At 35.8% G+C, this 232,192-nt stretch overlaps 59 non-coding genes across 59 annotated transcripts; 29 read left to right on the forward strand and 30 right to left on the reverse strand.

Annotated features, from left to right (window-relative positions):
* Window positions 1–3,300: 3,300 nt before the first annotated feature.
* Window positions 3,301–3,382, reverse strand: Trnas-gcu (transfer RNA serine (anticodon GCU)). Its single transcript has one exon. It is a non-coding gene; the product is annotated as a tRNA-Ser (tRNA).
* Window positions 3,383–4,103: 721 nt separating this feature from the next.
* Window positions 4,104–4,175, forward strand: Trnam-cau (transfer RNA methionine (anticodon CAU)). The gene has a single exon. It is a non-coding gene; the product is annotated as a tRNA-Met (tRNA).
* A 4,591-nt stretch (window positions 4,176–8,766) lies between these two features.
* Window positions 8,767–8,848, reverse strand: Trnas-gcu (transfer RNA serine (anticodon GCU)). Its single transcript has one exon. It is a non-coding gene; the product is annotated as a tRNA-Ser (tRNA).
* Window positions 8,849–9,570: 722 nt separating this feature from the next.
* On the forward strand, window positions 9,571–9,642 carry Trnam-cau (transfer RNA methionine (anticodon CAU)). The gene has a single exon. It is a non-coding gene; the product is annotated as a tRNA-Met (tRNA).
* Window positions 9,643–16,456: 6,814 nt separating this feature from the next.
* Window positions 16,457–16,538, reverse strand: Trnas-gcu (transfer RNA serine (anticodon GCU)). The gene has a single exon. It is a non-coding gene; the product is annotated as a tRNA-Ser (tRNA).
* A 722-nt stretch (window positions 16,539–17,260) lies between these two features.
* Trnam-cau (transfer RNA methionine (anticodon CAU)) lies at window positions 17,261–17,332 on the forward strand. Its single transcript has one exon. It is a non-coding gene; the product is annotated as a tRNA-Met (tRNA).
* Window positions 17,333–24,157: 6,825 nt separating this feature from the next.
* Trnas-gcu (transfer RNA serine (anticodon GCU)) lies at window positions 24,158–24,239 on the reverse strand. The gene has a single exon. It is a non-coding gene; the product is annotated as a tRNA-Ser (tRNA).
* Window positions 24,240–24,961: 722 nt separating this feature from the next.
* Window positions 24,962–25,033, forward strand: Trnam-cau (transfer RNA methionine (anticodon CAU)). The gene has a single exon. It is a non-coding gene; the product is annotated as a tRNA-Met (tRNA).
* A 6,822-nt stretch (window positions 25,034–31,855) lies between these two features.
* On the reverse strand, window positions 31,856–31,937 carry Trnas-gcu (transfer RNA serine (anticodon GCU)). Its single transcript has one exon. It is a non-coding gene; the product is annotated as a tRNA-Ser (tRNA).
* A 721-nt stretch (window positions 31,938–32,658) lies between these two features.
* Window positions 32,659–32,730, forward strand: Trnam-cau (transfer RNA methionine (anticodon CAU)). The gene has a single exon. It is a non-coding gene; the product is annotated as a tRNA-Met (tRNA).
* Window positions 32,731–39,543: 6,813 nt separating this feature from the next.
* Trnas-gcu (transfer RNA serine (anticodon GCU)) lies at window positions 39,544–39,625 on the reverse strand. Its single transcript has one exon. It is a non-coding gene; the product is annotated as a tRNA-Ser (tRNA).
* A 722-nt stretch (window positions 39,626–40,347) lies between these two features.
* Trnam-cau (transfer RNA methionine (anticodon CAU)) lies at window positions 40,348–40,419 on the forward strand. The gene has a single exon. It is a non-coding gene; the product is annotated as a tRNA-Met (tRNA).
* Window positions 40,420–47,227: 6,808 nt separating this feature from the next.
* Trnas-gcu (transfer RNA serine (anticodon GCU)) lies at window positions 47,228–47,309 on the reverse strand. Its single transcript has one exon. It is a non-coding gene; the product is annotated as a tRNA-Ser (tRNA).
* Window positions 47,310–48,031: 722 nt separating this feature from the next.
* Trnam-cau (transfer RNA methionine (anticodon CAU)) lies at window positions 48,032–48,103 on the forward strand. The gene has a single exon. It is a non-coding gene; the product is annotated as a tRNA-Met (tRNA).
* A 6,803-nt stretch (window positions 48,104–54,906) lies between these two features.
* On the reverse strand, window positions 54,907–54,988 carry Trnas-gcu (transfer RNA serine (anticodon GCU)). Its single transcript has one exon. It is a non-coding gene; the product is annotated as a tRNA-Ser (tRNA).
* Window positions 54,989–55,710: 722 nt separating this feature from the next.
* Trnam-cau (transfer RNA methionine (anticodon CAU)) lies at window positions 55,711–55,782 on the forward strand. Its single transcript has one exon. It is a non-coding gene; the product is annotated as a tRNA-Met (tRNA).
* A 6,651-nt stretch (window positions 55,783–62,433) lies between these two features.
* Trnas-gcu (transfer RNA serine (anticodon GCU)) lies at window positions 62,434–62,515 on the reverse strand. Its single transcript has one exon. It is a non-coding gene; the product is annotated as a tRNA-Ser (tRNA).
* A 718-nt stretch (window positions 62,516–63,233) lies between these two features.
* Trnam-cau (transfer RNA methionine (anticodon CAU)) lies at window positions 63,234–63,305 on the forward strand. Its single transcript has one exon. It is a non-coding gene; the product is annotated as a tRNA-Met (tRNA).
* A 6,641-nt stretch (window positions 63,306–69,946) lies between these two features.
* Window positions 69,947–70,028, reverse strand: Trnas-gcu (transfer RNA serine (anticodon GCU)). The gene has a single exon. It is a non-coding gene; the product is annotated as a tRNA-Ser (tRNA).
* A 722-nt stretch (window positions 70,029–70,750) lies between these two features.
* Trnam-cau (transfer RNA methionine (anticodon CAU)) lies at window positions 70,751–70,822 on the forward strand. The gene has a single exon. It is a non-coding gene; the product is annotated as a tRNA-Met (tRNA).
* Window positions 70,823–77,472: 6,650 nt separating this feature from the next.
* Trnas-gcu (transfer RNA serine (anticodon GCU)) lies at window positions 77,473–77,554 on the reverse strand. Its single transcript has one exon. It is a non-coding gene; the product is annotated as a tRNA-Ser (tRNA).
* Window positions 77,555–78,272: 718 nt separating this feature from the next.
* On the forward strand, window positions 78,273–78,344 carry Trnam-cau (transfer RNA methionine (anticodon CAU)). The gene has a single exon. It is a non-coding gene; the product is annotated as a tRNA-Met (tRNA).
* A 6,647-nt stretch (window positions 78,345–84,991) lies between these two features.
* Window positions 84,992–85,073, reverse strand: Trnas-gcu (transfer RNA serine (anticodon GCU)). Its single transcript has one exon. It is a non-coding gene; the product is annotated as a tRNA-Ser (tRNA).
* Window positions 85,074–85,791: 718 nt separating this feature from the next.
* Window positions 85,792–85,863, forward strand: Trnam-cau (transfer RNA methionine (anticodon CAU)). Its single transcript has one exon. It is a non-coding gene; the product is annotated as a tRNA-Met (tRNA).
* A 6,647-nt stretch (window positions 85,864–92,510) lies between these two features.
* Window positions 92,511–92,592, reverse strand: Trnas-gcu (transfer RNA serine (anticodon GCU)). Its single transcript has one exon. It is a non-coding gene; the product is annotated as a tRNA-Ser (tRNA).
* Window positions 92,593–93,310: 718 nt separating this feature from the next.
* Window positions 93,311–93,382, forward strand: Trnam-cau (transfer RNA methionine (anticodon CAU)). Its single transcript has one exon. It is a non-coding gene; the product is annotated as a tRNA-Met (tRNA).
* A 6,641-nt stretch (window positions 93,383–100,023) lies between these two features.
* Trnas-gcu (transfer RNA serine (anticodon GCU)) lies at window positions 100,024–100,105 on the reverse strand. The gene has a single exon. It is a non-coding gene; the product is annotated as a tRNA-Ser (tRNA).
* Window positions 100,106–100,823: 718 nt separating this feature from the next.
* Trnam-cau (transfer RNA methionine (anticodon CAU)) lies at window positions 100,824–100,895 on the forward strand. The gene has a single exon. It is a non-coding gene; the product is annotated as a tRNA-Met (tRNA).
* Window positions 100,896–107,548: 6,653 nt separating this feature from the next.
* On the reverse strand, window positions 107,549–107,630 carry Trnas-gcu (transfer RNA serine (anticodon GCU)). The gene has a single exon. It is a non-coding gene; the product is annotated as a tRNA-Ser (tRNA).
* A 718-nt stretch (window positions 107,631–108,348) lies between these two features.
* Window positions 108,349–108,420, forward strand: Trnam-cau (transfer RNA methionine (anticodon CAU)). The gene has a single exon. It is a non-coding gene; the product is annotated as a tRNA-Met (tRNA).
* Window positions 108,421–115,058: 6,638 nt separating this feature from the next.
* Window positions 115,059–115,140, reverse strand: Trnas-gcu (transfer RNA serine (anticodon GCU)). The gene has a single exon. It is a non-coding gene; the product is annotated as a tRNA-Ser (tRNA).
* Window positions 115,141–115,858: 718 nt separating this feature from the next.
* Trnam-cau (transfer RNA methionine (anticodon CAU)) lies at window positions 115,859–115,930 on the forward strand. Its single transcript has one exon. It is a non-coding gene; the product is annotated as a tRNA-Met (tRNA).
* A 6,647-nt stretch (window positions 115,931–122,577) lies between these two features.
* Trnas-gcu (transfer RNA serine (anticodon GCU)) lies at window positions 122,578–122,659 on the reverse strand. The gene has a single exon. It is a non-coding gene; the product is annotated as a tRNA-Ser (tRNA).
* An 8,198-nt stretch (window positions 122,660–130,857) lies between these two features.
* On the reverse strand, window positions 130,858–130,939 carry Trnas-gcu (transfer RNA serine (anticodon GCU)). The gene has a single exon. It is a non-coding gene; the product is annotated as a tRNA-Ser (tRNA).
* Window positions 130,940–131,657: 718 nt separating this feature from the next.
* On the forward strand, window positions 131,658–131,729 carry Trnam-cau (transfer RNA methionine (anticodon CAU)). The gene has a single exon. It is a non-coding gene; the product is annotated as a tRNA-Met (tRNA).
* A 6,670-nt stretch (window positions 131,730–138,399) lies between these two features.
* Window positions 138,400–138,481, reverse strand: Trnas-gcu (transfer RNA serine (anticodon GCU)). Its single transcript has one exon. It is a non-coding gene; the product is annotated as a tRNA-Ser (tRNA).
* Window positions 138,482–139,199: 718 nt separating this feature from the next.
* On the forward strand, window positions 139,200–139,271 carry Trnam-cau (transfer RNA methionine (anticodon CAU)). The gene has a single exon. It is a non-coding gene; the product is annotated as a tRNA-Met (tRNA).
* Window positions 139,272–145,932: 6,661 nt separating this feature from the next.
* Trnas-gcu (transfer RNA serine (anticodon GCU)) lies at window positions 145,933–146,014 on the reverse strand. The gene has a single exon. It is a non-coding gene; the product is annotated as a tRNA-Ser (tRNA).
* A 718-nt stretch (window positions 146,015–146,732) lies between these two features.
* Trnam-cau (transfer RNA methionine (anticodon CAU)) lies at window positions 146,733–146,804 on the forward strand. The gene has a single exon. It is a non-coding gene; the product is annotated as a tRNA-Met (tRNA).
* A 6,661-nt stretch (window positions 146,805–153,465) lies between these two features.
* Trnas-gcu (transfer RNA serine (anticodon GCU)) lies at window positions 153,466–153,547 on the reverse strand. The gene has a single exon. It is a non-coding gene; the product is annotated as a tRNA-Ser (tRNA).
* A 718-nt stretch (window positions 153,548–154,265) lies between these two features.
* Trnam-cau (transfer RNA methionine (anticodon CAU)) lies at window positions 154,266–154,337 on the forward strand. Its single transcript has one exon. It is a non-coding gene; the product is annotated as a tRNA-Met (tRNA).
* A 6,655-nt stretch (window positions 154,338–160,992) lies between these two features.
* Window positions 160,993–161,074, reverse strand: Trnas-gcu (transfer RNA serine (anticodon GCU)). Its single transcript has one exon. It is a non-coding gene; the product is annotated as a tRNA-Ser (tRNA).
* A 722-nt stretch (window positions 161,075–161,796) lies between these two features.
* Window positions 161,797–161,868, forward strand: Trnam-cau (transfer RNA methionine (anticodon CAU)). The gene has a single exon. It is a non-coding gene; the product is annotated as a tRNA-Met (tRNA).
* Window positions 161,869–168,520: 6,652 nt separating this feature from the next.
* Trnas-gcu (transfer RNA serine (anticodon GCU)) lies at window positions 168,521–168,602 on the reverse strand. The gene has a single exon. It is a non-coding gene; the product is annotated as a tRNA-Ser (tRNA).
* Window positions 168,603–169,320: 718 nt separating this feature from the next.
* Trnam-cau (transfer RNA methionine (anticodon CAU)) lies at window positions 169,321–169,392 on the forward strand. The gene has a single exon. It is a non-coding gene; the product is annotated as a tRNA-Met (tRNA).
* Window positions 169,393–176,038: 6,646 nt separating this feature from the next.
* On the reverse strand, window positions 176,039–176,120 carry Trnas-gcu (transfer RNA serine (anticodon GCU)). The gene has a single exon. It is a non-coding gene; the product is annotated as a tRNA-Ser (tRNA).
* A 718-nt stretch (window positions 176,121–176,838) lies between these two features.
* On the forward strand, window positions 176,839–176,910 carry Trnam-cau (transfer RNA methionine (anticodon CAU)). The gene has a single exon. It is a non-coding gene; the product is annotated as a tRNA-Met (tRNA).
* A 6,646-nt stretch (window positions 176,911–183,556) lies between these two features.
* On the reverse strand, window positions 183,557–183,638 carry Trnas-gcu (transfer RNA serine (anticodon GCU)). The gene has a single exon. It is a non-coding gene; the product is annotated as a tRNA-Ser (tRNA).
* Window positions 183,639–184,356: 718 nt separating this feature from the next.
* Window positions 184,357–184,428, forward strand: Trnam-cau (transfer RNA methionine (anticodon CAU)). The gene has a single exon. It is a non-coding gene; the product is annotated as a tRNA-Met (tRNA).
* Window positions 184,429–191,083: 6,655 nt separating this feature from the next.
* On the reverse strand, window positions 191,084–191,165 carry Trnas-gcu (transfer RNA serine (anticodon GCU)). Its single transcript has one exon. It is a non-coding gene; the product is annotated as a tRNA-Ser (tRNA).
* A 720-nt stretch (window positions 191,166–191,885) lies between these two features.
* Window positions 191,886–191,957, forward strand: Trnam-cau (transfer RNA methionine (anticodon CAU)). Its single transcript has one exon. It is a non-coding gene; the product is annotated as a tRNA-Met (tRNA).
* A 12,629-nt stretch (window positions 191,958–204,586) lies between these two features.
* Trnas-gcu (transfer RNA serine (anticodon GCU)) lies at window positions 204,587–204,668 on the reverse strand. The gene has a single exon. It is a non-coding gene; the product is annotated as a tRNA-Ser (tRNA).
* Window positions 204,669–205,386: 718 nt separating this feature from the next.
* Window positions 205,387–205,458, forward strand: Trnam-cau (transfer RNA methionine (anticodon CAU)). Its single transcript has one exon. It is a non-coding gene; the product is annotated as a tRNA-Met (tRNA).
* A 6,646-nt stretch (window positions 205,459–212,104) lies between these two features.
* On the reverse strand, window positions 212,105–212,186 carry Trnas-gcu (transfer RNA serine (anticodon GCU)). Its single transcript has one exon. It is a non-coding gene; the product is annotated as a tRNA-Ser (tRNA).
* A 718-nt stretch (window positions 212,187–212,904) lies between these two features.
* Trnam-cau (transfer RNA methionine (anticodon CAU)) lies at window positions 212,905–212,976 on the forward strand. The gene has a single exon. It is a non-coding gene; the product is annotated as a tRNA-Met (tRNA).
* Window positions 212,977–219,615: 6,639 nt separating this feature from the next.
* Trnas-gcu (transfer RNA serine (anticodon GCU)) lies at window positions 219,616–219,697 on the reverse strand. The gene has a single exon. It is a non-coding gene; the product is annotated as a tRNA-Ser (tRNA).
* A 718-nt stretch (window positions 219,698–220,415) lies between these two features.
* Trnam-cau (transfer RNA methionine (anticodon CAU)) lies at window positions 220,416–220,487 on the forward strand. Its single transcript has one exon. It is a non-coding gene; the product is annotated as a tRNA-Met (tRNA).
* Window positions 220,488–227,164: 6,677 nt separating this feature from the next.
* Window positions 227,165–227,246, reverse strand: Trnas-gcu (transfer RNA serine (anticodon GCU)). The gene has a single exon. It is a non-coding gene; the product is annotated as a tRNA-Ser (tRNA).
* Window positions 227,247–227,964: 718 nt separating this feature from the next.
* Window positions 227,965–228,036, forward strand: Trnam-cau (transfer RNA methionine (anticodon CAU)). The gene has a single exon. It is a non-coding gene; the product is annotated as a tRNA-Met (tRNA).
* Window positions 228,037–232,192: the final 4,156 nt, after the last annotated feature.

Raw genomic sequence — 232,192 nt, forward strand, 5'->3', positions numbered from 1 at the left:
ATTGTATGACTTCTGTTCATGTATAGCACAAATGTTTTACTCGCTTTTAAGTAGCTTGATTGTCCGTAAACCAGCCGCTGTTTCCTTTTGGAGTAGGGTATTTTGTTTTGGAAACATTTACTCACTAGAAAAAATACATTTGCCACTCTAGTATCACCCTTAACGTTCAACTGGTATTATATATAGCATTACCGATAGAGAACAGCCTTATCAGAGAGAAGTTTTAATCGGAAAGAATGGTGTTAGATGCACACTGCATTTAACACTGTCTTTAATATCGGCTGAATAAAAATTTGACCAAATCCAAAATTTATGTGAATGAGACAAACTTTTGACTCTGTCAAAAACGTTGCTTTTATCAATTGTTAAGGTATATCCCTCGATTTTGGCCCTCTAGGTCATAGCAATGACATCTCCTACAGTGAATGCTGTATCAGCAATATCCCTTCAAATTATAGAGCATGTCTGAATTAGAGGCATAATTTTGGGTAATACCCATTTCAAACCATGAGCCATAACCCTCGTCAAAATAGTATCATCTACATTAAATAGTCTCATAGGTCGCCAATATTTCCAGCTTCTTTAGTCGCTCTTGGTGTTGTAAAAAATGATATTGTATCAAATCTCACTGTCCATGACGTAATTGATTCCTTGTTAACGATCTGAAGAAGAAAAAATCTCTAACAGGTTATCATATTCATAATTTAAAACGTTGTAAAATACAACTAATTTATCGATTTAACCAGACCAAAATATCTAATTTTAGACATTATATTTATAGCTGCATGTATTTTATCAACCCTTGTATGACCCTACTCAAATACGTATCATCAGCAGGTACGGATGAATTTACCAAGATTAAAACTGATTCTTTACAACTCTCATCAACTGTGTTCGATAATTACAAAATACAATAAAACTTATAAATGCATTTTAATATTTGATTTTCATTTGAAACAAGTGAGCCAAAGTCATCAATGGATTCATTAATAACATTTCGCTTTTGTTGATATTTTTCAGGATTTGGAAAGTATTTGCTATTTGCGTCACTTTCAATCACCAAACTGGATTAAAATCTCGGTATAACACCTCAAAACAATTTTATTTCTTAGTCACTTCATTGTTGTTCGAGTTCTTCCTATGTATTGATATCAAATGAATCTTTAGCGGTAAATTTTACAGAAAATAGAATCATTTTGTCTTGACATCTATACAATTCTTGGAAACTTTCTTTCTTTCTCTTCGTACTGTATAGGAGCGAGAATTCTTACTTTTATATTTTGCATTATCCACTAAGTGAGTTGTTCACTAAAATATTTTACTCTTTCCCTCAATAATAATAGATTTCACTCTACATACCTATTCATCATTACAAACATTATCTAATTTAAGTAAGTGCCTAATTTCTTCGTTGCATGTAGTTATTTTAGGATCGATCTCATAATGATGTACATGCATAACAAAATATTTTGCATACCAATATATAATTTGGAGGAATTTAAGATATAATCCATCCTGCACTGCCATAGTTCGCATAGTACCATTCTCTCTTGATCTCCAAAGATCGTAAATATTGCTATCAACTGTAATTATGAAGCTCTCGAATAGCAATATCATCGATACGTATGTGTTTGTTATGCTGATCAATTGCAGCTATTGTAACCACCTACCAAGGTAGTGCTATAACTCGTATTGGTCTCCACAATTGTTGCACACGGTATTAGTGGATCAGATACTGTTTTATATGCAACGTGCACTCCATAAAGTCGGCATTTGGATATAACTTCTAGAAACCTAAGATCGTTGTGTTCACCGAAAAGTCGTCTGACTACAAACGAAACAAGTGAAAATGGTTCTTGGATTTTGAGAGTGCTCCAGAAACAGCAGTTATGTAGACATTTTGGTGTTAACGTGTCTAAGTATAGCAGATTATACACAAAACTTAAAGAGGTTAAAGATAAACTTGCAAGTACGTTATTGGTTTTATTAATATTGGAGTACACAGGTATGGAATTAGTCAGCTCACAAATTATATTTTCCATGAAACTACCGCGATTCCATGAACGTTGTATTATTGTGAAACTTAATTTAACCCTAGCCCTTAGAATATAAGTGAACTGGAGAGAGTCCATTGCTTGTGCGCTATACATCTGGAAGGTATTACGTTCACATGTTCATACTTTATGTACCTGTGTACCTTTTAGAAGAAGAAATAAGTAGAAATTAGAAAGAATATGAAGAGGAATATCTATACCCCGGTCAACATAGACACCAATCTGATAAAATCAGATCTCCGCTGTCCTACGTGAAGATGTGACGACGACCACTGAAGAATGACATTCAGGTGACCATTAAATTAGCCAATGGAAATGCAACTTTCAAAAAATCTGAAAGTGAATCAAATCGTTCGATACACATTCATCCTTTTCACCCACGGTGCTCTTTCTCAAAACGCAAAGATATTAGACCTCATCTGACTGGTTGATAAAATTAGCAATTATGGTAATAGCATAGGTACCAGAATATGCCTTCTAAGCGATGGCTGTCAGATCTTCATTTGGTAACAGCGGAGATCTGATTTTAATCAGTTTGGTACACAGGTACTTAAAGTATGAACAGGTGAAAGGACAGCTACATAAACGAACATTTTTCCCGTCATTTCTTCTACACTTCTGATAACATCAGTTTCTTTGACCTTCTTAACATTAACCGCAATTGTAGATTGTTGTCCAAGACTATCCGAGTATACAAACGTACAGTCTCCTGTTACTTAAAATTTGACCATCGTTTTAATGGGTATTACACACACTTCTAGTAAACAGACACATACGCGTGTGCTTTGGTGCCGTTTTGGAATTTTGGAAACAACTCACCCCTTACCCTCCCAAACCTTAACTTGATCCCTTTTGCCTTGCTCGCAACCCTAAATGTTTCTGCTAATCGGCCGATTCGCGGCATTGATATTTGGCTACACTTCCCGCATGCATGTTAGCACTACTGGGACTTTATTTCAATGCCAAGAAATGTTGTTGTTTTTTTTTTCTCCTGTGGGAGATAAAATGTTCCACACGCACAAAAAGTACAACTCGATTATAAAGATGCAGCCGGAACAGGTCAATACACAAACCTGTCACAAACATGCACAAAACGTCAGTCCATTCAAGACACAAACCACCAAAAAAATCATGGAGACATCATTAGGCGTGTTTTCTTTCTGACGTGACGATATCACATTACAATATTGATGAATACGGTTTGTAGTCATAACTAAAAGTTCTACACATCAGATAAAATGTATATCGACGAAGATGGGATTCGAACCCACGCGGGGAGACCCCAATGGATTAGCAGTCCATCGCCTTAACCACTCGGCCACCTCGTCCGGTGTATTTTGATGAGTACACTATTTATGTAGGGAGTGATCTATAGCTACCTGGCCTAAACCACACACAACTTTTGTCTGATATTCACGATTCAATATATGTCTTTTTCAGACAGAAAAAAATTCTAACCATCGAACCATCCTAGCTCTAACTGATGTGCACATAAAGAACCTAGTGCATGATATTCTTTAAAAGAAGAAATATATATCTTCAGGTAAATTAAAACAATTCTCCTGGCTGGGAGAAAACTCAACATTACCCACCTACCCACCCAATAAACAGAAACAAATACATGGTCGGTCCCTTAGTGAGCAAGCATGTTCATATCAATGGATTGTTAGGCAAGGGAAAAAACTCGTACGAACATTCGTTGTATTCATCACTTCGGTAAGTATTACATCAGATAAGTGAATATCAGTTCCATTTTTTTTAAAGTTATAAAAATCAATGTTTTCTAACAGCAGAGCCGAGTGGCCGAGTGGTCTAAAGCGCTCTCCGTCACGGATCACTGCCATCTCACCTCTGTCTGCGTGGGTTCGAGTCTCGGGCTCGGCCAATGTGGACATGTGAGAAAGCTTGCCGGTAGCTTCTCGTGGGTCGGTGGTTCTTTCCGGGGTTTTCCCGGGTTCTTCCTCCACCATTAATACTGGCCGCCATGTATAGCCTATCTTGTGCTGAAAAATGGCGTTAAACCCTATAACAACAACAATAACAACTAACAGCAGAGTGGCGCAGTGGAAGCGTGCTGGGCCCATAACCCAGAGGTCCGTGGATCGAAACCACGCTCTGCTAATCACTTTTATTTGGTTTTTGGTTTTTGTTTTTAATTTTAAATTCATAACATCAAATTATCATTTATCTTCAGGCACAAAAATATAAATAAAAGGCACATTCAGTAAATATGTATCTGATTTCATATATAAAATGTGGGTCAATGTAATTTACTTTTCACGCTTCAATGACGGCTTTTTTTGGTGCTAATTTGGACCTTCTACACCGTTCTAGCAATAATAAAATGTCAAATGTACATGCAGCTAAAGTGAAATATAACAAAAGGTCAAGGTAACATTACTTTCACCCTTAAGCCATGTATTTTGTTGAGATCCTATATAGAAGTTGATACATGCATGTAAAATATTAAGTTCTTTTCTTTGGCACTGTATCAATTATTGTAGAGAATTTAAAGGTACAGAAAACAATTTGTCAAGGACATGATACAAGCAAAAGAAAAACAATGTGGCATGTAATGATATAGCATTGGAACGTTCGACAGTGATCAGGTGGACAAGCCTCCCCGTGTTTCCCACCCCACCGCCGGCATCACCCTTCCCCACCCCCAGACAAAAATGAGTGTTTGTCTCCCTGGCCCTCACTAGCTGCTAAATCCCACAGTCAGCTTGCGGTCTTCTTTGCGCTCCCTGTGAAAAATACATACTGAACCACCCCTGCGATCCCACCCAAAAGTGCCGAAAAGTTTTGACCTCTGACATGACATTGCCATATTAAAAATGGAATTTATTTTGTTTCAATTTTTCGTTAATCCGTACAATATGTGCTCTTAAAAGGCAAATTTACACATTTCCAGTGATTACATGTTTCCAAACTTGATATCCTGCTCCGGAAGGAAACGGAGGCTGGTTCTCGAAAATTAAACTTTAGATGAGCCTGTAAAATAATTGTGGTGTATATGAATAGAGGTCATACAATTTGCTATCAATTTTGGGATACATAGTATTTCTTCAATTGGTCACGGTGGGGTTTGATTCTTTTGTGTCATTCTAAAGGTATACTTTCTATTATACAATTGTAAGTTTTCTGTATTTTTCGCTTTGATCTCAGGATTTGATTCACAAACAACGTCCTAAACACAAACAATTCCTGCCTTTATAAGTTATGTGAACATGAATATTTTCCAACCACATGAATTATCAGAATTTAAAATGAGAGGTTGTTCAAATACAGCCAGAAACATCGATATTCATGTTGACATTATATCTAATGTGTTCCCATGCACAAAAACATTTGTCTGTGAAACATATGGAGGACATTTAAGTGCTGCTTATTTAAGGACATGAAAAATAAGTCCCTTTCAACTTCATATTTAGAACAGTAGATAAACAGTTATCAAGGGTATAAGAATAATAATAATAATAATAATAATAATAATAATAATAATAATAAATTAAGAAGAATGGCACATTTGGTTGTGAAAGTCCCATCTGATATATGCTCCTTAGTAAAACGCAATCCTCCTTTCGGATTCGCCATTTATTCAATTGTTGCAGGAGGGGGTCAATCGTTTTTCTTTTGTCGAACCAAGGGAGGCAACTAATGGAACTAGAACGTTCATTATAAACAATTGATTAGGTAGTCAACTAATGCAGCTAAGAGGTTAGTGTTGTTGTTTCCATAAAATGTTTTACCGGGGTGTACTAGACTTTATGACTGCCTTAAATCCCAAACACGCCCATATATCATTGTCATAAATAAGATGTATCAATTATTTTCTACTACTCGATATCGGATTATTTTAAACAAGGAAATGTGTCTTTCTCAATGAAACAATATGTGACTTTGCATAATCCGATCGAGAGCTATCTGCAATGTGTTGTTCGATTCAAGCTACCCTGTCTATAATTACGGCAAATTGGACATTCAGTTATTTGTGAGACGCATTGACATCGAAAGACAAACTGACTGAAGAGAGTTTTTGGAGTATGAATCTCTGGTCACAAGAAATCTACGTCAGCGCGGAATGAATAGATGTGATCATGTGACTAGCTTTAGAAATACGCCCTACCTATGCTTAAGACATAACAACTTTCACGATCCAATCAGTCAACGAAAAAACAAAATGTCTTTCTATGTAGTTGTGCCGAAAGTTTCAAATTTGTATGAGGTTACGTTGCCAAATAAAGAGTATAATCTAAAGTGGAATTGGCAGTGATAACTATGACTGTACTTCCTCATATTCTGACACTATTATTGTATAAATACGTCGCCTACCTGCACACGTTTCCGACGAAGAGATAGGTATCAAGATAAGAGAATACGGAGTGGAATTCCTATCTCCCATTCAGGATAGATACTACCCTAGAAATCGTGTGACAGACGTGACGCATTTTTGTTTTGGATATTTAATTTTGATTGTTTGTTATTTTTTAAATATTTATTATTTGTTATTTCATGTTTTATTTCGTATTCTAGAGAAATTATTTGTTACATTTTACAATACTTGCTGGTTTTACATCTTTTCTATTACTTAGGTTAAGAACATAGATTTGTAATATTATGTAAAATACAGTTTTCCAAAAGAGATAAAATCTTAGCCCTACAGTCGGAAGCATCAAACTGTAAGTGACCATTAGTTCGTTAAGTTATTGCATGATAATCAAGTAAAGGTGCGCTCTTTTTGTCTTGACCCGGGTCGCATGATGACAGATTGCACAGATTTCGTGTGCCACAAGTGTTGGAAACAGCGTCATGTTCCTAGGAAGTACAAAAGGCCAAGCTCTGACAATTGTGGAAATTTTCTTTATTTGTGTTCATGTGGGAAATATGACTTAAGAAATACAACTGCCTAAAGATGTTACATGCTAAATGATTAAATTGAAGAAATTAATTACCGAATTGCTGACGTTGCCACAAAGGAAGATAGATTGGGGATTCAAGTTGTAGAAGATGATGAACACGAGGTTGATGAAGTAATACAGGGTGCAGATGGTGAAGAAAGAGGTGATGAAACTGATCAAGAAAAAGCTTTTCACAGAGTCAACCATTCATACTGGTATCTCTTTTACGACAATTCGGGTTTGGTGACAGTTTTATTTAATGGATACAAATATTTTATATTGAAATTAGAAACAGTGTTAAATGCATTTAATGAAAGCCTTTTCAATTAAACATTCAGTCCTCCAAAGTTGCCCTATACTAACTATACTATATTTATTTGAAGCGGAACATTTAGGGCTCGCTATAATTATAAATTATTATGTCAATGTTGCTCTATTTCTATTGTCTAGCAGTACAAGTAAAGTCTTTCAACATGCCGATGGTACAACCATGACATTAGCAAAGAAAGAATCTATTAATCAATCATTTATTGTACTTGGTTTATATTGTAAAGGATCTGGTTCAAAAGGGAATAAAGAAAACAAACGGAACTTAATTTAACCCTAGCCCTCAGAATATAAGTGAACTGGAGAGAGTCCATTGCTTGTGCGCTATACATCTGGAAGGTATTACGTTCACATGTTCATACTTTATGTACCTGTGTACCTTTTAGAAGAAGAAATAAGTAGAAATTAGAAAGAATATGAAGAGGAATATCTATACCCCGGTCAACATAGACACCAATCTGATAAAATCAGATCTCCGCTGTCCTACGTGAAGATGTGACGACGACCACTGAAGAATGACATTCAGGTGACCATTAAATTAGCCAATGGAAATGCAACTTTCAAAAAATCTGAAAGTGAATCAAATCGTTCGATACACATTCATCCTTTTCACCCACGGTGCTCTTTCTCAAAACGCAAAGATATTAGACCTCATCTGACTGGTTGATAAAATTAGCAATTATGGTAATAGCATAGGTACCAGAATATGCCTTCTAAGCGATCGCTGTCAGATCTTCATTTGGTAACAGCGGAGATCTGATTTTAATCAGTTTGGTACACAGGTACTTAAAGTATGAACAGGTGAAAGGACAGCTACATAAACGAACATTTTCCCCGTCATTTCTTCTACACTTCTGATAACATCAGTTTCTTTGACCTTCTTAACATTAACCGCAATTGTATATTGTTGTCCAAGACTATCCGAGTATACAAACGTACAGTCTCCTGTTACTTAAAATTTGACCATCGTTTTAATGGGTATTACACACACTTCTAGTAAACAGACACATACGCGTGTGCTTTGGTGCCGTTTTGGAATTTTGGAAACAACTCACCCCTTACCCTCCCAAACCTTAACTTGATCCCTTTTGCCTTGCTCGCAACCCTAAATGTTTCTGCTAATCGGCCGATTCGCGGCATTGATATTTGGCTACACTTCCCGCATGCATGTTAGCACTACTGGGACTTTATTTCAATGCCAAGAAATGTTGTTGTTTTTTTTTTTCTCCTGTGGGAGATAAAATGTTCCACACGCACAAAAAGTACAACTCGATTATAAAGATGCAGCCGGAACAGGTCAATACACAAACCTGTCACAAACATGCACAAAACGTCAGTCCATTCAAGACACAAACCACCAAAAAAAATCATGGAGACATCATTAGGCGTGTTTTCTTTCTGACGTGACGATATCACATTACAATATTGATGAATACGGTTTGTAGTCATAACTAAAAGTTCTACACATCAGATAAAATGTATATCGACGAAGATGGGATTCGAACCCACGCGGGGAGACCCCAATGGATTAGCAGTCCATCGCCTTAACCACTCGGCCACCTCGTCCGGTGTATTTTGATGAGTACACTATTTATGTAGGGAGTGATCTATAGCTACCTGGCCTAAACCACACACAACTTTTGTCTGATATTCACGATTCAATATATGTCTTTTTCAGACAGAAAAAAATTCTAACCGTCGAACCATCCTAGCTCTAACTGATGTGCACATAAAGAACCTAGTGCATGATATTCTTTCAAAGAAGAAATATATATCTTCAGGTAAATTAAAACAATTCTCCTGGCTGGGAGAAAACTCAACATTACCCACCTACCCACCCAATAAACAGAAACAAATACATGGTCGGTCCCTTAGTGAGCAAGCATGTTCATATCAATGGATTGTTAGGCAAGGGAAAAAACTCGTACGAACATTCGTTGTATTCATCACTTCGGTAAGTATTACATCAGATAAGTGAATATCAGTTCCATTTTTTTTTAAAGTTATAAAAATCAATGTTTTCTAACAGCAGAGCAGAGTGGCCGAGTGGTCTAAAGCGCTCTCCGTCACGGATCACTGCCATCTCACCTCTGTCTGCGTGGGTTCGAGTCTCGGGCTCGGCCAATGTGGACATGTGAGAAAGCTTGCCGGTAGCTTCTCGTGGGTCGGTGGTTCTTTCCGGGGTTTTCCCGGGTTCTTCCTCCACCATTAATACTGGCCGCCATGTATAGCCTATCTTGTGCTGAAAAATGGCGTTAAACCCTATAACAACAACAATAACAACTAACAGCAGAGTGGCGCAGTGGAAGCGTGCTGGGCCCATAACCCAGAGGTCCGTGGATCGAAACCACGCTCTGCTAATCACTTTTATTTGGTTTTTGTTTTTTGTTTTTAATTTTAAATTCATAACATCAAATTATCATTTATCTTCAGGCACAAAAATATAAATAAAAGGCACATTCAGTAAATATGTATCTGATTTCATATATAAAATGTGGGTCAATGTAATTTACTTTTCACGCTTCAATGACGGCTTTTTTGGTGCGAATTTGGACCTTCTACACCGTTCTAGCAATAATAAAATGTCAAATGTACATGCAGCTAAAGTGAAATATAACAAAAGGTCAAGGTAACATTACTTTCACCCTTAAGCCATGTATTTTGTTGAGATCCTATATAGAAGTTGATACATGCATGTAAAATATTAAGTTCTTTTCTTTGGCACTGTATCAATTATTGTAGAGAATTTAAAGGTACAGAAAACAATTTGTCAAGGACATGATACAAGCAAAAGAAAAACAATGTGGCATGTAATGATATAGCATTGGAACGTTCGACAGTGATCAGGTGGACAAGCCTCCCCGTGTTTCCCACCCCACCGCCGGCATCACCCTTCCCCACCCCCAGACAAAAATGAGTGTTTGTCTCCCTGGCCCTCACTAGCTGCTAAATCCCACAGTCAGCTTGCGGTCTTCTTTGCGCTCCCTGTGAAAAATACATACTGAACCACCCCTGCGATCCCACCCAAAAGTGCCGAAAAGTTTTGACCTCTGACATGACATTGCCATATTAAAAATGGAATTTATTTTGTTTCAATTTTTCGTTAATCCGTACAATATGTGCTCTTAAAAGGCAAATTTACACATTTCCAGTGATTACATGTTTCCAAACTTGATATCCTGCTCCGGAAGGAAACGGAGGCTGGTTCTCGAAAATTAAACTTTAGATGAGCCTGTAAAATAATTGTGGTGTATATGAATAGAGGTCATACAATTTGCTATCAATTTTGGGATACATAGTATTTCTTCAATTGGTCACGGTGGGGTTTGATTCTTTTGTGTCATTCTAAAGGTATACTTTCTATTATACAATTGTAAGTTTTCTGTATTTTTCGCTTTGATCTCAGGATTTGATTCACAAACAACGTCCTAAACACAAACAATTCCTGCCTTTATAAGTTATGTGAACATGAATATTTTCCAACCACATGAATTATCAGAATTTAAAATGAGAGGTTGTTCAAATACAGCCAGAAACATCGATATTCATGTTGACATTATATCAAATGTGTTCCCATGCACAAAAACATTTGTCTGTGAAACATATGGAGGACATTTAAGTGCTGCTTATTTAAGGACATGAAAAATAAGTCCCTTTCAACTTCATATTTAGAACAGTAGATAAACAGTTATCAAGGGTATAATAATAATAATAATAATAATAATAATAATAAATTAAGAAGAATGGCACATTTGGTTGTGAAAGTCCCATCTGATATATGCTCCTTAGTAAAACGCAATCCTCCTTTCGGATTCGCCATTTATTCAATTGTTGCAGGAGGGGGTCAATCGTTTTTCTTTTGTCGAACCAAGGGAGGCAACTAATGGAACTAGAACGTTCATTATAAACAATTGATTAGGTAGTCAACTAATGCAGCTAAGAGGTTAGTGTTGTTGTTTCCATAAAATGTTTTACCGGGGTGTACTAGACTTTATGACTGCCTTAAATCCCAAACACGCCCATATATCATTGTCATAAATAAGATGTATCAATTATTTTCTACTACTCGATATCGGATTATTTTAAACAAGGAAATGTGTCTTTCTCAATGAAACAATATGTGACTTTGCATAATCCGATCGAGAGCTATCTGCAATGTGTTGTTCGATTCAAGCTACCCTGTCTATAATTACGGCAAATTGGACATTCAGTTATTTGTGAGACGCATTGACATCGAAAGACAAACTGACTGAAGAGAGTTTTTGGAGTATGAATCTCTGGTCACAAGAAATCTACGTCAGCGCGGAATGAATAGATGTGATCATGTGACTAGCTTTAGAAATACGCCCTACCTATGCTTAGGACATAACAACTTTCACGATCCAATCAGTCAACGAAAAAACAAAATGTCTTTCTATGTAGTTGTGCCGAAAGTTTCAAATTTGTATGAGGTTACGTTGCCAAATAAAGAGTATAATCTAAAGTGGAATTGGCAGTGATAACTATGACTGTACTTCCTCATATTCTGACACTATTATTGTATAAATACGTCGCCTACCTGCACACGTTTCCGACGAAGAGATAGGTATCAAGATAAGAGAATACGGAGTGGAATTCCTATCTCCCATTCAGGATAGATACTACCCTAGAAATCGTGTGACAGACGTGACGCATTTTTGTTTTGGATATTTAATTTTGATTGTTTGTTATTTTTTAAATATTTATTATTTGTTATTTCATGTTTTATTTCGTATTCTAGAGAAATTATTTGTTACATTTTACAATACTTGCTGGTTTTACATCTTTTCTATTACTTAGGTTAAGAACATAGATTTGTAATATTATGTAAAATACAGTTTTCCAAAAGAGATAAAATCTTAGCCCTACAGTCGGAAGCATCAAACTGTAAGTGACCATTAGTTCGTTAAGTTATTGCATGATAATCAAGTAAAGGTGCGCTCTTTTTGTCTTGACCCGGGTCGCATGATGACAGATTGCACAGATTTCGTGTGCCACAAGTGTTGGAAACAGCGTCATGTTCCTAGGAAGTACAAAAGGCCAAGCTCTGACAATTGTGGAAATTTTCTTTATTTGTGTTCATGTGGGAAATATGACTTAAGAAATACAACTGCCTAAAGATGTTACATGCTAAATGATTAAATTGAAGAAATTAATTACCGAATTGCTGACGTTGCCACAAAGGAAGATAGATTGGGGATTCAAGTTGTAGAAGATGATGAACACGAGGTTGATGAAGTAATACAGGGTGCAGATGGTGAAGAAAGAGGTGATGAAACTGATCAAGAAAAAGCTTTTCACAGAGTCAACCATTCATACTGGTATCTCTTTTACGACAATTCGGGTTTGGTGACAGTTTTATTTAATGGATACAAATATTTTATATTGAAATTAGAAACAGTGTTAAATGCATTTAATGAAAGCCTTTTCAATTAAACATTCAGTCCTCCAAAGTTGCCCTATACTAACTATACTATATTTATTTGAAGCGGAACATTTAGGGCTCGCTATAATTATAAATTATTATGTCAATGTTGCTCTATTTCTATTGTCTAGCAGTACAAGTAAAGTCTTTCAACATGCCGATGGTACAACCATGACATTAGCAAAGAAAGAATCTATTAATCAATCATTTATTGTACTTGGTTTATATTGTAAAGGATCTGGTTCAAAAGGGAATAAAGAAAACAAACGGAACTTTTATTTAATTCATCAAGCAGTCTCTGTTGAATTCTGCAGACAGCTCCAATTTCAACATTGTGATCACGTTATCTTAATTTTGGGAACTAGTGCTGGAGCTCAGTTAGAATAACACTTTGTCTAAAATTAAAACTTATTACACAGAGGTGATACTAAATTGTATGACTTCTGTTCATGTATAGCACAAATGTTTTACTCGCTTTTAAGTAGCTTGATTGTCCGTAAACCAGCCGCTGTTTCCTTTTGGAGTAGGGTATTTTGTTTTGGAAACATTTACTCACTAGAAAAAATACATTTGCCACTCTAGTATCACCCTTAACGTTCAACTGGTATTATATATAGCATTACCGATAGAGAACAGCCTTATCAGAGAGAAGTTTTAATCGGAAAGAATGGTGTTAGATGCACACTGCATTTAACACTGTCTTTAATATCGGCTGAATAAAAATTTGACCAAATCCAAAATTTATGTGAATGAGACAAACTTTTGACTCTGTCAAAAACGTTGCTTTTATCAATTTTTAAGGTATATCCCTCGATTTTGTCCCTCTAGGTCATAGCAATGACATCTCCTACAGTGAATGCTGTATCAGCAATATCCCTTCAAATTATAGAGCATGTCTGAATTAGAGGCATAATTTTGGGTAATACCCATTTCAAACCATGAGCCATAACCCTCGTCAAAATAGTATCATCTACATTAAATAGTCTCATAGGTCGCCAATATTTCCAGCTTCTTTAGTCGCTCTTGGTGTTGTAAAAAATGATATTGTATCAAATCTCACTGTCCATGACGTAATTGATTCCTTGTTAACGATCTGAAGAAGAAAAAATCTCTAACAGGTTATCATATTCATAATTTAAAACGTTGTAAAATACAACTACTTTATCGATTTAACCAGACCAAAATATCTAATTTTAGACATTATATTTATAGCTGCATGTATTTTATCAACCCTTGTATGACCCTACTCAAATACGTATCATCAGCAGGTACGGATGAATTTACCAAGATTAAAACTGATTCTTTACAACTCTCATCAACTGTGTTCGATAATTACAAAATACAATAAAACTTATAAATGCATTTTAATATTTGATTTTCATTTGAAACAAGTGAGCCAAAGTCATCAATGGATTCATTAATAACATTTCGCTTTTGTTGATATTTTTCAGGATTTGGAAAGTATTTGCTATTTGCGTCACTTTCAATCACCAAACTGGATTAAAATCTCGGTATAACACCTCAAAACAATTTTATTTCTTAGTCACTTCATTGTTGTTCGAGTTCTTCCTATGTATTGATATCAAATGAATCTTTAGCGGTAAATTTTACAGAAAATAGAATCATTTTGTCTTGACATCTATACAATTCTTGGAAACTTTCTTTCTTTCTCTTCGTACTGTATAGGAGCGAGAATTCTTACTTTTATATTTTGCATTATCCACTAAGTGAGTTGTTCACTAAAATATTTTACTCTTTCCCTCAATAATAATAGATTTCACTCTACATACCTATTCATCATTACAAACATTATCTAATTTAAGTAAGTGCCTAATTTCTTCGTTGCATGTAGTTATTTTAGGATCGATCTCATAATGATGTACATGCATAACAAAATATTTTGCATACCAATATATAATTTGGAGGAATTTAAGATATAATCCATCCTGCACTGCCATAGTTCGCATAGTACCATTCTCTCTTGATCTCCAAAGATCGTAAATATTGCTATCAACTGTAATTATGAAGCTCTCGAATAGCAATATCATCGATACGTATGTGTTTGTTATGCTGATCAATTGCAGCTATTGTAACCACCTACCAAGGTAGTGCTATAACTCGTATTGGTCTCCACAATTGTTGCACACGGTATTAGTGGATCAGATACTGTTTTATATGCAACGTGCACTCCATAAAGTCGGCATTTGGATATAACTTCTAGAAACCTAAGATCGTTGTGTTCACCGAAAAGTCGTCTGACTACAAACGAAACAAGTGAAAATGGTTCTTGGATTTTGAGAGTGCTCCAGAAACAGCAGTTATGTAGACATTTTGGTGTTAACGTGTCTAAGTATAGCAGATTATATACAAAACTTAAAGAGGTTAAAGATAAACTTGCAAGTACGTTATTGGTTTTATTAATATTGGAGTACACAGGTATGGAATTAGTCGGCTCACAAATTATATTTTCCATGAAACTACCGCGATTCCATGAACGTTGTATTATTGTGAAACTTAATTTAACCCTAGCCCTTAGAATATAAGTGAACTGGAGAGAGTCCATTGCTTGTGCGCTATACATCTGGAAGGTATTACGTTCACATGTTCATACTTTATGTACCTGTGTACCTTTTAGAAGAAGAAATAAGTAGAAATTAGAAAGAATATGAAGAGGAATATCTATACCCCGGTCAACATAGACACCAATCTGATAAAATCAGATCTCCGCTGTCCTACGTGAAGATGTGACGACGACCACTGAAGAATGACATTCAGGTGACCATTAAATTAGCCAATGGAAATGCAACTTTCAAAAAATCTGAAAGTGAATCAAATCGTTCGATACACATTCATCCTTTTCACCCACGGTGCTCTTTCTCAAAACGCAAAGATATTAGACCTCATCTGACTGGTTGATAAAATTAGCAATTATGGTAATAGCATAGGTACCAGAATATGCCTTCTAAGCGATCGCTGTCAGATCTTCATTTGGTAACAGCGGAGATCTGATTTTAATCAGTTTGGTACACAGGTACTTAAAGTATGAACAGGTGAAAGGACAGCTACATAAACGAACATTTTCCCCGTCATTTCTTCTACACTTCTGATAACATCAGTTTCTTTGACCTTCTTAACATTAACCGCAATTGTAGATTGTTGTCCAAGACTATCCGAGTATACAAACGTACAGTCTCCTGTTACTTAAAATTTGACCATCGTTTTAATGGGTATTACACACACTTCTAGTAAACAGACACATACGCGTGTGCTTTGGTGCCGTTTTGGAATTTTGGAAACAACTCACCCCTTACCCTCCCAAACCTTAACTTGATCCCTTTTGCCTTGCTCGCAACCCTAAATGTTTCTGCTAATCGGCCGATTCGCGGCATTGATATTTGGCTACACTTCCCGCATGCATGTTAGCACTACTGGGACTTTATTTCAATGCCAAGAAATGTTGTTGTTTTTTTTTTCTCCTGTGGGAGATAAAATGTTCCACACGCACAAAAAGTACAACTCGATTATAAAGATGCAGCCGGAACAGGTCAATACACAAACCTGTCACAAACATGCACAAAACGTCAGTCCATTCAAGACACAAACCACCAAAAAAATCATGGAGACATCATTAGGCGTGTTTTCTTTCTGACGTGACGATATCACATTACAATATTGATGAATACGGTTTGTAGTCATAACTAAAAGTTCTACACATCAGATAAAATGTATATCGACGAAGATGGGATTCGAACCCACGCGGGGAGACCCCAATGGATTAGCAGTCCATCGCCTTAACCACTCGGCCACCTCGTCCGGTGTATTTTGATGAGTACACTATTTATGTAGGGAGTGATCTATAGCTACCTGGCCTAAACCACACACAACTTTTGTCTGATATTCACGATTCAATATATGTCTTTTTCAGACAGAAAAAAATTCTAACCATCGAACCATCCTAGCTCTAACTGATGTGCACATAAAGAACCTAGTGCATGATATTCTTTAAAAGAAGAAATATATATCTTCAGGTAAATTAAAACAATTCTCCTGGCTGGGAGAAAACTCAACATTACCCACCTACCCACCCAATAAACAGAAACAAATACATGGTCGGTCCCTTAGTGAGCAAGCATGTTCATATCAATGGATTGTTAGGCAAGGGAAAAAACTCGTACGAACATTCGTTGTATTCATCACTTCGGTAAGTATTACATCAGATAAGTGAATATCAGTTCCATTTTTTTTTAAAGTTATAAAAATCAATGTTTTCTAACAGCAGAGCCGAGTGGCCGAGTGGTCTAAAGCGCTCTCCGTCACGGATCACTGCCATCTCACCTCTGTCTGCGTGGGTTCGAGTCTCGGGCTCGGCCAATGTGGACATGTGAGAAAGCTTGCCGGTAGCTTCTCGTGGGTCGGTGGTTCTTTCCGGGGTTTTCCCGGGTTCTTCCTCCACCATTAATACTGGCCGCCATGTATAGCCTATCTTGTGCTGAAAAATGGCGTTAAACCCTATAACAACAACAATAACAACTAACAGCAGAGTGGCGCAGTGGAAGCGTGCTGGGCCCATAACCCAGAGGTCCGTGGATCGAAACCACGCTCTGCTAATCACTTTTATTTGGTTTTTGTTTTTTGTTTTTAATTTTAAATTCATAACATCAAATTATCATTTATCTTCAGGCACAAAAATATAAATAAAAGGCACATTCAGTAAATATGTATCTGATTTCATATATAAAATGTGGGTCAATGTAATTTACTTTTCACGCTTCAATGACGGCTTTTTTGGTGCGAATTTGGACCTTCTACACCGTTCTAGCAATAATAAAATGTCAAATGTACATGCAGCTAAAGTGAAATATAACAAAAGGTCAAGGTAACATTACTTTCACCCTTAAGCCATGTATTTTGTTGAGATCCTATATAGAAGTTGATACATGCATGTAAAATATTAAGTTCTTTTCTTTGGCACTGTATCAATTATTGTAGAGAATTTAAAGGTACAGAAAACAATTTGTCAAGGACATGATACAAGCAAAAGAAAAACAATGTGGCATGTAATGATATAGCATTGGAACGTTCGACAGTGATCAGGTGGACAAGCCTCCCCGTGTTTCCCACCCCACCGCCGGCATCACCCTTCCCCACCCCCAGACAAAAATGAGTGTTTGTCTCCCTGGCCCTCACTAGCTGCTAAATCCCACAGTCAGCTTGCGGTCTTCTTTGCGCTCCCTGTGAAAAATACATACTGAACCACCCCTGCGATCCCACCCAAAAGTGCCGAAAAGTTTTGACCTCTGACATGACATTGCCATATTAAAAATGGAATTTATTTTGTTTCAATTTTTCGTTAATCCGTACAATATGTGCTCTTAAAAGGCAAATTTACACATTTCCAGTGATTACATGTTTCCAAACTTGATATCCTGCTCCGGAAGGAAACGGAGGCTGGTTCTCGAAAATTAAACTTTAGATGAGCCTGTAAAATAATTGTGGTGTATATGAATAGAGGTCATACAATTTGCTATCAATTTTGGGATACATAGTATTTCTTCAATTGGTCACGGTGGGGTTTGATTCTTTTGTGTCATTCTAAAGGTATACTTTCTATTATACAATTGTAAGTTTTCTGTATTTTTCGCTTTGATCTCAGGATTTGATTCACAAACAACGTCCTAAACACAAACAATTCCTGCCTTTATAAGTTATGTGAACATGAATATTTTCCAACCACATGAATTATCAGAATTTAAAATGAGAGGTTGTTCAAATACAGCCAGAAACATCGATATTCATGTTGACATTATATCTAATGTGTTCCCATGCACAAAAACATTTGTCTGTGAAATATATGGAGGACATTTAAGTGCTGCTTATTTAAGGACATGAAAAATAAGTCCCTTTCAACTTCATATTTAGAACAGTAGATAAACAGTTATCAAGGGTATAAGAATAATAATAATAATAATAATAATAATAATAATAATAATAAATTAAGAAGAATGGCACATTTGGTTGTGAAAGTCCCATCTGATATATGCTCCTTAGTAAAACGCAATCCTCCTTTCGGATTCGCCATTTATTCAATTGTTGCAGGAGGGGGTCAATCGTTTTTCTTTTGTCGAACCAAGGGAGGCAACTAATGGAACTAGAACGTTCATTATAAACAATTGATTAGGTAGTCAACTAATGCAGCTAAGAGGTTAGTGTTGTTGTTTCCATAAAATGTTTTACCGGGGTGTACTAGACTTTATGACTGCCTTAAATCCCAAACACGCCCATATATCATTGTCATAAATAAGATGTATCAATTATTTTCTACTACTCGATATCGGATTATTTTAAACAAGGAAATGTGTCTTTCTCAATGAAACAATATGTGACTTTGCATAATCCGATCGAGAGCTATCTGCAATGTGTTGTTCGATTCAAGCTACCCTGTCTATAATTACGGCAAATTGGACATTCAGTTATTTGTGAGACGCATTGACATCGAAAGACAAACTGACTGAAGAGAGTTTTTGGAGTATGAATCTCTGGTCACAAGAAATCTACGTCAGCGCGGAATGAATAGATGTGATCATGTGACTAGCTTTAGAAATACGCCCTACCTATGCTTAGGACATAACAACTTTCACGATCCAATCAGTCAACGAAAAAACAAAATGTCTTTCTATGTAGTTGTGCCGAAAGTTTCAAATTTGTATGAGGTTACGTTGCCAAATAAAGAGTATAATCTAAAGTGGAATTGGCAGTGATAACTATGACTGTACTTCCTCATATTCTGACACTATTATTGTATAAATACGTCGCCTACCTGCACACGTTTCCGACGAAGAGATAGGTATCAAGATAAGAGAATACGGAGTGGAATTCCTATCTCCCATTCAGGATAGATACTACCCTAGAAATCGTGTGACAGACGTGACGCATTTTTGTTTTGGATATTTAATTTTGATTGTTTGTTATTTTTTAAATATTTATTATTTGTTATTTCATGTTTTATTTCGTATTCTAGAGAAATTATTTGTTACATTTTACAATACTTGCTGGTTTTACATCTTTTCTATTACTTAGGTTAAGAACATAGATTTGTAATATTATGTAAAATACAGTTTTCCAAAAGAGATAAAATCTTAGCCCTACAGTCGGAAGCATCAAACTGTAAGTGACCATTAGTTCGTTAAGTTATTGCATGATAATCAAGTAAAGGTGCGCTCTTTTTGTCTTGACCCGGGTCGCATGATGACAGATTGCACAGATTTCGTGTGCCACAAGTGTTGGAAACAGCGTCATGTTCCTAGGAAGTACAAAAGGCCAAGCTCTGACAATTGTGGAAATTTTCTTTATTTGTGTTCATGTGGGAAATATGACTTAAGAAATACAACTGCCTAAAGATGTTACATGCTAAATGATTAAATTGAAGAAATTAATTACCGAATTGCTGACGTTGCCACAAAGGAAGATAGATTGGGGATTCAAGTTGTAGAAGATGATGAACACGAGGTTGATGAAGTAATACAGGGTGCAGATGGTGAAGAAAGAGGTGATGAAACTGATCAAGAAAAAGCTTTTCACAGAGTCAACCATTCATACTGGTATCTCTTTTACGACAATTCGGGTTTGGTGACAGTTTTATTTAATGGATACAAATATTTTATATTGAAATTAGAAACAGTGTTAAATGCATTTAATGAAAGCCTTTTCAATTAAACATTCAGTCCTCCAAAGTTGCCCTATACTAACTATACTATATTTATTTGAAGCGGAACATTTAGGGCTCGCTATAATTATAAATTATTATGTCAATGTTGCTCTATTTCTATTGTCTAGCAGTACAAGTAAAGTCTTTCAACATGCCGATGGTACAACCATGACATTAGCAAAGAAATAATCTATTAATCAATCATTTATTGTACTTGGTTTATATTGTAAAGGATCTGGTTCAAAAGGGAATAAAGAAAACAAACGGAACTTTTATTTAATTCATCAAGCAGTCTCTGTTGAATTCTGCAGACAGCTCCAATTTCAACATTGTGATCACGTTATCTTAATTTTGGGAACTAGTGCTGGAGCTCAGTTAGAATAACACTTTGTCTAAAATTAAAACTTATTACACAGAGGTGATACTAAATTGTATGACTTCTGTTCATGTATAGCACAAATGTTTTACTCGCTTTTAAGTAGCTTGATTGTCCGTAAACCAGCCGCTGTTTCCTTTTGGAGTAGGGTATTTTGTTTTGGAAACATTTACTCACTAGAAAAAATACATTTGCCACTCTAGTATCACCCTTAACGTTCAACTGGTATTATATATAGCATTACCGATAGAGAACAGCCTTATCAGAGAGAAGTTTTAATCGGAAAGAATGGTGTTAGATGCACACTGCATTTAACACTGTCTTTAATATCGGCTGAATAAAAATTTGACCAAATCCAAAATTTATGTGAATGAGACAAACTTTTGACTCTGTCAAAAACGTTGCTTTTATCAATTTTTAAGGTATATCCCTCGATTTTGTCCCTCTAGGTCATAGCAATGACATCTCCTACAGTGAATGCTGTATCAGCAATATCCCTTCAAATTATAGAGCATGTCTGAATTAGAGGCATAATTTTGGGTAATACCCATTTCAAACCATGAGCCATAACCCTCGTCAAAATAGTATCATCTACATTAAATAGTCTCATAGGTCGCCAATATTTCCAGCTTCTTTAGTCGCTCTTGGTGTTGTAAAAAATGATATTGTATCAAATCTCACTGTCCATGACGTAATTGATTCCTTGTTAACGATCTGAAGAAGAAAAAATCTCTAACAGGTTATCATATTCATAATTTAAAACGTTGTAAAATACAACTACTTTATCGATTTAACCAGACCAAAATATCTAATTTTAGACATTATATTTATAGCTGCATGTATTTTATCAACCCTTGTATGACCCTACTCAAATACGTATCATCAGCAGGTACGGATGAATTTACCAAGATTAAAACTGATTCTTTACAACTCTCATCAACTGTGTTCGATAATTACAAAATACAATAAAACTTATAAATGCATTTTAATATTTGATTTTCATTTGAAACAAGTGAGCCAAAGTCATCAATGGATTCATTAATAACATTTCGCTTTTGTTGATATTTTTCAGGATTTGGAAAGTATTTGCTATTTGCGTCACTTTCAATCACCAAACTGGATTAAAATCTCGGTATAACACCTCAAAACAATTTTATTTCTTAGTCACTTCATTGTTGTTCGAGTTCTTCCTATGTATTGATATCAAATGAATCTTTAGCGGTAAATTTTACAGAAAATAGAATCATTTTGTCTTGACATCTATACAATTCTTGGAAACTTTCTTTCTTTCTCTTCGTACTGTATAGGAGCGAGAATTCTTACTTTTATATTTTGCATTATCCACTAAGTGAGTTGTTCACTAAAATATTTTACTCTTTCCCTCAATAATAATAGATTTCACTCTACATACCTATTCATCATTACAAACATTATCTAATTTAAGTAAGTGCCTAATTTCTTCGTTGCATGTAGTTATTTTAGGATCGATCTCATAATGATGTACATGCATAACAAAATATTTTGCATACCAATATATAATTTGGAGGAATTTAAGATATAATCCATCCTGCACTGCCATAGGTCGCATAGTACCATTCTCTCTTGATCTCCAAAGATCGTAAATATTGCTATCAACTGTAATTATGAAGCTCTCGAATAGCAATATCATCGATACGTATGTGTTTGTTATGCTGATCAATTGCAGCTATTGTAACCACTTACCAAGGTAGTGCTATAACTCGTATTGGTCTCCACAATTGTTGCACACGGTATTAGTGGATCAGATACTGTTTTATATGCAACGTGCACTCCATAAAGTCGGCATTTGGATATAACTTCTAGAAACCTAAGATCGTTGTGTTCACCGAAAAGTCGTCTGACTACAAACGAAACAAGTGAAAATGGTTCTTGGATTTTGAGAGTGCTCCAGAAACAGCAGTTATGTAGACATTTTGGTGTTAACGTGTCTAAGTATAGCAGATTATATACAAAACTTAAAGAGGTTAAAGATAAACTTGCAAGTACGTTATTGGTTTTATTAATATTGGAGTACACAGGTATGGAATTAGTCGGCTCACAAATTATATTTTCCATGAAACTACCGCGATTCCATGAACGTTGTATTATTGTGAAACTTAATTTAACCCTAGCCCTCAGAATATAAGTGAACTGGAGAGAGTCCATTGCTTGTGCGCTATACATCTGGAAGGTATTACGTTCACATGTTCATACTTTATGTACCTGTGTACCTTTTAGAAGAAGAAATAAGTAGAAATTAGAAAGAATATGAAGAGGAATATCTATACCCCGGTCAACATAGACACCAATCTGATAAAATCAGATCTCCGCTGTCCTACGTGAAGATGTGACGACGACCACTGAAGAATGACATTCAGGTGACCATTAAATTAGCCAATGGAAATGCAACTTTCAAAAAATCTGAAAGTGAATCAAATCGTTCGATACACATTCATCCTTTTCACCCACGGTGCTCTTTCTCAAAACGCAAAGATATTAGACCTCATCTGACTGGTTGATAAAATTAGCAATTATGGTAATAGCATAGGTACCAGAATATGCCTTCTAAGCGATGGCTGTCAGATCTTCATTTGGTAACAGCGGAGATCTGATTTTAATCAGTTTGGTACACAGGTACTTAAAGTATGAACAGGTGAAAGGACAGCTACATAAACGAACATTTTCCCCGTCATTTCTTCTACACTTCTGATAACATCAGTTTCTTTGACCTTCTTAACATTAACCGCAATTGTAGATTGTTGTCCAAGACTATCCGAGTATACAAACGTACAGTCTCCTGTTACTTAAAATTTGACCATCGTTTTAATGGGTATTACACACACTTCTAGTAAACAGACACATACGCGTGTGCTTTGGTGCCGTTTTGGAATTTTGGAAACAACTCACCCCTTACCCTCCCAAACCTTAACTTGATCCCTTTTGCCTTGCTCGCAACCCTAAATGTTTCTGCTAATCGGCCGATTCGCGGCATTGATATTTGGCTACACTTCCCGCATGCATGTTAGCACTACTGGGACTTTATTTCAATGCCAAGAAATGTTGTTGTTTTTTTTTCTCCTGTGGGAGATAAAATGTTCCACACGCACAAAAAGTACAACTCGATTATAAAGATGCAGCCGGAACAGGTCAATACACAAACCTGTCACAAACATGCACAAAACGTCAGTCCATTCAAGACACAAACCACCAAAAAAATCATGGAGACATCATTAGGCGTGTTTTCTTTCTGACGTGACGATATCACATTACAATATTGATGAATACGGTTTGTAGTCATAACTAAAAGTTCTACACATCAGATAAAATGTATATCGACGAAGATGGGATTCGAACCCACGCGGGGAGACCCCAATGGATTAGCAGTCCATCGCCTTAACCACTCGGCCACCTCGTCCGGTGTATTTTGATGAGTACACTATTTATGTAGGGAGTGATCTATAGCTACCTGGCCTAAACCACACACAACTTTTGTCTGATATTCACGATTCAATATATGTCTTTTTCAGACAGAAAAAAATTCTAACCATCGAACCATCCTAGCTCTAACTGATGTGCACATAAAGAACCTAGTGCATGATATTCTTTAAAAGAAGAAATATATATCTTCAGGTAAATTAAAACAATTCTCCTGGCTGGGAGAAAACTCAACATTACCCACCTACCCACCCAATAAACAGAAACAAATACATGGTCGGTCCCTTAGTGAGCAAGCATGTTCATATCAATGGATTGTTAGGCAAGGGAAAAAACTCGTACGAACATTCGTTGTATTCATCACTTCGGTAAGTATTACATCAGATAAGTGAATATCAGTTCCATTTTTTTTTTAAGTTATAAAAATCAATGTTTTCTAACAGCAGAGCCGAGTGGCCGAGTGGTCTAAAGCGCTCTCCGTCACGGATCACTGCCATCTCACCTCTGTCTGCGTGGGTTCGAGTCTCGGGCTCGGCCAATGTGGACATGTGAGAAAGCTTGCCGGTAGCTTCTCGTGGGTCGGTGGTTCTTTCCGGGGTTTTCCCGGGTTCTTCCTCCACCATCAATACTGGCCGCCATGTATAGCCTATCTTGTGCTGAAAAATGGCGTTAAACCCTATAACAACAACAATAACAACTAACAGCAGAGTGGCGCAGTGGAAGCGTGCTGGGCCCATAACCCAGAGGTCCGTGGATCGAAACCACGCTCTGCTAATCACTTTTATTTGGTTTTTGTTTTTTGTTTTTAATTTTAAATTCATAACATCAAATTATCATTTATCTTCAGGCACAAAAATATAAATAAAAGGCACATTCAGTAAATATGTATCTGATTTCATATATAAAATGTGGGTCAATGTAATTTACTTTTCACGCTTCAATGACGGCTTTTTTGGTGCGAATTTGGACCTTCTACACCGTTCTAGCAATAATAAAATGTCAAATGTACATGCAGCTAAAGTGAAATATAACAAAAGGTCAAGGTAACATTACTTTCACCCTTAAGCCATGTATTTTGTTGAGATCCTATATAGAAGTTGATACATGCATGTAAAATATTAAGTTCTTTTCTTTGGCACTGTATCAATTATTGTAGAGAATTTAAAGGTACAGAAAACAATTTGTCAAGGACATGATACAAGCAAAAGAAAAACAATGTGGCATGTAATGATATAGCATTGGAACGTTCGACAGTGATCAGGTGGACAAGCCTCCCCGTGTTTCCCACCCCACCGCCGGCATCACCCTTCCCCACCCCCAGACAAAAATGAGTGTTTGTCTCCCTGGCCCTCACTAGCTGCTAAATCCCACAGTCAGCTTGCGGTCTTCTTTGCGCTCCCTGTGAAAAATACATACTGAACCACCCCTGCGATCCCACCCAAAAGTGCCGAAAAGTTTTGACCTCTGACATGACATTGCCATATTAAAAATGGAATTTATTTTGTTTCAATTTTTCGTTAATCCGTACAATATGTGCTCTTAAAAGGCAAATTTACACATTTCCAGTGATTACATGTTTCCAAACTTGATATCCTGCTCCGGAAGGAAACGGAGGCTGGTTCTCGAAAATTAAACTTTAGATGAGCCTGTAAAATAATTGTGGTGTATATGAATAGAGGTCATACAATTTGCTATCAATTTTGGGATACATAGTATTTCTTCAATTGGTCACGGTGGGGTTTGATTCTTTTGTGTCATTCTAAAGGTATACTTTCTATTATACAATTGTAAGTTTTCTGTATTTTTCGCTTTGATCTCAGGATTTGATTCACAAACAACGTCCTAAACACAAACAATTCCTGCCTTTATAAGTTATGTGAACATGAATATTTTCCAACCACATGAATTATCAGAATTTAAAATGAGAGGTTGTTCAAATACAGCCAGAAACATCGATATTCATGTTGACATTATATCTAATGTGTTCCCATGCACAAAAACATTTGTCTGTGAAACATATGGAGGACATTTAAGTGCTGCTTATTTAAGGACATGAAAAATAAGTCCCTTTCAACTTCATATTTAGAACAGTAGATAAACAGTTATCAAGGGTATAAGAATAATAATAATAATAATAATAATAATAATAATAATAAATTAAGAAGAATGGCACATTTGGTTGTGAAAGTCCCATCTGATATATGCTCCTTAGTAAAACGCAATCCTCCTTTCGGATTCGCCATTTATTCAATTGTTGCAGGAGGGGGTCAATCGTTTTTCTTTTGTCGAACCAAGGGAGGCAACTAATGGAACTAGAACGTTCATTATAAACAATTGATTAGGTAGTCAACTAATGCAGCTAAGAGGTTAGTGTTGTTGTTTCCATAAAATGTTTTACCGGGGTGTACTAGACTTTATGACTGCCTTAAATCCCAAACACGCCCATATATCATTGTCATAAATAAGATGTATCAATTATTTTCTACTACTCGATATCGGATTATTTTAAACAAGGAAATGTGTCTTTCTCAATGAAACAATATGTGACTTTGCATAATCCGATCGAGAGCTATCTGCAATGTGTTGTTCGATTCAAGCTACCCTGTCTATAATTACGGCAAATTGGACATTCAGTTATTTGTGAGACGCATTGACATCGAAAGACAAACTGACTGAAGAGAGTTTTTGGAGTATGAATCTCTGGTCACAAGAAATCTACGTCAGCGCGGAATGAATAGATGTGATCATGTGACTAGCTTTAGAAATACGCCCTACCTATGCTTAGGACATAACAACTTTCACGATCCAATCAGTCAACGAAAAAACAAAATGTCTTTCTATGTAGTTGTGCCGAAAGTTTCAAATTTGTATGAGGTTACGTTGCCAAATAAAGAGTATAATCTAAAGTGGAATTGGCAGTGATAACTATGACTGTACTTCCTCATATTCTGACACTATTATTGTATAAATACGTCGCCTACCTGCACACGTTTCCGACGAAGAGATAGGTATCAAGATAAGAGAATACGGAGTGGAATTCCTATCTCCCATTCAGGATAGATACTACCCTAGAAATCGTGTGACAGACGTGACGCATTTTTGTTTTGGATATTTAATTTTGATTGTTTGTTATTTTTTAAATATTTATTATTTGTTATTTCATGTTTTATTTCGTATTCTAGAGAAATTATTTGTTACATTTTACAATACTTGCTGGTTTTACATCTTTTCTATTACTTAGGTTAAGAACATAGATTTGTAATATTATGTAAAATACAGTTTTCCAAAAGAGATAAAATCTTAGCCCTACAGTCGGAAGCATCAAACTGTAAGTGACCATTAGTTCGTTAAGTTATTGCATGATAATCAAGTAAAGGTGCGCTCTTTTTGTCTTGACCCGGGTCGCATGATGACAGATTGCACAGATTTCGTGTGCCACAAGTGTTGGAAACAGCGTCATGTTCCTAGGAAGTACAAAAGGCCAAGCTCTGACAATTGTGGAAATTTTCTTTATTTGTGTTCATGTGGGAAATATGACTTAAGAAATACAACTGCCTAAAGATGTTACATGCTAAATGATTAAATTGAAGAAATTAATTACCGAATTGCTGACGTTGCCACAAAGGAAGATAGATTGGGGATTCAAGTTGTAGAAGATGATGAACACGAGGTTGATGAAGTAATACAGGGTGCAGATGGTGAAGAAAGAGGTGATGAAACTGATCAAGAAAAAGCTTTTCACAGAGTCAACCATTCATACTGGTATCTCTTTTACGACAATTCGGGTTTGGTGACAGTTTTATTTAATGGATACAAATATTTTATATTGAAATTAGAAACAGTGTTAAATGCATTTAATGAAAGCCTTTTCAATTAAACATTCAGTCCTCCAAAGTTGCCCTATACTAACTATACTATATTTATTTGAAGCGGAACATTTAGGGCTCGCTATAATTATAAATTATTATGTCAATGTTGCTCTATTTCTATTGTCTAGCAGTACAAGTAAAGTCTTTCAACATGCCGATGGTACAACCATGACATTAGCAAAGAAAGAATCTATTAATCAATCATTTATTGTACTTGGTTTATATTGTAAAGGATCTGGTTCAAAAGGGAATAAAGAAAACAAACGGAACTTTTATTTAATTCATCAAGCAGTCTCTGTTGAATTCTGCAGACAGCTCCAATTTCAACATTGTGATCACGTTATCTTAATTTTGGGAACTAGTGCTGGAGCTCAGTTAGAATAACACTTTGTCTAAAATTAAAACTTATTACACAGAGGTGATACTAAATTGTATGACTTCTGTTCATGTATAGCACAAATGTTTTACTCGCTTTTAAGTAGCTTGATTGTCCGTAAACCAGCCGCTGTTTCCTTTTGGAGTAGGGTATTTTGTTTTGGAAACATTTACTCACTAGAAAAAATACATTTGCCACTCTAGTATCACCCTTAACGTTCAACTGGTATTATATATAGCATTACCGATAGAGAACAGCCTTATCAGAGAGAAGTTTTAATCGGAAAGAATGGTGTTAGATGCACACTGCATTTAACACTGTCTTTAATATCGGCTGAATAAAAATTTGACCAAATCCAAAATTTATGTGAATGAGACAAACTTTTGACTCTGTCAAAAACGTTGCTTTTATCAATTTTTAAGGTATATCCCTCGATTTTGTCCCTCTAGGTCATAGCAATGACATCTCCTACAGTGAATGCTGTATCAGCAATATCCCTTCAAATTATAGAGCATGTCTGAATTAGAGGCATAATTTTGGGTAATACCCATTTCAAACCATGAGCCATAACCCTCGTCAAAATAGTATCATCTACATTAAATAGTCTCATAGGTCGCCAATATTTCCAGCTTCTTTAGTCGCTCTTGGTGTTGTAAAAAATGATATTGTATCAAATCTCACTGTCCATGACGTAATTGATTCCTTGTTAACGATCTGAAGAAGAAAAAATCTCTAACAGGTTATCATATTCATAATTTAAAACGTTGTAAAATACAACTACTTTATCGATTTAACCAGACCAAAATATCTAATTTTAGACATTATATTTATAGCTGCATGTATTTTATCAACCCTTGTATGACCCTACTCAAATACGTATCATCAGCAGGTACGGATGAATTTACCAAGATTAAAACTGATTCTTTACAACTCTCATCAACTGTGTTCGATAATTACAAAATACAATAAAACTTATAAATGCATTTTAATATTTGATTTTCATTTGAAACAAGTGAGCCAAAGTCATCAATGGATTCATTAATAACATTTCGCTTTTGTTGATATTTTTCAGGATTTGGAAAGTATTTGCTATTTGCGTCACTTTCAATCACCAAACTGGATTAAAATCTCGGTATAACACCTCAAAACAATTTTATTTCTTAGTCACTTCATTGTTGTTCGAGTTCTTCCTATGTATTGATATCAAATGAATCTTTAGCGGTAAATTTTACAGAAAATAGAATCATTTTGTCTTGACATCTATACAATTCTTGGAAACTTTCTTTCTTTCTCTTCGTACTGTATAGGAGCGAGAATTCTTACTTTTATATTTTGCATTATCCACTAAGTGAGTTGTTCACTAAAATATTTTACTCTTTCCCTCAATAATAATAGATTTCACTCTACATACCTATTCATCATTACAAACATTATCTAATTTAAGTAAGTGCCTAATTTCTTCGTTGCATGTAGTTATTTTAGGATCGATCTCATAATGATGTACATGCATAACAAAATATTTTGCATACCAATATATAATTTGGAGGAATTTAAGATATAATCCATCCTGCACTGCCATAGGTCGCATAGTACCATTCTCTCTTGATCTCCAAAGATCGTAAATATTGCTATCAACTGTAATTATGAAGCTCTCGAATAGCAATATCATCGATACGTATGTGTTTGTTATGCTGATCAATTGCAGCTATTGTAACCACTTACCAAGGTAGTGCTATAACTCGTATTGGTCTCCACAATTGTTGCACACGGTATTAGTGGATCAGATACTGTTTTATATGCAACGTGCACTCCATAAAGTCGGCATTTGGATATAACTTCTAGAAACCTAAGATCGTTGTGTTCACCGAAAAGTCGTCTGACTACAAACGAAACAAGTGAAAATGGTTCTTGGATTTTGAGAGTGCTCCAGAAACAGCAGTTATGTAGACATTTTGGTGTTAACGTGTCTAAGTATAGCAGATTATATACAAAACTTAAAGAGGTTAAAGATAAACTTGCAAGTACGTTATTGGTTTTATTAATATTGGAGTACACAGGTATGGAATTAGTCGGCTCACAAATTATATTTTCCATGAAACTACCGCGATTCCATGAACGTTGTATTATTGTGAAACTTAATTTAACCCTAGCCCTCAGAATATAAGTGAACTGGAGAGAGTCCATTGCTTGTGCGCTATACATCTGGAAGGTATTACGTTCACATGTTCATACTTTATGTACCTGTGTACCTTTTAGAAGAAGAAATAAGTAGAAATTAGAAAGAATATGAAGAGGAATATCTATACCCCGGTCAACATAGACACCAATCTGATAAAATCAGATCTCCGCTGTCCTACGTGAAGATGTGACGACGACCACTGAAGAATGACATTCAGGTGACCATTAAATTAGCCAATGGAAATGCAACTTTCAAAAAATCTGAAAGTGAATCAAATCGTTCGATACACATTCATCCTTTTCACCCACGGTGCTCTTTCTCAAAACGCAAAGATATTAGACCTCATCTGACTGGTTGATAAAATTAGCAATTATGGTAATAGCATAGGTACCAGAATATGCCTTCTAAGCGATGGCTGTCAGATCTTCATTTGGTAACAGCGGAGATCTGATTTTAATCAGTTTGGTACACAGGTACTTAAAGTATGAACAGGTGAAAGGACAGCTACATAAACGAACATTTTCCCCGTCATTTCTTCTACACTTCTGATAACATCAGTTTCTTTGACCTTCTTAACATTAACCGCAATTGTAGATTGTTGTCCAAGACTATCCGAGTATACAAACGTACAGTCTCCTGTTACTTAAAATTTGACCATCGTTTTAATGGGTATTACACACACTTCTAGTAAACAGACACATACGCGTGTGCTTTGGTGCCGTTTTGGAATTTTGGAAACAACTCACCCCTTACCCTCCCAAACCTTAACTTGATCCCTTTTGCCTTGCTCGCAACCCTAAATGTTTCTGCTAATCGGCCGATTCGCGGCATTGATATTTGGCTACACTTCCCGCATGCATGTTAGCACTACTGGGACTTTATTTCAATGCCAAGAAATGTTGTTGTTTTTTTTTCTCCTGTGGGAGATAAAATGTTCCACACGCACAAAAAGTACAACTCGATTATAAAGATGCAGCCGGAACAGGTCAATACACAAACCTGTCACAAACATGCACAAAACGTCAGTCCATTCAAGACACAAACCACCAAAAAAATCATGGAGACATCATTAGGCGTGTTTTCTTTCTGACGTGACGATATCACATTACAATATTGATGAATACGGTTTGTAGTCATAACTAAAAGTTCTACACATCAGATAAAATGTATATCGACGAAGATGGGATTCGAACCCACGCGGGGAGACCCCAATGGATTAGCAGTCCATCGCCTTAACCACTCGGCCACCTCGTCCGGTGTATTTTGATGAGTACACTATTTATGTAGGGAGTGATCTATAGCTACCTGGCCTAAACCACACACAACTTTTGTCTGATATTCACGATTCAATATATGTCTTTTTCAGACAGAAAAAAATTCTAACCATCGAACCATCCTAGCTCTAACTGATGTGCACATAAAGAACCTAGTGCATGATATTCTTTAAAAGAAGAAATATATATCTTCAGGTAAATTAAAACAATTCTCCTGGCTGGGAGAAAACTCAACATTACCCACCTACCCACCCAATAAACAGAAACAAATACATGGTCGGTCCCTTAGTGAGCAAGCATGTTCATATCAATGGATTGTTAGGCAAGGGAAAAAACTCGTACGAACATTCGTTGTATTCATCACTTCGGTAAGTATTACATCAGATAAGTGAATATCAGTTCCATTTTTTTTTAAGTTATAAAAATCAATGTTTTCTAACAGCAGAGCCGAGTGGCCGAGTGGTCTAAAGCGCTCTCCGTCACGGATCACTGCCATCTCACCTCTGTCTGCGTGGGTTCGAGTCTCGGGCTCGGCCAATGTGGACATGTGAGAAAGCTTGCCGGTAGCTTCTCGTGGGTCGGTGGTTCTTTCCGGGGTTTTCCCGGGTTCTTCCTCCACCATCAATACTGGCCGCCATGTATAGCCTATCTTGTGCTGAAAAATGGCGTTAAACCCTATAACAACAACAATAACAACTAACAGCAGAGTGGCGCAGTGGAAGCGTGCTGGGCCCATAACCCAGAGGTCCGTGGATCGAAACCACGCTCTGCTAATCACTTTTATTTGGTTTTTGTTTTTTGTTTTTAATTTTAAATTCATAACATCAAATTATCATTTATCTTCAGGCACAAAAATATAAATAAAAGGCACATTCAGTAAATATGTATCTGATTTCATATATAAAATGTGGGTCAATGTAATTTACTTTTCACGCTTCAATGACGGCTTTTTTGGTGCGAATTTGGACCTTCTACACCGTTCTAGCAATAATAAAATGTCAAATGTACATGCAGCTAAAGTGAAATATAACAAAAGGTCAAGGTAACATTACTTTCACCCTTAAGCCATGTATTTTGTTGAGATCCTATATAGAAGTTGATACATGCATGTAAAATATTAAGTTCTTTTCTTTGGCACTGTATCAATTATTGTAGAGAATTTAAAGGTACAGAAAACAATTTGTCAAGGACATGATACAAGCAAAAGAAAAACAATGTGGCATGTAATGATATAGCATTGGAACGTTCGACAGTGATCAGGTGGACAAGCCTCCCCGTGTTTCCCACCCCACCGCCGGCATCACCCTTCCCCACCCCCAGACAAAAATGAGTGTTTGTCTCCCTGGCCCTCACTAGCTGCTAAATCCCACAGTCAGCTTGCGGTCTTCTTTGCGCTCCCTGTGAAAAATACATACTGAACCACCCCTGCGATCCCACCCAAAAGTGCCGAAAAGTTTTGACCTCTGACATGACATTGCCATATTAAAAATGGAATTTATTTTGTTTCAATTTTTCGTTAATCCGTACAATATGTGCTCTTAAAAGGCAAATTTACACATTTCCAGTGATTACATGTTTCCAAACTTGATATCCTGCTCCGGAAGGAAACGGAGGCTGGTTCTCGAAAATTAAACTTTAGATGAGCCTGTAAAATAATTGTGGTGTATATGAATAGAGGTCATACAATTTGCTATCAATTTTGGGATACATAGTATTTCTTCAATTGGTCACGGTGGGGTTTGATTCTTTTGTGTCATTCTAAAGGTATACTTTCTATTATACAATTGTAAGTTTTCTGTATTTTTCGCTTTGATCTCAGGATTTGATTCACAAACAACGTCCTAAACACAAACAATTCCTGCCTTTATAAGTTATGTGAACATGAATATTTTCCAACCACATGAATTATCAGAATTTAAAATGAGAGGTTGTTCAAATACAGCCAGAAACATCGATATTCATGTTGACATTATATCAAATGTGTTCCCATGCACAAAAACATTTGTCTGTGAAACATATGGAGGACATTTAAGTGCTGCTTATTTAAGGACATGAAAAATAAGTCCCTTTCAACTTCATATTTAGAACAGTAGATAAACAGTTATCAAGGGTATAAGAATAATAATAATAATAATAATAATAATAATAATAATAAATTAAGAAGAATGGCACATTTGGTTGTGAAAGTCCCATCTGATATATGCTCCTTAGTAAAACGCAATCCTCCTTTCGGATTCGCCATTTATTCAATTGTTGCAGGAGGGGGTCAATCGTTTTTCTTTTGTCGAACCAAGGGAGGCAACTAATGGAACTAGAACGTTCATTATAAACAATTGATTAGGTAGTCAACTAATGCAGCTAAGAGGTTAGTGTTGTTGTTTCCATAAAATGTTTTACCGGGGTGTACTAGACTTTATGACTGCCTTAAATCCCAAACACGCCCATATATCATTGTCATAAATAAGATGTATCAATTATTTTCTACTACTCGATATCGGATTATTTTAAACAAGGAAATGTGTCTTTCTCAATGAAACAATATGTGACTTTGCATAATCCGATCGAGAGCTATCTGCAATGTGTTGTTCGATTCAAGCTACCCTGTCTATAATTACGGCAAATTGGACATTCAGTTATTTGTGAGACGCATTGACATCGAAAGACAAACTGACTGAAGAGAGTTTTGGAGTATGAATCTCTGGTCACAAGAAATCTACGTCAGCGCGGAATGAATAGATGTGATCATGTGACTAGCTTTAGAAATACGCCCTACCTATGCTTAGGACATAACAACTTTCACGATCCAATCAGTCAACGAAAAAACAAAATGTCTTTCTATGTAGTTGTGCCGAAAGTTTCAAATTTGTATGAGGTTACGTTGCCAAATAAAGAGTATAATCTAAAGTGGAATTGGCAGTGATAACTATGACTGTACTTCCTCATATTCTGACACTATTATTGTATAAATACGTCGCCTACCTGCACACGTTTCCGACGAAGAGATAGGTATCAAGATAAGAGAATACGGAGTGGAATTCCTATCTCCCATTCAGGATAGATACTACCCTAGAAATCGTGTGACAGACGTGACGCATTTTTGTTTTGGATATTTAATTTTGATTGTTTGTTATTTTTTAAATATTTATTATTTGTTATTTCATGTTTTATTTCGTATTCTAGAGAAATTATTTGTTACATTTTACAATACTTGCTGGTTTTACATCTTTTCTATTACTTAGGTTAAGAACATAGATTTGTAATATTATGTAAAATACAGTTTTCCAAAAGAGATAAAATCTTAGCCCTACAGTCGGAAGCATCAAACTGTAAGTGACCATTAGTTCGTTAAGTTATTGCATGATAATCAAGTAAAGGTGCGCTCTTTTTGTCTTGACCCGGGTCGCATGATGACAGATTGCACAGATTTCGTGTGCCACAAGTGTTGGAAACAGCGTCATGTTCCTAGGAAGTACAAAAGGCCAAGCTCTGACAATTGTGGAAATTTTCTTTATTTGTGTTCATGTGGGAAATATGACTTAAGAAATACAACTGCCTAAAGATGTTACATGCTAAATGATTAAATTGAAGAAATTAATTACCGAATTGCTGACGTTGCCACAAAGGAAGATAGATTGGGGATTCAAGTTGTAGAAGATGATGAACACGAGGTTGATGAAGTAATACAGGGTGCAGATGGTGAAGAAAGAGGTGATGAAACTGATCAAGAAAAAGCTTTTCACAGAGTCAACCATTCATACTGGTATCTCTTTTACGACAATTCGGGTTTGGTGACAGTTTTATTTAATGGATACAAATATTTTATATTGAAATTAGAAACAGTGTTAAATGCATTTAATGAAAGCCTTTTCAATTAAACATTCAGTCCTCCAAAGTTGCCCTATACTAACTATACTATATTTATTTGAAGCGGAACATTTAGGGCTCGCTATAATTATAAATTATTATGTCAATGTTGCTCTATTTCTATTGTCTAGCAGTACAAGTAAAGTCTTTCAACATGCCGATGGTACAACCATGACATTAGCAAAGAAAGAATCTATTAATCAATCATTTATTGTACTTGGTTTATATTGTAAAGGATCTGGTTCAAAAGGGAATAAAGAAAACAAACGGAACTTTTATTTAATTCATCAGGCAGTCTCTGTTGAATTCTGCAGACAGCTCCAATTTCAACATTGTGATCACGTTATCTTAATTTTGGGAACTAGTGCTGGAGCTCAGTTAGAATAACACTTTGTCTAAAATTAAAACTTATTATACAGAGGTGATACTAAATTGTATGACTTCTGTTCATGTATAGCACAAATGTTTTACTCGCTTTTAAGTAGCTTGATTGTCCGTAAACCAGCCGCTGTTTCCTTTTGGAGTAGGGTATTTTGTTTTGGAAACATTTACTCACTAGAAAAAATACATTTGCCACTCTAGTATCACCCTTAACGTTCAACTGGTATTATATATAGCATTACCGATAGAGAACAGCCTTATCAGAGAGAAGTTTTAATCGGAAAGAATGGTGTTAGATGCACACTGCATTTAACACTGTCTTTAATATCGGCTGAATAAAAATTTGACCAAATCCAAAATTTATGTGAATGAGACAAACTTTTGACTCTGTCAAAAACGTTGCTTTTATCAATTTTTAAGGTATATCCCTCGATGTTGTCCCTCTAGGTCATAGCAATGACATCTCCTACAGTGAATGCTGTATCAGCAATATCCCTTCAAATTATAGAGCATGTCTGAATTAGAGGCATAATTTTGGGTAATACCCATTTCAAACCATGAGCCATAACCCTCGTCAAAATAGTATCATCTACATTAAATAGTCTCATAGGTCGCCAATATTTCCAGCTTCTTTAGTCGCTCTTGGTGTTGTAAAAAATGATATTGTATCAAATCTCACTGTCCATGACGTAATTGATTCCTTGTTAACGATCTGAAGAAGAAAAAATCTCTAACAGGTTATCATATTCATAATTTAAAACGTTGTAAAATACAACTACTTTATCGATTTAACCAGACCAAAATATCTAATTTTAGACATTATATTTATAGCTGCATGTATTTTATCAACCCTTGTATGACCCTACTCAAATACGTATCATCAGCAGGTACGGATGAATTTACCAAGATTAAAACTGATTCTTTACAACTCTCATCAACTGTGTTCGATAATTACAAAATACAATAAAACTTATAAATGCATTTTAATATTTGATTTTCATTTGAAACAAGTGAGCCAAAGTCATCAATGGATTCATTAATAACATTTCGCTTTTGTTGATATTTTTCAGGATTTGGAAAGTATTTGCTATTTGCGTCACTTTCAATCACCAAACTGGATCAAAATCTCGGTATAACACCTCAAAACAATTTTATTTCTTAGTCACTTCATTGTTGTTCGAGTTCTTCCTATGTATTGATATCAAATGAATCTTTAGCGGTAAATTTTACAGAAAATAGAATCATTTTGTCTTGACATCTATACAATTCTTGGAAACTTTCTTTCTTTCTCTTCGTACTGTATAGGAGCGAGAATTCTTACTTTTATATTTTGCATTATCCACTAAGTGAGTTGTTCACTAAAATATTTTACTCTTTCCCTCAATAATAATAGATTTCACTCTACATACCTATTCATCATTACAAACATTATCTAATTTAAGTAAGTGCCTAATTTCTTCGTTGCATGTAGTTATTTTAGGATCGATCTCATAATGATGTACATGCATGACAAAATATTTTGCAATTTGGAGGAATTTAAGATATAGTCCATCCTGCACTTCCATAGTTCGCCTAGTACCATTCTCTCTTGATCTCCAATGATCGTAAATATTGCTATCAAACAGTAATTATGAAGCTCTCGAATAGCAATATCATCGATATGTATGTGTTTCTTATGCCGATCAATTGCAGCTATTGTAACCACCTACCAAGGTAGTGCTATAACTCGTATTGGTCTCCACAATTGTTACACACGGTATTAGTGGATCAGATACTGTTTTATGTGCAACGTGCACTCCATAAAGTCGGCATTTGGATATAACTTCTAGAAACCTAAGATCGTTGTGTTCACCGAAAAGTCGTCTGACTACAAACGAAACAAGTGAAAATGGTTCTTGGATTTTGAGAGTGCTCCAGAAACAGCAGTTATGTAGACATTTTGGTGTTAACGTGTCTAAGTATAGCAGATTATATACAAAACTTAAAGAGGTTAAAGATAAACTTGCAAGTACGTTATTGGTTTTATTAATATTGGAGTACACAGGTATGGAATTAGTCGGCTCACAGATTATATTTTACATGAAACTACTGCGATTCCATGAACGTTGTATTATTGTGAAACTTAATTTAACCCTAGCCCTCAGAATATAAGTGAACTGGAGAGAGTCCATTGCTTGTGCGCTATACATCTGGAAGGTATTACGTTCACATGTTCATACTTGATGTACCTGTGTACCTTTTAGAAGAAGAAATAAGTAGAAATTAGAAAGAATATGAAGAGGAATATATATACCCCGGTCAACATAGACACCAATCTGATAAAATCAGATCTCCGCTGTCCTACGTGAAGATCTGACGATGACCACTGAAGAATGACATTCAGGTGACCATTAAATTAGCCAATGGAAATACAACTTTCAAAAAATCTGAAAGTGAATCAAATCGTTCGATACACATTCATGCTTTTCACCCACGGTGCTCTTTCTCAAAACGCAAAGATATTAGACCTCATCTGACTGGTTGATAAAATTAGCAATTATGGTAATAGCATAGGTACCAGAATATGCCTTCTAAGCGATGGCTGTCAGATCTTCATTTGGTAACAGCGGAGATCTGATTTTAATCAGTTTGGTACACAGGTACTTAAAGTATGAACAGGTGAAAGGACAGCTACATAAACGAACATTTTCCCCGTCATTTCTTCTACACTTCTGATAACATCAGTTTATTTGATCTTCATAACATTAACCGCAATTGTAGATTGTTGTCCAAGACTATCCGAGTATACAAACGTACAGTCTCCTGTTACTTAAAATTTGACCATCGTTTTAATGGGTATTACACACACTTCTAGTAAACAGACACATACGCGTGTGCTTTGGTGCCGTTTTGGAATTTTGGAAACACCTCACCCCTTACCCTCCCAAACCTTAGCTTGATCCCTTTTGCCTTGCTCGCAACCTTAAATGTTTCTGCTAATCGGCCGATTCGCGGCATTGATATTTGGCTACACTTCCCGCATGCATGTTAGCACTACTGGGACTTTATTTCAATGCCAAGAAATGTTGTTGTTTTTTTTTTTCTCCTGTGGGAGATAAAATGTTCCACACGCACAAAAAGTACAACTCGATTATAAATATGCAGCCAGAACAGGTCAATACACAAACCTGTCACAAACATGCACAAAACGTCAGTCCATTCAAGACACAAACCACCAAAAAAAATCATGGAGACATCATTAGGCGTGTTTTCTTTCTGACGTGACGATATCACATTACAATATTGATGAATACGGTTTGTAGTCATAACTAAAAGTTCTACACATCAGATAAAATGTATATCGACGAAGATGGGATTCGAACCCACGCGGGGAGACCCCAATGGATTAGCAGTCCATCGCCTTAACCACTCGGCCACCTCGTCCGGTGTATTTTGATGAGTACACTATTTATGTAGGGAGTGATCTATAGCTACCTGGCCTAAACCACACACAACTTTTGTCTGATATTCACGATTCAATATATGTCTTTTTCAGACAGAAAAAAATTCTAACCGTCGAACCATCCTAGCTCTAACTGATGTGCACATAAAGAACCTAGTGCATGATATTCTTTCAAAGAAGAAATATATATCTTCAGGTAAATTAAAACAATTCTCCTGGCTGGGAGAAAACTCAACATTACCCACCTACCCACCCAATAAACAGAAACAAATACATGGTCGGTCCCTTAGTGAGCAAGCATGTTCATATCAATGGATTGTTAGGCAAGGGAAAAAACTCGTACGAACATTCGTTGTATTCATCACTTCGGTAAGTATTACATCAGATAAGTGAATATCAGTTCCATTTTTTTTTAAAGTTATAAAAATCAATGTTTTCTAACAGCAGAGCCGAGTGGCCGAGTGGTCTAAAGCGCTCTCCGTCACGGATCACTGCCATCTCACCTCTGTCTGCGTGGGTTCGAGTCTCGGGCTCGGCCAATGTGGACATGTGAGAAAGCTTGCCGGTAGCTTCTCGTGGGTCGGTGGTTCTTTCCGGGGTTTTCCCGGGTTCTTCCTCCACCATTAATACTGGCCGCCATGTATAGCCTATCTTGTGCTGAAAAATGGCGTTAAACCCTATAACAACAACAATAACAACTAACAGCAGAGTGGCGCAGTGGAAGCGTGCTGGGCCCATAACCCAGAGGTCCGTGGATCGAAACCACGCTCTGCTAATCACTTTTATTTGGTTTTTGTTTTTTGTTTTTAATTTTAAATTCATAACATCAAATTATCATTTATCTTCAGGCACAAAAATATAAATAAAAGGCACATTCAGTAAATATGTATCTGATTTCATATATAAAATGTGGGTCAATGTAATTTACTTTTCACGCTTCAATGACGGCTTTTTTGGTGCGAATTTGGACCTTCTACACCGTTCTAGCAATAATAAAATGTCAAATGTACATGCAGCTAAAGTGAAATATAACAAAAGGTCAAGGTAACATTACTTTCACCCTTAAGCCATGTATTTTGTTGAGATCCTATATAGAAGTTGATACATGCATGTAAAATATTAAGTTCTTTTCTTTGGCACTGTATCAATTATTGTAGAGAATTTAAAGGTACAGAAAACAATTTGTCAAGGACATGATACAAGCAAAAGAAAAACAATGTGGCATGTAATGATATAGCATTGGAACGTTCGACAGTGATCAGGTGGACAAGCCTCCCCGTGTTTCCCACCCCACCGCCGGCATCACCCTTCCCCACCCCAAGACAAAAATGAGTGTTTGTCTCCCTGGCCCTCACTAGCTGCTAAATCCCACAGTCAGCTTGCGGTCTTCTTTGCGCTCCCTGTGAAAAATACATACTGAACCACCCCTGCGATCCCACCCAAAAGTGCCGAAAAGTTTTGACCTCTGACATGACATTGCCATATTAAAAATGGAATTTATTTTGTTTCAATTTTTCGTTAATCCGTACAATATGTGCTCTTAAAAGGCAAATTTACACATTTCCAGTGATTACATGTTTCCAAACTTGATATCCTGCTCCGGAAGGAAACGGAGGCTGGTTCTCGAAAATTAAACTTTAGATGAGCCTGTAAAATAATTGTGGTGTATATGAATAGAGGTCATACAATTTGCTATCAATTTTGGGATACATAGTATTTCTTCAATTGGTCACGGTGGGGTTTGATTCTTTTGTGTCATTCTAAAGGTATACTTTCTATTATACAATTGTAAGTTTTCTGTATTTTTCGCTTTGATCTCAGGATTTGATTCACAAACAACGTCCTAAACACAAACAATTCCTGCCTTTATAAGTTATGTGAACATGAATATTTTCCAACCACATGAATTATCAGAATTTAAAATGAGAGGTTGTTCAAATACAGCCAGAAACATCGATATTCATGTTGACATTATATCAAATGTGTTCCCATGCACAAAAACATTTGTCTGTGAAACATATGGAGGACATTTAAGTGCTGCTTATTTAAGGACATGAAAAATAAGTCCCTTTCAACTTCATATTTAGAACAGTAGATAAACAGTTATCAAGGGTATAATAATAATAATAATAATAATAATAATAATAATAATAAATTAAGAAGAATGGCACATTTGGTTGTGAAAGTCCCATCTGATATATGCTCCTTAGTAAAACGCAATCCTCCTTTCGGATTCGCCATTTATTCAATTGTTGCAGGAGGGGGTCAATCGTTTTTCTTTTGTCGAACCAAGGGAGGCAACTAATGGAACTAGAACGTTCATTATAAACAATTGATTAGGTAGTCAACTAATGCAGCTAAGAGGTTAGTGTTGTTGTTTCCATAAAATGTTTTACCGGGGTGTACTAGACTTTATGACTGCCTTAAATCCCAAACACGCCCATATATCATTGTCATAAATAAGATGTATCAATTATTTTCTACTACTCGATATCGGATTATTTTAAACAAGGAAATGTGTCTTTCTCAATGAAACAATATGTGACTTTGCATAATCCGATCGAGAGCTATCTGCAATGTGTTGTTCGATTCAAGCTACCCTGTCTATAATTACGGCAAATTGGACATTCAGTTATTTGTGAGACGCATTGACATCGAAAGACAAACTGACTGAAGAGAGTTTTGGAGTATGAATCTCTGGTCACAAGAAATCTACGTCAGCGCGGAATGAATAGATGTGATCATGTGACTAGCTTTAGAAATACGCCCTACCTATGCTTAGGACATAACAACTTTCACGATCCAATCAGTCAACGAAAAAACAAAATGTCTTTCTATGTAGTTGTGCCGAAAGTTTCAAATTTGTATGAGGTTACGTTGCCAAATAAAGAGTATAATCTAAAGTGGAATTGGCAGTGATAACTATGACTGTACTTCCTCATATTCTGACACTATTATTGTATAAATACGTCGCCTACCTGCACACGTTTCCGACGAAGAGATAGGTATCAAGATAAGAGAATACGGAGTGGAATTCCTATCTCCCATTCAGGATAGATACTACCCTAGAAATCGTGTGACAGACGTGACGCATTTTTGTTTTGGATATTTAATTTTGATTGTTTGTTATTTTTTAAATATTTATTATTTGTTATTTCATGTTTTATTTCGTATTCTAGAGAAATTATTTGTTACATTTTACAATACTTGCTGGTTTTACATCTTTTCTATTACTTAGGTTAAGAACATAGATTTGTAATATTATGTAAAATACAGTTTTCCAAAAGAGATAAAATCTTAGCCCTACAGTCGGAAGCATCAAACTGTAAGTGACCATTAGTTCGTTAAGTTATTGCATGATAATCAAGTAAAGGTGCGCTCTTTTTGTCTTGACCCGGGTCGCATGATGACAGATTGCACAGATTTCGTGTGCCACAAGTGTTGGAAACAGCGTCATGTTCCTAGGAAGTACAAAAGGCCAAGCTCTGACAATTGTGGAAATTTTCTTTATTTGTGTTCATGTGGGAAATATGACTTAAGAAATACAACTGCCTAAAGATGTTACATGCTAAATGATTAAATTGAAGAAATTAATTACCGAATTGCTGACGTTGCCACAAAGGAAGATAGATTGGGGATTCAAGTTGTAGAAGATGATGAACACGAGGTTGATGAAGTAATACAGGGTGCAGATGGTGAAGAAAGAGGTGATGAAACTGATCAAGAAAAAGCTTTTCACAGAGTCAACCATTCATACTGGTATCTCTTTTACGACAATTCGGGTTTGGTGACAGTTTTATTTAATGGATACAAATATTTTATATTGAAATTAGAAACAGTGTTAAATGCATTTAATGAAAGCCTTTTCAATTAAACATTCAGTCCTCCAAAGTTGCCCTATACTAACTATACTATATTTATTTGAAGCGGAACATTTAGGGCTCGCTATAATTATAAATTATTATGTCAATGTTGCTCTATTTCTATTGTCTAGCAGTACAAGTAAAGTCTTTCAACATGCCGATGGTACAACCATGACATTAGCAAAGAAAGAATCTATTAATCAATCATTTATTGTACTTGGTTTATATTGTAAAGGATCTGGTTCAAAAGGGAATAAAGAAAACAAACGGAACTTTTATTTAATTCATCAGGCAGTCTCTGTTGAATTCTGCAGACAGCTCCAATTTCAACATTGTGATCACGTTATCTTAATTTTGGGAACTAGTGCTGGAGCTCAGTTAGAATAACACTTTGTCTAAAATTAAAACTTATTACACAGAGGTGATACTAAATTGTATGACTTCTGTTCATGTATAGCACAAATGTTTTACTCGCTTTTAAGTAGCTTGATTGTCCGTAAACCAGCCGCTGTTTCCTTTTGGAGTAGGGTATTTTGTTTTGGAAACATTTACTCACTAGAAAAAATACATTTGCCACTCTAGTATCACCCTTAACGTTCAACTGGTATTATATATAGCATTACCGATAGAGAACAGCCTTATCAGAGAGAAGTTTTAATCGGAAAGAATGGTGTTAGATGCACACTGCATTTAACACTGTCTTTAATATCGGCTGAATAAAAATTTGACCAAATCCAAAATTTATGTGAATGAGACAAACTTTTGACTCTGTCAAAAACGTTGCTTTTATCAATTTTTAAGGTATATCCCTCGATGTTGTCCCTCTAGGTCATAGCAATGACATCTCCTACAGTGAATGCTGTATCAGCAATATCCCTTCAAATTATAGAGCATGTCTGAATTAGAGGCATAATTTTGGGTAATACCCATTTCAAACCATGAGCCATAACCCTCGTCAAAATAGTATCATCTACATTAAATAGTCTCATAGGTCGCCAATATTTCCAGCTTCTTTAGTCGCTCTTGGTGTTGTAAAAAATGATATTGTATCAAATCTCACTGTCCATGACGTAATTGATTCCTTGTTAACGATCTGAAGAAGAAAAAATCTCTAACAGGTTATCATATTCATAATTTAAAACGTTGTAAAATACAACTACTTTATCGATTTAACCAGACCAAAATATCTAATTTTAGACATTATATTTATAGCTGCATGTATTTTATCAACCCTTGTATGACCCTACTCAAATACGTATCATCAGCAGGTACGGATGAATTTACCAAGATTAAAACTGATTCTTTACAACTCTCATCAACTGTGTTCGATAATTACAAAATACAATAAAACTTATAAATGCATTTTAATATTTGATTTTCATTTGAAACAAGTGAGCCAAAGTCATCAATGGATTCATTAATAACATTTCGCTTTTGTTGATATTTTTCAGGATTTGGAAAGTATTTGCTATTTGCGTCACTTTCAATCACCAAACTGGATCAAAATCTCGGTATAACACCTCAAAACAATTTTATTTCTTAGTCACTTCATTGTTGTTCGAGTTCTTCCTATGTATTGATATCAAATGAATCTTTAGCGGTAAATTTTACAGAAAATAGAATCATTTTGTCTTGACATCTATACAATTCTTGGAAACTTTCTTTCTTTCTCTTCGTACTGTATAGGAGCGAGAATTCTTACTTTTATATTTTGCATTATCCACTAAGTGAGTTGTGCACTAAAATATTTTACTCTTTCCCTCAATAATAATAGATTTCACTCTACATACCTATTCATCATTACAAACGTTATCTAATTTAAGTAAGTGCCTAATTTCTTCGTTGCATGTAGTTATTTTAGGATCGATCTCATAATGATGTACATGCATGACAAAATATTTTGCAATTTGGAGGAATTTAAGATATAGTCCATCCTGCACTTCCATAGTTCGCCTAGTACCATTCTCTCTTGATCTCCAATGATCGTAAATATTGCTATCAAACAGTAATTATGAAGCTCTCGAATAGCAATATCATCGATATGTATGTGTTTCTTATGCCGATCAATTGCAGCTATTGTAACCACCTACCAAGGTAGTGCTATAACTCGTATTGGTCTCCACAATTGTTACACACGGTATTAGTGGATCAGATACTGTTTTATGTGCAACGTGCACTCCATAAAGTCGGCATTTGGATATAACTTCTAGAAACCTAAGATCGTTGTGTTCACCGAAAAGTCGTCTGACTACAAACGAAACAAGTGAAAATGGTTCTTGGATTTTGAGAGTGCTCCAGAAACAGCAGTTATGTAGACATTTTGGTGTTAACGTGTCTAAGTATAGCAGATTATATACAGAACTTAAAGAGGTTAAAGATAAACTTGCAAGTACGTTATTGGTTTTATTAATATTGGAGTACACAGGTATGGAATTAGTCGGCTCACAGATTATATTTTACATGAAACTACTGCGATTCCATGAACGTTGTATTATTGTGAAACTTAATTTAACCCTAGCCCTCAGAATATAAGTGAACTGGAGAGAGTCCATTGCTTGTGCGCTATACATCTGGAAGGTATTACGTTCACATGTTCATACTTGATGTACCTGTGTACCTTTTAGAAGAAGAAATAAGTAGAAATTAGAAAGAATATGAAGAGGAATATATATACCCCGGTCAACATAGACACCAATCTGATAAAATCAGATCTCCGCTGTCCTACGTGAAGATCTGACGATGACCACTGAAGAATGACATTCAGGTGACCATTAAATTAGCCAATGGAAATACAACTTTCAAAAAATCTGAAAGTGAATCAAATCGTTCGATACACATTCATGCTTTTCACCCACGGTGCTCTTTCTCAAAACGCAAAGATATTAGACCTCATCTGACTGGTTGATAAAATTAGCAATTATGGTAATAGCATAGGTACCAGAATATGCCTTCTAAGCGATGGCTGTCAGATCTTCATTTGGTAACAGCGGAGATCTGATTTTAATCAGTTTGGTACACAGGTACTTAAAGTATGAACAGGTGAAAGGACAGCTACATAAACGAACATTTTCCCCGTCATTTCTTCTACACTTCTGATAACATCAGTTTATTTGATCTTCATAACATTAACCGCAATTTTAGATTGTTGTCCAAGACTATCCGAGTATACAAACGTACAGTCTCCTGTTACTTAAAATTTGACCATCGTTTTAATGGGTATTACACACACTTCTAGTAAACAGACACATACGCGTGTGCTTTGGTGCCGTTTTGGAATTTTGGAAACAACTCACCCCTTACCCTCCCAAACCTTAGCTTGATCCCTTTTGCCTTGCTCGCAACCTTAAATGTTTCTGCTAATCGGCCGATTCGCGGCATTGATATTTGGCTACACTTCCCGCATGCATGTTAGCACTACTGGGACTTTATTTCAATGCCAAGAAATGTTGTTGTTTTTTTTTTCTCCTGTGGGAGATAAAATGTTCCACACGCACAAAAGTACAACTCGATTATAAATATGCAGCCGGAACAGGTCAATACACAAACCTGTCACAAACATGCACAAAACGTCAGTCCATTCAAGACACAAACCACCAAAAAAAATCATGGAGACATCATTAGGCGTGTTTTCTTTCTGACGTGACGATATCACATTACAATATTGATGAATACGGTTTGTAGTCATAACTAAAAGTTCTACACATCAGATAAAATGTATATCGACGAAGATGGGATTCGAACCCACGCGGGGAGACCCCAATGGATTAGCAGTCCATCGCCTTAACCACTCGGCCACCTCGTCCGGTGTATTTTGATGAGTACACTATTTATGTAGGGAGTGATCTATAGCTACCTGGCCTAAACCACACACAACTTTTGTCTGATATTCACGATTCAATATATGTCTTTTTCAGACAGAAAAAAATTCTAACCGTCGAACCATCCTAGCTCTAACTGATGTGCACATAAAGAACCTAGTGCATGATATTCTTTCAAAGAAGAAATATATATCTTCAGGTAAATTAAAACAATTCTCCTGACTGGGAGAAAACTCAACATTACCCACCTACCCACCCAATAAACAGAAACAAATACATGGTCGGTCCCTTAGTGAGCAAGCATGTTCATATCAATGGATTGTTAGGCAAGGGAAAAAACTCGTACGAACATTCGTTGTATTCATCACTTCGGTAAGTATTACATCAGATAAGTGAATATCAGTTCCATTTTTTTTTAAAGTTATAAAAATCAATGTTTTCTAACAGCAGAGCAGAGTGGCCGAGTGGTCTAAGGCGCTCTCCGTCACGGATCACTGCCATCTCACCTCTGTCTGCGTGGGTTCGAGTCTCGGGCTCGGCCAATGTGGACATGTGAGAAAGCTTGCCGGTAGCTTCTCGTGGGTCGGTGGTTCTTTCCGGGGTTTTCCCGGGTTCTTCCTCCACCATTAATACTGGCCGCCATGTATAGCCTATCTTGTGCTGAAAAATGGCGTTAAACCCTATAACAACAACAATAACAACTAACAGCAGAGTGGCGCAGTGGAAGCGTGCTGGGCCCATAACCCAGAGGTCCGTGGATCGAAACCACGCTCTGCTAATCACTTTTATTTGGTTTTTGTTTTTTGTTTTTAATTTTAAATTCATAACATCAAATTATCATTTATCTTCAGGCACAAAAATATAAATAAAAGACACATTCAGTAAATATGTATCTGATTTCATATATAAAATGTGGGTCAATGTAATTTACTTTTCACGCTTCAATGACGGCTTTTTTGGTGCGAATTTGGACCTTCTACACCGTTCTAGCAATAATAAAATGTCAAATGTACATACAGCTAAAGTGAAATAGAACAAAAGGTCAAGGTAACATTACCTTCACCCTTAAGCCATGTATTTTGTTGAGATCCTATATAGAAGTTGATACATGCATGTAAAATATTAAGTTCTTTTCTTTGGCACTGTATCAATTATTGTAGAGAATTTAAAGGTACAGAAAACAATTTGTCAAGGACATGATACAAGCAAAAGAAAAACAATGTGGCATGTAATGATATAGCATTGGAACGTTCGACAGTGATCAGGTGGACAAGCCTCCCCGTGTTTCCCACCCCACCGCCGGCATCACCCTTCCCCACCCCCAGACAAAAATGAGTGTTTGTCTCCCTGGCCCTCACTAGCTGCTAAATCCCACAGTCAGCTTGCGGTCTTCTTTGCGCTCCCTGTGAAAAATACATACTGAACCACCCCTGCGATCCCACCCAAAAGTGCCGAAAAGTTTTGACCTCTGACATGACATTGCCATATTAAAAATGGAATTTATTTTGTTTCAATTTTTCGTTAATCCATACAATATGTGCTCTTAAAAGGCAAATTTACACATTTCCAGTGATTACATGTTTCCAAACTTGATATCCTTCTCCGGAAGGAAACGGAGGCTGGTTCTCGAAAATTAAACTTTAGATGAGCCTGTAAAATAATTGTGGTGTATATGAATAGAGGTCATACAATTTGCTATCAATTTTGGGATACATAGTATTTCTTCAATTGGTCACGGTGGGGTTTGATTCTTTTGTGTCATTCTAAAGGTATACTTTCTATTATACAATTGTAAGTTTTCTGTATTTTTCGCTTTGATCTCAGGATTTGATTCACAAACAACGTCCTAAACACAAACAATTCCTGCCTTTATAAGTTATGTGAACATGAATATTTTCCAACCACATGAATTATCAGAATTTAAAATGAGAGGTTGTTCAAATACAGCCAGAAACATCGATATTCATGTTGACATTATATCAAATTTGTTCCCATGCACAAAAACATTTGTCTGTGAAACATATGGAGGACGTTTAAGTGCTGCTTATTTAAGGACATGAAAAATAAGTCCCTTTCAACTTCATATTTAGAACAGTAGATAAACAGTTATCAAGGGTATAATAATAATAATAATAATAATAATAATAAATTAAGAAGAATGGCACATTTGGCTGTGAAAGTCCCATCTGATATATGCTCCTTAGTAAAACGCAATCCTCCTTTCGGATTCGCCATTTATTCAATTGTTGCAGGAGGGGGTCAATCGTTTTTCTTTTGTCGAATCAAGGGAGGCAACTAATGGAACTAGAACGTTCATTATAAACAATTGATTAGGTAGTCAACTAATGCAGCTAAGAGGTTAGTGTTGTTGTTTCCATAAAATGTTTTACCGGGGTGTACTAGACTTTATGACTGCCTTAAATCCCAAACACGCCCATATATCATTGTCATAAATAAGATGTATCAATTATTTTCTACTACTCGATATCGGATTATTTTAAACAAGGAAATGTATCTTTCTCAATGAAACAATATGTGACTTTGCATAATCCGATCGAGAGCTATCTGCAATGTGTTGTTCGATTCAAGCTACCCTGTCTATAATTACGGCAAATTGGATATTCAGTTGTTTGTGAGACGCATTGACATCGAAAGACAAACTGACTGAAGAGAGTTTTGGAGTATGAATCTCTGGTCACAAGAAATCTACGTCAGCGCGGAATGAATAGATGTGATCATGTGACTAGCTTTAGAAATACGCCCTACCTATGCTTGGGACATAACAACTGTCACGATCCAATCAATCAACGAAAAAACAAAATGTCTTTCTATGTAGTTGTGCCGAAAGTTTCAAATTTGTATGAGGTTACGTTGCGAAATAAAGAGTATAATCTAAAGTGGAATTGGCAGTGATAACTATGACTGTACTTCCTCATATTCTGACACTATTATTGTGTCAATACCTCTCTTACTTGCACACGTTTCCGACGAAGAGATCGGTATCAAGATAAGAGAATACGGAGTGGAATTCCTATCTCCCATTCAGGATAGATACTACCCTAGAAATCTTGTGACAGACGTGACGCATTTTTGTTTTGGATATTTAATTTTGATTGTTTGTTATTTTTTTAATATTTATTATTTGTTATTACATGTTTTATTTCGTATTCTAGAGAAAGTATTTGTTACATTTTACAATACTTGCTGGATTTACATCTTTTCTACTACTTAGGTTAAGAACATAGATTTGTAATATTATGTAAAATACAGTTTTCCAAAAGAGATAAAATCTTAGCCCTACAGTCGGAAGCATCAAACTGTAAGTGACCATTAGTTCGTTAAGTTATTGCATGATAATCAAGTAAAGGTGCGCTCTTTTTGTCTTGACCCGGGTCGCATGATGACAGATTGCACACATTTCGTGTGCCACAACTGTTGGAAACAGCGTCATGTTCCTAGGAAGTACAAAAGGCAAAGCTCTGACAATTGTGGAAATTTTCTTTATTTGTGTTCATGTGGGAAATATGACTTAAGAAATGCAACTGCCTAAAGATGTTACATGCTAAATGATTAAATTGAAGAAATTAATTACCGAATTGCTGACGTTGCCACAAAGGAAGATAGATTGGGGATTCAAGTTCTAGAAGATGATGAACACGAGGTTGATGAAGTAATACAGGGTGCAGATGGTGAAGAAAGAGGTGATGAAACTGATCACGAAAAAGCTTTTCACAGAGTCAACCATTCATACTGGTATCTCTTTTACGACAATTCGGGTTTGGTGACAGCTTTATTTAATGGATACAAATAGTTTATATTGAAATTAGAAACAGTGTTAAATGCATTTAATGAAAGCCTTTTCAATTAAACATTCAGTCCTCCAAAGTTGCCCTATACTAACTATGCTATATTTATTTGAAGCGGAACATTTAGGGCTCGCTATAATTATAAATTATTATGTCAATGTTGCTCTATTTCTATTGTCTAGCAGTACAAGTAAAGTCTTTCAACATGCCGATGGTACAACCATGACATTAGCAAAGAAAGAATCTATTAATCAATCATTTATTGTACTTGGTTTATATTGTAAAGGATATGGTTCAAAAGGGAATAAAGAAAACAAACGGAACTTTTATTTAATTCATCAGGCAGTCTCGGTTGAATTCTGCAGACAGCTCCAATTTCAACATTGTGATCACGTTATCTTAATTTTGGGAACTAGTGCTGGAGCTCAGTTAGAATAACACTTTGTCTAAATTTGAAACTTATTACCCAGAGGTGATACTAAATTGTATGACTTCTGTTCATGTATAGCACAAATGTTTTACTCGCTTTCAAGTAGCTTGATTTTCCGTAAACCAGCCGCTGTTTCCTTTTGGAGTAGTGTATTTTGTTTTGGAGACATTTACTCACTAGAAAAAATACATTTGCCACTCTAGTATCACCCTTAACGTTCAACTGGTATTATATATAGCATTACCGATAGAGAACAGCCTTATCAGAAAGAAGTTTTAATCGGAAAGAATGGTGTTAGATGCACACTGCATTTAACACTGTCTTTAATAGCGGCTGAATAAAAATTTGACCAAATCCAAAATTTATGTGAATGAGACAAACTTTTGACTCTGTCAAAAACTTTGCTTTTATCAATTGTTAAGGTATATCCATCGATGTTGTCCCTCTAGGTCATAGCAATGACATCTCCTACAGTGAATGTTGTATCAGCAATATCCCTTCAAACTACAGAGCATGTCTGAATTAGAGGCATAATTTTGGGTAATACCCATTTCAAACCATGAGCCATAACCCTCGCCAAAATTGTATCATCTACATTAAATAGTCTTATATTTCGCCAATATTTCCAGCTTCTTTAGTCGCTCTTGGTGTTGTAAAAAATGATATTGTATCAAATCTCACTGCCCATGACGTAATTGATTCCTTGTTAACGATCTGAAGAAGAAAAAAATCTCTAACAGATTATCATATTCATAATTTAAAACGTTGTAAAATACAACTACCTTATCGATTTAACCAGACCAAAATATCTAATTTTAGACATTATATTTATAGCTGCATGTATTTTATCAACCCTTGTATGACCCTACTCAAATACGTATCATCAGCAGGTATGGATGAATTTACCAAGATTAAAACTGATTCTTTACAACTCTCATCAACTGTGTTCGATAATTACAAAATACAATAAAACTTATAAACGTATTTTAATATTTGATTTTCATTTGAAACAAGTGAGCCAAAGCCATCAATGGATTCCTTAATAACATCTCGTTTTTGTTGATATTTTTCAGGATTTGGAAAGTATTTGCTATTTGCGTCACTTTCAGTCACCAAACTGGATTAAAATCTCGGTATAACACCTCAAAACAATCTTATTTCTTAGTCACTTCATTGTTGTTCGAGTTCTTCATATGTATTGATATCAAATGAATCTTTAGCGGTAAATTTTACAGAAAATAAAATCATTTTGTCTTGACATCTATACAATTCTTGGAAACTTTCTTTCTTTCTCTTCGTACTGTATAGGAGCGAGAATTCTTACTTTTATATTTTGCATTATCCACTAAGTGAGTTGTTCACTAAAATATTTTACTCTTTCCCTCAATAATAATAGATTTCACTCTACATACCTATTCATCATTACAAACGTTATCTAATTTAAGTAAGTGCCTAATTTCTTCGTTGCATGTAGTTATTTTAGGATCGATCTCATAATGATGTACATGCATGACAAAATATTTTGCAATTTGGAGGAATTTAAGATATAGTCCATCCTGCACTTCCATAGTTCGCCTAGTACCATTCTCTCTTGATCTCCAGTGATCGTAAATATTGCTATCAAACAGTAATTATGAAGCTCTCGAATAGCAATATCATCGATATGTATGTGTTTCTTATGCCGATCAATTGCAGCTATTGTAACCACCTACCAAGGTAGTGCTATAACTCGTATTGGTCTCCACAATTGTTGCACACGGTATTAGTGGATCAGATACTGTTTTATATGCAACGTGCACTCCATAAAGTCGGCATTTGGATATAACTTCTAGAAACCTAAGATCGTTGTGTTCACCGAAAAGTCGTCTGACTACAAACGAAACAAGTGAAAATGGTTCTTGGATTTTGAGAGTGCTCCAGAAACAGCAGTTATGTAGACATTTTGGTGTTAACGTGTCTAAGTATAGCAGATTATATACAGAACTTAAAGAGGTTAAAGATAAACTTGCAAGTACGTTATTGGTTTTATTAATATTGGAGTACACAGGTATGGAATTAGTCGGCTCACAAATTATATTTTACATGAAACTACTGCGATTCCATGAACGTTGTATTATTGTGAAACTTAATTTAACCCTAGCCCTCAGAATATAAGTGAACTGGAGAGAGTCCATTGCTTGTGCGCTATACATCTGGAAGGTATTACGTTCACATGTTCATACTTGATGTACCTGTGTACCTTTCAGAAGAAGAAATAAGTAGAAATTAGAAAGAATATGAAGAGGAATATATATACCCCGGTCAACATAGACACCAATCTGATAAAATCAGATCTCCGCTGTCCTACGTGAAGATCTGACGATGACCACTGAAGAATGACATTCAGGTGACCATTAAATTAGCCAATGGAAATACAACTTTCAAAAAATCTGAAAGTGAATCAAATCGTTCGATACACATTCATGCTTTTCACCCACGGTGCTCTTTCTCAAAACGCAAAGATATTAGACCTCATCTGACTGGTTGATAAAATTAGCAATTATGGTAATAGCATAGGTACCAGAATATGCCTTCTAAGCGATGGCTGTCAGATCTTCATTTGGTAACAGCGGAGATCTGATTTTAATCAGTTTGGTACACAGGTACTTAAAGTATGAACAGGTGAAAGGACAGCTACATAAACGAACATTTTCCCCGTCATTTCTTCTACACTTCTGATAACATCAGTTTATTTGATCTTCTTAACATTAACCGCAATTTTAGATTGTTGTCCAAGACTATCCGAGTATACAAACGTACAGTCTCCTGTTACTTAAAATTTGACCATCGTTTTAATGGGTATTACACACACTTCTAGTAAACAGACACATACGCGTGTGCTTTGGTGCCGTTTTGGAATTTTGGAAACACATCACCCCTTACCCTCCCAAACCTTAGCTTGATCCCTTTTGCCTTGCTCGCAACCTTAAATGTTTCTGCTAATCGGCCGATTCGCGGCATTGATATTTGGCTACACTTCCCGCATGCATGTTAGCACTACTGGGACTTTATTTCAATGCCAAGAAATGTTGTTGTTTTTTTTTTTCTCCTGTGGGAGATAAAATGTTCCACACGCACAAAAAGTACAACTCGATTATAAATATGCAGCCGGAACAGGTCAATACACAAACCTGTCACAAACATGCACAAAACGTCAGTACATTCAAGACACAAACCACCAAAAAGAAATCATGGAGACATCATTAGGCGTGTTTTCTTTCTGACGTGACGATATCACATTACAATATTGATGAATACGGTTTGTAGTCATAACTAAAAGTTCTACACATCAGATAAAATGTATATCGACGAAGATGGGATTCGAACCCACGCGGGGAGACCCCAATGGATTAGCAGTCCATCGCCTTAACCACTCGGCCACCTCGTCCGGTGTATTTTGATGAGTACACTATTTATGTAGGGAGTGATCTATAGCTACCTGGCCTAAACCACACACAACTTTTGTCTGATATTCACGATTCAATATATGTCTTTTTCAGACAGAAAAAAATTCTAACCGTCGAACCATCCTAGCTCTAACTGATGTGCACATAAAGAACCTAGTGCATGATATTCTTTAAAAGAAGAAATATATATCTTCAGGTAAATTAAAACAATTCTCCTGGCTGGGAGAAAACTCAACATTACCCACCTACCCACCCAATAAACAGAAACAAATACATGGTCGGTCCCTTAGTGAGCAAGCATGTTCATATCAATGGATTGTTAGGCAAGGGAAAAAACTCGTACGAACATTCGTTGTATTCATCACTTCGGTAAGTATTACATCAGATAAGTGAATATCAGTTCCATTTTTTTTTAAAGTTATAAAAATCAATGTTTTCTAACAGCAGAGCCGAGTGGCCGAGTGGTCTAAAGCGCTCTCCGTCACGGATCACTGCCATCTCACCTCTGTCTGCGTGGGTTCGAGTCTCGGGCTCGGCCAATGTGGACATGTGAGAAAGCTTGCCGGTAGCTTCTCGTGGGTCGGTGGTTCTTTCCGGGGTTTTCCCGGGTTCTTCCTCCACCATTAATACTGGCCGCCATGTATAGCCTATCTTGTGCTGAAAAATGGCGTTAAACCCTATAACAACAACAATAACAACTAACAGCAGAGTGGCGCAGTGGAAGCGTGCTGGGCCCATAACCCAGAGGTCCGTGGATCGAAACCACGCTCTGCTAATCACTTTTATTTGGTTTTTGTTTTTTGTTTTTAATTTTAAATTCATAACATCAAATTATCATTTATCTTCAGGCACAAAAATATAAATAAAAGGCACATTCAGTAAATATGTATCTGATTTCATATATAAAATGTGGGTCAATGTAATTTACTTTTCACGCTTCAATGACGGCTTTTTTGGTGCGAATTTGGACCTTCTACACCGTTCTAGCAATAATAAAATGTCAAATGTACATGCAGCTAAAGTGAAATATAACAAAAGGTCAAACGAAAAACAATGTGGCATGTAATGATATAGCATTGGAACGTTCGACAGTGATCAGGTGGACAAGCCTCCCCGTGTTTCCCACCCCACCGCCGGCATCACCCTTCCCCACCCCAAGACAAAAATGAGTGTTTGTCTCCCTGGCCCTCACTAGCTGCTAAATCCCACAGTCAGCTTGCGGTCTTCTTTGCGCTCCCTGTGAAAAATACATACTGAACCACCTCTGCGATCCCACCCAAAAGTGCCGAAAAGTTTTGACCTCTGACATGACATTGCCATATTAAAAATGGAATTTATTTTGTTTCAATTTTTCGTTAATCCATACAATATGTGCTCTTAAAAGGCAAATTTACACATTTCCAGTGATTACATGTTTCCAAACTTGATATCCTGCTCCGGAAGGAAACGGAGGCTGGTTCTCGAAAATTAAACTTTAGATGAGCCTGTAAAATAATTGTGGTGTATATGAATAGAGGTCATACAATTTGCTATCAATTTTGGGATACATAGTATTTCTTCAATTGGTCACGGTGGGGTTTGATTCTTTTGTGTCATTCTAAAGGTATACTTTCTATTATACAATTGTAAGTTTTCTGTATTTTTCGCTTTGATCTCAGGATTTGATTCACAAACAACGTCCTAAACACAAACAATTCCTGAATTTATAAGTTATGTGAACATGAATATTTTCCAACCACATGAATTATCAGAATTTAAAATGAGAGGTTGTTCAAATACAGCCAGAAACATCGATATTCATGTTGACATTATATCAAATTTGTTCCCATGCACAAAAACATTTGTCTGTGAAACATATGGAGGACGTTTAAGTGCTGCTTATTTAAGGACATGAAAAATAAGTCCCTTTCAACTTCATATTTAGAACAGTAGATAAACAGTTATCAAGGGTATAATAATAATAATAATAATAATAATAATAATAATAATAATAATAATAAATTAAGAAGAATGGCACATTTGGTTGTGAAAGTCCCATCTGATATATGCTCCTTAGTAAAACGCAATCCTCCTTTCGGATTCGCCATTTATTCAATTGTTGCAGGAGGGGGTTAATCGTTTTTCTTTTGTCGAATCAAGGGAGGCAACTAATGGAACTAGAACGTTCATTATAAACAATTGATTAGGTAGTCAACTAATGCAGCTAAGAGGTTAGTGTTGTTGTTTCCATAAAATGTTTTACCGGGGTGTACTAGACTTTATGACTGCCTTAAATCCCAAACACGCCCATATATCATTGTCATAAATAAGATGTATCAATTATTTTCTACTACTCGATATCGGATTATTTTAAACAAGGAAATGTGTCTTTCTCAATGAAACAATATGTGACTTTGTATAATCCGATCGAGAGCTATCTGCAATGTGTTGTTCGATTCAAGCTACCCTGTCTATAATTACGGCAAATTGGATATTCAGTTGTTTGTGAGACGCATTGACATCGAAAGACAAACTGACTGAAGAGAGTTTTGGAGTATGAATCTCTGGTCACAAGAAATCTACGTCAGCGCGGAATGAATAGATGTGATCATGTGACTAGCTTTAGAAATACGCCCTACCTATGCTTGGGACATAACAACTGTCACGATCCAATCAATCAACGAAAAAACAAAATGTCTTTCTATGTAGTTGTGCCGAAAGTTTCAAATTTGTATGAGGTTACGTTGCCAAATAAAGAGTATAATCTAAAGTGGAATTGACAGTGATAACTATGACTGTACTTCCTCATATTCTGACACTATTATTGTGTCAATACCTCTCTTACTTGCACACGTTTCCGACGAAGAGATCGGTATCAAGATAAGAGAATACGGAGTGGAATTCCTATCTCCCATTCAGGATAGATACTACCCTAGAAATCTTGTGACAGACGTGACGCATTTTTGTTTTGGATATTTAATTTTGATTGTTTGTTATTTTTTTAATATTTATTATTTGTTATTACATGTTTTATTTCGTATTCTAGAGAAAGTATTTGTTACATTTTACAATACTTGCTGGATTTACATCTTTTCTATTACTTAGATTAAGAACATAGATTTGTAATATTATGTAAAATACAGTTTTCCAAAAGAGATAAAATCTTAGCCCTACAGTCGGAAGCATCAAACTGTAAGTGACCATTAGTTCGTTAAGTTATTGCATGATAATCAAGTAAAGGTGCGCTCTTTTTGTCTTGACCCGGGTCGCATGATGACAGATTGCACACATTTCGTGTGCCACAACTGTTGGAAACAGCGTCATGTTCCTAGGAAGTACAAAAGGCAAAGCTCTGACAATTGTGGAAATTTTCTTTATTTGTGTTCATGTGGGAAATATGACTTAAGAAATGCAACTGCCTAAAGATGTTACATGCTAAATGATTAAATTGAAGAAATTAATTACCGAATTGCTGACGTTGCCACAAAGGAAGATAGATTGGGGATTCAAGTTCTAGAAGATGATGAACACGAGGTTGATGAAGTAATACAGGGTGCAGATGGTGAAGAAAGAGGTGATGAAACTGATCACGAAAAAGCTTTTCACAGAGTCAACCATTCATACTGGTATCTCTTTTACGACAATTCGGGTTTGGTGACAGCTTTATTTAATGGATACAAATAGTTTATATTGAAATTAGAAACAGTGTTAAATGCATTTAATGAAAGCCTTTTCAATTAAACATTCAGTCCTCCAAAGTTGCCCTATACTAACTATGCTATATTTATTTGAAGCGGAACATTTAGGGCTCGCTATAATTATAAATTATTATGTCAATGTTGCTCTATTTCTATTGTCTAGCAGTACAAGTAAAGTCTTTCAACATGCCGATGGTACAACCATGACATTAGCAAAGAAAGAATCTATTAATCAATCATTTATTGTACTTGGTTTATATTGTAAAGGATATGGTTCAAAAGGGAATAAAGAAAACAAACGGAACTTTTATTTAATTCATCAGGCAGTCTCGGTTGAATTCTGCAGACAGCTCCAATTTCAACATTGTGATCACGTTATCTTAATTTTGGGAACTAGTGCTGGAGCTCAGTTAGAATAACACTTTGTCTAAATTTGAAACTTATTACACAGAGGTGATACTAAATTGTATGACTTCTGTTCATGTATAGCACAAATGTTTTACTCGCTTTCAAGTAGCTTGATTTTCCGTAAACCAGCCGCTGTTTCCTTTTGGAGTAGTGTATTTTGTTTTGGAGACATTTACTCACTAGAAAAAATACATTTGCCACTCTAGTATCACCCTTAACGTTCAACTGGCATTATATATAGCATTACCGATAGAGAACAGCCTTATCAGAAAGAAGTTTTAATCGGAAAGAATGGTGTTAGATGCACACTGCATTTAACACTGTCTTTAATAGCGGCTGAATAAAAATTTGACCAAATCCAAAATTTATGTGAATGAGACAAACTTTTGACTCTGTCAAAAACTTTGCTTTTATCAATTGTTAAGGTATATCCATCGATGTTGTCCCTCTAGGTCATAGCAATGACATCTCCTACAGTGAATGTTGTATCAGCAATATCCCTTCAAACTACAGAGCATGTCTGAATTAGAGGCATAATTTTGGGTAATACCCATTTCAAACCATGAGCCATAACCCTCGCCAAAATTGTATCATCTACATTAAATAGTCTTATATTTCGCCAATATTTCCAGCTTCTTTAGTCGCTCTTGGTGTTGTAAAAAATGATATTGTATCAAATCTCACTGCCCATGACGTAATTGATTCCTTGTTAACGATCTGAAGAAGAAAAAAATCTCTAACAGATTATCATATTCATAATTTAAAACGTTGTAAAATACAACTACCTTATCGATTTAACCAGACCAAAATATCTAATTTTAGACATTATATTTATAGCTGCATGTATTTTATCAACCCTTGTATGACCCTACTCAAATACGTATCATCAGCAGGTATGGATGAATTTACCAAGATTAAAACTGATTCTTTACAACTCTCATCAACTGTGTTCGATAATTACAAAATACAATAAAACTTATAAACGTATTTTAATATTTGATTTTCATTTGAAACAAGTGAGCCAAAGCCATCAATGGATTCCTTAATAACATCTCGTTTTTGTTGATATTTTTCAGGATTTGGAAAGTATTTGCTATTTGCGTCACTTTCAGTCACCAAACTGGATTAAAATCTCGGTATAACACCTCAAAACAATCTTATTTCTTAGTCACTTCATTGTTGTTCGAGTTCTTCATATGTATTGATATCAAATGAATCTTTAGCGGTAAATTTTACAGAAAATAAAATCATTTTGTCTTGACATCTATACAATTCTTGGAAACTTTCTTTCTTTCTCTTCGTACTGTATAGGAGCGAGAATTCTTACTTTTATATTTTGCATTATCCACTAAGTGAGTTGTTCACTAAAATATTTTACTCTTTCCCTCAACAATAATAGATTTCACTCTACATACCTATTCATCATTACAAACGTTATCTAATTTAAGTAAGTGCCTAATTTCTTCGTTGCATGTAGTTATTTTAGGATCGATCTCATAATGATGTACATGCATGACAAAATATTTTGCAATTTGGAGGAATTTAAGATATAGTCCATCCTGCACTTCCATAGTTCGCCTAGTACCATTCTCTCTTGATCTCCAGTGATCGTAAATATTGCTATCAAACAGTAATTATGAAGCTCTCGAATAGCAATATCATCGATATGTATGTGTTTCTTATGCCGATCAATTGCAGCTATTGTAACCACCTACCAAGGTAGTGCTATAACTCGTATTGGTCTCCACAATTGTTGCACACGGTATTAGTGGATCAGATACTGTTTTATATGCAACGTGCACTCCATAAAGTCGGCATTTGGATATAACTTCTAGAAACCTAAGATCGTTGTGTTCACCGAAAAGTCGTCTGACTACAAACGAAACAAGTGAAAATGGTTCTTGGATTTTGAGAGTGCTCCAGAAACAGCAGTTATGTAGACATTTTGGTGTTAACGTGTCTAAGTATAGCAGATTATATACAGAACTTAAAGAGGTTAAAGATAAACTTGCAAGTACGTTATTGGTTTTATTAATATTGGAGTACACAGGTATGGAATTAGTCGGCTCACAAATTATATTTTACATGAAACTTCCATGAACGTTGTATTATTGTGAAACTTAATTTAACCCTAGCCCTCAGAATATAAGTGAACTGGAGAGAGTCCATTGCTTGTGCGCTATACATCTGGAAGGTATTACGTTCACATGTTCATACTTGATGTACCTGTGTACCTTTCAGAAGAAGAAATAAGTAGAAATTAGAAAGAATATGAAGAGGAATATATATACCCCGGTCAACATAGACACCAATCTGATAAAATCAGATCTCCGCTGTCCTACGTGAAGATCTGACGATGACCACTGAAGAATGACATTCAGGTGACCATTAAATTAGCCAATGGAAATACAACTTTCAAAAAAATCTGAAAGTGAATCAAATCGTTCGATACACATTCATGCTTTTCACCCACGGTGCTCTTTCTCAAAACGCAAAGATATTAGACCTCATCTGACTGGTTGATAAAATTAGCAATTATGGTAATAGCATAGGTACCAGAATATGCCTTCTAAGCGATGGCTGTCAGATCTTCATTTGGTAACAGCGGAGATCTGATTTTAATCAGTTTGGTACACAGGTACTTAAAGTATGAACAGGTGAAAGGACAGCTACATAAACGAACATTTTCCCCGTCATTTCTTCTACACTTCTGATAACATCAGTTTATTTGATCTTCTTAACATTAACCGCAATTTTAGATTGTTGTCCAAGACTATCCGAGTATACAAACGTACAGTCTCCTGTTACTTAAAATTTGACCATCGTTTTAATGGGTATTACACACACTTCTAGTAAACAGACACATACGCGTGTGCTTTGGTGCCGTTTTGGAATTTTGGAAACACATCACCCCTTACCCTCCCAAACCTTAGCTTGATCCCTTTTGCCTTGCTCGCAACCTTAAATGTTTCTGCTAATCGGCCGATTCGCGGCATTGATATTTGGCTACACTTCCCGCATGCATGTTAGCACTACTGGGACTTTATTTCAATGCCAAGAAATATTGTTGTTGTTTTTTTTCTCCTGTGGGAGATAAAATGTTCCACACGCACAAAAAGTACAACTCGATTATAAATATGCAGCCGGAACAGGTCAATACACAAACCTGTCACAAACATGCACAAAACGTCAGTCTATTCAAGACACAAACCACCAAAAAGAAATCATGGAGACATCATTAGGCGTGTTTTCTTTCTGACGTGACGATATCACATTACAATATTGATGAATACGGTTTGTAGTCATAACTAAAAGTTCTACACATCAGATAAAATGTATATCGACGAAGATGGGATTCGAACCCACGCTGGGAGACCCCAATGGATTAGCAGTCCATCGCCTTAACCACTCGGCCACCTCGTCCGGTGTATTTTGATGAGTACACTATTTAGGGAGTGATCTATAGCTACCTGGCCTAAACCACACACAACTTTTGTCTGATATTCACGATTCAATATATGTCTTTTTCAGACAGAAAAAAATTCTAACCGTCGAACCATCCTAGCTCTAACTGATGTGCACATAAAGAACCTAGTGCATGATATTCTTTAAAAGAAGAAATATATATCTTCAGGTAAATTAAAACAATTCTCCTGGCTGGGAGAAAACTCAACATTACCCACCTACCCACCCAATAAACAGAAACAAATACATGGTCGGTCCCTTAGTGAGCAAGCATGTTCATATCAATGGATTGTTAGGCAAGGGAAAAAACTCGCACGAACATTCGTTGTATTCATCACTTCGGTAAGTATTACATCAGATAAGTGAATATCAGTTCCATTTTTTTTTAAAGTTATAAAAATCAATGTTTTCTAACAGCAGAGCCGAGTGGCCGAGTGGTCTAAAGCGCTCTCCGTCACGGATCACTGCCATCTCACCTCTGTCTGCGTGGGTTCGAGTCTCGGGCTCGGCCAATGTGGACATGTGAGAAAGCTTGCCGGTAGCTTCTCGTGGGTCGGTGGTTCTTTCCGGGGTTTTCCCGGGTTCTTCCTCCACCATTAATACTGGCCGCCATGTATAGCCTATCTTGTGCTGAAAAATGGCGTTAAACCCTATAACAACAACAATAACAACTAACAGCAGAGTGGCGCAGTGGAAGCGTGCTGGGCCCATAACCCAGAGGTCCGTGGATCGAAACCACGCTCTGCTAATCACTTTTATTTGGTTTTTGTTTTTTGTTTTTAATTTTAAATTCATAACATCAAATTATCATTTATCTTCAGGCACAAAAATATAAATAAAAGGCACATTCAGTAAATATGTATCTGATTTCATATATAAAATGTGGGTCAATGTAATTTACTTTTCACGCTTCAATGACGGCTTTTTTGGTGCGAATTTGGACCTTCTACACCGTTCTAGCAATAATAAAATGTCAAATGTACATGCAGCTAAAGTGAAATATAACAAAAGGTCAAACGAAAAACAATGTGGCATGTAATGATATAGCATTGGAACGTTCGACAGTGATCAGGTGGACAAGCCTCCCCGTGTTTCCCACCCCACCGCCGGCATCACCCTTCCCCACCCCAAGACAAAAATGAGTGTTTGTCTCCCTGGCCCTCACTAGCTGCTAAATCCCACAGTCAGCTTGCGGTCTTCTTTGCGCTCCCTGTGAAAAATACATACTGAACCACCCCTGCGATCCCACCCAAAAGTGCCGAAAAGTTTTGACCTCTGACATGACATTGCCATATTAAAAATGGAATTTATTTTGTTTCAATTTTTCGTTAATCCATACAATATCTGCTCTTAAAAGGCAAATTTACACATTTCCAGTGATTACATGTTTCCAAACTTGATATCCTGCTCCGGAAGGAAACGGAGGCTGGTTCTCGAAAATTAAACTTTAGATGAGCCTGTAAAATAATTGTGGTGTATATGAATAGAGGTCATACAATTTGCTATCAATTTTGGGATACATAGTATTTCTTCAATTGGTCACGGTGGGGTTTGATTCTTTTGTGTCATTCTAAAGGTATACTTTCTATTATACAATTGTAAGTTTTCTGTATTTTTCGCTTTGATCTCAGGATTTGATTCACAAACAACGTCCTAAACACAAACAATTCCTGAATTTATAAGTTATGTGAACATGAATATTTTCCAACCACATGAATTATCAGAATTTAAAATGAGAGGTTGTTCAAATACAGCCAGAAACATCGATATTCATGTTGACATTATATCAAATTTGTTCCCATGCACAAAAACATTTGTCTGTGAAACATATGGAGGACGTTTAAGTGCTGCTTATTTAAGGACATGAAAAATAAGTCCCTTTCAACTTCATATTTAGAACAGTAGATAAACAGTTATCAAGGGTATAATAATAATAATAATAATAATAATAATAATAATAATAAATTAAGAAGAATGGCACATTTGGTTGTGAAAGTCCCATCTGATATATGCTCCTTAGTAAAACGCAATCCTCCTTTCGGATTCGCCATTTATTCAATTGTTGCAGGAGGGGGTCAATCGTTTTTCTTTTGTCGAATCAAGGGAGGCAACTAATGGAACTAGAACGTTCATTATAAACAATTGATTAGGTAGTCAACTAATGCAGCTAAGAGGTTAGTGTTGTTGTTTCCATAAAATGTTTTACCGGGGTGTACTAGACTTTATGACTGCCTTAAATCCCAAACACGCCCATATATCATTGTCATAAATAAGATGTATCAATTATTTTCTACTACTCGATATCGGATTATTTTAAACAAGGAAATGTGTCTTTCTCAATGAAACAATATGTGACTTTGCATAATCCGATCGAGAGCTATCTGCAATGTGTTGTTCGATTCAAGCTACCCTGTCTATAATTACGGCAAATTGGATATTCAGTTGTTTGTGAGACGCATTGACATCGAAAGACAAACTGACTGAAGAGAGTTTTGGAGTATGAATCTCTGGTCACAAGAAATCTACGTCAGCGCGGAATGAATAGATGTGATCATGTGACTAGCTTTAGAAATACGCCCTACCTATGCTTGGGACATAACAACTGTCACGATCCAATCAATCAACGAAAAAACAAAATGTCTTTCTATGTAGTTGTGCCGAAAGTTTCAAATTTGTATGAGGTTACGTTGCCAAATAAAGAGTATAATCTAAAGTGGAATTGACAGTGATAACTATGACTGTACTTCCTCATATTCTGACACTATTATTGTGTCAATACCTCTCTTACTTGCACACGTTTCCGACGAAGAGATCGGTATCAAGATAAGAGAATACGGAGTGGAATTCCTATCTCCCATTCAGGATAGATACTACCCTAGAAATCTTGTGACAGACGTGACGCATTTTTGTTTTGGATATTTAATTTTGATTGTTTGTTATTTTTTTAATATTTATTATTTGTTATTACATGTTTTATTTCGTATTCTAGAGAAAGTATTTGTTACATTTTACAATACTTGCTGGATTTACATCTTTTCTATTACTTAGATTAAGAACATAGATTTGTAATATTATGTAAAATACAGTTTTCCAAAAGAGATAAAATCTTAGCCCTACAGTCGGAAGCATCAAACTGTAAGTGACCATTAGTTCGTTAAGTTATTGCATGATAATCAAGTAAAGGTGCGCTCTTTTTGTCTTGACCCGGGTCGCATGATGACAGATTGCACACATTTCGTGTGCCACAACTGTTGGAAACAGCGTCATGTTCCTAGGAAGTACAAAAGGCAAAGCTCTGACAATTGTGGAAATTTTCTTTATTTGTGTTCATGTGGGAAATATGACTTAAGAAATGCAACTGCCTAAAGATGTTACATGCTAAATGATTAAATTGAAGAAATTAATTACCGAATTGCTGACGTTGCCACAAAGGAAGACAGATTGGGGATTCAAGTTCTAGAAGATGATGAACACGAGGTTGATGAAGTAATACAGGGTGCAGATGGTGAAGAAAGAGGTGATGAAACTGATCACGAAAAAGCTTTTCACAGAGTCAACCATTCATACTGGTATCTCTTTTACGACAATTCGGGTTTGGTGACAGCTTTATTTAATGGATACAAATAGTTTATATTGAAATTAGAAACAGTGTTAAATGCATTTAATGAAAGCCTTTTCAATTAAACATTCAGTCCTCCAAAGTTGCCCTATACTAACTATGCTATATTTATTTGAAGCGGAACATTTAGGGCTCGCTATAATTATAAATTATTATGTCAATGTTGCTCTATTTCTATTGTCTAGCAGTACAAGTAAAGTCTTTCAACATGCCGATGGTACAACCATGACATTAGCAAAGAAAGAATCTATTAATCAATCATTTATTGTACTTGGTTTATATTGTAAAGGATATGGTTCAAAAGGGAATAAAGAAAACAAACGGAACTTTTATTTAATTCATCAGGCAGTCTCGGTTGAATTCTGCAGACAGCTCCAATTTCAACATTGTGATCACGTTATCTTAATTTTGGGAACTAGTGCTGGAGCTCAGTTAGAATAACACTTTGTCTAAATTTGAAACTTATTACACAGAGGTGATACTAAATTGTATGACTTCTGTTCATGTATAGCACAAATGTTTTACTCGCTTTCAAGTAGCTTGATTTTCCGTAAACCAGCCGCTGTTTCCTTTTGGAGTAGTGTATTTTGTTTTGGAGACATTTACTCACTAGAAAAAATACATTTGCCACTCTAGTATCACCCTTAACGTTCAACTGGCATTATATATAGCATTACCGATAGAGAACAGCCTTATCAGAAAGAAGTTTTAATCGGAAAGAATGGTGTTAGATGCACACTGCATTTAACACTGTCTTTAATAGCGGCTGAATAAAAATTTGACCAAATCCAAAATTTATGTGAATGAGACAAACTTTTGACTCTGTCAAAAACTTTGCTTTTATCAATTGTTAAGGTATATCCATCGATGTTGTCCCTCTAGGTCATAGCAATGACATCTCCTACAGTGAATGTTGTATCAGCAATATCCCTTCAAACTACAGAGCATGTCTGAATTAGAGGCATAATTTTGGGTAATACCCATTTCAAACCATGAGCCATAACCCTCGCCAAAATTGTATCATCTACATTAAATAGTCTTATATTTCGCCAATATTTCCAGCTTCTTTAGTCGCTCTTGGTGTTGTAAAAAATGATATTGTATCAAATCTCACTGCCCATGACGTAATTGATTCCTTGTTAACGATCTGAAGAAGAAAAAAATCTCTAACAGATTATCATATTCATAATTTAAAACGTTGTAAAATACAACTACCTTATCGATTTAACCAGACCAAAATATCTAATTTTAGACATTATATTTATAGCTGCATGTATTTTATCAACCCTTGTATGACCCTACTCAAATACGTATCATCAGCAGGTATGGATGAATTTACCAAGATTAAAACTGATTCTTTACAACTCTCATCAACTGTGTTCGATAATTACAAAATACAATAAAACTTATAAACGTATTTTAATATTTGATTTTCATTTGAAACAAGTGAGCCAAAGCCATCAATGGATTCCTTAATAACATCTCGTTTTTGTTGATATTTTTCAGGATTTGGAAAGTATTTGCTATTTGCGTCACTTTCAGTCACCAAACTGGATTAAAATCTCGGTATAACACCTCAAAACAATCTTATTTCTTAGTCACTTCATTGTTGTTCGAGTTCTTCATATGTATTGATATCAAATGAATCTTTAGCGGTAAATTTTACAGAAAATAAAATCATTTTGTCTTGACATCTATACAATTCTTGGAAACTTTCTTTCTTTCTCTTCGTACTGTATAGGAGCGAGAATTCTTACTTTTATATTTTGCATTATCCACTAAGTGAGTTGTTCACTAAAATATTTTACTCTTTCCCTCAACAATAATAGATTTCACTCTACATACCTATTCATCATTACAAACGTTATCTAATTTAAGTAAGTGCCTAATTTCTTCGTTGCATGTAGTTATTTTAGGATCGATCTCATAATGATGTACATGCATGACAAAATATTTTGCAATTTGGAGGAATTTAAGATATAGTCCATCCTGCACTTCCATAGTTCGCCTAGTACCATTCTCTCTTGATCTCCAGTGATCGTAAATATTGCTATCAAACAGTAATTATGAAGCTCTCGAATAGCAATATCATCGATATGTATGTGTTTCTTATGCCGATCAATTGCAGCTATTGTAACCACCTACCAAGGTAGTGCTATAACTCGTATTGGTCTCCACAATTGTTGCACACGGTATTAGTGGATCAGATACTGTTTTATATGCAACGTGCACTCCATAAAGTCGGCATTTGGATATAACTTCTAGAAACCTAAGATCGTTGTGTTCACCGAAAAGTCGTCTGACTACAAACGAAACAAGTGAAAATGGTTCTTGGATTTTGAGAGTGCTCCAGAAACAGCAGTTATGTAGACATTTTGGTGTTAACGTGTCTAAGTATAGCAGATTATATACAGAACTTAAAGAGGTTAAAGATAAACTTGCAAGTACGTTATTGGTTTTATTAATATTGGAGTACACAGGTATGGAATTAGTCGGCTCACAAATTATATTTTACATGAAACTTCCATGAACGTTGTATTATTGTGAAACTTAATTTAACCCTAGCCCTCAGAATATAAGTGAACTGGAGAGAGTCCATTGCTTGTGCGCTATACATCTGGAAGGTATTACGTTCACATGTTCATACTTGATGTACATGTGTACCTTTCAGAAGAAGAAATAAGTAGTAATTAGAAAGAATATGAAGAGGAATATATATACCCCGGTCAACATAGACACCAATCTGATAAAATCAGATCTCCGCTGTCCTACGTGAAGATCTGACGATGACCACTGAAGAATGACATTCAGGTGACCATTAAATTAGCCAATGGAAATACAACTTTCAAAAAATCTGAAAGTGAATCAAATCGTTCGATACACATTCATGCTTTTCACCCACGGTGCTCTTTCTCAAAACGCAAAGATATTAGACCTCATCTGACTGGTTGATAAAATTAGCAATTATGGTAATAGCATAGGTACCAGAATATGCCTTCTAAGCGATGGCTGTCAGATCTTCATTTGGTAACAGCGGAGATCTGATTTTAATCAGTTTGGTACACAGGTACTTAAAGTATGAACAGGTGAAAGGACAGCTACATAAACGAACATTTTCCCCGTCATTTCTTCTACACTTCTGATAACATCAGTTTATTTGATCTTCTTAACATTAACCGCAATTTTAGATTGTTGTCCAAGACTATCCGAGTATACAAACGTACAGTCTCCTGTTACTTAAAATTTGACCATCGTTTTAATGGGTATTACACACACTTCTAGTAAACAGACACATACGCGTGTGCTTTGGTGCCGTTTTGGAATTTTGGAAACACATCACCCCTTACCCTCCCAAACCTTAGCTTGATCCCTTTTGCCTTGCTCGCAACCTTAAATGTTTCTGCTAATCGGCCGATTCGCGGCATTGATATTTGGCTACACTTCCCGCATGCATGTTAGCACTACTGGGACTTTATTTCAATGCCAAGAAATATTGTTGTTGTTTTTTTTCTCCTGTGGGAGATAAAATGTTCCACACGCACAAAAAGTACAACTCGATTATAAATATGCAGCCGGAACAGGTCAATACACAAACCTGTCACAAACATGCACAAAACGTCAGTCTATTCAAGACACAAACCACCAAAAAGAAATCATGGAGACATCATTAGGCGTGTTTTCTTTCTGACGTGACGATATCACATTACAATATTGATGAATACGGTTTGTAGTCATAACTAAAAGTTCTACACATCAGATAAAATGTATATCGACGAAGATGGGATTCGAACCCACGCGGGGAGACCCCAATGGATTAGCAGTCCATCGCCTTAACCACTCGGCCACCTCGTCCGGTGTATTTTGATGAGTACACTATTTATGTAGGGAGTGATCTATAGCTACCTGGCCTAAACCACACACAACTTTTGTCTGATATTCACGATTCAATATATGTCTTTTTCAGACAGAAAAAAATTCTAACCGTCGAACCATCCTAGCTCTAACTGATGTGCACATAAAGAACCTAGTGCATGATATTCTTTCAAAGAAGAAATATATATCTTCAGGTAAATTAAAACAATTCTCCTGGCTGGGAGAAAACTCAACATTACCCACCTACCCACCCAATAAACAGAAACAAATACATGGTCGGTCCCTTAGTGAGCAAGCATGTTCATATCAATGGATTGTTAGGCAAGGGAAAAAACTCACACGAACATTCGTTGTATTCATCACTTCGGTAAGTATTACATCAGATAAGTGAATATCAGTTCCATTTTTTTTTAAAGTTATAAAAATCAATGTTTTCTAACAGCAGAGCCGAGTGGCCGAGTGGTCTAAAGCGCTCTCCGTCACGGATCACTGCCATCTCACCTCTGTCTGCGTGGGTTCGAGTCTCGGGCTCGGCCAATGTGGACATGTGAGAAAGCTTGCCGGTAGCTTCTCGTGGGTCGGTGGTTCTTTCCGGGGTTTTCCCGGGTTCTTCCTCCACCATTAATACTGGCCGCCATGTATAGCCTATCTTGTGCTGAAAAATGGCGTTAAACCCTATAACAACAACAATAACAACTAACAGCAGAGTGGCGCAGTGGAAGCGTGCTGGGCCCATAACCCAGAGGTCCGTGGATCGAAACCACGCTCTGCTAATCACTTTTATTTGGTTTTTGTTTTTTGTTTTTAATTTTAAATTCATAACATCAAATTATCATTTATCTTCAGGCACAAAAATATAAATAAAAGGCACATTCAGTAAATATGTATCTGATTTCATATATAAAATGTGGGTCAATGTAATTTACTTTTCACGCTTCAATGACGGCTTTTTTGGTGCGAATTTGGACCTTCTACACCGTTCTAGCAATAATAAAATGTCAAATGTACATGCAGCTAAAGTGAAATATAACAAAAGGTCAAACGAAAAACAATGTGGCATGTAATGATATAGCATTGGAACGTTCGACAGTGATCAGGTGGACAAGCCTCCCCGTGTTTCCCACCCCACCGCCGGCATCACCCTTCCCCACCCCAAGACAAAAATGAGTGTTTGTCTCCCTGGCCCTCACTAGCTGCTAAATCCCACAGTCAGCTTGCGGTCTTCTTTGCGCTCCCTGTGAAAAATACATACTGAACCACCCCTGCGATCCCACCCAAAAGTGCCGAAAAGTTTTGACCTCTGACATGACATTGCCATATTAAAAATGGAATTTATTTTGTTTCAATTTTTCGTTAATCCATACAATATCTGCTCTTAAAAGGCAAATTTACACATTTCCAGTGATTACATGTTTCCAAACTTGATATCCTGCTCCGGAAGGAAACGGAGGCTGGTTCTCGAAAATTAAACTTTAGATGAGCCTGTAAAATAATTGTGGTGTATATGAATAGAGGTCATACAATTTGCTATCAATTTTGGGATACATAGTATTTCTTCAATTGGTCACGGTGGGGTTTGATTCTTTTGTGTCATTCTAAAGGTATACTTTCTATTATACAATTGTAAGTTTTCTGTATTTTTCGCTTTGATCTCAGGATTTGATTCACAAACAACGTCCTAAACACAAACAATTCCTGAATTTATAAGTTATGTGAACATGAATATTTTCCAACCACATGAATTATCAGAATTTAAAATGAGAGGTTGTTCAAATACAGCCAGAAACATCGATATTCATGTTGACATTATATCAAATTTGTTCCCATGCACAAAAACATTTGTCTGTGAAACATATGGAGGACGTTTAAGTGCTGCTTATTTAAGGACATGAAAAATAAGTCCCTTTCAACTTCATATTTAGAACAGTAGATAAACAGTTATCAAGGGTATAATAATAATAATAATAATAATAATAATAATAATAATAATAATAATAAATTAAGAAGAATGGCACATTTGGTTGTGAAAGTCCCATCTGATATATGCTCCTTAGTAAAACGCAATCCTCCTTTCGGATTCGCCATTTATTCAATTGTTGCAGGAGGGGGTCAATCGTTTTTCTTTTGTCGAATCAAGGGAGGCAACTAATGGAACTAGAACGTTCATTATAAACAATTGATTAGGTAGTCAACTAATGCAGCTAAGAGGTTAGTGTTGTTGTTTCCATAAAATGTTTTACCGGGGTGTACTAGACTTTATGACTGCCTTAAATCCCAAACACGCCCATATATCATTGTCATAAATAAGATGTATCAATTATTTTCTACTACTCGATATCGGATTATTTTAAACAAGGAAATGTGTCTTTCTCAATGAAACAATATGTGACTTTGTATAATCCGATCGAGAGCTATCTGCAATGTGTTGTTCGATTCAAGCTACCCTGTCTATAATTACGGCAAATTGGATATTCAGTTGTTTGTGAGACGCATTGACATCGAAAGACAAACTGACTGAAGAGAGTTTTGGAGTATGAATCTCTGGTCACAAGAAATCTACGTCAGCGCGGAATGAATAGATGTGATCATGTGACTAGCTTTAGAAATACGCCCTACCTATGCTTGGGACATAACAACTGTCACGATCCAATCAATCAACGAAAAAACAAAATGTCTTTCTATGTAGTTGTGCCGAAAGTTTCAAATTTGTATGAGGTTACGTTGCCAAATAAAGAGTATAATCTAAAGTGGAATTGACAGTGATAACTATGACTGTACTTCCTCATATTCTGACACTATTATTGTGTCAATACCTCTCTTACTTGCACACGTTTCCGACGAAGAGATCGGTATCAAGATAAGAGAATACGGAGTGGAATTCCTATCTCCCATTCAGGATAGATACTACCCTAGAAATCTTGTGACAGACGTGACGCATTTTTGTTTTGGATATTTAATTTTGATTGTTTGTTATTTTTTTAATATTTATTATTTGTTATTACATGTTTTATTTCGTATTCTAGAGAAAGTATTTGTTACATTTTACAATACTTGCTGGATTTACATCTTTTCTATTACTTAGATTAAGAACATAGATTTGTAATATTATGTAAAATACAGTTTTCCAAAAGAGATAAAATCTTAGCCCTACAGTCGGAAGCATCAAACTGTAAGTGACCATTAGTTCGTTAAGTTATTGCATGATAATCAAGTAAAGGTGCGCTCTTTTTGTCTTGACCCGGGTCGCATGATGACAGATTGCACACATTTCGTGTGCCACAACTGTTGGAAACAGCGTCATGTTCCTAGGAAGTACAAAAGGCAAAGCTCTGACAATTGTGGAAATTTTCTTTATTTGTGTTCATGTGGGAAATATGACTTAAGAAATGCAACTGCCTAAAGATGTTACATGCTAAATGATTAAATTGAAGAAATTAATTACCGAATTGCTGACGTTGCCACAAAGGAAGACAGATTGGGGATTCAAGTTCTAGAAGATGATGAACACGAGGTTGATGAAGTAATACAGGGTGCAGATGGTGAAGAAAGAGGTGATGAAACTGATCACGAAAAAGCTTTTCACAGAGTCAACCATTCATACTGGTATCTCTTTTACGACAATTCGGGTTTGGTGACAGCTTTATTTAATGGATACAAATAGTTTATATTGAAATTAGAAACAGTGTTAAATGCATTTAATGAAAGCCTTTTCAATTAAACATTCAGTCCTCCAAAGTTGCCCTATACTAACTATGCTATATTTATTTGAAGCGGAACATTTAGGGCTCGCTATAATTATAAATTATTATGTCAATGTTGCTCTATTTCTATTGTCTAGCAGTACAAGTAAAGTCTTTCAACATGCCGATGGTACAACCATGACATTAGCAAAGAAAGAATCTATTAATCAATCATTTATTGTACTTGGTTTATATTGTAAAGGATATGGTTCAAAAGGGAATAAAGAAAACAAACGGAACTTTTATTTAATTCATCAGGCAGTCTCTGTTGAATTCTGCAGACAGCTCCAATTTCAACATTGTGATCACGTTATCTTAATTTTGGCAACTAGTGCTGGAGCTCAGTTAGAATAACACTTTGTCTAAATTTGAAACTTATTACACAGAGGTGATACTAAATTGTATGACTTCTGTTCATGTATAGCACAAATGTTTTACTCGCTTTCAAGTAGCTTGATTTTCCGTAAACCAGCCGCTGTTTCCTTTTGGAGTAGTGTATTTTGTTTTGGAGACATTTACTCACTAGAAAAAATACATTTGCCACTCTAGTATCACCCTTAACGTTCAACTGGCATTATATATAGCATTACCGATAGAGAACAGCCTTATCAGAAAGAAGTTTTAATCGGAAAGAATGGTGTTAGATGCACACTGCATTTAACACTGTCTTTAATAGCGGCTGAATAAAAATTTGACCAAATCCAAAATTTATGTGAATGAGACAAACTTTTGACTCTGTCAAAAACTTTGCTTTTATCAATTGTTAAGGTATATCCATCGATGTTGTCCCTCTAGGTCATAGCAATGACATCTCCTACAGTGAATGTTGTATCAGCAATATCCCTTCAAACTACAGAGCATGTCTGAATTAGAGGCATAATTTTGGGTAATACCCATTTCAAACCATGAGCCATAACCCTCGCCAAAATTGTATCATCTACATTAAATAGTCTTATATTTCGCCAATATTTCCAGCTTCTTTAGTCGCTCTTGGTGTTGTAAAAAATGATATTGTATCAAATCTCACTGCCCATGACGTAATTGATTCCTTGTTAACGATCTGAAGAAGAAAAAAATCTCTAACAGATTATCATATTCATAATTTAAAACGTTGTAAAATACAACTACCTTATCGATTTAACCAGACCAAAATATCTAATTTTAGACATTATATTTATAGCTGCATGTATTTTATCAACCCTTGTATGACCCTACTCAAATACGTATCATCAGCAGGTATGGATGAATTTACCAAGATTAAAACTGATTCTTTACAACTCTCATCAACTGTGTTCGATAATTACAAAATACAATAAAACTTATAAACGTATTTTAATATTTGATTTTCATTTGAAACAAGTGAGCCAAAGCCATCAATGGATTCCTTAATAACATCTCGTTTTTGTTGATATTTTTCAGGATTTGGAAAGTATTTGCTATTTGCGTCACTTTCAGTCACCAAACTGGATTAAAATCTCGGTATAACACCTCAAAACAATCTTATTTCTTAGTCACTTCATTGTTGTTCGAGTTCTTCATATGTATTGATATCAAATGAATCTTTAGCGGTAAATTTTACAGAAAATAAAATCATTTTGTCTTGACATCTATACAATTCTTGGAAACTTTCTTTCTTTCTCTTCGTACTGTATAGGAGCGAGAATTCTTACTTTTATATTTTGCATTATCCACTAAGTGAGTTGTTCACTAAAATATTTTACTCTTTCCCTCAACAATAATAGATTTCACTCTACATACCTATTCATCATTACAAACGTTATCTAATTTAAGTAAGTGCCTAATTTCTTCGTTGCATGTAGTTATTTTAGGATCGATCTCATAATGATGTACATGCATGACAAAATATTTTGCAATTTGGAGGAATTTAAGATATAGTCCATCCTGCACTTCCATAGTTCGCCTAGTACCATTCTCTCTTGATCTCCAGTGATCGTAAATATTGCTATCAAACAGTAATTATGAAGCTCTCGAATAGCAATATCATCGATATGTATGTGTTTCTTATGCCGATCAATTGCAGCTATTGTAACCACCTACCAAGGTAGTGCTATAACTCGTATTGGTCTCCACAATTGTTGCACACGGTATTAGTGGATCAGATACTGTTTTATATGCAACGTGCACTCCATAAAGTCGGCATTTGGATATAACTTCTAGAAACCTAAGATCGTTGTGTTCACCGAAAAGTCGTCTGACTACAAACGAAACAAGTGAAAATGGTTCTTGGATTTTGAGAGTGCTCCAGAAACAGCAGTTATGTAGACATTTTGGTGTTAACGTGTCTAAGTATAGCAGATTATATACAGAACTTAAAGAGGTTAAAGATAAACTTGCAAGTACGTTATTGGTTTTATTAATATTGGAGTACACAGGTATGGAATTAGTCGGCTCACAAATTATATTTTACATGAAACTTCCATGAACGTTGTATTATTGTGAAACTTAATTTAACCCTAGCCCTCAGAATATAAGTGAACTGGAGAGAGTCCATTGCTTGTGCGCTATACATCTGGAAGGTATTACGTTCACATGTTCATACTTGATGTACCTGTGTACCTTTCAGAAGAAGAAATAAGTAGTAATTAGAAAGAATATGAAGAGGAATATATATACCCCGGTCAACATAGACACCAATCTGATAAAATCAGATCTCCGCTGTCCTACGTGAAGATCTGACGATGACCACTGAAGAATGACATTCAGGTGACCATTAAATTAGCCAATGGAAATACAACTTTCAAAAAATCTGAAAGTGAATCAAATCGTTCGATACACATTCATGCTTTTCACCCACGGTGCTCTTTCTCAAAACGCAAAGATATTAGACCTCATCTGACTGGTTGATAAAATTAGCAATTATGGTAATAGCATAGGTACCAGAATATGCCTTCTAAGCGATGGCTGTCAGATCTTCATTTGGTAACAGCGGAGATCTGATTTTAATCAGTTTGGTACACAGGTACTTAAAGTATGAACAGGTGAAAGGACAGCTACATAAACGAACATTTTCCCCGTCATTTCTTCTACACTTCTGATAACATCAGTTTATTTGATCTTCTTAACATTAACCGCAATTTTAGATTGTTGTCCAAGACTATCCGAGTATACAAACGTACAGTCTCCTGTTACTTAAAATTTGACCATCGTTTTAATGGGTATTACACACACTTCTAGTAAACAGACACATACGCGTGTGCTTTGGTGCCGTTTTGGAATTTTGGAAACACATCACCCCTTACCCTCCCAAACCTTAGCTTGATCCCTTTTGCCTTGCTCGCAACCTTAAATGTTTCTGCTAATCGGCCGATTCGCGGCATTGATATTTGGCTACACTTCCCGCATGCATGTTAGCACTACTGGGACTTTATTTCAATGCCAAGAAATATTGTTGTTGTTTTTTTTCTCCTGTGGGAGATAAAATGTTCCACACGCACAAAAAGTACAACTCGATTATAAATATGCAGCCGGAACAGGTCAATACACAAACCTGTCACAAACATGCACAAAACGTCAGTCTATTCAAGACACAAACCACCAAAAAGAAATCATGGAGACATCATTAGGCGTGTTTTCTTTCTGACGTGACGATATCACATTACAATATTGATGAATACGGTTTGTAGTCATAACTAAAAGTTCTACACATCAGATAAAATGTATATCGACGAAGATGGGATTCGAACCCACGCTGGGAGACCCCAATGGATTAGCAGTCCATCGCCTTAACCACTCGGCCACCTCGTCCGGTGTATTTTGATGAGTACACTATTTAGGGAGTGATCTATAGCTACCTGGCCTAAACCACACACAACTTTTGTCTGATATTCACGATTCAATATATGTCTTTTTCAGACAGAAAAAAATTCTAACCGTCGAACCATCCTAGCTCTAACTGATGTGCACATAAAGAACCTAGTGCATGATATTCTTTAAAAGAAGAAATATATATCTTCAGGTAAATTAAAACAATTCTCCTGGCTGGGAGAAAACTCAACATTACCCACCTACCCACCCAATAAACAGAAACAAATACATGGTCGGTCCCTTAGTGAGCAAGCATGTTCATATCAATGGATTGTTAGGCAAGGGAAAAAACTCACACGAACATTCGTTGTATTCATCACTTCGGTAAGTATTACATCAGATAAGTGAATATCAGTTCCATTTTTTTTTAAAGTTATAAAAATCAATGTTTTCTAACAGCAGAGCCGAGTGGCCGAGTGGTCTAAAGCGCTCTCCGTCACGGATCACTGCCATCTCACCTCTGTCTGCGTGGGTTCGAGTCTCGGGCTCGGCCAATGTGGACATGTGAGAAAGCTTGCCGGTAGCTTCTCGTGGGTCGGTGGTTCTTTCCGGGGTTTTCCCGGGTTCTTCCTCCACCATTAATACTGGCCGCCATGTATAGCCTATCTTGTGCTGAAAAATGGCGTTAAACCCTATAACAACAACAATAACAACTAACAGCAGAGTGGCGCAGTGGAAGCGTGCTGGGCCCATAACCCAGAGGTCCGTGGATCGAAACCACGCTCTGCTAATCACTTTTATTTGGTTTTTGTTTTTTGTTTTTAATTTTAAATTCATAACATCAAATTATCATTTATCTTCAGGCACAAAAATATAAATAAAAGGCACATTCAGTAAATATGTATCTGATTTCATATATAAAATGTGGGTCAATGTAATTTACTTTTCACGCTTCAATGACGGCTTTTTTGGTGCGAATTTGGACCTTCTACACCGTTCTAGCAATAATAAAATGTCAAATGTACATGCAGCTAAAGTGAAATATAACAAAAGGTCAAACGAAAAACAATGTGGCATGTAATGATATAGCATTGGAACGTTCGACAGTGATCAGGTGGACAAGCCTCCCCGTGTTTCCCACCCCACCGCCGGCATCACCCTTCCCCACCCCAAGACAAAAATGAGTGTTTGTCTCCCTGGCCCTCACTAGCTGCTAAATCCCACAGTCAGCTTGCGGTCTTCTTTGCGCTCCCTGTGAAAAATACATACTGAACCACCCCTGCGATCCCACCCAAAAGTGCCGAAAAGTTTTGACCTCTGACATGACATTGCCATATTAAAAATGGAATTTATTTTGTTTCAATTTTTCGTTAATCCATACAATATCTGCTCTTAAAAGGCAAATTTACACATTTCCAGTGATTACATGTTTCCAAACTTGATATCCTGCTCCGGAAGGAAACGGAGGCTGGTTCTCGAAAATTAAACTTTAGATGAGCCTGTAAAATAATTGTGGTGTATATGAATAGAGGTCATACAATTTGCTATCAATTTTGGGATACATAGTATTTCTTCAATTGGTCACGGTGGGGTTTGATTCTTTTGTGTCATTCTAAAGGTATACTTTCTATTATACAATTGTAAGTTTTCTGTATTTTTCGCTTTGATCTCAGGATTTGATTCACAAACAACGTCCTAAACACAAACAATTCCTGAATTTATAAGTTATGTGAACATGAATATTTTCCAACCACATGAATTATCAGAATTTAAAATGAGAGGTTGTTCAAATACAGCCAGAAACATCGATATTCATGTTGACATTATATCAAATTTGTTCCCATGCACAAAAACATTTGTCTGTGAAACATATGGAGGACGTTTAAGTGCTGCTTATTTAAGGACATGAAAAATAAGTCCCTTTCAACTTCATATTTAGAACAGTAGATAAACAGTTATCAAGGGTATAATAATAATAATAATAATAATAATAATAATAATAATAATAATAAATTAAGAAGAATGGCACATTTGGTTGTGAAAGTCCCATCTGATATATGCTCCTTAGTAAAACGCAATCCTCCTTTCGGATTCGCCATTTATTCAATTGTTGCAGGAGGGGGTCAATCGTTTTTCTTTTGTCGAATCAAGGGAGGCAACTAATGGAACTAGAACGTTCATTATAAACAATTGATTAGGTAGTCAACTAATGCAGCTAAGAGGTTAGTGTTGTTGTTTCCATAAAATGTTTTACCGGGGTGTACTAGACTTTATGACTGCCTTAAATCCCAAACACGCCCATATATCATTGTCATAAATAAGATGTATCAATTATTTTCTACTACTCGATATCGGATTATTTTAAACAAGGAAATGTGTCTTTCTCAATGAAACAATATGTGACTTTGCATAATCCGATCGAGAGCTATCTGCAATGTGTTGTTCGATTCAAGCTACCCTGTCTATAATTACGGCAAATTGGATATTCAGTTGTTTGTGAGACGCATTGACATCGAAAGACAAACTGACTGAAGAGAGTTTTGGAGTATGAATCTCTGGTCACAAGAAATCTACGTCAGCGCGGAATGAATAGATGTGATCATGTGACTAGCTTTAGAAATACGCCCTACCTATGCTTGGGACATAACAACTGTCACGATCCAATCAATCAACGAAAAAACAAAATGTCTTTCTATGTAGTTGTGCCGAAAGTTTCAAATTTGTATGAGGTTACGTTGCCAAATAAAGAGTATAATCTAAAGTGGAATTGACAGTGATAACTATGACTGTACTTCCTCATATTCTGACACTATTATTGTGTCAATACCTCTCTTACTTGCACACGTTTCCGACGAAGAGATCGGTATCAAGATAAGAGAATACGGAGTGGAATTCCTATCTCCCATTCAGGATAGATACTACCCTAGAAATCTTGTGACAGACGTGACGCATTTTTGTTTTGGATATTTAATTTTGATTGTTTGTTATTTTTTTAATATTTATTATTTGTTATTACATGTTTTATTTCGTATTCTAGAGAAAGTATTTGTTACATTTTACAATACTTGCTGGATTTACATCTTTTCTATTACTTAGATTAAGAACATAGATTTGTAATATTATGTAAAATACAGTTTTCCAAAAGAGATAAAATCTTAGCCCTACAGTCGGAAGCATCAAACTGTAAGTGACCATTAGTTCGTTAAGTTATTGCATGATAATCAAGTAAAGGTGCGCTCTTTTTGTCTTGACCCGGGTCGCATGATGACAGATTGCACACATTTCGTGTGCCACAACTGTTGGAAACAGCGTCATGTTCCTAGGAAGTACAAAAGGCAAAGCTCTGACAATTGTGGAAATTTTCTTTATTTGTGTTCATGTGGGAAATATGACTTAAGAAATGCAACTGCCTAAAGATGTTACATGCTAAATGATTAAATTGAAGAAATTAATTACCGAATTGCTGACGTTGCCACAAAGGAAGACAGATTGGGGATTCAAGTTCTAGAAGATGATGAACACGAGGTTGATGAAGTAATACAGGGTGCAGATGGTGAAGAAAGAGGTGATGAAACTGATCACGAAAAAGCTTTTCACAGAGTCAACCATTCATACTGGTATCTCTTTTACGACAATTCGGGTTTGGTGACAGCTTTATTTAATGGATACAAATAGTTTATATTGAAATTAGAAACAGTGTTAAATGCATTTAATGAAAGCCTTTTCAATTAAACATTCAGTCCTCCAAAGTTGCCCTATACTAACTATGCTATATTTATTTGAAGCGGAACATTTAGGGCTCGCTATAATTATAAATTATTATGTCAATGTTGCTCTATTTCTATTGTCTAGCAGTACAAGTAAAGTCTTTCAACATGCCGATGGTACAACCATGACATTAGCAAAGAAAGAATCTATTAATCAATCATTTATTGTACTTGGTTTATATTGTAAAGGATATGGTTCAAAAGGGAATAAAGAAAACAAACGGAACTTTTATTTAATTCATCAGGCAGTCTCGGTTGAATTCTGCAGACAGCTCCAATTTCAACATTGTGATCACGTTATCTTAATTTTGGGAACTAGTGCTGGAGCTCAGTTAGAATAACACTTTGTCTAAATTTGAAACTTATTACACAGAGGTGATACTAAATTGTATGACTTCTGTTCATGTATAGCACAAATGTTTTACTCGCTTTCAAGTAGCTTGATTTTCCGTAAACCAGCCGCTGTTTCCTTTTGGAGTAGTGTATTTTGTTTTGGAGACATTTACTCACTAGAAAAAATACATTTGCCACTCTAGTATCACCCTTAACGTTCAACTGGCATTATATATAGCATTACCGATAGAGAACAGCCTTATCAGAAAGAAGTTTTAATCGGAAAGAATGGTGTTAGATGCACACTGCATTTAACACTGTCTTTAATAGCGGCTGAATAAAAATTTGACCAAATCCAAAATTTATGTGAATGAGACAAACTTTTGACTCTGTCAAAAACTTTGCTTTTATCAATTGTTAAGGTATATCCATCGATGTTGTCCCTCTAGGTCATAGCAATGACATCTCCTACAGTGAATGTTGTATCAGCAATATCCCTTCAAACTACAGAGCATGTCTGAATTAGAGGCATAATTTTGGGTAATACCCATTTCAAACCATGAGCCATAACCCTCGCCAAAATTGTATCATCTACATTAAATAGTCTTATATTTCGCCAATATTTCCAGCTTCTTTAGTCGCTCTTGGTGTTGTAAAAAATGATATTGTATCAAATCTCACTGCCCATGACGTAATTGATTCCTTGTTAACGATCTGAAGAAGAAAAAAATCTCTAACAGATTATCATATTCATAATTTAAAACGTTGTAAAATACAACTACCTTATCGATTTAACCAGACCAAAATATCTAATTTTAGACATTATATTTATAGCTGCATGTATTTTATCAACCCTTGTATGACCCTACTCAAATACGTATCATCAGCAGGTATGGATGAATTTACCAAGATTAAAACTGATTCTTTACAACTCTCATCAACTGTGTTCGATAATTACAAAATACAATAAAACTTATAAACGTATTTTAATATTTGATTTTCATTTGAAACAAGTGAGCCAAAGCCATCAATGGATTCCTTAATAACATCTCGTTTTTGTTGATATTTTTCAGGATTTGGAAAGTATTTGCTATTTGCGTCACTTTCAGTCACCAAACTGGATTAAAATCTCGGTATAACACCTCAAAACAATCTTATTTCTTAGTCACTTCATTGTTGTTCGAGTTCTTCATATGTATTGATATCAAATGAATCTTTAGCGGTAAATTTTACAGAAAATAAAATCATTTTGTCTTGACATCTATACAATTCTTGGAAACTTTCTTTCTTTCTCTTCGTACTGTATAGGAGCGAGAATTCTTACTTTTATATTTTGCATTATCCACTAAGTGAGTTGTTCACTAAAATATTTTACTCTTTCCCTCAACAATAATAGATTTCACTCTACATACCTATTCATCATTACAAACGTTATCTAATTTAAGTAAGTGCCTAATTTCTTCGTTGCATGTAGTTATTTTAGGATCGATCTCATAATGATGTACATGCATGACAAAATATTTTGCAATTTGGAGGAATTTAAGATATAGTCCATCCTGCACTTCCATAGTTCGCCTAGTACCATTCTCTCTTGATCTCCAGTGATCGTAAATATTGCTATCAAACAGTAATTATGAAGCTCTCGAATAGCAATATCATCGATATGTATGTGTTTCTTATGCCGATCAATTGCAGCTATTGTAACCACCTACCAAGGTAGTGCTATAACTCGTATTGGTCTCCACAATTGTTGCACACGGTATTAGTGGATCAGATACTGTTTTATATGCAACGTGCACTCCATAAAGTCGGCATTTGGATATAACTTCTAGAAACCTAAGATCGTTGTGTTCACCGAAAAGTCGTCTGACTACAAACGAAACAAGTGAAAATGGTTCTTGGATTTTGAGAGTGCTCCAGAAACAGCAGTTATGTAGACATTTTGGTGTTAACGTGTCTAAGTATAGCAGATTATATACAGAACTTAAAGAGGTTAAAGATAAACTTGCAAGTACGTTATTGGTTTTATTAATATTGGAGTACACAGGTATGGAATTAGTCGGCTCACAAATTATATTTTACATGAAACTTCCATGAACGTTGTATTATTGTGAAACTTAATTTAACCCTAGCCCTCAGAATATAAGTGAACTGGAGAGAGTCCATTGCTTGTGCGCTATACATCTGGAAGGTATTACGTTCACATGTTCATACTTGATGTACCTGTGTACCTTTCAGAAGAAGAAATAAGTAGTAATTAGAAAGAATATGAAGAGGAATATATATACCCCGGTCAACATAGACACCAATCTGATAAAATCAGATCTCCGCTGTCCTACGTGAAGATCTGACGATGACCACTGAAGAATGACATTCAGGTGACCATTAAATTAGCCAATGGAAATACAACTTTCAAAAAATCTGAAAGTGAATCAAATCGTTCGATACACATTCATGCTTTTCACCCACGGTGCTCTTTCTCAAAACGCAAAGATATTAGACCTCATCTGACTGGTTGATAAAATTAGCAATTATGGTAATAGCATAGGTACCAGAATATGCCTTCTAAGCGATGGCTGTCAGATCTTCATTTGGTAACAGCGGAGATCTGATTTTAATCAGTTTGGTACACAGGTACTTAAAGTATGAACAGGTGAAAGGACAGCTACATAAACGAACATTTTCCCCGTCATTTCTTCTACACTTCTGATAACATCAGTTTATTTGATCTTCTTAACATTAACCGCAATTTTAGATTGTTGTCCAAGACTATCCGAGTATACAAACGTACAGTCTCCTGTTACTTAAAATTTGACCATCGTTTTAATGGGTATTACACACACTTCTAGTAAACAGACACATACGCGTGTGCTTTGGTGCCGTTTTGGAATTTTGGAAACACATCACCCCTTACCCTCCCAAACCTTAGCTTGATCCCTTTTGCCTTGCTCGCAACCTTAAATGTTTCTGCTAATCGGCCGATTCGCGGCATTGATATTTGGCTACACTTCCCGCATGCATGTTAGCACTACTGGGACTTTATTTCAATGCCAAGAAATATTGTTGTTGTTTTTTTTCTCCTGTGGGAGATAAAATGTTCCACACGCACAAAAAGTACAACTCGATTATAAATATGCAGCCGGAACAGGTCAATACACAAACCTGTCACAAACATGCACAAAACGTCAGTCTATTCAAGACACAAACCACCAAAAAGAAATCATGGAGACATCATTAGGCGTGTTTTCTTTCTGACGTGACGATATCACATTACAATATTGATGAATACGGTTTGTAGTCATAACTAAAAGTTCTACACATCAGATAAAATGTATATCGACGAAGATGGGATTCGAACCCACGCGGGGAGACCCCAATGGATTAGCAGTCCATCGCCTTAACCACTCGGCCACCTCGTCCGGTGTATTTTGATGAGTACACTATTTAGGGAGTGATCTATAGCTACCTGGCCTAAACCACACACAACTTTTGTCTGATATTCACGATTCAATATATGTCTTTTTCAGACAGAAAAAAATTCTAACCGTCGAACCATCCTAGCTCTAACTGATGTGCACATAAAGAACCTAGTGCATGATATTCTTTAAAAGAAGAAATATATATCTTCAGGTAAATTAAAACAATTCTCCTGGCTGGGAGAAAACTCAACATTACCCACCTACCCACCCAATAAACAGAAACAAATACATGGTCGGTCCCTTAGTGAGCAAGCATGTTCATATCAATGGATTGTTAGGCAAGGGAAAAAACTCGCACGAACATTCGTTGTATTCATCACTTCGGTAAGTATTACATCAGATAAGTGAATATCAGTTCCATTTTTTTTTAAAGTTATAAAAATCAATGTTTTCTAACAGCAGAGCCGAGTGGCCGAGTGGTCTAAAGCGCTCTCCGTCACGGATCACTGCCATCTCACCTCTGTCTGCGTGGGTTCGAGTCTCGGGCTCGGCCAATGTGGACATGTGAGAAAGCTTGCCGGTAGCTTCTCGTGGGTCGGTGGTTCTTTCCGGGGTTTTCCCGGGTTCTTCCTCCACCATTAATACTGGCCGCCATGTATAGCCTATCTTGTGCTGAAAAATGGCGTTAAACCCTATAACAACAACAATAACAACTAACAGCAGAGTGGCGCAGTGGAAGCGTGCTGGGCCCATAACCCAGAGGTCCGTGGATCGAAACCACGCTCTGCTAATCACTTTTATTTGGTTTTTGTTTTTTGTTTTTAATTTTAAATTCATAACATCAAATTATCATTTATCTTCAGGCACAAAAATATAAATAAAAGGCACATTCAGTAAATATGTATCTGATTTCATATATAAAATGTGGGTCAATGTAATTTACTTTTCACGCTTCAATGACGGCTTTTTTGGTGCGAATTTGGACCTTCTACACCGTTCTAGCAATAATAAAATGTCAAATGTACATGCAGCTAAAGTGAAATATAACAAAAGGTCAAACGAAAAACAATGTGGCATGTAATGATATAGCATTGGAACGTTCGACAGTGATCAGGTGGACAAGCCTCCCCGTGTTTCCCACCCCACCGCCGGCATCACCCTTCCCCACCCCAAGACAAAAATGAGTGTTTGTCTCCCTGGCCCTCACTAGCTGCTAAATCCCACAGTCAGCTTGCGGTCTTCTTTGCGCTCCCTGTGAAAAATACATACTGAACCACCCCTGCGATCCCACCCAAAAGTGCCGAAAAGTTTTGACCTCTGACATGACATTGCCATATTAAAAATGGAATTTATTTTGTTTCAATTTTTCGTTAATCCATACAATATCTGCTCTTAAAAGGCAAATTTACACATTTCCAGTGATTACATGTTTCCAAACTTGATATCCTGCTCCGGAAGGAAACGGAGGCTGGTTCTCGAAAATTAAACTTTAGATGAGCCTGTAAAATAATTGTGGTGTATATGAATAGAGGTCATACAATTTGCTATCAATTTTGGGATACATAGTATTTCTTCAATTGGTCACGGTGGGGTTTGATTCTTTTGTGTCATTCTAAAGGTATACTTTCTATTATACAATTGTAAGTTTTCTGTATTTTTCGCTTTGATCTCAGGATTTGATTCACAAACAACGTCCTAAACACAAACAATTCCTGAATTTATAAGTTATGTGAACATGAATATTTTCCAACCACATGAATTATCAGAATTTAAAATGAGAGGTTGTTCAAATACAGCCAGAAACATCGATATTCATGTTGACATTATATCAAATTTGTTCCCATGCACAAAAACATTTGTCTGTGAAACATATGGAGGACGTTTAAGTGCTGCTTATTTAAGGACATGAAAAATAAGTCCCTTTCAACTTCATATTTAGAACAGTAGATAAACAGTTATCAAGGGTATAATAATAATAATAATAATAATAATAATAATAATAATAATAATAAATTAAGAAGAATGGCACATTTGGTTGTGAAAGTCCCATCTGATATATGCTCCTTAGTAAAACGCAATCCTCCTTTCGGATTCGCCATTTATTCAATTGTTGCAGGAGGGGGTCAATCGTTTTTCTTTTGTCGAATCAAGGGAGGCAACTAATGGAACTAGAACGTTCATTATAAACAATTGATTAGGTAGTCAACTAATGCAGCTAAGAGGTTAGTGTTGTTGTTTCCATAAAATGTTTTACCGGGGTGTACTAGACTTTATGACTGCCTTAAATCCCAAACACGCCCATATATCATTGTCATAAATAAGATGTATCAATTATTTTCTACTACTCGATATCGGATTATTTTAAACAAGGAAATGTGTCTTTCTCAATGAAACAATATGTGACTTTGCATAATCCGATCGAGAGCTATCTGCAATGTGTTGTTCGATTCAAGCTACCCTGTCTATAATTACGGCAAATTGGATATTCAGTTGTTTGTGAGACGCATTGACATCGAAAGACAAACTGACTGAAGAGAGTTTTGGAGTATGAATCTCTGGTCACAAGAAATCTACGTCAGCGCGGAATGAATAGATGTGATCATGTGACTAGCTTTAGAAATACGCCCTACCTATGCTTGGGACATAACAACTGTCACGATCCAATCAATCAACGAAAAAACAAAATGTCTTTCTATGTAGTTGTGCCGAAAGTTTCAAATTTGTATGAGGTTACGTTGCCAAATAAAGAGTATAATCTAAAGTGGAATTGACAGTGATAACTATGACTGTACTTCCTCATATTCTGACACTATTATTGTGTCAATACCTCTCTTACTTGCACACGTTTCCGACGAAGAGATCGGTATCAAGATAAGAGAATACGGAGTGGAATTCCTATCTCCCATTCAGGATAGATACTACCCTAGAAATCTTGTGACAGACGTGACGCATTTTTGTTTTGGATATTTAATTTTGATTGTTTGTTATTTTTTTAATATTTATTATTTGTTATTACATGTTTTATTTCGTATTCTAGAGAAAGTATTTGTTACATTTTACAATACTTGCTGGATTTACATCTTTTCTATTACTTAGATTAAGAACATAGATTTGTAATATTATGTAAAATACAGTTTTCCAAAAGAGATAAAATCTTAGCCCTACAGTCGGAAGCATCAAACTGTAAGTGACCATTAGTTCGTTAAGTTATTGCATGATAATCAAGTAAAGGTGCGCTCTTTTTGTCTTGACCCGGGTCGCATGATGACAGATTGCACACATTTCGTGTGCCACAACTGTTGGAAACAGCGTCATGTTCCTAGGAAGTACAAAAGGCAAAGCTCTGACAATTGTGGAAATTTTCTTTATTTGTGTTCATGTGGGAAATATGACTTAAGAAATGCAACTGCCTAAAGATGTTACATGCTAAATGATTAAATTGAAGAAATTAATTACCGAATTGCTGACGTTGCCACAAAGGAAGACAGATTGGGGATTCAAGTTCTAGAAGATGATGAACACGAGGTTGATGAAGTAATACAGGGTGCAGATGGTGAAGAAAGAGGTGATGAAACTGATCACGAAAAAGCTTTTCACAGAGTCAACCATTCATACTGGTATCTCTTTTACGACAATTCGGGTTTGGTGACAGCTTTATTTAATGGATACAAATAGTTTATATTGAAATTAGAAACAGTGTTAAATGCATTTAATGAAAGCCTTTTCAATTAAACATTCAGTCCTCCAAAGTTGCCCTATACTAACTATGCTATATTTATTTGAAGCGGAACATTTAGGGCTCGCTATAATTATAAATTATTATGTCAATGTTGCTCTATTTCTATTGTCTAGCAGTACAAGTAAAGTCTTTCAACATGCCGATGGTACAACCATGACATTAGCAAAGAAAGAATCTATTAATCAATCATTTATTGTACTTGGTTTATATTGTAAAGGATATGGTTCAAAAGGGAATAAAGAAAACAAACGGAACTTTTATTTAATTCATCAGGCAGTCTCGGTTGAATTCTGCAGACAGCTCCAATTTCAACATTGTGATCACGTTATCTTAATTTTGGGAACTAGTGCTGGAGCTCAGTTAGAATAACACTTTGTCTAAATTTGAAACTTATTACACAGAGGTGATACTAAATTGTATGACTTCTGTTCATGTATAGCACAAATGTTTTACTCGCTTTCAAGTAGCTTGATTTTCCGTAAACCAGCCGCTGTTTCCTTTTGGAGTAGTGTATTTTGTTTTGGAGACATTTACTCACTAGAAAAAATACATTTGCCACTCTAGTATCACCCTTAACGTTCAACTGGCATTATATATAGCATTACCGATAGAGAACAGCCTTATCAGAAAGAAGTTTTAATCGGAAAGAATGGTGTTAGATGCACACTGCATTTAACACTGTCTTTAATAGCGGCTGAATAAAAATTTGACCAAATCCAAAATTTATGTGAATGAGACAAACTTTTGACTCTGTCAAAAACTTTGCTTTTATCAATTGTTAAGGTATATCCATCGATGTTGTCCCTCTAGGTCATAGCAATGACATCTCCTACAGTGAATGTTGTATCAGCAATATCCCTTCAAACTACAGAGCATGTCTGAATTAGAGGCATAATTTTGGGTAATACCCATTTCAAACCATGAGCCATAACCCTCGCCAAAATTGTATCATCTACATTAAATAGTCTTATATTTCGCCAATATTTCCAGCTTCTTTAGTCGCTCTTGGTGTTGTAAAAAATGATATTGTATCAAATCTCACTGCCCATGACGTAATTGATTCCTTGTTAACGATCTGAAGAAGAAAAAAATCTCTAACAGATTATCATATTCATAATTTAAAACGTTGTAAAATACAACTACCTTATCGATTTAACCAGACCAAAATATCTAATTTTAGACATTATATTTATAGCTGCATGTATTTTATCAACCCTTGTATGACCCTACTCAAATACGTATCATCAGCAGGTATGGATGAATTTACCAAGATTAAAACTGATTCTTTACAACTCTCATCAACTGTGTTCGATAATTACAAAATACAATAAAACTTATAAACGTATTTTAATATTTGATTTTCATTTGAAACAAGTGAGCCAAAGCCATCAATGGATTCCTTAATAACATCTCGTTTTTGTTGATATTTTTCAGGATTTGGAAAGTATTTGCTATTTGCGTCACTTTCAGTCACCAAACTGGATTAAAATCTCGGTATAACACCTCAAAACAATCTTATTTCTTAGTCACTTCATTGTTGTTCGAGTTCTTCATATGTATTGATATCAAATGAATCTTTAGCGGTAAATTTTACAGAAAATAAAATCATTTTGTCTTGACATCTATACAATTCTTGGAAACTTTCTTTCTTTCTCTTCGTACTGTATAGGAGCGAGAATTCTTACTTTTATATTTTGCATTATCCACTAAGTGAGTTGTTCACTAAAATATTTTACTCTTTCCCTCAACAATAATAGATTTCACTCTACATACCTATTCATCATTACAAACGTTATCTAATTTAAGTAAGTGCCTAATTTCTTCGTTGCATGTAGTTATTTTAGGATCGATCTCATAATGATGTACATGCATGACAAAATATTTTGCAATTTGGAGGAATTTAAGATATAGTCCATCCTGCACTTCCATAGTTCGCCTAGTACCATTCTCTCTTGATCTCCAGTGATCGTAAATATTGCTATCAAACAGTAATTATGAAGCTCTCGAATAGCAATATCATCGATATGTATGTGTTTCTTATGCCGATCAATTGCAGCTATTGTAACCACCTACCAAGGTAGTGCTATAACTCGTATTGGTCTCCACAATTGTTGCACACGGTATTAGTGGATCAGATACTGTTTTATATGCAACGTGCACTCCATAAAGTCGGCATTTGGATATAACTTCTAGAAACCTAAGATCGTTGTGTTCACCGAAAAGTCGTCTGACTACAAACGAAACAAGTGAAAATGGTTCTTGGATTTTGAGAGTGCTCCAGAAACAGCAGTTATGTAGACATTTTGGTGTTAACGTGTCTAAGTATAGCAGATTATATACAGAACTTAAAGAGGTTAAAGATAAACTTGCAAGTACGTTATTGGTTTTATTAATATTGGAGTACACAGGTATGGAATTAGTCGGCTCACAAATTATATTTTACATGAAACTTCCATGAACGTTGTATTATTGTGAAACTTAATTTAACCCTAGCCCTCAGAATATAAGTGAACTGGAGAGAGTCCATTGCTTGTGCGCTATACATCTGGAAGGTATTACGTTCACATGTTCATACTTGATGTACATGTGTACCTTTCAGAAGAAGAAATAAGTAGTAATTAGAAAGAATATGAAGAGGAATATATATACCCCGGTCAACATAGACACCAATCTGATAAAATCAGATCTCCGCTGTCCTACGTGAAGATCTGACGATGACCACTGAAGAATGACATTCAGGTGACCATTAAATTAGCCAATGGAAATACAACTTTCAAAAAATCTGAAAGTGAATCAAATCGTTCGATACACATTCATGCTTTTCACCCACGGTGCTCTTTCTCAAAACGCAAAGATATTAGACCTCATCTGACTGGTTGATAAAATTAGCAATTATGGTAATAGCATAGGTACCAGAATATGCCTTCTAAGCGATGGCTGTCAGATCTTCATTTGGTAACAGCGGAGATCTGATTTTAATCAGTTTGGTACACAGGTACTTAAAGTATGAACAGGTGAAAGGACAGCTACATAAACGAACATTTTCCCCGTCATTTCTTCTACACTTCTGATAACATCAGTTTATTTGATCTTCTTAACATTAACCGCAATTTTAGATTGTTGTCCAAGACTATCCGAGTATACAAACGTACAGTCTCCTGTTACTTAAAATTTGACCATCGTTTTAATGGGTATTACACACACTTCTAGTAAACAGACACATACGCGTGTGCTTTGGTGCCGTTTTGGAATTTTGGAAACACATCACCCCTTACCCTCCCAAACCTTAGCTTGATCCCTTTTGCCTTGCTCGCAACCTTAAATGTTTCTGCTAATCGGCCGATTCGCGGCATTGATATTTGGCTACACTTCCCGCATGCATGTTAGCACTACTGGGACTTTATTTCAATGCCAAGAAATATTGTTGTTGTTTTTTTTCTCCTGTGGGAGATAAAATGTTCCACACGCACAAAAAGTACAACTCGATTATAAATATGCAGCCGGAACAGGTCAATACACAAACCTGTCACAAACATGCACAAAACGTCAGTCTATTCAAGACACAAACCACCAAAAAGAAATCATGGAGACATCATTAGGCGTGTTTTCTTTCTGACGTGACGATATCACATTACAATATTGATGAATACGGTTTGTAGTCATAACTAAAAGTTCTACACATCAGATAAAATGTATATCGACGAAGATGGGATTCGAACCCACGCGGGGAGACCCCAATGGATTAGCAGTCCATCGCCTTAACCACTCGGCCACCTCGTCCGGTGTATTTTGATGAGTACACTATTTAGGGAGTGATCTATAGCTACCTGGCCTAAACCACACACAACTTTTGTCTGATATTCACGATTCAATATATGTCTTTTTCAGACAGAAAAAAATTCTAACCGTCGAACCATCCTAGCTCTAACTGATGTGCACATAAAGAACCTAGTGCATGATATTCTTTAAAAGAAGAAATATATATCTTCAGGTAAATTAAAACAATTCTCCTGGCTGGGAGAAAACTCAACATTACCCACCTACCCACCCAATAAACAGAAACAAATACATGGTCGGTCCCTTAGTGAGCAAGCATGTTCATATCAATGGATTGTTAGGCAAGGGAAAAAACTCGCACGAACATTCGTTGTATTCATCACTTCGGTAAGTATTACATCAGATAAGTGAATATCAGTTCCATTTTTTTTTAAAGTTATAAAAATCAATGTTTTCTAACAGCAGAGCCGAGTGGCCGAGTGGTCTAAAGCGCTCTCCGTCACGGATCACTGCCATCTCACCTCTGTCTGCGTGGGTTCGAGTCTCGGGCTCGGCCAATGTGGACATGTGAGAAAGCTTGCCGGTAGCTTCTCGTGGGTCGGTGGTTCTTTCCGGGGTTTTCCCGGGTTCTTCCTCCACCATTAATACTGGCCGCCATGTATAGCCTATCTTGTGCTGAAAAATGGCGTTAAACCCTATAACAACAACAATAACAACTAACAGCAGAGTGGCGCAGTGGAAGCGTGCTGGGCCCATAACCCAGAGGTCCGTGGATCGAAACCACGCTCTGCTAATCACTTTTATTTGGTTTTTGTTTTTTGTTTTTAATTTTAAATTCATAACATCAAATTATCATTTATCTTCAGGCACAAAAATATAAATAAAAGGCACATTCAGTAAATATGTATCTGATTTCATATATAAAATGTGGGTCAATGTAATTTACTTTTCACGCTTCAATGACGGCTTTTTTGGTGCGAATTTGGACCTTCTACACCGTTCTAGCAATAATAAAATGTCAAATGTACATGCAGCTAAAGTGAAATATAACAAAAGGTCAAACGAAAAACAATGTGGCATGTAATGATATAGCATTGGAACGTTCGACAGTGATCAGGTGGACAAGCCTCCCCGTGTTTCCCACCCCACCGCCGGCATCACCCTTCCCCACCCCAAGACAAAAATGAGTGTTTGTCTCCCTGGCCCTCACTAGCTGCTAAATCCCACAGTCAGCTTGCGGTCTTCTTTGCGCTCCCTGTGAAAAATACATACTGAACCACCCCTGCGATCCCACCCAAAAGTGCCGAAAAGTTTTGACCTCTGACATGACATTGCCATATTAAAAATGGAATTTATTTTGTTTCAATTTTTCGTTAATCCATACAATATCTGCTCTTAAAAGGCAAATTTACACATTTCCAGTGATTACATGTTTCCAAACTTGATATCCTGCTCCGGAAGGAAACGGAGGCTGGTTCTCGAAAATTAAACTTTAGATGAGCCTGTAAAATAATTGTGGTGTATATGAATAGAGGTCATACAATTTGCTATCAATTTTGGGATACATAGTATTTCTTCAATTGGTCACGGTGGGGTTTGATTCTTTTGTGTCATTCTAAAGGTATACTTTCTATTATACAATTGTAAGTTTTCTGTATTTTTCGCTTTGATCTCAGGATTTGATTCACAAACAACGTCCTAAACACAAACAATTCCTGAATTTATAAGTTATGTGAACATGAATATTTTCCAACCACATGAATTATCAGAATTTAAAATGAGAGGTTGTTCAAATACAGCCAGAAACATCGATATTCATGTTGACATTATATCAAATTTGTTCCCATGCACAAAAACATTTGTCTGTGAAACATATGGAGGACGTTTAAGTGCTGCTTATTTAAGGACATGAAAAATAAGTCCCTTTCAACTTCATATTTAGAACAGTAGATAAACAGTTATCAAGGGTATAATAATAATAATAATAATAATAATAATAATAATAATAAATTAAGAAGAATGGCACATTTGGTTGTGAAAGTCCCATCTGATATATGCTCCTTAGTAAAACGCAATCCTCCTTTCGGATTCGCCATTTATTCAATTGTTGCAGGAGGGGGTCAATCGTTTTTCTTTTGTCGAATCAAGGGAGGCAACTAATGGAACTAGAACGTTCATTATAAACAATTGATTAGGTAGTCAACTAATGCAGCTAAGAGGTTAGTGTTGTTGTTTCCATAAAATGTTTTACCGGGGTGTACTAGACTTTATGACTGCCTTAAATCCCAAACACGCCCATATATCATTGTCATAAATAAGATGTATCAATTATTTTCTACTACTCGATATCGGATTATTTTAAACAAGGAAATGTGTCTTTCTCAATGAAACAATATGTGACTTTGCATAATCCGATCGAGAGCTATCTGCAATGTGTTGTTCGATTCAAGCTACCCTGTCTATAATTACGGCAAATTGGATATTCAGTTGTTTGTGAGACGCATTGACATCGAAAGACAAACTGACTGAAGAGAGTTTTGGAGTATGAATCTCTGGTCACAAGAAATCTACGTCAGCGCGGAATGAATAGATGTGATCATGTGACTAGCTTTAGAAATACGCCCTACCTATGCTTGGGACATAACAACTGTCACGATCCAATCAATCAACGAAAAAACAAAATGTCTTTCTATGTAGTTGTGCCGAAAGTTTCAAATTTGTATGAGGTTACGTTGCCAAATAAAGAGTATAATCTAAAGTGGAATTGACAGTGATAACTATGACTGTACTTCCTCATATTCTGACACTATTATTGTGTCAATACCTCTCTTACTTGCACACGTTTCCGACGAAGAGATCGGTATCAAGATAAGAGAATACGGAGTGGAATTCCTATCTCCCATTCAGGATAGATACTACCCTAGAAATCTTGTGACAGACGTGACGCATTTTTGTTTTGGATATTTAATTTTGATTGTTTGTTATTTTTTTAATATTTATTATTTGTTATTACATGTTTTATTTCGTATTCTAGAGAAAGTATTTGTTACATTTTACAATACTTGCTGGATTTACATCTTTTCTATTACTTAGATTAAGAACATAGATTTGTAATATTATGTAAAATACAGTTTTCCAAAAGAGATAAAATCTTAGCCCTACAGTCGGAAGCATCAAACTGTAAGTGACCATTAGTTCGTTAAGTTATTGCATGATAATCAAGTAAAGGTGCGCTCTTTTTGTCTTGACCCGGGTCGCATGATGACAGATTGCACACATTTCGTGTGCCACAACTGTTGGAAACAGCGTCATGTTCCTAGGAAGTACAAAAGGCAAAGCTCTGACAATTGTGGAAATTTTCTTTATTTGTGTTCATGTGGGAAATATGACTTAAGAAATGCAACTGCCTAAAGATGTTACATGCTAAATGATTAAATTGAAGAAATTAATTACCGAATTGCTGACGTTGCCACAAAGGAAGACAGATTGGGGATTCAAGTTCTAGAAGATGATGAACACGAGGTTGATGAAGTAATACAGGGTGCAGATGGTGAAGAAAGAGGTGATGAAACTGATCACGAAAAAGCTTTTCACAGAGTCAACCATTCATACTGGTATCTCTTTTACGACAATTCGGGTTTGGTGACAGCTTTATTTAATGGATACAAATAGTTTATATTGAAATTAGAAACAGTGTTAAATGCATTTAATGAAAGCCTTTTCAATTAAACATTCAGTCCTCCAAAGTTGCCCTATACTAACTATGCTATATTTATTTGAAGCGGAACATTTAGGGCTCGCTATAATTATAAATTATTATGTCAATGTTGCTCTATTTCTATTGTCTAGCAGTACAAGTAAAGTCTTTCAACATGCCGATGGTACAACCATGACATTAGCAAAGAAAGAATCTATTAATCAATCATTTATTGTACTTGGTTTATATTGTAAAGGATATGGTTCAAAAGGGAATAAAGAAAACAAACGGAACTTTTATTTAATTCATCAGGCAGTCTCGGTTGAATTCTGCAGACAGCTCCAATTTCAACATTGTGATCACGTTATCTTAATTTTGGGAACTAGTGCTGGAGCTCAGTTAGAATAACACTTTGTCTAAATTTGAAACTTATTACACAGAGGTGATACTAAATTGTATGACTTCTGTTCATGTATAGCACAAATGTTTTACTCGCTTTCAAGTAGCTTGATTTTCCGTAAACCAGCCGCTGTTTCCTTTTGGAGTAGTGTATTTTGTTTTGGAGACATTTACTCACTAGAAAAAATACATTTGCCACTCTAGTATCACCCTTAACGTTCAACTGGCATTATATATAGCATTACCGATAGAGAACAGCCTTATCAGAAAGAAGTTTTAATCGGAAAGAATGGTGTTAGATGCACACTGCATTTAACACTGTCTTTAATAGCGGCTGAATAAAAATTTGACCAAATCCAAAATTTATGTGAATGAGACAAACTTTTGACTCTGTCAAAAACTTTGCTTTTATCAATTGTTAAGGTATATCCATCGATGTTGTCCCTCTAGGTCATAGCAATGACATCTCCTACAGTGAATGTTGTATCAGCAATATCCCTTCAAACTACAGAGCATGTCTGAATTAGAGGCATAATTTTGGGTAATACCCATTTCAAACCATGAGCCATAACCCTCGCCAAAATTGTATCATCTACATTAAATAGTCTTATATTTCGCCAATATTTCCAGCTTCTTTAGTCGCTCTTGGTGTTGTAAAAAATGATATTGTATCAAATCTCACTGCCCATGACGTAATTGATTCCTTGTTAACGATCTGAAGAAGAAAAAAATCTCTAACAGATTATCATATTCATAATTTAAAACGTTGTAAAATACAACTACCTTATCGATTTAACCAGACCAAAATATCTAATTTTAGACATTATATTTATAGCTGCATGTATTTTATCAACCCTTGTATGACCCTACTCAAATACGTATCATCAGCAGGTATGGATGAATTTACCAAGATTAAAACTGATTCTTTACAACTCTCATCAACTGTGTTCGATAATTACAAAATACAATAAAACTTATAAACGTATTTTAATATTTGATTTTCATTTGAAACAAGTGAGCCAAAGCCATCAATGGATTCCTTAATAACATCTCGTTTTTGTTGATATTTTTCAGGATTTGGAAAGTATTTGCTATTTGCGTCACTTTCAGTCACCAAACTGGATTAAAATCTCGGTATAACACCTCAAAACAATCTTATTTCTTAGTCACTTCATTGTTGTTCGAGTTCTTCATATGTATTGATATCAAATGAATCTTTAGCGGTAAATTTTACAGAAAATAAAATCATTTTGTCTTGACATCTATACAATTCTTGGAAACTTTCTTTCTTTCTCTTCGTACTGTATAGGAGCGAGAATTCTTACTTTTATATTTTGCATTATCCACTAAGTGAGTTGTTCACTAAAATATTTTACTCTTTCCCTCAACAATAATAGATTTCACTCTACATACCTATTCATCATTACAAACGTTATCTAATTTAAGTAAGTGCCTAATTTCTTCGTTGCATGTAGTTATTTTAGGATCGATCTCATAATGATGTACATGCATGACAAAATATTTTGCAATTTGGAGGAATTTAAGATATAGTCCATCCTGCACTTCCATAGTTCGCCTAGTACCATTCTCTCTTGATCTCCAGTGATCGTAAATATTGCTATCAAACAGTAATTATGAAGCTCTCGAATAGCAATATCATCGATATGTATGTGTTTCTTATGCCGATCAATTGCAGCTATTGTAACCACCTACCAAGGTAGTGCTATAACTCGTATTGGTCTCCACAATTGTTGCACACGGTATTAGTGGATCAGATACTGTTTTATATGCAACGTGCACTCCATAAAGTCGGCATTTGGATATAACTTCTAGAAACCTAAGATCGTTGTGTTCACCGAAAAGTCGTCTGACTACAAACGAAACAAGTGAAAATGGTTCTTGGATTTTGAGAGTGCTCCAGAAACAGCAGTTATGTAGACATTTTGGTGTTAACGTGTCTAAGTATAGCAGATTATATACAGAACTTAAAGAGGTTAAAGATAAACTTGCAAGTACGTTATTGGTTTTATTAATATTGGAGTACACAGGTATGGAATTAGTCGGCTCACAAATTATATTTTACATGAAACTTCCATGAACGTTGTATTATTGTGAAACTTAATTTAACCCTAGCCCTCAGAATATAAGTGAACTGGAGAGAGTCCATTGCTTGTGCGCTATACATCTGGAAGGTATTACGTTCACATGTTCATACTTGATGTACATGTGTACCTTTCAGAAGAAGAAATAAGTAGAAATTAGAAAGAATATGAAGAGGAATATATATACCCCGGTCAACATAGACACCAATCTGATAAAATCAGATCTCCGCTGTCCTACGTGAAGATCTGACGATGACCACTGAAGAATGACATTCAGGTGACCATTAAATTAGCCAATGGAAATACAACTTTCAAAAAATCTGAAAGTGAATCAAATCGTTCGATACACATTCATGCTTTTCACCCACGGTGCTCTTTCTCAAAACGCAAAGATATTAGACCTCATCTGACTGGTTGATAAAATTAGCAATTATGGTAATAGCATAGGTACCAGAATATGCCTTCTAAGCGATGGCTGTCAGATCTTCATTTGGTAACAGCGGAGATCTGATTTTAATCAGTTTGGTACACAGGTACTTAAAGTATGAACAGGTGAAAGGACAGCTACATAAACGAACATTTTCCCCGTCATTTCTTCTACACTTCTGATAACATCAGTTTATTTGATCTTCTTAACATTAACCGCAATTTTAGATTGTTGTCCAAGACTATCCGAGTATACAAACGTACAGTCTCCTGTTACTTAAAATTTGACCATCGTTTTAATGGGTATTACACACACTTCTAGTAAACAGACACATACGCGTGTGCTTTGGTGCCGTTTTGGAATTTTGGAAACACATCACCCCTTACCCTCCCAAACCTTAGCTTGATCCCTTTTGCCTTGCTCGCAACCTTAAATGTTTCTGCTAATCGGCCGATTCGCGGCATTGATATTTGGCTACACTTCCCGCATGCATGTTAGCACTACTGGGACTTTATTTCAATGCCAAGAAATGTTGTTGTTGTTTTTTTTCTCCTGTGGGAGATAAAATGTTCCACACGCACAAAAAGTACAACTCGATTATAAATATGCAGCCGGAACAGGTCAATACACAAACCTGTCACAAACATGCACAAAACGTCAGTCTATTCAAGACACAAACCACCAAAAAGAAATCATGGAGACATCATTAGGCGTGTTTTCTTTCTGACGTGACGATATCACATTACAATATTGATGAATACGGTTTGTAGTCATAACTAAAAGTTCTACACATCAGATAAAATGTATATCGACGAAGATGGGATTCGAACCCACGCGGGGAGACCCCAACGGATTAGCAGTCCATCGCCTTAACCACTCGGCCACCTCGTCCGGTGTATTTTGATGAGTACACTATTTAGGGAGTGATCTATAGCTACCTGGCCTAAACCACACACAACTTTTGTCTGATATTCACGATTCAATATATGTCTTTTTCAGACAGAAAAAAATTCTAACCGTCGAACCATCCTAGCTCTAACTGATGTGCACATAAAGAACCTAGTGCATGATATTCTTTAAAAGAAGAAATATATATCTTCAGGTAAATTAAAACAATTCTCCTGGCTGGGAGAAAACTCAACATTACCCACCTACCCACCCAATAAACAGAAACAAATACATGGTCGGTCCCTTAGTGAGCAAGCATGTTCATATCAATGGATTGTTAGGCAAGGGAAAAAACTCGCACGAACATTCGTTGTATTCATCACTTCGGTAAGTATTACATCAGATAAGTGAATATCAGTTCCATTTTTTTTTAAAGTTATAAAAATCAATGTTTTCTAACAGCAGAGCCGAGTGGCCGAGTGGTCTAAAGCGCTCTCCGTCACGGATCACTGCCATCTCACCTCTGTCTGCGTGGGTTCGAGTCTCGGGCTCGGCCAATGTGGACATGTGAGAAAGCTTGCCGGTAGCTTCTCGTGGGTCGGTGGTTCTTTCCGGGGTTTTCCCGGGTTCTTCCTCCACCATTAATACTGGCCGCCATGTATAGCCTATCTTGTGCTGAAAAATGGCGTTAAACCCTATAACAACAACAATAACAACTAACAGCAGAGTGGCGCAGTGGAAGCGTGCTGGGCCCATAACCCAGAGGTCCGTGGATCGAAACCACGCTCTGCTAATCACTTTTATTTGGTTTTTGTTTTTTGTTTTTAATTTTAAATTCATAACATCAAATTATCATTTATCTTCAGGCACAAAAATATAAATAAAAGGCACATTCAGTAAATATGTATCTGATTTCATATATAAAATGTGGGTCAATGTAATTTACTTTTCACGCTTCAATGACGGCTTTTTTGGTGCGAATTTGGACCTTCTACACCGTTCTAGCAATAATAAAATGTCAAATGTACATGCAGCTAAAGTGAAATATAACAAAAGGTCAAACGAAAAACAATGTGGCATGTAATGATATAGCATTGGAACGTTCGACAGTGATCAGGTGGACAAGCCTCCCCGTGTTTCCCACCCCACCGCCGGCATCACCCTTCCCCACCCCAAGACAAAAATGAGTGTTTGTCTCCCTGGCCCTCACTAGCTGCTAAATCCCACAGTCAGCTTGCGGTCTTCTTTGCGCTCCCTGTGAAAAATACATACTGAACCACCCCTGCGATCCCACCCAAAAGTGCCGAAAAGTTTTGACCTCTGACATGACATTGCCATATTAAAAATGGAATTTATTTTGTTTCAATTTTTCGTTAATCCATACAATATCTGCTCTTAAAAGGCAAATTTACACATTTCCAGTGATTACATGTTTCCAAACTTGATATCCTGCTCCGGAAGGAAACGGAGGCTGGTTCTCGAAAATTAAACTTTAGATGAGCCTGTAAAATAATTGTGGTGTATATGAATAGAGGTCATACAATTTGCTATCAATTTTGGGATACATAGTATTTCTTCAATTGGTCACGGTGGGGTTTGATTCTTTTGTGTCATTCTAAAGGTATACTTTCTATTATACAATTGTAAGTTTTCTGTATTTTTCGCTTTGATCTCAGGATTTGATTCACAAACAACGTCCTAAACACAAACAATTCCTGCCTTTATAAGTTATGTGAACATGAATATTTTCCAACCACATGAATTATCAGAATTTAAAATGAGAGGTTGTTCAAATACAGCCAGAAACATCGATATTCATGTTGACATTATATCAAATTTGTTCCCATGCACAAAAACATTTGTTTGTGAAACATATGGAGGACGTTTAAGTGCTGCTTATTTAAGGACATGAAAAATAAGTCCCTTTCAACTTCATATTTAGAACAGTAGATAAACAGTTATCAAGGGTATAATAATAATAATAATAATAATAATAATAATAATAATAATAATAATAATAAATTAAGAAGAATGGCACATTTGGTTGTGAAAGTCCCATCTGATATATGCTCCTTAGTAAAACGCAATCCTCCTTTCGGATTCGCCATTTATTCAATTGTTGCAGGAGGGGGTCAATCGTTTTTCTTTTGTCGAATCAAGGGAGGCAACTAATGGAACTAGAACGTTCATTATAAACAATTGATTAGGTAGTCAACTAATGCAGCTAAGAGGTTAGTGTTGTTGTTTCCATAAAATGTTTTACCGGGGTGTACTAGACTTTATGACTGCCTTAAATCCCAAACACGCCCATATATCATTGTCATAAATAAGATGTATCAATTATTTTCTACTACTCGATATCGGATTATTTTAAACAAGGAAATGTGTCTTTCTCAATGAAACAATATGTGACTTTGCATAATCCGATCGAGAGCTATCTGCAATGTGTTGTTCGATTCAAGCTACCCTGTCTATAATTACGGCAAATTGGATATTCAGTTGTTTGTGAGACGCATTGACATCGAAAGACAAACTGACTGAAGAGAGTTTTGGAGTATGAATCTCTGGTCACAAGAAATCTACGTCAGCGCGGAATGAATAGATGTGATCATGTGACTAGCTTTAGAAATACGCCCTACCTATGCTTGGGACATAACAACTGTCACGATCCAATCAATCAACGAAAAAACAAAATGTCTTTCTATGTAGTTGTGCCGAAAGTTTCAAATTTGTATGAGGTTACGTTGCCAAATAAAGAGTATAATCTAAAGTGGAATTGACAGTGATAACTATGACTGTACTTCCTCATATTCTGACACTATTATTGTGTCAATACCTCTCTTACTTGCACACGTTTCCGACGAAGAGATCGGTATCAAGATAAGAGAATACGGAGTGGAATTCCTATCTCCCATTCAGGATAGATACTACCCTAGAAATCTTGTGACAGACGTGACGCATTTTTGTTTTGGATATTTAATTTTGATTGTTTGTTATTTTTTTAATATTTATTATTTGTTATTACATGTTTTATTTCGTATTCTAGAGAAAGTATTTGTTACATTTTACAATACTTGCTGGATTTACATCTTTTCTATTACTTAGATTAAGAACATAGATTTGTAATATTATGTAAAATACAGTTTTCCAAAAGAGATAAAATCTTAGCCCTACAGTCGGAAGCATCAAACTGTAAGTGACCATTAGTTCGTTAAGTTATTGCATGATAATCAAGTAAAGGTGCGCTCTTTTTGTCTTGACCCGGGTCGCATGATGACAGATTGCACACATTTCGTGTGCCACAACTGTTGGAAACAGCGTCATGTTCCTAGGAAGTACAAAAGGCAAAGCTCTGACAATTGTGGAAATTTTCTTTATTTGTGTTCATGTGGGAAATATGACTTAAGAAATGCAACTGCCTAAAGATGTTACATGCTAAATGATTAAATTGAAGAAATTAATTACCGAATTGCTGACGTTGCCACAAAGGAAGACAGATTGGGGATTCAAGTTCTAGAAGATGATGAACACGAGGTTGATGAAGTAATACAGGGTGCAGATGGTGAAGAAAGAGGTGATGAAACTGATCACGAAAAAGCTTTTCACAGAGACAACCATTCATACTGGTATCTCTTTTACGACAATTCGGGTTTGGTGACAGCTTTATTTAATGGATACAAATAGTTTATATTGAAATTAGAAACAGTGTTAAATGCATTTAATGAAAGCCTTTTCAATTAAACATTCAGTCCTCCAAAGTTGCCCTATACTAACTATGCTATATTTATTTGAAGCGGAACATTTAGGGCTCGCTATAATTATAAATTATTATGTCAATGTTGCTCTATTTCTATTGTCTAGCAGTACAAGTAAAGTCTTTCAACATGCCGATGGTACAACCATGACATTAGCAAAGAAAGAATCTATTAATCAATCATTTATTGTACTTGGTTTATATTGTAAAGGATATGGTTCAAAAGGGAATAAAGAAAACAAACGGAACTTTTATTTAATTCATCAGGCAGTCTCGGTTGAATTCTGCAGACAGCTCCAATTTCAACATTGTGATCACGTTATCTTAATTTTGGGAACTAGTGCTGGAGCTCAGTTAGAATAACACTTTGTCTAAATTTGAAACTTATTACACAGAGGTGATACTAAATTGTATGACTTCTGTTCATGTATAGCACAAATGTTTTACTCGCTTTCAAGTAGCTTGATTTTCCGTAAACCAGCCGCTGTTTCCTTTTGGAGTAGTGTATTTTGTTTTGGAGACATTTACTCACTAGAAAAAATACATTTGCCACTCTAGTATCACCCTTAACGTTCAACTGGCATTATATATAGCATTACCGATAGAGAACAGCCTTATCAGAAAGAAGTTTTAATCGGAAAGAATGGTGTTAGATGCACACTGCATTTAACACTGTCTTTAATAGCGGCTGAATAAAAATTTGACCAAATCCAAAATTTATGTGAATGAGACAAACTTTTGACTCTGTCAAAAACTTTGCTTTTATCAATTGTTAAGGTATATCCATCGATGTTGTCCCTCTAGGTCATAGCAATGACATCTCCTACAGTGAATGTTGTATCAGCAATATCCCTTCAAACTACAGAGCATGTCTGAATTAGAGGCATAATTTTGGGTAATACCCATTTCAAACCATGAGCCATAACCCTCGCCAAAATTGTATCATCTACATTAAATAGTCTTATATTTCGCCAATATTTCCAGCTTCTTTAGTCGCTCTTGGTGTTGTAAAAAATGATATTGTATCAAATCTCACTGCCCATGACGTAATTGATTCCTTGTTAACGATCTGAAGAAGAAAAAAATCTCTAACAGATTATCATATTCATAATTTAAAACGTTGTAAAATACAACTACCTTATCGATTTAACCAGACCAAAATATCTAATTTTAGACATTATATTTATAGCTGCATGTATTTTATCAACCCTTGTATGACCCTACTCAAATACGTATCATCAGCAGGTATGGATGAATTTACCAAGATTAAAACTGATTCTTTACAACTCTCATCAACTGTGTTCGATAATTACAAAATACAATAAAACTTATAAACGTATTTTAATATTTGATTTTCATTTGAAACAAGTGAGCCAAAGCCATCAATGGATTCCTTAATAACATCTCGTTTTTGTTGATATTTTTCAGGATTTGGAAAGTATTTGCTATTTGCGTCACTTTCAGTCACCAAACTGGATTAAAATCTCGGTATAACACCTCAAAACAATCTTATTTCTTAGTCACTTCATTGTTGTTCGAGTTCTTCCTATGTATTGATATCAAATGAATCTTTAGCGGTAAATTTTACAGAAAATAGAATCATTTTGTCTTGACATCTATACAATTCTTGGAAACTTTCTTTCTTTCTCTTCGTACTGTATAGGAGCGAGAATTCTTACTTTTATATTTTGCATTATCCACTAAGTGAGTTGTTCACTAAAATATTTTACTCTTTCCCTCAACAATAATAGATTTCACTCTACATACCTATTCATCATTACAAACGTTATCTAATTTAAGTAAGTGCCTAATTTCTTCGTTGCATGTAGTTATTTTAGGATCGATCTCATAATGATGTACATGCATGACAAAATATTTTGCAATTTGGAGGAATTTAAGATATAGTCCATCCTGCACTTCCATAGTTCGCCTAGTACCATTCTCTCTTGATCTCCAGTGATCGTAAATATTGCTATCAAACAGTAATTATGAAGCTCTCGAATAGCAATATCATCGATATGTATGTGTTTCTTATGCCGATCAATTGCAGCTATTGTAACCACCTACCAAGGTAGTGCTATAACTCGTATTGGTCTCCACAATTGTTGCACACGGTATTAGTGGATCAGATACTGTTTTATATGCAACGTGCACTCCATAAAGTCGGCATTTGGATATAACTTCTAGAAACCTAAGATCGTTGTGTTCACCGAAAAGTCGTCTGACTACAAACGAAACAAGTGAAAATGGTTCTTGGATTTTGAGAGTGCTCCAGAAACAGCAGTTATGTAGACATTTTGGTGTTAACGTGTCTAAGTATAGCAGATTATATACAGAACTTAAAGAGGTTAAAGATAAACTTGCAAGTACGTTATTGGTTTTATTAATATTGGAGTACACAGGTATGGAATTAGTCGGCTCACAAATTATATTTTACATGAAACTTCCATGAACGTTGTATTATTGTGAAACTTAATTTAACCCTAGCCCTCAGAATATAAGTGAACTGGAGAGAGTCCATTGCTTGTGCGCTATACATCTGGAAGGTATTACGTTCACATGTTCATACTTGATGTACATGTGTACCTTTCAGAAGAAGAAATAAGTAGAAATTAGAAAGAATATGAAGAGGAATATATATACCCCGGTCAACATAGACACCAATCTGATAAAATCAGATCTCCGCTGTCCTACGTGAAGATCTGACGATGACCACTGAAGAATGACATTCAGGTGACCATTAAATTAGCCAATGGAAATACAACTTTCAAAAAATCTGAAAGTGAATCAAATCGTTCGATACACATTCATGCTTTTCACCCACGGTGCTCTTTCTCAAAACGCAAAGATATTAGACCTCATCTGACTGGTTGATAAAATTAGCAATTATGGTAATAGCATAGGTACCAGAATATGCCTTCTAAGCGATGGCTGTCAGATCTTCATTTGGTAACAGCGGAGATCTGATTTTAATCAGTTTGGTACACAGGTACTTAAAGTATGAACAGGTGAAAGGACAGCTACATAAACGAACATTTTCCCCGTCATTTCTTCTACACTTCTGATAACATCAGTTTATTTGATCTTCTTAACATTAACCGCAATTTTAGATTGTTGTCCAAGACTATCCGAGTATACAAACGTACAGTCTCCTGTTACTTAAAATTTGACCATCGTTTTAATGGGTATTACACACACTTCTAGTAAACAGACACATACGCGTGTGCTTTGGTGCCGTTTTGGAATTTTGGAAACACATCACCCCTTACCCTCCCAAACCTTAGCTTGATCCCTTTTGCCTTGCTCGCAACCTTAAATGTTTCTGCTAATCGGCCGATTCGCGGCATTGATATTTGGCTACACTTCCCGCATGCATGTTAGCACTACTGGGACTTTATTTCAATGCCAAGAAATGTTGTTGTTGTTTTTTTTCTCCTGTGGGAGATAAAATGTTCCACACGCACAAAAAGTACAACTCGATTATAAATATGCAGCCGGAACAGGTCAATACACAAACCTGTCACAAACATGCACAAAACGTCAGTCTATTCAAGACACAAACCACCAAAAAGAAATCATGGAGACATCATTAGGCGTGTTTTCTTTCTGACGTGACGATATCACATTACAATATTGATGAATACGGTTTGTAGTCATAACTAAAAGTTCTACACATCAGATAAAATGTATATCGACGAAGATGGGATTCGAACCCACGCGGGGAGACCCCAACGGATTAGCAGTCCATCGCCTTAACCACTCGGCCACCTCGTCCGGTGTATTTTGATGAGTACACTATTTAGGGAGTGATCTATAGCTACCTGGCCTAAACCACACACAACTTTTGTCTGATATTCACGATTCAATATATGTCTTTTTCAGACAGAAAAAAATTCTAACCGTCGAACCATCCTAGCTCTAACTGATGTGCACATAAAGAACCTAGTGCATGATATTCTTTAAAAGAAGAAATATATATCTTCAGGTAAATTAAAACAATTCTCCTGGCTGGGAGAAAACTCAACATTACCCACCTACCCACCCAATAAACAGAAACAAATACATGGTCGGTCCCTTAGTGAGCAAGCATGTTCATATCAATGGATTGTTAGGCAAGGGAAAAAACTCGCACGAACATTCGTTGTATTCATCACTTCGGTAAGTATTACATCAGATAAGTGAATATCAGTTCCATTTTTTTTTAAAGTTATAAAAATCAATGTTTTCTAACAGCAGAGCCGAGTGGCCGAGTGGTCTAAAGCGCTCTCCGTCACGGATCACTGCCATCTCACCTCTGTCTGCGTGGGTTCGAGTCTCGGGCTCGGCCAATGTGGACATGTGAGAAAGCTTGCCGGTAGCTTCTCGTGGGTCGGTGGTTCTTTCCGGGGTTTTCCCGGGTTCTTCCTCCACCATTAATACTGGCCGCCATGTATAGCCTATCTTGTGCTGAAAAATGGCGTTAAACCCTATAACAACAACAATAACAACTAACAGCAGAGTGGCGCAGTGGAAGCGTGCTGGGCCCATAACCCAGAGGTCCGTGGATCGAAACCACGCTCTGCTAATCACTTTTATTTGGTTTTTGTTTTTTGTTTTTAATTTTAAATTCATAACATCAAATTATCATTTATCTTCAGGCACAAAAATATAAATAAAAGGCACATTCAGTAAATATGTATCTGATTTCATATATAAAATGTGGGTCAATGTAATTTACTTTTCACGCTTCAATGACGGCTTTTTTGGTGCGAATTTGGACCTTCTACACCGTTCTAGCAATAATAAAATGTCAAATGTACATGCAGCTAAAGTGAAATATAACAAAAGGTCAAACGAAAAACAATGTGGCATGTAATGATATAGCATTGGAACGTTCGACAGTGATCAGGTGGACAAGCCTCCCCGTGTTTCCCACCCCACCGCCGGCATCACCCTTCCCCACCCCAAGACAAAAATGAGTGTTTGTCTCCCTGGCCCTCACTAGCTGCTAAATCCCACAGTCAGCTTGCGGTCTTCTTTGCGCTCCCTGTGAAAAATACATACTGAACCACCCCTGCGATCCCACCCAAAAGTGCCGAAAAGTTTTGACCTCTGACATGACATTGCCATATTAAAAATGGAATTTATTTTGTTTCAATTTTTCGTTAATCCATACAATATGTGCTCTTAAAAGGCAAATTTACACATTTCCAGTGATTACATGTTTCCAAACTTGATATCCTGCTCCGGAAGGAAACGGAGGCTGGTTCTCGAAAATTAAACTTTAGATGAGCCTGTAAAATAATTGTGGTGTATATGAATAGAGGTCATACAATTTGCTATCAATTTTGGGATACATAGTATTTCTTCAATTGGTCACGGTGGGGTTTGATTCTTTTGTGTCATTCTAAAGGTATACTTTCTATTATACAATTGTAAGTTTTCTGTATTTTTCGCTTTGATCTCAGGATTTGATTCACAAACAACGTCCTAAACACAAACAATTCCTGCCTTTATAAGTTATGTGAACATGAATATTTTCCAACCACATGAATTATCAGAATTTAAAATGAGAGGTTGTTCAAATACAGCCAGAAACATCGATATTCATGTTGACATTATATCAAATTTGTTCCCATGCACAAAAACATTTGTCTGTGAAACATATGGAGGACGTTTAAGTGCTGCTTATTTAAGGACATGAAAAATAAGTCCCTTTCAACTTCATATTTAGAACAGTAGATAAACAGTTATCAAGGGTATAATAATAATAATAATAATAATAATAATAATAATAAATTAAGAAGAATGGCACATTTGGTTGTGAAAGTCCCATCTGATATATGCTCCTTAGTAAAACGCAATCCTCCTTTCGGATTCGCCATTTATTCAATTGTTGCAGGAGGGGGTCAATCGTTTTTCTTTTGTCGAATCAAGGGAGGCAACTAATGGAACTAGAACGTTCATTATAAACAATTGATTAGGTAGTCAACTAATGCAGCTAAGAGGTTAGTGTTGTTGTTTCCATAAAATGTTTTACCGGGGTGTACTAGACTTTATGACTGCCTTAAATCCCAAACACGCCCATATATCATTGTCATAAATAAGATGTATCAATTATTTTCTACTACTCGATATCGGATTATTTTAAACAAGGAAATGTGTCTTTCTCAATGAAACAATATGTGACTTTGCATAATCCGATCGAGAGCTATCTGCAATGTGTTGTTCGATTCAAGCTACCCTGTCTATAATTACGGCAAATTGGATATTCAGTTGTTTGTGAGACGCATTGACATCGAAAGACAAACTGACTGAAGAGAGTTTTGGAGTATGAATCTCTGGTCACAAGAAATCTACGTCAGCGCGGAATGAATAGATGTGATCATGTGACTAGCTTTAGAAATACGCCCTACCTATGCTTGGGACATAACAACTGTCACGATCCAATCAATCAACGAAAAAACAAAATGTCTTTCTATGTAGTTGTGCCGAAAGTTTCAAATTTGTATGAGGTTACGTTGCCAAATAAAGAGTATAATCTAAAGTGGAATTGACAGTGATAACTATGACTGTACTTCCTCATATTCTGACACTATTATTGTGTCAATACCTCTCTTACTTGCACACGTTTCCGACGAAGAGATCGGTATCAAGATAAGAGAATACGGAGTGGAATTCCTATCTCCCATTCAGGATAGATACTACCCTAGAAATCTTGTGACAGACGTGACGCATTTTTGTTTTGGATATTTAATTTTGATTGTTTGTTATTTTTTTAATATTTATTATTTGTTATTACATGTTTTATTTCGTATTCTAGAGAAAGTATTTGTTACATTTTACAATACTTGCTGGATTTACATCTTTTCTATTACTTAGGTTAAGAACATAGATTTGTAATATTATGTAAAATACAGTTTTCCAAAAGAGATAAAATCTTAGCCCTACAGTCGGAAGCATCAAACTGTAAGTGACCATTAGTTCGTTAAGTTATTGCATGATAATCAAGTAAAGGTGCGCTCTTTTTGTCTTGACCCGGGTCGCATGATGACAGATTGCACACATTTCGTGTGCCACAACTGTTGGAAACAGCGTCATGTTCCTAGGAAGTACAAAAGGCAAAGCTCTGACAATTGTGGAAATTTTCTTTATTTGTGTTCATGTGGGAAATATGACTTAAGAAATGCAACTGCCTAAAGATGTTACATGCTAAATGATTAAATTGAAGAAATTAATTACCGAATTGCTGACGTTGCCACAAAGGAAGATAGATTGGGGATTCAAGTTCTAGAAGATGATGAACACGAGGTTGATGAAGTAATACAGGGTGCAGATGGTGAAGAAAGAGGTGATGAAACTGATCACGAAAAAGCTTTTCACAGAGTCAACCATTCATACTGGTATCTCTTTTACGACAATTCGGGTTTGGTGACAACTTTATTTAATGGATACAAATATTTTATATTGAAATTAGAAACAGTGTTAAATGCATTTAATGAAAGCCTTTTCAATTAAACATTCAGTCCTCCAAAGTTGCCCTATACTAACTATACTATATTTATTTGAAGCGGAACATTTAGGGCTCGCTATAATTATAAATTATTATGTCAATGTTGCTCTATTTCTATTGTCTAGCAGTACAAGTAAAGTCTTTCAACATGCCGATGGTACAACCATGACATTAGCAAAGAAAGAATCTATTAATCAATCATTTATTGTACTTGGTTTATATTGTAAAGGATATGGTTCAAAAGGGAATAAAGAAAACAAACGGAACTTTTATTTAATTCATCAGGCAGTCTCGGTTGAATTCTGCAGACAGCTCCAATTTCAACATTGTGATCACGTTATCTTAATTTTGGGAACTAGTGCTGGAGCTCAGTTAGAATAACACTTTGTCTAAATTTGAAACTTATTACACAGAGGTGATACTAAATTGTATGACTTCTGTTCATGTATAGCACAAATGTTTTACTCGCTTTCAAGTAGCTTGATTTTCCGTAAACCAGCCGCTGTTTCCTTTTGGAGTAGTGTATTTTGTTTTGGAGACATTTACTCACTAGAAAAAATACATTTGCCACTCTAGTATCACCCTTAACGTTCAACTGGTATTATATATAGCATTACCGATAGAGAACAGCCTTATCAGAAAGAAGTTTTAATCGGAAAGAATGGTGTTAGATGCACACTGCATTTAACACTGTCTTTAATAGCGGCTGAATAAAAATTTGACCAAATCCAAAATTTATGTGAATGAGACAAACTTTTGACTCTGTCAAAAACTTTGCTTTTATCAATTGTTAAGGTATATCCATCGATGTTGTCCCTCTAGGTCATAGCAATGACATCTCCTACAGTGAATGTTGTATCAGCAATATCCCTTCAAACTACAGAGCATGTCTGAATTAGAGGCATAATTTTGGGTAATACCCATTTCAAACCATGAGCCATAACCCTCGCCAAAATTGTATCATCTACATTAAATAGTCTTATATTTCGCCAATATTTCCAGCTTCTTTAGTCGCTCTTGGTGTTGTAAAAAATGATATTGTATCAAATCTCACTGCCCATGACGTAATTGATTCCTTGTTAACGATCTGAAGAAGAAAAAAATCTCTAACAGATTATCATATTCATAATTTAAAACGTTGTAAAATACAACTACCTTATCGATTTAACCAGACCAAAATATCTAATTTTAGACATTATATTTATAGCTGCATGTATTTTATCAACCCTTGTATGACCCTACTCAAATACGTATCATCAGCAGGTATGGATGAATTTACCAAGATTAAAACTGATTCTTTACAACTCTCATCAACTGTGTTCGATAATTACAAAATACAATAAAACTTATAAACGTATTTTAATATTTGATTTTCATTTGAAACAAGTGAGCCAAAGCCATCAATGGATTCCTTAATAACATCTCGTTTTTGTTGATATTTTTCAGGATTTGGAAAGTATTTGCTATTTGCGTCACTTTCAGTCACCAAACTGGATTAAAATCTCGGTATAACACCTCAAAACAATCTTATTTCTTAGTCACTTCATTGTTGTTCGAGTTCTTCATATGTATTGATATCAAATGAATCTTTAGCGGTAAATTTTACAGAAAATAAAATCATTTTGTCTTGACATCTATACAATTCTTGGAAACTTTCTTTCTTTCTCTTCGTACTGTATAGGAGCGAGAATTCTTACTTTTATATTTTGCATTATCCACTAAGTGAGTTGTTCACTAAAATATTTTACTCTTTCCCTCAACAATAATAGATTTCACTCTACATACCTATTCATCATTACAAACGTTATCTAATTTAAGTAAGTGCCTAATTTCTTCGTTGCATGTAGTTATTTTAGGATCGATCTCATAATGATGTACATGCATGACAAAATATTTTGCAATTTGGAGGAATTTAAGATATAGTCCATCCTGCACTTCCATAGTTCGCCTAGTACCATTCTCTCTTGATCTCCAGTGATCGTAAATATTGCTATCAAACAGTAATTATGAAGCTCTCGAATAGCAATATCATCGATATGTATGTGTTTCTTATGCCGATCAATTGCAGCTATTGTAACCACCTACCAAGGTAGTGCTATAACTCGTATTGGTCTCCACAATTGTTGCACACGGTATTAGTGGATCAGATACTGTTTTATATGCAACGTGCACTCCATAAAGTCGGCATTTGGATATAACTTCTAGAAACCTAAGATCGTTGTGTTCACCGAAAAGTCGTCTGACTACAAACGAAACAAGTGAAAATGGTTCTTGGATTTTGAGAGTGCTCCAGAAACAGCAGTTATGTAGACATTTTGGTGTTAACGTGTCTAAGTATAGCAGATTATATACAGAACTTAAAGAGGTTAAAGATAAACTTGCAAGTACGTTATTGGTTTTATTAATATTGGAGTACACAGGTATGGAATTAGTCGGCTCACAAATTATATTTTACATGAAACTTCCATGAACGTTGTATTATTGTGAAACTTAATTTAACCCTAGCCCTCAGAATATAAGTGAACTGGAGAGAGTCCATTGCTTGTGCGCTATACATCTGGAAGGTATTACGTTCACATGTTCATACTTGATGTACATGTGTACCTTTCAGAAGAAGAAATAAGTAGAAATTAGAAAGAATATGAAGAGGAATATATATACCCCGGTCAACATAGACACCAATCTGATAAAATCAGATCTCCGCTGTCCTACGTGAAGATCTGACGATGACCACTGAAGAATGACATTCAGGTGACCATTAAATTAGCCAATGGAAATACAACTTTCAAAAAATCTGAAAGTGAATCAAATCGTTCGATACACATTCATGCTTTTCACCCACGGTGCTCTTTCTCAAAACGCAAAGATATTAGACCTCATCTGACTGGTTGATAAAATTAGCAATTATGGTAATAGCATAGGTACCAGAATATGCCTTCTAAGCGATGGCTGTCAGATCTTCATTTGGTAACAGCGGAGATCTGATTTTAATCAGTTTGGTACACAGGTACTTAAAGTATGAACAGGTGAAAGGACAGCTACATAAACGAACATTTTCCCCGTCATTTCTTCTACACTTCTGATAACATCAGTTTATTTGATCTTCTTAACATTAACCGCAATTTTAGATTGTTGTCCAAGACTATCCGAGTATACAAACGTACAGTCTCCTGTTACTTAAAATTTGACCATCGTTTTAATGGGTATTACACACACTTCTAGTAAACAGACACATACGCGTGTGCTTTGGTGCCGTTTTGGAATTTTGGAAACACATCACCCCTTACCCTCCCAAACCTTAGCTTGATCCCTTTTGCCTTGCTCGCAACCTTAAATGTTTCTGCTAATCGGCCGATTCGCGGCATTGATATTTGGCTACACTTCCCGCATGCATGTTAGCACTACTGGGACTTTATTTCAATGCCAAGAAATGTTGTTGTTGTTTTTTTTCTCCTGTGGGAGATAAAATGTTCCACACGCACAAAAAGTACAACTCGATTATAAATATGCAGCCGGAACAGGTCAATACACAAACCTGTCACAAACATGCACAAAACGTCAGTCTATTCAAGACACAAACCACCAAAAAGAAATCATGGAGACATCATTAGGCGTGTTTTCTTTCTGACGTGACGATATCACATTACAATATTGATGAATACGGTTTGTAGTCATAACTAAAAGTTCTACACATCAGATAAAATGTATATCGACGAAGATGGGATTCGAACCCACGCGGGGAGACCCCAACGGATTAGCAGTCCATCGCCTTAACCACTCGGCCACCTCGTCCGGTGTATTTTGATGAGTACACTATTTAGGGAGTGATCTATAGCTACCTGGCCTAAACCACACACAACTTTTGTCTGATATTCACGATTCAATATATGTCTTTTTCAGACAGAAAAAAATTCTAACCGTCGAACCATCCTAGCTCTAACTGATGTGCACATAAAGAACCTAGTGCATGATATTCTTTAAAAGAAGAAATATATATCTTCAGGTAAATTAAAACAATTCTCCTGGCTGGGAGAAAACTCAACATTACCCACCTACCCACCCAATAAACAGAAACAAATACATGGTCGGTCCCTTAGTGAGCAAGCATGTTCATATCAATGGATTGTTAGGCAAGGGAAAAAACTCGCACGAACATTCGTTGTATTCATCACTTCGGTAAGTATTACATCAGATAAGTGAATATCAGTTCCATTTTTTTTTAAAGTTATAAAAATCAATGTTTTCTAACAGCAGAGCCGAGTGGCCGAGTGGTCTAAAGCGCTCTCCGTCACGGATCACTGCCATCTCACCTCTGTCTGCGTGGGTTCGAGTCTCGGGCTCGGCCAATGTGGACATGTGAGAAAGCTTGCCGGTAGCTTCTCGTGGGTCGGTGGTTCTTTCCGGGGTTTTCCCGGGTTCTTCCTCCACCATTAATACTGGCCGCCATGTATAGCCTATCTTGTGCTGAAAAATGGCGTTAAACCCTATAACAACAACAATAACAACTAACAGCAGAGTGGCGCAGTGGAAGCGTGCTGGGCCCATAACCCAGAGGTCCGTGGATCGAAACCACGCTCTGCTAATCACTTTTATTTGGTTTTTGTTTTTTGTTTTTAATTTTAAATTCATAACATCAAATTATCATTTATCTTCAGGCACAAAAATATAAATAAAAGGCACATTCAGTAAATATGTATCTGATTTCATATATAAAATGTGGGTCAATGTAATTTACTTTTCACGCTTCAATGACGGCTTTTTTGGTGCGAATTTGGACCTTCTACACCGTTCTAGCAATAATAAAATGTCAAATGTACATGCAGCTAAAGTGAAATATAACAAAAGGTCAAACGAAAAACAATGTGGCATGTAATGATATAGCATTGGAACGTTCGACAGTGATCAGGTGGACAAGCCTCCCCGTGTTTCCCACCCCACCGCCGGCATCACCCTTCCCCACCCCAAGACAAAAATGAGTGTTTGTCTCCCTGGCCCTCACTAGCTGCTAAATCCCACAGTCAGCTTGCGGTCTTCTTTGCGCTCCCTGTGAAAAATACATACTGAACCACCCCTGCGATCCCACCCAAAAGTGCCGAAAAGTTTTGACCTCTGACATGACATTGCCATATTAAAAATGGAATTTATTTTGTTTCAATTTTTCGTTAATCCATACAATATGTGCTCTTAAAAGGCAAATTTACACATTTCCAGTGATTACATGTTTCCAAACTTGATATCCTGCTCCGGAAGGAAACGGAGGCTGGTTCTCGAAAATTAAACTTTAGATGAGCCTGTAAAATAATTGTGGTGTATATGAATAGAGGTCATACAATTTGCTATCAATTTTGGGATACATAGTATTTCTTCAATTGGTCACGGTGGGGTTTGATTCTTTTGTGTCATTCTAAAGGTATACTTTCTATTATACAATTGTAAGTTTTCTGTATTTTTCGCTTTGATCTCAGGATTTGATTCACAAACAACGTCCTAAACACAAACAATTCCTGCCTTTATAAGTTATGTGAACATGAATATTTTCCAACCACATGAATTATCAGAATTTAAAATGAGAGGTTGTTCAAATACAGCCAGAAACATCGATATTCATGTTGACATTATATCAAATTTGTTCCCATGCACAAAAACATTTGTCTGTGAAACATATGGAGGACGTTTAAGTGCTGCTTATTTAAGGACATGAAAAATAAGTCCCTTTCAACTTCATATTTAGAACAGTAGATAAACAGTTATCAAGGGTATAATAATAATAATAATAATAATAATAATAATAATAAATTAAGAAGAATGGCACATTTGGTTGTGAAAGTCCCATCTGATATATGCTCCTTAGTAAAACGCAATCCTCCTTTCGGATTCGCCATTTATTCAATTGTTGCAGGAGGGGGTCAATCGTTTTTCTTTTGTCGAATCAAGGGAGGCAACTAATGGAACTAGAACGTTCATTATAAACAATTGATTAGGTAGTCAACTAATGCAGCTAAGAGGTTAGTGTTGTTGTTTCCATAAAATGTTTTACCGGGGTGTACTAGACTTTATGACTGCCTTAAATCCCAAACACGCCCATATATCATTGTCATAAATAAGATGTATCAATTATTTTCTACTACTCGATATCGGATTATTTTAAACAAGGAAATGTGTCTTTCTCAATGAAACAATATGTGACTTTGCATAATCCGATCGAGAGCTATCTGCAATGTGTTGTTCGATTCAAGCTACCCTGTCTATAATTACGGCAAATTGGATATTCAGTTGTTTGTGAGACGCATTGACATCGAAAGACAAACTGACTGAAGAGAGTTTTGGAGTATGAATCTCTGGTCACAAGAAATCTACGTCAGCGCGGAATGAATAGATGTGATCATGTGACTAGCTTTAGAAATACGCCCTACCTATGCTTGGGACATAACAACTGTCACGATCCAATCAATCAACGAAAAAACAAAATGTCTTTCTATGTAGTTGTGCCGAAAGTTTCAAATTTGTATGAGGTTACGTTGCCAAATAAAGAGTATAATCTAAAGTGGAATTGACAGTGATAACTATGACTGTACTTCCTCATATTCTGACACTATTATTGTGTCAATACCTCTCTTACTTGCACACGTTTCCGACGAAGAGATCGGTATCAAGATAAGAGAATACGGAGTGGAATTCCTATCTCCCATTCAGGATAGATACTACCCTAGAAATCTTGTGACAGACGTGACGCATTTTTGTTTTGGATATTTAATTTTGATTGTTTGTTATTTTTTTAATATTTATTATTTGTTATTACATGTTTTATTTCGTATTCTAGAGAAAGTATTTGTTACATTTTACAATACTTGCTGGATTTACATCTTTTCTATTACTTAGATTAAGAACATAGATTTGTAATATTATGTAAAATACAGTTTTCCAAAAGAGATAAAATCTTAGCCCTACAGTCGGAAGCATCAAACTGTAAGTGACCATTAGTTCGTTAAGTTATTGCATGATAATCAAGTAAAGGTGCGCTCTTTTTGTCTTGACCCGGGTCGCATGATGACAGATTGCACACATTTCGTGTGCCACAACTGTTGGAAACAGCGTCATGTTCCTAGGAAGTACAAAAGGCAAAGCTCTGACAATTGTGGAAATTTTCTTTATTTGTGTTCATGTGGGAAATATGACTTAAGAAATGCAACTGCCTAAAGATGTTACATGCTAAATGATTAAATTGAAGAAATTAATTACCGAATTGCTGACGTTGCCACAAAGGAAGACAGATTGGGGATTCAAGTTCTAGAAGATGATGAACACGAGGTTGATGAAGTAATACAGGGTGCAGATGGTGAAGAAAGAGGTGATGAAACTGATCACGAAAAAGCTTTTCACAGAGTCAACCATTCATACTGGTATCTCTTTTACGACAATTCGGGTTTGGTGACAGCTTTATTTAATGGATACAAATAGTTTATATTGAAATTAGAAACAGTGTTAAATGCATTTAATGAAAGCCTTTTCAATTAAACATTCAGTCCTCCAAAGTTGCCCTATACTAACTATGCTATATTTATTTGAAGCGGAACATTTAGGGCTCGCTATAATTATAAATTATTATGTCAATGTTGCTCTATTTCTATTGTCTAGCAGTACAAGTAAAGTCTTTCAACATGCCGATGGTACAACCATGACATTAGCAAAGAAAGAATCTATTAATCAATCATTTATTGTACTTGGTTTATATTGTAAAGGATATGGTTCAAAAGGGAATAAAGAAAACAAACGGAACTTTTATTTAATTCATCAGGCAGTCTCGGTTGAATTCTGCAGACAGCTCCAATTTCAACATTGTGATCACGTTATCTTAATTTTGGGAACTAGTGCTGGAGCTCAGTTAGAATAACACTTTGTCTAAATTTGAAACTTATTACACAGAGGTGATACTAAATTGTATGACTTCTGTTCATGTATAGCACAAATGTTTTACTCGCTTTCAAGTAGCTTGATTTTCCGTAAACCAGCCGCTGTTTCCTTTTGGAGTAGTGTATTTTGTTTTGGAGACATTTACTCACTAGAAAAAATACATTTGCCACTCTAGTATCACCCTTAACGTTCAACTGGCATTATATATAGCATTACCGATAGAGAACAGCCTTATCAGAAAGAAGTTTTAATCGGAAAGAATGGTGTTAGATGCACACTGCATTTAACACTGTCTTTAATAGCGGCTGAATAAAAATTTGACCAAATCCAAAATTTATGTGAATGAGACAAACTTTTGACTCTGTCAAAAACTTTGCTTTTATCAATTGTTAAGGTATATCCATCGATGTTGTCCCTCTAGGTCATAGCAATGACATCTCCTACAGTGAATGTTGTATCAGCAATATCCCTTCAAACTACAGAGCATGTCTGAATTAGAGGCATAATTTTGGGTAATACCCATTTCAAACCATGAGCCATAACCCTCGCCAAAATTGTATCATCTACATTAAATAGTCTTATATTTCGCCAATATTTCCAGCTTCTTTAGTCGCTCTTGGTGTTGTAAAAAATGATATTGTATCAAATCTCACTGCCCATGACGTAATTGATTCCTTGTTAACGATCTGAAGAAGAAAAAAATCTCTAACAGATTATCATATTCATAATTTAAAACGTTGTAAAATACAACTACCTTATCGATTTAACCAGACCAAAATATCTAATTTTAGACATTATATTTATAGCTGCATGTATTTTATCAACCCTTGTATGACCCTACTCAAATACGTATCATCAGCAGGTATGGATGAATTTACCAAGATTAAAACTGATTCTTTACAACTCTCATCAACTGTGTTCGATAATTACAAAATACAATAAAACTTATAAACGTATTTTAATATTTGATTTTCATTTGAAACAAGTGAGCCAAAGCCATCAATGGATTCCTTAATAACATCTCGTTTTTGTTGATATTTTTCAGGATTTGGAAAGTATTTGCTATTTGCGTCACTTTCAGTCACCAAACTGGATTAAAATCTCGGTATAACACCTCAAAACAATCTTATTTCTTAGTCACTTCATTGTTGTTCGAGTTCTTCATATGTATTGATATCAAATGAATCTTTAGCGGTAAATTTTACAGAAAATAAAATCATTTTGTCTTGACATCTATACAATTCTTGGAAACTTTCTTTCTTTCTCTTCGTACTGTATAGGAGCGAGAATTCTTACTTTTATATTTTGCATTATCCACTAAGTGAGTTGTTCACTAAAATATTTTACTCTTTCCCTCAACAATAATAGATTTCACTCTACATACCTATTCATCATTACAAACGTTATCTAATTTAAGTAAGTGCCTAATTTCTTCGTTGCATGTAGTTATTTTAGGATCGATCTCATAATGATGTACATGCATGACAAAATATTTTGCAATTTGGAGGAATTTAAGATATAGTCCATCCTGCACTTCCATAGTTCGCCTAGTACCATTCTCTCTTGATCTCCAGTGATCGTAAATATTGCTATCAAACAGTAATTATGAAGCTCTCGAATAGCAATATCATCGATATGTATGTGTTTCTTATGCCGATCAATTGCAGCTATTGTAACCACCTACCAAGGTAGTGCTATAACTCGTATTGGTCTCCACAATTGTTGCACACGGTATTAGTGGATCAGATACTGTTTTATATGCAACGTGCACTCCATAAAGTCGGCATTTGGATATAACTTCTAGAAACCTAAGATCGTTGTGTTCACCGAAAAGTCGTCTGACTACAAACGAAACAAGTGAAAATGGTTCTTGGATTTTGAGAGTGCTCCAGAAACAGCAGTTATGTAGACATTTTGGTGTTAACGTGTCTAAGTATAGCAGATTATATACAGAACTTAAAGAGGTTAAAGATAAACTTGCAAGTACGTTATTGGTTTTATTAATATTGGAGTACACAGGTATGGAATTAGTCGGCTCACAAATTATATTTTACATGAAACTACTGCGATTCCATGAACGTTGTATTATTGTGAAACTTAATTTAACCCTAGCCCTCAGAATATAAGTGAACTGGAGAGAGTCCATTGCTTGTGCGCTATACATCTGGAAGGTATTACGTTCACATGTTCATACTTGATGTACCTGTGTACCTTTTAGAAGAAGAAATAAGTAGAAATTAGAAAGAATATGAAGAGGAATATATATACCCCGGTCAACATAGACACCAATCTGATAAAATCAGATCTCCGCTGTCCTACGTGAAGATCTGACGATGACCACTGAAGAATGACATTCAGGTGACCATTAAATTAGCCAATGGAAATACAACTTTCAAAAAATCTGAAAGTGAATCAAATCGTTCGATACACATTCATGCTTTTCACCCACGGTGCTCTTTCTCAAAACGCAAAGATATTAGACCTCATCTGACTGGTTGATAAAATTAGCAATTATGGTAATAGCATAGGTACCAGAATATGCCTTCTAAGCGATGGCTGTCAGATCTTCATTTGGTAACAGCGGAGATATGATTTTAATCAGTTTGGTACACAGGTACTTAAAGTATGAACAGGTGAAAGGACAGCTACATAAACGAACATTTTCCCCGTCATTTCTTCTACACTTCTGATAACATCAGTTTATTTGATCTTCTTAACATTAACCGCAATTTTAGATTGTTGTCCAAGACTATCCGAGTATACAAACGTACAGTCTCCTGTTACTTAAAATTTGACCATCGTTTTAATGGGTATTACACACACTTCTAGTAAACAGACACATACGCGTGTGCTTTGGTGCCGTTTTGGAATTTTGGAAACACATCACCCCTTACCCTCCCAAACCTTAGCTTGATCCCTTTTGCCTTGCTCGCAACCTTAAATGTTTCTGCTAATCGGCCGATTCGCGGCATTGATATTTGGCTACACTTCCCGCATGCATGTTAGCACTACTGGGACTTTATTTCAATGCCAAGAAATGTTGTTGTTTTTTTTTTTTCTCCTGTGGGAGATAAAATGTTCCACACGCACAAAAAGTACAACTCGATTATAAATATGCAGCCGGAACAGGTCAATACACAAACCTGTCACAAACATGCACAAAACGTCAGTCCATTCAAGACACAAACCACCAAAAAGAAATCATTGAGACATCATTAGGCGTGTTTTCTTTCTGACGTGACGATATCACATTACAATATTGATGAATACGGTTTGTAGTCATAACTAAAAGTTCTACACATCAGATAAAATGTATATCGACGAAGATGGGATTCGAACCCACGCGGGGAGACCCCAATGGATTAGCAGTCCATCGCCTTAACCACTCGGCCACCTCGTCCGGTGTATTTTGATGAGTACACTATTTATGTAGGGAGTGATCTATAGCTACCTGGCCTAAACCACACACAACTTTTGTCTGATATTCACGATTCAATATATGTCTTTTTCAGACAGAAAAAAATTCTAACCGTCGAACCATCCTAGCTCTAACTGATGTGCACATAAAGAACCTAGTGCATGATATTCTTTAAAAGAAGAAATATATATCTTCAGGTAAATTAAAACAATTCTCCTGGCTGGGAGAAAACTCAACATTACCCACCTACCCACCCAATAAACAGAAACAAATACATGGTCGGTCCCTTAGTGAGCAAGCATGTTCATATCAATGGATTGTTAGGCAAGGGAAAAAACTCGTACGAACATTCGTTGTATTCATCACTTCGGTAAGTATTACATCAGATAAGTGAATATCAGTTCCATTTTTTTTTAAAGTTATAAAAATCAATGTTTTCTAACAGCAGAGCCGAGTGGCCGAGTGGTCTAAAGCGCTCTCCGTCACGGATCACTGCCATCTCACCTCTGTCTGCGTGGGTTCGAGTCTCGGGCTCGGCCAATGTGGACATGTGAGAAAGCTTGCCGGTAGCTTCTCGTGGGTCGGTGGTTCTTTCCGGGGTTTTCCCGGGTTCTTCCTCCACCATTAATACTGGCCGCCATGTATAGCCTATCTTGTGTTGAAAAATGGCGTTAAACCCTATAACAACAACAATAACAACTAACAGCAGAGTGGCGCAGTGGAAGCGTGCTGGGCCCATGCACAATCGAATATTTACAAAAGAGAGACTAAAATACTATGGCAAAATTGATAATGACTTATGTCCAGTGTGCCAGTTGGAAACAGAGGATTTATTTCACATGTTTTTGAAATGTCCTGAATTAAGCTCTTTTAAGAATTATATTGTATATATAGTTGAGATTCTTTTTAAAAATTGTAGAGTTGGTGTTCTCAATAGCACTTCTTTTGAACAAATGCTCATGATAGGATATAACAAAGAAACAAAATCAGTAAATAGTTATTTTTTGAACTACATTCTGAGCATTGCTCGATTGTGCATTTACAAAAGAAGAAACATTATGTCTTTATTAGGGAAACAAATAGACATCGAAAGATTGTTCCAATATTTGACTAGAAAATATATATTATATGCGTATCAACATTACAAAGACAAAAATCAGACTTTGATTACGAAGTATTTTGTAAAAGATAATCCTTTAATGAGAATAGAAGAGGATAAAGTGTTTATTACATTGTAGAATCATTGTTTTGTACTATAGGATTACAAAATAAAATTTTAGAATCATTGTTCTGTAATATAGCTTAACAAAATACTGTTGTAGAATCATTGTTTTGTAATATAGCATTACAAAATACTATTGTAGAACCATTATTTTGTACTATAGCATTACAAACTACTATGTACATACTGACTGTATATTTTTAACTTATATACTGTACAAAGCGTTTTTTAAATAAAGAAAAAAAAAAAAAAAAAAAAAAAAAAGCGTGCTGGGCCCATAACCCAGAGGTCCGTGGATCGAAACCACGCTCTGCTAATCACTTTTATTTGGTTTTTGTTTTTTGTTTTTAATTTTAAATTCATAACATCAAATTATCATTTATCTTCAGGCACAAAAATATAAATAAAAGGCACATTCAGTAAATATGTATCTGATTTCATATATAAAATGTGGGTCAATGTAATTTACTTTTCACGCTTCAATGACGGCTTTTTTGGTGCGAATTTGGACCTTCTACACCGTTCTAGCAATAATAAAATGTCAAATGTACATGCAGCTATAGTGAAATATAACAAAAGGTCAAACGAAAAACAATGTGGCATGTAATGATATAGCATTGGAACGTTCGACAGTGATCAGGTGGACAAGCCTCCCCGTGTTTCCCACCCCACCGCCGGCATCACCCTTCCCCACCCCCAGACAAAAATGAGTGTTTGTCTCCCTGGCCCTCACTAGCTGCTAAATCCCACAGTCAGCTTGCGGTCTTCTTTGCGCTCCCTGTGAAAAATACATACTGAACCACCCCTGCGATCCCACCCAAAAGTGCCGAAAAGTTTTGACCTCTGACATGACATTGCCATATTAAAAATGGAATTTATTTTGTTTCAATTTTTCGTTAATCCATACAATATCTGCTCTTAAAAGGCAAATTTACACATTTCCAGTGATTACATGTTTCCAAACTTGATATCCTGCTCCGGAAGGAAACGGAGGCTGGTTCTCGAAAATTAAACTTTAGATGAGCCTGTAAAATAATTGTGGTGTATATGAATAGAGGTCATACAATTTGCTATCAATTTTGGGATACATAGTATTTCTTCAATTGGTCACGGTGGGGTTTGATTCTTTTGTGTCATTCTAAAGGTATACTTTCTATTATACAATTGTAAGTTTTCTGTATTTTTCGCTTTGATCTCAGGATTTGATTCACAAACAACGTCCTAAACACAAACAATTCCTGAATTTATAAGTTATGTGAACATGAATATTTTCCAACCACATGAATTATCAGAATTTAAAATGAGAGGTTGTTCAAATACAGCCAGAAACATCGATATTCATGTTGACATTATATCAAATTTGTTCCCATGCACAAAAACATTTGTCTGTGAAACATATGGAGGACATTTAAGTGCTGCTTATTTAAGGACATGAAAAATAAGTCCCTTTCAACTTCATATTTAGAACAGTAGATAAACAGTTATCAAGAGTATAATAATAATAATAATAATAATAATAATAATAAATTAAGAAGAATGGCACATTTGGTTGTGAAAGTCCCATCTGATATATGCTCCTTAGTAAAACGCAATCCTCCTTTCGGATTCGCCATTTATTCAATTGTTGCAGGAGGGGGTCAATCGTTTTTCTTTTGTCGAACCAAGGGAGGCAACTAATGGAACTAGAACGTTCATTATAAACAATTGATTAGGTAGTCAACTAATGCAGCTAAGAGGTTAGTGTTGTTGTTTCCATAAAATGTTTTACCGGGGTGTACTAGACTTTATGACTGCCTTAAATCCCAAACACGCCCATATATCATTGTCATAAATAAGATGTATCAATTATTTTCTACTACTCGATATCGGATTATTTTAAACAAGGAAATGTGTCTTTTTCAATGAAACAATATGTGACTTTGCATAATCCGATCGAGAGCTATCTGCAATGTGTTGTTCGATTCAAGCTACCCTGTCTATAATTACGGCAAATTGGATATTCAGTTGTTTGTGAGACGCATTGACATCGAAAGACAAACTGACTGAAGAGAGTTTTGGAGTATGAATCTCTGGTCACAAGAAATCTACGTCAGCGCGGAATGAATAGATGTGATCATGTGACTAGCTTTAGAAATACGCCCTACCTATGCTTGGGACATAACAACTGTCACGATCCAATCAATCAACGAAAAAACAAAATGTCTTTATATGTAGTTGTGCCGAAAGTTTCAAATTTGTATGAGGTTACGTTGCCAAATAAAGAGTATAATCTAAAGTGGAATTGACAGTGATAACTATGACTGTACTTCCTCATATTCTGACACTATTATTGTGTCAATACCTCTCTTACTTGCACACGTTTCCGACGAAGAGATCGGTATCAAGATAAGAGAATACGGAGTGGAATTCATATCTCCCATTCAGGATAGATACTACCCTAGAAATCTTGTGACAGACGTGACGCATTTTTGTTTTGGATATTTAATTTTGATTGTTTGTTATTTTTTTAATATTTATTATTTGTTATTACATGTTTTATTTCGTATTCTAGAGAAAGTATTTGTTACATTTTACAATACTTGCTGGATTTACATCTTTTCTATTACTTTGATTAAGAACATAGATTTGTAATATTATGTAAAATACAGTTTTCCAAAAGAGATAAAATCTTAGCCCTACAGTCGGAAGCATCAAACTGTAAGTGACCATTAGTTCGTTAAGTTATTGCATGATAATCAAGTAAAGGTGCGCTCTTTTTGTCTTGACCCGGGTCGCATGATGACAGATTGCACACATTTCGTGTGCCACAACTGTTGGAAACAGCGTCATGTTCCTAGGAAGTACAAAAGGCAAAGCTCTGACAATTGTGGAAATTTTCTTTATTTGTGTTCATGTGGGAAATATGACTTAAGAAATGCAACTGCCTAAAGATGTTACATGCTAAATGATTAAATTGAAGAAATTAATTACCGAATTGCTGACGTTGCCACAAAGGAAGATAGATTGGGGATTCAAGTTCTAGAAGATGATGAACACGAGGTTGATGAAGTAATACAGGGTGCAGATGGTGAAGAAAGAGGTAATGAAACTGATCACGAAAAAGCTTTTCACAGAGTCAACCATTCATACTGGTATCTCTTTTACGACAATTCGGGTTTGGTGACAGCTTTATTTAATGGATACAAATATTTTATATTGAAATTAGAAACAGTGTTAAATGCATTTAATGAAGCCTTTTCAATTAAACATTCAGTCCTCCAAAGTTGCCCTATACTAACTATGCTATATTTATTTGAAGCGGAACATTTAGGGCTCGCTATAATTATAAATTATTATGTCAATGTTGCTCTATTTCTATTGTCTAGCAGTACAAGTAAAGTCTTTCAACATGCCGATGGTACAACCATGACATTAGCAAAGAAAGAATCTATTAATCAATCATTTATTGTACTTGGTTTATATTGTAAAGGATATGGTTCAAAAGGGAATAAAGAAAACAAACGGAACTTTTATTTAATTCATCAGGCAGTCTCGGTTGAATTCTGCAGACAGCTCCAATTTCAACATTGTGATCACGTTATCTTAATTTTGGGAACTAGTGCTGGAGCTCAGTTAGAATAACACTTTGTCTAAATTTGAAACTTATTACACAGAGGTGATACTAAATTGTATGACTTCTGTTCATGTATAGCACAAATGTTTTACTCGCTTTCAAGTAGCTTGATTTTCCGTAAACCAGCCGCTGTTTCCTTTTGGAGTAGTGTATTTTGTTTTGGAGACATTTACTCACTAGAAAAAATACATTTGCCACTCTAGTATCACCCTTAACGTTCAACTGGCATTATATATAGCATTACCGATAGAGAACAGCCTTATCAGAAAGAAGTTTTAATCGGAAAGAATGGTGTTAGATGCACACTGCATTTAACACTGTCTTTAATAGCGGCTGAATAAAAATTTGACCAAATCCAAAATTTATGTGAATGAGACAAACTTTTGACTCTGTCAAAAACTTTGCTTTTATCAATTGTTAAGGTATATCCATCGATGTTGTCCCTCTAGGTCATAGCAATGACATCTCCTACAGTGAATGTTGTATCAGCAATATCCCTTCAAACTACAGAGCATGTCTGAATTAGAGGCATAATTTTGGGTAATACCCATTTCAAACCATGAGCCATAACCCTCGCCAAAATTGTATCATCTACATTAAATAGTCTTATATTTCGCCAATATTTCCAGCTTCTTTAGTCGCTCTTGGTGTTGTAAAAAATGATATTGTATCAAATCTCACTGCCCATGACGTAATTGATTCCTTGTTAACGATCTGAAGAAGAAAAAAATCTCTAACAGATTATCATATTCATAATTTAAAACGTTGTAAAATACAACTACCTTATCGATTTAACCAGACCAAAATATCTAATTTTAGACATTATATTTATAGCTGCATGTATTTTATCAACCCTTGTATGACCCTACTCAAATACGTATCATCAGCAGGTATGGATGAATTTACCAAGATTAAAACTGATTCTTTACAACTCTCATCAACTGTGTTCGATAATTACAAAATACAATAAAACTTATAAACGTATTTTAATATTTGATTTTCATTTGAAACAAGTGAGCCAAAGCCATCAATGGATTCCTTAATAACATCTCGTTTTTGTTGATATTTTTCAGGATTTGGAAAGTATTTGCTATTTGCGTCACTTTCAGTCACCAAACTGGATTAAAATCTCGGTATAACACCTCAAAACAATCTTATTTCTTAGTCACTTCATTGTTGTTCGAGTTCTTCATATGTATTGATATCAAATGAATCTTTAGCGGTAAATTTTACAGAAAATAAAATCATTTTGTCTTGACATCTATACAATTCTTGGAAACTTTCTTTCTTTCTCTTCGTACTGTATAGGAGCGAGAATTCTTACTTTTATATTTTGCATTATCCACTAAGTGAGTTGTTCACTAAAATATTTTACTCTTTCCCTCAACAATAATAGATTTCACTCTACATACCTATTCATCATTACAAACGTTATCTAATTTAAGTAAGTGCCTAATTTCTTCGTTGCATGTAGTTATTTTAGGATCGATCTCATAATGATGTACATGCATGACAAAATATTTTGCAATTTGGAGGAATTTAAGATATAGTCCATCCTGCACTTCCATAGTTCGCCTAGTACCATTCTCTCTTGATCTCCAGTGATCGTAAATATTGCTATCAAACAGTAATTATGAAGCTCTCGAATAGCAATATCATCGATATGTATGTGTTTCTTATGCCGATCAATTACAGCTATTGTAACCACCTACCAAGGTAGTGCTATAACTCGTATTGGTCTCCACAATTGTTGCACACGGTATTAGTGGATCAGATACTGTTTTATATGCAACGTGCACTCCATAAAGTCGGCATTTGGATATAACTTCTAGAAACCTAAGATCGTTGTGTTCACCGAAAAGTCGTCTGACTACAAACGAAACAAGTGAAAATGGTTCTTGGATTTTGAGAGTGCTCCAGAAACAGCAGTTATGTAGACATTTTGGTGTTAACGTGTCTAAGTATAGCAGATTATATACAGAACTTAAAGAGGTTAAAGATAAACTTGCAAGTACGTTATTGGTTTTATTAATATTGGAGTACACAGGTATGGAATTAGTCGGCTCACAAATTATATTTTACATGAAACTACTGCGATTCCATGAACGTTGTATTATTGTGAAACTTAATTTAACCCTAGCCCTCAGAATATAAGTGAACTGGAGAGAGTCCATTGCTTGTGCGCTACACATCTGGAAGGTATTACGTTCACATGTTCATACTTGATGTACCTGTGTACCTTTTAGAAGAAGAAATAAGTAGAAATTAGAAAGAATATGAAGAGAAATATATATACCCCGGTCAACATAGACACCAATCTGATAAAATCAGATCTCCGCTGTCCTACGTGAAGATCTGACGATGACCACTGAAGAATGACATTCAGGTGACCATTAAATTAGCCAATGGAAATACAACTTTCAAAAAATCTGAAAGTGAATCAAATCGTTCGATACACATTCATGCTTTTCACCCACGGTGCTCTTTCTCAAAACGCAAAGATATTAGACCTCATCTGACTGGTTGATAAAATTAGCAATTATGGTAATAGCATAGGTACCAGAATATGCCTTCTAAGCGATGGCTGTCAGATCTTCATTTGGTAACAGCGGAGATCTGATTTTAATCAGTTTGGTACACAGGTACTTAAAGTATGAACAGGTGAAAGGACAGCTACATAAACGAACATTTTCCCCGTCATTTCTTCTACACTTCTAATAACATCAGTTTATTTGATCTTCTTAACATTAACCGCAATTTTAGATTGTTGTCCAAGACTATCCGAGTATACAAACGTACAGTCTCCTGTTACTTAAAATTTGACCATCGTTTTAATGGGTATTACACACACTTCTAGTAAACAGACACATACGCGTGTGCTTTGGTGCCGTTTTGGAATTTTGGAAACACATCACCCCTTACCCTCCCAAACCTTAGCTTGATCCCTTTTGCCTTGCTCGCAACCTTAAATGTTTCTGCTAATCGGCCGATTCGCGGCATTGATATTTGGCTACACTTCCCGCATGCATGTTAGCACTACTGGGACTTCATTTCAATGCCAAGAAATGTTGTTGTTGTTTTTTTTCTCCTGTGGGAGATAAAATGTTCCACACGCACAAAAAGTACAACTCGATTATAAATATGCAGCCGGAACAGGTCAATACACAAACCTGTCACAAACATGCACAAAACGTCAGTCTATTCAAGACACAAACCACCAAAAAGAAATCATGGAGACATCATTAGGCGTGTTTTCTTTCTGACGTGACGATATCACATTACAATATTGATGAATACGGTTTGTAGTCATAACTAAAAGTTCTACACATCAGATAAAATGTATATCGACGAAGATGGGATTCGAACCCACGCGGGGAGACCCCAACGGATTAGCAATCCATCGCCTTAACCACTCGGCCACCTCGTCCGGTGTATTTTGATGAGTACACTATTTAGGGAGTGATCTATAGCTACCTGGCCTAAACCACACACAACTTTTGTCTGATATTCACGATTCAATATATGTCTTTTTCAGACAGAAAAAAATTCTAACCGTCGAACCATCCTAGCTCTAACTGATGTGCACATAAAGAACCTAGTGCATGATATTCTTTAAAAGAAGAAATATATATCTTCAGGTAAATTAAAACAATTCTCCTGGCTGGGAGAAAACTCAACATTACCCACCTACCCACCCAATAAACAGAAACAAATACATGGTCGGTCCCTTAGTGAGCAAGCATGTTCATATCAATGGATTGTTAGGCAAGGGAAAAAACTCGTACGAACATTCGTTGTATTCATCACTTCGGTAAGTATTACATCAGATAAGTGAATATCAGTTCCATTTTTTTTTAAAGTTATAAAAATCAATGTTTTCTAACAGCAGAGCCGAGTGGCCGAGTGGTCTAAAGCGCTCTCCGTCACGGATCACTGCCATCTCACCTCTGTCTGCGTGGGTTCGAGTCTCGGGCTCGGCCAATGTGGACATGTGAGAAAGCTTGCCGGTAGCTTCTCGTGGGTCGGTGGTTCTTTCCGGGGTTTTCCCGGGTTCTTCCTCCACCATCAATACTGGCCGCCATGTATAGCCTATCTTGTGCTGAAAAATGGCGTTAAACCCTATAACAACAACAATAACAACTAACAGCAGAGTGGCGCAGTGGAAGCGTGCTGGGCCCATAACCCAGAGGTCCGTGGATCGAAACCACGCTCTGCTAATCACTTTTATTTGGTTTTTGTTTTTTGTTTTTAATTTTAAATTCATAACATCAAATTATCATTTATCTTCAGGCACAAAAATATAAATAAAAGGCACATTCAGTAAATATGTATCTGATTTCATATATAAAATGTGGGTCAATGTAATTTACTTTTCACGCTTCAATGACGGCTTTTTTGGTGCGAATTTGGACCTTCTACACCGTTCTAGCAATAATAAAATGTCAAATGTACATGCAGCTAAAGTGAAATATAACAAAAGGTCAAACGAAAAACAATGTGGCATGTAATGATATAGCATTGGAACGTTCGACAGTGATCAGGTGGACAAGCCTCCCCGTGTTTCCCACCCCACCGCCGGCATCACCCTTCCCCACCCCAAGACAAAAATGAGTGTTTGTCTCCCTGGCCCTCACTAGCTGCTAAATCCCACAGTCAGCTTGCGGTCTTCTTTGCGCTCCCTGTGAAAAATACATACTGAACCACCCCTGCGATCCCACCCAAAAGTGCCGAAAAGTTTTGACCTCTGACATGACATTGCCATATTAAAAATGGAATTTATTTTGTTTCAATTTTTCGTTAATCCATACAATATGTGCTCTTAAAAGGCAAATTTACACATTTCCAGTGATTACATGTTTCCAAACTTGATATCCTGCTCCGGAAGGAAACGGAGGCTGGTTCTCGAAAATTAAACTTTAGATGAGCCTGTAAAATAATTGTGGTGTATATGAATAGAGGTCATACAATTTGCTATCAATTTTGGGATACATAGTATTTCTTCAATTGGTCACGGTGGGGTTTGATTCTTTTGTGTCATTCTAAAGGTATACTTTCTATTATACAATTGTAAGTTTTCTGTATTTTTCGCTTTGATCTCAGGATTTGATTCACAAACAACGTCCTAAACACAAACAATTCCTGCCTTTATAAGTTATGTGAACATGAATATTTTCCAACCACATGAATTATCAGAATTTAAAATGAGAGGTTGTTCAAATACAGCCAGAAACATCGATATTCATGTTGACATTATATCAAATTTGTTCCCATGCACAAAAACATTTGTCTGTGAAACATATGGAGGACGTTTAAGTGCTGCTTATTTAAGGACATGAAAAATAAGTCCCTTTCAACTTCATATTTAGAACAGTAGATAAACAGTTATCAAGGGTATAATAATAATAATAATAATAATAATAATAATAATAATAATAATAATAATAATAATAATAAATTAAGAAGAATGGCACATTTGGTTGTGAAAGTCCCATCTGATATATGCTCCTTAGTAAAACGCAATCCTCCTTTCGGATTCGCCATTTATTCAATTGTTGCAGGAGGGGGTCAATCGTTTTTCTTTTGTCGAATCAAGGGAGGCAACTAATGGAACTAGAACGTTCATTATAAACAATTGATTAGGTAGTCAACTAATGCAGCTAAGAGGTTAGTGTTGTTGTTTCCATAAAATGTTTTACCGGGGTGTACTAGACTTTATGACTGCCTTAAATCCCAAACACGCCCATATATCATTGTCATAAATAAGATGTATCAATTATTTTCTACTACTCGATATCGGATTATTTTAAACAAGGAAATGTGTCTTTCTCAATGAAACAATATGTGACTTTGCATAATCCGATCGAGAGCTATCTGCAATGTGTTGTTCGATTCAAGCTACCCTGTCTATAATTACGGCAAATTGGATATTCAGTTGTTTGTGAGACGCATTGACATCGAAAGACAAACTGACTGAAGAGAGTTTTGGAGTATGAATCTCTGGTCACAAGAAATCTACGTCAGCGCGGAATGAATAGATGTGATCATGTGACTAGCTTTAGAAATACGCCCTACCTATGCTTGGGACATAACAACTGTCACGATCCAATCAATCAACGAAAAAACAAAATGTCTTTCTATGTAGTTGTGCCGAAAGTTTCAAATTTGTATGAGGTTACGTTGCCAAATAAAGAGTATAATCTAAAGTGGAATTGACAGTGATAACTATGACTGTACTTCCTCATATTCTGACACTATTATTGTGTCAATACCTCTCTTACTTGCACACGTTTCCGACGAAGAGATCGGTATCAAGATAAGAGAATACGGAGTGGAATTCCTATCTCCCATTCAGGATAGATACTACCCTAGAAATCTTGTGACAGACGTGACGCATTTTTGTTTTGGATATTTAATTTTGATTGTTTGTTATTTTTTTAATATTTATTATTTGTTATTACATGTTTTATTTCGTATTCTAGAGAAAGTATTTGTTACATTTTACAATACTTGCTGGATTTACATCTTTTCTATTACTTAGATTAAGAACATAGATTTGTAATATTATGTAAAATACAGTTTTCCAAAAGAGATAAAATCTTAGCCCTACAGTCGGAAGCATCAAACTGTAAGTGACCATTAGTTCGTTAAGTTATTGCATGATAATCAAGTAAAGGTGCGCTCTTTTTGTCTTGACCCGGGTCGCATGATGACAGATTGCACACATTTCGTGTGCCACAACTGTTGGAAACAGCGTCATGTTCCTAGGAAGTACAAAAGGCAAAGCTCTGACAATTGTGGAAATTTTCTTTATTTGTGTTCATGTGGGAAATATGACTTAAGAAATGCAACTGCCTAAAGATGTTACATGCTAAATGATTAAATTGAAGAAATTAATTACCGAATTGCTGACGTTGCCACAAAGGAAGATAGATTGGGGATTCAAGTTCTAGAAGATGATGAACACGAGGTTGATGAAGTAATACAGGGTGCAGATGGTGAAGAAAGAGGTGATGAAACTGATCACGAAAAAGCTTTTCACAGAGTCAACCATTCATACTGGTATCTCTTTTACGACAATTCGGGTTTGGTGACAGCTTTATTTAATGGATACAAATATTTTATATTGAAATTAGAAACAGTGTTAAATGCATTTAATGAAAGCCTTTTCAATTAAACATTCAGTCCTCCAAAGTTGCCCTATACTAACTATACCATATTTATTTGAAGCGGAACATTTAGGGCTCGCTATAATTATAAATTATTATGTCAATGTTGCTCTATTTCTATTGTCTAGCAGTACAAGTAAAGTCTTTCAACATGCCGATGGTACAACCATGACATTAGCAAAGAAAGAATCTATTAATCAATCATTTATTGTACTTGGTTTATATTGTAAAGGATATGGTTCAAAAGGGAATAAAGAAAACAAACGGAACTTTTATTTAATTCATCAGGCAGTCTCGGTTGAATTCTGCAGACAGCTCCAATTTCAACATTGTGATCACGTTATCTTAATTTTGGGAACTAGTGCTGGAGCTCAGTTAGAATAACACTTTGTCTAAATTTGAAACTTATTACACAGAGGTGATACTAAATTGTATGACTTCTGTTCATGTATAGCACAAATGTTTTACTCGCTTTCAAGTAGCTTGATTTTCCGTAAACCAGCCGCTGTTTCCTTTTGGAGTAGTGTATTTTGTTTTGGAGACATTTACTCACTAGAAAAAATACATTTGCCACTCTAGTATCACCCTTAACGTTCAACTGGTATTATATATAGCATTACCGATAGAGAACAGCCTTATCAGAAAGAAGTTTTAATCGGAAAGAATGGTGTTAGATGCACACTGCATTTAACACTGTCTTTAATAGCGGCTGAATAAAAATTTGACCAAATCCAAAATTTATGTGAATGAGACAAACTTTTGACTCTGTCAGAAACTTTGCTTTTATCAATTGTTAAGGTATATCCATCGATGTTGTCCCTCTAGGTCATAGCAATGACATCTCCTACAGTGAATGTTGTATCAGCAATATCCCTTCAAACTACAGAGCATGTCTGAATTAGAGGCATAATTTTGGGTAATACCCATTTCAAACCATGAGCCATAACCCTCGCCAAAATTGTATCATCTACATTAAATAGTCTTATATTTCGCCAATATTTCCAGCTTCTTTAGTCGCTCTTGGTGTTGTAAAAAATGATATTGTATCAAATCTCACTGCCCATGACGTAATTGATTCCTTGTTAACGATCTGAAGAAGAAAAAAATCTCTAACAGATTATCATATTCATAATTTAAAACGTTGTAAAATACAACTACCTTATCGATTTAACCAGACCAAAATATCTAATTTTAGACATTATATTTATAGCTGCATGTATTTTATCAACCCTTGTATGACCCTACTCAAATACGTATCATCAGCAGGTATGGATGAATTTACCAAGATTAAAACTGATTCTTTACAACTCTCATCAACTGTGTTCGATAATTACAAAATACAATAAAACTTATAAACGTATTTTAATATTTGATTTTCATTTGAAACAAGTGAGCCAAAGCCATCAATGGATTCCTTAATAACATCTCGTTTTTGTTGATATTTTTCAGGATTTGGAAAGTATTTGCTATTTGCGTCACTTTCAGTCACCAAACTGGATTAAAATCTCGGTATAACACCTCAAAACAATCTTATTTCTTAGTCACTTCATTGTTGTTCGAGTTCTTCATATGTATTGATATCAAATGAATCTTTAGCGGTAAATTTTACAGAAAATAAAATCATTTTGTCTTGACATCTATACAATTCTTGGAAACTTTCTTTCTTTCTCTTCGTACTGTATAGGAGCGAGAATTCTTACTTTTATATTTTGCATTATCCACTAAGTGAGTTGTTCACTAAAATATTTTACTCTTTCCCTCAACAATAATAGATTTCACTCTACATACCTATTCATCATTACAAACGTTATCTAATTTAAGTAAGTGCCTAATTTCTTCGTTGCATGTAGTTATTTTAGGATCGATCTCATAATGATGTACATGCATGACAAAATATTTTGCAATTTGGAGGAATTTAAGATATAGTCCATCCTGCACTTCCATAGTTCGCCTAGTACCATTCTCTCTTGATCTCCAGTGATCGTAAATATTGCTATCAAACAGTAATTATGAAGCTCTCGAATAGCAATATCATCGATATGTATGTGTTTCTTATGCCGATCAATTGCAGCTATTGTAACCACCTACCAAGGTAGTGCTATAACTCGTATTGGTCTCCACAATTGTTGCACACGGTATTAGTGGATCAGATACTGTTTTATATGCAACGTGCACTCCATAAAGTCGGCATTTGGATATAACTTCTAGAAACCTAAGATCGTTGTGTTCACCGAAAAGTCGTCTGACTACAAACGAAACAAGTGAAAATGGTTCTTGGATTTTGAGAGTGCTCCAGAAACAGCAGTTATGTAGACATTTTGGTGTTAACGTGTCTAAGTATAGCAGATTATATACAGAACTTAAAGAGGTTAAAGATAAACTTGCAAGTACGTTATTGGTTTTATTAATATTGGAGTACACAGGTATGGAATTAGTCGGCTCACAAATTATATTTTACATGAAACTACTGCGATTCCATGAACGTTGTATTATTGTGAAACTTAATTTAACCCTAGCCCTCAGAATATAAGTGAACTGGAGAGAGTCCATTGCTTGTGCGCTATACATCTGGAAGGTATTACGTTCACATGTTCATACTTGATGTACCTGTGTACCTTTCAGAAGAAGAAATAAGTAGAAATTAGAAAGAATATGAAGAGGAATATATATACCCCGGTCAACATAGACACCAATCTGATAAAATCAGATCTCCGCTGTCCTACGTGAAGATCTGACGATGACCACTGAAGAATGACATTCAGGTGACCATTAAATTAGCCAATGGAAATACAACTTTCAAAAAATCTGAAAGTGAATCAAATCGTTCGATACACATTCATGCTTTTCACCCACGGTGCTCTTTCTCAAAACGCAAAGATATTAGACCTCATCTGACTGGTTGATAAAATTAGCAATTATGGTAATAGCATAGGTACCAGAATATGCCTTCTAAGCGATGGCTGTCAGATCTTCATTTGGTAACAGCGGAGATCTGATTTTAATCAGTTTGGTACACAGGTACTTAAAGTATGAACAGGTGAAAGGACAGCTACATAAACGAACATTTTCCCCGTCATTTCTTCTACACTTCTGATAACATCAGTTTATTTGATCTTCTTAACATTAACCGCAATTTTAGATTGTTGTCCAAGACTATCCGAGTATACAAACGTACAGTCTCCTGTTACTTAAAATTTGACCATCGTTTTAATGGGTATTACACACACTTCTAGTAAACAGACACATACGCGTGTGCTTTGGTGCCGTTTTGGAATTTTGGAAACACATCACCCCTTACCCTCCCAAACCTTAGCTTGATCCCTTTTGCCTTGCTCGCAACCTTAAATGTTTCTGCTAATCGGCCGATTCGCGGCATTGATATTTGGCTACACTTCCCGCATGCATGTTAGCACTACTGGGACTTTATTTCAATGCCAAGAAATGTTGTTGTTGTTTTTTTTCTCCTGTGGGAGATAAAATGTTCCACACGCACAAAAAGTACAACTCGATTATAAATATGCAGCCGGAACAGGTCAATACACAAACCTGTCACAAACATGCACAAAACGTCAGTCTATTCAAGACACAAACCACCAAAAAGAAATCATGGAGACATCATTAGGCGTGTTTTCTTTCTGACGTGACGATATCACATTACAATATTGATGAATACGGTTTGTAGTCATAACTAAAAGTTCTACACATCAGATAAAATGTATATCGACGAAGATGGGATTCGAACCCACGCGGGGAGACCCCAACGGATTAGCAGTCCATCGCCTTAACCACTCGGCCACCTCGTCCGGTGTATTTTGATGAGTACACTATTTAGGGAGTGATCTATAGCTACCTGGCCTAAACCACACACAACTTTTGTCTGATATTCACGATTCAATATATGTCTTTTTCAGACAGAAAAAAATTCTAACCGTCGAACCATCCTAGCTCTAACTGATGTGCACATAAAGAACCTAGTGCATGATATTCTTTAAAAGAAGAAATATATATCTTCAGGTAAATTAAAACAATTCTCCTGGCTGGGAGAAAACTCAACATTACCCACCTACCCACCCAATAAACAGAAACAAATACATGGTCGGTCCCTTAGTGAGCAAGCATGTTCATATCAATGGATTGTTAGGCAAGGGAAAAAACTCGTACGAACATTCGTTGTATTCATCACTTCGGTAAGTATTACATCAGATAAGTGAATATCAGTTCCATTTTTTTTTAAAGTTATAAAAATCAATGTTTTCTAACAGCAGAGCCGAGTGGCCGAGTGGTCTAAAGCGCTCTCCGTCACGGATCACTGCCATCTCACCTCTGTCTGCGTGGGTTCGAGTCTCGGGCTCGGCCAATGTGGACATGTGAGAAAGCTTGCCGGTAGCTTCTCGTGGGTCGGTGGTTCTTTCCGGGGTTTTCCCGGGTTCTTCCTCCACCATTAATACTGGCCGCCATGTATAGCCTATCTTGTGCTGAAAAATGGCGTTAAACCCTATAACAACAACAATAACAACTAACAGCAGAGTGGCGCAGTGGAAGCGTGCTGGGCCCATAACCCAGAGGTCCGTGGATCGAAACCACGCTCTGCTAATCACTTTTATTTGGTTTTTATTTTTTGTTTTTAATTTTAAATTCATAACATCAAATTATCATTTATCTTCAGGCACAAAAATATAAATAAAAGGCACATTCAGTAAATATGTATCTGATTTCATATATAAAATGTGGGTCAATGTAATTTACTTTTCACGCTTCAATGACGGCTTTTTTGGTGCGAATTTGGACCTTCTACACCGTTCTAGCAATAATAAAATGTCAAATGTACATGCAGCTAAAGTGAAATATAACAAAAGGTCAAACGAAAAACAATGTGGCATGTAATGATATAGCATTGGAACGTTCGACAGTGATCAGGTGGACAAGCCTCCCCGTGTTTCCCACCCCACCGCCGGCATCACCCTTCCCCACCCCAAGACAAAAATGAGTGTTTGTCTCCCTGGCCCTCACTAGCTGCTAAATCCCACAGTCAGCTTGCGGTCTTCTTTGCGCTCCCTGTGAAAAATACATACTGAACCACCCCTGCGATCCCACCCAAAAGTGCCGAAAAGTTTTGACCTCTGACATGACATTGCCATATTAAAAATGGAATTTATTTTGTTTCAATTTTTCGTTAATCCATACAATATGTGCTCTTAAAAGGCAAATTTACACATTTCCAGTGATTACATGTTTCCAAACTTGATATCCTGCTCCGGAAGGAAACGGAGGCTGGTTCTCGAAAATTAAACTTTAGATGAGCCTGTAAAATAATTGTGGTGTATATGAATAGAGGTCATACAATTTGCTATCAATTTTGGGATACATAGTATTTCTTCAATTGGTCACGGTGGGGTTTGATTCTTTTGTGTCATTCTAAAGGTATACTTTCTATTATACAATTGTAAGTTTTCTGTATTTTTCGCTTTGATCTCAGGATTTGATTCACAAACAACGTCCTAAACACAAACAATTCCTGCCTTTATAAGTTATGTGAACATGAATATTTTCCAACCACATGAATTATCAGAATTTAAAATGAGAGGTTGTTCAAATACAGCCAGAAACATCGATATTCATGTTGACATTATATCAAATTTGTTCCCATGCACAAAAACATTTGTCTGTGAAACATATGGAGGACGTTTAAGTGCTGCTTATTTAAGGACATGAAAAATAAGTCCCTTTCAACTTCATATTTAGAACAGTAGATAAACAGTTATCAATGGTATAATAATAATAATAATAATAATAATAATAATAATAATAATAATAATAATAAATTAAGAAGAATGGCACATTTGGTTGTGAAAGTCCCATCTGATATATGCTCCTTAGTAAAACGCAATCCTCCTTTCGGATTCGCCATTTATTCAATTGTTGCAGGAGGGGGTCAATCGTTTTTCTTTTGTCGAATCAAGGGAGGCAACTAATGGAACTAGAACGTTCATTATAAACAATTGATTAGGTAGTCAACTAATGCAGCTAAGAGGTTAGTGTTGTTGTTTCCATAAAATGTTTTACCGGGGTGTACTAGACTTTATGACTGCCTTAAATCCCAAACACGCCCATATATCATTGTCATAAATAAGATGTATCAATTATTTTCTACTACTCGATATCGGATTATTTTAAACAAGGAAATGTGTCTTTCTCAATGAAACAATATGTGACTTTGCATAATCCGATCGAGAGCTATCTGCAATGTGTTGTTCGATTCAAGCTACCCTGTCTATAATTACGGCAAATTGGATATTCAGTTGTTTGTGAGACGCATTGACATCGAAAGACAAACTGACTGAAGAGAGTTTTGGAGTATGAATCTCTGGTCACAAGAAATCTACGTCAGCGCGGAATGAATAGATGTGATCATGTGACTAGCTTTAGAAATACGCCCTACCTATGCTTGGGACATAACAACTGTCACGATCCAATCAATCAACGAAAAAACAAAATGTCTTTCTATGTAGTTGTGCCGAAAGTTTCAAATTTGTATGAGGTTACGTTGCCAAATAAAGAGTATAATCTAAAGTGGAATTGACAGTGATAACTATGACTGTACTTCCTCATATTCTGACACTATTATTGTGTCAATACCTCTCTTACTTGCACACGTTTCCGACGAAGAGATCGGTATCAAGATAAGAGAATACGGAGTGGAATTCCTATCTCCCATTCAGGATAGATACTACCCTAGAAATCTTGTGACAGACGTGACGCATTTTTGTTTTGGATATTTAATTTTGATTGTTTGTTATTTTTTTAATATTTATTATTTGTTATTACATGTTTTATTTCGTATTCTAGAGAAAGTATTTGTTACATTTTACAATACTTGCTGGATTTACATCTTTTCTATTACTTTGATTAAGAACATAGATTTGTAATATTATGTAAAATACAGTTTTCCAAAAGAGATAAAATCTTAGCCCTACAGTCGGAAGCATCAAACTGTAAGTGACCATTAGTTCGTTAAGTTATTGCATGATAATCAAGTAAAGGTGCGCTCTTTTTGTCTTGACCCGGGTCGCATGATGACAGATTGCACACATTTCGTGTGCCACAACTGTTGGAAACAGCGTCATGTTCCTAGGAAGTACAAAAGGCAAAGCTCTGACAATTGTGGAAATTTTCTTTATTTGTGTTCATGTGGGAAATATGACTTAAGAAATGCAACTGCCTAAAGATGTTACATGCTAAATGATTAAATTGAAGAAATTAATTACCGAATTGCTGACGTTGCCACAAAGGAAGATAGATTGGGGATTCAAGTTCTAGAAGATGATGAACACGAGGTTGATGAAGTAATACAGGGTGCAGATGGTGAAGAAAGAGGTGATGAAACTGATCACGAAAAAGCTTTTCACAGAGTCAACCATTCATACTGGTATCTCTTTTACGACAATTCGGGTTTGGTGACAGCTTTATTTAATGGATACAAATATTTTATATTGAAATTAGAAACAGTGTTAAATGCATTTAATGAAAGCCTTTTCAATTAAACATTCAGTCCTCCAAAGTTGCCCTATACTAACTATGCTATATTTATTTGAAGCGGAACATTTAGGGCTCGCTATAATTATAAATTATTATGTCAATGTTGCTCTATTTCTATTGTCTAGCAGTACAAGTAAAGTCTTTCAACATGCCGATGGTACAACCATGACATTAGCAAAGAAAGAATCTATTAATCAATCATTTATTGTACTTGGTTTATATTGTAAAGGATATGGTTCAAAAGGGAATAAAGAAAACAAACGGAACTTTTATTTAATTCATCAGGCAGTCTCTGTTGAATTCTGCAGACAGCTCCAATTTCAACATTGTGATCACGTTATCTTAATTTTGGGAACTAGTGCTGGAGCTCAGTTAGAATAACACTTTGTCTAAATTTGAAACTTATTACACAGAGGTGATACTAAATTGTATGACTTCTGTTCATGTATAGCACAAATGTTTTACTCGCTTTCAAGTAGCTTGATTTTCCGTAAACCAGCCGCTGTTTCCTTTTGGAGTAGTGTATTTTGTTTTGGAGACATTTACTCACTAGAAAAAATACATTTGCCACTCTAGTATCACCCTTAACGTTCAACTGGCATTATATATAGCATTACCGATAGAGAACAGCCTTATCAGAAAGAAGTTTTAATCGGAAAGAATGGTGTTAGATGCACACTGCATTTAACACTGTCTTTAATAACGGCTGAATAAAAATTTGACCAAATCCAAAATTTATGTGAATGAGACAAACTTTTGACTCTGTCAAAAACTTTGCTTTTATCAATTGTTAAGGTATATCCATCGATGTTGTCCCTCTAGGTCATAGCAATGACATCTCCTACAGTGAATGTTGTATCAGCAATATCCCTTCAAACTACAGAGCATGTCTGAATTAGAGGCATAATTTTGGGTAATACCCATTTCAAACCATGAGCCATAACCCTCGCCAAAATTGTATCATCTACATTAAATAGTCTTATATTTCGCCAATATTTCCAGCTTCTTTAGTCGCTCTTGGTGTTGTAAAAAATGATATTGTATCAAATCTCACTGCCCATGACGTAATTGATTCCTTGTTAACGATCTGAAGAAGAAAAAAATCTCTAACAGATTATCATATTCATAATTTAAAACGTTGTAAAATACAACTACCTTATCGATTTAACCAGACCAAAATATCTAATTTTAGACATTATATTTATAGCTGCATGTATTTTATCAACCCTTGTATGACCCTACTCAAATACGTATCATCAGCAGGTATGGATGAATTTACCAAGATTAAAACTGATTCTTTACAACTCTCATCAACTGTGTTCGATAATTACAAAATACAATAAAACTTATAAACGTATTTTAATATTTGATTTTCATTTGAAACAAGTGAGCCAAAGCCATCAATGGATTCCTTAATAACATCTCGTTTTTGTTGATATTTTTCAGGATTTGGAAAGTATTTGCTATTTGCGTCACTTTCAGTCACCAAACTGGATTAAAATCTCGGTATAACACCTCAAAACAATCTTATTTCTTAGTCACTTCATTGTTGTTCGAGTTCTTCATATGTATTGATATCAAATGAATCTTTAGCGGTAAATTTTACAGAAAATAAAATCATTTTGTCTTGACATCTATACAATTCTTGGAAACTTTCTTTCTTTCTCTTCGTACTGTATAGGAGCGAGAATTCTTACTTTTATATTTTGCATTATCCACTAAGTGAGTTGTTCACTAAAATATTTTACTCTTTCCCTCAACAATAATAGATTTCACTCTACATACCTATTCATCATTACAAACGTTATCTAATTTAAGTAAGTGCCTAATTTCTTCGTTGCATGTAGTTATTTTAGGATCGATCTCATAATGATGTACATGCATGACAAAATATTTTGCAATTTGGAGGAATTTAAGATATAGTCCATCCTGCACTTCCATAGTTCGCCTAGTACCATTCTCTCTTGATCTCCAGTGATCGTAAATATTGCTATCAAACAGTAATTATGAAGCTCTCGAATAGCAATATCATCGATATGTATGTGTTTCTTATGCCGATCAATTGCAGCTATTGTAACCACCTACCAAGGTAGTGCTATAACTCGTATTGGTCTCCACAATTGTTGCACACGGTATTAGTGGATCAGATACTGTTTTATATGCAACGTGCACTCCATAAAGTCGGCATTTGGATATAACTTCTAGAAACCTAAGATCGTTGTGTTCACCGAAAAGTCGTCTGACTACAAACGAAACAAGTGAAAATGGTTCTTGGATTTTGAGAGTGCTCCAGAAACAGCAGTTATGTAGACATTTTGGTGTTAACGTGTCTAAGTATAGCAGATTATATACAGAACTTAAAGAGGTTAAAGATAAACTTGCAAGTACGTTATTGGTTTTATTAATATTGGAGTACACAGGTATGGAATTAGTCGGCTCACAAATTATATTTTACATGAAACTACTGCGATTCCATGAACGTTGTATTATTGTGAAACTTAATTTAACCCTAGCCCTCAGAATATAAGTGAACTGGAGAGAGTCCATTGCTTGTGCGCTATACATCTGGAAGGTATTACGTTCACATGTTCATACTTGATGTACCTGTGTACCTTTCAGAAGAAGAAATAAGTAGAAATTAGAAAGAATATGAAGAGGAATATATATACCCCGGTCAACATAGACACCAATCTGATAAAATCAGATCTCCGCTGTCCTACGTGAAGATCTGACGATGACCACTGAAGAATGACATTCAGGTGACCATTAAATTAGCCAATGGAAATACAACTTTCAAAAAATCTGAAAGTGAATCAAATCGTTCGATACACATTCATGCTTTTCACCCACGGTGCTCTTTCTCAAAACGCAAAGATATTAGACCTCATCTGACTGGTTGATAAAATTAGCAATTATGGTAATAGCATAGGTACCAGAATATGCCTTCTAAGCGATGGCTGTCAGATCTTCATTTGGTAACAGCGGAGATCTGATTTTAATCAGTTTGGTACACAGGTACTTAAAGTATGAACAGGTGAAAGGACAGCTACATAAACGAACATTTTCCCCGTCATTTCTTCTACACTTCTGATAACATCAGTTTATTTGATCTTCTTAACATTAACCGCAATTTTAGATTGTTGTCCAAGACTATCCGAGTATACAAACGTACAGTCTCCTGTTACTTAAAATTTGACCATCGTTTTAATGGGTATTACACACACTTCTAGTAAACAGACACATACGCGTGTGCTTTGGTGCCGTTTTGGAATTTTGGAAACACATCACCCCTTACCCTCCCAAACCTTAGCTTGATCCCTTTTGCCTTGCTCGCAACCTTAAATGTTTCTGCTAATCGGCCGATTCGCGGCATTGATATTTGGCTACACTTCCCGCATGCATGTTAGCACTACTGGGACTTTATTTCAATGCCAAGAAATGTTGTTGTTGTTTTTTTTCTCCTGTGGGAGATAAAATGTTCCACACGCACAAAAAGTACAACTCGATTATAAATATGCAGCCGGAACAGGTCAATACACAAACCTGTCACAAACATGCACAAAACGTCAGTCTATTCAAGACACAAACCACCAAAAAGAAATCATGGAGACATCATTAGGCGTGTTTTCTTTCTGACGTGACGATATCACATTACAATATTGATGAATACGGTTTGTAGTCATAACTAAAAGTTCTACACATCAGATAAAATGTATATCGACGAAGATGGGATTCGAACCCACGCGGGGAGACCCCAACGGATTAGCAGTCCATCGCCTTAACCACTCGGCCACCTCGTCCGGTGTATTTTGATGAGTACACTATTTAGGGAGTGATCTATAGCTACCTGGCCTAAACCACACACAATTTTTGTCTGATATTCACGATTCAATATATGTCTTTTTCAGACAGAAAAAAATTCTAACCGTCGAACCATCCTAGCTCTAACTGATGTGCACATAAAGAACCTAGTGCATGATATTCTTTAAAAGAAGAAATATATATCTTCAGGTAAATTAAAACAATTCTCCTGGCTGGGAGAAAACTCAACATTACCCACCTACCCACCCAATAAACAGAAACAAATACATGGTCGGTCCCTTAGTGAGCAAGCATGTTCATATCAATGGATTGTTAGGCAAGGGAAAAAACTCGTACGAACATTCGTTGTATTCATCACTTCGGTAAGTATTACATCAGATAAGTGAATATCAGTTCCATTTTTTTTTAAAGTTATAAAAATCAATGTTTTCTAACAGCAGAGCCGAGTGGCCGAGTGGTCTAAAGCGCTCTCCGTCACGGATCACTGCCATCTCACCTCTGTCTGCGTGGGTTCGAGTCTCGGGCTCGGCCAATGTGGACATGTGAGAAAGCTTGCCGGTAGCTTCTCGTGGGTCGGTGGTTCTTTCCGGGGTTTTCCCGGGTTCTTCCTCCACCATTAATACTGGCCGCCATGTATAGCCTATCTTGTGCTGAAAAATGGCGTTAAACCCTATAACAACAACAATAACAACTAACAGCAGAGTGGCGCAGTGGAAGCGTGCTGGGCCCATAACCCAGAGGTCCGTGGATCGAAACCACGCTCTGCTAATCACTTTTATTTGGTTTTTGTTTTTTGTTTTTAATTTTAAATTCATAACATCAAATTATCATTTATCTTCAGGCACAAAAATATAAATAAAAGGCACATTCAGTAAATATGTATCTGATTTCATATATAAAATGTGGGTCAATGTAATTTACTTTTCACGCTTCAATGACGGCTTTTTTGGTGCGAATTTGGACCTTCTACACCGTTCTAGCAATAATAAAATGTCAAATGTACATGCAGCTAAAGTGAAATATAACAAAAGGTCAAACGAAAAACAATGTGGCATGTAATGATATAGCATTGGAACGTTCGACAGTGATCAGGTGGACAAGCCTCCCCGTGTTTCCCACCCCACCGCCGGCATCACCCTTCCCCACCCCAAGACAAAAATGAGTGTTTGTCTCCCTGGCCCTCACTAGCTGCTAAATCCCACAGTCAGCTTGCGGTCTTCTTTGCGCTCCCTGTGAAAAATACATACTGAACCACCCCTGCGATCCCACCCAAAAGTGCCGAAAAGTTTTTACCTCTGACATGACATTGCCATATTAAAAATGGAATTTATTTTGTTTCAATTTTTCGTTAATCCATACAATATCTGCTCTTAAAAGGCAAATTTACACATTTCCAGTGATTACATGTTTCCAAACTTGATATCCTGCTCCGGAAGGAAACGGAGGCTGGTTCTCGAAAATTAAACTTTAGATGAGCCTGTAAAATAATTGTGGTGTATATGAATAGAGGTCATACAATTTGCTATCAATTTTGGGATACATAGTATTTCTTCAATTGGTCACGGTGGGGTTTGATTCTTTTGTGTCATTCTAAAGGTATACTTTCTATTATACAATTGTAAGTTTTCTGTATTTTTCGCTTTGATCTCAGGATTTGATTCACAAACAACGTCCTAAACACAAACAATTCCTGCCTTTATAAGTTATGTGAACATGAATATTTTCCAACCACATGAATTATCAGAATTTAAAATGAGAGGTTGTTCAAATACAGCCAGAAACATCGATATTCATGTTGACATTATATCAAATTTGTTCCCATGCACAAAAACATTTGTCTGTGAAACATATGGAGGACGTTTAAGTGCTGCTTATTTAAGGACATGAAAAATAAGTCCCTTTCAACTTCATATTTAGAACAGTAGATAAACAGTTATCAATGGTATAATAATAATAATAATAATAATAATAATAATAATAATAATAATAATAATAAATTAAGAAGAATGGCACATTTGGTTGTGAAAGTCCCATCTGATATATGCTCCTTAGTAAAACGCAATCCTCCTTTCGGATTCGCCATTTATTCAATTGTTGCAGGAGGGGGTCAATCGTTTTTCTTTTGTCGAATCAAGGGAGGCAACTAATGGAACTAGAACGTTCATTATAAACAATTGATTAGGTAGTCAACTAATGCAGCTAAGAGGTTAGTGTTGTTGTTTCCATAAAATGTTTTACCGGGGTGTACTAGACTTTATGACTGCCTTAAATCCCAAACACGCCCATATATCATTGTCATAAATAAGATGTATCAATTATTTTCTACTACTCGATATCGGATTATTTTAAACAAGGAAATGTGTCTTTCTCAATGAAACAATATGTGACTTTGCATAATCCGATCGAGAGCTATCTGCAATGTGTTGTTCGATTCAAGCTACCCTGTCTATAATTACGGCAAATTGGATATTCAGTTGTTTGTGAGACGCATTGACATCGAAAGACAAACTGACTGAAGAGAGTTTTGGAGTATGAATCTCTGGTCACAAGAAATCTACGTCAGCGCGGAATGAATAGATGTGATCATGTGACTAGCTTTAGAAATACGCCCTACCTATGCTTGGGACATAACAACTGTCACGATCCAATCAATCAACGAAAAAACAAAATGTCTTTCTATGTAGTTGTGCCGAAAGTTTCAAATTTGTATGAGGTTACGTTGCCAAATAAAGAGTATAATCTAAAGTGGAATTGACAGTGATAACTATGACTGTACTTCCTCATATTCTGACACTATTATTGTGTCAATACCTCTCTTACTTGCACACGTTTCCGACGAAGAGATCGGTATCAAGATAAGAGAATACGGAGTGGAATTCCTATCTCCCATTCAGGATAGATACTACCCTAGAAATCTTGTGACAGACGTGACGCATTTTTGTTTTGGATATTTAATTTTGATTGTTTGTTATTTTTTTAATATTTATTATTTGTTATTACATGTTTTATTTCGTATTCTAGAGAAAGTATTTGTTACATTTTACAATACTTGCTGGATTTACATCTTTTCTATTACTTAGATTAAGAACATAGATTTGTAATATTATGTAAAATACAGTTTTCCAAAAGAGATAAAATCTTAGCCCTACAGTCGGAAGCATCAAACTGTAAGTGACCATTAGTTCGTTAAGTTATTGCATGATAATCAAGTAAAGGTGCGCTCTTTTTGTCTTGACCCGGGTCGCATGATGACAGATTGCACACATTTCGTGTGCCACAACTGTTGGAAACAGCGTCATGTTCCTAGGAAGTACAAAAGGCAAAGCTCTGACAATTGTGGAAATTTTCTTTATTTGTGTTCATGTGGGAAATATGACTTAAGAAATGCAACTGCCTAAAGATGTTACATGCTAAATGATTAAATTGAAGAAATTAATTACCGAATTGCTGACGTTGCCACAAAGGAAGATAGATTGGGGATTCAAGTTCTAGAAGATGATGAACACGAGGTTGATGAAGTAATACAGGGTGCAGATGGTGAAGAAAGAGGTGATGAAACTGATCACGAAAAAGCTTTTCACAGAGTCAACCATTCATACTGGTATCTCTTTTACGACAATTCGGGTTTGGTGACAGCTTTATTTAATGGATACAAATATTTTATATTGAAATTAGAAACAGTGTTAAATGCATTTAATGAAAGCCTTTTCAATTAAACATTCAGTCCTCCAAAGTTGCCCTATACTAACTATACCATATTTATTTGAAGCGGAACATTTAGGGCTCGCTATAATTATAAATTATTATGTCAATGTTGCTCTATTTCTATTGTCTAGCAGTACAAGTAAAGTCTTTCAACATGCCGATGGTACAACCATGACATTAGCAAAGAAAGAATCTATTAATCAATCATTTATTGTACTTGGTTTATATTGTAAAGGATATGGTTCAAAAGGGAATAAAGAAAACAAACGGAACTTTTATTTAATTCATCAGGCAGTCTCGGTTGAATTCTGCAGACAGCTCCAATTTCAACATTGTGATCACGTTATCTTAATTTTGGGAACTAGTGCTGGAGCTCAGTTAGAATAACACTTTGTCTAAATTTGAAACTTATTACACAGAGGTGATACTAAATTGTATGACTTCTGTTCATGTATAGCACAAATGTTTTACTCGCTTTCAAGTAGCTTGATTTTCCGTAAACCAGCCGCTGTTTCCTTTTGGAGTAGTGTATTTTGTTTTGGAGACATTTACTCACTAGAAAAAATACATTTGCCACTCTAGTATCACCCTTAACGTTCAACTGGTATTATATATAGCATTACCGATAGAGAACAGCCTTATCAGAAAGAAGTTTTAATCGGAAAGAATGGTGTTAGATACACACTGCATTTAACACTGTCTTTAATAGCGGCTGAATAAAAATTTGACCAAATCCAAAATTTATGTGAATGAGACAAACTTTTGACTCTGTCAGAAACTTTGCTTTTATCAATTGTTAAGGTATATCCATCGATGTTGTCCCTCTAGGTCATAGCAATGACATCTCCTACAGTGAATGTTGTATCAGCAATATCCCTTCAAACTACAGAGCATGTCTGAATTAGAGGCATAATTTTGGGTAATACCCATTTCAAACCATGAGCCATAACCCTCGCCAAAATTGTATCATCTACATTAAATAGTCTTATATTTCGCCAATATTTCCAGCTTCTTTAGTCGCTCTTGGTGTTGTAAAAAATGATATTGTATCAAATCTCACTGCCCATGACGTAATTGATTCCTTGTTAACGATCTGAAGAAGAAAAAAATCTCTAACAGATTATCATATTCATAATTTAAAACGTTGTAAAATACAACTACCTTATCGATTTAACCAGACCAAAATATCTAATTTTAGACATTATATTTATAGCTGCATGTATTTTATCAACCCTTGTATGACCCTACTCAAATACGTATCATCAGCAGGTATGGATGAATTTACCAAGATTAAAACTGATTCTTTACAACTCTCATCAACTGTGTTCGATAATTACAAAATACAATAAAACTTATAAACGTATTTTAATATTTGATTTTCATTTGAAACAAGTGAGCCAAAGCCATCAATGGATTCCTTAATAACATCTCGTTTTTGTTGATATTTTTCAGGATTTGGAAAGTATTTGCTATTTGCGTCACTTTCAGTCACCAAACTGGATTAAAATCTCGGTATAACACCTCAAAACAATCTTATTTCTTAGTCACTTCATTGTTGTTCGAGTTCTTCATATGTATTGATATCAAATGAATCTTTAGCGGTAAATTTTACAGAAAATAAAATCATTTTGTCTTGACATCTATACAATTCTTGGAAACTTTCTTTCTTTCTCTTCGTACTGTATAGGAGCGAGAATTCTTACTTTTATATTTTGCATTATCCACTAAGTGAGTTGTTCACTAAAATATTTTACTCTTTCCCTCAACAATAATAGATTTCACTCTACATACCTATTCATCATTACAAACGTTATCTAATTTAAGTAAGTGCCTAATTTCTTCGTTGCATGTAGTTATTTTAGGATCGATCTCATAATGATGTACATGCATGACAAAATATTTTGCAATTTGGAGGAATTTAAGATATAGTCCATCCTGCACTTCCATAGTTCGCCTAGTACCATTCTCTCTTGATCTCCAGTGATCGTAAATATTGCTATCAAACAGTAATTATGAAGCTCTCGAATAGCAATATCATCGATATGTATGTGTTTCTTATGCCGATCAATTGCAGCTATTGTAACCACCTACCAAGGTAGTGCTATAACTCGTATTGGTCTCCACAATTGTTGCACACGGTATTAGTGGATCAGATACTGTTTTATATGCAACGTGCACTCCATAAAGTCGGCATTTGGATATAACTTCTAGAAACCTAAGATCGTTGTGTTCACCGAAAAGTCGTCTGACTACAAACGAAACAAGTGAAAATGGTTCTTGGATTTTGAGAGTGCTCCAGAAACAGCAGTTATGTAGACATTTTGGTGTTAACGTGTCTAAGTATAGCAGATTATATACAGAACTTAAAGAGGTTAAAGATAAACTTGCAAGTACGTTATTGGTTTTATTAATATTGGAGTACACAGGTATGGAATTAGTCGGCTCACAAATTATATTTTACATGAAACTACTGCGATTCCATGAACGTTGTATTATTGTGAAACTTAATTTAACCCTAGCCCTCAGAATATAAGTGAACTGGAGAGAGTCCATTGCTTGTGCGCTATACATCTGGAAGGTATTACGTTCACATGTTCATACTTGATGTACCTGTGTACCTTTCAGAAGAAGAAATAAGTAGAAATTAGAAAGAATATGAAGAGGAATATATATACCCCGGTCAACATAGACACCAATCTGATAAAATCAGATCTCCGCTGTCCTACGTGAAGATCTGACGATGACCACTGAAGAATGACATTCAGGTGACCATTAAATTAGCCAATGGAAATACAACTTTCAAAAAATCTGAAAGTGAATCAAATCGTTCGATACACATTCATGCTTTTCACCCACGGTGCTCTTTCTCAAAACGCAAAGATATTAGACCTCATCTGACTGGTTGATAAAATTAGCAATTATGGTAATAGCATAGGTACCAGAATATGCCTTCTAAGCGATGGCTGTCAGATCTTCATTTGGTAACAGCGGAGATCTGATTTTAATCAGTTTGGTACACAGGTACTTAAAGTATGAACAGGTGAAAGGACAGCTACATAAACGAACATTTTCCCCGTCATTTCTTCTACACTTCTGATAACATCAGTTTATTTGATCTTCTTAACATTAACCGCAATTTTAGATTGTTGTCCAAGACTATCCGAGTATACAAACGTACAGTCTCCTGTTACTTAAAATTTGACCATCGTTTTAATGGGTATTACACACACTTCTAGTAAACAGACACATACGCGTGTGCTTTGGTGCCGTTTTGGAATTTTGGAAACACATCACCCCTTACCCTCCCAAACCTTAGCTTGATCCCTTTTGCCTTGCTCGCAACCTTAAATGTTTCTGCTAATCGGCCGATTCGCGGCATTGATATTTGGCTACACTTCCCGCATGCATGTTAGCACTACTGGGACTTTATTTCAATGCCAAGAAATGTTGTTGTTGTTTTTTTTCTCCTGTGGGAGATAAAATGTTCCACACGCACAAAAAGTACAACTCGATTATAAATATGCAGCCGGAACAGGTCAATACACAAACCTGTCACAAACATGCACAAAACGTCAGTCTATTCAAGACACAAACCACCAAAAAGAAATCATGGAGACATCATTAGGCGTGTTTTCTTTCTGACGTGACGATATCACATTACAATATTGATGAATACGGTTTGTAGTCATAACTAAAAGTTCTACACATCAGATAAAATGTATATCGACGAAGATGGGATTCGAACCCACGCGGGGAGACCCCAACGGATTAGCAGTCCATCGCCTTAACCACTCGGCCACCTCGTCCGGTGTATTTTGATGAGTACACTATTTAGGGAGTGATCTATAGCTACCTGGCCTAAACCACACACAACTTTTGTCTGATATTCACGATTCAATATATGTCTTTTTCAGACAGAAAAAAATTCTAACCGTCGAACCATCCTAGCTCTAACTGATGTGCACATAAAGAACCTAGTGCATGATATTCTTTAAAAGAAGAAATATATATCTTCAGGTAAATTAAAACAATTCTCCTGGCTGGGAGAAAACTCAACATTACCCACCTACCCACCCAATAAACAGAAACAAATACATGGTCGGTCCCTTAGTGAGCAAGCATGTTCATATCAATGGATTGTTAGGCAAGGGAAAAAACTCGTACGAACATTCGTTGTATTCATCACTTCGGTAAGTATTACATCAGATAAGTGAATATCAGTTCCATTTTTTTTTAAAGTTATAAAAATCAATGTTTTCTAACAGCAGAGCCGAGTGGCCGAGTGGTCTAAAGCGCTCTCCGTCACGGATCACTGCCATCTCACCTCTGTCTGCGTGGGTTCGAGTCTCGGGCTCGGCCAATGTGGACATGTGAGAAAGCTTGCCGGTAGCTTCTCGTGGGTCGGTGGTTCTTTCCGGGGTTTTCCCGGGTTCTTCCTCCACCATTAATACTGGCCGCCATGTATAGCCTATCTTGTGCTGAAAAATGGCGTTAAACCCTATAACAACAACAATAACAACTAACAGCAGAGTGGCGCAGTGGAAGCGTGCTGGGCCCATAACCCAGAGGTCCGTGGATCGAAACCACGCTCTGCTAATCACTTTTATTTGGTTTTTGTTTTTTGTTTTTAATTTTAAATTCATAACATCAAATTATCATTTATCTTCAGGCACAAAAATATAAATAAAAGGCACATTCAGTAAATATGTATCTGATTTCATATATAAAATGTGGGTCAATGTAATTTACTTTTCACGCTTCAATGACGGCTTTTTTGGTGCGAATTTGGACCTTCTACACCGTTCTAGCAATAATAAAATGTCAAATGTACATGCAGCTAAAGTGAAATATAACAAAAGGTCAAACGAAAAACAATGTGGCATGTAATGATATAGCATTGGAACGTTCGACAGTGATCAGGTGGACAAGCCTCCCCGTGTTTCCCACCCCACCGCCGGCATCACCCTTCCCCACCCCAAGACAAAAATGAGTGTTTGTCTCCCTGGCCCTCACTAGCTGCTAAATCCCACAGTCAGCTTGCGGTCTTCTTTGCGCTCCCTGTGAAAAATACATACTGAACCACCCCTGCGATCCCACCCAAAAGTGCCGAAAAGTTTTGACCTCTGACATGACATTGCCATATTAAAAATGGAATTTATTTTGTTTCAATTTTTCGTTAATCCATACAATATCTGCTCTTAAAAGGCAAATTTACACATTTCCAGTGATTACATGTTTCCAAACTTGATATCCTGCTCCGGAAGGAAACGGAGGCTGGTTCTCGAAAATTAAACTTTAGATGAGCCTGTAAAATAATTGTGGTGTATATGAATAGAGGTCATACAATTTGCTATCAATTTTGGGATACATAGTATTTCTTCAATTGGTCACGGTGGGGTTTGATTCTTTTGTGTCATTCTAAAGGTATACTTTCTATTATACAATTGTAAGTTTTCTGTATTTTTCGCTTTGATCTCAGGATTTGATTCACAAACAACGTCCTAAACACAAACAATTCCTGCCTTTATAAGTTATGTGAACATGAATATTTTCCAACCACATGAATTATCAGAATTTAAAATGAGAGGTTGTTCAAATACAGCCAGAAACATCGATATTCATGTTGACATTATATCAAATTTGTTCCCATGCACAAAAACATTTGTCTGTGAAACATATGGAGGACGTTTAAGTGCTGCTTATTTAAGGACATGAAAAATAAGTCCCTTTCAACTTCATATTTAGAACAGTAGATAAACAGTTATCAATGGTATAATAATAATAATAATAATAATAATAATAATAATAATAATAATAAATTAAGAAGAATGGCACATTTGGTTGTGAAAGTCCCATCTGATATATGCTCCTTAGTAAAACGCAATCCTCCTTTCGGATTCGCCATTTATTCAATTGTTGCAGGAGGGGGTCAATCGTTTTTCTTTTGTCGAATCAAGGGAGGCAACTAATGGAACTAGAACGTTCATTATAAACAATTGATTAGGTAGTCAACTAATGCAGCTAAGAGGTTAGTGTTGTTGTTTCCATAAAATGTTTTACCGGGGTGTACTAGACTTTATGACTGCCTTAAATCCCAAACACGCCCATATATCATTGTCATAAATAAGATGTATCAATTATTTTCTACTACTCGATATCGGATTATTTTAAACAAGGAAATGTGTCTTTCTCAATGAAACAATATGTGACTTTGCATAATCCGATCGAGAGCTATCTGCAATGTGTTGTTCGATTCAAGCTACCCTGTCTATAATTACGGCAAATTGGATATTCAGTTGTTTGTGAGACGCATTGACATCGAAAGACAAACTGACTGAAGAGAGTTTTGGAGTATGAATCTCTGGTCACAAGAAATCTACGTCAGCGCGGAATGAATAGATGTGATCATGTGACTAGCTTTAGAAATACGCCCTACCTATGCTTGGGACATAACAACTGTCACGATCCAATCAATCAACGAAAAAACAAAATGTCTTTCTATGTAGTTGTGCCGAAAGTTTCAAATTTGTATGAGGTTACGTTGCCAAATAAAGAGTATAATCTAAAGTGGAATTGACAGTGATAACTATGACTGTACTTCCTCATATTCTGACACTATTATTGTGTCAATACCTCTCTTACTTGCACACGTTTCCGACGAAGAGATCGGTATCAAGATAAGAGAATACGGAGTGGAATTCCTATCTCCCATTCAGGATAGATACTACCCTAGAAATCTTGTGACAGACGTGACGCATTTTTGTTTTGGATATTTAATTTTGATTGTTTGTTATTTTTTTAATATTTATTATTTGTTATTACATGTTTTATTTCGTATTCTAGAGAAAGTATTTGTTACATTTTACAATACTTGCTGGATTTACATCTTTTCTATTACTTTGATTAAGAACATAGATTTGTAATATTATGTAAAATACAGTTTTCCAAAAGAGATAAAATCTTAGCCCTACAGTCGGAAGCATCAAACTGTAAGTGACCATTAGTTCGTTAAGTTATTGCATGATAATCAAGTAAAGGTGCGCTCTTTTTGTCTTGACCCGGGTCGCATGATGACAGATTGCACACATTTCGTGTGCCACAACTGTTGGAAACAGCGTCATGTTCCTAGGAAGTACAAAAGGCAAAGCTCTGACAATTGTGGAAATTTTCTTTATTTGTGTTCATGTGGGAAATATGACTTAAGAAATGCAACTGCCTAAAGATGTTACATGCTAAATGATTAAATTGAAGAAATTAATTACCGAATTGCTGACGTTGCCACAAAGGAAGATAGATTGGGGATTCAAGTTCTAGAAGATGATGAACACGAGGTTGATGAAGTAATACAGGGTGCAGATGGTGAAGAAAGAGGTGATGAAACTGATCACGAAAAAGCTTTTCACAGAGTCAACCATTCATACTGGTATCTCTTTTACGACAATTCGGGTTTGGTGACAGCTTTATTTAATGGATACAAATATTTTATATTGAAATTAGAAACAGTGTTAAATGCATTTAATGAAAGCCTTTTCAATTAAACATTCAGTCCTCCAAAGTTGCCCTATACTAACTATGCTATATTTATTTGAAGCGGAACATTTAGGGCTCGCTATAATTATAAATTATTATGTCAATGTTGCTCTATTTCTATTGTCTAGCAGTACAAGTAAAGTCTTTCAACATGCCGATGGTACAACCATGACATTAGCAAAGAAAGAATCTATTAATCAATCATTTATTGTACTTGGTTTATATTGTAAAGGATATGGTTCAAAAGGGAATAAAGAAAACAAACGGAACTTTTATTTAATTCATCAGGCAGTCTCTGTTGAATTCTGCAGACAGCTCCAATTTCAACATTGTGATCACGTTATCTTAATTTTGGGAACTAGTGCTGGAGCTCAGTTAGAATAACACTTTGTCTAAATTTGAAACTTATTACACAGAGGTGATACTAAATTGTATGACTTCTGTTCATGTATAGCACAAATGTTTTACTCGCTTTCAAGTAGCTTGATTTTCCGTAAACCAGCCGCTGTTTCCTTTTGGAGTAGTGTATTTTGTTTTGGAGACATTTACTCACTAGAAAAAATACATTTGCCACTCTAGTATCACCCTTAACGTTCAACTGGCATTATATATAGCATTACCGATAGAGAACAGCCTTATCAGAAAGAAGTTTTAATCGGAAAGAATGGTGTTAGATGCACACTGCATTTAACACTGTCTTTAATAGCGGCTGAATAAAAATTTGACCAAATCCAAAATTTATGTGAATGAGACAAACTTTTGACTCTGTCAAAAACTTTGCTTTTATCAATTGTTAAGGTATATCCATCGATGTTGTCCCTCTAGGTCATAGCAATGACATCTCCTACAGTGAATGTTGTATCAGCAATATCCCTTCAAACTACAGAGCATGTCTGAATTAGAGGCATAATTTTGGGTAATACCCATTTCAAACCATGAGCCATAACCCTCGCCAAAATTGTATCATCTACATTAAATAGTCTTATATTTCGCCAATATTTCCAGCTTCTTTAGTCGCTCTTGGTGTTGTAAAAAATGATATTGTATCAAATCTCACTGCCCATGACGTAATTGATTCCTTGTTAACGATCTGAAGAAGAAAAAAATCTCTAACAGATTATCATATTCATAATTTAAAACGTTGTAAAATACAACTACCTTATCGATTTAACCAGACCAAAATATCTAATTTTAGACATTATATTTATAGCTGCATGTATTTTATCAACCCTTGTATGACCCTACTCAAATACGTATCATCAGCAGGTATGGATGAATTTACCAAGATTAAAACTGATTCTTTACAACTCTCATCAACTGTGTTCGATAATTACAAAATACAATAAAACTTATAAACGTATTTTAATATTTGATTTTCATTTGAAACAAGTGAGCCAAAGCCATCAATGGATTCCTTAATAACATCTCGTTTTTGTTGATATTTTTCAGGATTTGGAAAGTATTTGCTATTTGCGTCACTTTCAGTCACCAAACTGGATTAAAATCTCGGTATAACACCTCAAAACAATCTTATTTCTTAGTCACTTCATTGTTGTTCGAGTTCTTCATATGTATTGATATCAAATGAATCTTTAGCGGTAAATTTTACAGAAAATAAAATCATTTTGTCTTGACATCTATACAATTCTTGGAAACTTTCTTTCTTTCTCTTCGTACTGTATAGGAGCGAGAATTCTTACTTTTATATTTTGCATTATCCACTAAGTGAGTTGTTCACTAAAATATTTTACTCTTTCCCTCAACAATAATAGATTTCACTCTACATACCTATTCATCATTACAAACGTTATCTAATTTAAGTAAGTGCCTAATTTCTTCGTTGCATGTAGTTATTTTAGGATCGATCTCATAATGATGTACATGCATGACAAAATATTTTGCAATTTGGAGGAATTTAAGATATAGTCCATCCTGCACTTCCATAGTTCGCCTAGTACCATTCTCTCTTGATCTCCAGTGATCGTAAATATTGCTATCAAACAGTAATTATGAAGCTCTCGAATAGCAATATCATCGATATGTATGTGTTTCTTATGCCGATCAATTGCAGCTATTGTAACCACCTACCAAGGTAGTGCTATAACTCGTATTGGTCTCCACAATTGTTGCACACGGTATTAGTGGATCAGATACTGTTTTATATGCAACGTGCACTCCATAAAGTCGGCATTTGGATATAACTTCTAGAAACCTAAGATCGTTGTGTTCACCGAAAAGTCGTCTGACTACAAACGAAACAAGTGAAAATGGTTCTTGGATTTTGAGAGTGCTCCAGAAACAGCAGTTATGTAGACATTTTGGTGTTAACGTGTCTAAGTATAGCAGATTATATACAGAACTTAAAGAGGTTAAAGATAAACTTGCAAGTACGTTATTGGTTTTATTAATATTGGAGTACACAGGTATGGAATTAGTCGGCTCACAAATTATATTTTACATGAAACTACTGCGATTCCATGAACGTTGTATTATTGTGAAACTTAATTTAACCCTAGCCCTCAGAATATAAGTGAACTGGAGAGAGTCCATTGCTTGTGCGCTATACATCTGGAAGGTATTACGTTCACATGTTCATACTTGATGTACCTGTGTACCTTTCAGAAGAAGAAATAAGTAGAAATTAGAAAGAATATGAAGAGGAATATATATACCCCGGTCAACATAGACACCAATCTGATAAAATCAGATCTCCGCTGTCCTACGTGAAGATCTGACGATGACCACTGAAGAATGACATTCAGGTGACCATTAAATTAGCCAATGGAAATACAACTTTCAAAAAATCTGAAAGTGAATCAAATCGTTCGATACACATTCATGCTTTTCACCCACGGTGCTCTTTCTCAAAACGCAAAGATATTAGACCTCATCTGACTGGTTGATAAAATTAGCAATTATGGTAATAGCATAGGTACCAGAATATGCCTTCTAAGCGATGGCTGTCAGATCTTCATTTGGTAACAGCGGAGATCTGATTTTAATCAGTTTGGTACACAGGTACTTAAAGTATGAACAGGTGAAAGGACAGCTACATAAACGAACATTTTCCCCGTCATTTCTTCTACACTTCTGATAACATCAGTTTATTTGATCTTCTTAACATTAACCGCAATTTTAGATTGTTGTCCAAGACTATCCGAGTATACAAACGTACAGTCTCCTGTTACTTAAAATTTGACCATCGTTTTAATGGGTATTACACACACTTCTAGTAAACAGACACATACGCGTGTGCTTTGGTGCCGTTTTGGAATTTTGGAAACACATCACCCCTTACCCTCCCAAACCTTAGCTTGATCCCTTTTGCCTTGCTCGCAACCTTAAATGTTTCTGCTAATCGGCCGATTCGCGGCATTGATATTTGGCTACACTTCCCGCATGCATGTTAGCACTACTGGGACTTTATTTCAATGCCAAGAAATGTTGTTGTTGTTTTTTTTCTCCTGTGGGAGATAAAATGTTCCACACGCACAAAAAGTACAACTCGATTATAAATATGCAGCCGGAACAGGTCAATACACAAACCTGTCACAAACATGCACAAAACGTCAGTCTATTCAAGACACAAACCACCAAAAAGAAATCATGGAGACATCATTAGGCGTGTTTTCTTTCTGACGTGACGATATCACATTACAATATTGATGAATACGGTTTGTAGTCATAACTAAAAGTTCTACACATCAGATAAAATGTATATCGACGAAGATGGGATTCGAACCCACGCGGGGAGACCCCAATGGATTAGCAGTCCATCGCCTTAACCACTCGGCCACCTCGTCCGGTGTATTTTGATGAGTACACTATTTATGTAGGGAGTGATCTATAGCTACCTGGCCTAAACCACACACAACTTTTGTCTGATATTCACGATTCAATATATGTCTTTTTCAGACAGAAAAAAATTCTAACCGTCGAACCATCCTAGCTCTAACTGATGTGCACATAAAGAACCTAGTGCATGATATTCTTTAAAAGAAGAAATATATATCTTCAGGTAAATTAAAACAATTCTCCTGGCTGGGAGAAAACTCAACATTACCCACCTACCCACCCAATAAACAGAAACAAATACATGGTCGGTCCCTTAGTGAGCAAGCATGTTCATATCAATGGATTGTTAGGCAAGGGAAAAAACTCGTACGAACATTCGTTGTATTCATCACTTCGGTAAGTATTACATCAGATAAGTGAATATCAGTTCCATTTTTTTTTAAAGTTATAAAAATCAATGTTTTCTAACAGCAGAGCCGAGTGGCCGAGTGGTCTAAAGCGCTCTCCGTCACGGATCACTGCCATCTCACCTCTGTCTGCGTGGGTTCGAGTCTCGGGCTCGGCCAATGTGGACATGTGAGAAAGCTTGCCGGTAGCTTCTCGTGGGTCGGTGGTTCTTTCCGGGGTTTTCCCGGGTTCTTCCTCCACCATTAATACTGGCCGCCATGTATAGCCTATCTTGTGCTGAAAAATGGCGTTAAACCCTATAACAACAACAATAACAACTAACAGCAGAGTGGCGCAGTGGAAGCGTGCTGGGCCCATAACCCAGAGGTCCGTGGATCGAAACCACGCTCTGCTAATCACTTTTATTTGGTTTTTGTTTTTTGTTTTTAATTTTAAATTCATAACATCAAATTATCATTTATCTTCAGGCACAAAAATATAAATAAAAGGCACATTCAGTAAATATGTATCTGATTTCATATATAAAATGTGGGTCAATGTAATTTACTTTTCACGCTTCAATGACGGCTTTTTTGGTGCGAATTTGGACCTTCTACACCGTTCTAGCAATAATAAAATGTCAAATGTACATGCAGCTAAAGTGAAATATAACAAAAGGTCAAACGAAAAACAATGTGGCATGTAATGATATAGCATTGGAACGTTCGACAGTGATCAGGTGGACAAGCCTCCCCGTGTTTCCCACCCCACCGCCGGCATCACCCTTCCCCACCCCAAGACAAAAATGAGTGTTTGTCTCCCTGGCCCTCACTAGCTGCTAAATCCCACAGTCAGCTTGCGGTCTTCTTTGCGCTCCCTGTGAAAAATACATACTGAACCACCCCTGCGATCCCACCCAAAAGTGCCGAAAAGTTTTTACCTCTGACATGACATTGCCATATTAAAAATGGAATTTATTTTGTTTCAATTTTTCGTTAATCCATACAATATCTGCTCTTAAAAGGCAAATTTACACATTTCCAGTGATTACATGTTTCCAAACTTGATATCCTGCTCCGGAAGGAAACGGAGGCTGGTTCTCGAAAATTAAACTTTAGATGAGCCTGTAAAATAATTGTGGTGTATATGAATAGAGGTCATACAATTTGCTATCAATTTTGGGATACATAGTATTTCTTCAATTGGTCACGGTGGGGTTTGATTCTTTTGTGTCATTCTAAAGGTATACTTTCTATTATACAATTGTAAGTTTTCTGTATTTTTCGCTTTGATCTCAGGATTTGATTCACAAACAACGTCCTAAACACAAACAATTCCTGCCTTTATAAGTTATGTGAACATGAATATTTTCCAACCACATGAATTATCAGAATTTAAAATGAGAGGTTGTTCAAATACAGCCAGAAACATCGATATTCATGTTGACATTATATCAAATTTGTTCCCATGCACAAAAACATTTGTCTGTGAAACATATGGAGGACGTTTAAGTGCTGCTTATTTAAGGACATGAAAAATAAGTCCCTTTCAACTTCATATTTAGAACAGTAGATAAACAGTTATCAAGGGTATAATAATAATAATAATAATAATAATAATAATAATAATAATAAATTAAGAAGAATGGCACATTTGGTTGTGAAAGTCCCATCTGATATATGCTCCTTAGTAAAACGCAATCCTCCTTTCGGATTCGCCATTTATTCAATTGTTGCAGGAGGGGGTCAATCGTTTTTCTTTTGTCGAATCAAGGGAGGCAACTAATGGAACTAGAACGTTCATTATAAACAATTGATTAGGTAGTCAACTAATGCAGCTAAGAGGTTAGTGTTGTTGTTTCCATAAAATGTTTTACCGGGGTGTACTAGACTTTATGACTGCCTTAAATCCCAAACACGCCCATATATCATTGTCATAAATAAGATGTATCAATTATTTTCTACTACTCGATATCGGATTATTTTAAACAAGGAAATGTGTCTTTCTCAATGAAACAATATGTGACTTTGCATAATCCGATCGAGAGCTATCTGCAATGTGTTGTTCGATTCAAGCTACCCTGTCTATAATTACGGCAAATTGGATATTCAGTTGTTTGTGAGACGCATTGACATCGAAAGACAAACTGACTGAAGAGAGTTTTGGAGTATGAATCTCTGGTCACAAGAAATCTACGTCAGCGCGGAATGAATAGATGTGATCATGTGACTAGCTTTAGAAATACGCCCTACCTATGCTTGGGACATAACAACTGTCACGATCCAATCAATCAACGAAAAAACAAAATGTCTTTCTATGTAGTTGTGCCGAAAGTTTCAAATTTGTATGAGGTTACGTTGCCAAATAAAGAGTATAATCTAAAGTGGAATTGACAGTGATAACTATGACTGTACTTCCTCATATTCTGACACTATTATTGTGTCAATACCTCTCTTACTTGCACACGTTTCCGACGAAGAGATCGGTATCAAGATAAGAGAATACGGAGTGGAATTCCTATCTCCCATTCAGGATAGATACTACCCTAGAAATCTTGTGACAGACGTGACGCATTTTTGTTTTGGATATTTAATTTTGATTGTTTGTTATTTTTTTAATATTTATTATTTGTTATTACATGTTTTATTTCGTATTCTAGAGAAAGTATTTGTTACATTTTACAATACTTGCTGGATTTACATCTTTTCTATTACTTTGATTAAGAACATAGATTTGTAATATTATGTAAAATACAGTTTTCCAAAAGAGATAAAATCTTAGCCCTACAGTCGGAAGCATCAAACTGTAAGTGACCATTAGTTCGTTAAGTTATTGCATGATAATCAAGTAAAGGTGCGCTCTTTTTGTCTTGACCCGGGTCGCATGATGACAGATTGCACACATTTCGTGTGCCACAACTGTTGGAAACAGCGTCATGTTCCTAGGAAGTACAAAAGGCAAAGCTCTGACAATTGTGGAAATTTTCTTTATTTGTGTTCATGTGGGAAATATGACTTAAGAAATGCAACTGCCTAAAGATGTTACATGCTAAATGATTAAATTGAAGAAATTAATTACCGAATTGCTGACGTTGCCACAAAGGAAGATAGATTGGGGATTCAAGTTCTAGAAGATGATGAACACGAGGTTGATGAAGTAATACAGGGTGCAGATGGTGAAGAAAGAGGTGATGAAACTGATCACGAAAAAGCTTTTCACAGAGTCAACCATTCATACTGGTATCTCTTTTACGACAATTCGGGTTTGGTGACAGCTTTATTTAATGGATACAAATATTTTATATTGAAATTAGAAACAGTGTTAAATGCATTTAATGAAAGCCTTTTCAATTAAACATTCAGTCCTCCAAAGTTGCCCTATACTAACTATGCTATATTTATTTGAAGCGGAACATTTAGGGCTCGCTATAATTATAAATTATTATGTCAATGTTGCTCTATTTCTATTGTCTAGCAGTACAAGTAAAGTCTTTCAACATGCCGATGGTACAACCATGACATTAGCAAAGAAAGAATCTATTAATCAATCATTTATTGTACTTGGTTTATATTGTAAAGGATATGGTTCAAAAGGGAATAAAGAAAACAAACGGAACTTTTATTTAATTCATCAGGCAGTCTCGGTTGAATTCTGCAGACAGCTCCAATTTCAACATTGTGATCACGTTATCTTAATTTTGGGAACTAGTGCTGGAGCTCAGTTAGAATAACACTTTGTCTAAATTTGAAACTTATTACACAGAGGTGATACTAAATTGTATGACTTCTGTTCATGTATAGCACAAATGTTTTACTCGCTTTCAAGTAGCTTGATTTTCCGTAAACCAGCCGCTGTTTCCTTTTGGAGTAGTGTATTTTGTTTTGGAGACATTTACTCACTAGAAAAAATACATTTGCCACTCTAGTATCACCCTTAACGTTCAACTGGCATTATATATAGCATTACCGATAGAGAACAGCCTTATCAGAAAGAAGTTTTAATCGGAAAGAATGGTGTTAGATGCACACTGCATTTAACACTGTCTTTAATAACGGCTGAATAAAAATTTGACCAAATCCAAAATTTATGTGAATGAGACAAACTTTTGACTCTGTCAAAAACTTTGCTTTTATCAATTGTTAAGGTATATCCATCGATGTTGTCCCTCTAGGTCATAGCAATGACATCTCCTACAGTGAATGTTGTATCAGCAATATCCCTTCAAACTACAGAGCATGTCTGAATTAGAGGCATAATTTTGGGTAATACCCATTTCAAACCATGAGCCATAACCCTCGCCAAAATTGTATCATCTACATTAAATAGTCTTATATTTCGCCAATATTTCCAGCTTCTTTAGTCGCTCTTGGTGTTGTAAAAAATGATATTGTATCAAATCTCACTGCCCATGACGTAATTGATTCCTTGTTAACGATCTGAAGAAGAAAAAAATCTCTAACAGATTATCATATTCATAATTTAAAACGTTGTAAAATACAACTACCTTATCGATTTAACCAGACCAAAATATCTAATTTTAGACATTATATTTATAGCTGCATGTATTTTATCAACCCTTGTATGACCCTACTCAAATACGTATCATCAGCAGGTATGGATGAATTTACCAAGATTAAAACTGATTCTTTACAACTCTCATCAACTGTGTTCGATAATTACAAAATACAATAAAACTTATAAACGTATTTTAATATTTGATTTTCATTTGAAACAAGTGAGCCAAAGCCATCAATGGATTCCTTAATAACATCTCGTTTTTGTTGATATTTTTCAGGATTTGGAAAGTATTTGCTATTTGCGTCACTTTCAGTCACCAAACTGGATTAAAATCTCGGTATAACACCTCAAAACAATCTTATTTCTTAGTCACTTCATTGTTGTTCGAGTTCTTCATATGTATTGATATCAAATGAATCTTTAGCGGTAAATTTTACAGAAAATAAAATCATTTTGTCTTGACATCTATACAATTCTTGGAAACTTTCTTTCTTTCTCTTCGTACTGTATAGGAGCGAGAATTCTTACTTTTATATTTTGCATTATCCACTAAGTGAGTTGTTCACTAAAATATTTTACTCTTTCCCTCAACAATAATAGATTTCACTCTACATACCTATTCATCATTACAAACGTTATCTAATTTAAGTAAGTGCCTAATTTCTTCGTTGCATGTAGTTATTTTAGGATCGATCTCATAATGATGTACATGCATGACAAAATATTTTGCAATTTGGAGGAATTTAAGATATAGTCCATCCTGCACTTCCATAGTTCGCCTAGTACCATTCTCTCTTGATCTCCAGTGATCGTAAATATTGCTATCAAACAGTAATTATGAAGCTCTCGAATAGCAATATCATCGATATGTATGTGTTTCTTATGCCGATCAATTGCAGCTATTGTAACCACCTACCAAGGTAGTGCTATAACTCGTATTGGTCTCCACAATTGTTGCACACGGTATTAGTGGATCAGATACTGTTTTATATGCAACGTGCACTCCATAAAGTCGGCATTTGGATATAACTTCTAGAAACCTAAGATCGTTGTGTTCACCGAAAAGTCGTCTGACTACAAACGAAACAAGTGAAAATGGTTCTTGGATTTTGAGAGTGCTCCAGAAACAGCAGTTATGTAGACATTTTGGTGTTAACGTGTCTAAGTATAGCAGATTATATACAGAACTTAAAGAGGTTAAAGATAAACTTGCAAGTACGTTATTGGTTTTATTAATATTGGAGTACACAGGTATGGAATTAGTCGGCTCACAAATTATATTTTACATGAAACTACTGCGATTCCATGAACGTTGTATTATTGTGAAACTTAATTTAACCCTAGCCCTCAGAATATAAGTGAACTGGAGAGAGTCCATTGCTTGTGCGCTATACATCTGGAAGGTATTACGTTCACATGTTCATACTTGATGTACCTGTGTACCTTTCAGAAGAAGAAATAAGTAGAAATTAGAAAGAATATGAAGAGGAATATATATACCCCGGTCAACATAGACACCAATCTGATAAAATCAGATCTCCGCTGTCCTACGTGAAGATCTGACGATGACCACTGAAGAATGACATTCAGGTGACCATTAAATTAGCCAATGGAAATACAACTTTCAAAAAATCTGAAAGTGAATCAAATCGTTCGATACACATTCATGCTTTTCACCCACGGTGCTCTTTCTCAAAACGCAAAGATATTAGACCTCATCTGACTGGTTGATAAAATTAGCAATTATGGTAATAGCATAGGTACCAGAATATGCCTTCTAAGCGATGGCTGTCAGATCTTCATTTGGTAACAGCGGAGATCTGATTTTAATCAGTTTGGTACACAGGTACTTAAAGTATGAACAGGTGAAAGGACAGCTACATAAACGAACATTTTCCCCGTCATTTCTTCTACACTTCTGATAACATCAGTTTATTTGATCTTCTTAACATTAACCGCAATTTTAGATTGTTGTCCAAGACTATCCGAGTATACAAACGTACAGTCTCCTGTTACTTAAAATTTGACCATCGTTTTAATGGGTATTACACACACTTCTAGTAAACAGACACATACGCGTGTGCTTTGGTGCCGTTTTGGAATTTTGGAAACACATCACCCCTTACCCTCCCAAACCTTAGCTTGATCCCTTTTGCCTTGCTCGCAACCTTAAATGTTTCTGCTAATCGGCCGATTCGCGGCATTGATATTTGGCTACACTTCCCGCATGCATGTTAGCACTACTGGGACTTTATTTCAATGCCAAGAAATGTTGTTGTTGTTTTTTTTCTCCTGTGGGAGATAAAATGTTCCACACGCACAAAAAGTACAACTCGATTATAAATATGCAGCCGGAACAGGTCAATACACAAACCTGTCACAAACATGCACAAAACGTCAGTCTATTCAAGACACAAACCACCAAAAAGAAATCATGGAGACATCATTAGGCGTGTTTTCTTTCTGACGTGACGATATCACATTACAATATTGATGAATACGGTTTGTAGTCATAACTAAAAGTTCTACACATCAGATAAAATGTATATCGACGAAGATGGGATTCGAACCCACGCGGGGAGACCCCAACGGATTAGCAGTCCATCGCCTTAACCACTCGGCCACCTCGTCCGGTGTATTTTGATGAGTACACTATTTAGGGAGTGATCTATAGCTACCTGGCCTAAACCACACACAACTTTTGTCTGATATTCACGATTCAATATATGTCTTTTTCAGACAGAAAAAAATTCTAACCGTCGAACCATCCTAGCTCTAACTGATGTGCACATAAAGAACCTAGTGCATGATATTCTTTAAAAGAAGAAATATATATCTTCAGGTAAATTAAAACAATTCTCCTGGCTGGGAGAAAACTCAACATTACCCACCTACCCACCCAATAAACAGAAACAAATACATGGTCGGTCCCTTAGTGAGCAAGCATGTTCATATCAATGGATTGTTAGGCAAGGGAAAAAACTCGTACGAACATTCGTTGTATTCATCACTTCGGTAAGTATTACATCAGATAAGTGAATATCAGTTCCATTTTTTTTTAAAGTTATAAAAATCAATGTTTTCTAACAGCAGAGCCGAGTGGCCGAGTGGTCTAAAGCGCTCTCCGTCACGGATCACTGCCATCTCACCTCTGTCTGCGTGGGTTCGAGTCTCGGGCTCGGCCAATGTGGACATGTGAGAAAGCTTGCCGGTAGCTTCTCGTGGGTCGGTGGTTCTTTCCGGGGTTTTCCCGGGTTCTTCCTCCACCATTAATACTGGCCGCCATGTATAGCCTATCTTGTGCTGAAAAATGGCGTTAAACCCTATAACAACAACAATAACAACTAACAGCAGAGTGGCGCAGTGGAAGCGTGCTGGGCCCATAACCCAGAGGTCCGTGGATCGAAACCACGCTCTGCTAATCACTTTTATTTGGTTTTTGTTTTTTGTTTTTAATTTTAAATTCATAACATCAAATTATCATTTATCTTCAGGCACAAAAATATAAATAAAAGGCACATTCAGTAAATATGTATCTGATTTCATATATAAAATGTGGGTCAATGTAATTTACTTTTCACGCTTCAATGACGGCTTTTTTGGTGCGAATTTGGACCTTCTACACCGTTCTAGCAATAATAAAATGTCAAATGTACATGCAGCTAAAGTGAAATATAACAAAAGGTCAAACGAAAAACAATGTGGCATGTAATGATATAGCATTGGAACGTTCGACAGTGATCAGGTGGACAAGCCTCCCCGTGTTTCCCACCCCACCGCCGGCATCACCCTTCCCCACCCCAAGACAAAAATGAGTGTTTGTCTCCCTGGCCCTCACTAGCTGCTAAATCCCACAGTCAGCTTGCGGTCTTCTTTGCGCTCCCTGTGAAAAATACATACTGAACCACCCCTGCGATCCCACCCAAAAGTGCCGAAAAGTTTTGACCTCTGACATGACATTGCCATATTAAAAATGGAATTTATTTTGTTTCAATTTTTCGTTAATCCATACAATATCTGCTCTTAAAAGGCAAATTTACACATTTCCAGTGATTACATGTTTCCAAACTTGATATCCTGCTCCGGAAGGAAACGGAGGCTGGTTCTCGAAAATTAAACTTTAGATGAGCCTGTAAAATAATTGTGGTGTATATGAATAGAGGTCATACAATTTGCTATCAATTTTGGGATACATAGTATTTCTTCAATTGGTCACGGTGGGGTTTGATTCTTTTGTGTCATTCTAAAGGTATACTTTCTATTATACAATTGTAAGTTTTCTGTATTTTTCGCTTTGATCTCACGATTTGATTCACAAACAACGTCCTAAACACAAACAATTCCTGCCTTTATAAGTTATGTGAACATGAATATTTTCCAACCACATGAATTATCAGAATTTAAAATGAGAGGTTGTTCAAATACAGCCAGAAACATCGATATTCATGTTGACATTATATCAAATTTGTTCCCATGCACAAAAACATTTGTCTGTGAAACATATGGAGGACGTTTAAGTGCTGCTTATTTAAGGACATGAAAAATAAGTCCCTTTCAACTTCATATTTAGAACAGTAGATAAACAGTTATCAAGGGTATAATAATAATAATAATAATAATAATAATAATAATAAATTAAGAAGAATGGCACATTTGGTTGTGAAAGTCCCATCTGATATATGCTCCTTAGTAAAACGCAATCCTCCTTTCGGATTCGCCATTTATTCAATTGTTGCAGGAGGGGGTCAATCGTTTTTCTTTTGTCGAATCAAGGGAGGCAACTAATGGAACTAGAACGTTCATTATAAACAATTGATTAGGTAGTCAACTAATGCAGCTAAGAGGTTAGTGTTGTTGTTTCCATAAAATGTTTTACCGGGGTGTACTAGACTTTATGACTGCCTTAAATCCCAAACACGCCCATATATCATTGTCATAAATAAGATGTATCAATTATTTTCTACTACTCGATATCGGATTATTTTAAACAAGGAAATGTGTCTTTCTCAATGAAACAATATGTGACTTTGCATAATCCGATCGAGAGCTATCTGCAATGTGTTGTTCGATTCAAGCTACCCTGTCTATAATTACGGCAAATTGGATATTCAGTTGTTTGTGAGACGCATTGACATCGAAAGACAAACTGACTGAAGAGAGTTTTGGAGTATGAATCTCTGGTCACAAGAAATCTACGTCAGCGCGGAATGAATAGATGTGATCATGTGACTAGCTTTAGAAATACGCCCTACCTATGCTTGGGACATAACAACTGTCACGATCCAATCAATCAACGAAAAAACAAAATGTCTTTCTATGTAGTTGTGCCGAAAGTTTCAAATTTGTATGAGGTTACGTTGCCAAATAAAGAGTATAATCTAAAGTGGAATTGACAGTGATAACTATGACTGTACTTCCTCATATTCTGACACTATTATTGTGTCAATACCTCTCTTACTTGCACACGTTTCCGACGAAGAGATCGGTATCAAGATAAGAGAATACGGAGTGGAATTCCTATCTCCCATTCAGGATAGATACTACCCTAGAAATCTTGTGACAGACGTGACGCATTTTTGTTTTGGATATTTAATTTTGATTGTTTGTTATTTTTTTAATATTTATTATTTGTTATTACATGTTTTATTTCGTATTCTAGAGAAAGTATTTGTTACATTTTACAATACTTGCTGGATTTACATCTTTTCTATTACTTTGATTAAGAACATAGATTTGTAATATTATGTAAAATACAGTTTTCCAAAAGAGATAAAATCTTAGCCCTACAGTCGGAAGCATCAAACTGTAAGTGACCATTAGTTCGTTAAGTTATTGCATGATAATCAAGTAAAGGTGCGCTCTTTTTGTCTTGACCCGGGTCGCATGATGACAGATTGCACACATTTCGTGTGCCACAACTGTTGGAAACAGCGTCATGTTCCTAGGAAGTACAAAAGGCAAAGCTCTGACAATTGTGGAAATTTTCTTTATTTGTGTTCATGTGGGAAATATGACTTAAGAAATGCAACTGCCTAAAGATGTTACATGCTAAATGATTAAATTGAAGAAATTAATTACCGAATTGCTGACGTTGCCACAAAGGAAGATAGATTGGGGATTCAAGTTCTAGAAGATGATGAACACGAGGTTGATGAAGTAATACAGGGTGCAGATGGTGAAGAAAGAGGTGATGAAACTGATCACGAAAAAGCTTTTCACAGAGTCAACCATTCATACTGGTATCTCTTTTACGACAATTCGGGTTTGGTGACAGCTTTATTTAATGGATACAAATATTTTATATTGAAATTAGAAACAGTGTTAAATGCATTTAATGAAAGCCTTTTCAATTAAACATTCAGTCCTCCAAAGTTGCCCTATACTAACTATGCTATATTTATTTGAAGCGGAACATTTAGGGCTCGCTATAATTATAAATTATTATGTCAATGTTGCTCTATTTCTATTGTCTAGCAGTACAAGTAAAGTCTTTCAACATGCCGATGGTACAACCATGACATTAGCAAAGAAAGAATCTATTAATCAATCATTTATTGTACTTGGTTTATATTGTAAAGGATATGGTTCAAAAGGGAATAAAGAAAACAAACGGAACTTTTATTTAATTCATCAGGCAGTCTCTGTTGAATTCTGCAGACAGCTCCAATTTCAACATTGTGATCACGTTATCTTAATTTTGGGAACTAGTGCTGGAGCTCAGTTAGAATAACACTTTGTCTAAATTTGAAACTTATTACACAGAGGTGATACTAAATTGTATGACTTCTGTTCATGTATAGCACAAATGTTTTACTCGCTTTCAAGTAGCTTGATTTTCCGTAAACCAGCCGCTGTTTCCTTTTGGAGTAGTGTATTTTGTTTTGGAGACATTTACTCACTAGAAAAAATACATTTGCCACTCTAGTATCACCCTTAACGTTCAACTGGCATTATATATAGCATTACCGATAGAGAACAGCCTTATCAGAAAGAAGTTTTAATCGGAAAGAATGGTGTTAGATGCACACTGCATTTAACACTGTCTTTAATAGCGGCTGAATAAAAATTTGACCAAATCCAAAATTTATGTGAATGAGACAAACTTTTGACTCTGTCAAAAACTTTGCTTTTATCAATTGTTAAGGTATATCCATCGATGTTGTCCCTCTAGGTCATAGCAATGACATCTCCTACAGTGAATGTTGTATCAGCAATATCCCTTCAAACTACAGAGCATGTCTGAATTAGAGGCATAATTTTGGGTAATACCCATTTCAAACCATGAGCCATAACCCTCGCCAAAATTGTATCATCTACATTAAATAGTCTTATATTTCGCCAATATTTCCAGCTTCTTTAGTCGCTCTTGGTGTTGTAAAAAATGATATTGTATCAAATCTCACTGCCCATGACGTAATTGATTCCTTGTTAACGATCTGAAGAAGAAAAAAATCTCTAACAGATTATCATATTCATAATTTAAAACGTTGTAAAATACAACTACCTTATCGATTTAACCAGACCAAAATATCTAATTTTAGACATTATATTTATAGCTGCATGTATTTTATCAACCCTTGTATGACCCTACTCAAATACGTATCATCAGCAGGTATGGATGAATTTACCAAGATTAAAACTGATTCTTTACAACTCTCATCAACTGTGTTCGATAATTACAAAATACAATAAAACTTATAAACGTATTTTAATATTTGATTTTCATTTGAAACAAGTGAGCCAAAGCCATCAATGGATTCCTTAATAACATCTCGTTTTTGTTGATATTTTTCAGGATTTGGAAAGTATTTGCTATTTGCGTCACTTTCAGTCACCAAACTGGATTAAAATCTCGGTATAACACCTCAAAACAATCTTATTTCTTAGTCACTTCATTGTTGTTCGAGTTCTTCATATGTATTGATATCAAATGAATCTTTAGCGGTAAATTTTACAGAAAATAAAATCATTTTGTCTTGACATCTATACAATTCTTGGAAACTTTCTTTCTTTCTCTTCGTACTGTATAGGAGCGAGAATTCTTACTTTTATATTTTGCATTATCCACTAAGTGAGTTGTTCACTAAAATATTTTACTCTTTCCCTCAACAATAATAGATTTCACTCTACATACCTATTCATCATTACAAACGTTATCTAATTTAAGTAAGTGCCTAATTTCTTCGTTGCATGTAGTTATTTTAGGATCGATCTCATAATGATGTACATGCATGACAAAATATTTTGCAATTTGGAGGAATTTAAGATATAGTCCATCCTGCACTTCCATAGTTCGCCTAGTACCATTCTCTCTTGATCTCCAGTGATCGTAAATATTGCTATCAAACAGTAATTATGAAGCTCTCGAATAGCAATATCATCGATATGTATGTGTTTCTTATGCCGATCAATTGCAGCTATTGTAACCACCTACCAAGGTAGTGCTATAACTCGTATTGGTCTCCACAATTGTTGCACACGGTATTAGTGGATCAGATACTGTTTTATATGCAACGTGCACTCCATAAAGTCGGCATTTGGATATAACTTCTAGAAACCTAAGATCGTTGTGTTCACCGAAAAGTCGTCTGACTACAAACGAAACAAGTGAAAATGGTTCTTGGATTTTGAGAGTGCTCCAGAAACAGCAGTTATGTAGACATTTTGGTGTTAACGTGTCTAAGTATAGCAGATTATATACAGAACTTAAAGAGGTTAAAGATAAACTTGCAAGTACGTTATTGGTTTTATTAATATTGGAGTACACAGGTATGGAATTAGTCGGCTCACAAATTATATTTTACATGAAACTACTGCGATTCCATGAACGTTGTATTATTGTGAAACTTAATTTAACCCTAGCCCTCAGAATATAAGTGAACTGGAGAGAGTCCATTGCTTGTGCGCTATACATCTGGAAGGTATTACGTTCACATGTTCATACTTGATGTACCTGTGTACCTTTCAGAAGAAGAAATAAGTAGAAATTAGAAAGAATATGAAGAGGAATATATATACCCCGGTCAACATAGACACCAATCTGATAAAATCAGATCTCCGCTGTCCTACGTGAAGATCTGACGATGACCACTGAAGAATGACATTCAGGTGACCATTAAATTAGCCAATGGAAATACAACTTTCAAAAAATCTGAAAGTGAATCAAATCGTTCGATACACATTCATGCTTTTCACCCACGGTGCTCTTTCTCAAAACGCAAAGATATTAGACCTCATCTGACTGGTTGATAAAATTAGCAATTATGGTAATAGCATAGGTACCAGAATATGCCTTCTAAGCGATGGCTGTCAGATCTTCATTTGGTAACAGCGGAGATCTGATTTTAATCAGTTTGGTACACAGGTACTTAAAGTATGAACAGGTGAAAGGACAGCTACATAAACGAACATTTTCCCCGTCATTTCTTCTACACTTCTGATAACATCAGTTTATTTGATCTTCTTAACATTAACCGCAATTTTAGATTGTTGTCCAAGACTATCCGAGTATACAAACGTACAGTCTCCTGTTACTTAAAATTTGACCATCGTTTTAATGGGTATTACACACACTTCTAGTAAACAGACACATACGCGTGTGCTTTGGTGCCGTTTTGGAATTTTGGAAACACATCACCCCTTACCCTCCCAAACCTTAGCTTGATCCCTTTTGCCTTGCTCGCAACCTTAAATGTTTCTGCTAATCGGCCGATTCGCGGCATTGATATTTGGCTACACTTCCCGCATGCATGTTAGCACTACTGGGACTTTATTTCAATGCCAAGAAATGTTGTTGTTGTTTTTTTTCTCCTGTGGGAGATAAAATGTTCCACACGCACAAAAAGTACAACTCGATTATAAATATGCAGCCGGAACAGGTCAATACACAAACCTGTCACAAACATGCACAAAACGTCAGTCTATTCAAGACACAAACCACCAAAAAGAAATCATGGAGACATCATTAGGCGTGTTTTCTTTCTGACGTGACGATATCACATTACAATATTGATGAATACGGTTTGTAGTCATAACTAAAAGTTCTACACATCAGATAAAATGTATATCGACGAAGATGGGATTCGAACCCACGCGGGGAGACCCCAACGGATTAGCAGTCCATCGCCTTAACCACTCGGCCACCTCGTCCGGTGTATTTTGATGAGTACACTATTTAGGGAGTGATCTATAGCTACCTGGCCTAAACCACACACAACTTTTGTCTGATATTCACGATTCAATATATGTCTTTTTCAGACAGAAAAAAATTCTAACCGTCGAACCATCCTAGCTCTAACTGATGTGCACATAAAGAACCTAGTGCATGATATTCTTTAAAAGAAGAAATATATATCTTCAGGTAAATTAAAACAATTCTCCTGGCTGGGAGAAAACTCAACATTACCCACCTACCCACCCAATAAACAGAAACAAATACATGGTCGGTCCCTTAGTGAGCAAGCATGTTCATATCAATGGATTGTTAGGCAAGGGAAAAAACTCGTACGAACATTCGTTGTATTCATCACTTCGGTAAGTATTACATCAGATAAGTGAATATCAGTTCCATTTTTTTTTAAAGTTATAAAAATCAATGTTTTCTAACAGCAGAGCCGAGTGGCCGAGTGGTCTAAAGCGCTCTCCGTCACGGATCACTGCCATCTCACCTCTGTCTGCGTGGGTTCGAGTCTCGGGCTCGGCCAATGTGGACATGTGAGAAAGCTTGCCGGTAGCTTCTCGTGGGTCGGTGGTTCTTTCCGGGGTTTTCCCGGGTTCTTCCTCCACCATTAATACTGGCCGCCATGTATAGCCTATCTTGTGCTGAAAAATGGCGTTAAACCCTATAACAACAACAATAACAACTAACAGCAGAGTGGCGCAGTGGAAGCGTGCTGGGCCCATAACCCAGAGGTCCGTGGATCGAAACCACGCTCTGCTAATCACTTTTATTTGGTTTTTGTTTTTTGTTTTTAATTTTAAATTCATAACATCAAATTATCATTTATCTTCAGGCACAAAAATATAAATAAAAGGCACATTCAGTAAATATGTATCTGATTTCATATATAAAATGTGGGTCAATGTAATTTACTTTTCACGCTTCAATGACGGCTTTTTTGGTGCGAATTTGGACCTTCTACACCGTTCTAGCAATAATAAAATGTCAAATGTACATGCAGCTAAAGTGAAATATAACAAAAGGTCAAACGAAAAACAATGTGGCATGTAATGATATAGCATTGGAACGTTCGACAGTGATCAGGTGGACAAGCCTCCCCGTGTTTCCCACCCCACCGCCGGCATCACCCTTCCCCACCCCAAGACAAAAATGAGTGTTTGTCTCCCTGGCCCTCACTAGCTGCTAAATCCCACAGTCAGCTTGCGGTCTTCTTTGCGCTCCCTGTGAAAAATACATACTGAACCACCCCTGCGATCCCACCCAAAAGTGCCGAAAAGTTTTGACCTCTGACATGACATTGCCATATTAAAAATGGAATTTATTTTGTTTCAATTTTTCGTTAATCCATACAATATCTGCTCTTAAAAGGCAAATTTACACATTTCCAGTGATTACATGTTTCCAAACTTGATATCCTGCTCCGGAAGGAAACGGAGGCTGGTTCTCGAAAATTAAACTTTAGATGAGCCTGTAAAATAATTGTGGTGTATATGAATAGAGGTCATACAATTTGCTATCAATTTTGGGATACATAGTATTTCTTCAATTGGTCACGGTGGGGTTTGATTCTTTTGTGTCATTCTAAAGGTATACTTTCTATTATACAATTGTAAGTTTTCTGTATTTTTCGCTTTGATCTCAGGATTTGATTCACAAACAACGTCCTAAACACAAACAATTCCTGCCTTTATAAGTTATGTGAACATGAATATTTTCCAACCACATGAATTATCAGAATTTAAAATGAGAGGTTGTTCAAATACAGCCAGAAACATCGATATTCATGTTGACATTATATCAAATTTGTTCCCATGCACAAAAACATTTGTCTGTGAAACATATGGAGGACGTTTAAGTGCTGCTTATTTAAGGACATGAAAAATAAGTCCCTTTCAACTTCATATTTAGAACAGTAGATAAACAGTTATCAAGGGTATAATAATAATAATAATAATAATAATAATAATAATAAATTAAGAAGAATGGCACATTTGGTTGTGAAAGTCCCATCTGATATATGCTCCTTAGTAAAACGCAATCCTCCTTTCGGATTCGCCATTTATTCAATTGTTGCAGGAGGGGGTCAATCGTTTTTCTTTTGTCGAATCAAGGGAGGCAACTAATGGAACTAGAACGTTCATTATAAACAATTGATTAGATAGTCAACTAATGCAGCTAAGAGGTTAGTGTTGTTGTTTCCATAAAATGTTTTACCGGGGTGTACTAGACTTTATGACTGCCTTAAATCCCAAACACGCCCATATATCATTGTCATAAATAAGATGTATCAATTATTTTCTACTACTCGATATCGGATTATTTTAAACAAGGAAATGTGTCTTTCTCAATGAAACAATATGTGACTTTGCATAATCCGATCGAGAGCTATCTGCAATGTGTTGTTCGATTCAAGCTACCCTGTCTATAATTACGGCAAATTGGATATTCAGTTGTTTGTGAGACGCATTGACATCGAAAGACAAACTGACTGAAGAGAGTTTTGGAGTATGAATCTCTGGTCACAAGAAATCTACGTCAGCGCGGAATGAATAGATGTGATCATGTGACTAGCTTTAGAAATACGCCCTACCTATGCTTGGGACATAACAACTGTCACGATCCAATCAATCAACGAAAAAACAAAATGTCTTTCTATGTAGTTGTGCCGAAAGTTTCAAATTTGTATGAGGTTACGTTGCCAAATAAAGAGTATAATCTAAAGTGGAATTGACAGTGATAACTATGACTGTACTTCCTCATATTCTGACACTATTATTGTGTCAATACCTCTCTTACTTGCACACGTTTCCGACGAAGAGATCGGTATCAAGATAAGAGAATACGGAGTGGAATTCCTATCTCCCATTCAGGATAGATACTACCCTAGAAATCTTGTGACAGACGTGACGCATTTTTGTTTTGGATATTTAATTTTGATTGTTTGTTATTTTTTTAATATTTATTATTTGTTATTACATGTTTTATTTCGTATTCTAGAGAAAGTATTTGTTACATTTTACAATACTTGCTGGATTTACATCTTTTCTATTACTTTGATTAAGAACATAGATTTGTAATATTATGTAAAATACAGTTTTCCAAAAGAGATAAAATCTTAGCCCTGCAGTCGGAAGCATCAAACTGTAAGTGACCATTAGTTCGTTAAGTTATTGCATGATAATCAAGTAAAGGTGCGCTCTTTTTGTCTTGACCCGGGTCGCATGATGACAGATTGCACACATTTCGTGTGCCACAACTGTTGGAAACAGCGTCATGTTCCTAGGAAGTACAAAAGGCAAAGCTCTGACAATTGTGGAAATTTTCTTTATTTGTGTTCATGTGGGAAATATGACTTAAGAAATGCAACTGCCTAAAGATGTTACATGCTAAATGATTAAATTGAAGAAATTAATTACCGAATTGCTGACGTTGCCACAAAGGAAGATAGATTGGGGATTCAAGTTCTAGAAGATGATGAACACGAGGTTGATGAAGTAATACAGGGTGCAGATGGTGAAGAAAGAGGTGATGAAACTGATCACGAAAAAGCTTTTCACAGAGTCAACCATTCATACTGGTATCTCTTTTACGACAATTCGGGTTTGGTGACAGCTTTATTTAATGGATACAAATATTTTATATTGAAATTAGAAACAGTGTTAAATGCATTTAATGAAAGCCTTTTCAATTAAACATTCAGTCCTCCAAAGTTGCCCTATACTAACTATGCTATATTTATTTGAAGCGGAACATTTAGGGCTCGCTATAATTATAAATTATTATGTCAATGTTGCTCTATTTCTATTGTCTAGCAGTACAAGTAAAGTCTTTCAACATGCCGATGGTACAACCATGACATTAGCAAAGAAAGAATCTATTAATCAATCATTTATTGTACTTGGTTTATATTGTAAAGGATATGGTTCAAAAGGGAATAAAGAAAACAAACGGAACTTTTATTTAATTCATCAGGCAGTCTCTGTTGAATTCTGCAGACAGCTCCAATTTCAACATTGTGATCACGTTATCTTAATTTTGGGAACTAGTGCTGGAGCTCAGTTAGAATAACACTTTGTCTAAATTTGAAACTTATTACACAGAGGTGATACTAAATTGTATGACTTCTGTTCATGTATAGCACAAATGTTTTACTCGCTTTCAAGTAGCTTGATTTTCCGTAAACCAGCCGCTGTTTCCTTTTGGAGTAGTGTATTTTGTTTTGGAGACATTTACTCACTAGAAAAAATACATTTGCCACTCTAGTATCACCCTTAACGTTCAACTGGCATTATATATAGCATTACCGATAGAGAACAGCCTTATCAGAAAGAAGTTTTAATCGGAAAGAATGGTGTTAGATGCACACTGCATTTAACACTGTCTTTAATAGCGGCTGAATAAAAATTTGACCAAATCCAAAATTTATGTGAATGAGACAAACTTTTGACTCTGTCAAAAACTTTGCTTTTATCAATTGTTAAGGTATATCCATCGATGTTGTCCCTCTAGGTCATAGCAATGACATCTCCTACAGTGAATGTTGTATCAGCAATATCCCTTCAAACTACAGAGCATGTCTGAATTAGAGGCATAATTTTGGGTAATACCCATTTCAAACCATGAGCCATAACCCTCGCCAAAATTGTATCATCTACATTAAATAGTCTTATATTTCGCCAATATTTCCAGCTTCTTTAGTCGCTCTTGGTGTTGTAAAAAATGATATTGTATCAAATCTCACTGCCCATGACGTAATTGATTCCTTGTTAACGATCTGAAGAAGAAAAAAATCTCTAACAGATTATCATATTCATAATTTAAAACGTTGTAAAATACAACTACCTTATCGATTTAACCAGACCAAAATATCTAATTTTAGACATTATATTTATAGCTGCATGTATTTTATCAACCCTTGTATGACCCTACTCAAATACGTATCATCAGCAGGTATGGATGAATTTACCAAGATTAAAACTGATTCTTTACAACTCTCATCAACTGTGTTCGATAATTACAAAATACAATAAAACTTATAAACGTATTTTAATATTTGATTTTCATTTGAAACAAGTGAGCCAAAGCCATCAATGGATTCCTTAATAACATCTCGTTTTTGTTGATATTTTTCAGGATTTGGAAAGTATTTGCTATTTGCGTCACTTTCAGTCACCAAACTGGATTAAAATCTCGGTATAACACCTCAAAACAATCTTATTTCTTAGTCACTTCATTGTTGTTCGAGTTCTTCATATGTATTGATATCAAATGAATCTTTAGCGGTAAATTTTACAGAAAATAAAATCATTTTGTCTTGACATCTATACAATTCTTGGAAACTTTCTTTCTTTCTCTTCGTACTGTATAGGAGCGAGAATTCTTACTTTTATATTTTGCATTATCCACTAAGTGAGTTGTTCACTAAAATATTTTACTCTTTCCCTCAACAATAATAGATTTCACTCTACATACCTATTCATCATTACAAACGTTATCTAATTTAAGTAAGTGCCTAATTTCTTCGTTGCATGTAGTTATTTTAGGATCGATCTCATAATGATGTACATGCATGACAAAATATTTTGCAATTTGGAGGAATTTAAGATATAGTCCATCCTGCACTTCCATAGTTCGCCTAGTACCATTCTCTCTTGATCTCCAGTGATCGTAAATATTGCTATCAAACAGTAATTATGAAGCTCTCGAATAGCAATATCATCGATATGTATGTGTTTCTTATGCCGATCAATTGCAGCTATTGTAACCACCTACCAAGGTAGTGCTATAACTCGTATTGGTCTCCACAATTGTTGCACACGGTATTAGTGGATCAGATACTGTTTTATATGCAACGTGCACTCCATAAAGTCGGCATTTGGATATAACTTCTAGAAACCTAAGATCGTTGTGTTCACCGAAAAGTCGTCTGACTACAAACGAAACAAGTGAAAATGGTTCTTGGATTTTGAGAGTGCTCCAGAAACAGCAGTTATGTAGACATTTTGGTGTTAACGTGTCTAAGTATAGCAGATTATATACAGAACTTAAAGAGGTTAAAGATAAACTTGCAAGTACGTTATTGGTTTTATTAATATTGGAGTACACAGGTATGGAATTAGTCGGCTCACAAATTATATTTTACATGAAACTACTGCGATTCCATGAACGTTGTATTATTGTGAAACTTAATTTAACCCTAGCCCTCAGAATATAAGTGAACTGGAGAGAGTCCATTGCTTGTGCGCTATACATCTGGAAGGTATTACGTTCACATGTTCATACTTGATGTACCTGTGTACCTTTCAGAAGAAGAAATAAGTAGAAATTAGAAAGAATATGAAGAGGAATATATATACCCCGGTCAACATAGACACCAATCTGATAAAATCAGATCTCCGCTGTCCTACGTGAAGATCTGACGATGACCACTGAAGAATGACATTCAGGTGACCATTAAATTAGCCAATGGAAATACAACTTTCAAAAAATCTGAAAGTGAATCAAATCGTTCGATACACATTCATGCTTTTCACCCACGGTGCTCTTTCTCAAAACGCAAAGATATTAGACCTCATCTGACTGGTTGATAAAATTAGCAATTATGGTAATAGCATAGGTACCAGAATATGCCTTCTAAGCGATGGCTGTCAGATCTTCATTTGGTAACAGCGGAGATCTGATTTTAATCAGTTTGGTACACAGGTACTTAAAGTATGAACAGGTGAAAGGACAGCTACATAAACGAACATTTTCCCCGTCATTTCTTCTACACTTCTGATAACATCAGTTTATTTGATCTTCTTAACATTAACCGCAATTTTAGATTGTTGTCCAAGACTATCCGAGTATACAAACGTACAGTCTCCTGTTACTTAAAATTTGACCATCGTTTTAATGGGTATTACACACACTTCTAGTAAACAGACACATACGCGTGTGCTTTGGTGCCGTTTTGGAATTTTGGAAACACATCACCCCTTACCCTCCCAAACCTTAGCTTGATCCCTTTTGCCTTGCTCGCAACCTTAAATGTTTCTGCTAATCGGCCGATTCGCGGCATTGATATTTGGCTACACTTCCCGCATGCATGTTAGCACTACTGGGACTTTATTTCAATGCCAAGAAATGTTGTTGTTGTTTTTTTTCTCCTGTGGGAGATAAAATGTTCCACACGCACAAAAAGTACAACTCGATTATAAATATGCAGCCGGAACAGGTCAATACACAAACCTGTCACAAACATGCACAAAACGTCAGTCTATTCAAGACACAAACCACCAAAAAGAAATCATGGAGACATCATTAGGCGTGTTTTCTTTCTGACGTGACGATATCACATTACAATATTGATGAATACGGTTTGTAGTCATAACTAAAAGTTCTACACATCAGATAAAATGTATATCGACGAAGATGGGATTCGAACCCACGCGGGGAGACCCCAACGGATTAGCAGTCCATCGCCTTAACCACTCGGCCACCTCGTCCGGTGTATTTTGATGAGTACACTATTTAGGGAGTGATCTATAGCTACCTGGCCTAAACCACACACAACTTTTGTCTGATATTCACGATTCAATATATGTCTTTTTCAGACAGAAAAAAATTCTAACCGTCGAACCATCCTAGCTCTAACTGATGTGCACATAAAGAACCTAGTGCATGATATTCTTTAAAAGAAGAAATATATATCTTCAGGTAAATTAAAACAATTCTCCTGGCTGGGAGAAAACTCAACATTACCCACCTACCCACCCAATAAACAGAAACAAATACATGGTCGGTCCCTTAGTGAGCAAGCATGTTCATATCAATGGATTGTTAGGCAAGGGAAAAAACTCGTACGAACATTCGTTGTATTCATCACTTCGGTAAGTATTACATCAGATAAGTGAATATCAGTTCCATTTTTTTTTAAAGTTATAAAAATCAATGTTTTCTAACAGCAGAGCCGAGTGGCCGAGTGGTCTAAAGCGCTCTCCGTCACGGATCACTGCCATCTCACCTCTGTCTGCGTGGGTTCGAGTCTCGGGCTCGGCCAATGTGGACATGTGAGAAAGCTTGCCGGTAGCTTCTCGTGGGTCGGTGGTTCTTTCCGGGGTTTTCCCGGGTTCTTCCTCCACCATTAATACTGGCCGCCATGTATAGCCTATCTTGTGCTGAAAAATGGCGTTAAACCCTATAACAACAACAATAACAACTAACAGCAGAGTGGCGCAGTGGAAGCGTGCTGGGCCCATAACCCAGAGGTCCGTGGATCGAAACCACGCTCTGCTAATCACTTTTATTTGGTTTTTGTTTTTTGTTTTTAATTTTAAATTCATAACATCAAATTATCATTTATCTTCAGGCACAAAAATATAAATAAAAGGCACATTCAGTAAATATGTATCTGATTTCATATATAAAATGTGGGTCAATGTAATTTACTTTTCACGCTTCAATGACGGCTTTTTTGGTGCGAATTTGGACCTTCTACACCGTTCTAGCAATAATAAAATGTCAAATGTACATGCAGCTAAAGTGAAATATAACAAAAGGTCAAACGAAAAACAATGTGGCATGTAATGATATAGCATTGGAACGTTCGACAGTGATCAGGTGGACAAGCCTCCCCGTGTTTCCCACCCCACCGCCGGCATCACCCTTCCCCACCCCAAGACAAAAATGAGTGTTTGTCTCCCTGGCCCTCACTAGCTGCTAAATCCCACAGTCAGCTTGCGGTCTTCTTTGCGCTCCCTGTGAAAAATACATACTGAACCACCCCTGCGATCCCACCCAAAAGTGCCGAAAAGTTTTGACCTCTGACATGACATTGCCATATTAAAAATGGAATTTATTTTGTTTCAATTTTTCGTTAATCCATACAATATCTGCTCTTAAAAGGCAAATTTACACATTTCCAGTGATTACATGTTTCCAAACTTGATATCCTGCTCCGGAAGGAAACGGAGGCTGGTTCTCGAAAATTAAACTTTAGATGAGCCTGTAAAATAATTGTGGTGTATATGAATAGAGGTCATACAATTTGCTATCAATTTTGGGATACATAGTATTTCTTCAATTGGTCACGGTGGGGTTTGATTCTTTTGTGTCATTCTAAAGGTATACTTTCTATTATACAATTGTAAGTTTTCTGTATTTTTCGCTTTGATCTCAGGATTTGATTCACAAACAACGTCCTAAACACAAACAATTCCTGCCTTTATAAGTTATGTGAACATGAATATTTTCCAACCACATGAATTATCAGAATTTAAAATGAGAGGTTGTTCAAATACAGCCAGAAACATCGATATTCATGTTGACATTATATCAAATTTGTTCCCATGCACAAAAACATTTGTCTGTGAAACATATGGAGGACGTTTAAGTGCTGCTTATTTAAGGACATGAAAAATAAGTCCCTTTCAACTTCATATTTAGAACAGTAGATAAACAGTTATCAAGGGTATAATAATAATAATAATAATAATAATAATAATAATAATAATAATAAATTAAGAAGAATGGCACATTTGGTTGTGAAAGTCCCATCTGATATATGCTCCTTAGTAAAACGCAATCCTCCTTTCGGATTCGCCATTTATTCAATTGTTGCAGGAGGGGGTCAATCGTTTTTCTTTTGTCGAATCAAGGGAGGCAACTAATGGAACTAGAACGTTCATTATAAACAATTGATTAGGTAGTCAACTAATGCAGCTAAGAGGTTAGTGTTGTTGTTTCCATAAAATGTTTTACCGGGGTGTACTAGACTTTATGACTGCCTTAAATCCCAAACACGCCCATATATCATTGTCATAAATAAGATGTATCAATTATTTTCTACTACTCGATATCGGATTATTTTAAACAAGGAAATGTGTCTTTCTCAATGAAACAATATGTGACTTTGCATAATCCGATCGAGAGCTATCTGCAATGTGTTGTTCGATTCAAGCTACCCTGTCTATAATTACGGCAAATTGGATATTCAGTTGTTTGTGAGACGCATTGACATCGAAAGACAAACTGACTGAAGAGAGTTTTGGAGTATGAATCTCTGGTCACAAGAAATCTACGTCAGCGCGGAATGAATAGATGTGATCATGTGACTAGCTTTAGAAATACGCCCTACCTATGCTTGGGACATAACAACTGTCACGATCCAATCAATCAACGAAAAAACAAAATGTCTTTCTATGTAGTTGTGCCGAAAGTTTCAAATTTGTATGAGGTTACGTTGCCAAATAAAGAGTATAATCTAAAGTGGAATTGACAGTGATAACTATGACTGTACTTCCTCATATTCTGACACTATTATTGTGTCAATACCTCTCTTACTTGCACACGTTTCCGACGAAGAGATCGGTATCAAGATAAGAGAATACGGAGTGGAATTCCTATCTCCCATTCAGGATAGATACTACCCTAGAAATCTTGTGACAGACGTGACGCATTTTTGTTTTGGATATTTAATTTTGATTGTTTGTTATTTTTTTAATATTTATTATTTGTTATTACATGTTTTATTTCGTATTCTAGAGAAAGTATTTGTTACATTTTACAATACTTGCTGGATTTACATCTTTTCTATTACTTTGATTAAGAACATAGATTTGTAATATTATGTAAAATACAGTTTTCCAAAAGAGATAAAATCTTAGCCCTACAGTCGGAAGCATCAAACTGTAAGTGACCATTAGTTCGTTAAGTTATTGCATGATAATCAAGTAAAGGTGCGCTCTTTTTGTCTTGACCCGGGTCGCATGATGACAGATTGCACACATTTCGTGTGCCACAACTGTTGGAAACAGCGTCATGTTCCTAGGAAGTACAAAAGGCAAAGCTCTGACAATTGTGGAAATTTTCTTTATTTGTGTTCATGTGGGAAATATGACTTAAGAAATGCAACTGCCTAAAGATGTTACATGCTAAATGATTAAATTGAAGAAATTAATTACCGAATTGCTGACGTTGCCACAAAGGAAGATAGATTGGGGATTCAAGTTCTAGAAGATGATGAACACGAGGTTGATGAAGTAATACAGGGTGCAGATGGTGAAGAAAGAGGTGATGAAACTGATCACGAAAAAGCTTTTCACAGAGTCAACCATTCATACTGGTATCTCTTTTACGACAATTCGGGTTTGGTGACAGCTTTATTTAATGGATACAAATATTTTATATTGAAATTAGAAACAGTGTTAAATGCATTTAATGAAAGCCTTTTCAATTAAACATTCAGTCCTCCAAAGTTGCCCTATACTAACTATGCTATATTTATTTGAAGCGGAACATTTAGGGCTCGCTATAATTATAAATTATTATGTCAATGTTGCTCTATTTCTATTGTCTAGCAGTACAAGTAAAGTCTTTCAACATGCCGATGGTACAACCATGACATTAGCAAAGAAAGAATCTATTAATCAATCATTTATTGTACTTGGTTTATATTGTAAAGGATATGGTTCAAAAGGGAATAAAGAAAACAAACGGAACTTTTATTTAATTCATCAGGCAGTCTCTGTTGAATTCTGCAGACAGCTCCAATTTCAACATTGTGATCACGTTATCTTAATTTTGGGAACTAGTGCTGGAGCTCAGTTAGAATAACACTTTGTCTAAATTTGAAACTTATTACACAGAGGTGATACTAAATTGTATGACTTCTGTTCATGTATAGCACAAATGTTTTACTCGCTTTCAAGTAGCTTGATTTTCCGTAAACCAGCCGCTGTTTCCTTTTGGAGTAGTGTATTTTGTTTTGGAGACATTTACTCACTAGAAAAAATACATTTGCCACTCTAGTATCACCCTTAACGTTCAACTGGCATTATATATAGCATTACCGATAGAGAACAGCCTTATCAGAAAGAAGTTTTAATCGGAAAGAATGGTGTTAGATGCACACTGCATTTAACACTGTCTTTAATAGCGGCTGAATAAAAATTTGACCAAATCCAAAATTTATGTGAATGAGACAAACTTTTGACTCTGTCAAAAACTTTGCTTTTATCAATTGTTAAGGTATATCCATCGATGTTGTCCCTCTAGGTCATAGCAATGACATCTCCTACAGTGAATGTTGTATCAGCAATATCCCTTCAAACTACAGAGCATGTCTGAATTAGAGGCATAATTTTGGGTAATACCCATTTCAAACCATGAGCCATAACCCTCGCCAAAATTGTATCATCTACATTAAATAGTCTTATATTTCGCCAATATTTCCAGCTTCTTTAGTCGCTCTTGGTGTTGTAAAAAATGATATTGTATCAAATCTCACTGCCCATGACGTAATTGATTCCTTGTTAACGATCTGAAGAAGAAAAAAATCTCTAACAGATTATCATATTCATAATTTAAAACGTTGTAAAATACAACTACCTTATCGATTTAACCAGACCAAAATATCTAATTTTAGACATTATATTTATAGCTGCATGTATTTTATCAACCCTTGTATGACCCTACTCAAATACGTATCATCAGCAGGTATGGATGAATTTACCAAGATTAAAACTGATTCTTTACAACTCTCATCAACTGTGTTCGATAATTACAAAATACAATAAAACTTATAAACGTATTTTAATATTTGATTTTCATTTGAAACAAGTGAGCCAAAGCCATCAATGGATTCCTTAATAACATCTCGTTTTTGTTGATATTTTTCAGGATTTGGAAAGTATTTGCTATTTGCGTCACTTTCAGTCACCAAACTGGATTAAAATCTCGGTATAACACCTCAAAACAATCTTATTTCTTAGTCACTTCATTGTTGTTCGAGTTCTTCATATGTATTGATATCAAATGAATCTTTAGCGGTAAATTTTACAGAAAATAAAATCATTTTGTCTTGACATCTATACAATTCTTGGAAACTTTCTTTCTTTCTCTTCGTACTGTATAGGAGCGAGAATTCTTACTTTTATATTTTGCATTATCCACTAAGTGAGTTGTTCACTAAAATATTTTACTCTTTCCCTCAACAATAATAGATTTCACTCTACATACCTATTCATCATTACAAACGTTATCTAATTTAAGTAAGTGCCTAATTTCTTCGTTGCATGTAGTTATTTTAGGATCGATCTCATAATGATGTACATGCATGACAAAATATTTTGCAATTTGGAGGAATTTAAGATATAGTCCATCCTGCACTTCCATAGTTCGCCTAGTACCATTCTCTCTTGATCTCCAGTGATCGTAAATATTGCTATCAAACAGTAATTATGAAGCTCTCGAATAGCAATATCATCGATATGTATGTGTTTCTTATGCCGATCAATTGCAGCTATTGTAACCACCTACCAAGGTAGTGCTATAACTCGTATTGGTCTCCACAATTGTTGCACACGGTATTAGTGGATCAGATACTGTTTTATATGCAACGTGCACTCCATAAAGTCGGCATTTGGATATAACTTCTAGAAACCTAAGATCGTTGTGTTCACCGAAAAGTCGTCTGACTACAAACGAAACAAGTGAAAATGGTTCTTGGATTTTGAGAGTGCTCCAGAAACAGCAGTTATGTAGACATTTTGGTGTTAACGTGTCTAAGTATAGCAGATTATATACAGAACTTAAAGAGGTTAAAGATAAACTTGCAAGTACGTTATTGGTTTTATTAATATTGGAGTACACAGGTATGGAATTAGTCGGCTCACAAATTATATTTTACATGAAACTACTGCGATTCCATGAACGTTGTATTATTGTGAAACTTAATTTAACCCTAGCCCTCAGAATATAAGTGAACTGGAGAGAGTCCATTGCTTGTGCGCTATACATCTGGAAGGTATTACGTTCACATGTTCATACTTGATGTACCTGTGTACCTTTCAGAAGAAGAAATAAGTAGAAATTAGAAAGAATATGAAGAGGAATATATATACCCCGGTCAACATAGACACCAATCTGATAAAATCAGATCTCCGCTGTCCTACGTGAAGATCTGACGATGACCACTGAAGAATGACATTCAGGTGACCATTAAATTAGCCAATGGAAATACAACTTTCAAAAAATCTGAAAGTGAATCAAATCGTTCGATACACATTCATGCTTTTCACCCACGGTGCTCTTTCTCAAAACGCAAAGATATTAGACCTCATCTGACTGGTTGATAAAATTAGCAATTATGGTAATAGCATAGGTACCAGAATATGCCTTCTAAGCGATGGCTGTCAGATCTTCATTTGGTAACAGCGGAGATCTGATTTTAATCAGTTTGGTACACAGGTACTTAAAGTATGAACAGGTGAAAGGACAGCTACATAAACGAACATTTTCCCCGTCATTTCTTCTACACTTCTGATAACATCAGTTTATTTGATCTTCTTAACATTAACCGCAATTTTAGATTGTTGTCCAAGACTATCCGAGTATACAAACGTACAGTCTCCTGTTACTTAAAATTTGACCATCGTTTTAATGGGTATTACACACACTTCTAGTAAACAGACACATACGCGTGTGCTTTGGTGCCGTTTTGGAATTTTGGAAACACATCACCCCTTACCCTCCCAAACCTTAGCTTGATCCCTTTTGCCTTGCTCGCAACCTTAAATGTTTCTGCTAATCGGCCGATTCGCGGCATTGATATTTGGCTACACTTCCCGCATGCATGTTAGCACTACTGGGACTTTATTTCAATGCCAAGAAATGTTGTTGTTGTTTTTTTTCTCCTGTGGGAGATAAAATGTTCCACACGCACAAAAAGTACAACTCGATTATAAATATGCAGCCGGAACAGGTCAATACACAAACCTGTCACAAACATGCACAAAACGTCAGTCTATTCAAGACACAAACCACCAAAAAGAAATCATGGAGACATCATTAGGCGTGTTTTCTTTCTGACGTGACGATATCACATTACAATATTGATGAATACGGTTTGTAGTCATAACTAAAAGTTCTACACATCAGATAAAATGTATATCGACGAAGATGGGATTCGAACCCACGCGGGGAGACCCCAACGGATTAGCAGTCCATCGCCTTAACCACTCGGCCACCTCGTCCGGTGTATTTTGATGAGTACACTATTTAGGGAGTGATCTATAGCTACCTGGCCTAAACCACACACAACTTTTGTCTGATATTCACGATTCAATATATGTCTTTTTCAGACAGAAAAAAATTCTAACCGTCGAACCATCCTAGCTCTAACTGATGTGCACATAAAGAACCTAGTGCATGATATTCTTTAAAAGAAGAAATATATATCTTCAGGTAAATTAAAACAATTCTCCTGGCTGGGAGAAAACTCAACATTACCCACCTACCCACCCAATAAACAGAAACAAATACATGGTCGGTCCCTTAGTGAGCAAGCATGTTCATATCAATGGATTGTTAGGCAAGGGAAAAAACTCGTACGAACATTCGTTGTATTCATCACTTCGGTAAGTATTACATCAGATAAGTGAATATCAGTTCCATTTTTTTTTTTAAAGTTATAAAAATCAATGTTTTCTAACAGCAGAGCCGAGTGGCCGAGTGGTCTAAAGCGCTCTCCGTCACGGATCACTGCCATCTCACCTCTGTCTGCGTGGGTTCGAGTCTCGGGCTCGGCCAATGTGGACATGTGAGAAAGCTTGCCGGTAGCTTCTCGTGGGTCGGTGGTTCTTTCCGGGGTTTTCCCGGGTTCTTCCTCCACCATTAATACTGGCCGCCATGTATAGCCTATCTTGTGCTGAAAAATGGCGTTAAACCCTATAACAACAACAATAACAACTAACAGCAGAGTGGCGCAGTGGAAGCGTGCTGGGCCCATAACCCAGAGGTCCGTGGATCGAAACCACGCTCTGCTAATCACTTTTATTTGGTTTTTTTGTTTTTTGTTTTTAATTTTAAATTCATAACATCAAATTATCATTTATCTTCAGGCACAAAAATATAAATAAAAGGCACATTCAGTAAATATGTATCTGATTTCATATATAAAATGTGGACTTCCGGTTATGACATCAGAAGGAAAACACGTTTGATGATCGCTCCGTGAATTTTCAAGTTTTTTTTTCCTTTAATAGACATTTTTGCTGTTTTAATTTGTTACAGGTACGTTGATAAGATTTGTTTGATCGCATTCATATATAAGTGAGATATATTTTGAGTGTGTGGATAACTTTATCCACCACACAAAATATTATTTTCTGTGACAATGAATACAAAGCCTGGTCGTGCTGCACGTGCAGCACAAGGAGCTGACTCACACTCTAATGACACCAGTGGAATAGCTAACAATAAGAATGGCATGTCGAGTAACATCGATAGACAGACAGGAGCTTCTCGTCGTTTTGGGAAAGAATGTACCGTGGTGATTGATGTAAAGGATGTGAAGAAAATAAAGGCAAGTGATATTGTTAGAAGTGTAGAAGAATTAACCGGAGATATGTCGGTCTATGCAGTTGTGCCCAAAGGTGCAAATTTGTATGAGGTCACACTACCGAATAAGGAAGTAGCATATAATACCTTGTGTGGAATTGATATTGGAAGTGAACACTTTGATTGTACTCTTTTATATTCAGACACTATTATTGTGTCAATTCTTCATTTACCAGCATACATCACAGATGATGATATAAGTATGAAGCTCGGTGAATACGGAGTAGAACTTCTTTCTCCCATTCAACGCAGATATTATCCTGGAACTAGTGTGGCTGATGGGACTCGTTATGTCAAATGTAAATTTCCACAGCAGGTAAAATCCTTGCCTTACAGTCTGAAATTTCAGACTGTCAATGGTCAACAATACTTTAGAGTATTACACAATAATCAAGTTAAGGTATGTTCTAGATGTCTTGATCCGGGACATGTTATAAAAGACTGCCCTGATTTTGTATGCTACAAGTGTGGGGAGCAAGGCCATGTAGCAAAAAATTGCACAAGGCAAAGATGTGAAAGTTGTGGAAGTTTTCCTCTTATGTGTACATGCAGGATATGCGACAAATGCCACAAAGAGGCGCAAACATGTATGTGTTACAGAGAGGCCATTGCAGGCATTCATTCGCAAGTTGATGATGATATGAGGGAAGACATATTGGAGTTACAGAGTGACGAAGATGATAAAGAAGAAATTGAGAATGAAAAAAAAGATAATGAGAGTGGAGAAAGTGGGGAAGAAAAAGAAAGAATTGGAGTTGATATGACCAATGTAGAAATAGAATCTGAGGAAGTAAACAACAATCATACAATTGGAGATGGATCGGGGACAGATTCAGATGATGACAGGAAGATGGCTGCAGACGTTGTTGAAAGATCAAACGAATCACGTACATGTCAAGAAAACGGTACTAATATCGAAAATTTCAAAGTAGTACAAAGGAGAAGGAGAAGGTTTAATCCAGTACCTAATATGAAGATGAATAGCATGCGACGAACACCTATGAAGAAATGATCAAACACTCAACATTTTTTAATACTTTCAATACACTCATCATAATCATGGCTTTAAATATTGTATCTCTAAATGTAAATGGCTTGCGTAATTTGAATAAACTAAAGTCTGTTTTAGAAATATTTAAAGAGAAAAGAGGCCATATTTTATTATTGCAAGAAACCTTTTGGGATGATGAGTTTGTTGAAAGTATTAGAGAAAATGAGATTTGGAATGGTGACATATTTTATAGTAATGCTGACAATAGGAGGGCAGGTGTTGCTGTTTTAGTAGTGAGAGAATTGAGAAATCAGGTGACACAAGAAATGATTGAAAAGGGTAGGATTTTACATCTTAAAATAGCTATTGATGATAAAGTGATTGATTTAATCAATATTTATGCTCCAAATGTTGTGAAGGAAAGGTTTAACTTTTTCATGAAGCTAAATACATATTTACATAACAGTACTAGTGATAGCACTATCCTGGCTGGTGATTTTAATACAACTTTAGCAGGTATTGATCGACATAACAAAGCCTTACATATTGATGATGTAGCAGTGCGTGAACTTTATAAAATTATTCATGATAGGAATATTACCGATTTATGGAGATCACGAAATCCTAGTACTCGTAGTTTCTCCAGAAAACAAGTTGTACTAGGCGAAATGAAGCAGAGTAGAATAGATTATTTTTTGATTTCCTCAAAATTGCACTCCAATGTGCAAAATATTTATTATGCAGATACATCCTTTAGTGATCATTCTTTTGTATACCTTAAACTAAATACCTGCAAAGTGGAAACAGGGCCCGGATTATGGATATTAAATAGCAATGTTCTTTTTGAGGAAAAATATGTACAAAGAGTGAAATCAATTCTTACCGAGGGAAAAACTGACGAAATGTATTTCAGTGAACCACTCATTTGGTGGGATAATGTAAAATACAAAATTAAAAAATTTTCCCAAGTATACTGTACAAGAAGAAATAAGGAAAGATTACAAGAATACTTTACATTGCAAAATAAATTAAAATCATTTTCAGAAAAAGTCGCAAATAAAGAACCATATGACATTAACAAATATGAAGAACTAAAACATCAGCTAAGTGACTATGAAACTGATTTTTGTCGGGGTGCTATATTGAGATCTAAGGCCAAATGGGCAATTGAAAGCGATAGAAATACTAAATATTTTCTAAATCTTGAGAAATATCGACACAACAAAAATGTAATCAATGAATTGATTGATGATGATGGTGTAATTATTTCAAATACAAGCGGAATCTTAGATGAAATACATCAGTTTTATAGTCATTTATATTCTTCGGTAACTGTTGATGATAATTGTACTGATTCACTTTTAAATTTTGTAAACTGTTCTGTATCTGATGAGGATAAAGATATGTGTGATGCCATAATAACAGTTGATGAAATACATACAGCTATAAAAGGGATGGCTAAAAATAAAAGCCCCGGCCCGGACGGATTGACAGTAGAGTGGTATTGTAAATTTTATGATTGTATATATGATATTCTGTTGCACATCTTTCAGAGTGTTAAGAATGACAATATTATGTCGAGATCAATGAGATTTGGGGTTATATCACTTATTTATAAAAATAAGGGGGATAATAGAAGATTGCAAAATTGGCGTCCTATCAGTTTACTTAATGTAGATTATAAAATTTTGGCAAGGATTTTGTCTACACGTTTAAAAATGATATTACCCAAAATTATTTCTCAAACTCAGACATGTTGTATAGTTGGGAGAGATATTGCTGATACTATAGTCACTGTAAGAGATATTATAGATATGGTTGAGAGAGACAATCTTGAGGGATATATCTTAAAAATTGATCAAGAAAAAGCGTTTGACAGAGTTTGCCACTCATATTTGATTTCTGTTTTACGAAAGTTCGGTTTTGGTGACAATTTTATTCAGTGGATAAAGATATTTTATAATGAAATTAAAAGTAGTGTTAAATGCAATGGTCATCTAACGAAACCCTTTTTAATTAAAAATTCAGTCAGACAAGGTTGTCCTATATCAGCAATGTTATATGTATTAGCAGCAGAACCCTTAGGACTCGCTATCAAAGCAAATCCCACTATCAAAGGTATTCCACTCCCACTGTCTAGTAATACAAGTAAAGTTTTTCAACATGCAGATGATACAACCTTGACATTAGCGGACACACAATCCATTAATCAATCTTTTAATGTACTTGACTTGTATTGTAAAGGATCTGGTGCAAAGGTGAACAAGGAAAAGACAGAACTTCTGTGTATTGGATCTGGTAAACTTACTGATGATTATTGCAAACAATTACAAATTCAAATGTGTGATCAAGTCATCTTAATTTTGGGAGCTTATGTGGGAAAATGTGCAAAGTTATGTGAGCAACTGAACTGGAATGATAGATTGTCTAAAATTAAAAACTTATTGCAACTGTGGTCACAGAGATATTTGACAATACAAGGAAAAGTAACAGTTGTTAATAACTTATTAGTTTCTAGAGTATTGTACATAGTGTCAGTTCAGCCTCTTCCTGATATGATTGCTGATGAATTGAAGCAATTATTTCTCAGATTTATCTGGTCAGGAAAGTCCCATTTGGTTCACTATTATACAATAATTGGTGATAAGCGAAATGGCGGACTACAGTTAACTGATATAAAGATGAAAATGTATGCATTCAGACTAAAATTTTTAAAAAGATACTTTGATGTGAATTGCCATGCTATGTGGAAAAATACCTTTGATCACTTTTTATCTACTGTCCTGAACATGAGGTTGACCAAAGAGTTGTTTCTCATGTCTTTAAATAAGCAACAATTGAATACCCTACCTATATTTTACAGAGAAATGTTTCATGCATGGGAAAAACTTAGAAATAATATCGATACAAATATTGATGTGAGGAATGTTTTTGAACAACCTCTCTTTTTAAATCCTAATATTACATGTGCTGGTAAAACGTTGTTTTTCGCAGAATTTATAGAAGCAGGAATTGTTCGTGTTCAGGATATTACATATGAATTTGTACCTGGAATACTACCTTATAGAGCTATTCAAGAAATGATATACAAATCAAATTCTGAGATCAAAACAGATAAGATAAAAAAAGACTATAATTGCATAATAGAAAGTATACCATTAGGCTGGAGAAATATTGTTGCAACAGAGTCAAAACCCACTGTAACCAATGGGAGAAATAATATGTTTCTCAGAGTTGATACAAAATTATATGACCTCTGTTTATGTACAACACAACTATTTTACAAGCTTTTATGTACGTTGATTTTTCAAGAACCAGCTTCTGTTTCCTTTTGGAGTAAGATATTTAGTTTGGAAAAGCATAAATACTGGAAATTGATACACCTACCTTTCAAGACCCCAGATTGTATAGATTTGGATTACAGAATAATGCACAATCGAATATTTACAAAAGAGAGACTAAAATACTATGGCAAAATTGATAATGACTTATGTCCAGTGTGCCAGTTGGAAACAGAGGATTTATTTCACATGTTTTTGAAATGTCCTGAATTAAGCTCTTTTAAGAATTATATTGTATATATAGTTGAGATTCTTTTTAAAAATTGTAGAGTTGGTGTTCTCAATAGCACTTCTTTTGAACAAATGCTCATGATAGGATATAACAAAGAAACAAAATCAGTAAATAGTTATTTTTTGAACTACATTCTGAGCATTGCTCGATTGTGCATTTACAAAAGAAGAAACATTATGTCTTTATTAGGGAAACAAATAGACATCGAAAGATTGTTCCAATATTTGACTAGAAAATATATATTATATGCGTATCAACATTACAAAGACAAAAATCAGACTTTGATTACGAAGTATTTTGTAAAAGATAATCCTTTAATGAGAATAGAAGAGGATAAAGTGTTTGTTACATTGTAGAATCATTGTTTTGTACTATAGCATTACAAAATAAAATTTTAGAATCATTGTTCTGTAATATAGCTTAACAAAATACTATTGTAGAATCATTGTTTTGTAATATAGCATTACAAAATACTATTGTAGAACCATTATTTTGTAATATAGCATTACAAACTACTATGTACATACTGACTGTATATTTTTAACTTATATACTGTACAAAGCGTTTTTTAAATAAAGAAAGAAAAAAAAAAAAAAAAAAATACCGGTTCTCGTCCGATCACCGAAGTTAAGCAACGTCGGGCCCGGTTAGTACTTGGATGGGTGACCGCCTGGGAATACCGGGTGCTGTAGACTCTAATTTTTTTTTTTTTTTTTTTTTTTTTTTTTTTTTTTTTTTTTTTTTTTTTTTTTCTTTTATAACTAAAAAAAAAAAAAAAAAAAAAAAAGCGTGCTGGGCCCATAACCCAGAGGTCCGTGGATCGAAACCACGCTCTGCTAATCACTTTTATTTGGTTTTTGTTTTTTGTTTTTAATTTTAAATTCATAACATCAAATTATCATTTATCTTCAGGCACAAAAATATAAATAAAAGGCACATTCAGTAAATATGTATCTGATTTCATATATAAAATGTGGGTCAATGTAATTTACTTTTCACGCTTCAATGACGGCTTTTTTGGTGCGAATTTGGACCTTCTACACCGTTCTAGCAATAATAAAATGTCAAATGTACATGCAGCTAAAGTGAAATATAACAAAAGGTCAAACGAAAAACAATGTGGCATGTAATGATATAGCATTGGAACGTTCGACAGTGATCAGGTGGACAAGCCTCCCCGTGTTTCCCACCCCACCGCCGGCATCACCCTTCCCCACCCCAAGACAAAAATGAGTGTTTGTCTCCCTGGCCCTCACTAGCTGCTAAATCCCACAGTCAGCTTGCGGTCTTCTTTGCGCTCCCTGTGAAAAATACATACTGAACCACCCCTGCGATCCCACCCAAAAGTGCCGAAAAGTTTTGACCTCTGACATGACATTGCCATATTAAAAATGGAATTTATTTTGTTTCAATTTTTCGTTAATCCATACAATATCTGCTCTTAAAAGGCAAATTTACACATTTCCAGTGATTACATGTTTCCAAACTTGATATCCTGCTCCGGAAGGAAACGGAGGCTGGTTCTCGAAAATTAAACTTTAGATGAGCCTGTAAAATAATTGTGGTGTATATGAATAGAGGTCATACAATTTGCTATCAATTTTGGGATACATAGTATTTCTTCAATTGGTCACGGTGGGGTTTGATTCTTTTGTGTCATTCTAAAGGTATACTTTCTATTATACAATTGTAAGTTTTCTGTATTTTTCGCTTTGATCTCAGGATTTGATTCACAAACAACGTCCTAAACACAAACAATTCCTGCCTTTATAAGTTATGTGAACATGAATATTTTCCAACCACATGAATTATCAGAATTTAAAATGAGAGGTTGTTCAAATACAGCCAGAAACATCGATATTCATGTTGACATTATATCAAATTTGTTCCCATGCACAAAAACATTTGTCTGTGAAACATATGGAGGACGTTTAAGTGCTGCTTATTTAAGGACATGAAAAATAAGTCCCTTTCAACTTCATATTTAGAACAGTAGATAAACAGTTATCAAGGGTATAATAATAATAATAATAATAATAATAATAATAATAATAATAAATTAAGAAGAATGGCACATTTGGTTGTGAAAGTCCCATCTGATATATGCTCCTTAGTAAAACGCAATCCTCCTTTCGGATTCGCCATTTATTCAATTGTTGCAGGAGGGGGTCAATCGTTTTTCTTTTGTCGAATCAAGGGAGGCAACTAATGGAACTAGAACGTTCATTATAAACAATTGATTAGGTAGTCAACTAATGCAGCTAAGAGGTTAGTGTTGTTGTTTCCATAAAATGTTTTACCGGGGTGTACTAGACTTTATGACTGCCTTAAATCCCAAACACGCCCATATATCATTGTCATAAATAAGATGTATCAATTATTTTCTACTACTCGATATCGGATTATTTTAAACAAGGAAATGTGTCTTTCTCAATGAAACAATATGTGACTTTGCATAATCCGATCGAGAGCTATCTGCAATGTGTTGTTCGATTCAAGCTACCCTGTCTATAATTACGGCAAATTGGATATTCAGTTGTTTGTGAGACGCATTGACATCGAAAGACAAACTGACTGAAGAGAGTTTTGGAGTATGAATCTCTGGTCACAAGAAATCTACGTCAGCGCGGAATGAATAGATGTGATCATGTGACTAGCTTTAGAAATACGCCCTACCTATGCTTGGGACATAACAACTGTCACGATCCAATCAATCAACGAAAAAACAAAATGTCTTTCTATGTAGTTGTGCCGAAAGTTTCAAATTTGTATGAGGTTACGTTGCCAAATAAAGAGTATAATCTAAAGTGGAATTGACAGTGATAACTATGACTGTACTTCCTCATATTCTGACACTATTATTGTGTCAATACCTCTCTTACTTGCACACGTTTCCGACGAAGAGATCGGTATCAAGATAAGAGAATACGGAGTGGAATTCCTATCTCCCATTCAGGATAGATACTACCCTAGAAATCTTGTGACAGACGTGACGCATTTTTGTTTTGGATATTTAATTTTGATTGTTTGTTATTTTTTTAATATTTATTATTTGTTATTACATGTTTTATTTCGTATTCTAGAGAAAGTATTTGTTACATTTTACAATACTTGCTGGATTTACATCTTTTCTATTACTTTGATTAAGAACATAGATTTGTAATATTATGTAAAATACAGTTTTCCAAAAGAGATAAAATCTTAGCCCTACAGTCGGAAGCATCAAACTGTAAGTGACCATTAGTTCGTTAAGTTATTGCATGATAATCAAGTAAAGGTGCGCTCTTTTTGTCTTGACCCGGGTCGCATGATGACAGATTGCACACATTTCGTGTGCCACAACTGTTGGAAACAGCGTCATGTTCCTAGGAAGTACAAAAGGCAAAGCTCTGACAATTGTGGAAATTTTCTTTATTTGTGTTCATGTGGGAAATATGACTTAAGAAATGCAACTGCCTAAAGATGTTACATGCTAAATGATTAAATTGAAGAAATTAATTACCGAATTGCTGACGTTGCCACAAAGGAAGATAGATTGGGGATTCAAGTTCTAGAAGATGATGAACACGAGGTTGATGAAGTAATACAGGGTGCAGATGGTGAAGAAAGAGGTGATGAAACTGATCACGAAAAAGCTTTTCACAGAGTCAACCATTCATACTGGTATCTCTTTTACGACAATTCGGGTTTGGTGACAGCTTTATTTAATGGATACAAATATTTTATATTGAAATTAGAAACAGTGTTAAATGCATTTAATGAAAGCCTTTTCAATTAAACATTCAGTCCTCCAAAGTTGCCCTATACTAACTATGCTATATTTATTTGAAGCGGAACATTTAGGGCTCGCTATAATTATAAATTATTATGTCAATGTTGCTCTATTTCTATTGTCTAGCAGTACAAGTAAAGTCTTTCAACATGCCGATGGTACAACCATGACATTAGCAAAGAAAGAATCTATTAATCAATCATTTATTGTACTTGGTTTATATTGTAAAGGATATGGTTCAAAAGGGAATAAAGAAAACAAACGGAACTTTTATTTAATTCATCAGGCAGTCTCTGTTGAATTCTGCAGACAGCTCCAATTTCAACATTGTGATCACGTTATCTTAATTTTGGGAACTAGTGCTGGAGCTCAGTTAGAATAACACTTTGTCTAAATTTGAAACTTATTACACAGAGGTGATACTAAATTGTATGACTTCTGTTCATGTATAGCACAAATGTTTTACTCGCTTTCAAGTAGCTTGATTTTCCGTAAACCAGCCGCTGTTTCCTTTTGGAGTAGTGTATTTTGTTTTGGAGACATTTACTCACTAGAAAAAATACATTTGCCACTCTAGTATCACCCTTAACGTTCAACTGGCATTATATATAGCATTACCGATAGAGAACAGCCTTATCAGAAAGAAGTTTTAATCGGAAAGAATGGTGTTAGATGCACACTGCATTTAACACTGTCTTTAATAGCGGCTGAATAAAAATTTGACCAAATCCAAAATTTATGTGAATGAGACAAACTTTTGACTCTGTCAAAAACTTTGCTTTTATCAATTGTTAAGGTATATCCATCGATGTTGTCCCTCTAGGTCATAGCAATGACATCTCCTACAGTGAATGTTGTATCAGCAATATCCCTTCAAACTACAGAGCATGTCTGAATTAGAGGCATAATTTTGGGTAATACCCATTTCAAACCATGAGCCATAACCCTCGCCAAAATTGTATCATCTACATTAAATAGTCTTATATTTCGCCAATATTTCCAGCTTCTTTAGTCGCTCTTGGTGTTGTAAAAAATGATATTGTATCAAATCTCACTGCCCATGACGTAATTGATTCCTTGTTAACGATCTGAAGAAGAAAAAAATCTCTAACAGATTATCATATTCATAATTTAAAACGTTGTAAAATACAACTACCTTATCGATTTAACCAGACCAAAATATCTAATTTTAGACATTATATTTATAGCTGCATGTATTTTATCAACCCTTGTATGACCCTACTCAAATACGTATCATCAGCAGGTATGGATGAATTTACCAAGATTAAAACTGATTCTTTACAACTCTCATCAACTGTGTTCGATAATTACAAAATACAATAAAACTTATAAACGTATTTTAATATTTGATTTTCATTTGAAACAAGTGAGCCAAAGCCATCAATGGATTCCTTAATAACATCTCGTTTTTGTTGATATTTTTCAGGATTTGGAAAGTATTTGCTATTTGCGTCACTTTCAGTCACCAAACTGGATTAAAATCTCGGTATAACACCTCAAAACAATCTTATTTCTTAGTCACTTCATTGTTGTTCGAGTTCTTCATATGTATTGATATCAAATGAATCTTTAGCGGTAAATTTTACAGAAAATAAAATCATTTTGTCTTGACATCTATACAATTCTTGGAAACTTTCTTTCTTTCTCTTCGTACTGTATAGGAGCGAGAATTCTTACTTTTATATTTTGCATTATCCACTAAGTGAGTTGTTCACTAAAATATTTTACTCTTTCCCTCAACAATAATAGATTTCACTCTACATACCTATTCATCATTACAAACGTTATCTAATTTAAGTAAGTGCCTAATTTCTTCGTTGCATGTAGTTATTTTAGGATCGATCTCATAATGATGTACATGCATGACAAAATATTTTGCAATTTGGAGGAATTTAAGATATAGTCCATCCTGCACTTCCATAGTTCGCCTAGTACCATTCTCTCTTGATCTCCAGTGATCGTAAATATTGCTATCAAACAGTAATTATGAAGCTCTCGAATAGCAATATCATCGATATGTATGTGTTTCTTATGCCGATCAATTGCAGCTATTGTAACCACCTACCAAGGTAGTGCTATAACTCGTATTGGTCTCCACAATTGTTGCACACGGTATTAGTGGATCAGATACTGTTTTATATGCAACGTGCACTCCATAAAGTCGGCATTTGGATATAACTTCTAGAAACCTAAGATCGTTGTGTTCACCGAAAAGTCGTCTGACTACAAACGAAACAAGTGAAAATGGTTCTTGGATTTTGAGAGTGCTCCAGAAACAGCAGTTATGTAGACATTTTGGTGTTAACGTGTCTAAGTATAGCAGATTATATACAGAACTTAAAGAGGTTAAAGATAAACTTGCAAGTACGTTATTGGTTTTATTAATATTGGAGTACACAGGTATGGAATTAGTCGGCTCACAAATTATATTTTACATGAAACTACTGCGATTCCATGAACGTTGTATTATTGTGAAACTTAATTTAACCCTAGCCCTCAGAATATAAGTGAACTGGAGAGAGTCCATTGCTTGTGCGCTATACATCTGGAAGGTATTACGTTCACATGTTCATACTTGATGTACCTGTGTACCTTTCAGAAGAAGAAATAAGTAGAAATTAGAAAGAATATGAAGAGGAATATATATACCCCGGTCAACATAGACACCAATCTGATAAAATCAGATCTCCGCTGTCCTACGTGAAGATCTGACGATGACCACTGAAGAATGACATTCAGGTGACCATTAAATTAGCCAATGGAAATACAACTTTCAAAAAATCTGAAAGTGAATCAAATCGTTCGATACACATTCATGCTTTTCACCCACGGTGCTCTTTCTCAAAACGCAAAGATATTAGACCTCATCTGACTGGTTGATAAAATTAGCAATTATGGTAATAGCATAGGTACCAGAATATGCCTTCTAAGCGATGGCTGTCAGATCTTCATTTGGTAACAGCGGAGATCTGATTTTAATCAGTTTGGTACACAGGTACTTAAAGTATGAACAGGTGAAAGGACAGCTACATAAACGAACATTTTCCCCGTCATTTCTTCTACACTTCTGATAACATCAGTTTATTTGATCTTCTTAACATTAACCGCAATTTTAGATTGTTGTCCAAGACTATCCGAGTATACAAACGTACAGTCTCCTGTTACTTAAAATTTGACCATCGTTTTAATGGGTATTACACACACTTCTAGTAAACAGACACATACGCGTGTGCTTTGGTGCCGTTTTGGAATTTTGGAAACACATCACCCCTTACCCTCCCAAACCTTAGCTTGATCCCTTTTGCCTTGCTCGCAACCTTAAATGTTTCTGCTAATCGGCCGATTCGCGGCATTGATATTTGGCTACACTTCCCGCATGCATGTTAGCACTACTGGGACTTTATTTCAATGCCAAGAAATGTTGTTGTTGTTTTTTTTCTCCTGTGGGAGATAAAATGTTCCACACGCACAAAAAGTACAACTCGATTATAAATATGCAGCCGGAACAGGTCAATACACAAACCTGTCACAAACATGCACAAAACGTCAGTCTATTCAAGACACAAACCACCAAAAAGAAATCATGGAGACATCATTAGGCGTGTTTTCTTTCTGACGTGACGATATCACATTACAATATTGATGAATACGGTTTGTAGTCATAACTAAAAGTTCTACACATCAGATAAAATGTATATCGACGAAGATGGGATTCGAACCCACGCGGGGAGACCCCAACGGATTAGCAGTCCATCGCCTTAACCACTCGGCCACCTCGTCCGGTGTATTTTGATGAGTACACTATTTAGGGAGTGATCTATAGCTACCTGGCCTAAACCACACACAACTTTTGTCTGATATTCACGATTCAATATATGTCTTTTTCAGACAGAAAAAAATTCTAACCGTCGAACCATCCTAGCTCTAACTGATGTGCACATAAAGAACCTAGTGCATGATATTCTTTAAAAGAAGAAATATATATCTTCAGGTAAATTAAAACAATTCTCCTGGCTGGGAGAAAACTCAACATTACCCACCTACCCACCCAATAAACAGAAACAAATACATGGTCGGTCCCTTAGTGAGCAAGCATGTTCATATCAATGGATTGTTAGGCAAGGGAAAAAACTCGTACGAACATTCGTTGTATTCATCACTTCGGTAAGTATTACATCAGATAAGTGAATATCAGTTCCATTTTTTTTTAAAGTTATAAAAATCAATGTTTTCTAACAGCAGAGCCGAGTGGCCGAGTGGTCTAAAGCGCTCTCCGTCACGGATCACTGCCATCTCACCTCTGTCTGCGTGGGTTCGAGTCTCGGGCTCGGCCAATGTGGACATGTGAGAAAGCTTGCCGGTAGCTTCTCGTGGGTCGGTGGTTCTTTCCGGGGTTTTCCCGGGTTCTTCCTCCACCATTAATACTGGCCGCCATGTATAGCCTATCTTGTGCTGAAAAATGGCGTTAAACCCTATAACAACAACAATAACAACTAACAGCAGAGTGGCGCAGTGGAAGCGTGCTGGGCCCATAACCCAGAGGTCCGTGGATCGAAACCACGCTCTGCTAATCACTTTTATTTGGTTTTTGTTTTTTGTTTTTAATTTTAAATTCATAACATCAAATTATCATTTATCTTCAGGCACAAAAATATAAATAAAAGGCACATTCAGTAAATATGTATCTGATTTCATATATAAAATGTGGGTCAATGTAATTTACTTTTCACGCTTCAATGACGGCTTTTTTGGTGCGAATTTGGACCTTCTACACCGTTCTAGCAATAATAAAATGTCAAATGTACATGCAGCTAAAGTGAAATATAACAAAAGGTCAAACGAAAAACAATGTGGCATGTAATGATATAGCATTGGAACGTTCGACAGTGATCAGGTGGACAAGCCTCCCCGTGTTTCCCACCCCACCGCCGGCATCACCCTTCCCCACCCCAAGACAAAAATGAGTGTTTGTCTCCCTGGCCCTCACTAGCTGCTAAATCCCACAGTCAGCTTGCGGTCTTCTTTGCGCTCCCTGTGAAAAATACATACTGAACCACCCCTGCGATCCCACCCAAAAGTGCCGAAAAGTTTTGACCTCTGACATGACATTGCCATATTAAAAATGGAATTTATTTTGTTTCAATTTTTCGTTAATCCATACAATATCTGCTCTTAAAAGGCAAATTTACACATTTCCAGTGATTACATGTTTCCAAACTTGATATCCTGCTCCGGAAGGAAACGGAGGCTGGTTCTCGAAAATTAAACTTTAGATGAGCCTGTAAAATAATTGTGGTGTATATGAATAGAGGTCATACAATTTGCTATCAATTTTGGGATACATAGTATTTCTTCAATTGGTCACGGTGGGGTTTGATTCTTTTGTGTCATTCTAAAGGTATACTTTCTATTATACAATTGTAAGTTTTCTGTATTTTTCGCTTTGATCTCAGGATTTGATTCACAAACAACGTCCTAAACACAAACAATTCCTGCCTTTATAAGTTATGTGAACATGAATATTTTCCAACCACATGAATTATCAGAATTTAAAATGAGAGGTTGTTCAAATACAGCCAGAAACATCGATATTCATGTTGACATTATATCAAATTTGTTCCCATGCACAAAAACATTTGTCTGTGAAACATATGGAGGACGTTTAAGTGCTGCTTATTTAAGGACATGAAAAATAAGTCCCTTTCAACTTCATATTTAGAACAGTAGATAAACAGTTATCAAGGGTATAATAATAATAATAATAATAATAATAATAATAATAAATTAAGAAGAATGGCACATTTGGTTGTGAAAGTCCCATCTGATATATGCTCCTTAGTAAAACGCAATCCTCCTTTCGGATTCGCCATTTATTCAATTGTTGCAGGAGGGGGTCAATCGTTTTTCTTTTGTCGAATCAAGGGAGGCAACTAATGGAACTAGAACGTTCATTATAAACAATTGATTAGATAGTCAACTAATGCAGCTAAGAGGTTAGTGTTGTTGTTTCCATAAAATGTTTTACCGGGGTGTACTAGACTTTATGACTGCCTTAAATCCCAAACACGCCCATATATCATTGTCATAAATAAGATGTATCAATTATTTTCTACTACTCGATATCGGATTATTTTAAACAAGGAAATGTGTCTTTCTCAATGAAACAATATGTGACTTTGCATAATCCGATCGAGAGCTATCTGCAATGTGTTGTTCGATTCAAGCTACCCTGTCTATAATTACGGCAAATTGGATATTCAGTTGTTTGTGAGACGCATTGACATCGAAAGACAAACTGACTGAAGAGAGTTTTGGAGTATGAATCTCTGGTCACAAGAAATCTACGTCAGCGCGGAATGAATAGATGTGATCATGTGACTAGCTTTAGAAATACGCCCTACCTATGCTTGGGACATAACAACTGTCACGATCCAATCAATCAACGAAAAAACAAAATGTCTTTCTATGTAGTTGTGCCGAAAGTTTCAAATTTGTATGAGGTTACGTTGCCAAATAAAGAGTATAATCTAAAGTGGAATTGACAGTGATAACTATGACTGTACTTCCTCATATTCTGACACTATTATTGTGTCAATACCTCTCTTACTTGCACACGTTTCCGACGAAGAGATCGGTATCAAGATAAGAGAATACGGAGTGGAATTCCTATCTCCCATTCAGGATAGATACTACCCTAGAAATCTTGTGACAGACGTGACGCATTTTTGTTTTGGATATTTAATTTTGATTGTTTGTTATTTTTTTAATATTTATTATTTGTTATTACATGTTTTATTTCGTATTCTAGAGAAAGTATTTGTTACATTTTACAATACTTGCTGGATTTACATCTTTTCTATTACTTTGATTAAGAACATAGATTTGTAATATTATGTAAAATACAGTTTTCCAAAAGAGATAAAATCTTAGCCCTGCAGTCGGAAGCATCAAACTGTAAGTGACCATTAGTTCGTTAAGTTATTGCATGATAATCAAGTAAAGGTGCGCTCTTTTTGTCTTGACCCGGGTCGCATGATGACAGATTGCACACATTTCGTGTGCCACAACTGTTGGAAACAGCGTCATGTTCCTAGGAAGTACAAAAGGCAAAGCTCTGACAATTGTGGAAATTTTCTTTATTTGTGTTCATGTGGGAAATATGACTTAAGAAATGCAACTGCCTAAAGATGTTACATGCTAAATGATTAAATTGAAGAAATTAATTACCGAATTGCTGACGTTGCCACAAAGGAAGATAGATTGGGGATTCAAGTTCTAGAAGATGATGAACACGAGGTTGATGAAGTAATACAGGGTGCAGATGGTGAAGAAAGAGGTGATGAAACTGATCACGAAAAAGCTTTTCACAGAGTCAACCATTCATACTGGTATCTCTTTTACGACAATTCGGGTTTGGTGACAGCTTTATTTAATGGATACAAATATTTTATATTGAAATTAGAAACAGTGTTAAATGCATTTAATGAAAGCCTTTTCAATTAAACATTCAGTCCTCCAAAGTTGCCCTATACTAACTATGCTATATTTATTTGAAGCGGAACATTTAGGGCTCGCTATAATTATAAATTATTATGTCAATGTTGCTCTATTTCTATTGTCTAGCAGTACAAGTAAAGTCTTTCAACATGCCGATGGTACAACCATGACATTAGCAAAGAAAGAATCTATTAATCAATCATTTATTGTACTTGGTTTATATTGTAAAGGATATGGTTCAAAAGGGAATAAAGAAAACAAACGGAACTTTTATTTAATTCATCAGGCAGTCTCTGTTGAATTCTGCAGACAGCTCCAATTTCAACATTGTGATCACGTTATCTTAATTTTGGGAACTAGTGCTGGAGCTCAGTTAGAATAACACTTTGTCTAAATTTGAAACTTATTACACAGAGGTGATACTAAATTGTATGACTTCTGTTCATGTATAGCACAAATGTTTTACTCGCTTTCAAGTAGCTTGATTTTCCGTAAACCAGCCGCTGTTTCCTTTTGGAGTAGTGTATTTTGTTTTGGAGACATTTACTCACTAGAAAAAATACATTTGCCACTCTAGTATCACCCTTAACGTTCAACTGGCATTATATATAGCATTACCGATAGAGAACAGCCTTATCAGAAAGAAGTTTTAATCGGAAAGAATGGTGTTAGATGCACACTGCATTTAACACTGTCTTTAATAGCGGCTGAATAAAAATTTGACCAAATCCAAAATTTATGTGAATGAGACAAACTTTTGACTCTGTCAAAAACTTTGCTTTTATCAATTGTTAAGGTATATCCATCGATGTTGTCCCTCTAGGTCATAGCAATGACATCTCCTACAGTGAATGTTGTATCAGCAATATCCCTTCAAACTACAGAGCATGTCTGAATTAGAGGCATAATTTTGGGTAATACCCATTTCAAACCATGAGCCATAACCCTCGCCAAAATTGTATCATCTACATTAAATAGTCTTATATTTCGCCAATATTTCCAGCTTCTTTAGTCGCTCTTGGTGTTGTAAAAAATGATATTGTATCAAATCTCACTGCCCATGACGTAATTGATTCCTTGTTAACGATCTGAAGAAGAAAAAAATCTCTAACAGATTATCATATTCATAATTTAAAACGTTGTAAAATACAACTACCTTATCGATTTAACCAGACCAAAATATCTAATTTTAGACATTATATTTATAGCTGCATGTATTTTATCAACCCTTGTATGACCCTACTCAAATACGTATCATCAGCAGGTATGGATGAATTTACCAAGATTAAAACTGATTCTTTACAACTCTCATCAACTGTGTTCGATAATTACAAAATACAATAAAACTTATAAACGTATTTTAATATTTGATTTTCATTTGAAACAAGTGAGCCAAAGCCATCAATGGATTCCTTAATAACATCTCGTTTTTGTTGATATTTTTCAGGATTTGGAAAGTATTTGCTATTTGCGTCACTTTCAGTCACCAAACTGGATTAAAATCTCGGTATAACACCTCAAAACAATCTTATTTCTTAGTCACTTCATTGTTGTTCGAGTTCTTCATATGTATTGATATCAAATGAATCTTTAGCGGTAAATTTTACAGAAAATAAAATCATTTTGTCTTGACATCTATACAATTCTTGGAAACTTTCTTTCTTTCTCTTCGTACTGTATAGGAGCGAGAATTCTTACTTTTATATTTTGCATTATCCACTAAGTGAGTTGTTCACTAAAATATTTTACTCTTTCCCTCAACAATAATAGATTTCACTCTACATACCTATTCATCATTACAAACGTTATCTAATTTAAGTAAGTGCCTAATTTCTTCGTTGCATGTAGTTATTTTAGGATCGATCTCATAATGATGTACATGCATGACAAAATATTTTGCAATTTGGAGGAATTTAAGATATAGTCCATCCTGCACTTCCATAGTTCGCCTAGTACCATTCTCTCTTGATCTCCAGTGATCGTAAATATTGCTATCAAACAGTAATTATGAAGCTCTCGAATAGCAATATCATCGATATGTATGTGTTTCTTATGCCGATCAATTGCAGCTATTGTAACCACCTACCAAGGTAGTGCTATAACTCGTATTGGTCTCCACAATTGTTGCACACGGTATTAGTGGATCAGATACTGTTTTATATGCAACGTGCACTCCATAAAGTCGGCATTTGGATATAACTTCTAGAAACCTAAGATCGTTGTGTTCACCGAAAAGTCGTCTGACTACAAACGAAACAAGTGAAAATGGTTCTTGGATTTTGAGAGTGCTCCAGAAACAGCAGTTATGTAGACATTTTGGTGTTAACGTGTCTAAGTATAGCAGATTATATACAGAACTTAAAGAGGTTAAAGATAAACTTGCAAGTACGTTATTGGTTTTATTAATATTGGAGTACACAGGTATGGAATTAGTCGGCTCACAAATTATATTTTACATGAAACTACTGCGATTCCATGAACGTTGTATTATTGTGAAACTTAATTTAACCCTAGCCCTCAGAATATAAGTGAACTGGAGAGAGTCCATTGCTTGTGCGCTATACATCTGGAAGGTATTACGTTCACATGTTCATACTTGATGTACCTGTGTACCTTTCAGAAGAAGAAATAAGTAGAAATTAGAAAGAATATGAAGAGGAATATATATACCCCGGTCAACATAGACACCAATCTGATAAAATCAGATCTCCGCTGTCCTACGTGAAGATCTGACGATGACCACTGAAGAATGACATTCAGGTGACCATTAAATTAGCCAATGGAAATACAACTTTCAAAAAATCTGAAAGTGAATCAAATCGTTCGATACACATTCATGCTTTTCACCCACGGTGCTCTTTCTCAAAACGCAAAGATATTAGACCTCATCTGACTGGTTGATAAAATTAGCAATTATGGTAATAGCATAGGTACCAGAATATGCCTTCTAAGCGATGGCTGTCAGATCTTCATTTGGTAACAGCGGAGATCTGATTTTAATCAGTTTGGTACACAGGTACTTAAAGTATGAACAGGTGAAAGGACAGCTACATAAACGAACATTTTCCCCGTCATTTCTTCTACACTTCTGATAACATCAGTTTATTTGATCTTCTTAACATTAACCGCAATTTTAGATTGTTGTCCAAGACTATCCGAGTATACAAACGTACAGTCTCCTGTTACTTAAAATTTGACCATCGTTTTAATGGGTATTACACACACTTCTAGTAAACAGACACATACGCGTGTGCTTTGGTGCCGTTTTGGAATTTTGGAAACACATCACCCCTTACCCTCCCAAACCTTAGCTTGATCCCTTTTGCCTTGCTCGCAACCTTAAATGTTTCTGCTAATCGGCCGATTCGCGGCATTGATATTTGGCTACACTTCCCGCATGCATGTTAGCACTACTGGGACTTTATTTCAATGCCAAGAAATGTTGTTGTTGTTTTTTTTCTCCTGTGGGAGATAAAATGTTCCACACGCACAAAAAGTACAACTCGATTATAAATATGCAGCCGGAACAGGTCAATACACAAACCTGTCACAAACATGCACAAAACGTCAGTCTATTCAAGACACAAACCACCAAAAAGAAATCATGGAGACATCATTAGGCGTGTTTTCTTTCTGACGTGACGATATCACATTACAATATTGATGAATACGGTTTGTAGTCATAACTAAAAGTTCTACACATCAGATAAAATGTATATCGACGAAGATGGGATTCGAACCCACGCGGGGAGACCCCAACGGATTAGCAGTCCATCGCCTTAACCACTCGGCCACCTCGTCCGGTGTATTTTGATGAGTACACTATTTAGGGAGTGATCTATAGCTACCTGGCCTAAACCACACACAACTTTTGTCTGATATTCACGATTCAATATATGTCTTTTTCAGACAGAAAAAAATTCTAACCGTCGAACCATCCTAGCTCTAACTGATGTGCACATAAAGAACCTAGTGCATGATATTCTTTAAAAGAAGAAATATATATCTTCAGGTAAATTAAAACAATTCTCCTGGCTGGGAGAAAACTCAACATTACCCACCTACCCACCCAATAAACAGAAACAAATACATGGTCGGTCCCTTAGTGAGCAAGCATGTTCATATCAATGGATTGTTAGGCAAGGGAAAAAACTCGTACGAACATTCGTTGTATTCATCACTTCGGTAAGTATTACATCAGATAAGTGAATATCAGTTCCATTTTTTTTTAAAGTTATAAAAATCAATGTTTTCTAACAGCAGAGCCGAGTGGCCGAGTGGTCTAAAGCGCTCTCCGTCACGGATCACTGCCATCTCACCTCTGTCTGCGTGGGTTCGAGTCTCGGGCTCGGCCAATGTGGACATGTGAGAAAGCTTGCCGGTAGCTTCTCGTGGGTCGGTGGTTCTTTCCGGGGTTTTCCCGGGTTCTTCCTCCACCATTAATACTGGCCGCCATGTATAGCCTATCTTGTGCTGAAAAATGGCGTTAAACCCTATAACAACAACAATAACAACTAACAGCAGAGTGGCGCAGTGGAAGCGTGCTGGGCCCATAACCCAGAGGTCCGTGGATCGAAACCACGCTCTGCTAATCACTTTTATTTGGTTTTTGTTTTTTGTTTTTAATTTTAAATTCATAACATCAAATTATCATTTATCTTCAGGCACAAAAATATAAATAAAAGGCACATTCAGTAAATATGTATCTGATTTCATATATAAAATGTGGGTCAATGTAATTTACTTTTCACGCTTCAATGACGGCTTTTTTGGTGCGAATTTGGACCTTCTACACCGTTCTAGCAATAATAAAATGTCAAATGTACATGCAGCTAAAGTGAAATATAACAAAAGGTCAAACGAAAAACAATGTGGCATGTAATGATATAGCATTGGAACGTTCGACAGTGATCAGGTGGACAAGCCTCCCCGTGTTTCCCACCCCACCGCCGGCATCACCCTTCCCCACCCCAAGACAAAAATGAGTGTTTGTCTCCCTGGCCCTCACTAGCTGCTAAATCCCACAGTCAGCTTGCGGTCTTCTTTGCGCTCCCTGTGAAAAATACATACTGAACCACCCCTGCGATCCCACCCAAAAGTGCCGAAAAGTTTTGACCTCTGACATGACATTGCCATATTAAAAATGGAATTTATTTTGTTTCAATTTTTCGTTAATCCATACAATATCTGCTCTTAAAAGGCAAATTTACACATTTCCAGTGATTACATGTTTCCAAACTTGATATCCTGCTCCGGAAGGAAACGGAGGCTGGTTCTCGAAAATTAAACTTTAGATGAGCCTGTAAAATAATTGTGGTGTATATGAATAGAGGTCATACAATTTGCTATCAATTTTGGGATACATAGTATTTCTTCAATTGGTCACGGTGGGGTTTGATTCTTTTGTGTCATTCTAAAGGTATACTTTCTATTATACAATTGTAAGTTTTCTGTATTTTTCGCTTTGATCTCAGGATTTGATTCACAAACAACGTCCTAAACACAAACAATTCCTGCCTTTATAAGTTATGTGAACATGAATATTTTCCAACCACATGAATTATCAGAATTTAAAATGAGAGGTTGTTCAAATACAGCCAGAAACATCGATATTCATGTTGACATTATATCAAATTTGTTCCCATGCACAAAAACATTTGTCTGTGAAACATATGGAGGACGTTTAAGTGCTGCTTATTTAAGGACATGAAAAATAAGTCCCTTTCAACTTCATATTTAGAACAGTAGATAAACAGTTATCAAGGGTATAATAATAATAATAATAATAATAATAATAATAATAATAATAATAATAAATTAAGAAGAATGGCACATTTGGTTGTGAAAGTCCCATCTGATATATGCTCCTTAGTAAAACGCAATCCTCCTTTCGGATTCGCCATTTATTCAATTGTTGCAGGAGGGGGTCAATCGTTTTTCTTTTGTCGAATCAAGGGAGGCAACTAATGGAACTAGAACGTTCATTATAAACAATTGATTAGGTAGTCAACTAATGCAGCTAAGAGGTTAGTGTTGTTGTTTCCATAAAATGTTTTACCGGGGTGTACTAGACTTTATGACTGCCTTAAATCCCAAACACGCCCATATATCATTGTCATAAATAAGATGTATCAATTATTTTCTACTACTCGATATCGGATTATTTTAAACAAGGAAATGTGTCTTTCTCAATGAAACAATATGTGACTTTGCATAATCCGATCGAGAGCTATCTGCAATGTGTTGTTCGATTCAAGCTACCCTGTCTATAATTACGGCAAATTGGATATTCAGTTGTTTGTGAGACGCATTGACATCGAAAGACAAACTGACTGAAGAGAGTTTTGGAGTATGAATCTCTGGTCACAAGAAATCTACGTCAGCGCGGAATGAATAGATGTGATCATGTGACTAGCTTTAGAAATACGCCCTACCTATGCTTGGGACATAACAACTGTCACGATCCAATCAATCAACGAAAAAACAAAATGTCTTTCTATGTAGTTGTGCCGAAAGTTTCAAATTTGTATGAGGTTACGTTGCCAAATAAAGAGTATAATCTAAAGTGGAATTGACAGTGATAACTATGACTGTACTTCCTCATATTCTGACACTATTATTGTGTCAATACCTCTCTTACTTGCACACGTTTCCGACGAAGAGATCGGTATCAAGATAAGAGAATACGGAGTGGAATTCCTATCTCCCATTCAGGATAGATACTACCCTAGAAATCTTGTGACAGACGTGACGCATTTTTGTTTTGGATATTTAATTTTGATTGTTTGTTATTTTTTTAATATTTATTATTTGTTATTACATGTTTTATTTCGTATTCTAGAGAAAGTATTTGTTACATTTTACAATACTTGCTGGATTTACATCTTTTCTATTACTTTGATTAAGAACATAGATTTGTAATATTATGTAAAATACAGTTTTCCAAAAGAGATAAAATCTTAGCCCTACAGTCGGAAGCATCAAACTGTAAGTGACCATTAGTTCGTTAAGTTATTGCATGATAATCAAGTAAAGGTGCGCTCTTTTTGTCTTGACCCGGGTCGCATGATGACAGATTGCACACATTTCGTGTGCCACAACTGTTGGAAACAGCGTCATGTTCCTAGGAAGTACAAAAGGCAAAGCTCTGACAATTGTGGAAATTTTCTTTATTTGTGTTCATGTGGGAAATATGACTTAAGAAATGCAACTGCCTAAAGATGTTACATGCTAAATGATTAAATTGAAGAAATTAATTACCGAATTGCTGACGTTGCCACAAAGGAAGATAGATTGGGGATTCAAGTTCTAGAAGATGATGAACACGAGGTTGATGAAGTAATACAGGGTGCAGATGGTGAAGAAAGAGGTGATGAAACTGATCACGAAAAAGCTTTTCACAGAGTCAACCATTCATACTGGTATCTCTTTTACGACAATTCGGGTTTGGTGACAGCTTTATTTAATGGATACAAATATTTTATATTGAAATTAGAAACAGTGTTAAATGCATTTAATGAAAGCCTTTTCAATTAAACATTCAGTCCTCCAAAGTTGCCCTATACTAACTATGCTATATTTATTTGAAGCGGAACATTTAGGGCTCGCTATAATTATAAATTATTATGTCAATGTTGCTCTATTTCTATTGTCTAGCAGTACAAGTAAAGTCTTTCAACATGCCGATGGTACAACCATGACATTAGCAAAGAAAGAATCTATTAATCAATCATTTATTGTACTTGGTTTATATTGTAAAGGATATGGTTCAAAAGGGAATAAAGAAAACAAACGGAACTTTTATTTAATTCATCAGGCAGTCTCTGTTGAATTCTGCAGACAGCTCCAATTTCAACATTGTGATCACGTTATCTTAATTTTGGGAACTAGTGCTGGAGCTCAGTTAGAATAACACTTTGTCTAAATTTGAAACTTATTACACAGAGGTGATACTAAATTGTATGACTTCTGTTCATGTATAGCACAAATGTTTTACTCGCTTTCAAGTAGCTTGATTTTCCGTAAACCAGCCGCTGTTTCCTTTTGGAGTAGTGTATTTTGTTTTGGAGACATTTACTCACTAGAAAAAATACATTTGCCACTCTAGTATCACCCTTAACGTTCAACTGGCATTATATATAGCATTACCGATAGAGAACAGCCTTATCAGAAAGAAGTTTTAATCGGAAAGAATGGTGTTAGATGCACACTGCATTTAACACTGTCTTTAATAGCGGCTGAATAAAAATTTGACCAAATCCAAAATTTATGTGAATGAGACAAACTTTTGACTCTGTCAAAAACTTTGCTTTTATCAATTGTTAAGGTATATCCATCGATGTTGTCCCTCTAGGTCATAGCAATGACATCTCCTACAGTGAATGTTGTATCAGCAATATCCCTTCAAACTACAGAGCATGTCTGAATTAGAGGCATAATTTTGGGTAATACCCATTTCAAACCATGAGCCATAACCCTCGCCAAAATTGTATCATCTACATTAAATAGTCTTATATTTCGCCAATATTTCCAGCTTCTTTAGTCGCTCTTGGTGTTGTAAAAAATGATATTGTATCAAATCTCACTGCCCATGACGTAATTGATTCCTTGTTAACGATCTGAAGAAGAAAAAAATCTCTAACAGATTATCATATTCATAATTTAAAACGTTGTAAAATACAACTACCTTATCGATTTAACCAGACCAAAATATCTAATTTTAGACATTATATTTATAGCTGCATGTATTTTATCAACCCTTGTATGACCCTACTCAAATACGTATCATCAGCAGGTATGGATGAATTTACCAAGATTAAAACTGATTCTTTACAACTCTCATCAACTGTGTTCGATAATTACAAAATACAATAAAACTTATAAACGTATTTTAATATTTGATTTTCATTTGAAACAAGTGAGCCAAAGCCATCAATGGATTCCTTAATAACATCTCGTTTTTGTTGATATTTTTCAGGATTTGGAAAGTATTTGCTATTTGCGTCACTTTCAGTCACCAAACTGGATTAAAATCTCGGTATAACACCTCAAAACAATCTTATTTCTTAGTCACTTCATTGTTGTTCGAGTTCTTCATATGTATTGATATCAAATGAATCTTTAGCGGTAAATTTTACAGAAAATAAAATCATTTTGTCTTGACATCTATACAATTCTTGGAAACTTTCTTTCTTTCTCTTCGTACTGTATAGGAGCGAGAATTCTTACTTTTATATTTTGCATTATCCACTAAGTGAGTTGTTCACTAAAATATTTTACTCTTTCCCTCAACAATAATAGATTTCACTCTACATACCTATTCATCATTACAAACGTTATCTAATTTAAGTAAGTGCCTAATTTCTTCGTTGCATGTAGTTATTTTAGGATCGATCTCATAATGATGTACATGCATGACAAAATATTTTGCAATTTGGAGGAATTTAAGATATAGTCCATCCTGCACTTCCATAGTTCGCCTAGTACCATTCTCTCTTGATCTCCAGTGATCGTAAATATTGCTATCAAACAGTAATTATGAAGCTCTCGAATAGCAATATCATCGATATGTATGTGTTTCTTATGCCGATCAATTGCAGCTATTGTAACCACCTACCAAGGTAGTGCTATAACTCGTATTGGTCTCCACAATTGTTGCACACGGTATTAGTGGATCAGATACTGTTTTATATGCAACGTGCACTCCATAAAGTCGGCATTTGGATATAACTTCTAGAAACCTAAGATCGTTGTGTTCACCGAAAAGTCGTCTGACTACAAACGAAACAAGTGAAAATGGTTCTTGGATTTTGAGAGTGCTCCAGAAACAGCAGTTATGTAGACATTTTGGTGTTAACGTGTCTAAGTATAGCAGATTATATACAGAACTTAAAGAGGTTAAAGATAAACTTGCAAGTACGTTATTGGTTTTATTAATATTGGAGTACACAGGTATGGAATTAGTCGGCTCACAAATTATATTTTACATGAAACTACTGCGATTCCATGAACGTTGTATTATTGTGAAACTTAATTTAACCCTAGCCCTCAGAATATAAGTGAACTGGAGAGAGTCCATTGCTTGTGCGCTATACATCTGGAAGGTATTACGTTCACATGTTCATACTTGATGTACCTGTGTACCTTTCAGAAGAAGAAATAAGTAGAAATTAGAAAGAATATGAAGAGGAATATATATACCCCGGTCAACATAGACACCAATCTGATAAAATCAGATCTCCGCTGTCCTACGTGAAGATCTGACGATGACCACTGAAGAATGACATTCAGGTGACCATTAAATTAGCCAATGGAAATACAACTTTCAAAAAATCTGAAAGTGAATCAAATCGTTCGATACATTTTCTCAAAAACGACAAAGAATATTAGACCCTCAATCTGATCTGGTTGATAAAATTAGCAATTATGGTAATAGCATAGGTACCAGAATATGCCTTCTAAGCGATGGCTGTCAGATCTTCATTTGGTAACAGCGGAGATCTGATTTTAATCAGTTTGGTACACAGGTACTTAAAGTATGAACAGGTGAAAGGACAGCTACATAAACGAACATTTTCCCCGTCATTTCTTCTACACTTCTGATAACATCAGTTTATTTGATCTTCTTAACATTAACCGCAATTTTAGATTGTTGTCCAAGACTATCCGAGTATACAAACGTACAGTCTCCTGTTACTTAAAATTTGACCATCGTTTTAATGGGTATTACACACACTTCTAGTAAACAGACACATACGCGTGTGCTTTGGTGCCGTTTTGGAATTTTGGAAACACATCACCCCTTACCCTCCCAAACCTTAGCTTGATCCCTTTTGCCTTGCTCGCAACCTTAAATGTTTCTGCTAATCGGCCGATTCGCGGCATTGATATTTGGCTACACTTCCCGCATGCATGTTAGCACTACTGGGACTTTATTTCAATGCCAAGAAATGTTGTTGTTGTTTTTTTTCTCCTGTGGGAGATAAAATGTTCCACACGCACAAAAAGTACAACTCGATTATAAATATGCAGCCGGAACAGGTCAATACACAAACCTGTCACAAACATGCACAAAACGTCAGTCTATTCAAGACACAAACCACCAAAAAGAAATCATGGAGACATCATTAGGCGTGTTTTTCTTTCTGACGTGACGATATCACATTACAATATTGATGAATACGGTTTGTAGTCATAACTAAAAGTTCTACACATCAGATAAAATGTATATCGACGAAGATGGGATTCGAACCCACGCGGGGAGACCCCAACGGATTAGCAGTCCATCGCCTTAACCACTCGGCCACCTCGTCCGGTGTATTTTGATGAGTACACTATTTAGGGAGTGATCTATAGCTACCTGGCCTAAACCACACACAACTTTTGTCTGATATTCACGATTCAATATATGTCTTTTTCAGACAGAAAAAAATTCTAACCGTCGAACCATCCTAGCTCTAACTGATGTGCACATAAAGAAACCTAGTGCATGATATTCTTTAAAAGAAGAAATATATATCTTCAGGTAAATTAAAACAATTCTCCTGGCTGGAGAAAACTCAACATTACCCACCTACCCACCCAATAAACAGAAACAAATACATGGTCGGTCCCTTAGTGAGCAAGCATGTTCATATCAATGGATTGTTAGGCAAGGGAAAAAACTCGTACGAACATTCGTTGTATTCATCACTTCGGTAAGTATTACATCAGATAAGTGAATATCAGTTCCATTTTTTTTTAAAGTTATAAAAATCAATGTTTTCTAACAGCAGAGCCGAGTGGCCGAGTGGTCTAAAGCGCTCTCCGTCACGGATCACTGCCATCTCACCTCTGTCTGCGTGGGTTCGAGTCTCGGGCTCGGCCAATGTGGACATGTGAGAAAGCTTGCCGGTAGCTTCTCGTGGGTCGGTGGTTCTTTCCGGGGTTTTCCCGGGTTCTTCCTCCACCATTAATACTGGCCGCCATGTATAGCCTATCTTGTGCTGAAAAATGGCGTTAAACCCTATAACAACAACAATAACAACTAACAGCAGAGTGGCGCAGTGGAAGCGTGCTGGGCCCATAACCCAGAGGTCCGTGGATCGAAACCACGCTCTGCTAATCACTTTTATTTGGTTTTTGTTTTTTGTTTTTAATTTTAAATTCATAACATCAAATTATCATTTATCTTCAGGCACAAAAATATAAATAAAAGGCACACTCAGTAAATATGTATCTGATTTCATATATAAAATGTGGGTCAATGTAATTTACTTTTCACGCTTCAATGACGGCTTTTTTGGTGCGAATTTGGACCTTCTACACCGTTCTAGCAATAATAAAATGTCAAATGTACATGCAGCTAAAGTGAAATATAACAAAAGGTCAAACGAAAAACAATTGTGGCATGTAATGATATAGCATTGGAACGTTCGACAGTGATCAGGTGGACAAGCCTCCCCGTGTTTCCCACCCACCGCCGGCATCACCCTTCCCCACCCCAAGACAAAATGAGTGTTTGTCTCCCTGGCCCTCACTAGCTGCTAAATCCCACAGTCAGCTTGCGGTCTTCTTTGCGCTCCCTGTAGAAAAATACATACTGAACCACCCCTGCGATCCCCACCCAAAAGTGCCGAAAAGTTTTGACCTCTGACATGACATTGCCATATTAAAAATGGAATTTATTTTGTTTCAATTTTTCGTTAATCCATACAATATCTGCTCTTAAAAGGCAAATTTACACATTTCCAGTGATTACATGTTTCCAAACTTGATATCCTGCTCCGGAAGGAAACGGAGGCTGGTTCTCGAAAATTAAACTTTAGATGAGCCTGTAAAATAATTGTGGTGTATATGAATAGAGGTCATACAATTTGCTATCAATTTTGGGATACATAGTATTTCTTCAATTGGTCACGGTGGGGGTTTGATTCTTTTGTGTCATTCTAAAGGTATACTTTCTATTATACAATTGTAAGTTTTCTGTATTTTTCGCTTTGATCTCAGGATTTGATTCACAAACAACGTCCTAAAACACAAACAATTCCTGCCTTTATAAGTTATGTGAACATGGAATATTTTCCAACCACATGAATTATCAGAATTTAAAATTGAGAGGTTGTTCAAATACAGGCCAGAAACATCGATATTCATGTTGACATTATATCAAATTTGTTCCCATGCACAAAAACATTTGTCTGTGAAACATATGGAGGACGTTTAAGTGCTGCTTATTTAAGGACATGAAAAATAAGTCCCCTTTCAACTTCATATTTAGAACAGTAGATAAACAGTTATCAAGGGTATAATAAATAATAATAATAATAATAATAATAATAATAATAATAATAATAAATTAACGAAAGAATGGCACATTTGGTTGTGAAAGTCCCATCTGATATATGCTCCTTAGTAAAACGCAATCCTCCTTTTCGGATTCGCCATTTATTCAATTGTTGCAGGGAGGGGGTCAATCGTTTTTCTTTTGTCGAATCAAGGGAGGCAACTAATGGAACTAGAACGTTCATTATAAAACAATTGATTAGGTAGTCAACTAATGCAGCTAAGAGGTTAGTGTTGTTGTTTCCATAAAATGTTTTACCGGGGTGTACTAGACTTTATGACTGCCTTAAATCCCAAACACGCCCATATATCATTGTCATAAATAAGATGTATCAATTATTTTCTACTACTCGATATCGGATTATTTTAAACAAGGAAAATGTGTCTTTCTCAATGAAACAATATGTGACTTTGCATAATCCCGATCGAGAGCTATCTGCAATGTGTTGTTCGATTCAAGCTACCCTGTCTATAATTACGGCAAATTGGATATTCAGTTGTTTGTGAGACGCATTGACATCGAAAGACAAACTGACTGAAGAGAGTTTTGGAGTATGAATCTCTGGTCACAAGAAATCTACGTCAGCGCGGAATGAATAGATGTGATCATGTGACTAGCTTTAGAAATACGCCCTACCTATGCTTGGGACATAACAACTGTCACGATCCAATCAATCAACGAAAAAACAAAATGTCTTTCTATGTAGTTGTGCCGAAAGTTTCAAATTTGTATGAGGTTACGTTGCCAAATAAAGAGTATAATCTAAAGTGGAATTGACAGTGATAACTATGACTGTACTTCCTCATATTCTGACACTATTATTGTGTCAATACCTCTCTTACTTGCACACGTTTCCGACGAAGAGATCGGTATCAAGATAAGAGAATACGGAGTGGAATTCCTATCTCCCATTCAGGATAGATACTACCCTAGAAATCTTGTGACAGACGTGACGCATTTTTGTTTTGGATATTTAATTTTGATTGTTTTGTTATTTTTTAATATTTATTATTTGTTATTACATGTTTTATTTCGTATTCTAGAGAAAGTATTTGTTACATTTTACAATACTTGCTGGATTTACATCTTTTCTATTACTTTGATTAAGAACATAGATTTGTAATATTATGTAAAATACAGTTTTCCAAAAAGAGATAAAATCTTAGCCCTACAGTCGGAGCATCAAACTGTAAGTGACCATTAGTTCGTTAAGTTATTGCATGATAATCAAGTAAAGGTGCGCTCTTTTTGTCCTTGACCCGGGTCGCATGATGGACAGATTGCACACATTTCGTGTGCCACAACTGTTGGAAACAGCGTCATGTTCCTAGGGAAGTACAAAAGGCAAAGCTCTGACAATTGTGGAAATTTTCTTTATTTGTGTTCATGTGGGAAATATGACTTAAGAAATGCAACTGCCTAAAGATGTTACATGCTAAATGATTAAATTGAAGAAATTAATTACCGAATTGCTGACGTTGCCACAAAGGAAGATAGATTGGGGATTCAAGTTCTAGAAGATGATGAACACGAGGTTGATGAAGTAATACAGGGTGCAGATGGTGAAGAAAGAGGTGATGAAACTGATCACGAAAAAGCTTTTCACAGAGTCAACCATTCATACTGGGTATCTCTTTTACGACAATTCGGGTTTGGTGACAGCTTTATTTAATGGATACAAATATTTTTATATTGAAATTAGAAACAGTGTTAAATGCATTTAATGAAAGCCTTTTCAATTAAACATTCAGTCCTCCAAAGTTGCCCTATACTAACTATGCTATATTTATTGAAGCGGAACATTTAGGGCTCGCTATAATTATAAATTATTATGTCAATGTTGCTCTATTTCTATTGTCTAGCAGTACAAGTAAAGTCTTTCAACATGCCGATGGTACAACCATGACATTAGCAAAGAAAGAATCTATTAATCAATCATTTATTGTACTTGGTTTATATTGTAAAGGATATGGTTCAAAAGGGAATAAAGAAAACAAACGGAACTTTTATTTAATTCATCAGGCAGTCTCTGTTGAATTCTGCAGACAGCTCCAATTTCAACATTGTGATCACGTTATCTTAATTTTGGGAACTAGTGCTGGAGCTCAGTTAGAATAACACTTTGTCTAAATTTGAAACTTATTACACAGAGGTGATACTAAATTGTATGACTTCTGTTCATGTATAGCACAAATGTTTTACTCGCTTTCAAGTAGCTTGATTTTCCGTAAACCAGCCGCTGTTTCCTTTTGGAGTAGTGTATTTTGTTTTGGAGACATTTACTCACTAGAAAAAATACATTTGCCACTCTAGTATCACCCTTAACGTTCAACTGGCATTATATATAGCATTACCGATAGAGAACAGCCTTATCAGAAAGAAGTTTTAATCGGAAAGAATGGTGTTAGATGCACACTGCATTTAACACTGTCTTTAATAGCGGCTGAATAAAAATTTGACCAAATCCAAAATTTATGTGAATGAGACAAACTTTTGACTCTGTCAAAAACTTTGCTTTTATCAATTGTTAAGGTATATCCATCGATGTTGTCCCTCTAGGTCATAGCAATGACATCTCCTACAGTGAATGTTGTATCAGCAATATCCCTTCAAACTACAGAGCATGTCTGAATTAGAGGCATAATTTTGGGTAATACCCATTTCAAACCATGAGCCATAACCCTCGCCAAAATTGTATCATCTACATTAAATAGTCTTATATTTCGCCAATATTTCCAGCTTCTTTAGTCGCTCTTGGTGTTGTAAAAAATGATATTGTATCAAATCTCACTGCCCATGACGTAATTGATTCCTTGTTAACGATCTGAAGAAGAAAAAAATCTCTAACAGATTATCATATTCATAATTTAAAACGTTGTAAAATACAACTACCTTATCGATTTAACCAGACCAAAATATCTAATTTTAGACATTATATTTATAGCTGCATGTATTTTATCAACCCTTGTATGACCCTACTCAAATACGTATCATCAGCAGGTATGGATGAATTTACCAAGATTAAAACTGATTCTTTACAACTCTCATCAACTGTGTTCGATAATTACAAAATACAATAAAACTTATAAACGTATTTTAATATTTGATTTTCATTTGAAACAAGTGAGCCAAAGCCATCAATGGATTCCTTAATAACATCTCGTTTTTGTTGATATTTTTCAGGATTTGGAAAGTATTTGCTATTTGCGTCACTTTCAGTCACCAAACTGGATTAAAATCTCGGTATAACACCTCAAAACAATCTTATTTCTTAGTCACTTCATTGTTGTTCGAGTTCTTCATATGTATTGATATCAAATGAATCTTTAGCGGTAAATTTTACAGAAAATAAAATCATTTTGTCTTGACATCTATACAATTCTTGGAAACTTTCTTTCTTTCTCTTCGTACTGTATAGGAGCGAGAATTCTTACTTTTATATTTTGCATTATCCACTAAGTGAGTTGTTCACTAAAATATTTTACTCTTTCCCTCAACAATAATAGATTTCACTCTACATACCTATTCATCATTACAAACGTTATCTAATTTAAGTAAGTGCCTAATTTCTTCGTTGCATGTAGTTATTTTAGGATCGATCTCATAATGATGTACATGCATGACAAAATATTTTGCAATTTGGAGGAATTTAAGATATAGTCCATCCTGCACTTCCATAGTTCGCCTAGTACCATTCTCTCTTGATCTCCAGTGATCGTAAATATTGCTATCAAACAGTAATTATGAAGCTCTCGAATAGCAATATCATCGATATGTATGTGTTTCTTATGCCGATCAATTGCAGCTATTGTAACCACCTACCAAGGTAGTGCTATAACTCGTATTGGTCTCCACAATTGTTGCACACGGTATTAGTGGATCAGATACTGTTTTATATGCAACGTGCACTCCATAAAGTCGGCATTTGGATATAACTTCTAGAAACCTAAGATCGTTGTGTTCACCGAAAAGTCGTCTGACTACAAACGAAACAAGTGAAAATGGTTCTTGGATTTTGAGAGTGCTCCAGAAACAGCAGTTATGTAGACATTTTGGTGTTAACGTGTCTAAGTATAGCAGATTATATACAGAACTTAAAGAGGTTAAAGATAAACTTGCAAGTACGTTATTGGTTTTATTAATATTGGAGTACACAGGTATGGAATTAGTCGGCTCACAAATTATATTTTACATGAAACTACTGCGATTCCATGAACGTTGTATTATTGTGAAACTTAATTTAACCCTAGCCCTCAGAATATAAGTGAACTGGAGAGAGTCCATTGCTTGTGCGCTATACATCTGGAAGGTATTACGTTCACATGTTCATACTTGATGTACCTGTGTACCTTTCAGAAGAAGAAATAAGTAGAAATTAGAAAGAATATGAAGAGGAATATATATACCCCGGTCAACATAGACACCAATCTGATAAAATCAGATCTCCGCTGTCCTACGTGAAGATCTGACGATGACCACTGAAGAATGACATTCAGGTGACCATTAAATTAGCCAATGGAAATACAACTTTCAAAAAATCTGAAAGTGAATCAAATCGTTCGATACACATTCATGCTTTTCACCCACGGTGCTCTTTCTCAAAACGCAAAGATATTAGACCTCATCTGACTGGTTGATAAAATTAGCAATTATGGTAATAGCATAGGTACCAGAATATGCCTTCTAAGCGATGGCTGTCAGATCTTCATTTGGTAACAGCGGAGATCTGATTTTAATCAGTTTGGTACACAGGTACTTAAAGTATGAACAGGTGAAAGGACAGCTACATAAACGAACATTTTCCCCGTCATTTCTTCTACACTTCTGATAACATCAGTTTATTTGATCTTCTTAACATTAACCGCAATTTTAGATTGTTGTCCAAGACTATCCGAGTATACAAACGTACAGTCTCCTGTTACTTAAAATTTGACCATCGTTTTAATGGGTATTACACACACTTCTAGTAAACAGACACATACGCGTGTGCTTTGGTGCCGTTTTGGAATTTTGGAAACACATCACCCCTTACCCTCCCAAACCTTAGCTTGATCCCTTTTGCCTTGCTCGCAACCTTAAATGTTTCTGCTAATCGGCCGATTCGCGGCATTGATATTTGGCTACACTTCCCGCATGCATGTTAGCACTACTGGGACTTTATTTCAATGCCAAGAAATGTTGTTGTTGTTTTTTTTCTCCTGTGGGAGATAAAATGTTCCACACGCACAAAAAGTACAACTCGATTATAAATATGCAGCCGGAACAGGTCAATACACAAACCTGTCACAAACATGCACAAAACGTCAGTCTATTCAAGACACAAACCACCAAAAAGAAATCATGGAGACATCATTAGGCGTGTTTTCTTTCTGACGTGACGATATCACATTACAATATTGATGAATACGGTTTGTAGTCATAACTAAAAGTTCTACACATCAGATAAAATGTATATCGACGAAGATGGGATTCGAACCCACGCGGGGAGACCCCAACGGATTAGCAGTCCATCGCCTTAACCACTCGGCCACCTCGTCCGGTGTATTTTGATGAGTACACTATTTAGGGAGTGATCTATAGCTACCTGGCCTAAACCACACACAACTTTTGTCTGATATTCACGATTCAATATATGTCTTTTTCAGACAGAAAAAAATTCTAACCGTCGAACCATCCTAGCTCTAACTGATGTGCACATAAAGAACCTAGTGCATGATATTCTTTAAAAGAAGAAATATATATCTTCAGGTAAATTAAAACAATTCTCCTGGCTGGGAGAAAACTCAACATTACCCACCTACCCACCCAATAAACAGAAACAAATACATGGTCGGTCCCTTAGTGAGCAAGCATGTTCATATCAATGGATTGTTAGGCAAGGGAAAAAACTCGTACGAACATTCGTTGTATTCATCACTTCGGTAAGTATTACATCAGATAAGTGAATATCAGTTCCATTTTTTTTTAAAGTTATAAAAATCAATGTTTTCTAACAGCAGAGCCGAGTGGCCGAGTGGTCTAAAGCGCTCTCCGTCACGGATCACTGCCATCTCACCTCTGTCTGCGTGGGTTCGAGTCTCGGGCTCGGCCAATGTGGACATGTGAGAAAGCTTGCCGGTAGCTTCTCGTGGGTCGGTGGTTCTTTCCGGGGTTTTCCCGGGTTCTTCCTCCACCATTAATACTGGCCGCCATGTATAGCCTATCTTGTGCTGAAAAATGGCGTTAAACCCTATAACAACAACAATAACAACTAACAGCAGAGTGGCGCAGTGGAAGCGTGCTGGGCCCATAACCCAGAGGTCCGTGGATCGAAACCACGCTCTGCTAATCACTTTTATTTGGTTTTTGTTTTTTGTTTTTAATTTTAAATTCATAACATCAAATTATCATTTATCTTCAGGCACAAAAATATAAATAAAAGGCACATTCAGTAAATATGTATCTGATTTCATATATAAAATGTGGGTCAATGTAATTTACTTTTCACGCTTCAATGACGGCTTTTTTGGTGCGAATTTGGACCTTCTACACCGTTCTAGCAATAATAAAATGTCAAATGTACATGCAGCTAAAGTGAAATATAACAAAAGGTCAAACGAAAAACAATGTGGCATGTAATGATATAGCATTGGAACGTTCGACAGTGATCAGGTGGACAAGCCTCCCCGTGTTTCCCACCCCACCGCCGGCATCACCCTTCCCCACCCCAAGACAAAAATGAGTGTTTGTCTCCCTGGCCCTCACTAGCTGCTAAATCCCACAGTCAGCTTGCGGTCTTCTTTGCGCTCCCTGTGAAAAATACATACTGAACCACCCCTGCGATCCCACCCAAAAGTGCCGAAAAGTTTTGACCTCTGACATGACATTGCCATATTAAAAATGGAATTTATTTTGTTTCAATTTTTCGTTAATCCATACAATATCTGCTCTTAAAAGGCAAATTTACACATTTCCAGTGATTACATGTTTCCAAACTTGATATCCTGCTCCGGAAGGAAACGGAGGCTGGTTCTCGAAAATTAAACTTTAGATGAGCCTGTAAAATAATTGTGGTGTATATGAATAGAGGTCATACAATTTGCTATCAATTTTGGGATACATAGTATTTCTTCAATTGGTCACGGTGGGGTTTGATTCTTTTGTGTCATTCTAAAGGTATACTTTCTATTATACAATTGTAAGTTTTCTGTATTTTTCGCTTTGATCTCAGGATTTGATTCACAAACAACGTCCTAAACACAAACAATTCCTGCCTTTATAAGTTATGTGAACATGAATATTTTCCAACCACATGAATTATCAGAATTTAAAATGAGAGGTTGTTCAAATACAGCCAGAAACATCGATATTCATGTTGACATTATATCAAATTTGTTCCCATGCACAAAAACATTTGTCTGTGAAACATATGGAGGACGTTTAAGTGCTGCTTATTTAAGGACATGAAAAATAAGTCCCTTTCAACTTCATATTTAGAACAGTAGATAAACAGTTATCAAGGGTATAATAATAATAATAATAATAATAATAATAATAATAATAATAATAAATTAAGAAGAATGGCACATTTGGTTGTGAAAGTCCCATCTGATATATGCTCCTTAGTAAAACGCAATCCTCCTTTCGGATTCGCCATTTATTCAATTGTTGCAGGAGGGGGTCAATCGTTTTTCTTTTGTCGAATCAAGGGAGGCAACTAATGGAACTAGAACGTTCATTATAAACAATTGATTAGGTAGTCAACTAATGCAGCTAAGAGGTTAGTGTTGTTGTTTCCATAAAATGTTTTACCGGGGTGTACTAGACTTTATGACTGCCTTAAATCCCAAACACGCCCATATATCATTGTCATAAATAAGATGTATCAATTATTTTCTACTACTCGATATCGGATTATTTTAAACAAGGAAATGTGTCTTTCTCAATGAAACAATATGTGACTTTGCATAATCCGATCGAGAGCTATCTGCAATGTGTTGTTCGATTCAAGCTACCCTGTCTATAATTACGGCAAATTGGATATTCAGTTGTTTGTGAGACGCATTGACATCGAAAGACAAACTGACTGAAGAGAGTTTTGGAGTATGAATCTCTGGTCACAAGAAATCTACGTCAGCGCGGAATGAATAGATGTGATCATGTGACTAGCTTTAGAAATACGCCCTACCTATGCTTGGGACATAACAACTGTCACGATCCAATCAATCAACGAAAAAACAAAATGTCTTTCTATGTAGTTGTGCCGAAAGTTTCAAATTTGTATGAGGTTACGTTGCCAAATAAAGAGTATAATCTAAAGTGGAATTGACAGTGATAACTATGACTGTACTTCCTCATATTCTGACACTATTATTGTGTCAATACCTCTCTTACTTGCACACGTTTCCGACGAAGAGATCGGTATCAAGATAAGAGAATACGGAGTGGAATTCCTATCTCCCATTCAGGATAGATACTACCCTAGAAATCTTGTGACAGACGTGACGCATTTTTGTTTTGGATATTTAATTTTGATTGTTTGTTATTTTTTTAATATTTATTATTTGTTATTACATGTTTTATTTCGTATTCTAGAGAAAGTATTTGTTACATTTTACAATACTTGCTGGATTTACATCTTTTCTATTACTTTGATTAAGAACATAGATTTGTAATATTATGTAAAATACAGTTTTCCAAAAGAGATAAAATCTTAGCCCTACAGTCGGAAGCATCAAACTGTAAGTGACCATTAGTTCGTTAAGTTATTGCATGATAATCAAGTAAAGGTGCGCTCTTTTTGTCTTGACCCGGGTCGCATGATGACAGATTGCACACATTTCGTGTGCCACAACTGTTGGAAACAGCGTCATGTTCCTAGGAAGTACAAAAGGCAAAGCTCTGACAATTGTGGAAATTTTCTTTATTTGTGTTCATGTGGGAAATATGACTTAAGAAATGCAACTGCCTAAAGATGTTACATGCTAAATGATTAAATTGAAGAAATTAATTACCGAATTGCTGACGTTGCCACAAAGGAAGATAGATTGGGGATTCAAGTTCTAGAAGATGATGAACACGAGGTTGATGAAGTAATACAGGGTGCAGATGGTGAAGAAAGAGGTGATGAAACTGATCACGAAAAAGCTTTTCACAGAGTCAACCATTCATACTGGTATCTCTTTTACGACAATTCGGGTTTGGTGACAGCTTTATTTAATGGATACAAATATTTTATATTGAAATTAGAAACAGTGTTAAATGCATTTAATGAAAGCCTTTTCAATTAAACATTCAGTCCTCCAAAGTTGCCCTATACTAACTATGCTATATTTATTTGAAGCGGAACATTTAGGGCTCGCTATAATTATAAATTATTATGTCAATGTTGCTCTATTTCTATTGTCTAGCAGTACAAGTAAAGTCTTTCAACATGCCGATGGTACAACCATGACATTAGCAAAGAAAGAATCTATTAATCAATCATTTATTGTACTTGGTTTATATTGTAAAGGATATGGTTCAAAAGGGAATAAAGAAAACAAACGGAACTTTTATTTAATTCATCAGGCAGTCTCTGTTGAATTCTGCAGACAGCTCCAATTTCAACATTGTGATCACGTTATCTTAATTTTGGGAACTAGTGCTGGAGCTCAGTTAGAATAACACTTTGTCTAAATTTGAAACTTATTACACAGAGGTGATACTAAATTGTATGACTTCTGTTCATGTATAGCACAAATGTTTTACTCGCTTTCAAGTAGCTTGATTTTCCGTAAACCAGCCGCTGTTTCCTTTTGGAGTAGTGTATTTTGTTTTGGAGACATTTACTCACTAGAAAAAATACATTTGCCACTCTAGTATCACCCTTAACGTTCAACTGGCATTATATATAGCATTACCGATAGAGAACAGCCTTATCAGAAAGAAGTTTTAATCGGAAAGAATGGTGTTAGATGCACACTGCATTTAACACTGTCTTTAATAACGGCTGAATAAAAATTTGACCAAATCCAAAATTTATGTGAATGAGACAAACTTTTGACTCTGTCAAAAACTTTGCTTTTATCAATTGTTAAGGTATATCCATCGATGTTGTCCCTCTAGGTCATAGCAATGACATCTCCTACAGTGAATGTTGTATCAGCAATATCCCTTCAAACTACAGAGCATGTCTGAATTAGAGGCATAATTTTGGGTAATACCCATTTCAAACCATGAGCCATAACCCTCGCCAAAATTGTATCATCTACATTAAATAGTCTTATATTTCGCCAATATTTCCAGCTTCTTTAGTCGCTCTTGGTGTTGTAAAAAATGATATTGTATCAAATCTCACTGCCCATGACGTAATTGATTCCTTGTTAACGATCTGAAGAAGAAAAAAATCTCTAACAGATTATCATATTCATAATTTAAAACGTTGTAAAATACAACTACCTTATCGATTTAACCAGACCAAAATATCTAATTTTAGACGTTATATTTATAGCTGCATGTATTT

The sequence above is a fragment of the Sinohyriopsis cumingii genome, unplaced genomic scaffold (genome assembly GCF_028554795.1).
Source record: "Sinohyriopsis cumingii isolate HCF-2022 unplaced genomic scaffold, ASM2855479v2 utg000646l, whole genome shotgun sequence".
NCBI classification, from domain to species: Eukaryota; Metazoa; Mollusca; class Bivalvia; order Unionida; family Unionidae; genus Sinohyriopsis; species Sinohyriopsis cumingii.